General features: G+C 47.3%; 2 protein-coding genes, 1 long non-coding RNA gene and 17 other non-coding genes across 22 annotated transcripts in view; 19 read left to right on the forward strand and 1 right to left on the reverse strand.

The window, feature by feature from the left end:
* Nucleotides 1-11,645: 11,645 nt before the first annotated feature.
* Nucleotides 11,646-105,527, reverse strand: LOC142830750 (uncharacterized). Its single transcript, XR_012906205.2, has 4 exons — nucleotides 105,418-105,527; nucleotides 12,659-12,913; nucleotides 11,912-11,966; nucleotides 11,646-11,825 (listed from the first exon to the last, which is right to left on the reverse strand). It is a non-coding gene; the product is annotated as an uncharacterized LOC142830750 (long non-coding RNA).
* Nucleotides 54,341-54,412, forward strand: TRNAP-CGG (transfer RNA proline (anticodon CGG)). The gene has a single exon. It is a non-coding gene; the product is annotated as a tRNA-Pro (tRNA).
* On the forward strand, nucleotides 56,710-56,781 carry TRNAP-CGG (transfer RNA proline (anticodon CGG)). The gene has a single exon. It is a non-coding gene; the product is annotated as a tRNA-Pro (tRNA).
* Nucleotides 59,079-59,150, forward strand: TRNAP-CGG (transfer RNA proline (anticodon CGG)). Its single transcript has one exon. It is a non-coding gene; the product is annotated as a tRNA-Pro (tRNA).
* TRNAP-CGG (transfer RNA proline (anticodon CGG)) lies at nucleotides 61,448-61,519 on the forward strand. The gene has a single exon. It is a non-coding gene; the product is annotated as a tRNA-Pro (tRNA).
* TRNAP-CGG (transfer RNA proline (anticodon CGG)) lies at nucleotides 63,817-63,888 on the forward strand. Its single transcript has one exon. It is a non-coding gene; the product is annotated as a tRNA-Pro (tRNA).
* Nucleotides 66,186-66,257, forward strand: TRNAP-CGG (transfer RNA proline (anticodon CGG)). The gene has a single exon. It is a non-coding gene; the product is annotated as a tRNA-Pro (tRNA).
* On the forward strand, nucleotides 68,555-68,626 carry TRNAP-CGG (transfer RNA proline (anticodon CGG)). Its single transcript has one exon. It is a non-coding gene; the product is annotated as a tRNA-Pro (tRNA).
* On the forward strand, nucleotides 70,924-70,995 carry TRNAP-CGG (transfer RNA proline (anticodon CGG)). The gene has a single exon. It is a non-coding gene; the product is annotated as a tRNA-Pro (tRNA).
* TRNAP-CGG (transfer RNA proline (anticodon CGG)) lies at nucleotides 73,292-73,363 on the forward strand. The gene has a single exon. It is a non-coding gene; the product is annotated as a tRNA-Pro (tRNA).
* Nucleotides 75,661-75,732, forward strand: TRNAP-CGG (transfer RNA proline (anticodon CGG)). The gene has a single exon. It is a non-coding gene; the product is annotated as a tRNA-Pro (tRNA).
* On the forward strand, nucleotides 78,030-78,101 carry TRNAP-CGG (transfer RNA proline (anticodon CGG)). Its single transcript has one exon. It is a non-coding gene; the product is annotated as a tRNA-Pro (tRNA).
* Nucleotides 80,399-80,470, forward strand: TRNAP-CGG (transfer RNA proline (anticodon CGG)). Its single transcript has one exon. It is a non-coding gene; the product is annotated as a tRNA-Pro (tRNA).
* On the forward strand, nucleotides 82,768-82,839 carry TRNAP-CGG (transfer RNA proline (anticodon CGG)). Its single transcript has one exon. It is a non-coding gene; the product is annotated as a tRNA-Pro (tRNA).
* Nucleotides 85,137-85,208, forward strand: TRNAP-CGG (transfer RNA proline (anticodon CGG)). The gene has a single exon. It is a non-coding gene; the product is annotated as a tRNA-Pro (tRNA).
* On the forward strand, nucleotides 87,506-87,577 carry TRNAP-CGG (transfer RNA proline (anticodon CGG)). The gene has a single exon. It is a non-coding gene; the product is annotated as a tRNA-Pro (tRNA).
* On the forward strand, nucleotides 89,875-89,946 carry TRNAP-CGG (transfer RNA proline (anticodon CGG)). Its single transcript has one exon. It is a non-coding gene; the product is annotated as a tRNA-Pro (tRNA).
* On the forward strand, nucleotides 92,244-92,315 carry TRNAP-CGG (transfer RNA proline (anticodon CGG)). The gene has a single exon. It is a non-coding gene; the product is annotated as a tRNA-Pro (tRNA).
* On the forward strand, nucleotides 105,371-191,848 carry NMNAT3 (nicotinamide nucleotide adenylyltransferase 3). Of its 2 annotated transcripts, none has more exons than XM_006124986.5 (5): nucleotides 105,371-105,502; nucleotides 127,909-128,060; nucleotides 158,189-158,372; nucleotides 175,916-176,025; nucleotides 190,199-191,848. In XM_006124986.5, exons 2-5 carry the CDS (start codon nucleotides 127,952-127,954, stop codon nucleotides 190,543-190,545), a joined length of 750 nt encoding a protein of 249 aa, XP_006125048.1. In that variant the 5' UTR covers nucleotides 105,371-105,502; nucleotides 127,909-127,951; the 3' UTR covers nucleotides 190,546-191,848. The 2 variants fall into 2 exon arrangements, with proteins under 2 accessions (XP_006125048.1, XP_025041395.1); XM_025185610.3 differs by having other exon boundaries at nucleotides 175,916-176,039; nucleotides 190,199-190,363.
* A 6,337-nt stretch (nucleotides 191,849-198,185) lies between these two features.
* Nucleotides 198,186-287,342, forward strand: part of LOC112543495 (retinol-binding protein 1) — a 93,021-nt gene continuing 3,864 nt past the window's right edge. The window contains exons 1-4 of one of the 2 annotated variants that reach the window (XM_006124988.5): nucleotides 198,186-198,881; nucleotides 199,539-199,717; nucleotides 229,552-229,653; nucleotides 235,470-235,768. In XM_006124988.5, the coding sequence (XP_006125050.1) occupies nucleotides 198,809-198,881; nucleotides 199,539-199,717; nucleotides 229,552-229,653; nucleotides 235,470-235,523 (408 nt within the window). In that variant the 5' untranslated portion in view covers nucleotides 198,186-198,808 and the 3' untranslated portion in view covers nucleotides 235,524-235,768. Of the gene's footprint in view, nucleotides 198,882-199,538; nucleotides 199,718-229,551; nucleotides 229,654-235,469; nucleotides 279,077-285,049; nucleotides 285,229-287,342 lie in introns of those variants that run through there. The other variant, XM_006124989.5, reaches the window with a different exon arrangement.

Raw genomic sequence — 287,342 nt, forward strand, 5'->3', positions numbered from 1 at the left:
GGAGATTCCCGAATCTGCACCGTCCTTTGTGGTTGATGAATCTGAGGAACAGTCCCGGATTGATGTGTCATTAGAGGAGGTTTTAGAACAAATAGAAAAACTTAATGTTAACAAATCTCCGGGACTGGATGGCTTTCATCCAAGGGTTCTAAAAGAACTCAAATCGGAAATTGCTGAACTATTATCTGTGGTTTGTAACCTATCCTTTAAATTGGCTTCCGTACCTAATGACTGGAAGGTAGCCAACGTGACACCAATATTTAAAAAGGGCTCTAGAGGCGATCCTGGCAATTACAGATCGGTAAGTCTAACTTCAGTACCGGGCAAATTAGTCGAAACAATAGTAAAGAATAAAATTCTGAGGCATGTAGAAGAACATAATTTGTTGGACAAAAGTCAACATGGTTTCTGTAAAGGGAAATCCTGTCTTACTAATCTATTAGAGTTCTTTGAAGGGGTTAACAAACATGCGGATAAGGGGGATCCAGTAGATATAGTATACTTGGATTTTCAGAAAGCCTTTGACAAGGTCCCTCACCAAAGGCTCTTGTGTAAATTACATGGCCATGGGATAAGAGGGAAGGTCCTTTCTTGGATTGAGAACTGATTAAAAGACAGGAAACAAAGGGTAGGAATAAATGGTAAATTTTCAGATTAGAGAGGGGTAACTAGTGGGGTCCCCCAAGGGTCAGTCCTGGGACCAATCCTTTTCAACTTATTCATAAATGATCTGGAGAAAGGGGTAAGCAGTGAGGTAGTAAAGTTTGCAGATGATACCAAACTGTTTAGGATAGTCAAGACAGAAGCAGACTGTGAGGGACTCCAAGAAGATCTCACCAAACTGAGTGATTGGGCAACAAAATGGCAAATGAAATTTAATGTGGGCAAGTGTAAAGTAATGCACATCGGGAAAAATAACCCCAACTATACGTACAGTATGATGGGGCTAATTTGGCTATGACAAATCAGGAAAGAGATCTTGGAGTTATCGTGGACAGTTCTCTGAAAACTTCCACGTAGTGTGCAGCGGTGGTCAAAAAGGCAAATAGGATGCTAGGAATTATTAGGAAAGGGATAGAAAATAAGACCCAGACTATCTTACTGCCCCTGTATAAAACTATGGTACGCCCACATCTTGAATACTGTGTACAGATGTGGTCTCCTCACCTCAAAAAAGATATTTTGGCCTTGGAAAGGGTTCAGAAAAGGGCAACTAAAATGATTAGGGGTTTGGAATGGGTCCCATATGAGGAGAGGTTAAAGTGACTGGGACTTTTCAGTTTAGAAAAGAGGAGACTGAGGGGGGATATGATAGAGGTCTATAAAATCATGAGTGGTGTGGAGAGGGCTGATAAAGAAAAGTTATTCATTAGTTCCCTAAATAGAAGAACTAGAGGACACCAAATGAAATTAATGGGGAGCAGGTTTAAAACTAATAAAAGAAAGTTCTTCTTCACACAGCATGTAGTCAACCTGTGGAACTCCTTGCCAGAGGAGGATGTGAAGGCTAGGACTATAATAGAATTTAAAGAGAAGCTAGATAATTTCATGGAGGTTAGGTCCATAAAAGGCTATTAGCCAGGCGATAAAATGGTGTCCTTGGCCTCTGTCTGTCAGAGGCTGGAGAGGGATGGCAGGAGACAAATTGCTTGATCATTGTCTTCGGTCCACCCTCTCTGGGGCACCTGATGCTGGCCACTGTCGGTAGACAGGATACTGGGCTAGATGGACCTTTGGTCTGACCCAGTATGGCCATTCTTATGTTCTTATGCCCTTATACCCACTAACTCGGCACTGACCTCATGGGCCCCAAGTTTGAATCCCATCCTGGAACTCACACACATACCCATCCCATATAAGTGCCTTAACCACTCACCAGTTAGCTGTACTGAGATGGAACAATCCCTCCTACTGAATAAGTTCTGCTTCATGTCAATAATTAAATATTACATTGGCAAAAGAGGAAGCATGATTCTATAACCCAGTGGTTCAGGTGCTCACCTGGAAGGAGGAGCACAGGTTCTAACATCTGCTCCAAGAAATATTTGGAGGAATATTAGGCCCCTCAGCCAAATTTCCTCTCCCTGGTCTTAGAGATAGCCACTCTGGCCAACACTAGGAGGAGGTTGATATCAACCCTCCAATGCCTGGTTATGAGGCATAGTACATCATCTAGAGTCCATCAGATTTAATAACTACTATACAGATACTTTATATTAATAACAAAACAATAATTACATATTAAGCAATGTTAAAATTAGGGTTGCCAAAGTATGGCATCTATATTCATATTTAAAATGTGTTATGTAGGCTGTTATGGAAGAACCGTTCTGTGCACATAGTGGAGTAACTGAGAATGCTTCCAAATTAAATTCTCCTAATTAATTATACCTCTGATGAGAGAAATATTAGCTGATATGCTCTCTTCCAAGCAAACTAACTATTGCAACAGTTATAGGAGATAAAATAAGCTGTCTTTTCCTATAAAATAATTAGGAGTTTTGAACACTGGTATCTCCCCAATAATGAGAAGGAAGTGACCCACCAGCCACAATCACTGCCTGTCTTATTTTCACATTTAAAATTCTGCCATACATGTACTCTGTACATTGCTAGTTTGATCAAAACAACACAGCATTGCTATGTCAGGGGGAGTCCCAGATCTCATGTGAGGAGAATTTTTTCTTTGTTCAGGCTTCACAGCATTAAAACAGATAAACAGATTGTCTTTTTATTAACTGTTGTCTTAGGTCTCTGTGGGAAGTCAACATCAAAAAGGAGAAAAATCACCTTTGGATCAGCATACTACCATAAATCCATATAAAACTTCAAAAAGGAACAATTTGTTACTTATTTCATGCCATAATGCTGCTGAAACAGATGGAAATCAGAATTGCTAATGCAACAGTCCTCTGTATGATGCAGTAATGCACTGGCTCCATTTAAAAGACTCCCTCTGCTAATACCAACAAAGCAGTTCTAAAGTTCTAACCAATCTCAGTCGTTTGGCTAATCTGAAATTTTGGCTGTATTGTCAGCTGTGTATATTTAGGCAGCCAGATCCATAGACGAGCCCTTCCCTTTTGTGGTCAAAGGATAGCCTATTCCTTTAAAGGTAAAATTTGTAAAAGATTTTATTTTTTGTGTGTATCTTAAATTTATTAGGGGCTTGATTCTGGACCCCAGCTCTTTTCTGTTTGTGCTGCTCTAAAGAGATACCCTAATAGATTTGAGGACTTAAATAGCTCAGCCAGAGGTTATAGGCCCTTTAGAGTTTGAGTGGGTGAGGTTGTATGGCCTCAGAAGTGCAGGAGATGAGACTATATGAGCATGATGTCTCCTTCTGGCTTTAAATTCAATGGGAATTGATGAATCTACTGATGTAAGGGTGTGTAAAGGCAGTGTAAAGATGAGCCACCCTATGGGCATAGGGACAGTTGTGGCCGGGCTGTGGAAATGAACTGTGTGGTGCTCCAGTAGTCCCTGGCCAGAGGAGATGTCCCTTTAGGGTCACTCTAAGGGCACGTCTATATTAAGAAATTATTTTGAAATAACTTATTTTGAAATAATAACTCCCAAAATAACTATTTTGAAATAGCGTATCCACACTATGGGAGACCTACAAAATTACTCCGAGGCAGGCTCCCTTAATATGGATGCGTAACCTTGACTTAGAGCCCCAGGAAGCACTGGGAAGTAATTACTTTGAATGACTCTGGGTAGTAGTTTTTTTAAAATAGCAGAAGTAGAGGGTCCACACTACTGCTATTTCAATATAACTATTTCTAAATAAGCTTTACTCCTCGTGAAAAGCAAGACTTATTATTCTGAGATAACCAGACCCTTATTTTGAAATAATGGGCTTGGTAGTGTGGATGCTCCTCTTATTATTTTGAAATAACTCCTTAGTGTAGGCCAGGACTAAGTGAGCACAACTAAGAAAAGCTCTTAGACTGCTGTACATTAGGACCAGTTCAGTCTTTCTTTGGATAAAAGATATACAGAGCAGAAAAGTGACTTAGGCCAAGAGCCTCAAAGGCACCTGGTTTCAGTGGGAGTTAGCTACGTAATACAAGTGGGGATCTGGGCTGTAGGAGTCCTCCACCACAAATCCTGGATCCAACACTAAAGGCACATCTACACAGCAGGGCTAAACTCAAAATAAGCTATGCAACTTGAGCTATGCCATTTGCATAGCTGAAGTCAAAATAGCTTATTTCAACTTTCCGTATTGTCTTCGCAGCAGATATTTTGAGACAGAGCACTCTTCCTCCAACTTCGCTTACATCTCATACAATGAGGTTTACAGGAGTCGGGGTAAGCAGTTGTCCAGCTCAACATTATTTTGACGTTATGTTGAAATAACTCTGGGTACGTCTACACTAGCTCGTTAGTTCAAGCTAGGTAGGGTAATGAAGGCAAGCAGAGCTGCAAATGAAGCCTGGGATTTAAATATTCCACGAGGAGTAACGGTAGTTTAAATTAGGATCTTTAATTCGAACTACCTACTCCGTGCCGCGTGTAGCCGCGGGCACGGAGTTCAGACTAAGGGGGATTTAAAAATGGCGGCGCCCAGGAACATGCAAATGAAACCCAGGATATTTAAATCCTGGGCTCCATTTGCAACTCCACTTGCCCTCATTACCCTACCTAGCTTGAACTAATGAGCTAGTGTAGACGTACCCTCTTTCTGTGTACATGCAGATTATGTTATTTTGGAATAATGTCACTTAGGGTATGTCTACACTAGCCCCCTAGTTCAATCTAGGGAGGCTAATTAGGGCGACCGAAATTGCAAATGAAGCACGGGATTTAAATATCCCACACTTCATTAGCATGTTCCTGGCAGGTTGCCATTTTAGAAATTGACTAGCCTGAAGTAACGGCCCGCGTCTACACGCGGCAGTGAAACGGGATTCCAAATGAAAGCCCTAAATCAAATTAGCTGTTATTCCTCCTGGAATGAGGTTTAACAGCTAATTTGATTTAGGTCTTTAATTTGGAATCCCTTTTCACTGCCGCGTGTAGATGCGGGCACTTACTTTGGCCTAGTCTATTTCTAAAATGGCGACCGGCCAGGAACATGCTAATGAAGTGCGGGATATTTAAATCCTGCACTTCATTTGCAATTTTGGTCACCCTCATTGGCCTCCCTAGATCGAACTAGGGGGCTAGTGTAGACGAACCCTTATTCCGAAATAATGTTGCTGTGTAGACATAGACCCAGAGATCTAGCATGCAGATTTTCCCCCAGTCATATTAAAAGTACAAAGCTTATGTTAGATCAATTTAATCCAATAGCCTGTGTTCCAGAAGACACAAGCCTCTTAAAGGATGGAGTATAATCTCTTAGCACTCATTGACAAATTATCCTGTGTGATATGAAGGAAGGTAAGAGGTAGTCTGACCCACTCTTCAAACCATTTCCTGTCAGATAGGAGACGATAGGAGCTATGGAAAACAAAGACATTTATCAGAAGAAATACATAGCCTCTAAGGCATGAATTACTTGATTATTTTAAAATAAATGCTTCTATTTCTGGTTTTGTTGGAGCTCCGGAGATTGCTCCACGGGTAGGAGTCACCATTTCTGGGTATGTCTACACTACCACCCTAGTTCAAACTAGAGTGGTAGTGTAGACATACCCTCTGAGTGCAATGATTTAAGTCCAACTTAACTTTTGGATTGGTTGTTTTTGGTTTTGTTTCAGGACTTTGTTTTTTCATTCCCTCTGATCTTGTGCAAAGAAAGTTCCCATTGGACTGAGGGGGTGGTTGAACTGTATTAGAACCGGTTGACAACTGGTATCCTGCCTCCCTGCCTGACTATATGAGTAACTCCCAATCAAATCAGTGGGAGTTCTTCAAATCTGACAGGAGGTCGAAGACCCCTATGATTGGGCCTAATCTCTTTCCTTTGTGCTGCGTTTGGTTCCTCAAACCCAGCCCAGCAGAGTTAATATGCAGCATTGTTACAGCACAGCACAGCTATCCTTTTAGAAAGGTTTCCCATCTCATATTTATGAGAGAGATTAGGCAACACTAAACAAAAAGAAGCTGTACTGTTACAATTTAGTAAAATCACAATTGTCAGGGAGTTACCAATGTGCATACTGATGTGCAAAAGAGATTAAGAAAGATCCAGAATTTCTAAGTGTGGGCATGGGGAATTTCTAAACATAACATTGTCAGGACTGAAACATTGATGTGCCAGTAATCTGCCACAGCAAAGTCCCCCTTGCTCCATCCGAATCAGCAGTCCCCTCATAGAGCTCATCTATTTTTAAACACACCCCACTCCGGGTAGTATTTAGGAAGCACCTACACAATTAAGCAGCATATGTCCTGAGATGGATTGTACTGGTCCCTGAATATGGGCATTATATCTTATTCATTGGGATCTGTTTAATTAAATATCTGGTGATACTGCAATCCCAGAAAAATAGCTGATTTAATGTAGGAATCTCACATTTATGGTGACAGTGTCTTCCATGACAGTTTTGTTTTCAGAATGTGCTAAAACTAGGGAACGTTCCCCCCGATATGACAGAAGTGCACAAGTGCCTCGTGCCACTGATGGTCTGTATTTGTGCTGTGCAGAGGCTGTGGACAAAGAAGCTGTACAGGCCTATGTAAGTGGTCTTTGCATCAGCTCTAGATAAGGAAGGGGGGATAGGGATAGGCTAGGATAGGAGCATGGGATTTGGGTGTACAAGGATCCTGTGTCCACAACACCACACAAATGGCTGAAATAGCAGCTGCAAGGAGGGCTCCAGACCACCTTGCTGCACTCTGATCCCTGATATAAGGCTGAGTTTCTCCTTGCCTTGCTTCCACCTAGATTGGGTTCTCAATCGACTAAGCAATACAGTTTTGTTTATAACTGCATCATAGTCCCTAAAATGTAAATCAGGCTCTTCTATTACTACATACCTCATCCTAGTCTGTTATTAATTCATTATTCAGTAAAGCTGCAGATGCACATGGCTCTATACAATGGGTAACATATGCTACCCAAATAACAGACCCAGTCATACCTGTGCAAGTTGACATTTGTGGATTTACACTATGTTTACACTGGTGTAAATGAGATCAGAATATAGTCCCAAGCTCTTTCTTCCACAACACTCACAAAACCAGCTTCTCTGAAACACTCCTATGATTTGTACTGTTTTGAGAATGCGAAGCAGCTATAACCTTCGATTCACTGGCTAGTTAAACCAGCTTTATGTCTGCTTTGTGTCTGGAGTGGCGCAAACTGTAGAGCATGCTGGTGCATCTGGTTTATGGTCTAAAGACTCACAGCTATAGAATACATTTGAAAACACCCAGAGAGGGGACTGTGACCTTTACAACCAGAACTTTTCATTATTTGAGGTCTATAATGGAACATTTCTTATATTTTCTTATTTAGGCTCTATTGAGTTTTGTGTTTTTCCAATTGTATGTTGTTTTCTTCCTGTGTATCCTTTCCATAGCAGGAGGGATTTAGTCTCAGCACACAAGTAGGAGAGTGCTTACTGATGTGGGGGAGAGGTTGAGAAAAATGTAGAATTTCAAAATATGGGCATGGGAAATTTGTAACATGATCCCATAATCTGTGATATGCTTCTTAGCAGCACAGCAGAAATTAGCATTTCCCTACAATGAAGAGGTCTACCACAGGGTAATTGTAGTGATGTTAGGGGCTTGAAAGGAGTTAACAGGCAATTAATGATGACACAGGTGTAATAGATGGACCTAACTAGCCAGAGGACTTGGACTGGGAAACCTCAGCTGATAACTTAATGGACACCTGGTGCCCAGTTGAGGCGAGAGACTTCAGTGTGGAAAAAGAAGCTCTGTGAAAGGCCTGAACAAGAGTCCACAAGAGAGCAGAGACATTAGTGTTCAGTGCTCTGACTAAGGAAAAGATCCTGGAGTAGCTGAGGAAGGAGGTTCTCATTCTAAAATGGGAATCTCTAGTTCTACCAATTCCCTCTGTACTTAAAATTGGGAACATGAATATAATTGACAGTTTTGCTATTTTTTTCCCAATGTACTTACTGTAAATATCTAACCTTTCTAATAATTTAGTGCCATAGTCAAAATTAAAAAGCATATGTCAGACTATGGCCATAGAGATCTCCCTCTAAGCAGCTGCCTTCTCATTTAGGGTCTGTTGTGCCAAAGAATGCTTCTCGTGGAAAACAGGGCTATCATACTGCCCGGTGGGGAAAGATAGAGTTAGAGATCAGAGTCTGTCAGCGCACTTCAACAGTGGCAAGACTGGCTCCACCTGCTCTCTTGCAGTAGTTGTTCCACAGCCAAAGTTCCTTGTCCCTGTTTATCATAAGAGATAGCAGAGGGTCAGTCCAAGGAAACAGCCTGTCTCTTACCTAGCAGATGAATGTTTCCAAGCTGAAATGACTGGATGCACTAGGGGAAATGATGGGTGAACTGCTTCATCACAAGCAGCCCTTACTGCTTTTCCATCCTGGTGCCTTTGGTTCAGATTGCAGCAGCCCGGAGGCTGCACCTGTCTGTGATGTTAGTGTGAACACGTGAGGAAGAAAACAACACAAGACACCTACTCCAACTCTGTAGGTTCCTAGATCCTCTAAAAAGGGAAGCTGAGCAAGATGTGTCAGACAATCCTGGGACGCTAAAAGCTGCCCCCAAAGCAGGAGCCTGAATGCTTAGCACCCAACATAGCTATTCAAATTGGGGCAGATCAGAGGGAATTCAGATACATAAGAATGGCTATACTGGGTCAGACTAAAGGTCCAACTAGCCCAGTATCCTGTCTGCCAACAGTGGCCAATACCAGATGCCCCAGAGGGAGGGAACAAAACAGGTAATCATCATGTGATCCCTCTCCTGTCATCCATTACCAGAGCAACAGAGGCTAGGGATACCATTCCTACCCATCCTGGCTAATAGCCATTGATGGACATAACCTTCATGAATCTATCTAGATCTTTTTTTTAACCCTGTTAAAGTTCTAGTCTTCACAACATCCTCTGGCAAGAAGTTCCACAAGTTGACTGTGCGCTAAGTGAAGGAAAACTTCCTTTTGTTTGTTTTAAACTTGATGACTATTGATTTCATTTGGTGACTCCATGTTCTTATATTGTGGGAATAAGTAAATAACTTATTATGTTACTGATTAAAAGAAATTGTAAGTGGAATGGCCATGTGCTTTGTTGGAAGTGGAATATTGCATTTGCCTGTTCGAGTGTGAAGGGTGAAGAAAATAACTTCGTGGGTGGAAAAAATCCTCTGAGTGACCATTAGACTTGGAGTTGAAGGTGGAAATGGCAAAGAACAATTAAAAGAAAAAATGATACTTTTGCTACAGTTAGTAGGTGCAGGGCAACTAACTGCAAATGTAAGTTGTCCTCACACTGTACACAATAGTATACATCGTATGTGATAGAGAACAAGTTCAGCACTGTAGACTCACCAGAACATCAATCATGTCTATCAGTGATGCACGGCTGAAACAGCTACAGAATCAGACTCTAGTGTTTGACCTGCACTTTGGGCAGCAGTATTCCCCTTCTTCAGTTTCTGGAAATTGCTTCCTCCCTGCCACTCCCAAGCTTAGCTGAGGAGCAGAAAAGCTCCCCCATGCCAGTACTGTGCAGGGAATTGGCACCTCCTGCCTAGTACCTTGGAACAGAGGGTCTTGAGCTTTCCCTGGGTGCCAACCCAGCCTGAGGCAGTGAGGGAGGGAAGTAGCCTGCTGCAGCCAGGCTGTTGGTGAGCTGAATGATCTGACCTGGGGCTGGTTTTCTGCACAGCAACAGGAGTGGGATGCTGGAGCAGTCAGGCTGGGGGGAACATGCACAGCAGGAAGAAGACAGTGAGAGGGGACTCATGGGAAGGGCCAATGGGTAGGCAGCAGGGGATGTGTAACCTGTCGCAATCTCCATGCACTAATCAGCTGGGCAGCACTGGCTAGAACTGGCGTCGGGGAGGGAGAGAGCGAGAGCCTGCTAGCCAAGAGCTGGCACACAGCAGGGACTGCACTGATAGACCAAAAGGGGGAGTAGCTGTCCCCACATGCTGCAGGTTTGACTGGCCATCCTTGCACACTCATCCCCATTGTCAGCCATTGGAAACCCTCCCCCCACATGCACACACACTCATAGCTGGTGGGTGGGCAGCTGGCGAGCAAGGATCCAGCCAGAAGTAGGACCCACAAGTATTGATGACAGGGGGGAGACTGCAAATGCAGGGCAATTTCCCCATTTTGAAGAAAAGTAGGGACGTCTGTTGGAGGCAGGGCCATCATCCCTAGGCATATGCAACATATGTTGGTGCATAAGGCACCAGATTTTCAGGTGTCCCTATGAAGATGTGTGTGCTGTACATGGAAGGTGTTGCTCTCAGCTGGCAGCAGGGCTGCATTCCACCTACCATCTCCTTCCACTTGTTCCACTAATTGAAGATGGGGGCAGAGGCAGAGAGGAGCCCAGGCAGCCTGACCCTCAGGAACTCCACGCTAGCCACACTCCTCCCCCCTAAGGTACATACCTCTTGGTGGGGTGAGTGGGGATGGGGGAGAGGAAGTTTCTGCAGCCAGCCCAGCCATTTCTGGTTACCGAGTGCTGTGGACATCTGGGCTTCCTCATGGCATGGCTCCTGCCTCCTCCCTGCACTCTCAGGCCTCTGACAGGCCTGGGGCAACTCTGATGTAGAGTGCTGCAGGTAAAGCTTCCCCTTGCCCCATGCGCCTGCCTCAGCTCCACCACTATTCAATTGCAGAGGCTAGGGAACATGGGGGATAGGCAGTTCCCAGGCTACGCTGGGCTAAATCAATCATCAGTACCCATGAGTGCCTCCTATTCCAGGTGAGTCACCTCCGCCCAGGCCACATAGAGCAACTGGTGATTCAGATCCCTCTGTTCTATCCCCTCCACCAGGATATCTGGGGGACAACCAAGGCCCCCTGCCTCATCCTCCACACCAGCACCCCTGGGGGAGCCCCAGTTCTCCCTGCCTCCTCCCCCTCCCCAAGACCTCTGAGGCAGTCCCAGGTCCCCTTGCCTCATCTTCTTCCCCCCCAACCATGTCTCTTTGCCCTTTCTCCAGACCTTGAACTTTAGAAAAGCAGACTTTGACTCCCCCAGGGAACTGACGGGCAGGCTCTCCTGCGATGCTAACATGAAAGGGAAAGGAGTCCAGGAGAGCTGGCAGTGTTTTAAAGAAGCCTTATTGAAGGCACAGGAACAAAGAATCCCGATGCTCAGTAAGAAAAGCAAATATGGTAGGTGACCAGATTGGCTTAGCAGGGAAATCCTTGGTGAGCTTAAACACAAAGGGAAGCATATAAGAAGTGGGTACTTGGACAGATGACTAGGGAAGTGTATAAATACATTGCTTGAGAATGCAGGGGGAGTAATCAGGAAGACAGAAGCACAATTGGAATTGCAGCTAGCAAGAGATGTGAAGGGTAGCAAGAAAGGTTTCTACAGGCATGTTAGCAATAAGAAGGTGGTCAGGAAAGGTGTGGGGCTCCTACTGGATTAGGGAGGTAACATATTGACAGATTATGTGGGAAAAGCTGAAGTACTCAATGCTTTTTTTTTTTTTTTTTGTCTCTGTCTTTCACAGACAAGGTCAGCTCCTAGACTACTGCACTAGGCAACGCAGTATGGGAAGGAGGTGGGCAGCCATCGGTAGAGAAAGAACAGGTTAAGAAATATTTAGAAAAGTTAGACATACACAATTCCATGGGTCTGGATTTAATTCATCTGAGGGTGCTGAGGGAATTGGCAAATGCCATTGCAGAGCTTTTGGCCATTATCTTTGAAAACTTGTGGTGAGCAGGGGAGGTCCTGAATGATCAGAAAAAGACAAATTTAGTGCCCATCTTTAAAAAAGGGAAGGACAATCCAGGGAACTACAGATCAGTTGGCCTTACCTTAGTCCCTGGAAAAATCATGGAGGGGATCCTCAAGGAATCCATTTTGAGGCACCTGCAAGAGGGGAAAGTGATCAGAAATAGTCAACATGAATTCACCAAGGGCAAGACATACCTGACCAACTTGATTGCTTTCTGTGATGAGGTAGCTGGCTCTGTGGATAATGGGAAAGGGGGGAGGGGATGATATCTTGACTTTAGCAAAGTTTTTGATACAGTCTCCCACAGTATTCTTGCCAGCAAGTTAAAGAAATATGGATTGGATAAATGGACTGTAAGGTGAATAGAAAGCTGGCTAGACTGTCCGGCTCAGTGGGTACTAATCAATGGCTCGATGTCTGGTTGGCAGTCTGTGTCAAGTGGAGTGCCTCAAGGATTGGTTCGATGACCGGTTTTGTTCAAGATCTTTATTAATGACCTGAATGGGGGGAGTATTGAACCCTCAGCAAGTTTGCAGATGACACTAAGCTAGGGAAGGATTGGGCCAAAAGAAATCTTATGAGGTTAAACAAGGATAAGTCCAGAGTCCTGCACTTAGGACGGAAGAATCCCAAGCATTGTTATGGGCTGGGGAACAACTGGCTAGGCAACAGTTTGCTAGAAAAAGACCTGGGGACTACAGTGGATGAGAAGCTGGATATGAGTCAACAGTGTGCCCTGGTAGCCAACAAAGCTAAGAGAATATTGGGGTGTGTGGCGAGGTGATTCACGGTCATCCCCTCGCCTCTCTTTCTCTGTCCTTCTCACCCTCCGGCAGGCTCCCGGGCCACCGGCTTGTAGTCCTTCCCAGCGGTTGCTCCCGGGTTGCACTGACGGGTCGCTGTGGCCAGAATGTCCTTACTCAGACTCGGCCCGCTCTGGTCCCCAGGCACGGTGGCCGCGGCTCCTTCCTCCCTGCAAAAGCTCCCCGGCCATTGGGCCTGGTCCTCCCGTTCCCAGCCAGGTCCCGAGTGGTCTGCCGCTCCGTGCAGAGCCCTCCGGCTGCTGCTCCGCTGGGGCTGCCTGTGGAGGAGGGGAGAATGCCGCCAGTGCCTGCTCCCTCCTGGCTCGCCCCCTCTCCGCCCTTGCCACCACCGTTTTGACCCGGCGGGCTGGGGCTGCCCTTCCCCGTGGCATCCCCGCCATGTGGTCCCCCAGGGGTTCTAATGCCCGCCCCGGGCGGCATGCTTGCTGCCATGGCTCTGCCCCCGGCCGTGCACCCCGGCCCCCCGGCTTCTCTGGGGCGCTCAGCTGCTTCCCCGCCACGAGCCTCCGTGGGGCCATAGCTGCGAGTGTGGGGAACACCTTCCCCGTCACAGGGTGCATTAGGAGAAGCATGCCAGCAGATATAGAGAAGTGATTATTTCCCTTTATTCGGCACCAGTGGAGTATTGTGTCCAATTCTGGGTCCCACATTACAGAAAGGATGTGGATGCATTGGAGAAAGTCCAGTGGAGGGCAACTAAAATGATTAGGGGGCTGGAGCACATGACCTATGAGGAGAGGCTGATTCAGTCTGCGGAAGAAAAGAGTGAAGGAGGATTTGACAGCAGCCTTCAGCTTCCTGAAGGGAGGTTCCAAAGAGGAAGGAGAGAGGCTGTTCTCAGTAGTGACGGATGGCAGAACAAGGAGCAATGGTCTCAAGTTGCAGTGGGGAAGGTCCAGGTTGGATATTAGGAAAAACTATTTCACTAGGAGAGTGGTGAAGCACTGAAATGGGTTACCTAGGGAGGTGGTGGAATCTCCATCACTAGAGGTTTTAAAGTCCCAGATTTCAAAGTCTTGGCTGGGTTGATTTAGTTGGGATTGGTCCTGCTTTGGGCAGGAGGTTGGACTCGATGACCTCCTGAGGTCTCTTCCAACCCTAGGATTCTATGATCTCCTCCACTGCGACTTCTGGGGAAGACTCTGTTCCATCCACCAGTATCTATGGTCAAGGGAGGAATGTGAGCTGTGTCCAATTCAGGGAGTGAATAATGACAACAGAAATAAAGTGTATTTGAGTTTTTTTCATATTTTTCATTTTTAAAAAACTTAAACTGTTTTATATCTGCTCCAATTTCATACACACATTTAATTTAGCCCCTGGTTGTTCATATGAGGGGCTCTGCCTATTGAACAGGTGAGTAGACAGGAAGATATGGAGCAACCTGGTTTCTCTAAGCAGGTTTCGTGCAGGAGCTGCGCCCCCTTCACACACAGAAAACAGTAGTGCACCAGATTAATAATGTTGCATAGGCCTCAAAAATCCTAAGGATAGCCCTGGCAGGAGGGCTCAGATATGGGTCTGTCCCTTTCAACATGGGACATCTTCACTTACAAAGAAGTGTTTCCCTCACAGGGTGGAAGGGGCCCAAAGTCTTCCACTGTACACATTGCTCCAGCCAGAGGAGCCAAGCTCCTTTATAGGCATCGCCTGTCCTCTTCCCAGTAGGGTGCGCTATTGACCAGGGCTGGATGGGCCAGTACTCTGGCCCTTAGAGTAGACTACCTTGTTACAAGGGGAAATTGTATTTTTCAGACTATTTCTGAATCGCTCTTGCTTCTCTCCAGAGATAATCATTATTGTTCCATTGTACAGTGTAAGAAACTTGGCTTTTCCCCGCCCTTTGTTTTCTTTAGAGCCAAGACTTTTTTATGCTGATTGTGTGGATTTTGTATTATTGCTGCTGGTGTTTCATTTAAAGCATCATTAAAGGAAATTCTATTGTAAACATACCAAGATCAAACTGTGTAGTTCCCTCCTATGCTAATCTAATGATATTATCTGAAGAGGAAATAATCACTCAACGTTTTCTGCATGGGATGCACTTCTGTCACCATTTCAGTGGTAACTAGAATTTTATTTTATTTTTGAGCTTTAACGAGCAGTTAGACACATAGTCCATTATAGACTGTACAAAGATTTATTCACAGCGTTCTCATGTGTGTGGTTTCTGATTCAGCTCTGCTTGCAGCCATGTGATCTGAATTAAGTTTCCCAGATTATTCTGTCTGGTTGGCGGTATGCATAGGTGCAGAGTGGTACACGTTTTAAACTTTATTTCCTCCAAATGTAATATATGAGCTGTGACATAAATTGGTTTACTTTTAAGACTCTTTTATTGTATTAAGTGCTTCAGAGAGCACAGCTAAAGGATGAGTATTCAAGTGAGATGAGCAGGGACTTTATTGTGTAAGTCATTAGTGTTAAAGGGAATTATAGGACTAAATCTTTTTGCCTGGGGTTGGGTACATACCTCTAAATAACTGCTATTCAAAAATGTTCTTCTCCTAACCTGGGTAAAGAAGAATGCTGGTACATTCAAGGTAGCTAAATCCTCTCTTGCTGGGGCTATTCTTGATCTATACTAACAGTGTTTCCTACAACATTTACCCTTTGCAGATGTACTTAAAGTTGTTTCCAAAACTTTACTTTGAGAAATCATGGCTGCTTCTTTGCTCTCATGATGTTGTTTTTCAGTGCCATTTAGGTGCCCTCTTTCAAAATTAACTGATTAAAGCATCATTGTGCCCCAAAACTAACAGTATTGGCACAGAGTGCTCATGTCAGGACAAGCAGGGCAGTCTGTCAAAACTATCATGTAGCTGGGAGTAACCACAACATAGCAATGTCTGGCAGACTGGTCTAGTTGCCTTCACTGAGAGTCTATATACCTGCTTTTATGCCACCTGGTTAGACCCTTGCTTGTGGATTGGCTGGACTCTTTGGACTCCCAGGTAATTACCTCAGGTATCTCAGTAGGCTCAGAACACTCAGCTCAGGGATGATCTTCAGCTAAATTCTTCACAGATAACAATAAAAGCTCCCACAAAGATCTTACAATGTCAATACTAGAAGTGACATAATGCATGAGGGTGTCAAGAAGATGGTGTAAGGATGAAAGGATGAAAATTACACTAATATGTTGGATATTATTCATGTGGATAGACCTTCAAGGACCAAGACCTAGACTTCTGTTAGGCAGAGAGACTGACAAGTTATGTTATTCAGGTGGCATTAGCTATGTCTTCCAACCCTACTCACATGAGCAATCCCAGAATATGTGGACATGACTATGGCTTTGAGTGGAATTACTGATATGTGTAACAAGATTACTCAAGTGAAAAAGGGATGCAGGATCAACCCTGCATACTAATCAGAAACTAAGACCAGTATATGATCTCAAACTCATTGTTACTTGTACTTTCCCTGTCAGAGAAATCCTTTCTTGTGCTTTCTCTGACATTCATAGAACTGCTTGTATTAGGAAGATGTGCAGAATCTGATCACAAATCACTAATTGGTAGAATCCACATCTCCGGAGTTTAGAGGCTATAGTTTTGGCATTGATTTAAATGGCATTAGGGTTAATTTTGTCACTTAGTACCTTTGCTTTTTATGTTCTGAAGTAACCATTCAAACAAAAGTGTCCCCTGGTGATATCTTTGGCTTTAGAATTACATCTTCCCATTGACAAGTTTACAAACTGTTAGCATACGAACCCTAATGGACCATCCTTTCTCTGAAGTTAGGGTGTTAGACTGGGACTCAACTCAGATTCAGTTCCTTACTCTGTTACAAATTTCTTCTTATGGCAAGTCACTCAGGGTACGTTTACACTACAGCGCTAATTCGAACTAAGCTAATTCGAACTAACGCGTCTAGAACTAAAAACTAATTCGAATTAGCGTTTTGCTAATTCGAACTAGCAAGTCCACATTGAGTGGACCCTGAACAGGGCTTAAGGATGGCCGGAAGCAGTGCCGGCAGGGCATCAGAGGAGGACTTAGAGCGTGGAGATGCTGCCTCAGGCTAGCCGAGGGCTGCGCTTAAAGGGTCCCGACCCCCACCCCGGACAAACAGTTCTAAGGGGTGCCCCGCTTGCAAATCAGTCCTGGCTTGGATTGCCCGGAGTACCCACACTGGGCACATCACACCACTTGGCCATCAGCCCGGCTGCACTTGCCGCAGGCTGCCATCTGGGGAGAGGGGGCAATCGGGGGGCTGCAGGAGAGCTTCCACCCCCAGAAGCCCGCAGAGCCAGCCCAGTCGTCCCCATTGGGGGCTCGTACCCCATTCCTCCCTCACCTCCTTCCACTTACCCTTCCCTAGCCCCCCTTCTTATTGATGTACAAAATAAAGATAACGTTTCTTCCAACATTGACTCTGTCTTTATTGAACAAAACTGGGGGAGACTGGGAAAAGGAGGTGGGAGAGGGGAAGAGAAAGGCTGGGAGAGGGGAGAGCAACTAACATGATCAGGGGTTGGGAACAGGTCCCTGATGAAGAGAGGCTACAGAGACTGGGACTGTTCAGCTTAGAAAAGAGGAGATGGAGCGGAGACAGGATAGAGGTCTTTAAAAGCAGGGGTTGGGTGGAGAGGGTGCATTCAGAAAAGTTCTTCATGAGTTCCCATAAAGAAGGACTAGAGGACACCAAAGGAAAGGAATGAGTAGCAGGCTTCAAACTAGTAAGAGAAAGTTGTTCTTCACAAAGAAAATAGTTAACCTGTGGAACTCATTGCTGCAGGAGGCTGTGAAGGCTACAACTAGAACAGAGTTTAAAGGGAAGTGAGATCAAGTCATGGAGGTTGGGTCCATGGAGTAGTCTTAGCCAGGGGGTAGGAGTGGTGTCCCTGCCCAAAGTTTGTGGAAAGCTGGAGAGGGATGGCACGAGACAAATGGCTTGGTCACTGTCTTCGGTCCATCCCCTCCAGGGTCCCTAGGGTTGTCCGCTGTCGGCAGACAGGCTACTGGGCTAGATGGACCTTTGGTCTGACCCAGGACGGCCATTGTAAGCTCAGGGCTCAGGGTCCGGGGTCTCAGTGGACCCCCTTGATTTTCATGCACACCTGCTCCTGGGTGTCCAGGCTGGCAGTTCTCCTGCCCTAGACGGCCACTTTCCTGTGCCTAGTGCGGAGATCGTGGATGAGGTCCAGGGCAAGCTCCCGGGAGCTGCCAGCCTGGTCCCGGGAAGAGGGGGTGGGCTGGGGGACATCGGGTGGGTGGCTTTGTGCCATGCCAGGTGCAGGGTCTGCTGGCTGGGTGCTGGCAGGCTTGTACCTGGCACGGGCACCGTAGCCAGCCCGTGCCCCTTTAAGGGGTCCGTGGCCGGGAGGGGGGCATAGAGTTTCCCTGGTGTTGGCCAGAGTGGCCACCAGGGAAAGCTGGGGAGGGCTAGCCTCCCACTAGTTCGAATTAAGGGGCTACACACCCCTTAATTCGAACTAGTAAGTTTGAACTAGGCTTAATCCTCGTAAAATGAGGTTTTCCTAGTTCGAACTAAGCGCTCTGCTAGTTCGATTCAAATTCGAACTAGCGGAGCGCTAGTGTAGCGGCTATGAATGTTAGTTCGAACTAACGTCCGTTAGTTCGAACTAACATTGTAGTGTAGACATACCCTCTGGGTATGGGTACACTGCAGTCTAAAGTGTGACTACACAATGTGTTGCTCAAAAAATACCAGTGCAGCCATAGCAACACAGATAACAGTGTGGGCTAATCACTCAAGTACCTACCTGGCCTTTCAGGGGGTCACCTGCAATCCATGCTGCTGTGGCTTCACTGTTATCATTGTTCATAGATGCCAAGGCCAGAAGAGACCACTGTGATCACCTCTTCTGCCTCCTGTATAACACGGGCCATAGAACTATCCCCAACTTATTTTCTAGAGTGCGTATTTTAGAAAACCATCCAGCCTTGCTTTAAAAGTTGTTAGTGGCAATGAATCATCCACGATGCTTGGTAAATTGTTTGATGGTTAATTACTCACTGTTAAAAATGTATACCTTATCATCAGTCTGAATTTGTGTACCTTCAAATTCCAGACATTGGATCATATTATACCTTTCTCTGCCAGACTAAAGAGGCCATGTTGATACTTATGGACTGCCATCAAGTCACTTGTTAACCTTCTTTGTGCTATGCTAAATAGATTTAGTTCCTTGAGTCTGTCACTACGTGTTGTTTTCTCACCCTTTACTCACTCTCATGGCTGTTCTCTAAACCATCTCCAATTTATCAACATCCTTCTTGAATTTTTGGGCATAAGTGTTCCAGCAGCAGTCACACCAATCCCAGATACACAGGTAAAATAACCTCTGGCCATGACATCACACTGGGAACTAGAGTTCAGCTGGTTATCTACTATAACCCCCAAATCTCTTTTAGAGTCACTGCTGCCCAGGGCAGTATCTCCTGTCCTGGATGTATGACCTACATTCCTTATTCAAGCTAGCTAGGTTAAAGCTTGCTTGGAAAGGTCCACACATGCTGCAGTCACACCTCTGACTACATACCTTAAGTCTTGCCTGTAGCCAAATAGGAACCCCCCTGTAACATCCATTTTTGCTTGCCTGAAGCATACAGGGTACACAGAGCAGTAAGATCCTTGACAGAAGGCCCAGGTATGCTGGCTGCTGTGACCCTGGATGGCTGTAAACAGAGATACACCAATTGCTGACCAAGAGGCTGCCAAGGAGTGCCCTTGACTGAAACCCATATTGATACGAACACCTGCCCAGTAAAGAATGTCCAGTACCCACAATGTAGTTATCTCTCTTACAAGTGTAAATTAAGTTGAAACTTGCTTGTAAGAACTGGCATCACAAAGACGGACCAACTCAATTTGGCATCTTAGATAAGAAAGAGGATACGGGCCCCTATGGGTATAAAGATGGGTCCAACAGCACACTTACTCTGAGTGTCAATCTACTATCTACCTGCTGGTCGGGTTATGTGTTTGACCTCCTGAGGTTTCACGGGGATGCCCACCTCGTATTCATCTTTCCTAGGACTGGCCCTGGCCTGATACTCTGGAGTCAAGAGGCACAGAACGGGGTAAAAATTGTACCTGGATGTGTCCTTTGTCTTAAGTGTACACATAGATTTAGAGCTCTTTAAAGATTAAGCTGTCACTTGGTACCAAGTATTTCTATTTTCTATCTTTATTTTCTTTGTAACCATTTTTAAGATCTATATTTGCTAGCAGTTAAGAAATAGAGCAATAGCCATTGTAAACACATGATTTATAAGCTCTTCCTATAAACTCTGGGGTATCTGTCAGCCTGTCGGCTGCCCTCCACAAAGGGATCCTGATCCTAGCAGACTAAGACACAGACGTTAAACTCCTCGGGGCACCCGTCAGTCTTTCCTAGACTGCCCACTGTGACGGGGCCTTGTGTCCCAGCAGTTTAAGACTCAGGTGTAACACACACACACACACTGCCCTGACCATCAGCTGGCATAGTTGGCAGGATTGTTTACTGGTTCAAATACAGCAGCATGAAGCCAGTCACGTTTAACATGGATTTTAGCTGTATAGAGAAAAAGTTTGCCCAAGAGGGATGGGGCAACCCTAAATGGGATAAAGAGATGTTAAGGAAAGGTGCTTGCATCTGGCTGTTAAAGGGTGTGTGGCAAGCAGCCTGCACTAGCTACTGGAACTTAGAAACAGAGCTGATAAGGGTTCAGAGGGAGAAGGAGGAACTGCGAAAACAATGCCAGAAACTAGACACTTGAGTGCGAACACTAAATAAGGACATGGAGCATATACAGGCTAGCCTCGTCCCGAGGCTAGAGAGGAGAAGGAGAAAGTAATTAATGGAAAAAAATGAGCTTTTGGAGCTGGCTTTAAGAATTTGCTGGCTCAAGCCCCCGCTCTCCCGCCTTCCACTGTAACCAAGATAAAACAATACAGCATTCCAGCCGAAGCTATGGCTCCGGACTCTGAACTAATTAAAGATCTGGAAAAGCGGGGAATCTTAATTCATACCTACTCCCCGTATAATTTGCTCAGGAAGCATGTTCACTGGGAATGAGCCTCCACCCATGAGGAGGCTCTGAGACAGCTGATAAACGAGATACACACTTATCAGTCTATGGGTCCAATTCACCCTAATGCCCCATTTTATTTGTATCTCACTGTGGGAAACACAGGGATGTCCTATGCCTTATGGCAAGAAGGAGAAACTGTACCCTGCTGTCCCATACAATTTGGCTCGAAGTTATGGCAGAGGTCACAGTCAAATTAAATGCCTTATGAAAAGGTGCTTTTGGCAGCCTACACAGCACTAAGGGAAGCAGAGGAGCTAACCCAAGCTCAAGCCATAACACTTCACACTCCTCTCCCAATCATTAAGCCCATATTGGAGAAAAAGGAGTTGCCACCGGGAGTAGCCCAAAAGAAAATGACTGTCCAAAGATGAGCACTCTATTTTCACCACAGACTTTGCAGCAGCATTAATGTTATGAAAACCCTATACTGAGAAGTTTAAAATTAGTAATAGCTGACTGCAATAATAAACATTCAGATTTACCTATTGAAAGGAATCAGAAGGTGTGGGGGCTAATTGGAAGGCCCACCCTCCTTATCAAATTGATACTGAACAAACCTGTGTCATTGGGAAAAGTCATTTAGCAGAAATCAGGACGGATCATAAGGAGGAAAAAACATGTGAAAGGGGAAGGCACAAGAAGTTTGGAGCCCTATGGGCATAGTTGAAGGAATAAGGAAAGTAGAACAGACATTGGAAAGTTACTAGGAATGAGGAATATTTTCTTTGAAAGGATGAAGCAAGTGATTTGAGGGAATGTGAAGGTAAAAAGTGGACTCCGTGGGAGTGTGGAAGAAATTAAGCGATTGTTGTAATATGTGAAGGGAAACCTGCTTTAAAAATGACACCTCGTTTCTTTGCAGCCTCTTTCTTAAGCACTGTGCAAACCATCTAGGCAAAGAAAAAATCACATTTAAACATTTGTCTATGGACACTTTTGTTAAATCTGCAAAGGAAAAATTAGGGATTCTACTGAAACTTAATTGGTTAACTGCATAAAGTATGAGCTCTATATATTATAACTCTATTTTGTAGGTTTCAAATGAATTAGTTTTATTTTGTTTTGGATAATGTCCTCTTGCTTAAAATTACAAACAGACAAGGCACAAATTGGCTAGTGCTTGTGTTGGGCATTCATTCTTAAGGTTAAATTTAACTCTCTAGAAACAAATTATTATTTAGAAATTCAAGCTTTGAAACTTCACTGTCTCTTTCAAGGCTGAGTTGATAACACTTTTGGCTTGCTTTCAAATCCAACATTATATGCGAATACAGGCTGCCTGGCTATTTCAAAAGAAAGTGGACAGGGAAGGCTGCGGCGGTCTCAGCAGACACATCCGCTGCACCCCTGACTGCAAACATAGAGGGAACAGCTCAGCTTGCAGAGCCGGCAGCAATCAAACTAGCTTGTGAGGCAGGTGCCAGTACCATTTACACTGACTCCTATGCTGCATGGGCTGGAGCCACCCAGTGGATAACTAACTGGAAGAATAATAACTGGGAAATAGGGGGAAAGCCTTTTTGGGGATTGGAATATTGAAAATGGATATACCAGCATGCAACCCAACATGCTTTAAGCATAGGTCTTGTGTCAGCTCACCAGAAGAACAACATCCTGGCTGCACAGCTGAATAACTTAGCAGATGCAGCAGCACAGATTTTCACTGCCCAGGTGGATTGGGAACGCCTGTACATTTGGCTACATGAAACCTTGGGACACACAGGAAGCAATGTGCTGGTGTGGCAGGCACATGCCAGGGGGTGGCCTATCACGCACCAACAGGCCAGAGATCTGGTCCAAGCTTGCACCCTCTGTGCTGAACTCAGGAAACATATAACAGAAGAACAACAGCTTGCCAGACTAAGAGATGGAAAGGTACTATGGGCAACCTGGCAAGTAAATTATATTGGTCCACTACCCACCAGTAAGCAAGGGTGGAAGTATGTTTTAACTGGAGTGAAAATTGTTTCAGGAATTGGTTTTGCTTACCCAACCCAATGGGCCACAGGGTTGTTTACAATCATGGGACTAAACAGCTTAATGGCCCTTGTCCCAACACCCCAGGAGACTCAGTCTAATGGCATGGTCGAACGCTGGAATGGACTGTTGAAAGCCCACTTATGGCCCACAGATGGCAAATGGGGAAACAGATTGAATACTGTGGTGCAGAAATTAAACAACCGGCAGACCCCTACGGGCAGTCCGATCAGTAAGGGAATCTTCCCTACAGGGAGAATTTCTCCTAGCCACACTGTACCACTCAAAGATTCTAAATATGCACCTGGAAACACTGTGGTAATCAAACACCCCAGTTTGGGAACTGACCATATTGCACTCCTATGCATATTGCACAGTTTGGGAACCTGCATATTGCACTCCTACAAGGAAAAAGGAGTCTGGACCACTGCAGATGCTGGGCTGACACCAATAACCATTACTGAGGCTTGGATTGTATCCAAGACCGGTGAACCTTATGTTTTATTACAGGAAACTGAGGCAATGGCCCTGAACAGTCCTCCAGTGGCATGTATCCCTCCCAACGCTGGTGTGGATCTGGAAAACCACCATGAACTTTTTGTATATATACCGCTTGCTGTTGTAGTGCTTGCAATCATTGTTGTTAGTTATAGACTGAACTATGGGAAAAACCTAAGCTGAAGCAAGACATGGTTCTCCTCCTCATCTTAATTGTTACTGCTGTACCAGAACACCCTGCTCAACTACTCTACTGGACTGGGAATCAAGTTTGTCCCTCTCAGCCCAAACGACTGGAAGAACAAGAGTGACATCTTCCAATGGGGACCGGTATGGTTCGATGACAGCGACTACCGCAATCCTCAAAATAACTCTGGAGGGAGGTGGCACAGGACATGGCAACGGATGCTATGGGGTAAGACATGCTATAACTAAGAATGTAAACATCTCATGGCTAAATTGGTTAGCCCAACAGCTGGGATTTTCCCTAACTCCTTTCCTACACTCTATTATAACCACTCTTTTAACCATTGTAATTGTTGTAATCATTTTCTGCATAACCCTATGTATTGTGCAATGCATTTATAAACCTCTACTACCCACCCGGAGAAATAAAAAAGCAAATTGAAAGAGCCAAACGAATACCTAGAAACTATCTACTACAAGACAGACCCAAGAAAACCAACAATAGAACACCACTTGACATCACCTACAGCTCCCAACTTAAACCTGTCCAACACATTATCAATAAATTACAGCCTATACTGGAACAGGACACTAAACTCCAAGAAACTCTGGGGGTATGTCTACACTACCCCGCTAGTTCGAACCAGCGGGGTTTTAAAAATGGTGGCTCCCCGCTTATGCAAATGAAGCCTGGGAAATTCAAATCCCAGGCTTCATTTGCAAGTGCGGTATGCCTACATTACCCTCCTAGTTCGAACTAGGAGGGTAGTGTAGACATACCCTGGGAGACAGACCCATAGTCTCCTAGGGTATGTCTACACTACAAAGTTAGTTCGAACTAACGGACGTTAGTTTGAACTAACTTTCATAGGTGCTACACTAGCGCTCCGTTAGTTCGAACTTAATTCGAACTAACGGAGCGCTTAGTTCGAACTAGGTAAACCTCATTTTACAAGGATTAAGCCTAGTTCGAACTAGCTAGTTCGAATTAAGGGCTGTGTAGACTCTTAATTCGAACTAGTGGGAGGCTAGCCCTTCCCAGGTTCCCCCTGGTGGCCTCTCTGGGCACAACCAGGAAAACTCTTCTCCTCTCCCCCAGCCCCGGGCCCTTAAAGGGGTAGACTCTGGCCAGACGGCACTGGAGTCAGCCAGCCCTGCCAGCAGTCTCTGCCCCTGAGCCAGTGGCCCCACCATGAGCCAGGTAGCCAGTGGCAGTGAGCCGTCCCCTGCCCAGTCCCCAAGCACCCAGGGGCCAGCCAGGAGCTGTAGACGGCGCGCGGCCTCCTGGTCTAGTGCGGAGGTCATGGACCTCATTGAGATTTGGGGGCAGGCCCCCAATGTCCAAGATCTCCACACTAGGAGGAGGAACGCGGCCGTCTACGGCCGCATAGTGACTGCCATGGCCAGCAAGGGACACAGGCGCACCCAAGAGCAGGTGCGAATTAAGTTGAAGCAGCTGCGGCAGGGGTACGCCAGGGCCACAAGGGGCGGCGCCGCTGCAGGGGATGACACCTGCCCCTACTTCGCTGCCCTCCACCAACTCTTGGGGGGCAGGGCGGTCCGTGCCAGCCCAGGGGACAGTGAGCCGGGACCAGAGGGCCCTGACCTGGGCGCACTGGAGGGGCCACCGCCAGCTGTTCCAGCAGGGTCGTCCAGGGAGACCGTACCGGGTAAGTAGTTTGAATTAAGTAGTTCGGGGGGGCGGAGGTGGGAGGGAGACCAGAGACCGTGCGCGTGGGCCATGCCTTCCACAGATCACGCAGACACCTGTGCACGTGCGAACACGTGCCATGCCACCCTTGGGCAGGTGGCTCCAGCTGCGTGACACCCAGGGGCCATTGCCCAATAGGCACATGCTTGTGCAAAGAGACCTGACATGCTCCCAACCCTGGGGCGGGACCCAGCAGGATGCTTTCCCTTCACATGTCCCCTCTACACGGAGGCAGGGGACATCTCCCCCTCCCCCCTGCCGCCCCAGCCACACTATACATGGCACAGGGACATGGGTGCGGTCTTGGGGCAGCTCCCAGTCCCGGGGAGAGCCAGACATCCTGACCATGGCCTCTGTACAAGCACAGCGGCTGTGACGGTGCAGGACATGGACACCCTCACATTGCGGAGTGGTGGAGGGGGCTGGGCATCATCCTCTGCGTCCCCAGGGAGAACTGACCACTTCTCTTCTTTCTCTACAGCTGCACCACCTGCTTGTGCAGGGCGCACCACCCCACCCGGGACATGCTCCTGCCCCCTGTGGCCTGCTCCGGACTGCCAGCACGGAGCAGGAGTACCGGGACCAGCACCTGGAGGCCCTGCGAGCCGTGCACCGCACACTACAGACCTGGATGCGGGAAGACCTGCAGGTCCGCCACGAGCTGCAGAACATGGTGCCCAGGCCTGTAGTGTGGTCCTGCGCCTGCTGCCCCCCCAACTGCTGTCCCTCCTCCCACTCCTGCCTCCCCTCCCACCCCTTCCTCCTCAACCCCCACAACCTCTTCCTCAATGTCCACACCCCCCACCTCAACCTCTGCACCCTCCACCCCATCCCCCCAGGGACGCTGAGGCCCCCTCCCTCGCCGTACTGGAAGGCGGTTGGCCCGGCGAGGCCCCCACCCCTGATCCTTCAGTTTCCCCACCCCCTCCTTTCCCTTGCTTCCCCCTTTCAGCTCCCTCCTCCCAGTTTCCCCCTTCCCTCTCCCACCCTCTCTTCCCCTCTCCCACCTCCTTTTCCCAGTTTCCCCGAGTTTTGTTAAATAAAGAGAGTTTCTAGTTTTGTCCACACGTTATCTTTATTTTGTACATCAAGAAGAGGGGTTAGGGAAGGGTAAGTGGAAGGAGGTGAGGGAGGAATGGGGCACGAGCCCCCGATGGGGAGGACTGGGCTGGCTCTGCGGACTTCTGGGGGTGGAAGCTCTCCTGCAGCCCCCCAATTGTCCCCTCTCCCCAGATGGCAGCCTGTGGCAAGTGCAGCCGGGCTGATGGCCGAGTGGTGTGATGTGCCCAGTGTGGGTACTCCGGGCACTCCAAGCCAGGACTGCTTTGCAAGCGGGACACCTCTGAGAACTGTCTGTCCGGGGTGGGGGTCGGGTCCCTTTAAGCGCAACCCTGGGCTAGCCTGAGGCAGCATCTCCACGCTCTAAGTCCTCCTCTGATGCCCTGCCGGCACTGCTTCCGGCCATCCTTAAGCCCGGTTCAGGGTCCACTTAATGTGGACATGCTAGTTCGAATTAGCAAAACGCTAATTCGAACTAGTTTTTAGTTCTAGATGCGTTAGTTCGAATTAGCGCTGTAGTGTAGACGTACCCGATGATTCTTACCAACAACCACAGGACATACCACACTAATACCAACCCTGGTACTTTCCCTTGCAACAAACCCCGTTGCCAGCTTTGTCCACATATTCACTCTGCTGATACCATTATTGGGCCTAACCAAGTGAGTTATAAGATCAAGAATACATATTCCTGCGCCTCCAGAAATATAATCTATGCTATCATGTGCCGAAAGTGTCCGTCTGCTATGTACATTGGACAAACGTCTCAGACCCTTTGCCAAAGAATCAATGCCCACAAAACAGACATTAGACAGGATCACAAAGAAAAAACAGTTTCTTGCCATTTCAACCAGAAAGGACACTGTCTTAATGACCTACTCACCTGCATCCTACTTCAGAAGACATTCAAATCTACACTTGAAAGGGAATCCTCTGAACTGGCATTCATGCTAAAATTCGACACTCTCAGCGGGGGGGCTGAACAAAGACCCCAGCTATCTTACCCATTACAAAGATAGCTTCCCCAATTATCACCTCTAATACTATTAACTCACAGACATCTACCCTTCCCCACCTCTAATATCATTAACTCACAGGCATTCACCTTCCTTCCCCTCCCCCCCCCGCATCCTCCTTCTGTTCTGAAATGTGATTTGTCCTTTTCATATGTGTTCATTTTTTAAAATTGTATCCTTTGGTATATATGGTTGTGACTATTTTCTTCCACTATTTGATCTGAGGAAGTGGGTCTGGCCCACGAAAGCTCATCATCTAATAAACCATCTTGTTAGTCTTTAAAGTGCTACATAGTCCTATATTTAGTCAATGTAGCTATCTCTTCTGTGCACATTCGATATACAGCACTAGGAAAGAACCCTAGCCAATTCCTAGATCCTGAACCTTCTTTTCCGGCCATCAGGCACTTTTAGATTCTCCCAAGATGGGCAAGAGGTGCTGGTATCACCGCCATCTTGTATCCTGGGACGTGGTGTGTTGTATCGGCGGGTGGAATGTAGCCAGACAGGAACCTCCCTGTAACATCCATTTTTGCTTGCCTGAAGCATACAGAGCAGTAAGATACTTGACAGAAGACCCAGGTATGCTGGCTGCTGTGACCCTGGATGGCTGTAAACAGAGATACACCAATTGCTGACCAAGAGGCTGCCAAGGAGTGCCCTTGCCTCCCCTTCCCATTCCCAAACACACATGCATACAATCCTCTGGCTAGAGCGCCTCCTCACCTCCCAGCTCTGACTCTTACACCCTCCACACCCCCAGCCCCCTACCCTGAGTCCCCCCTTACGAATATGCACATAATACTGGGTAAATATGCTAGTTTAAAATAAACAGAATTTGGGAATAGTGTAAGAAAACTCAGTAGCATAGCCTGACTCTTTTTAACAGATGATGAGAGCACTTCCACCTCTGTAGGAAAGACTTGGCCCTCCACAGCTCACCCCACAACTGGATTCATATGTGTGGATTCATCTAACTCAGGAATGTTACTCTTCATTGTCTCCTCTAACCTGACATTTTTCTATGATAACTTTTTTTTATCTGTATGACTGAACTATTCTTTTAACTTGTCTTCTTTTAGAGGTGAATTATTTGTGTTATATATTATACTCCCTAGCAATACTTCTGATTTTTTTAAAACGTCTATCTCTTGTTTTAGATCTCCATTATCATTCTACAAACACTGTGCAATTCTTGCCACTCTTGTTCAATCCTTTTCACTTCATGCTGCCATTTCTTGCAAATTGCAAATAAATTGAGGTGTTCTAAATATGGCACTATTCAATTTCACTCACCACTTCTCAATCTGGAGACACAGCAAAGTTCACTTTTTTTCCTGGTTACTGCTGTCTTGCCCTGTGACTCCCTTTCCTTTCTGAAAAGTCTGGGCCATTTTGCCATTTTTTCTCTCTTTTATCTTCTCTACATAAATAGGAAAAGTAGAGATCCAAATATGTTGATCCTGTTTCATATACAAGTAATGCTACACCAAATTAGACACTGTTCCCATCGCAAATACTCTGGATTCTATTTTTAACTGTTCTTTATTCACCACCCTGGAGCTTCAGAACTTATAGTTTAGGTAAAAAGCTGTCATTGTTTCCACTGGGATTTGCAGTATTAGATTCAAGAAGACTAATCACGCTAGAGCTGGCACACAAGTTTCAGGAATAAGGTTTTTTTTCAGGTTTATAAAGGAGCTGTGCATGGGTGTCATGCCCTGCTGTTAATGCATATTGTTATCAGGACAAGTGTAGAGATATGTTAAATGCAAGAAGGAATTGAAAAAACATCCCATCAGAAAATGAGAGGAGCAAAATATTTTAACAAAAATCATCATCTATTTGTTACACGTTTATGTGCCAGACTATTGAGGTTTTCTAAGAGCTGTTTGCAGAAAATTCTGGACTGGGTGAAAGACACAAAAGAAATGCCAAGCTATTTTTTTCTTCCCCTTTATTGAGGCATCAGCAGCAGAAGAACAAGCCAATTGTACAACATGACAATATCCTATTGTGATGTTCCACCACACTGCCATGTACCATGTAAAATCAATTGGATCCAGACAGGCAGACCTCTAGGACCTTTGGAAGTAGTGGAACTCAGCAGGATTCCATGTGTACACAAAGGCCTGCTCTGGTGGAACCAACTGCAAGAGTATGGCTGTGACAATGGGAAGGTGCTGCAACTGGTAGGGGTTATTACATCCCTGCATGTGGCATTGCTGCACCTCCAATAGTACATAAGACAGAGGAATCTACCAGCATTTCCTTTCCTAGGGTAGTTAAACCAGGGACAGCTTGGGGGGGATTACTTATAACTAGCATTTCCGACTGAGCTGCTGTTTTATGTGACCTTCAATATGTGGACCACAATATTTTTAAATATTAAAGAAGTTCAGAATAGTTATGCAATGAATGTGCATAAGGGAGATTAATGAAAAATTCGAGTAGAAAAAGTGATTGGTAAAATTATTTTGTTATAACATACTAGAAATGTATACACTCAGTAACAAAAGTTTTATAGAAACTACCTTCTGGGGTCTTACTGTAATATCGTAAGTGAAAAATAACATTCCATAAACTCCCCAGCCTCCCGGGAGGGCTGGGGCAAAATCAACCTCTGGCTGGCTGGGATGCAGTTGCAGCAGCTTGGCCCAAGCTGTGGGAGGGGTGGTGGCTGTCCTGCTCCTGCCACAGCAGCCCAGCTCCACCCCTGTCCCTGCTCCTGAGGTTGGGTTGGGGGTGGAAATCAGCCCCAGCCTACCTCCAGCCAGCTGGAGCACGGGGGAGGGAGGTTTGGGCAGCACTCCACCCCAGCTTTCCCCAGCCCAGCCCATCCTTTGCCTCTCCCCCTCTTTTCCTCCCCCCTCCCTGCGTAAGGGCCTGAGTAAACAAATCCCTGAGAAAGGACTTGGTTGTGGAGCGGGATTCCCTACCCAGGCTGATGAACAGCTCACCAGTTTTTAGGGCTTAGCCTCAAATGTGTGGCAGACTAAATACTTATTCATAAAGCATCAGATGACCAGGCTTTGTCAGCAGGAGCAGCTTTCTCCTTTAATTACAAGTAGAAATGCTGCTTTGTTTCACAGATTAGCAAACAGTATTCAGATGTATGTGTTAGGGCAGGTTCTTTGGACTAGCAAAAGAATGGGTGCTCACTGCGCCATGAGAAAATTAAGTATAAGAGGCAGCCTGAGAGAAATGGGTAGGCGTAAGAAATGGGCCAGGCAAAAATACGGAGGGAGGTCAGGGAAGAAGAAAAGAGAACTGAATTGTAAGCAAGAGCAATGTTACTGAGTGATTAGGGTCCTACAGTGGAATATTTACACTTGTTAATAGTGAATAATGGCACATTGTGTTACATTCTCAGTACCTTTGTCTCCAACTATCTGCTATGCATACACATACACACACATTTTTCACAGTTGTATAGGATCCTTGTTACCATTCCTTTCTTCCCTCAGGACCTAACTGAGCCCTAGTAGTGCATACAGGGTCCATGCTGTGTGAAAGGGAAGTGACTGGAAAGAGTAAGTTTGTTTGGGAGGGTGGATGTTATCCTCCCTCATCTACAGTGCCTCTCCCCTTCCCAGTTTCACAGAACTGATTTGAAAATGGTATGTAAGAACAGCCATAGTGGGTCAGACTGGTCCATCTAGCCCAATATTCTGTCTTCTGACAGTGGCCAATGCCAAGTGTCCCAGAGGGGTGAACAGTAAAAGGTGAACAGTAGAGCCCTAAGGTGTATTATCTTCTACATCCCCATGTGCGTGCACCCACTCTCCCCAGGGGTGCTGAGGCCTGCGGTGACCAGCAGGGTGTCACTGTTAATACAACTCTAGTGTGGTTGCATTCTCAGGGAGCTGGATGAATAGAGGGCTACCTGTGTCTAGAGCTGATGTGGAGATACACACACCCAGATCCTCAAAGATATTTAAGCACCTAAAATAGTTTTGTGGATCTGAGCCATGATCTCTCTGCAGATGTCTCTTGCCTCACATGATTCCAGGAGTTCTAGAACAATTTTTTGTAGTTCAGGTGCTAAGAGTCATTGAACCGAGCCAAGGGTTGCAATGCATACCTAGTTCCAGCATCTATGCCTGAATCCCTCAGGATCTCCTAGGTTTGTGGGCAGGACTCAAGCTCTTTCTTTAGACAAGCTGTGACTTCTTTCCAAGAGATGATGTGGGGGAATCTACCTAGGAAACAACAGTTGCCTTCCCGAACGCCCCTTCCATGGCTGTTAACACAGGACTGATGATCTTACCTATTAGCTAAGGACGTCTAGTCTTCACATTAATGTGTTTATACATTCCACATAGGTCTCATCATACACATGTCATATCATTAATGATAATGTCCAGTGGCTAACAAAAATATCGTCCTTGTGGGAATCCAAAACAATGCTGAAAGGTCAATAAAAGTACTGCAACAGCATGAATCATAATGGCAGGCAATTAGACTGGCTAGAGTGTCAATCTTGGACCTCACACCCTTAAAAAAATCACAGGGTGCTAACTCAAAAAATGCACCCACAGGATAAATGAGCTCAAGGGATCTCTGGCTGGACGACAAGTGCCGGCAGCTTGAAGTTACAGAATCTCCAGTACAGTCTATGGATAGTGAGAAGGATATTTCCTAGTAGTGCGCTGTTGGTTTTGCACAGTTTGTCTAACTATTTCTCAAATTTCATAAGAAACCATGAAAACAAAAGCAGCTAAAATGAGCAGTCCAAATCCTCCCCATACAATGCACCATTCCATCAAGGTTTTGGAGGTTAGGCTATAATGGTTTGTTATATGGAATTAAATTGGTAATTTTAACTTTGGTTTTCATGGTCTCCTGTGGCATGTGTGAAATCCATATGTGGCATGCTTCGCAATCCCTCCCACCCTGTGATTAGCTTAGACACTCTGATTCCTTTCTCCAGACATGAAGAAGAGCTCTGCAGCTTGAAAGCTTGTCCTTTCTACCAAGAGAAGTTGAATTGATACAAGGTGTTACCTTATCTACCTTAAAAACAATGAGCAGTCCTGTAGCACCTTAGAAATATAGGACTGCTCGTTGATTTTAAGGTTACAGACTAACACTGCTACTGAGATGTATCTACCTTGTTTCTTTCATTTTCTAACAAAATGTTTCAATTTTTTTATAACAAGATGAGTTAAATCCAAAGAGTTACCTTATGATTACGATGCATCACAAGATACCATTGCATTTCAGAACATCACTCCAACCTACTCAGGGGAGTGACTTTGTCACATCTCATCTCATGTATGAGATCATGAGGAAAACCACAGCTAGCTTGTACCACTATTTTGTGTTCCTTCTGTACTCTAGTTCTGTAAAAGGATAAATTGCTAGCATTACATGAGGCTTGTAATGGGGAGGCACTCACCTCCCACAAGCGCCCCCATCTGACTGAGTGTGTGTGCCTGCACTCCCGAGTTTGTCAGCCTTTTAGGTTACTTAGCCCTCCAGCCGAGACACACAGCCTGGAGTAAACCTTTAACATGGCCCTCTGTATTCAGTTTAGGAGTCTGTTTCCCACTCCAGATGAGAGTGTTGTCTGCAGGGCTTCCCTTCCTGGAGACAGCTTCCTGGCCTTTTCCTTAGGGCTTTATCTCAGTTCATTAGTCTCAGCATAATAGCTCTCCACATGGAGCTCTCCCTGGTCCTGCTGCTCCCACAGCCAGCCAGTCATTCTCTTCTCCTGTCCTTGAGGTCTGTATGGCAACTGCGAGCTGCTGTGCTTTGAAGCACCTTTTATTGGCCTTTCTGGCCCCTTATTGGCTGGGTCCTCCACTGCCACTCTAGCTTGCCTGGAGAACTTCTCTGTGGCCCTTTTCTTAGGGGCAATGTGACAGGGTGATAAGCCTCCAGCGGGGGAGTTGGAGCTTGTCCACCCCATCACAAGGCTCCGCAGCTTGTAATAGCTTTTTAACCATTTGTGGCGAATGTTGCATCATTGTTTTTGAACTTTCCTTCTGATGAATGCCCAGTAGCCAAACTAAAGATATTTTTGTACATGAGCTTATTTCTATGTTGATATTACATTGCAATGTAGAGACTCAACCCTGCAATTTACAGTGCATGGGCTGATCACTGGGACTCTTCTATAGACACACTACTGTGTAGATTGCAAGGCTGGGACCTAATTTTAGCTTACAGCCTCTACACCAAGTAAAAACGTCCAACTTCAACTTCTAAACTTCCATCTCAAAGTCCCTTTATTTTCAGGTAGACAAATCAATTTACAACTGAAGTCTTGTCTAACAGGAAATATATGACATCCCCACGCAGATCCTAGTTCTGTAATGGAGGCAAGATGAGTCAGCTCGTACATTTATCAGGAATACATATCTGCTATTAACAGACAAAACTGATTAATATCTTCACTAGTTTTGGATACTACAAATAGACCAGTGAAGTCTTAAGTCCTGCAAACAGGAGGGCTACATCTACATTGGCAAGATTTTGTGCAAATACTCTTTAACGTAAGCGTTTTTGCGTTAGAGTATTTGCGCAAGAGAGCATCTACACTGGCATGTGCCTTTGCGCAAAAGATGTGCTTTTGCACAAGAGCATCCATGCCAGTATAGACGCTCTCTTGTTCATTTTAACCATCAGGCTTTCTTGCGCAAGAAATTCATGTTCCCTGTCTACACTGGCCTCTTGCGCAAGAACAATTGCACAAGAGGGCTTATTCCTGAGCAGAAGCATCATAGTTCTTGTGCAAGAAGCCCTGATTTCACACATTAGAACGTCACAAGAACTCCCCGCCAGTGTAGACAGGCAGCAAGCTTTTTGCGCAAAAGCGGCTGCTTTTGAGCAAAATCATGCCAATGTAGACACAGCCGAGATGTTGCAGACATTCCACTTGGGTATGCAAATAAACTAATTATGCAACAGGAAAATGCTAGCATAAAGTACTTTGAAATCCAGTTATGTCAGTAAGACTTTAAAAGTCATTATAAATCATGATAAAAATTACAGTTGTAGAGTAGAACCTCAGAGTTATGAACAACATAGTAACAAACTGACCAGTCAACCATATACTTCCTTTGGAACTGGAAGTACATAATCTGGCAACTGCAGAGACCTGCCTCCTGCAGAAAACAGCAAATATATTATGGTACTGTGTTAAACATAAACCACTAACAACATTAAAGGGAAACAGCATTTTTAGTCTTCATGGCAAAGTTTTAAAGCTATACTGGAAGAACAACCAGAACATTCGATTCAGTGTTTCGAACATTTCAGAGTTAGGAACAATCTTAAATCCCAAGGTGTTTGTAACTCTGAAGTTCTACTGTATAATATTTAACTCTACCTTCATATATAGATCACATAGTGTATCTGAGAATGATGATGATGGGCAATCACTCATTGGCATGTATGATCATCTTCCATGGGAGTTATGGTCCTTCAGGTGACAGATGACACTGATCTTTGAACCAGAAGTTCTATTACAATGAGGAAGGATGTTTCCAGGTACAGCAGGAAACTGTTGACCATGCCTAGAAGCCAGTCTCCCTTTCCTCCTGTGCCTCTTCTCTTCTTCAGCATGTCGGCGGGCAAATTCCAAATGCAGGGAGACATTGTGTAAGACTTGTCTCCATTTTGAGTGCCTGAGTGAGTGTCTTCCAAGTGTCAACATCACTGTTGCACTTCTTTAAGTTATCCTTTAAGAAGTCCTTATAAAGCTTCTGTTGTCTTCCCACATTATGGTGTCCTTCTTTCAGCTCAGAAAACAGAACCTGTTTTGGGAGGCGATGGTCTGGCATCTGAACAATGTGACCAGTCCATCAAAGTTGCTGATGGATGATCATTTGTCTCAATACTGGTGGTCTTTGTCTCTTCCAGAACACTAATGTTAATACGCACTGTCTTCCCATTTGATCAAGATCTTGTGGAGGCAGCATTGGTGATACCTCTCAAGGTCTCTCCACCACTACAAGGTGACGATTCATGGAGAGGATATCTGAGAATAGTATTTTATTAAAGGATACCTTAAAAGGATGTAGGCCGAATAAAAAATCCCTTTGGTATAATGAATTATTTTATCTTAACAAGGTAATCCACTGTGATAGTTCTGCAAGCTTTATAATCTTAATCAGAACTATGAGCTGAGGTAATGTTTCCACACATTAATAATGATGTCACTGGAATAAAATAAGCAGTAGAAATGGCTGAATGCTTTTCACAAATAATTTGATAAGGCTCTGCCTATCTGCTGTCAAATACATTAGTAAATGAAGTTTCTCTTAATGTTCCATCATGGATTTATGCAGCTGAACAATATTCAGAACTCTACATAGCTTGTATTCATCAAATACATTATTTGTGATTTCCCCCCATGAATTGACAAATAATTTGTACACTTTTTTCTGCTGTTCAATCAGGTCTTTGAACAGGTGCCTGATTATTTTTCTTGTTGCATTTACCAACTTTGTGACTCACAAAAAAACTGTTTTCCCATACAACAGAATGTTGAAAATTGAACAGGTTATCTTTAGAGCCAGAAAAATAATGTTACCATAATTTTTGTAGGTTTTGTGCATGTGATAAATACCCAACTTAGCTATATGTTTACTCTTGCAAAGAAATGAAATGGAGACATTAATCATAAACTGAAACTTATTTCTAAAGTCCATTTTAATATGGCTTTATCTGTTTTTCTTTATTCCAATAGCATTCTCGTCTGGTATGATTTGTAGAGACTGCACTTCTTCAGCATTCCTTGCTATCCACAGATTCCATTATGTGTTTAATAATTAACTATTCAATAGAGCATTGGTGCATTTTTGTCTGGAACTAATTCACCTTTGCAACAGCCTGAATGTACAGTGAATTACAGATGTGATCTCACAAGTGCTACAAAGGCCACATTTGTTATTCAATCCAGGTTTGTTTAAAATTATATCCATGCCAGACACCGTTTGTAAAATGTCCCAACACATGTAAACATTTATGCAGAAACAATTATTTGAAGTAGATGATTCATCATAATGCATCTTGAACCTTTATTGGGAAAATTGCACCTCACATTATGCTCCTCAAATCAGCTACTGAGTTATCCGAGGCTATATATCACAGATTAACAGGACAAACTATTTGCAACTTTAAACTGAAGCAAACTGTGCAGTAAAGTTGATGCTATTTGTACATTAATCTCTCTGCAGCATAAAGGTACAGGAAAGTTGCTGTTGTTTTACGCAGACTTGTCCCACTTTATTGACCAAAATTTAAGGATTGTGGAGGTGCTGCAAACTCAGCAAAAATGGTATATAATAAAGAAGTCACTTACAAGTATATGTTGATATGTCTAATCAGAAAGCAGCATGTTTGCTACCTTTTTATATGCCAACTGAAGCTCACTGAAGTCAATGGAAGGATTTCAGTAGGCTTTGGAGAACACCCTAAATAAATACTATTTACTATTATAGATCAATTATAATTAATGCAATTAAAGCACATGTTGGATTAAGGAATGTAGGATGACAGCCACATCTAATGGATTTTTCACCCAGTTAACTTTACTAACAAAGGGACAAAAAGATCCATTCCTTTCTCCAAAAACAAACAAACAAAACAAAAGCAACCTGCCCTCTCAAAAGCCCCCAAACCACAAAACTATCCTTAAACTATAGTTAGGCAAGGAAGCCATGCTAATCTTTTACCCTAGAGGTGGTTTCTCCAGTATAAAGTTAAAGTAGATTAGTGGAACAATGAGGCAAGTTTTCACCAAGCTGGCATACTATGTTCTGTGGCTAAATAGAAGATTCTTAGAATCCTAGAAAAATAGGGCTAGAAGGGCCCTTAAGAGGTCCCTTTGGGCTGAGGCAGGACCAAGGATACCTAGATGATCTCTGTCCAACTTATTCCTAAAAGCTTTCAAGGATTCCATGACCTCCCTTGGAAGACCATTCCAGTACTGAATTATTCCTAGCAAAAAGTTTTTCCCTAACATCTACCCTTGGTTCAAATTAAGACAATTATTCCTTGTACTAATTTCAGTAGATACAGAAACAAGTGATCATCATTCTCTTTATAACATACTTTAGCATATTTGAGGATTGTGTTACTAGGTCTTCTGGTTAGTCATCTTTCTTCAAGACTAAATATTTCTTGTTTTTTAAATCTTTTCTGACAGATCAGATTTTCTAAACCTTTTATCATTTTTGTTGCTCTGCTCTGGAATTTCTCTAATTTTTCAACATCATTCCTAAAGTGTGGCATTCAGAATTGGACAAGGTACATCTGATGGCAGACCTCATCAATGATGAATACAGCAGGACAACTACATCCCATGTTTTAAACATGACCATATTAGAATATTAGCCTTTTTAGCAGCTGTAACACATTTTTAGCAACTGAATCACATTATGGTCGGCTATAACCTTCAGATCCTTTTCAGCTGTATTATTGCCTCGACAGTCATTCCCTATTTTGTAGCTGTTCATTTATTTTTAAGTGTAGGATTTTGCATTTGTGGTCAGTAAATTTCATCATTTTGATTTCAGGTTAATTTTCCAATTTGTCAAGATTTTGAATTCTAATTATTTTCTCCAAAATGCTAGCAATCCCATGGATCTTTGTGTTATCTGCAAATTTTATAAATATGCTTTGAACTCTAATATCCAACTCCATAATGAAATATGGAATTGTCCCAGACCCAAAACAGACTCTTGATTGACTAATCTGAGTATGGCCTTGACCAGTTTTGCACCCATCTTTATATATGTTCATTCAGACCACATTTCCATTTGGGCAATCCGACACCTTTTATGAGCACTAAAATTCATTGCAAAATTGTTAATGTTTGTTTTCCATACTAAATTAAGCTAATGGACCATCCACTATTACCTTCAGCTATGGCCAATATTTGATGCTGATGTAGGAAGAAGAATTCCCACACAAAACTGAGTTAACGGTGAAATAGTGCATTGTGTAATGAGAGGAAATTCTCTCTTGACCTCTAAAAACAATCACTTATGTCTTGAAGCATGAGATTTGAGTATCTTTGTCTTGGCTTAAAGGAACCACAACTATCTACCCCTCTTAAAAAAAAATCCTCGACCATCAACATAGACAACTGACAACTCTCTAACACCACCTATTGTAAACATAGTTCACCCCGGAATTTAAGGAAGTAAATAGCAGATGATTGCTGACAACAAAGATGACAAATTAGGATCATATCAGATGGTTTGGATTAGGAAAAACTATTGAGGAATCTCTTGATGAACAAGTAATATTACTCTTAATAATAATGGCTTGAATAGACACAGGAAATAGGCAGAATGGACACAGGAAAATTATCTTGGATTAGAGGTAGGGCACCCTGTGAAAGAGTTTAAACTTCTTGCATACAGTCATATACTCTGAATACATAGGAACAACATGAGGAGAATGACAAGAAATCTTGCTGGAAGACTTAGAGAATATAGCTAGTCAACACTGTACAACAAACAAGATACTTGGGTCCTCTCACTTTAAGACTGATATAGTTGAGAATAACTGGGTTCATAGTGCTCTATTATTCCTAACTTATAGATGGAGAATCTAAGATACACAAAAGCAACTTATAGGGTCACTTGGGGTGTATCTACCCTGCAATTAGACACTTGCAGCTAACTCATGCTAGGGAGTTGTTTAACTGCCATGTAGATGCATTGGCCTCAGCATGGAGCTGCCACAGCTGGCAGAGAGGAACCCCTTCCCTCCAGCCCAGGCCCAAAGCCTGGTACTCCCTCCTGCATCCAACCCTTCTCCCCAGGTCCAGAGACTGTTACCCCCACCTGCACTCCAACTCCCAGCCCAGAGCCCTCCCAAAATTTGAAGTCCCCCTCCTGCACCGCAAATACCTCATGCCTGGAACCCTTGGGAACCAATCCTTTATCCCAACCCTGAGTCCCTCAACCCCAGCACCACCCTAGAGACTGCACTCCCATCTACCATCCTCACATTCCTGCATCTGAACCCCGTCCCACACTCAGAACCCCTTGGCCCCAGTCTCGCCATGTGAATTTTATTTTGTGCAATATGAAGGTGATATGTTGCACATTCTGTCCACACTCATGCACATAAGAAAATTCATTTCACTCAGGAGTGAGAAAAATTAAAGAGAACACTGATCCTCGGTCAGCTCCTTGAGTTTTCTAGGAAGTATTTCATCAAGCTCTAGTGACTTGAATACCTCTAATGTGTCTACGTAATTTTTAATTTGTTGTTTCCCTATTTTGTCTCTGACCCTCTGCATTTTCACTGGTATTCACTATGTTTAGATGTCCAGTCACTACTAAGCTTTCTGTTGAAAACTGAAACATTTAGCTTCTACCATTTTCACATGTTCTATTTATGTCCCCTCCCCCCTCGCCATCATTGAGTTATGTGCCTGCCCTGTCCTTGATCTTCTTGCTACTAATGTATTTATAAAACACTTTCTTGTTACCCTTTATGTCTCTAGCTACTTAAATCTTGTTTTGTGCCTTATTAACTCCTTATCTGTTCAGTATTGAGCTGTGACACTGAGTACCTTCCTCAGACTTAGAGCTCTATCTGTATAGGCTTGAAATCTTGTCTCTTTCACTAATAGAAGTTGATCCAATAAAAGAATTGACCTCACCCACCTTATCCTTTGTTCTTGTTGGCAACCTTAGGTTTACTGCATGCCTGAAACCTTTCTGCCTTCCTTATTTCTTTTGGACCACTATTTGCTTCATCTGCAAAATGTAGCTAGACTAACTGAACTCTAATCAGGGGGCATTCCCATCTCCCCCTTTGACTGGAATATAGAGAAATCAGAAGATGTTGATGGGATAGGACACTTCTGCTTCAAACACTCTGTTGGCAGATTTGCCCTAATATTAGCCTCACTCCAGAAATTCAGTAAGACACTTTGGGTATGTCTACACTACCCCGCTAGTTCGAACTAGCGGGGTAATGTATGCATACCGAATGTACAAATGAAGCCCGGGATTTGAATTTCCCGGGCTTCATTTGCATAAGCCGGCCGGCGCCATTTTTAAATGCCAGCTTGTTCGAACCCCGTGCCGCGCGGCTACACGTTCCACGAGGCGTACAGATAGTTCGGAATGGCTTGCTAGTTCGAACTATCTAGCCCGTGCCACGTGTAGCCGCGCGGCACGGGGTTCGAACAAGCTGGCATTTAAAAATGGCGCCGGCCGGCTTATGCAAATGAAGCCCGGGAAATTCAAATCCCGGGCTTCATTTGCACGTTCGGTATGCATACATTACCCCGCTAGTTCGAACTAGCGGGGTAGTGTAGACATACCCTTCGTTTCTTGTCCTTTATTCAGTTTTTAATTTGCAGAACGACTTTCCTCCGTACCATTTGGTTATTTATCCTACTTCAGTGTTTCACGCAGTGTCTTATAGAATCATGTGGATAGCACTCCTTATCCAGAAAGAGCCGAGTTCTGTTCCAGTACCCATGTATACTGCATCACTGATGTGCAGCCAAAGCTTGAGCAAAAGGAAGCAACGGCCAGTCACTGGATTGTATAAATGTCCATCAAAGGAAACCAGGGCAAACTCCATCTCTGAGCATGCACTTTTTAATGCTCATATAAAATTGACCAGATTTCTGTTTTAAAGCTTAGATTGAAAGGGAGTTAAGGGAGGTCCATGAACGGAACTCGCTTGAATAACCAAGGTAACGACAATGATAGTGTCTTTGCCAATTTCTAATATGGGCCTATCTAAAGATACCCTGTGCTTTCAACTGGATGAGGGATTTCATTCTGCAGTTCTCATATTCAACCTACCATGTAGCTACGTTCTGTTAAACAGCAGCTGTATATCACCCAGCTGTGACTGCTGCAGTTCACCAATTGGCAGAGTAATTCCTATACATATATTTCAGCTTCAGAAGGGACGTAAGGTCCTGTCATGGGTAACATACTGGCTCAGCTTTAAAAATGAAGCCACTGTCAGAGACTCTGTTATTTTGTAAATCTGTTTGGGAAATTCTGGGGGAATGTCAAGATTTTGAATATGAATTCATTACATTTTTCAAATAATTGCAACCAGGTTAAAAAAAAAACAGATTTCATTTCCAAAGCCCTGCCAGTTAGACCCTTATGCATATCCTAGCATTGTGCTATTCTATACTTTGTTGAAGGATTCTCAGTGAGATTTTCTGGGCTGTTATTTGTGATATCTTCCTGGGCTCCTTCAGTAAAAAAGTCAGGACATTAACAATTTCCCAGTGTTCAAGAGACATCTGATTCAATTTAGATACGTGGAACCTAATCCAAAACCTAATGAATGGGAAATTAACCTCGAACTTCCAGACCACCCCTTATTACATTTCCTCATTAATATCTCTGCTCTTTCATATTTTTTTTTCAGAAAGAAGGCTACAGCCTGGTCTTCACCTAAAACTGAAGTCAGCCTAGCTCTGTTGCCCATGATTGTGAAAGATTTCGTATCCTGAGCACTGTAGTTCAGTTGAAAGCTGCTAGGTCAATAGAAGGATTCTCCAATCAATCTAGTTATTGCCTCTTGGAGAAGTGACATATTGTATGTCCATGCTACAGGGGCACAGTTGAGCACTCTGCACCTACACCACTCTAGTGCTTGTTGCGTTAACATTTGCTTTGCTTTGACAATGGAAGAACTACCACAACTGAAGTAAATCCAGCTCTTCGGTAGTGGTAGTCAGGTCAATTGTTCCAATGACTTAACAGTGCTTATACCACAGCTTAGGTCAGCCTAAGTCTCTCTCTCTCTCTCGCTCTCTCTCTCTCTCTCTCTCTCAGGGGCCTGAATTTTTTATATCCCTTACTAGGTAGATCTAAGTTTTAAGTGTACAGCAGGGCTTAGCCAAATACAGTCTAGGCCTGATGATTTACTGGACTTAATGTTCACTGAATGTGAAATTACATTATTAATGTATACATCATTGCAACCCCTGATCTGCTGTATTTTCACACCTACTCTTGTAGGTAATGTTTTCATTTTGACTGTGATCTCATTATACATGGATGTCTCGAATATTGTATGTTTAGACCTTAATTATGCAGACTGCTTTCTCTTCAGTGTGGACTATATTTATTTATAACACAGCAATATTTTTTCCTTCTCTTTTCTAATAATTCTGTTTTAGCTCTCACTGCACTCGAAGTTTATCTGCAGGGAAAACAAAAAAGAGAAATCCCTTTGAATTTAAAACTTTGAAGAGATAATTACATGAAAATTGCAGGTTCTGCATTAGCTAGAAAATGTTAGCCATTTCATTGTGTGAGTGAAGCTTTTTTTTCTCTTTTTTTTTCAAGTGGATACTTCATCTTTCAAAGGGCTAATTACAGTGTTGACTACATAATGCTCAAATTTCATTTTTTCATTAACAATGGCAAACAACAAAATTGTGCCAGAGCTGCAGAGCTATTGAAGTTGCTGATAGCTCTTAAGTAGTGAAAGTAAAGCAACAATTACTCACTCATGAGTTATTTTATTCTCTCTGTAATTGACTTTTGTTTTTCTTCAAGTATTGTCATTTAACATCCATTGCCAAAGTGAAAGTGCACTTTGAAACTGTGAGGGAAGGGAAGATCACTATTGGAAAACTGAATCTCAAGAGGATTCTGTCTACTAAAGAGAAAAATGAGGTTATATCACAGGTTTCAATCTTTCTGTTCTAATACCTGGAGGATCACAATATAATATCAGAGTACCATATTCAGCTAGTCTGGTTTGCAATGGTAGCTAACAATGACAATTGCACAAAATGTTATACTTTTCTTAAACAAAAATTCTTGACATAGCAATGAGGACATGAAAAAGCCCCATTCTACTCTTTTCTATTCATATAAAATATTCTTCTTTCCAAGATTGTATTTCACTGTTGATCTCTGCAGGAGGGACAGTCTGCAGATAAGTTAGTCACAAATGTCAGATTTTGAATTGCCTATGTATGGACAAGTCAATTAGTGAGTGGCAATAAGTCACCAGATGCAATTGCAGGGAATATGCAGTCTGGCTTTCCCTTTCTCAAGAGGCTCTTATCTTCTCATCTATTGAAGCTATAACTTGAAACTCTGCTGCAGTTGCCATCTGGCATATAAACATGGATCTGGGCCTAAATGCAAAACAATAAAGATGGATGAAAGACTTAATGCTTTTGCACGTTCTTGTGTATTAAATGATGTTAAAAACAGTGATTCTAAGGTTCAATGTATGCTTCATCAGATTGTTGAAAACAGTTTAAGACATTCTAACCAAGTAGGGGGAAAAACCCAGCTGAATAGCATAAACAACTTAGTTCAATTTGTAGGCTTCTCTTATTAAATAAAAATATGAGAGAAAGAAAGGTACTGTATTCATTGCCATTAGCAGTGATGATCTTGAAATATTTCCTATCATCAACATTTTTGCACACTTAATCAAATGTAGTGGACAAATCGGAATGAAATTTCAGACTCAATCAGGTATTTAATTACAGCTGTGTTTTGGGTCAGTGATCCAGGAGGAAGATGCTGAAAAGACAGACATCTGATTTACATTAAAGCACTGTGGTTGGCAAAGTGATAGAATAAGATGCTTACTGCATTGCAATTTGTGGGATACTCTGGTTAATGACTTTCTGAGTGAAAGGGTATCAGATTCCATGCACAGATGGAACTTACTGGCAGAAATGTACATGCCAATAGGTCATGCTGCAGTGCCCACTACTGGGAGACCACAGTGCTTCCTTGGTCCATCCTAAAAATGTTGGCCTGTAAATCCTGAATAGAAAAGTCTCCCTCCTCTTTCCATGGATGTTAGTGGAGGGGAAGTGGGTGTATGAAAAGGCAGACTGAAAAAACTATGTTGCAGTTTCAGCTTTTTCTCCAAAATGGCCAGCAATCTGGGCACTATATGTAGTAGGGATGTTAAATATCGGGTAATTGAATAGTCGTGTAACTACATGAATTCTTCAGTTACATGACTATTCTATAGACCTCGGTGACAGGGCTGACAACCTATGCAATCCAGCTCTACTCCCAAGGGGTACGTCTACACTACAACGCTAATTCGAACTAACTTAGTTCGAATTAGTTAATTCAAACTAAGCTAATTCGAACTAACGCATCTAGAACTAAAAACTAGTTCGAATTAGCGTTTCGCTAATTCGAACTAGCGCGTCCACACTGATTGGACGCAGGGGGGCATTTAAGGGCGGCTGAAACCGGTTCTGGCAGGGCATCAGGTCAGTAGTTGCTTTGTGTGGCTGCTGTCTGAGGCTATCTGAGGCTGGAGTTTAAAGGGACCCCCCTGGACAGCCGGTTCGCAGCTTTTCCTGCTTGCTTGCCAACCTCGCCAAGGGACAGCAAAGCGTTGGTCTCTGTGCCCGTCTGTATCGGTGCTTCCCTTCGGGGGGGCCGCCGCAGGTGGCAACATGGAGCCAGAGCTCGCCCTGCACCTTCTGGTGCACTTTCTGGACTTGCTGCTGCAAGCCTGCCAGCAATGGCTCGAGGCTGCATGGCACCACCTGGTGAACGTCAGCCCCCTGCCTCTCCACCTGGCCGCCCTGGGGGCCGTGGAGGAGCTGCGGAGGCGCACTGGCGTGCCCCGCCGCGTCTGGCATCTGGACACCAGCACCGACTGGTGGGACCGCATCGTCCTGGAGTGCTGGGAGGACCGACAGTGGACCCAGAACTTCAGGATGAGGAGGGACACCTTCCTGGAGCTCTGCGAGTGGTTCGCCCCTGCCGTGCGCAGAAGGGACACTCGCATGAGGCCCACCATCCCCCTCCACAAGCAGGTGGCCATTGCCCTCTGGAAGCTCTCCACGCCGGACAGCTACCGATCCATCGGGAACCAGTTCGGCGTGGGGAGATCCACCGTCGGAGCGGTGCTCATGCAGGTATGGCACTCGTCGGCCACCGAGCCGGAGGGGAGGGGGGCTGCGAGAAGGGGATGGGCCGCCCCAGGGACAAAGGGGGGGCGGGAGGAGGCGAAAGCGCCCCGCACCGGAGGGGTCGGGCTGTCCCGGCCGTACTACACGCCGCCAGGGGGGTTGCTACTGGAAGTGGGGCACAGGGCACTGCCAGGGCACAAACGCTCCCAGCCACCCGGGCGCCCCACTGATTGGCGCTTTGCTGTGTCTCTCTCTGCAGGTGGTCAAGGCCATCAACCGGGTGCTGCTCCGCAGGGTGGTCCGCCTCGCTGACCCAGACGCTGTCATCCAGGGCTTCGGCACCCTCGGCTTCCCCAACTGCGGGGGGGGAGGGGGCCATCGATGGGACGCACATCCCCATCCGTGCCCCGGAACACCAGGCGTCCCGTTACGTGAACCGCAAGGGTACTTCTCCGTGATCCTGCAGGCCGTGTGTGACCACCGGGGCCAGTTCACGGACATTAATGTGGGCTGGTCCGGCAAAGCACATGACGCCCGGGTGTACCTCAACTCCTCCGTGTGCCAGCGGCTGCAGGCTGGGACCTTCTATCCCGACCGCCACATCAGGGTCGGGGACGTGGACATGCCCGTGTGCCTGGGGAATGCCGCCTACCCACTGCAGCCCTGGCTCATGAAGCCCTACACGGGGCACCTCAATCCCTCCCGCCAGGCCTTCAATGCCAGGCTGACCAGGGCCAGCATAGTGGTGGAGGGGGCCTTCGGGCGACTGAAAGCCCGCTTTCGATACCTCCTCACCCGTCTGGACCTGGCCGAGCACAACATCCCTCCCGTGGTGGCAGCATGTTGTGTGCTCCACAATTTGTGTGAGAGAAAGGGGGAGGCTTTCCTGCCAGCCTGGATGGCTGAGGCTGACCGCATGGCTGGCCACTACGGTCAGCCCCGCACCGCCGCCATCCGGGAAGCCCAGCAGGGGGCCGTCCGGATACGGGAAGCCCTGCGAGAGAGTTTCCTGGTGGAGGAGGAGGACTGACCTCTCCCTGCATGCCCCACTGGGGCCTTCTTCCACCCTACCCCCCTTCCCCTTTCTCCTCCCTACCTACTGTAAAATAAAGACACCTGTTTTTGAAACAAAAACGTCTTTTTATTTAACATAACTGGGGTGGGGGGAGGGAAGGGGGAGGGTGGGAGAGTTGAGGGGGAAACCTGGGACGAGGGAGCTGGAAGGGGAGGGAAGGGAGGAAGGGAAAGGAAAGCTCAGGGGTGGGAGTCCGGCTGCCTCTCCCATCTCGCCACACTGCGGGTCCGGGGGCGTCGGTGGGAAATGGTTGTGGGGGGGGGCAGGAGGGACAGGAGGGACAGGGGGTGTGGAGGAAGCAGGAGTGGAAGCAGGAGCGGGAGCAGGAGGAGCAGGGGGAGCAGGAGGAGCAGGGGGCGGAGGAAATGGGAAGCGGTCCAGCAGGCTCTGGAAGTGGCGTCGCAGGGCATGGCCCTGCTCCTCCAGGGCCTCCAGACTCCTCCGGCGCAGCCTCAGGTCCTCGTGGACCCAGTGGTCCTGGGTGCGGAGCTGGTGGTCCATGAACCAGAGGTGCCGCCTTTGGTACTCCTCCTCGTTCCTGGCTCTCCTGTTTGCCCGGGCACAGGCAGCTGCTGCAGGCGGTGTGGTGCGCCCTGCAGGCCCAGGTGCTGCGGCTGTGGTGCAACAAGACCAGCGGTCAATTACCCCAGAGGCACAGGTGTGTGAAACCCAGCTCCCCTCTGCAAGGCCAGGGCCCCTGCAGGATCCCCAGCTGCTGCTCCTTGGTGGGCAAGGCCCAGGCGCACGGTCCCGGGGCTCCCTTTCGCCCCAGCCCCCCGTACACATAAGGGGAACACGATGGTACTCACAGGTGGACGCCTCCCCGGCCTCAGACGACACAGGCGAGCGGCTCTGTGGGGTGCCTCGGGGGTCCCGGGTCCTGGGCAGGCTGGCGGCAGGCTCCTGGCTCTCAGAGCCCTCCTCCTCCTCCTCCGTCTCCAGGAGCGGGCCCTCTGCCCCGGGGTCAATCACGTCCCGGGGGGAAGGGACGGCATGAGCCCCCAGGAGGCGGTCCAGGGCGTGGAAGTGGGGGCAGGCCTCTGGGTCGGCCCCTGGCTGGCAGGCCCGGGAGTAGGACTGCCGCAGGTCCTTAATTTTGCAGCGGACCTGCTCCCGGCTGCGCTGGTGGCCCCTGGCGGCCAGGCTGGCAGCCATGCGGCTGTAGACGGCCGCGTTCCTGTGGCTAGTGCGGAGATCGTGGACATTGGAGGCTTCCCCCCAAACCTCGATGAGGTCCACAATTTCCGCACTTGACCAAGCGGGCGCCCACCTTTTGCGCCCCCAGGCAGGCTCCTGGGAGCCGCCAGGCTGGTCCTGGGGAGCAGTGGAGGGCTGGGAGTCCTCGGGTGGCTGGCTCATGGTGTGGCAGGTGCAGGGTCTGCTGGCTGGGTGCTTGCAGCCTTGCAACTGGCACAAACTGTGTAGCCAGCCCGTGGCCCTTTAAGGGCTCCGGGGCCGGGAGGGGGGCAATAGAGTTTCCCTGGTGTTGGCCAGAGTGGCCACCAGGGAAACCTGGGAAGCCTTAGCCTCCTACTAGTTCGAATTAAGGGTCTACACAGCCCTTAATTCGAACTAGCTAGTTCGAACTAGGCTTAATCCTCATAAAATGAGGTTTAACTAGTTCGAACTAAGCGCTCCGTTAGTTAGAATTAAGTTCGAACTAATGGAACGCTAGTGTAGCGCCTAGGAAAGTTAGTTCGAACTAACGTCTGTTAGTTCGAACTAACTTTGTAGTGTAGACATACCCAAGGAGCTCCTGCCACTCTGCGCTGCTTTCTCTGTAAAACCAGCTCCCCTTGCAGACTGGCTGCCTGCTGCCCCATGCTGCCCCATGCTGCTGCTTCTGATACAGAGCCAGCAGTGTGCAGTGGCAGCACCTGTGTCCAAGGGGTCTGAACTCCCCATGGACAGAGGCTACAGTGAGGAGGAGAGGGCAGGGAAGGCTGTCATGAAGCAGCCTTTGTCCACAGCAGCCTGGGCTGGCCAGGGACAGAGGCTGGTCCAGCAGCAGCCCCTGTCCACAAAGGGTCATAGCTCCCAATGGACAGAAACTGCTTTGCCTCCCACAGAGTAGCCTCTGTCTGCGGCAAACCTGAAAGACTTCCAGAAGCAGCCAGCTGATGGCACGTCTCTGCATGAGCCTGGCTGGGGGCATGAGGGATGGGAAGGCAGCTTCATGTACTGCCTCTGCCCACAGCACAGTTCATAAAATCATAAAATACTAGAACTGAAAGAATCCTTGAGAGGTCATCAAGTCCAGACCCTTGCCCTCATGGCAGGACCAAGCACCATCTAGATCATCTCTGGTAGATCTTTGTCTAACCTGTACTTAAATATCTCCAGTGATGGAGATTCCACAACCTCCCTAAGCAATTTATTTCAGTGTTTAACCACCCTGACATTTAGGAAGTTTTTCTTAACATCCAACCTAAACATCCTTTGCTGCAATTTAAGCCTATTGTTTCTTGTCCTATCATCAAAGGCCAAGAAGAACAGTTTTTCTCACTGCTCCTTGTAACACCCTTTCAGACACTTGAAAACTGCTATCATGTTCCTTCTTAGTTTTCTATTTTCTAAACTAAACAAGCACAGTTCTTTTTCAGTCTTTCTTCAAAGGTCATGTTTTCTAGAATTGTAATAATTTTTGTTGCTCTTCTCTGGACCTTCTCCAATTACACCACATTTTTATTGAAATCTGGTGCCCAGAACTGGACACAGTACTCCAGCTGAGGCCTAAGCAGTGCAAAGTAGAGTAGAAGTTGTGGTGAATGGATGGGAGGAGAGGGTAAAACATTTTCTGGACATCCCAGTCATTCAGTTAGCCAAAGTCTTTTAATCTAGCCCTAACTGCCTTGCCAGTAAGGATTAAAACCATAGATAGTGGGTCCAAGAGAGTCACCAGCATGCTAGGGAAGCAGGAAATAAGTTGGCAAGGTGCAAGGATAGCAAATGGAAACAGATAATGGGCTTTTGATTTGGAAGCTATAGCCCTTTCTGTTCATATTGTGTGGTCAGAGCAGAGCTGAATAGAACATGAAATAGTCCATGGAGCCTGCAATGGAGAATCCAGTGACATCCACGCCTAGGGAAGGACAACAGATATGTGAGACGAACAGGGAACATTTAGTTAGACACAGTTAGGTTATTTTCTTTATTTTTGGATTTGTTGGACTTCTCTATGTGTTACCCTTTAACACAGTAACTTTCCAAGCTGAATCCCAGGGAAACAATTCACTGTGGTTTTTTTAAACATTTTTTTCAGTTGCTCTGAAATTAAAGTTCCCTTTTCAGCTGATTGCAACAGCCAAGTTTAAAATTTCTCTCCTGAGGGAAGGTTACAAAGAGCTTGGAACTTCATCAAAAGTAGGAATTACCAAGTGCACCTTCTTGGGTTTTCAAAAGGTTTTTTTTTTCAAAGGAGGTTTTGAGTGGTGGAAGCGATACCAATCCTAGGATGAGGAATCTGTGGCCTTGGGGAGTTTTAAAATAAATCTTTCATGAAAAAGTATTTTAAAATATTTTGTGGGATGCAAATTCTGCAGTCAGAGTGCCATAGTAGTACACAGTCCTTATAATAATCCTCACAGCTCCCATTTGCCAGAATGGGGAGGGAGCGAAACAGAGACAATAGCTTCAGGAAGCGGTGGAGTGGGGATATTCACAGCAGTCGCAGGAATTAGGATGTCTATGGCCAGATAACTGAAAGCCTGCCCAACAATGGGCACATCCACACACAAAAGCAGGTGCCAGAGAAAGGGAGGGGACCTCCCGCTCTGGGACAGAACCCCACACATGCACTTATTTCAAAGATGTTGAACGCATGCATAATGGAGAGTGCTACTTAGGATAAAAAAGAGCTTGTTTAGTGCCGTTCCTTTGCTTATTTTCCATACTTTAGCCTGCAAGTGGCTCGAGATCATGTTAGGCAGGTCTAACACAGAAGTTCCGGAAGTGGCTGGCACTGGGCACCCATTGGGATGAATGGGGTGACCTGGGGTCCAAAAATCTTTCCGGGCGCATTCAACCCTCAACTTTAGAAAGGAGCACTGGGGGTCTACTTTTCAACGGTGAGAGCTGATTTACTTTGTATTGCATGTGCGCATGGATCATCTTTCATATTGGAAGCTATGAACATCAGGTGTGTGGTCTATACCTCTGTAAAGGAATCTATTGGGGTGCCCACTGGCACCTCGTACTCTCCGCCTGAGTCTCGTGCTCCCCTCACCCAGAGGTTCACCGTCTGGCTTCCCCAGTCAACTATCTTCTTGGCCCAGGGGGCCCCTTTAACACCAGGGGTCTCCGGGCTTCCCGTAGCAGGGAGAGGGGGGTCCAGGCCCGCCCCCTCTCATGGACCCCAGCCTAGGGCCCTAAGGACTCAGAATGCTTACGGCATCCGGTCCAGCTGGCGGGGCGTCTGCCGTAACGCGCCAGCCCTCAGGCTTCCTTCGTCTGCCCTGGGCTAATTCGAACTAGTTTTTAGTTCTAGATGCGTTAGTTCGAATTAGCTTAGTTCGAATTAACTAATTCGAACTAAGTTAGTTTGAATTAGCGCTGAAGTGTAGACATACCCTTAGAGGGGCGGCCAGGGATGCGAAGTGTGGTACAAAGCACCGGTAATAACTGGCCAGGCCTAAATATTGCCGTACCTGCCTCTTTGTTTTGGGGGGGGGCGGGTATTCCCGTAAGGCCCTCACCTTATCGATTAGGGGTTTTACACGGCCCTTTCTTACCGTGTAGCCTAGATACGTCACTTCTCGCTCTCTGAAGTGGCACTTACGGGGGTTGGCCAATAGCCCTGCCTCCTGCAGTGTTCTCAGGACGGCCCGGAGTCATCTCAGATGTTCTTCCCACGACTCGCTGTACACTATAATGTCGTCAATGTACACGGCCGCGTACTGGTGATGGTCCTTCAGAATGTTATCCATTAGGCGTTGAAACGTGGCCGCTGCCCCATGCAATCTGAACGGCATTCTAACTAATTGGTATAATCCGAAGGGCGTCGAGAAGGCTGTTTTCTCCCTTGAGGTGGCGGTGAGGGGGATTTGCCAATACCCTTTGCTTAGGTCGATGGTCGACAGGTAGCGTGTTTGCCTGAGTCGGTCCAATAGTTCGTTCACCCTAGGCATAGGGTAGGCGTCGAAGCGTTGACTTTTTGGAAGTCGATACAAAAGCGCGTCGAGCCATCGGGTTTTGGGACCTATTAATACGATAGGGCTCCGCCATGCGCTCTGCGACTCCTCAATCACTCCCCAGACTAACATGGCTACATCTCTATCACTATTCCCCATTGGAGCATTTTCTGGGTCTCCTCCCTCACCGTCTCCCGCATCTTCCTAGGGAGGGGGCGTACGGGGTCCCTCACCATTTTCCCAGGTTCAGTCTCCACGTGGTGGTATGCTTGAGTTGTCCATCCCAGTTTGTCGGTCAGAACCCCTGCGAATTCGTGGAGCAAGGCTTCCAATCCCTCTCTCTGCCTCGGCATCGACGCAGGGTTCACCCCCGGCTCCGGCGGATCGGAGTTTCCCGCAACTCCTGGCCCCAGGTCCACTTCGGGGTCCTCAGAGTTCACTACCAGGGCTTCTTGTTGTCTCCAGGCCTTCAAGAGGTTAACATGGTAAACTTTCGTTTCTCTACGGCTCCCGGGTAGGCGTATCTCATAGTCCACCTCACCCACTTTTCTGACCACCTCGAAGGGTCCCTGCCACTTAGCTAGTAGCTTAGAGTCTTGGGACGGCAACAAGAGCAAGACCCGGTCCCCTGGTTGAAATGTTCGGAGACAGGCCCCCACATTGTAATAGGTCGCCTGTCATGCCTGTGCCTCCCATTGGTACAACTGGGCGAATTCCTCTAGAGTCTTTAACTTTTGCCTTAGGTCCAGAATATAGGGGACCGAGCCTTTCACTCGTGTTTCCTGTTCCTCCCAGTTCTCCCGTACAATGTCCAATATCCCCCGGGATTGCCTCCCATAGAGGAGCTCGAAAGGGGAGAACCCCGTTGAGGCTTGTGGAACCTTGCGCACAGCGAATATTAGTGCGGGCAGCATGCGATCCCAGCCCCGGGGGTCTTGTTCTATGAACTTCCGTAGCATGCCCTTCAGTATCCTATTAAATCGCTCTACGAGCCCGTTGGTTTGGGGGTGATAGACTGACGTCCGTATCATCTTTATACGCAACAGCCGGCATAGCTCGGTCATGAGCCGCGACATAAAGTTCGTCCCCTGATCAGTGAGGATCCCTTTGGCCACCCCCACCCAGGCGAAGATCTTTACTAGCTCTGCCGCTAACACTTTTGCCATTGTTGTTCTTAAGGGGACGGCCTCGGGGTACCGGGTGGCGTAGTCTACGACCACGAGGACGTATTGACACCCGGAGGTCGTTTTTTCTAATGGGCCAATTAGGTCCATAGTCACTCGTTCGAATGGGATGCTTATAATGGGCATAGACACCAAGCGGGCCTTGGGGGCTCCTCTGGGGTTCATCCGTTGGCACTCCGGGCACGACAGACAAAAGTCCTTAACCGCCCTGTAAACCCCGGGCCAGTAGAAACGCTGGAGGATCCTGCGCACCGTCTTTTCATAGTCCAGATGGCCCGAACAGGGGTTGTCATGGGCTAAGCCCATGAGGGGATGCCGGTACCGGGTGGGGATCACTAGCTGCCTAAGAGTCCCATACTCCTCTGCCCCTTCTGTGACCCGGTACAAGCGGTCACGACGTACCTCAAACCAGGGACCACCTCTCCGACTGCCATCATCCTCTTCGGCCGCCCCTTCTCTTTCGGCTGCCTCCCAGACATATTGCAGTGTGGGGTCATCCCTCTGCTCTCGGAGGAAGTCGCCGTCCCAGGGTTCCAATGGGGGTGAAGGGTCCGGCTGATGGCCCCTTTCCTGCGTGGCCAGCACCCCCCGGGGGGCTAGCTGGGGGATCAGCGGCCCCGGATTCTCACCCAGCATTCCTTCTGTGTCTTCTCAGCTCCTCTGACGCCCCGATTTGTCCATCGCACGTCGGAAACCCTCCCAGTCACGTTCCAGGAGAGCGGGGTAGACCAGCCTAGGACCAACTACCACATAAGCCCAGCTCCTGAGGGTTCCGTCCACAATCTGGGCCCATGCCGTTGCATAATGGGGTACATCGCCGTGCACACAATGCACCTGTACCGGCGGTCTTCGGGGACCCTGTACCCGGATCAGGTCTTCCCGTACTATCGTTTGGCTGCAGCCCAAGTCTACGAGGGCCTCCACCTTCTGTCCCAACCGCAAGCAGCAAGGCCAAAGGCAGCCCATTCTCATAGAGGCGTCATTCTCGCTTCGTCTGGGAGCAATCCCGTACATCGGTCCCGGACAGTGCACGGACAAAGAGCTCATTTGGCGCAGTTCCTTTGTTTATTTTTCTGACTTTAGCCTGCTTTACCCTCCCGCAGCCTGTGGCCCGAGAGTCACGTTAGGCAATCAATTTGGAGTTTGCTCTGGGAGTGGGATAGACCCAGCATGGAGGCGACCTAGGAAAGATGAAGGGAGGAGCTGCCCTTCTGAAGCTTGTGCTTCCTGCACGCTTGTCTTTCTGCCAAACCTGTGAGACCTGGCGCGGGGTGGGTGGCTGCACTGGGCGGCTGCACTGGGCCAGCTTGTTGGTCTAGGGGTGCGATTCTCGCTTCCGGTGCAAGAGCTCCTGGGTTCGACTCCCGGACAAGCCCTGCTCCTGATTCCCCTGGGGCTGCTGCTGCTGCTGCATTTAGCGTTTGGGCGAGCTAATCCTCCTCTTGCAGGGAGCAGCTGGCGCTGTGGGGAGCAAGCAGCGGGGCCAAAGGCAGGATGTAGGATGGCCACTGAGAAGCCGGGACCCTTCCCTTGGCTGACGGCTCGCTGGGTCTTGGGCCAAAAGTTCTGAGGCCCGAGGGCAAGCAGCGGGGCCAAAGGCAGCCCGTTCTCGTAGAGGCGTGATTCTCCCTTCGCCTGGGAGCCGTCCTGGACAGTGCCCGGCCAAAGAGCTCCTTTGGCGCCGTTCCTTTGTTTATTTTCCTGACTTTAGCCTGCCTTACCCTCCCGCAGCCTGTGGCCCGAGAGTCACGTTAGGCAGTCAATTTGGAGTTTGCTCTGGGAGTGGGATAGACCCAGCATGGAGGCGACCTGGGAAAGATGGAGGGAGGAGCCGTCCTTCTGAAGCTTGTGCTTCCCGCGCGCTTGTCATTCTGCCAAACCTGTGAGACCTGGCGTGGGCTGGGTGAGGGGGAGCTGGACCGAGCCGGCTTGTTGGTCTAGGGGCATGATTCTTGCTTCGGGTGCGAGAGGTCCCGGGTTCGACTCCCGGACAAGCCCTGCTCCTGATTCCTTTGCGGCCGCGTTTAGCGTTCGGGCGAGCTAATCCTCCTCTTGCCGCGTTGTCTTGTTCATGGCTGCAGGATCCCTCCGCGGGGCAGGCCTGGGGAAGGTACTCGGTCGGACCCAGGCCGCATGCCGGCGTTAGACCCTCTCTGACTTCTCCTCTGCGGCCCTTCCCTCCCTCTCGGAGCCTGGAGCTGCCCTCTTGGTGATTCAGCCTTCCGCCTAGCTCGCTCTGCGTTGCCGGCCCCCACGCTTCCCGGTGCTCAGGCCTTCCATTCTCTCTCGCTACCCCAGCGACGCAGCCGGTCTTCCCGCCTGGACCGTGCCACGCCCCGGGAGGTTGGATGGGGGATCCGGGCCCGCCCTCTTGTGACGTCGTTGGAGTGGACTAGGACCGCTGTCGCAACCGCCGGGAGTAATTTGGGCCACATTTGGCAGGACATAGGCTAAGCCAATGGGCTGAGACAAGTCGTAGGCTTCGCTGATTCTCTTTGCACCGCTTGTACGCGTGGATCGTCATTCGTATTGGAAGCTATGAACGTCAGGCGTGTGGTCTATACCTCCAAACCTCCTTTTCGACCGTCAGAACAGTGGCAGTCCCTCCACGTGGTGGAGGTGAGAAACGGGGCCGCGGTGCTTCCTCCCTTTGGTCTCCACTCCAGCCCCTCCCCTCTGGAGCATCTCTGCTAGGAACGGAAGCTTGGAAGGACGGATGACCCGTGCAACGAGCGGCTGTCTTCCAGAGACGTGAGTCAAACCAGCACATTAGTCCACGTCTGCTACAAGCCTGCCCCGAGAACTTTGTATTCGTTGCTCGCGTCCGAATCCTTTCAGGATTTTAACTCTGGTCCTCTTCTTTGTTTGTTTGTTTTCTTTCGATCTTTCTCTTTGCGGAGAAAGGCCGGCACAATGAGTTTACGGTGACTTTGCTTGTGAGGCTCCACGGCCAGGTGGCAGCAAGGGCGTGGCTTGTTGGTCTAGCAGCATGATTCTTGCTTTGGGAGCAAGAGGTCCCGGGTGCGAATCCCGGACAAGCCCTCCGTCCAGGCTCGGTTCCTTGGCCTTGCTCTTTTCTTCCCAACGGGTCTGCCGTGCGGCAGCTTCCTTAGTGTGGGAATTCAAGGCCGGCTCGAGGCGGCTTGCAGAGGGCAAGCAGGCAGCTACCGCCTCCCCCAGTGGCAGGAGGAGACTCTCAGGCCCGTGGCGCGGGGGCGGAGCGGGCGCCAGTCTGGAGCTGGGCCAGCGGTGCGGAGCAGGTCTGAGGCGGCAGTGCGGGGAGCGGCTGGCCCTGTGGACCCATAGGACCGAATGGGTTGACCTGGTGGCCGGAAATCTTTCCGGCCGCCGTGAGCCCCCCAACTTTGGAACGGAGCGCTGGGGCTCAGGCACCCCGACACGAGCCACGGGGGACGGCTTAATGGTCCAGGAGTGGCGCAGGTCCAGTGGGCACCCCAGAGAAGAGGAGAGGCCCAAGGGTCGGCCTCCAGACGAGGCTGAGCTGGGGAGGTGCCCGGAGGCGATCTGCCCAGCGGGCAGAGGCAGGCGCTTCCACGCCCCAGGCGGCGGCGGAGCCGCCGGCTCAGCTTGAAAACTGCAGCCGGGGCTCCGGACGCACGCCACCGATCCGGGCGGCTGTCGGGGGCGGGCATCCCGCCCCACGTTGCCGGCGGAGCAGCCAGCTCAGGCCGGAGGGAGAACTCTTGCCGCTTTCTTTCAGTTGTCTTCTAGCCGGTCCTCCCCTGCTTGCGGCAGGCTCCAAGTGTCCCTTCCCTCCCTGGCGGGCGAGGAGGCAGGCCCTGGATTCTACCTCCCAGTAGCCCAGGGCACCGACGCAGCCTGTTACTTAGGGTATTGTGGCGATGTAGGATGGCCACTGAGAAGCCGGGACCCTTCCCTTGGCTGACGGCTCGCTGGGTCCTGGGCCAAAAGTTCTGAGGCCCGAGGGCAAGCAGCGGGGCCAAAGGCAGCCCGTTCTCGTAGAGGCGTGATTCTCCCTTCGCCTGGGAGCCGTCCCGGACAGTGCCCGGCCAAAGAGCTCCTTTGGCGCCGTTCCTTTGTTTATTTTCCTGACTTTAGCCTGCCTTACCCTCCCGCAGCCTGTGGCCCGAGAGTCACGTTAGGCAGTCAATTTGGAGTTTGCTCTGGGAGTGGGATAGACCCAGCATGGAGGCGACCTGGGAAAGATGGAGGGAGGAGCCGTCCTTCTGAAGCTTGTGCTTCCCGCGCGCTTGTCTTTCTGCCAAACCTGTGAGACCTGGCGTGGGCTGGGTGAGGGGGAGCTGCACCGAGCCGGCTTGTTGGTCTAGGGGCATGATTCTCGCTTCGGGTGCGAGAGGTCCCGGGTTCGACTCCCGGACAAGCCCTGCTCCTGATTCCTCTGCGGCCGCGTTTAGCGTTCGGGCGAGCTAATCCTCCTCTTGCCGCGTTGTCTTGCTCACGGCTGCAGGATCCCTCCGCGGGGCAGGCCTGGGGAAGGTACTCGGTCGGACCCAGGCCGCATGCCGGCGTTAGACCCTCTCTGACTTCTCCTCTGCGGCCCTTCCCTCCCTCTCGGAGCCTGGAGCTGCCCTCTTGGTGATTCAGCCTTCCGCCTAGCTCGCTCTGCGTTGCCCGCCCCCACGCTTCCCGGTGCTCAGGCCTTCCATTCTCTCTCGCTACCCCAGCGACGCAGCCGGTCTTCCCGCCTGGACCGTGCCACGCCCCGGGAGGTTGGATGGGGGATCCGGGCCCGCCCTCTTGTGACGTCGTTGGAGTGGACTAGGACCGCTGTCGCAACCGCCGGGAGTAATTTGGGCCACATTTGGCAGGACATAGGCTAAGCCAATGGGCTGAGACAAGTCGTAGGCTTCGCTGATTCTCTTTGCACCGCTTGTACGCGTGGATCGTCATTCGTATTGGAAGCTATGAACGTCAGGCGTGTGGTCTATACCTCCAAACCTCCTTTTCGACCGTCAGAACAGTGGCAGTCCCTCCACGTGGTGGAGGTGAGAAACGGGGCCGCGGTGCTTCCTCCCTTTGGTCTCCACTCCAGCCCCTCCCCTCTGGAGCATCTCTGCTAGGAACGGAAGCTTGGAAGGACGGATGACCCGTGCAACGAGCGGCTGTCTTCCAGAGACGTGAGTCAAACCAGCACATTAGTCCGCGTCTGCTACAAGCCTGCCCCGAGAACTTTGTATTCGTTGCTCGCGTCCGAATCCTTTCAGGATTTTAACTCTGGTCCTCTTCTTTGTTTGTTTGTTTTCTTTCGATCTTTCTCTTTGCGGAGAAAGGCCGGCACAATGAGTTTACGGTGACTTTGCTTGTGAGGCTCCACGGCCAGGTGGCAGCAAGGGCGTGGCTTGTTGGTCTAGCAGCATGATTCTTGCTTTGGGAGCAAGAGGTCCCGGGTGCGAATCCCGGACAAGCCCTCCGTCCAGGCTCGGTTCCTTGGCCTTGCTCTTTTCTTCCCAACGGGTCTGCCGTGCGGCAGCTTCCTTAGTGTGGGAATTCAAGGCCGGCTCGAGGCGGCTTGCAGAGGGCAAGCAGGCAGCTACCGCCTCCCCCAGTGGCAGGAGGAGACTCTCAGGCCCGTGGCGCGGGGGCGGAGCGGGCGCCAGCCTGGAGCTGGGCCAGCGGTGCGGAGCAGGTCTGAGGCGGCAGTGCGGGGAGCGGCTGGCCCTGTGGACCCATAGGACCGAATGGGTTGACCTGGTGGCCGGAAATCTTTCCGGCCGCCGTGAGCCCCCCAACTTTGGAACGGAGCGCTGGGGCTCAGGCACCCCGACACGAGCCACGGGGGACGGCTTAATGGTCCAGGAGTGGCGCAGGTCCAGTGGGCACCCCAGAGAAGAGGAGAGGCCCAAGGGTCGGCCTCCAGACGAGGCTGAGCTGGGGAGGTGCCCGGAGGCGATCTGCCCAGCGGGCAGAGGCAGGCGCTTCCACGCCCCAGGCGGCGGCGGAGCCGCCGGCTCAGCTTGAAAACTGCAGCCGGGGCTCCGGACGCACGCCACCGATCCGGGCGGCTGTCGGGGGCGGGCATCCCGCCCCACGTTGCCGGCGGAGCAGCCAGCTCAGGCCGGAGGGAGAACTCTTGCCGCTTTCTTTCAGTTGTCTTCTAGCCGGTCCTCCCCTGCTTGCGGCAGGCTCCAAGTGTCCCTTCCCTCCCTGGCGGGCGAGGAGGCAGGCCCTGGATTCTACCTCCCAGTAGCCCAGGGCACCGACGCAGCCTGTTACTTAGGGTATTGTGGCGATGTAGGATGGCCACTGAGAAGCCGGGACCCTTCCCTTGGCTGACGGCTCGCTGGGTCTTGGGCCAAAAGTTCTGAGGCCCGAGGGCAAGCAGCGGGGCCAAAGGCAGCCCGTTCTCGTAGAGGCGTGATTCTCCCTTCGCCTGGGAGCCGTCCCGGACAGTGCCCGGCCAAAGAGCTCCTTTGGCGCCGTTCCTTTGTTTATTTTCCTGACTTTAGCCTGCCTTACCCTCCCGCAGCCTGTGGCCTGAGAGTCACGTTAGGCAGTCAATTTGGAGTTTGCTCTGGGAGTGGGATAGACCCAGCATGGAGGCGACCTGGGAAAGATGGAGGGAGGAGCCGTCCTTCTGAAGCTTGTGCTTCCCGCGCGCTTGTCTTTCTGCCAAACCTGTGAGACCTGGCGTGGGCTGGGTGAGGGGGAGCTGCACCGAGCCGGCTTGTTGGTCTAGGGGCATGATTCTCGCTTCGGGTGCGAGAGGTCCCGGGTTCGACTCCCGGACAAGCCCTGCTCCTGATTCCTCTGCGGCCGCGTTTAGCGTTCGGGCGAGCTAATCCTCCTCTTGCCGCGTTGTCTTGCTCACGGCTGCAGGATCCCTCCGCGGGGCAGGCCTGGGGAAGGTACTCGGTCGGACCCAGGCCGCATGCCGGCGTTAGACCCTCTCTGACTTCTCCTCTGCGGCCCTTCCCTCCCTCTCGGAGCCTGGAGCTGCCCTCTTGGTGATTCAGCCTTCCGCCTAGCTCGCTCTGCGTTGCCCGCCCCCACGCTTCCCGGTGCTCAGGCCTTCCATTCTCTCTCGCTACCCCAGCGACGCAGCCGGTCTTCCCGCCTGGACCGTGCCACGCCCCGGGAGGTTGGATGGGGGATCCGGGCCCGCCCTCTTGTGACGTCGTTGGAGTGGACTAGGACCGCTGTCGCAACCGCCGGGAGTAATTTGGGCCACATTTGGCAGGACATAGGCTAAGCCAATGGGCTGAGACAAGTCGTAGGCTTCGTTGATTCTCTTTGCACCGCTTGTACGCGTGGATCGTCATTCGTATTGGAAGCTATGAACGTCAGGCGTGTGGTCTATACCTCCAAACCTCCTTTTCGACCGTCAGAACAGTGGCAGTCCCTCCACGTGGTGGAGGTGAGAAACGGGGCCGCGGTGCTTCCTCCCTTTGGTCTCCACTCCAGCCCCTCCCCTCTGGAGCATCTCTGCTAGGAACGGAAGCTTGGAAGGACGGATGACCCGTGCAACGAGCGGCTGTCTTCCAGAGACGTGAGTCAAACCAGCACATTAGTCCGCGTCTGCTACAAGCCTGCCCCGAGAACTTTGTATTCGTTGCTCGCGTCCGAATCCTTTCAGGATTTTAACTCTGGTCCTCTTCTTTGTTTGTTTGTTTTCTTTCGATCTTTCTCTTTGCGGAGAAAGGCCGGCACAATGAGTTTACGGTGACTTTGCTTGTGAGGCTCCACGGCCAGGTGGCAGCAAGGGCGTGGCTTGTTGGTCTAGCAGCATGATTCTTGCTTTGGGAGCAAGAGGTCCCGGGTGCGAATCCCGGACAAGCCCTCCGTCCAGGCTCGGTTCCTTGGCCTTGCTCTTTTCTTCCCAACGGGTCTGCCGTGCGGCAGCTTCCTTAGTGTGGGAATTCAAGGCCGGCTCGAGGCGGCTTGCAGAGGGCAAGCAGGCAGCTACCGCCTCCCCCAGTGGCAGGAGGAGACTCTCAGGCCCGTGGCGCGGGGGCGGAGCGGGCGCCAGCCTGGAGCTGGGCCAGCGGTGCGGAGCAGGTCTGAGGCGGCAGTGCGGGGAGCGGCTGGCCCTGTGGACCCATAGGACCGAATGGGTTGACCTGGTGGCCGGAAATCTTTCCGGCCGCCGTGAGCCCCCCAACTTTGGAACGGAGCGCTGGGGCTCAGGCACCCCGTCACGAGCCACGGGGGACGGCTTAATGGTCCAGGAGTGGCGCAGGTCCAGTGGGCACCCCAGAGAAGAGGAGAGGCCCAAGGGTCGGCCTCCAGACGAGGCTGAGCTGGGGAGGTGCCCGGAGGCGATCTGCCCAGCGGGCAGAGGCAGGCGCTTCCACGCCCCAGGCGGCGGCGGAGCCGCCGGCTCAGCTTGAAAACTGCAGCCGGGGCTCCGGACGCACGCCACCGATCCGGGCGGCTGTCGGGGGCGGGCATCCCGCCCCACGTTGCCGGCGGAGCAGCCAGCTCAGGCCGGAGGGAGAACTCTTGCCGCTTTCTTTCAGTTGTCTTCTAGCCGGTCCTCCCCTGCTTGCGGCAGGCTCCAAGTGTCCCTTCCCTCCCTGGCGGGCGAGGAGGCAGGCCCTGGATTCTACCTCCCAGTAGCCCAGGGCACCGACGCAGCCTGTTACTTAGGGTATTGTGGCGATGTAGGATGGCCACTGAGAAGCCGGGACCCTTCCCTTGGCTGACGGCTCGCTGGGTCCTGGGCCAAAAGTTCTGAGGCCCGAGGGCAAGCAGCGGGGCCAAAGGCAGCCCGTTCTCGTAGAGGCGTGATTCTCCCTTCGCCTGGGAGCCGTCCCGGACAGTGCCCGGCCAAAGAGCTCCTTTGGCGCCGTTCCTTTGTTTATTTTCCTGACTTTAGCCTGCCTTACCCTCCCGCAGCCTGTGGCCCGAGAGTCACGTTAGGCAGTCAATTTGGAGTTTGCTCTGGGAGTGGGATAGACCCAGCATGGAGGCGACCTGGGAAAGATGGAGGGAGGAGCCGTCCTTCTGAAGCTTGTGCTTCCCGCGCGCTTGTCTTTCTGCCAAACCTGTGAGACCTGGCGTGGGCTGGGTGAGGGGGAGCTGCACCGAGCCGGCTTGTTGGTCTAGGGGCATGATTCTCGCTTCGGGTGCGAGAGGTCCCGGGTTCGACTCCCGGACAAGCCCTGCTCCTGATTCCTCTGCGGCCGCGTTTAGCGTTCGGGCGAGCTAATCCTCCTCTTGCCGCGTTGTCTTGCTCACGGCTGCAGGATCCCTCCGCGGGGCAGGCCTGGGGAAGGTACTCGGTCGGACCCAGGCCGCATGCCGGCGTTAGACCCTCTCTGACTTCTCCTCTGCGGCCCTTCCCTCCCTCTCGGAGCCTGGAGCTGCCCTCTTGGTGATTCAGCCTTCCGCCTAGCTCGCTCTGCGTTGCCCGCCCCCACGCTTCCCGGTGCTCAGGCCTTCCATTCTCTCTCGCTACCCCAGCGACGCAGCCGGTCTTCCCGCCTGGACCGTGCCACGCCCCGGGAGGTTGGATGGGGGATCCGGGCCCGCCCTCTTGTGACGTCGTTGGAGTGGACTAGGACCGCTGTCGCAACCGCCGGGAGTAATTTGGGCCACATTTGGCAGGACATAGGCTAAGCCAATGGGCTGAGACAAGTCGTAGGCTTCGCTGATTCTCTTTGCACCGCTTGTACGCGTGGATCGTCATTCGTATTGGAAGCTATGAACGTCAGGCGTGTGGTCTATACCTCCAAACCTCCTTTTCGACCGTCAGAACAGTGGCAGTCCCTCCACGTGGTGGAGGTGAGAAACGGGGCCGCGGTGCTTCCTCCCTTTGGTCTCCACTCCAGCCCCTCCCCTCTGGAGCATCTCTGCTAGGAACGGAAGCTTGGAAGGACGGATGACCCGTGCAACGAGCGGCTGTCTTCCAGAGACGTGAGTCAAACCAGCACATTAGTCCGCGTCTGCTACAAGCCTGCCCCGAGAACTTTGTATTCGTTGCTCGCGTCCGAATCCTTTCAGGATTTTAACTCTGGTCCTCTTCTTTGTTTGTTTGTTTTCTTTCGATCTTTCTCTTTGCGGAGAAAGGCCGGCACAATGAGTTTACGGTGACTTTGCTTGTGAGGCTCCACGGCCAGGTGGCAGCAAGGGCGTGGCTTGTTGGTCTAGCAGCATGATTCTTGCTTTGGGAGCAAGAGGTCCTGGGTGCGAATCCCGGACAAGCCCTCCGTCCAGGCTCGGTTCCTTGGCCTTGCTCTTTTCTTCCCAACGGGTCTGCCGTGCGGCAGCTTCCTTAGTGTGGGAATTCAAGGCCGGCTCGAGGCGGCTTGCAGAGGGCAAGCAGGCAGCTACCGCCTCCCCCAGTGGCAGGAGGAGACTCTCAGGCCCGTGGCGCGGGGGCGGAGCGGGCGCCAGCCTGGAGCTGGGCCAGCGGTGCGGAGCAGGTCTGAGGCGGCAGTGCGGGGAGCGGCTGGCCCTGTGGACCCATAGGACCGAATGGGTTGACCTGGTGGCCGGAAATCTTTCCGGCCGCCGTGAGCCCCCCAACTTTGGAACGGAGCGCTGGGGCTCAGGCACCCCGACACGAGCCACGGGGGATGGCTTAATGGTCCAGGAGTGGCGCAGGTCCAGTGGGCACCCCAGAGAAGAGGAGAGGCCCAAGGGTCGGCCTCCAGACGAGGCTGAGCTGGGGAGGTGCCCGGAGGCGATCTGCCCAGCGGGCAGAGGCAGGCGCTTCCACGCCCCAGGCGGCGGCGGAGCCGCCGGCTCAGCTTGAAAACTGCAGCCGGGGCTCCGGACGCACGCCACCGATCCGGGCGGCTGTCGGGGGCGGGCATCCCGCCCCACGTTGCCGGCGGAGCAGCCAGCTCAGGCCGGAGGGAGAACTCTTGCCGCTTTCTTTCAGTTGTCTTCTAGCCGGTCCTCCCCTGCTTGCGGCAGGCTCCAAGTGTCCCTTCCCTCCCTGGCGGGCGAGGAGGCAGGCCCTGGATTCTACCTCCCAGTAGCCCAGGGCACCGACGCAGCCTGTTACTTAGGGTATTGTGGCGATGTAGGATGGCCACTGAGAAGCCGGGACCCTTCCCTTGGCTGACGGCTCGCTGGGTCTTGGGCCAAAAGTTCTGAGGCCCGAGGGCAAGCAGCGGGGCCAAAGGCAGCCCGCTCTCGTAGAGGCGTGATTCTCCCTTCGCCTGGGAGCCGTCCCGGACAGTGCCCGGCCAAAGAGCTCCTTTGGCGCCGTTCCTTTGTTTATTTTCCTGACTTTAGCCTGCCTTACCCTCCCGCAGCCTGTGGCCCGAGAGTCACGTTAGGCAGTCAATTTGGAGTTTGCTCTGGGAGTGGGATAGACCCAGCATGGAGGCGACCTGGGAAAGATGGAGGGAGGAGCCGTCCTTCTGAAGCTTGTGCTTCCCGCGCGCTTGTCTTTCTGCCAAACCTGTGAGACCTGGCGTGGGCTGGGTGAGGGGGAGCTGCACCGAGCCGGCTTGTTGGTCTAGGGGCATGATTCTCGCTTCGGGTGCGAGAGGTCCCGGGTTCGACTCCCGGACAAGCCCTGCTCCTGATTCCTCTGCGGCCGTGTTTAGCGTTCGGGCGAGCTAATCCTCCTCTTGCCGCGTTGTCTTGCTCACGGCTGCAGGATCCCTCCGCGGGGCAGGCCTGGGGAAGGTACTCGGTCGGACCCAGGCCGCATGCCGGCGTTAGACCCTCTCTGACTTCTCCTCTGCGGCCCTTCCCTCCCTCTCGGAGCCTGGAGCTGCCCTCTTGGTGATTCAGCCTTCCGCCTAGCTCGCTCTGCGTTGCCCGCCCCCACGCTTCCCGGTGCTCAGGCCTTCCATTCTCTCTCGCTACCCCAGCGACGCAGCCGGTCTTCCCGCCTGGACCGTGCCACGCCCCGGGAGGTTGGATGGGGGATCCGGGCCCGCCCTCTTGTGACGTCGTTGGAGTGGACTAGGACCGCTGTCGCAACCGCCGGGAGTAATTTGGGCCACATTTGGCAGGACATAGGCTAAGCCAATGGGCTGAGACAAGTCGTAGGCTTCGCTGATTCTCTTTGCACCGCTTGTACGCGTGGATCGTCATTCGTATTGGAAGCTATGAACGTCAGGCGTGTGGTCTATACCTCCAAACCTCCTTTTCGACCGTCAGAACAGTGGCAGTCCCTCCACGTGGTGGAGGTGAGAAACGGGGCCGCGGTGCTTCCTCCCTTTGGTCTCCACTCCAGCCCCTCCCCTCTGGAGCATCTCTGCTAGGAACGGAAGCTTGGAAGGACGGATGACCCGTGCAACGAGCGGCTGTCTTCCAGAGACGTGAGTCAAACCAGCACATTAGTCCGCGTCTGCTACAAGCCTGCCCCGAGAACTTTGTATTCGTTGCTCGCGTCCGAATCCTTTCAGGATTTTAACTCTGGTCCTCTTCTTTGTTTGTTTGTTTTCTTTCGATCTTTCTCTTTGCGGAGAAAGGCCGGCACAATGAGTTTACGGTGACTTTGCTTGTGAGGCTCCACGGCCAGGTGGCAGCAAGGGCGTGGCTTGTTGGTCTAGCAGCATGATTCTTGCTTTGGGAGCAAGAGGTCCCGGGTGCGAATCCCGGACAAGCCCTCCGTCCAGGCTCGGTTCCTTGGCCTTGCTCTTTTCTTCCCAACGGGTCTGCCGTGCGGCAGCTTCCTTAGTGTGGGAATTCAAGGCCGGCTCGAGGCGGCTTGCAGAGGGCAAGCAGGCAGCTACCGCCTCCCCCAGTGGCAGGAGGAGACTCTCAGGCCCGTGGCGCGGGGGCGGAGCGGGCGCCAGCCTGGAGCTGGGCCAGCGGTGCGGAGCAGGTCTGAGGCGGCAGTGCGGGGAGCGGCTGGCCCTGTGGACCCATAGGACCGAATGGGTTGACCTGGTGGCCGGAAATCTTTCCGGCCGCCGTGAGCCCCCCAACTTTGGAACGGAGCGCTGGGGCTCAGGCACCCCGACACGAGCCACGGGGGACGGCTTAATGGTCCAGGAGTGGCGCAGGTCCAGTGGGCACCCCAGAGAAGAGGAGAGGCCCAAGGGTCGGCCTCCAGACGAGGCTGAGCTGGGGAGGTGCCCGGAGGCGATCTGCCCAGCGGGCAGAGGCAGGCGCTTCCACGCCCCAGGCGGCGGCGGAGCCGCCGGCTCAGCTTGAAAACTGCAGCCGGGGCTCCGGACGCACGCCACCGATCCGGGCGGCTGTCGGGGGCGGGCATCCCGCCCCACGTTGCCGGCGGAGCAGCCAGCTCAGGCCGGAGGGAGAACTCTTGCCGCTTTCTTTCAGTTGTCTTCTAGCCGGTCCTCCCCTGCTTGCGGCAGGCTCCAAGTGTCCCTTCCCTCCCTGGCGGGCGAGGAGGCAGGCCCTGGATTCTACCTCCCAGTAGCCCAGGGCACCGACGCAGCCTGTTACTTAGGGTATTGTGGCGATGTAGGATGGCCACTGAGAAGCCGGGACCCTTCCCTTGGCTGACGGCTCGCTGGGTCCTGGGCCAAAAGTTCTGAGGCCCGAGGGCAAGCAGCGGGGCCAAAGGCAGCCCGTTCTCGTAGAGGCGTGATTCTCCCTTCGCCTGGGAGCCGTCCCGGACAGTGCCCGGCCAAAGAGCTCCTTTGGCGCCGTTCCTTTGTTTATTTTCCTGACTTTAGCCTGCCTTACCCTCCCGCAGCCTGTGGCCCGAGAGTCACGTTAGGCAGTCAATTTGGAGTTTGCTCTGGGAGTGGGATAGACCCAGCATGGAGGCGACCTGGGAAAGATGGAGGGAGGAGCCGTCCTTCTGAAGCTTGTGCTTCCCGCGCGCTGGTCTTTCTGCCAAACCTGTGAGACCTGGCGTGGGCTGGGTGAGGGGGAGCTGCACCGAGCCGGCTTGTTGGTCTAGGGGCATGATTCTCGCTTCGGGTGCGAGAGGTCCCGGGTTCGACTCCCGGACAAGCCCTGCTCCTGATTCCTCTGCGGCCGCGTTTAGCGTTCGGGCGAGCTAATCCTCCTCTTGCCGCGTTGTCTTGCTCACGGCTGCAGGATCCCTCCGCGGGGCAGGCCTGGGGAAGGTACTCGGTCGGACCCAGGCCGCATGCCGGCGTTAGACCCTCTCTGACTTCTCCTCTGCGGCCCTTCCCTCCCTCTCGGAGCCTGGAGCTGCCCTCTTGGTGATTCAGCCTTCCGCCTAGCTCGCTCTGCGTTGCCCGCCCCCACGCTTCCCGGTGCTCAGGCCTTCCATTCTCTCTCGCTACCCCAGCGACGCAGCCGGTCTTCCCGCCTGGACCGTGCCACGCCCCGGGAGGTTGGATGGGGGATCCGGGCCCGCCCTCTTGTGACGTCGTTGGAGTGGACTAGGACCGCTGTCGCAACCGCCGGGAGTAATTTGGGCCACATTTGGCAGGACATAGGCTAAGCCAATGGGCTGAGACAAGTCGTAGGCTTCGCTGATTCTCTTTGCACCGCTTGTACGCGTGGATCGTCATTCGTATTGGAAGCTATGAACGTCAGGCGTGTGGTCTATACCTCCAAACCTCCTTTTCGACCGTCAGAACAGTGGCAGTCCCTCCACGTGGTGGAGGTGAGAAACGGGGCCGCGGTGCTTCCTCCCTTTGGTCTCCACTCCAGCCCCTCCCCTCTGGAGCATCTCTGCTAGGAACGGAAGCTTGGAAGGACGGATGACCCGTGCAACGAGCGGCTGTCTTCCAGAGACGTGAGTCAAACCAGCACATTAGTCCGCGTCTGCTACAAGCCTGCCCCGAGAACTTTGTATTCGTTGCTCGCGTCCGAATCCTTTCAGGATTTTAACTCTGGTCCTCTTCTTTGTTTGTTTGTTTTCTTTCGATCTTTCTCTTTGCGGAGAAAGGCCGGCACAATGAGTTTACGGTGACTTTGCTTGTGAGGCTCCACGGCCAGGTGGCAGCAAGGGCGTGGCTTGTTGGTCTAGCAGCATGATTCTTGCTTTGGGAGCAAGAGGTCCCGGGTGCGAATCCCGGACAAGCCCTCCGTCCAGGCTCGGTTCCTTGGCCTTGCTCTTTTCTTCCCAACGGGTCTGCCGTGCGGCAGCTTCCTTAGTGTGGGAATTCAAGGCCGGCTCGAGGCGGCTTGCAGAGGGCAAGCAGGCAGCTACCGCCTCCCCCAGTGGCAGGAGGAGACTCTCAGGCCCGTGGCGCGGGGGCGGAGCGGGCGCCAGCCTGGAGCTGGGCCAGCGGTGCGGAGCAGGTCTGAGGCGGCAGTGCGGGGAGCGGCTGGCCCTGTGGACCCATAGGACCGAATGGGTTGACCTGGTGGCCGGAAATCTTTCCGGCCGCCGTGAGCCCCCCAACTTTGGAACGGAGCGCTGGGGCTCAGGCACCCCGTCACGAGCCACGGGGGACGGCTTAATGGTCCAGGAGTGGCGCAGGTCCAGTGGGCACCCCAGAGAAGAGGAGAGGCCCAAGGGTCGGCCTCCAGACGAGGCTGAGCTGGGGAGGTGCCCGGAGGCGATCTGCCCAGCGGGCAGAGGCAGGCGCTTCCACGCCCCAGGCGGCGGCGGAGCCGCCGGCTCAGCTTGAAAACTGCAGCCGGGGCTCCGGACGCACGCCACCGATCCGGGCGGCTGTCGGGGGCGGGCATCCCGCCCCACGTTGCCGGCGGAGCAGCCAGCTCAGGCCGGAGGGAGAACTCTTGCCGCTTTCTTTCAGTTGTCTTCTAGCCGGTCCTCCCCTGCTTGCGGCAGGCTCCAAGTGTCCCTTCCCTCCCTGGCGGGCGAGGAGGCAGGCCCTGGATTCTACCTCCCAGTAGCCCAGGGCACCGACGCAGCCTGTTACTTAGGGTATTGTGGCGATGTAGGATGGCCACTGAGAAGCCGGGACCCTTCCCTTGGCTGACGGCTCGCTGGGTCTTGGGCCAAAAGTTCTGAGGCCCGAGGGCAAGCAGCGGGGCCAAAGGCAGCCCGTTCTCGTAGAGGCGTGATTCTCCCTTCGCCTGGGAGCCGTCCCGGACAGTGCCCGGCCAAAGAGCTCCTTTGGCGCCGTTCCTTTGTTTATTTTCCTGACTTTAGCCTGCCTTACCCTCCCGCAGCCTGTGGCCCGAGAGTCACGTTAGGCAGTCAATTTGGAGTTTGCTCTGGGAGTGGGATAGACCCAGCATGGAGGCGACCTGGGAAAGATGGAGGGAGGAGCCGTCCTTCTGAAGCTTGTGCTTCCCGCGCGCTGGTCTTTCTGCCAAACCTGTGAGACCTGGCGTGGGCTGGGTGAGGGGGAGCTGCACCGAGCCGGCTTGTTGGTCTAGGGGCATGATTCTCGCTTCGGGTGCGAGAGGTCCCGGGTTCGACTCCCGGACAAGCCCTGCTCCTGATTCCTCTGCGGCCGCGTTTAGCGTTCGGGCGAGCTAATCCTCCTCTTGCCGCGTTGTCTTGCTCACGGCTGCAGGATCCCTCCGCGGGGCAGGCCTGGGGAAGGTACTCGGTCGGACCCAGGCCGCATGCCGGCGTTAGACCCTCTCTGACTTCTCCTCTGCGGCCCTTCCCTCCCTCTCGGAGCCTGGAGCTGCCCTCTTGGTGATTCAGCCTTCCGCCTAGCTCGCTCTGCGTTGCCCGCCCCCACGCTTCCCGGTGCTCAGGCCTTCCATTCTCTCTCGCTACCCCAGCGACGCAGCCGGTCTTCCCGCCTGGACCGTGCCACGCCCCGGGAGGTTGGATGGGGGATCCGGGCCCGCCCTCTTGTGATGTCGTTGGAGTGGACTAGGACCGCTGTCGCAACCGCCGGGAGTAATTTGGGCCACATTTGGCAGGACATAGGCTAAGCCAATGGGCTGAGACAAGTCGTAGGCTTCGCTGATTCTCTTTGCACCGCTTGTACGCGTGGATCGTCATTCGTATTGGAAGCTATGAATGTCAGGCGTGTGGTCTATACCTCCAAACCTCCTTTTCGACCGTCAGAACAGTGGCAGTCCCTCCACGTGGTGGAGGTGAGAAACGGGGCCGCGGTGCTTCCTCCCTTTGGTCTCCACTCCAGCCCCTCCCCTCTGGAGCATCTCTGCTAGGAACGGAAGCTTGGAAGGACGGATGACCCGTGCAACGAGCGGCTGTCTTCCAGAGACGTGAGTCAAACCAGCACATTAGTCCGCGTCTGCTACAAGCCTGCCCCGAGAACTTTGTATTCGTTGCTCGCGTCCGAATCCTTTCAGGATTTTAACTCTGGTCCTCTTCTTTGTTTGTTTGTTTTCTTTCGATCTTTCTCTTTGCGGAGAAAGGCCGGCACAATGAGTTTACGGTGACTTTGCTTGTGAGGCTCCACGGCCAGGTGGCAGCAAGGGCGTGGCTTGTTGGTCTAGCAGCATGATTCTTGCTTTGGGAGCAAGAGGTCCCGGGTGCGAATCCCGGACAAGCCCTCCGTCCAGGCTCGGTTCCTTGGCCTTGCTCTTTTCTTCCCAACGGGTCTGCCGTGCGGCAGCTTCCTTAGTGTGGGAATTCAAGGCCAGCTCGAGGCGGCTTGCAGAGGGCAAGCAGGCAGCTACCGCCTCCCCCAGTGGCAGGAGGAGACTCTCAGGCCCGTGGCGCGGGGGCGGAGCGGGCGCCAGCCTGGAGCTGGGCCAGCGGTGCGGAGCAGGTCTGAGGCGGCAGTGCGGGGAGCGGCTGGCCCTGTGGACCCATAGGACCGAATGGGTTGACCTGGTGGCCGGAAATCTTTCCGGCCGCCGTGAGCCCCCCAACTTTGGAACGGAGCGCTGGGGCTCAGGCACCCCGTCACGAGCCACGGGGGACGGCTTAATGGTCCAGGAGTGGCGCAGGTCCAGTGGGCACCCCAGTGAAGAGGAGAGGCCCAAGGGTCGGCCTCCAGACGAGGCTGAGCTGGCGAGGTGCCCGGAGGCGATCTGCCCAGCGGGCAGAGGCAGGCGCTTCCACGCCCCAGGCGGCGGCGGAGCCGCCGGCTCAGCTTGAAAACTGCAGCCGGGGCTCCGGACGCACGCCACCGATCCGGGCGGCTGTCGGGGGCGGGCATCCCGCCCCACGTTGCCGGCGGAGCAGCCAGCTCAGGCCGGAGGGAGAACTCTTGCCGCTTTCTTTCAGTTGTCTTCTAGCCGGTCCTCCCCTGCTTGCGGCAGGCTCCAAGTGTCCCTTCCCTCCCTGGCGGGCGAGGAGGCAGGCCCTGGATTCTACCTCCCAGTAGCCCAGGGCACCGACGCAGCCTGTTACTTAGGGTATTGTGGCGATGTAGGATGGCCACTGAGAAGCCGGGACCCTTCCCTTGGCTGACGGCTCGCTGGGTCTTGGGCCAAAAGTTCTGAGGCCCGAGGGCAAGCAGCGGGGCCAAAGGCAGCCCGTTCTCGTAGAGGCGTGATTCTCCCTTCGCCTGGGAGCCGTCCCGGACAGTGCCCGGCCAAAGAGCTCCTTTGGCGCCGTTCCTTTGTTTATTTTCCTGACTTTAGCCTGCCTTACCCTCCCGCAGCCTGTGGCCCGAGAGTCACGTTAGGCAGTCAATTTGGAGTTTGCTCTGGGAGTGGGATAGACCCAGCATGGAGGCGACCTGGGAAAGATGGAGGGAGGAGCCGTCCTTCTGAAGCTTGTGCTTCCCGCGCGCTGGTCTTTCTGCCAAACCTGTGAGACCTGGCGTGGGCTGGGTGAGGGGGAGCTGCACCGAGCCGGCTTGTTGGTCTAGGGGCATGATTCTCGCTTCGGGTGCGAGAGGTCCCGGGTTCGACTCCCAGACAAGCCCTGCTCCTGATTCCTCTGCGGCCGCGTTTAGCGTTCGGGCGAGCTAATCCTCCTCTTGCCGCGTTGTCTTGCTCACGGCTGCAGGATCCCTCCGCGGGGCAGGCCTGGGGAAGGTACTCGGTCGGACCCAGGCCGCATGCCGGCGTTAGACCCTCTCTGACTTCTCCTCTGCGGCCCTTCCCTCCCTCTCGGAGCCTGGAGCTGCCCTCTTGGTGATTCAGCCTTCCGCCTAGCTCGCTCTGCGTTGCCCGCCCCCACGCTTCCCGGTGCTCAGGCCTTCCATTCTCTCTCGCTACCCCAGCGACGCAGCCGGTCTTCCCGCCTGGACCGTGCCACGCCCCGGGAGGTTGGATGGGGGATCCGGGCCCGCCCTCTTGTGACGTCGTTGGAGTGGACTAGGACCGCTGTCGCAACCGCCGGGAGTAATTTGGGCCACATTTGGCAGGACATAGGCTAAGCCAATGGGCTGAGACAAGTCGTAGGCTTCGCTGATTCTCTTTGCACCGCTTGTACGCGTGGATCGTCATTCGTATTGGAAGCTATGAACGTCAGGCGTGTGGTCTATACCTCCAAACCTCCTTTTCGACCGTCAGAACAGTGGCAGTCCCTCCACGTGGTGGAGGTGAGAAACGGGGCCGCGGTGCTTCCTCCCTTTGGTCTCCACTCCAGCCCCTCCCCTCTGGAGCATCTCTGCTAGGAACGGAAGCTTGGAAGGACGGATGACCCGTGCAACGAGCGGCTGTCTTCCAGAGACGTGAGTCAAACCAGCACATTAGTCCGCGTCTGCTACAAGCCTGCCCCGAGAACTTTGTATTCGTTGCTCGCATCCAAATCCTTTCAGGATTTTAACTCTGGTCCTCTTCTTTGTTTGTTTGTTTTCTTTCGATCTTTCTCTTTGCGGAGAAAGGCCGGCACAATGAGTTTACGGTGACTTTGCTTGTGAGGCTCCACGGCCAGGTGGCAGCAAGGGCATGGCTTGTTGGTCTAGCAGCATGATTCTTGCTTTGGAGCAAGAGGTCCCGGGTGCGAATCCCGGATAAGCCCTCCGTCCAGGCTCGGTGACTTGGCCTTGCTCTTTTCTTCCCAACGGGTCTGCCGTGCGGCAGCTTCCTTAGTGTGGGAATTCAAGGCCGGCTCGAGGCGGCTTGCAGAGGGCAAGCAGGCAGCTACCGCCTCCCCCAGTGGCAGGAGGAGACTCTCAGGCCCGTGGCGCGGGGGCGGAGCGGGCGCCAGCCTGGAGCTGGGCCAGCGGTGCGGAGCAGGTCTGAGGCGGCAGTGCGGGGAGCGGCTGGCCCTGTGGACCCATAGGACCGAATGGGTTGACCTGGTGGCCGGAAATCTTTCCGGCCTCCGTGAGCCCCCCAACTTTGGAACGGAGCGCTGGGGCTCAGGCACCCCGTCACGAGCCACGGGGGACGGCTTAATGGTCCAGGAGTGGCGCAGGTCCAGTGGGCACCCCAGAGAAGAGGAGAGGCCCAAGGGTCGGCCTCCAGACGAGGCTGAGCTGGCGAGGTGCCCGGAGGCGATCTGCCCAGTGGGCAGAGGCAGGCGCTTCCACGCCCCAGGCGGCGGCGGAGCCGCCGGCTCAGCTTCAAAACTGCAGCCGGGGCTCCGGACGCACGCCACCGATCCGGGCGGCTGTCGGGGGCGGGCATCCCGCCCCACGTTGCCGGCGGAGCAGCCAGCTCAGGCCGGAGGGAGAACTCTTGCCGCTTTCTTTCAGTTGTCTTCTAGCCGGTCCTCCCCTGCTTGCGGCAGGCTCCAAGTGTCCCTTCCCTCCCTGGCGGGCGAGGAGGCAGGCCCTGGATTCTACCTCCCAGTAGCCCAGGGCACCGACGCAGCCTGTTACTTAGGGTATTGTGGCGATGTAGGATGGCCACTGAGAAGCCGGGACCCTTCCCTTGGCTGACGGCTCGCTGGGTCCTGGGCCAAAAGTTCTGAGGCCCGAGGGCAAGCAGCGGGGCCAAAGGCAGCCCGTTCTCGTAGAGGCGTGATTCTCCCTTCGCCTGGGAGCCGTCCCGGACAGTGCCCGGCCAAAGAGCTCCTTTGGCGCCGTTCCTTTGTTTATTTTCCTGACTTTAGCCTGCCTTACCCTCCCGCAGCCTGTGGCCCGAGAGTCACGTTAGGCAGTCAATTTGGAGTTTGCTCTGGGAGTGGGATAGACCCAGCATGGAGGCGACCTGGGAAAGATGGAGGGAGGAGCCGTCCTTCTGAAGCTTGTGCTTCCCGCGCGCTGGTCTTTCTGCCAAACCTGTGAGACCTGGCGTGGGCTGGGTGAGGGGGAGCTGCACCGAGCCGGCTTGTTGGTCTAGGGGCATGATTCTCGCTTCGGGTGCGAGAGGTCCCGGGTTCGACTCCCGGACAAGCCCTGCTCCTGATTCCTCTGCGGCCGCGTTTAGCGTTCGGGCGAGCTAATCCTCCTCTTGCCGCGTTGTCTTGCTCACGGCTGCAGGATCCCTCCGCGGGGCAGGCCTGGGGAAGGTACTCGGTCGGACCCAGGCCGCATGCCGGCGTTAGACCCTCTCTGACTTCTCCTCTGCGGCCCTTCCCTCCCTCTCGGAGCCTGGAGCTGCCCTCTTGGTGATTCAGCCTTCCGCCTAGCTCGCTCTGCGTTGCCCGCCCCCACGCTTCCCGGTGCTCAGGCCTTCCATTCTCTCTCGGTACCCCAGCGACACAGCCGGTCTTCCCGCCTGGACCGTGCCACGCCCCGGGAGGTTGGATGGGGGATCCGGGCCCGCCCTCTTGTGACGTCGTTGGAGTGGACTAGGACCGCTGTCGCAACCGCCGGGAGTAATTTGGGCCACATTTGGCAGGACATAGGCTAAGCCAATGGGCTGAGACAAGTCGTAGGCTTCGCTGATTCTCTTTGCACCGCTTGTACGCGTGGATCGTCATTCGTATTGGAAGCTATGAACGTCAGGCGTGTGGTCTATACCTCCAAACCTCCTTTTCGACCGTCAGAACAGTGGCAGTCCCTCCACGTGGTGGAGGTGAGAAACGGGGCCGCGGTGCTTCCTCCCTTTGGTCTCCACTCCAGCCCCTCCCCTCTGGAGCATCTCTGCTAGGAACGGAAGCTTGGAAGGACGGATGACCCGTGCAACGAGCGGCTGTCTTCCAGAGACGTGAGTCAAACCAGCACATTAGTCCGCGTCTGCTACAAGCCTGCCCCGAGAACTTTGTATTCGTTGCTCGCGTCCAAATCCTTTCAGGATTTTAACTCTGGTCCTCTTCTTTGTTTGTTTGTTTTCTTTCGATCTTTCTCTTTGCGGAGAAAGGCCGGCACAATGAGTTTACGGTGACTTTGCTTGTGAGGCTCCACGGCCAGGTGGCAGCAAGGGCGTGGCTTGTTGGTCTAGCAGCATGATTCTTGCTTTGGGAGCAAGAGGTCCCGGGTGCGAATCCCGGACAAGCCCTCCGTCCAGGCTCGGTTCCTTGGCCTTGCTCTTTTCTTCCCAACGGGTCTGCCGTGCGGCAGCTTCCTTAGTGTGGGAATTCAAGGCCGGCTCGAGGCGGCTTGCAGAGGGCAAGCAGGCAGCTACCGCCTCCCCCAGTGGCAGGAGGAGACTCTCAGGCCCGTGGCGCGGGGGCGGAGCGGGCGCCAGCCTGGAGCTGGGCCAGCGGTGCGGAGCAGGTCTGAGGCGGCAGTGCGGGGAGCGGCTGGCCCTGTGGACCCATAGGACCGAATGGGTTGACCTGGTGGCCGGAAATCTTTCCGGCCGCCGTGAGCCCCCCAACTTTGGAACGGAGCGCTGGGGCTCAGGCACCCCGTCACGAGCCACGGGGGACGGCTTAATGGTCCAGGAGTGGCGCAGGTCCAGTGGGCACCCCAGAGAAGAGGAGAGGCCCAAGGGTCGGCCTCCAGACGAGGCTGAGCTGGCGAGGTGCCCGGAGGCGATCTGCCCAGCGGGCAGAGGCAGGCGCTTCCACGCCCCAGGCGGCGGCGGAGCCGCCGGCTCAGCTTGAAAACTGCAGCCGGGGCTCCGGACGCACGCCACCGATCCGGGCGGCTGTCGGGGGCGGGCATCCCGCCCCACGTTGCCGGCGGAGCAGCCAGCTCAGGCCGGAGGGAGAACTCTTGCCGCTTTCTTTCAGTTGTCTTCTAGCCGGTCCTCCCCTGCTTGCGGCAGGCTCCAAGTGTCCCTTCCCTCCCTGGCGGGCGAGGAGGCAGGCCCTGGATTCTACCTCCCAGTAGCCCAGGGCACCGACGCAGCCTGTTACTTAGGGTATTGTGGCGATGTAGGATGGCCACTGAGAAGCCGGGACCCTTCCCTTGGCTGACGGCTCGCTGGGTCCTGGGCCAAAAGTTCTGAGGCCCGAGGGCAAGCAGCGGGGCCAAAGGCAGCCCGTTCTCGTAGAGGCGTGATTCTCCCTTCGCCTGGGAGCCGTCCCGGACAGTGCCCGGCCAAAGAGCTCCTTTGGCGCCGTTCCTTTGTTTATTTTCCTGACTTTAGCCTGCCTTACCCTCCCGCAGCCTGTGGCCCGAGAGTCACGTTAGGCAGTCAATTTGGAGTTTGCTCTGGGAGTGGGATAGACCCAGCATGGAGGCGACCTGGGAAAGATGGAGGGAGGAGCCGTCCTTCTGAAGCTTGTGCTTCCCGCGCGCTGGTCTTTCTGCCAAACCTGTGAGACCTGGCGTGGGCTGGGTGAGGGGGAGCTGCACCGAGCCGGCTTGTTGGTCTAGGGGCATGATTCTCGCTTCGGGTGCGAGAGGTCCCGGGTTCGACTCCCGGACAAGCCCTGCTCCTGATTCCTCTGCGGCCGCGTTTAGCGTTCGGGCGAGCTAATCCTCCTCTTGCCGCGTTGTCTTGCTCACGGCTGCAGGATCCCTCCGCGGGGCAGGCCTGGGGAAGGTACTCGGTCGGACCCAGGCCGCATGCCGGCGTTAGACCCTCTCTGACTTCTCCTCTGCGGCCCTTCCCTCCCTCTCGGAGCCTGGAGCTGCCCTCTTGGTGATTCAGCCTTCCGCCTAGCTCGCTCTGCGTTGCCCGCCCCCACGCTTCCCGGTGCTCAGGCCTTCCATTCTCTCTCGCTACCCCAGCGACGCAGCCGGTCTTCCCGCCTGGACCGTGCCACGCCCCGGGAGGTTGGATGGGGGATCCGGGCCCGCCCTCTTGTGACGTCGTTGGAGTGGACTAGGACCGCTGTCGCAACCGCCGGGAGTAATTTGGGCCACATTTGGCAGGACATAGGCTAAGCCAATGGGCTGAGACAAGTCGTAGGCTTCGCTGATTCTCTTTGCACCGCTTGTACGCGTGGATCGTCATTCGTATTGGAAGCTATGAACGTCAGGCGTGTGGTCTATACCTCCAAACCTCCTTTTCGACCGTCAGAACAGTGGCAGTCCCTCCACGTGGTGGAGGTGAGAAACGGGGCCGCGGTGCTTCCTCCCTTTGGTCTCCACTCCAGCCCCTCCCCTCTGGAGCATCTCTGCTAGGAACGGAAGCTTGGAAGGACGGATGACCCGTGCAACGAGCGGCTGTCTTCCAGAGACGTGAGTCAAACCAGCACATTAGTCCGCGTCTGCTACAAGCCTGCCCCGAGAACTTTGTATTCGTTGCTCGCGTCCGAATCCTTTCAGGATTTTAACTCTGGTCCTCTTCTTTGTTTGTTTGTTTTCTTTCGATCTTTCTCTTTGCGGAGAAAGGCCGGCACAATGAGTTTACGGTGACTTTGCTTGTGAGGCTCCACGGCCAGGTGGCAGCAAGGGCGTGGCTTGTTGGTCTAGCAGCATGATTCTTGCTTTGGGAGCAAGAGGTCCCGGGTGCGAATCCCGGACAAGCCCTCCGTCCAGGCTCGGTTCCTTGGCCTTGCTCTTTTCTTCCCAACGGGTCTGCCGTGCGGCAGCTTCCTTAGTGTGGGAATTCAAGGCCGGCTCGAGGCGGCTTGCAGAGGGCAAGCAGGCAGCTACCGCCTCCCCCAGTGGCAGGAGGAGACTCTCAGGCCCGTGGCGCGGGGGCGGAGCGGGCGCCAGCCTGGAGCTGGGCCAGCGGTGCGGAGCAGGTCTGAGGCGGCAGTGCGGGGAGCGGCTGGCCCTGTGGACCCATAGGACCGAATGGGTTGACCTGGTGGCCGGAAATCTTTCCGGCCGCCGTGAGCCCCCCAACTTTGGAACGGAGCGCTGGGGCTCAGGCACCCCGTCACGAGCCACGGGGGACGGCTTAATGGTCCAGGAGTGGCGCAGGTCCAGTGGGCACCCCAGAGAAGAGGAGAGGCCCAAGGGTCGGCCTCCAGACGAGGCTGAGCTGGCGAGGTGCCCGGAGGCGATCTGCCCAGCGGGCAGAGGCAGGCGCTTCCACGCCCCAGGCGGCGGCGGAGCCGCCGGCTCAGCTTGAAAACTGCAGCCGGGGCTCCGGACGCACGCCACCGATCCGGGCGGCTGTCGGGGGCGGGCATCCCGCCCCACGTTGCCGGCGGAGCAGCCAGCTCAGGCCGGAGGGAGAACTCTTGCCGCTTTCTTTCAGTTGTCTTCTAGCCGGTCCTCCCCTGCTTGCGGCAGGCTCCAAGTGTCCCTTCCCTCCCTGGCGGGCGAGGAGGCAGGCCCTGGATTCTACCTCCCAGTAGCCCAGGGCACCGACGCAGCCTGTTACTTAGGGTATTGTGGCGATGTAGGATGGCCACTGAGAAGCCGGGACCCTTCCCTTGGCTGACGGCTCGCTGGGTCCTGGGCCAAAAGTTCTGAGGCCCGAGGGCAAGCAGCGGGGCCAAAGGCAGCCCGTTCTCGTAGAGGCGTGATTCTCCCTTCGCCTGGGAGCCGTCCCGGACAGTGCCCGGCCAAAGAGCTCCTTTGGCGCCGTTCCTTTGTTTATTTTCCTGACTTTAGCCTGCCTTACCCTCCCGCAGCCTGTGGCCCGAGAGTCACGTTAGGCAGTCAATTTGGAGTTTGCTCTGGGAGTGGGATAGACCCAGCATGGAGGCGACCTGGGAAAGATGGAGGGAGGAGCCGTCCTTCTGAAGCTTGTGCTTCCCGCGCGCTGGTCTTTCTGCCAAACCTGTGAGACCTGGCGTGGGCTGGGTGAGGGGGAGCTGCACCGAGCCGGCTTGTTGGTCTAGGGGCATGATTCTCGCTTCGGGTGCGAGAGGTCCCGGGTTCGACTCCCGGACAAGCCCTGCTCCTGATTCCTCTGCGGCCGCGTTTAGCGTTCGGGCGAGCTAATCCTCCTCTTGCCGCGTTGTCTTGCTCACGGCTGCAGGATCCCTCCGCGGGGCAGGCCTGGGGAAGGTACTCGGTCGGACCCAGGCCGCATGCCGGCGTTAGACCCTCTCTGACTTCTCCTCTGCGGCCCTTCCCTCCCTCTCGGAGCCTGGAGCTGCCCTCTTGGTGATTCAGCCTTCCGCCTAGCTCGCTCTGCGTTGCCCGCCCCCACGCTTCCCGGTGCTCAGGCCTTCCATTCTCTCTCGCTACCCCAGCGACGCAGCCGGTCTTCCCGCCTGGACCGTGCCACGCCCCGGGAGGTTGGATGGGGGATCCGGGCCCGCCCTCTTGTGACGTCGTTGGAGTGGACTAGGACCGCTGTCGCAACCGCCGGGAGTAATTTGGGCCACATTTGGCAGGACATAGGCTAAGCCAATGGGCTGAGACAAGTCGTAGGCTTCGCTGATTCTCTTTGCACCGCTTGTACGCGTGGATCGTCATTCGTATTGGAAGCTATGAACGTCAGGCGTGTGGTCTATACCTCCAAACCTCCTTTTCGACCGTCAGAACAGTGGCAGTCCCTCCACGTGGTGGAGGTGAGAAACGGGGCCGCGGTGCTTCCTCCCTTTGGTCTCCACTCCAGCCCCTCCCCTCTGGAGCATCTCTGCTAGGAACGGAAGCTTGGAAGGACGGATGACCCGTGCAACGAGCGGCTGTCTTCCAGAGACGTGAGTCAAACCAGCACATTAGTCCGCGTCTGCTACAAGCCTGCCCCGAGAACTTTGTATTCGTTGCTCGCGTCCGAATCCTTTCAGGATTTTAACTCTGGTCCTCTTCTTTGTTTGTTTGTTTTCTTTCGATCTTTCTCTTTGCGGAGAAAGGCCGGCACAATGAGTTTACGGTGACTTTGCTTGTGAGGCTCCACGGCCAGGTGGCAGCAAGGGCGTGGCTTGTTGGTCTAGCAGCATGATTCTTGCTTTGGGAGCAAGAGGTCCCGGGTGCGAATCCCGGACAAGCCCTCCGTCCAGGCTCGGTTCCTTGGCCTTGCTCTTTTCTTCCCAACGGGTCTGCCGTGCGGCAGCTTCCTTAGTGTGGGAATTCAAGGCCGGCTCGAGGCGGCTTGCAGAGGGCAAGCAGGCAGCTACCGCCTCCCCCAGTGGCAGGAGGAGACTCTCAGGCCCGTGGCGCGGGGGCGGAGCGGGCGCCAGCCTGGAGCTGGGCCAGCGGTGCGGAGCAGGTCTGAGGCGGCAGTGCGGGGAGCGGCTGGCCCTGTGGACCCATAGGACCGAATGGGTTGACCTGGTGGCCGGAAATCTTTCCGGCCGCCGTGAGCCCCCCAACTTTGGAACGGAGCGCTGGGGCTCAGGCACCCCGTCACGAGCCACGGGGGACGGCTTAATGGTCCAGGAGTGGCGCAGGTCCAGTGGGCACCCCAGAGAAGAGGAGAGGCCCAAGGGTCGGCCTCCAGACGAGGCTGAGCTGGCGAGGTGCCCGGAGGCGATCTGCCCAGCGGGCAGAGGCAGGCGCTTCCACGCCCCAGGCGGCGGCGGAGCCGCCGGCTCAGCTTGAAAACTGCAGCCGGGGCTCCGGACGCACGCCACCGATCCGGGCGGCTGTCGGGGGCGGGCATCCCGCCCCACGTTGCCGGCGGAGCAGCCAGCTCAGGCCGGAGGGAGAACTCTTGCCGCTTTCTTTCAGTTGTCTTCTAGCCGGTCCTCCCCTGCTTGCGGCAGGCTCCAAGTGTCCCTTCCCTCCCTGGCGGGCGAGGAGGCAGGCCCTGGATTCTACCTCCCAGTAGCCCAGGGCACCGACGCAGCCTGTTACTTAGGGTATTGTGGCGATGTAGGATGGCCACTGAGAAGCCGGGACCCTTCCCTTGGCTGACGGCTCGCTGGGTCCTGGGCCAAAAGTTCTGAGGCCCGAGGGCAAGCAGCGGGGCCAAAGGCAGCCCGTTCTCGTAGAGGCGTGATTCTCCCTTCGCCTGGGAGCCGTCCCGGACAGTGCCCGGCCAAAGAGCTCCTTTGGCGCCGTTCCTTTGTTTATTTTCCTGACTTTAGCCTGCCTTACCCTCCCGCAGCCTGTGGCCCGAGAGTCACGTTAGGCAGTCAATTTGGAGTTTGCTCTGGGAGTGGGATAGACCCAGCATGGAGGCGACCTGGGAAAGATGGAGGGAGGAGCCGTCCTTCTGAAGCTTGTGCTTCCCGCGCGCTGGTCTTTCTGCCAAACCTGTGAGACCTGGCGTGGGCTGGGTGAGGGGGAGCTGCACCGAGCCGGCTTGTTGGTCTAGGGGCATGATTCTCGCTTCGGGTGCGAGAGGTCCCGGGTTCGACTCCCGGACAAGCCCTGCTCCTGATTCCTCTGCGGCCGCGTTTAGCGTTCGGGCGAGCTAATCCTCCTCTTGCCGCGTTGTCTTGCTCACGGCTGCAGGATCCCTCCGCGGGGCAGGCCTGGGGAAGGTACTCGGTCGGACCCAGGCCGCATGCCGGCGTTAGACCCTCTCTGACTTCTCCTCTGCGGCCCTTCCCTCCCTCTCGGAGCCTGGAGCTGCCCTCTTGGTGATTCAGCCTTCCGCCTAGCTCGCTCTGCGTTGCCCGCCCCCACGCTTCCCGGTGCTCAGGCCTTCCATTCTCTCTCGCTACCCCAGCGACGCAGCCGGTCTTCCCGCCTGGACCGTGCCACGCCCCGGGAGGTTGGATGGGGGATCCGGGCCCGCCCTCTTGTGACGTCGTTGGAGTGGACTAGGACCGCTGTCGCAACCGCCGGGAGTAATTTGGGCCACATTTGGCAGGACATAGGCTAAGCCAATGGGCTGAGACAAGTCGTAGGCTTCGCTGATTCTCTTTGCACCGCTTGTACGCGTGGATCGTCATTCGTATTGGAAGCTATGAACGTCAGGCGTGTGGTCTATACCTCCAAACCTCCTTTTCGACCGTCAGAACAGTGGCAGTCCCTCCACGTGGTGGAGGTGAGAAACGGGGCCGCGGTGCTTCCTCCCTTTGGTCTCCACTCCAGCCCCTCCCCTCTGGAGCATCTCTGCTAGGAACGGAAGCTTGGAAGGACGGATGACCCGTGCAACGAGCGGCTGTCTTCCAGAGACGTGAGTCAAACCAGCACATTAGTCCGCGTCTGCTACAAGCCTGCCCCGAGAACTTTGTATTCGTTGCTCGCGTCCGAATCCTTTCAGGATTTTAACTCTGGTCCTCTTCTTTGTTTGTTTGTTTTCTTTCGATCTTTCTCTTTGCGGAGAAAGGCCGGCACAATGAGTTTACGGTGACTTTGCTTGTGAGGCTCCACGGCCAGGTGGCAGCAAGGGCGTGGCTTGTTGGTCTAGCAGCATGATTCTTGCTTTGGGAGCAAGAGGTCCCGGGTGCGAATCCCGGACAAGCCCTCCGTCCAGGCTCGGTTCCTTGGCCTTGCTCTTTTCTTCCCAACGGGTCTGCCGTGCGGCAGCTTCCTTAGTGTGGGAATTCAAGGCCGGCTCGAGGCGGCTTGCAGAGGGCAAGCAGGCAGCTACCGCCTCCCCCAGTGGCAGGAGGAGACTCTCAGGCCCGTGGCGCGGGGGCGGAGCGGGCGCCAGCCTGGAGCTGGGCCAGCGGTGCGGAGCAGGTCTGAGGCGGCAGTGCGGGGAGCGGCTGGCCCTGTGGACCCATAGGACCGAATGGGTTGACCTGGTGGCCGGAAATCTTTCCGGCCGCCGTGAGCCCCCCAACTTTGGAACGGAGCGCTGGGGCTCAGGCACCCCGTCACGAGCCACGGGGGACGGCTTAATGGTCCAGGAGTGGCGCAGGTCCAGTGGGCACCCCAGAGAAGAGGAGAGGCCCAAGGGTCGGCCTCCAGACGAGGCTGAGCTGGCGAGGTGCCCGGAGGCGATCTGCCCAGCGGGCAGAGGCAGGCGCTTCCACGCCCCAGGCGGCGGCGGAGCCGCCGGCTCAGCTTGAAAACTGCAGCCGGGGCTCCGGACGCACGCCACCGATCCGGGCGGCTGTCGGGGGCGGGCATCCCGCCCCACGTTGCCGGCGGAGCAGCCAGCTCAGGCCGGAGGGAGAACTCTTGCCGCTTTCTTTCAGTTGTCTTCTAGCCGGTCCTCCCCTGCTTGCGGCAGGCTCCAAGTGTCCCTTCCCTCCCTGGCGGGCGAGGAGGCAGGCCCTGGATTCTACCTCCCAGTAGCCCAGGGCACCGACGCAGCCTGTTACTTAGGGTATTGTGGCGATGTAGGATGGCCACTGAGAAGCCGGGACCCTTCCCTTGGCTGACGGCTCGCTGGGTCCTGGGCCAAAAGTTCTGAGGCCCGAGGGCAAGCAGCGGGGCCAAAGGCAGCCCGTTCTCGTAGAGGCGTGATTCTCCCTTCGCCTGGGAGCCGTCCCGGACAGTGCCCGGCCAAAGAGCTCCTTTGGCGCCGTTCCTTTGTTTATTTTCCTGACTTTAGCCTGCCTTACCCTCCCGCAGCCTGTGGCCCGAGAGTCACGTTAGGCAGTCAATTTGGAGTTTGCTCTGGGAGTGGGATAGACCCAGCATGGAGGCGACCTGGGAAAGATGGAGGGAGGAGCCGTCCTTCTGAAGCTTGTGCTTCCCGCGCGCTGGTCTTTCTGCCAAACCTGTGAGACCTGGCGTGGGCTGGGTGAGGGGGAGCTGCACCGAGCCGGCTTGTTGGTCTAGGGGCATGATTCTCGCTTCGGGTGCGAGAGGTCCCGGGTTCGACTCCCGGACAAGCCCTGCTCCTGATTCCTCTGCGGCCGCGTTTAGCGTTCGGGCGAGCTAATCCTCCTCTTGCCGCGTTGTCTTGCTCACGGCTGCAGGATCCCTCCGCGGGGCAGGCCTGGGGAAGGTACTCGGTCGGACCCAGGCCGCATGCCGGCGTTAGACCCTCTCTGACTTCTCCTCTGCGGCCCTTCCCTCCCTCTCGGAGCCTGGAGCTGCCCTCTTGGTGATTCAGCCTTCCGCCTAGCTCGCTCTGCGTTGCCCGCCCCCACGCTTCCCGGTGCTCAGGCCTTCCATTCTCTCTCGCTACCCCAGCGACGCAGCCGGTCTTCCCGCCTGGACCGTGCCACGCCCCGGGAGGTTGGATGGGGGATCCGGGCCCGCCCTCTTGTGACGTCGTTGGAGTGGACTAGGACCGCTGTCGCAACCGCCGGGAGTAATTTGGGCCACATTTGGCAGGACATAGGCTAAGCCAATGGGCTGAGACAAGTCGTAGGCTTCGCTGATTCTCTTTGCACCGCTTGTACGCGTGGATCGTCATTCGTATTGGAAGCTATGAACGTCAGGCGTGTGGTCTATACCTCCAAACCTCCTTTTCGACCGTCAGAACAGTGGCAGTCCCTCCACGTGGTGGAGGTGAGAAACGGGGCCGCGGTGCTTCCTCCCTTTGGTCTCCACTCCAGCCCCTCCCCTCTGGAGCATCTCTGCTAGGAACGGAAGCTTGGAAGGACGGATGACCCGTGCAACGAGCGGCTGTCTTCCAGAGACGTGAGTCAAACCAGCACATTAGTCCGCGTCTGCTACAAGCCTGCCCCGAGAACTTTGTATTCGTTGCTCGCGTCCGAATCCTTTCAGGATTTTAACTCTGGTCCTCTTCTTTGTTTGTTTGTTTTCTTTCGATCTTTCTCTTTGCGGAGAAAGGCCGGCACAATGAGTTTACGGTGACTTTGCTTGTGAGGCTCCACGGCCAGGTGGCAGCAAGGGCGTGGCTTGTTGGTCTAGCAGCATGATTCTTGCTTTGGGAGCAAGAGGTCCCGGGTGCGAATCCCGGACAAGCCCTCCGTCCAGGCTCGGTTCCTTGGCCTTGCTCTTTTCTTCCCAACGGGTCTGCCGTGCGGCAGCTTCCTTAGTGTGGGAATTCAAGGCCGGCTCGAGGCGGCTTGCAGAGGGCAAGCAGGCAGCTACCGCCTCCCCCAGTGGCAGGAGGAGACTCTCAGGCCCGTGGCGCGGGGGCGGAGCGGGCGCCAGCCTGGAGCTGGGCCAGCGGTGCGGAGCAGGTCTGAGGCGGCAGTGCGGGGAGCGGCTGGCCCTGTGGACCCATAGGACCGAATGGGTTGACCTGGTGGCCGGAAATCTTTCCGGCCGCCGTGAGCCCCCCAACTTTGGAACGGAGCGCTGGGGCTCAGGCACCCCGTCACGAGCCACGGGGGACGGCTTAATGGTCCAGGAGTGGCGCAGGTCCAGTGGGCACCCCAGAGAAGAGGAGAGGCCCAAGGGTCGGCCTCCAGACGAGGCTGAGCTGGCGCGGTGCCCGGAGGCGATCTGCCCAGCGGGCAGAGGCAGGCGCTTCCACGCCCCAGGCGGCGGCGGAGCCGCCGGCTCAGCTTGAAAACTGCAGCCGGGGCTCCGGACGCACGCCACCGATCCGGGCGGCTGTCGGGGGCGGGCATCCCGCCCCACGTTGCCGGCGGAGCAGCCAGCTCAGGCCGGAGGGAGAACTCTTGCCGCTTTCTTTCAGTTGTCTTCTAGCCGGTCCTCCCCTGCTTGCGGCAGGCTCCAAGTGTCCCTTCCCTCCCTGGCGGGCGAGGAGGCAGGCCCTGGATTCTACCTCCCAGTAGCCCAGGGCACCGACGCAGCCTGTTACTTAGGGTATTGTGGCGATGTAGGATGGCCACTGAGAAGCCGGGACCCTTCCCTTGGCTGACGGCTCGCTGGGTCCTGGGCCAAAAGTTCTGAGGCCCGAGGGCAAGCAGCGGGGCCAAAGGCAGCCCGTTCTCGTAGAGGCGTGATTCTCCCTTCGCCTGGGAGCCGTCCCGGACAGTGCCCGGCCAAAGAGCTCCTTTGGCGCCGTTCCTTTGTTTATTTTCCTGACTTTAGCCTGCCTTACCCTCCCGCAGCCTGTGGCCCGAGAGTCACGTTAGGCAGTCAATTTGGAGTTTGCTCTGGGAGTGGGATAGACCCAGCATGGAGGCGACCTGGGAAAGATGGAGGGAGGAGCCGTCCTTCTGAAGCTTGTGCTTCCCGCGCGCTGGTCTTTCTGCCAAACCTGTGAGACCTGGCGTGGGCTGGGTGAGGGGGAGCTGCACCGAGCCGGCTTGTTGGTCTAGGGGCATGATTCTCGCTTCGGGTGCGAGAGGTCCCGGGTTCGACTCCCGGACAAGCCCTGCTCCTGATTCCTCTGCGGCCGCGTTTAGCGTTCGGGCGAGCTAATCCTCCTCTTGCCGCGTTGTCTTGCTCACGGCTGCAGGATCCCTCCGCGGGGCAGGCCTGGGGAAGGTACTCGGTCGGACCCAGGCCGCATGCCGGCGTTAGACCCTCTCTGACTTCTCCTCTGCGGCCCTTCCCTCCCTCTCGGAGCCTGGAGCTGCCCTCTTGGTGATTCAGCCTTCCGCCTAGCTCGCTCTGCGTTGCCCGCCCCCACGCTTCCCGGTGCTCAGGCCTTCCATTCTCTCTCGCTACCCCAGCGACGCAGCCGGTCTTCCCGCCTGGACCGTGCCACGCCCCGGGAGGTTGGATGGGGGATCCGGGCCCGCCCTCTTGTGACGTCGTTGGAGTGGACTAGGACCGCTGTCGCAACCGCCGGGAGTAATTTGGGCCACATTTGGCAGGACATAGGCTAAGCCAATGGGCTGAGACAAGTCGTAGGCTTCGCTGATTCTCTTTGCACCGCTTGTACGCGTGGATCGTCATTCGTATTGGAAGCTATGAACGTCAGGCGTGTGGTCTATACCTCCAAACCTCCTTTTCGACCGTCAGAACAGTGGCAGTCCCTCCACGTGGTGGAGGTGAGAAACGGGGCCGCGGTGCTTCCTCCCTTTGGTCTCCACTCCAGCCCCTCCCCTCTGGAGCATCTCTGCTAGGAACGGAAGCTTGGAAGGACGGATGACCCGTGCAACGAGCGGCTGTCTTCCAGAGACGTGAGTCAAACCAGCACATTAGTCCGCGTCTGCTACAAGCCTGCCCCGAGAACTTTGTATTCGTTGCTCGCGTCCGAATCCTTTCAGGATTTTAACTCTGGTCCTCTTCTTTGTTTGTTTGTTTTCTTTCGATCTTTCTCTTTGCGGAGAAAGGCCGGCACAATGAGTTTACGGTGACTTTGCTTGTGAGGCTCCACGGCCAGGTGGCAGCAAGGGCGTGGCTTGTTGGTCTAGCAGCATGATTCTTGCTTTGGGAGCAAGAGGTCCCGGGTGCGAATCCCGGACAAGCCCTCCGTCCAGGCTCGGTTCCTTGGCCTTGCTCTTTTCTTCCCAACGGGTCTGCCGTGCGGCAGCTTCCTTAGTGTGGGAATTCAAGGCCGGCTCGAGGCGGCTTGCAGAGGGCAAGCAGGCAGCTACCGCCTCCCCCAGTGGCAGGAGGAGACTCTCAGGCCCGTGGCGCGGGGGCGGAGCGGGCGCCAGCCTGGAGCTGGGCCAGCGGTGCGGAGCAGGTCTGAGGCGGCAGTGCGGGGAGCGGCTGGCCCTGTGGACCCATAGGACCGAATGGGTTGACCTGGTGGCCGGAAATCTTTCCGGCCGCCGTGAGCCCCCCAACTTTGGAACGGAGCGCTGGGGCTCAGGCACCCCGTCACGAGCCACGGGGGACGGCTTAATGGTCCAGGAGTGGCGCAGGTCCAGTGGGCACCCCAGAGAAGAGGAGAGGCCCAAGGGTCGGCCTCCAGACGAGGCTGAGCTGGCGAGGTGCCCGGAGGCGATCTGCCCAGCGGGCAGAGGCAGGCGCTTCCACGCCCCAGGCGGCGGCGGAGCCGCCGGCTCAGCTTGAAAACTGCAGCCGGGGCTCCGGACGCACGCCACCGATCCGGGCGGCTGTCGGGGGCGGGCATCCCGCCCCACGTTGCCGGCGGAGCAGCCAGCTCAGGCCGGAGGGAGAACTCTTGCCGCTTTCTTTCAGTTGTCTTCTAGCCGGTCCTCCCCTGCTTGCGGCAGGCTCCAAGTGTCCCTTCCCTCCCTGGCGGGCGAGGAGGCAGGCCCTGGATTCTACCTCCCAGTAGCCCAGGGCACCGACGCAGCCTGTTACTTAGGGTATTGTGGCGATGTAGGATGGCCACTGAGAAGCCGGGACCCTTCCCTTGGCTGACGGCTCGCTGGGTCCTGGGCCAAAAGTTCTGAGGCCCGAGGGCAAGCAGCGGGGCCAAAGGCAGCCCGTTCTCGTAGAGGCGTGATTCTCCCTTCGCCTGGGAGCCGTCCCGGACAGTGCCCGGCCAAAGAGCTCCTTTGGCGCCGTTCCTTTGTTTATTTTCCTGACTTTAGCCTGCCTTACCCTCCCGCAGCCTGTGGCCCGAGAGTCACGTTAGGCAGTCAATTTGGAGTTTGCTCTGGGAGTGGGATAGACCCAGCATGGAGGCGACCTGGGAAAGATGGAGGGAGGAGCCGTCCTTCTGAAGCTTGTGCTTCCCGCGCGCTGGTCTTTCTGCCAAACCTGTGAGACCTGGCGTGGGCTGGGTGAGGGGGAGCTGCACCGAGCCGGCTTGTTGGTCTAGGGGCATGATTCTCGCTTCGGGTGCGAGAGGTCCCGGGTTCGACTCCCGGACAAGCCCTGCTCCTGATTCCTCTGCGGCCGCGTTTAGCGTTCGGGCGAGCTAATCCTCCTCTTGCCGCGTTGTCTTGCTCACGGCTGCAGGATCCCTCCGCGGGGCAGGCCTGGGGAAGGTACTCGGTCGGACCCAGGCCGCATGCCGGCGTTAGACCCTCTCTGACTTCTCCTCTGCGGCCCTTCCCTCCCTCTCGGAGCCTGGAGCTGCCCTCTTGGTGATTCAGCCTTCCGCCTAGCTCGCTCTGCGTTGCCCGCCCCCACGCTTCCCGGTGCTCAGGCCTTCCATTCTCTCTCGCTACCCCAGCGACGCAGCCGGTCTTCCCGCCTGGACCGTGCCACGCCCCGGGAGGTTGGATGGGGGATCCGGGCCCGCCCTCTTGTGACGTCGTTGGAGTGGACTAGGACCGCTGTCGCAACCGCCGGGAGTAATTTGGGCCACATTTGGCAGGACATAGGCTAAGCCAATGGGCTGAGACAAGTCGTAGGCTTCGCTGATTCTCTTTGCACCGCTTGTACGCGTGGATCGTCATTCGTATTGGAAGCTATGAACGTCAGGCGTGTGGTCTATACCTCCAAACCTCCTTTTCGACCGTCAGAACAGTGGCAGTCCCTCCACGTGGTGGAGGTGAGAAACGGGGCCGCGGTGCTTCCTCCCTTTGGTCTCCACTCCAGCCCCTCCCCTCTGGAGCATCTCTGCTAGGAACGGAAGCTTGGAAGGACGGATGACCCGTGCAACGAGCGGCTGTCTTCCAGAGACGTGAGTCAAACCAGCACATTAGTCCGCGTCTGCTACAAGCCTGCCCCGAGAACTTTGTATTCGTTGCTCGCGTCCGAATCCTTTCAGGATTTTAACTCTGGTCCTCTTCTTTGTTTGTTTGTTTTCTTTCGATCTTTCTCTTTGCGGAGAAAGGCCGGCACAATGAGTTTACGGTGACTTTGCTTGTGAGGCTCCACGGCCAGGTGGCAGCAAGGGCGTGGCTTGTTGGTCTAGCAGCATGATTCTTGCTTTGGGAGCAAGAGGTCCCGGGTGCGAATCCCGGACAAGCCCTCCGTCCAGGCTCGGTTCCTTGGCCTTGCTCTTTTCTTCCCAACGGGTCTGCCGTGCGGCAGCTTCCTTAGTGTGGGAATTCAAGGCCGGCTCGAGGCGGCTTGCAGAGGGCAAGCAGGCAGCTACCGCCTCCCCCAGTGGCAGGAGGAGACTCTCAGGCCCGTGGCGCGGGGGCGGAGCGGGCGCCAGCCTGGAGCTGGGCCAGCGGTGCGGAGCAGGTCTGAGGCGGCAGTGCGGGGAGCGGCTGGCCCTGTGGACCCATAGGACCGAATGGGTTGACCTGGTGGCCGGAAATCTTTCCGGCCGCCGTGAGCCCCCCAACTTTGGAACGGAGCGCTGGGGCTCAGGCACCCCGTCACGAGCCACGGGGGACGGCTTAATGGTCCAGGAGTGGCGCAGGTCCAGTGGGCACCCCAGAGAAGAGGAGAGGCCCAAGGGTCGGCCTCCAGACGAGGCTGAGCTGGCGCGGTGCCCGGAGGCGATCTGCCCAGCGGGCAGAGGCAGGCGCTTCCACGCCCCAGGCGGCGGCGGAGCCGCCGGCTCAGCTTGAAAACTGCAGCCGGGGCTCCGGACGCACGCCACCGATCCGGGCGGCTGTCGGGGGCGGGCATCCCGCCCCACGTTGCCGGCGGAGCAGCCAGCTCAGGCCGGAGGGAGAACTCTTGCCGCTTTCTTTCAGTTGTCTTCTAGCCGGTCCTCCCCTGCTTGCGGCAGGCTCCAAGTGTCCCTTCCCTCCCTGGCGGGCGAGGAGGCAGGCCCTGGATTCTACCTCCCAGTAGCCCAGGGCACCGACGCAGCCTGTTACTTAGGGTATTGTGGCGATGTAGGATGGCCACTGAGAAGCCGGGACCCTTCCCTTGGCTGACGGCTCGCTGGGTCCTGGGCCAAAAGTTCTGAGGCCCGAGGGCAAGCAGCGGGGCCAAAGGCAGCCCGTTCTCGTAGAGGCGTGATTCTCCCTTCGCCTGGGAGCCGTCCCGGACAGTGCCCGGCCAAAGAGCTCCTTTGGCGCCGTTCCTTTGTTTATTTTCCTGACTTTAGCCTGCCTTACCCTCCCGCAGCCTGTGGCCCGAGAGTCACGTTAGGCAGTCAATTTGGAGTTTGCTCTGGGAGTGGGATAGACCCAGCATGGAGGCGACCTGGGAAAGATGGAGGGAGGAGCCGTCCTTCTGAAGCTTGTGCTTCCCGCGCGCTGGTCTTTCTGCCAAACCTGTGAGACCTGGCGTGGGCTGGGTGAGGGGGAGCTGCACCGAGCCGGCTTGTTGGTCTAGGGGCATGATTCTCGCTTCGGGTGCGAGAGGTCCCGGGTTCGACTCCCGGACAAGCCCTGCTCCTGATTCCTCTGCGGCCGCGTTTAGCGTTCGGGCGAGCTAATCCTCCTCTTGCCGCGTTGTCTTGCTCACGGCTGCAGGATCCCTCCGCGGGGCAGGCCTGGGGAAGGTACTCGGTCGGACCCAGGCCGCATGCCGGCGTTAGACCCTCTCTGACTTCTCCTCTGCGGCCCTTCCCTCCCTCTCGGAGCCTGGAGCTGCCCTCTTGGTGATTCAGCCTTCCGCCTAGCTCGCTCTGCGTTGCCCGCCCCCACGCTTCCCGGTGCTCAGGCCTTCCATTCTCTCTCGCTACCCCAGCGACGCAGCCGGTCTTCCCGCCTGGACCGTGCCACGCCCCGGGAGGTTGGATGGGGGATCCGGGCCCGCCCTCTTGTGACGTCGTTGGAGTGGACTAGGACCGCTGTCGCAACCGCCGGGAGTAATTTGGGCCACATTTGGCAGGACATAGGCTAAGCCAATGGGCTGAGACAAGTCGTAGGCTTCGCTGATTCTCTTTGCACCGCTTGTACGCGTGGATCGTCATTCGTATTGGAAGCTATGAACGTCAGGCGTGTGGTCTATACCTCCAAACCTCCTTTTCGACCGTCAGAACAGTGGCAGTCCCTCCACGTGGTGGAGGTGAGAAACGGGGCCGCGGTGCTTCCTCCCTTTGGTCTCCACTCCAGCCCCTCCCCTCTGGAGCATCTCTGCTAGGAACGGAAGCTTGGAAGGACGGATGACCCGTGCAACGAGCGGCTGTCTTCCAGAGACGTGAGTCAAACCAGCACATTAGTCCGCGTCTGCTACAAGCCTGCCCCGAGAACTTTGTATTCGTTGCTCGCGTCCGAATCCTTTCAGGATTTTAACTCTGGTCCTCTTCTTTGTTTGTTTGTTTTCTTTCGATCTTTCTCTTTGCGGAGAAAGGCCGGCACAATGAGTTTACGGTGACTTTGCTTGTGAGGCTCCACGGCCAGGTGGCAGCAAGGGCGTGGCTTGTTGGTCTAGCAGCATGATTCTTGCTTTGGGAGCAAGAGGTCCCGCGTGCGAATCCCGGACAAGCCCTCCGTCCAGGCTCGGTTCCTTGGCCTTGCTCTTTTCTTCCCAACGGGTCTGCCGTGCGGCAGCTTCCTTAGTGTGGGAATTCAAGGCCGGCTCGAGGCGGCTTGCAGAGGGCAAGCAGGCAGCTACCGCCTCCCCCAGTGGCAGGAGGAGACTCTCAGGCCCGTGGCGCGGGGGCGGAGCGGGCGCCAGCCTGGAGCTGGGCCAGCGGTGCGGAGCAGGTCTGAGGCGGCAGTGCGGGGAGCGGCTGGCCCTGTGGACCCATAGGACCGAATGGGTTGACCTGGTGGCCGGAAATCTTTCCGGCCGCCGTGAGCCCCCCAACTTTGGAACGGAGCGCTGGGGCTCAGGCACCCCGTCACGAGCCACGGGGGACGGCTTAATGGTCCAGGAGTGGCGCAGGTCCAGTGGGCACCCCAGAGAAGAGGAGAGGCCCAAGGGTCGGCCTCCAGACGAGGCTGAGCTGGCGCGGTGCCCGGAGGCGATCTGCCCAGCGGGCAGAGGCAGGCGCTTCCACGCCCCAGGCGGCGGCGGAGCCGCCGGCTCAGCTTGAAAACTGCAGCCGGGGCTCCGGACGCACGCCACCGATCCGGGCGGCTGTCGGGGGCGGGCATCCCGCCCCACGTTGCCGGCGGAGCAGCCAGCTCAGGCCGGAGGGAGAACTCTTGCCGCTTTCTTTCAGTTGTCTTCTAGCCGGTCCTCCCCTGCTTGCGGCAGGCTCCAAGTGTCCCTTCCCTCCCTGGCGGGCGAGGAGGCAGGCCCTGGATTCTACCTCCCAGTAGCCCAGGGCACCGACGCAGCCTGTTACTTAGGGTATTGTGGCGATGTAGGATGGCCACTGAGAAGCCGGGACCCTTCCCTTGGCTGACGGCTCGCTGGGTCCTGGGCCAAAAGTTCTGAGGCCCGAGGGCAAGCAGCGGGGCCAAAGGCAGCCCGTTCTCGTAGAGGCGTGATTCTCCCTTCGCCTGGGAGCCGTCCCGGACAGTGCCCGGCCAAAGAGCTCCTTTGGCGCCGTTCCTTTGTTTATTTTCCTGACTTTAGCCTGCCTTACCCTCCCGCAGCCTGTGGCCCGAGAGTCACGTTAGGCAGTCAATTTGGAGTTTGCTCTGGGAGTGGGATAGACCCAGCATGGAGGCGACCTGGGAAAGATGGAGGGAGGAGCCGTCCTTCTGAAGCTTGTGCTTCCCGCGCGCTGGTCTTTCTGCCAAACCTGTGAGACCTGGCGTGGGCTGGGTGAGGGGGAGCTGCACCGAGCCGGCTTGTTGGTCTAGGGGCATGATTCTCGCTTCGGGTGCGAGAGGTCCCGGGTTCGACTCCCGGACAAGCCCTGCTCCTGATTCCTCTGCGGCCGCGTTTAGCGTTCGGGCGAGCTAATCCTCCTCTTGCCGCGTTGTCTTGCTCACGGCTGCAGGATCCCTCCGCGGGGCAGGCCTGGGGAAGGTACTCGGTCGGACCCAGGCCGCATGCCGGCGTTAGACCCTCTCTGACTTCTCCTCTGCGGCCCTTCCCTCCCTCTCGGAGCCTGGAGCTGCCCTCTTGGTGATTCAGCCTTCCGCCTAGCTCGCTCTGCGTTGCCCGCCCCCACGCTTCCCGGTGCTCAGGCCTTCCATTCTCTCTCGCTACCCCAGCGACGCAGCCGGTCTTCCCGCCTGGACCGTGCCACGCCCCGGGAGGTTGGATGGGGGATCCGGGCCCGCCCTCTTGTGACGTCGTTGGAGTGGACTAGGACCGCTGTCGCAACCGCCGGGAGTAATTTGGGCCACATTTGGCAGGACATAGGCTAAGCCAATGGGCTGAGACAAGTCGTAGGCTTCGCTGATTCTCTTTGCACCGCTTGTTCGCGTGGATCGTCATTCGTATTGGAAGCTATGAACGTCAGGCGTGTGGTCTATACCTCCAAACCTCCTTTTCGACCGTCAGAACAGTGGCAGTCCCTCCACGTGGTGGAGGTGAGAAACGGGGCCGCGGTGCTTCCTCCCTTTGGTCTCCACTCCAGCCCCTCCCCTCTGGAGCATCTCTGCTAGGAACGGAAGCTTGGAAGGACGGATGACCCGTGCAACGAGCGGCTGTCTTCCAGAGACGTGAGTCAAACCAGCACATTAGTCCGCGTCTGCTACAAGCCTGCCCCGAGAACTTTGTATTCGTTGCTCGCGTCCGAATCCTTTCAGGATTTTAACTCTGGTCCTCTTCTTTGTTTGTTTGTTTTCTTTCGATCTTTCTCTTTGCGGAGAAAGGCTGGCACAATGAGTTTACGGTGACTTTGCTTGTGAGGCTCCACGGCCAGGTGGCAGCAAGGGCGTGGCTTGTTGGTCTAGCAGCATGATTCTTGCTTTGGGAGCAAGAGGTCCCGGGTGCGAATCCCGGACAAGCCCTCCGTCCAGGCTCGGTTCCGTGGCCTTGCTCTTTTCTTCCCAACGGGTCTGCCGTGCGGCAGCTTCCTTAGTGTGGGAATTCAAGGCCGGCTCGAGGCGGCTTGCAGAGGGCAAGCAGGCAGCTACCGCCTCCCCCAGTGGCAGGAGGAGACTCTCAGGCCCGTGGCGCGGGGGGGGAGCGGGCGCCAGCCTGGAGCTGGGCCAGCGGTGCGGAGCAGGTCTGAGGGGGCAGTGCGGGGAGCGGCTGGCCCTGTGGACCCATAGGACCGAATGGGTTGACCTGGTGGCCGGAAATCTTTCCGGCCGCTGTGAGCCCCCCAACTTTGGAACGGAGCGCTGGGGCTCAGGCACCCCGTCACGAGCCACGGGGAACGGCTTAATGGTCCAGGAGTGGCGCAGGTCCAGTGGGCACCCCAGAGAAGAGGAGAGGCCCAAGGGTCGGCCTCCAGACGAGGCTGAGCTGGGGAGGTGCCCGGAGGCGATCTGCCCAGCGGGCAGAGGCAGGCGCTTCCACGCCCCAGGCCACAGTTTGCTCTGGGATTGGGATAGACGCAGCATGGAGGCGACCTGGGAAAGATGGAGGGAGGAGCCGTCCTTCTGAAGCTTTTGCTTCCTGCGCGCTTGTCTTTCTGCCAAACCTGTGAGACCTGGCGTGGGGTGGAGGGGGGCCGCACCGGGCCGGCTTGTTGGTGTAGGAGCTGAGAAACGGGGCCGCGGTCCTTCCTCCATTTGGTCTCCACTCCAGCCCCTCCCCTCTGGAGTATCTCTGGAGGAAGAGTTGCAGTGTATTTAAGAGATTAGTATGATTGCTCAGAGGTCTAGTACGTAGAGGGAAAAAAGCCTGCTGAGAGTATGTGGTTAAGTTTAGAGGCAGGAACTAGGGAGGTGATCTTGTGCTTGGTGTGTGTTTTAGACCACCAGATCAGTTGGATGACGTAGATGAGGTTTTCTTCAGACCTCTAAGAGAAGATTTCAGATCACAGGCCCCGGTTGTCATGAGAGATTATTATCATCCCAACATATGTTGGGAGACAAATACAGCAGGACACAGTCAATCCAGGAAGTTTTTGGAGAATTATAGGGATAACGTCTTGGTATAAGTGCTGAAGAAACCAACCAGGGGCCATGCTTCCTGAGAACTGTCTGTCCGGAATGGGGGTCGGGTCCCTTTAAGCACAGCCCTCGGCTAGCCTGAGACAGCAGCTCCACGCTCTAAGTCCTCATCTGATGCCCTGCCGGCACTGCTTCCGGCCAGCCTTAACCACGGTTCAGGGTCCACTTACTTTGGACATGCTAGTTTAAATTAGCAAAACGCTAATTCGAACTAGTTTTTAGTTCTAGATGCGTTAGTTCGAATTAGCGCTGTAGTGTAGACATACCCTAAGAGATTGGGGGGGGGGGGGCAATAGAAAGAGGTGTCGCTGCTTCGCTCCGGGAGCTGTGCTGCGAACCCCTGGTTTTGCCCGTTACATTTCCCAGCTGTGTCCACACGCATCCCCAGGGGGACCCGTGCCACTTTCACCCCTCCCCCAGGGTGCTCCAACATTTCTGTGCGTGCTATGGGGTGGGGACACGAGGGTTTGGTGGGGAGAGGGAAAGGAGATGGAGTGGTCAATGGCAGTTAGGCCTGGGCTTGCGTGAGCGGTGGGACTCTTGGGCTGGCTTCGGGCAATGATAGTGACTCCCACTGCGCGGTGCCTGGAAAGGGCTGGGATCCTGCACCAGGGCTGGCTCCAGTCAGGCCCCCATCATCTGCGCTGTGAGCTTCCCCTGGCTGGCAGGCAGCAAGGGGCAGCAAGATCGCGCGCTCCACCTGCAGGCCACAGGCTCCACTGCCCCGCCCATTGCTTTGGGTGGTAAGGCTGGCCGGAATGCCGCCCCTGGAAATGTGCTGCCCCAAGCATGTACTTGGTTTGCTGGTGCCTAGAGCCGTCCCTGTGTCTACCTCATTCACCTGATCCGGTGGTCTATAGCAGACACCAACCACAACATCAGCTCTGTTGCTTCCACCTCTAAACTTAACCCATAGACTCTGAACAGTCTTTTCTCCCTCTAAATACTGGAGCTCCAAGCAATCATACTGCTTTCTTACATACAATGCAGCTCCTCTTCCTTTACTCCCCCGCCTGTTCTTCCTGAACCGTTTATACCTTTCCATGACAGTGCTCCAGTCATGCAAGTCATCCAACCAAGTCTCCGTTATTCCAATCAAATCATAGTTCTTCGATTGGGCCAGGGTTTCTAATTCTTCCTGTTTGTTTCCCATGCTTCTCGCATTTGTGTACAAACACCGTAAATAACCAGTTGATTGCCCTGCCTTCTCCATCCGAATCAGGGGTCCTCCTTTGTTGTTCATTCCTCCTTGTGATTCTTCCCAGTGTCCGACTTCCTCACTTACCTCAGGGCTTTGGTCACAGTCCCCCAATGAACCTAGTTTAAAGCCCTCCTCGCTAGGTTTGCAAGCCTGCCTGTGAAAATGCTCTTTCCACTCTTGGTTAGGTGGATCCCATCTCTTGCTAACAATCCTTGTGCCCGGAACAGAGTCCTATGGTTGAAGAAACCAAAGCCCTCTCTCCGACACCACCTGTGCAACCATGCATTTACTTCCTCAATTTGACGATCCCTACCTGGACCTTTACCTTCAATCAGAAGGATGGATGAGAACACCACTTGCGCTTCAAATTCCTTGATCCTTCTTCCCAACACTACATAATCTGCTGTGACCCACTCCAGGTCATTCTTGGCCATCTCGTTAGTTCCTACATGGAGAAGCAGGAAGGGGTAGCGAGCCGAAGTTTAATCACTTTCGGAAGACTCTCAGTTACATTCTGAATGTGAGCTCCTGGTAAGCAGCACACTTCTCGAGTTTTGACGATGACTGTCTTAGTCTCAGAAATACATTATGAAAAACTCTGTTTAACATGATCAACGTTGCTGCAGAATCAAGGAATTCTGAAGTCGACTTTCTGCAAAATGTGAGTCCATTGTGATGCAGAGCAGACAGGACCTTGGTAGCACGGCATCCTTTCACTCTATCAACAAGTTTTCCACACTGGCTAAGAATGTATTAAAAATCTTTACAGTACTGTCATAAAAATCCAATTTAACGAAACACAGTAAAGTTTTTTAGATACAAAATCTGAACTATATTAAATGGGGACTGGATAAAAGTCCTTTGGATTCTAAGTATTTCATTTTCTTTCAAGTCTAAACTTCCTTTTACAAGACAGTTTTAAAACATGCAAGTTTTGTGATTACCTTTATGTTTCATTTGCAGTAGCATTATATTAAATTAACAAATACAATTCCAAGAGCTGATATTATATCAATCAACAATAATGTCAAACCAGAAAAATAGTTTGAAATGACACCAAAATATATGGTACAATGTGTATACAGAATCAGTTATATTAATTTCAGCTCAATTTAGAACATAAAGAAATAAATTACACATACAAAGGATAAGATAGAATGGAAAATAATTTTTACCAGCCTTTTGAGGTGGTACTATAAACAATGGAGGATTGGAAAAGGAAAAAGTATTATAAATTGCTTGATGGGGTCTTTAATAAAATAGAGAATAAAAAGAAATGAAGCAAACAATAACACTCCATTCTCTTCTTTGACAAAAACCTGGTTTAATCCTTCATGAAGACTAAGAGAAAGTGAGAAATTTTTATTTATGTGCCTTTCAGTTTTTGTATTTTATCTTCCAGATATATCTTCTGCCCAGACAAGTTAAAAAAGTTTTGTGGTTATTATTTAAGCTCTTTTAAGATGTGTTTTTCACCCATAGCTTTCAGATAAAGCTTTGTGGCTTGCCCTGTTTATACCTATGCTCATTAATCTTTTGCAACATCAGAGATATACTGGCCACTGTAGCTTTCTTTACTTTGTTTTGTTGAAGCATTTTAGTCCTCTGATTTCCCCACTTATGGTTGCATCAATAACAATAGATCAGTTAATGTTTCTCTTTAATCCTAAGGGCAATCAGACAAATGGATGATATTCATTAATAGAAAGTTAACAATATCTTGTTCACTTATCTCTATAGCATTATTTCTATGTAATGTTTCAAACAGTAACCATAACACTTACACTAACAATAAAATCATATGTATTGATAGCCATATTGTTCATGCTGACAACCCTGTCACTAACACTGCTAAGGAGGGCAGAGATTAATAAACATTTCTCTCATTTCCCCTCACCCCCATCTGTTCCCTGAAGGTTTTTTTTCAGACCAGAGATACAAATTGGGAAGGGCCAGATGCCAAGAACTGAAAGATTGTGCTAATGAGTGCTGCTGCTGTTTTGGCAGGTCCCACAAATACAAAGCCTAATTCTATAGCCTTTATGGATGCTTCACTGCAGCTGAAGTTCATGAAAGTGTTGCATGTTAAGGGCTTCAGGTAATGCCAAGTTTCAGACAAAGCTGGCAATCATGCCATCCACAGGGAATGATTAATCAACAACTTTTACTTAAAATTCCACACCTTACTTTCACTTCCTTGGCAAAGACATCTTAATGCTCCCAATTACATATTACTTAGGACATACATAGTATCATCTGGTCTGCTCCTGCCGTCACTGAAGTCAGTGTCAAAACTTACACTGGGTCAAATCCTACTCGGAGGCTACTTCTATACTATGGCTACGTCTAGACTGGCATGATTTTCCGCAAATGCTTTTAACAGAAAAGTTTTCCGTTAAAAGCATTTGCGGAAAAGAGCGTCTAGATTGGCACGGACACTTTTCCGCAAAAGCACTATTTGCAGAAAAGCGTCCGTGCCAATCTAGAAGCGCTTTTGCGCAAAATAGCCCCGATCGCCATTTTTGCGATTGGGGCTTTTTTGCGCAAAACAAATCTCAGCTGTCTACACTTCTGCCCGAACGGGAGCAGCATAGTATTTCTGTAAGAAGCACTGATTTCAGACAGTAGGAAGTCAGTGTTCTTGCGGAAATTCAAGTGGCCAGTGTAGATAGCTGACAAGTTTTTCTGCAAAAGCAGCTGCTTTTGCGGAAAAACTTGCCAGTCTAGACACAGCCTATGAGATAAGGTCAAATCTATTACGATCAATGTCAGGTCACCCAAATTTGCAACATTGAAGGTCTGTGTCCTCACAGTGGGGAAGAATTCAATGTACACCCAAGTAGCACGCCCTATTAGGGAAACTGCTGTCGACTTGGAGAGTGATGCATTGTTGGTAGCTATCCCATAGTGCCTGAGCTGCTTTGCATTCTAGGTTATAGTTCCAGTGCACGCTGGAACCAAAACTGTGCAGCTGGTGATTATGGGTTCATGTTGTCAGCATCCCATAATGCACTCGTCTAGTCCCTCTTCCCTTGCTTGAGATCAACGGGAAACAGTCTTTTTGTCTTTTTTGCTCTGATTTCCTGCACAGATGCCATAGCAGCATGAGCATGCATCAAACCATTGTGATGTTGATGTGTATTTTGATGCGCCTAATGGTTCAGTATATGGAGAGGGTACGCATGTCACTCTGCCAAGAAGAGGACAAGGACAAATCTCAGGATGACGTGGACTCGCTGTTCATGCAAGCCCTTGTGCTAATGTAAGCACAGCTGCCAGTCAATCCTGTGGACAAAGTGGAATGCCAGTTCTGGTGCTGTGAGAGAAGCACAGACTAGTGGGACCACATTGTGGTGCAGCTATGGGACGATCAGCAGTGGCTGCAAAACTTCAGAATGTGTAAGGCTGCTTTCTTGGAACTTTGCAAATGGCTTTCTCCTGCGCTGAAGTGCAAGAATACCAGAATGAGACCTGCTCTGACCATGGAGACATGTGCGGCACTAGCCCTGTGAAAGCTTGCAATGTCAGATGGCTACCGGTCAGTGTGGAGTAGGGAAATCTACTGTGGGGGCTGTCATTATACAAGTAGCCTAGTCAATCAATGTCATTCTGCTATGGAGGGTTGTGACTCTGGGAAATGTGGATACCAGAGTAGATAGCTTTGCTGTAATGGGGTCCCCTAACTGTAGCACACATCCTCATCTTGACCCCTGCCCATCTTGCCAAGGAGTACCTAAACTACAAGGTGCTTCAGCTGCTGGTGGATCCCAAGAGCCATTTCACTGCCATCAGTGTGGGATGGTTGGGAAAGGTGCATGACATAGAATCATAGAATACTAGGACTGGAAGGGATCTCGAGAGGTCATCAAGTCCAGTCCTCTGCCCCCATGGCAGGACCAAATACTGTCTAGACCATCCCTGATAGACATTGATCTAACCTATTCTTAAATATCTCCAGAGATGGAGATTCCACATCCTCCCTGGGCAATTTATTCCAGTGTTTGACTACCCTGACAGTTAGGAACTTTTTCCTAATGTCCAAACTAAACCTCCCTTGCTGCAGTTTAAGCCCATTGCTTCTTGTTCTATCCTGAGAGGCCAAGATGAACAAGTTTTCTCCCTCCTCCTTATGACACCCTTTTAGATACCTGAAAATGGCTCTTCCGAAAGATGCATGCTGGAACTTTTCCCCCAGACCAGAAAATCAGAATAAGAGAGGTGGAAATGCCTATTGTGATAATTGGTGACCCAGCCTACTCCTTGCTCCTATGGCTTATGAAGCTTTATGTGGGGAGCCTGGACCTTCTAGGACACTACCTAGATTGTAAGAAAGATGATTAAAACTACCATTAGAGTAGGAAACTGCATGTACCAAGTTCCTTAGAATATCAAGCATTGCTGGTGTGTTTTGTTTTGCTTAGTACCTTACTTTGATCTCTCTGTTTTCACTTACAACCACTTAAATCCTACTTCTTATACTTAATAAAAACACTTTTATTTATTATCAAACTCAGTGTAAATAATTGTTACTGGCGGAGGAGGGGAGCAACAGCTGTGCATCTCTCTCTTTCATTGATAAAGAGGGTAAACACCTTATGAACTTGCTCTGTAAAAACTTTTATGTAGAGTAAGATGGATTTATCTGGGGGTTTTGATCTCATTGGATCTGTGCACCTGGGTGCTGTGTCAAGTCCCTGTGATTGAGCCTTCCCAGAGCTGAGCTGTTCTGTTCTCTGTGTCTATATTGCTTAGCTCTGTGCCTTTTCTGGGGGAGATCAGACTTTTTGGCTCAGCCGGACAGGGTGGTTTAGTGCCCCAGAAGGCAGGTAGGTGGCTCAGTGGTATGATCAGCCCATCGAGTAACAGTCTCAAGGGTATTTCTATGACGCAACCTATGTCACCATGCCAAAACTCCAGATGGTGGGAATCCTCATAGCAACCTTCTACATCTAAGGATATTGTGCCTATAAAGTCAACCAGGAGTCATTCTCAAAGACCTCTAAGCAAAGGGCCATGAGTTCCCACAGTGAGCCCCAAATGAACCAAAATGTTCTCATCAGGCCCCAGTCATGAGCAGCTTCAGTCTCTTCGGTAACCTCATGCCATGCATCCCCATTTTTGAGTGCTAAGAAAATCAGTGAGCAAAAGGACATAGTCTCCAGTCGCTCCTCTTGTACACCCTTCCATACTCATTTCCAGTACAGACCTCATCTTTACCACCCCTTTGACCAGTGTTCACTCTAAGCTGTGAGGCAGCACAGCTTCGCAGGTGATTAATCAGCCCCACCCAGTCAGTCAGCTCCATGCAAGGAGCCCTGAGCCTCTGGCTGGGCAGGGCTGATTAATCCACCTGTGAAGCTGTGCTGCTTAGTGGGAACACTGCCTTTGACCCCCAGCTTCCTTGCTATGGCCAGCCGTGGTACCTGACAAGGCTGTTCCCCACTCTGGCACTCTTTGCACAGAAGGCAGGGACCTGCAAGAGACTTCCTTGCCATTAAAGGCTTATCTTAAAACTTCCCAAAGTTACACATTCTCTAGCCTTGGATTTGTATTGCTGCCAACACCCAAATGCAAAACCCCATTGAGAACATAGGAAGGTGCAGTGGGAATGCCTTCTTGTGAGATACACTCAAGCTCTCCTGCTGGACAGATGAGAACTGTAATTTCTTTTAGTAGTTTGGCTTTGCAGTCTTAGGCAGTGCAAACAGAACCTCCCACCTTAGGACATAGGAATCAGATCATTGTCTTAAATGGGTGATTTTTATTATCAACAAAAACTGCATTTAACGCCAATGACCTAAAAAACCCAGGAGGGACTCTTATGAATTGTGTATGAATGAAATGTAAATACTGCAGTGATCCTGATCCTGTGTATTAGGAAGGAAAGGAGGTGAATCAACCCCTTCCTGCAGAGAGAGACGTAAGAGGAACCAGTGCTCCATTCCCTTTTCTCCGCATTCATATACACAAAAAGAGCTGTCCAACTGTGACAGGGGAACTCTGGGCACAAATTCTCAACATCCAGGAAATGCTAGTGCTGCTGATGAGGGAATCTGTGGAGCAGCTAGAGCTGCTGCTAAACTTTCTACCTGGACTCTGATGCACCCCAATGACTCTTGCTACATTTCAAGGCATTGGTTTCTCTGACCTTTTGGAGCATCCCAAGAGAGGTAGGAGATTGCCTTTTTCTCCATACCCATGCCCCATTCAGTCTACCCCAAGGAAAGGCAGAGAGTAAAAAAGGTTAAATGGACTAATAGCAAGTGGTTGTCTTCCTATGGTTCTTCAAATGGATAGCCCTATTATAAGTAGCAGAGGAGTTCAGGGAAGAGTTTTGCCCCTTTCAGAGGTAATCTTTGAAGGAACTTAAAGTGCTGGTAGTTCATTCAGATGGGTAAAATGCTCAGGTCAGAAGAGTGAAAATAGGTGGGGAGTGTGAGAGACCCACTGCTACTACTGCACTGAGTCAGGTCCCCCTGGTGATCCCTGAAGCTGGATCCTTGTGGGGACAGAATGCTATGGGGGTGGGGGGAGGAGAGGAGGGCAAGACAATGGCAGGAAGAGGTGGGGCCTGAGGAACAGACAGCCCCCGGGGCCTGCAGACTACTGAGTGAGATTGTGCAATTGCTATGGTCACTGATGGCTTGTGGGCTGGGAGTTTGAGATGCTGCATTTTAAGCCTAAGCATCCTATCTTTCAACAGTAGTCAATGCCAGGTGCTTCAGAATGAACAGGGAAATTACTGAGTGATTCATTCCCAGGTTCTGGCAGTGAAAGTCACCTAGATGAATCCCTGACCATCTTGACTAATAGCCATTGGATATCCTCCATGAATGTATCTGGGTTTTTTATTAAAGCCAGTTATAATTTTGGCCTTCAGGACATCTGCTGGCAACAAGTTCCACATGATGACTGTGTGGTGTATGAAGTACTTTCTTTTGTTTGTTTTTAAGCTTGCTGCTTATTAATTTCATTAGGTGACCCCTTGCTCTTGTGTTGAATGAAGTGAAAATCACTTCTTTACTTTCTCCACCTCCTTCATGGATGCAAGAGTCCTTGTCTAACTATGTGCAGAGACACCAAGATTCATTAGTAGATCTCTGTGATTTTTTTTTCTACAAAACTCTTTTTGGCTGAAAAATGCAGATTTGGGTCAAGCAATATATTTTACAAAGTTGGCTCAAATTTGGATCACTTTGTCTGAATATTTTAAAAACAAAACATTGATTGGAAGCAACTTCTTGGTTCAGTTTTTACTGCAATTTTATTAATGAAATGTTGGAAAAACCCAAACAGCATGTTCAAACAAAACATTTAGTTGAACTCAAAATTACATTTTATTAAAATTTACTAGAAAATATTTGTTTCAGACTATTGTTTTAAATTTTAGTTCCCTCACCAAACCCCAAAATCAGTTATTCATAGGCTACGTCTAGACTGCATCCCTTTTCCATCAAAGGGATGCAAATTAGACATATCGCAATTGCTAATGAAGCGGGGATTTAAATCTCCCCCGCTTCATTAGCATAAAAATGGCTGCCGCTTTTTTTTGGCACGGAGCTTTGCCCGAAAAAGCGCCAGTCTAGACGCGGATCTTTCGGAAAATAAAGCCTTTTCCGAAAGATCCCTTATCCCTTATTTTAAGAGGAATAAGGGATCTTTCAGAAAAGGCTTTATTTTCCGAAAGATCCGCGTTTAGACTGGCGCTTTTTTCCGGCAAAACTCCGTGCTGAAAAAAAGCGGCAGCCATTTTTATGCTAATGAAGCAGGGGAGATTTAAATCCCCGCTTCATTAGCAATTGCGATACGTCTAATTTGCATCCCTTTTACGGAAAAGGGATGCAATCTAGATGTAGCCATACAGTTTTAGTAATAAGGCCATAACTTTAAGATTTTCCATTTAAATTTATTTAAGCTCCCATCAGGTTGCAACTAAGGACACAAGAGAGACAATGTCATAGAAGATTAGAGTGAAAAGAAACCACAGGAGGTCATCTCAATGCCCTGCTCAAAACAGGACCAACCCCAACTAAACCAATCCAGCTGGGGCTTTGTCAAGTCTCACCTTAAAAACGTCTGAAGATGGAGATTCTACCACCTTGCTAGGCAACCCATTCCAGTGATTCACTAGCCTTCTAGTGAACTAGTTTTTCCTAATATCCAGCCTACATCTCCCCCACTGCAATTAGAGACCATTGCTTCTTGTTCTGTCATCTGTCACCACTGAGAATAGCCTGGCTCCATCCTCTTTGGAACCCCACTTCAGGTACTTGCAGGCTGCTATCAAATCCCCCCATCACTCTTCTGTTCTGTAAACTAAATAAGCCCAGTTCCCTCAGCCTCTGCTCATAAATCATGTTTCCCTGCCTTCTCGTAATTTTCATTGCCCTCGGCTGGATACTCTTCAATTTCTCCAAACCCTTTCTGTGACGAGGGACCCAAAACTGGACACAGTACTTCAGAGGTGGCCTCACCAATGCAGAATGAAGGGTAATAATCACTTCCCTCGATCTGATCTGGTGGCTCAGTATGACACCAAATACAGCTTTTGGTCATCCCTGCTGCGCAGGAGCGGAGCTGGAGCTGGGCCCCAGTGTAGCTGCCCCTATTGGTGCCCTGGCCCCAGCTTCAGACTTTCCTCATGGTTGGAGATGAGGCCAGGACAAGCTGGTTGGTGGCTGCCCAGCTGCTTCCCCGACTGGCCACAGGAAGGGCTGGTGGCGATCCGTCCCAGTGCTCCCCCGCTGCTGCAATCCTGGCCCAGCTGCTCATCTAGACATCACTGCCTGGTTGCAGCCCAGTCCCAGCCAGGTAAGGTAATCCTGTCCCAAGCCCCGCCCCCCACATATTCTATTTCCCACCTGCAGTGCCCTGCCCTGCTTCCTGCACCTCCTCCACACCCCAACCTTGTGCCCTTGATCCCATCATACAGCTGAACTCCCTGTCCTGAGACCCTCATACACTCCAACGCTGACTCCTGCAGTCCCACATCCTCAGCCCTATGCCATAAGATTGACAGAAGATAGCCTGAATGCCTTTATGAAGCTGAATTTGATCACTTATGATGTAAACTTCAAAGAAATGTGCAAAAGCTGCAGTAGTCCCATTAAATAAAGTCTGTGAGTACAATGCTTCATTTATGCTATTATGAATCATGTCAATTAATAATGTTAAGTTGTAGATTTTCAGTCATGCAAATAGGCATTCTTATATGGCTCTTTGTTGACCACTTGTTCTGAATTTTGGTGTAGTTTGGCTCTTCAGTTTGACACAGTTGCCCTCCCCTGGGTATGAGGATGACGGGCTCCTTGGGGCAAGTGGAATCACCGGGTGGGGTGGATGTATAGGAGTGGTTCCCTGAGGGTGGGGTATGGCAGTGGTGACTAGTGCCTGTGAGGAGAGGAGATGCAAGTACATCCACCCAGAATGGCATGGAGGGTGCATGTGGGGGACACCTCATTGAGCAATTACAGTGTTGGTGGAGGCTTAGGAAAGCAGTGCGCCTCTGCGGTGCTACCCGGAGTCACCTGTATCAGTGGGGTGGGGCGGTAACTGGGCTAGGAGGTATATGGGAGCAGGGCCCCAGGACTGCGGGTATACAGGGACCAGGCTCCCTGGGGAAATGGGGGGAGGGGGCTGGGATCGCTGGGGGACGCAGTTTTATAAAGACCGGGCCAGGGCGCTCTGGGATCAGGCTCCTGGGAAGCGGAGGGGGCGGGGCTCCCGGGGGCGGAGTCGAGTCACCTCGCTCTTGGCGCTGCCCCACGCAGGCCGGGCCTGAGGCCGACGCGGTGCCTGGTCGCAGGAAGGAGCCCGAGCCCCGCAGCGGGTAAGGGAGGAAAGGGGAGCGACGCAGCCCCTCCCCCCACTACGGGCTCTCGTGCGCGCCTGGGCCCGGGCCGCCGCGGCCGTTAGGGCCCATCTCTGCGCTGCCCAGCGAGCTGCGCTCGGCCCCTCCGCGGGCGGGTCGGGCCCAGGCCGCTCCCCGCCCAGGCTCCGCTCCGGCCAATGGGACGTACCTCCTCCCCCGCCGGGAGCGCCGCCAGCCTGCCCTGGCCTCCGCGCCCCCGGGCGCTACAACCGGGCTGGGAGTCCCAGGTGCCCCTCCCCGGCGGCCCCGCTGCGCGCCCGGTTTGCCAGCGCGGCCCTGGGGGCTGCGATCCAGCCCTCCCCTGGCCTGGCCACGCCTGGGGCTGAGGTTTCCGTGGTTTCTGCCACTGCTGCCTCGGGGCCTTGGCAGTTCGGGCCCGAACCAGCAGGTGTCATCTCGGTGGGAGAGTGGGGGTGATGTGCCAGCCAGGCGTGTCTGGGTTTGCCCTCCAAACCACAACACGTCTCTCGCCTCCCAGGCCATGTGGGAGCCTTGTGCGGAGCTCGGATGCCTCCCTGGACTCTGGTCACAAACCTGGCTATTTACCTTTAATGACGCTTTTCACATTTCCACGTGAAAACTAAGAGATGCCTCCTTTAACTCTCTTTCTGTGCTGCATGGGCTTGCGTTTTATTTTCAGAGTTGGCTGGCACAGCAGATAGCTTTGTTGGTGTGGATGGTCTCAGTTGAGCTTTCTCTATCTACACATGATTTGTGCTTAAGCCAGAGGAGAAAGAAAGGGAGATGTATACAAAATAGGATGTGTGCACATGTATGGCTGATGAGTAGAGCTTTGGGTGGATACAAAAATGTGAATCCGCATCGATCCAGTCCACCAAGCTCAAGGTCTCATCCAATCTGCAATCCAGACTACTTGTATCCACTAAACAGATTTAGAGCAGAGGGAGCACAGATGAGCAAAGAGGGAGCAGACTCCTGCAGGGAGGAGGCAGGCAGCATGCCCCAGGTGAGTGCTCAGGAAGGGGCAGGGAAGGAGAAGCAGGGCAGGGTGGGCGCTTGACCCATCCTGTAGGGAGAGTTAGGATGCAACTTCTTGTGTCTTTTCTCTGCCAGCAGTGCAGGGGCAAGCCCTGGCACTCCTTCTCCTCCCCCCCCCCCCCCCCCACACTTCACCTGGCATGGTGGGGGCAGTGGAAGGAGAGTGCACAGGAACCCACTTCATTCCATTATCTGCTGTGTCTAAAAGTAGTGGGTGGTAGCCATCCACAAGAGAATGCCAGTGAAAATGGGGTGGAGGTGGGGAGAGAGGACCAAAACCCAGATTGCTCAGTTTTTCTGCTTTGATTTTATTGCCATATTTGACAACAACTGCTGCCTAATTTTACTTCGTGTCAAATGTAATGAAATTGAAAACATCAACAAGAAGGATCAGATGGTCTCAGAATTGCTATTGTTTACCTCTTCAGCTTTGTAGTGTTACAGTATGTGTAATTAGTTCATTTACTGTAAGATTTTATTCTAGACTAGGGAGGTCAGTGGTTAATTGGTTAACTGGTAAACTTCACCCTTACCAGATGATACTTAAGAATTAAGTGTGGCCCAGTGGCTGGGAGGCTGCTCAAGCCCATCTGGACTTGCCATGCTGCACTGCACTGTGGGCAAGGGGGAGCTCCAGCTTGGCTGGGTCCAGCATGCTGCCTGCAGCGGACCTGGCCAAGCTGGAGCAGCCCATGGCGGGCCTGGCAAGATTGGAGCAGCCCCTCGCCCGTGGGATCCTGTTTAAGTGGTTAATTTGTGAAGTGTAATATTGAATTGATTAACAGATTAATCAGGGATTTTACAGACCTAATCTATAAAATCCAGCTATAGGAGCATATAATATTGATGCTACTTGGATTTAGCATAAATTATAATTCATGTCTGTAACTTTAGAAGTGCAAATTCAGGAATTTTACATTTAAACTGAAGATGGCTCACAGCTATTTTGCTCTGAGCTGTGAGTTCTTCAGATTTCTTAAGATAAGCAGCATTGAGACGGGTTGGGTCAGTATCTTTATAGCAGTGGTCTCCAACCTTTTTAGGCACAAGATCACTGGATTTTTTTGAAATCCAGGATCATCAACCTCAAACCCAAATACCTTTGCCCTGCTCATTCTAACCTCCCCCATCCTCACTCATTTTCACAGAGCTGAGGCAAAAGGGTTGGGATGCAGGCTCTGGTCTTGGAATGTAGAAGGAGTTCTGGGGCTGATCCTGGAGCAGAGAGTAGGGAGACAGGAGGGACTCAGGGCTAGGTCAGGATTCAGGATGTGGGCTCTGGCTGGGCACCACTTACCTCAGATGGCTCTTGGGCAATGGAAGAGGGGGGCTAAGACAGGCTCAGCTCTGCTCTGGCTCTGCACCTCTCCCCAAAATGGTGGGCATATGCAGCAGCAGTTTCTGGGGGTTAGAGACAGGGGGCTCAGAGCATTGCCCTCCCCTCTCCTTCCCCCCCTCCGGGCTCAGGCCCCACTTATGTAACATACACCCTGGTGTGGTGCACTGTCCTATCTAGTGGCACTGAGACCACTTAGAGAGAATAATGAGGCTTCTGTACAGCCTTAGTTGAGAGGCAGCTGGCTTTTAGCTCATGTGTTAGAGACTCAAGCATTACGCTCCAGAGGACCCACATTGGATATGCTTGTCAGTGTTACAAGTTGGGGCTCATTTCCGATTTTCAACTGGGAATTCTCTGAAACTTGGGATGTGCTTCCTTAGCTAGGTATGGAGTCCTGTGACACCTTATAGACTAACTGAAGTGTTGGAGCATAAGCTTTCGTGGGCAAAGACCCACTTTGTCAGATGCATATAACTAAGTGGGTCTTTTCCCACGAAAGCTCATGCTCCAACACTTCGGTTAATCTATAAGGTGCCACAGGACTCCTTGCCGCTTTTGCAGATTCAGACTAACACGACTTCCTCTCTGATACTTAGCTAGGTATGTAATCCATAGACCATAGATGAAAGAAGTAAATATGTAAGACTGTGCATATGTGACCTCCCCCACTGTTACTTGAGACCATTGTGTCTTGTTTTGCCATCTGTCCCTACTGAGAACAGCTTCTCACCATCCTCTTTGGAACCTCCCTTCAGGAAGTTGAAGGCTGCTATCAAATCCTCCCTCACTCTTCTGCAGACTAAATAAGCCCAAATCCCTCAGCCTCTCCTCGTATGTCATGTGCTCCAGCCCCCTAATCGTTTTTGCCCTTTGCTGGACCCTTTCGAATGCATCCACATCCTTTTTGAAGTGGGGGGCCCAGAATTGGATGCGATACTCCAGATGTGGCTTCACCAGTGTCAAAGGGAAATAATCACTTCTGTAGATCTGCTGGCAATGCTCCTCCTAATGCACCCTAATGTTCCATTTGCCGCCTTGGCTACAAGGGCACACTGTTAACTCATATCCAGCTTCTCATCAACTGTAATTCCCAGGTCCTTTTCTGCTGAACTGCTACCTAGCCAGTCACTCCCCAGCCTGTAACAGTGTTTGGGATTCTTCCATCCCAAGTGCAGGACTGTGCACTTGTCCTTGTTGAACCTCATCAGATTCCTTTTGGCTCAATCCTCTAATCCAGTGTTTCTCAAACTGTGCTCTGTAGAGCCCCAGGGCTCCGCGAGACGCGAGGTTGACAAACTGGAAAGCCTTCAAAAGCATAATTGAGAATTGCCTCGAGCTGACGCAATTAACACACACCGCTGGGGCGCGGCATACATTTTTACACATGTAAAGGGCTCCGGAGCCCAAAAAGTTTGAGAACCGCTGCTCTAATCTGTCCCGGTCACGCTGGACCCTATCCCTGCCCCCAAACATCTCTACCTCTGCCCTTAGTTTAGTATAATCCTCAAACTTGCTGAGGGTGCAATCTCTCAGCTCATCTAGGACATTGATAATGATGTTGAACAAAACCGACCCTAGAACAGAATCTTGGGGCACTTCGCTTGAAACTGACCACCAACCTAACATCACTGTACATTTCAAAATGTCTTTGTACATTTCAAAAGCAGAATCGCAGCAAAAGTGGCGTGAGGGGAGACTGCTTCAGTCCCTGCTCGTGCTGTTTCCTGCTGTGCCTCTTCCTCCCCTGTTCCCTAGGACATGGTGCTGGGTGAGAACCGGCTTTTAAGCCGGCTCCCCCAGGCACTGGCTTCTGCTCCCCCTTTGCTGTCTCTAGTAGAGGCAGCAAGGTGGGGGAAGCAACTATTTGCATCACTAGCTGACTATCTGATAAGCTTATGCTTATCGTATAGTAGACTGGTTGACAAGTTGCTTACAGTCCTAGTTTCCACCACTCCTGATTTCACCCCTAATAAATTTATTTTACTATCTCTAAATGAATTGCAAAGTTAGGTAATAAAACAGATTTATTTTTTAATTGACCAGTCTTGTGGATTTGTGGAAGCTTTTATAATTTAAGTTTCTAGTGTTTTAAAAAGGGAGATGCTACTTGACTAAAATTGGCTGATCACTTGGTCTTGCTTTTAGTCATGTATGTAACTTTTTCCTAATTGCAAGACACTGTTCAATCATGTGCATTGAACAAAGTCATGTTTAGGAGGGAAGAGAGATTTTCAAATTCAGTACTCTCTGTGGGCTTTATTCCGTAGTCCTTGTTCAGGCAAAACTCTAATGCTGCACGACAAGGATCTAAATGGGAGGAATAAAAGCAGGAATGGGTGCTTCAGACGGGTGGGAATATTGGGAATTGTTGCATAAGTAATCACACACTGACTTCCATGTTGCAAGTTGTGCACAAACTGACTTGAAGCTAGGTTTAATTGATTTTTGTGAGGCTTCATGAACATCTCAGTCTGCCTACATGCAATGCATAGAATCCTAGAATACAAGAACTGAAACCGAACTGAATCCCCGAGAGGTCAAGTCCAGTCCCCTGCCCTCATGTCAGGAACAAGCTCCATCTAGATCATCCCTGATAGATGTTTGTCTAACCTGTACTTAAATTTCTCCAGTGATAGAGATTCCACAGCCTCCCTAAGCAATTTATTTCCGTGCTTAACCACCCTGACAGTTAGGAAGTTTTTAACAACGTCCAACCTAAACCTTCCTTGCTGAAACTTTATCCTTTTGCTTTTTGTCCTATTTTCAGAGGTTAAGGAAAATATTTTTTTCTCTCTCCTCTCCGTGACACCCTTTTAGGTACTTAAAAGCTGCTATCTTTTCCAAACTAAACCCCAGTTCTTTCAGTCTTCTGTCATAGGCCCTGTTTTCTAGATCTTTAATCATTCTTGTTGTTCTTCTCTGGACCTTCCCCAGTTTCTCCAAATCTTTCCTGAAATGTTGTGCCCAGAACTGGACCCAATACTCCAATTGAGGCCTAATCAGCACAGAGTAGAGCAGAGGAATTACTTCTGTGTCTTGCTCTCAACATTCCTGTTGTTAATTCCATGATGCATTCTGGTATCATGTTTGGTTTTACTGCAATAAAAACACTGTTGCCTCATATTTAGTTTGGGTCCGCTATGGCCTTTAGATGACTGTCTAGTACTGCAGAAAGGTACTGTATATGTGAAACAGATTTTTCCTTCCTAAGTGAAGTACTTTGCATTTCTCCTTATTAAACTTCATCCTATTTTCCTCAGACCATTTCTCTAGTTTGTCCAGATTATTTTGAATTCTAACCCTATCCTCTAAAGCACTTGTACTTGATACCTACCAGCTTGGTGGTATCTGCAAACTAAATAAGCATATGACATTATCTGAATCATTGATGAAGATATTGAATAGAACCGGACCCCAAACTGACCCGTGCGGAAACCCGTTATACCCTTTCAGCATGACTGTGAACCATTAATAACCAGTTCACAGCAGACTCAGCCAGCCTCTCCTTCTGGCTGGGGTGCACACTCAGCCACATCCTAGCTCCTCCCCTTTCACATCCCCTCTGGCTTCCTTATCTAGTCCTCTGGCTAATGAAACCCTCAACTGCTTCCATTAGGCCTTCAGGCCTGGGCTTCCTCAGCTGGCTGTAATTGGCTTTTTCAGCCAGGCTATAGTGGCAGAGCTCTGGCTTAGCTAGCAGTTTGTTACAGTACATACGTGATTTTACAAACCACATGGGCTGTTATGAGATGCTTTATTGCTGTGAAAAGTCAATGAAAATTTGTTAGTTTGTCAGTTGTTTGCAATGGCATAAAGTGGCATGCATTTCAGAAACTAAACATTTTTTATAAAAGGGTAGAACAAATGACATTTTTAATTGTTTATTTCAGAAATTTAATTACAATGAACATTCCCCCAAGATTTAAATTTTCAAACTTAATTCAAGAAATTGGCATAATATTTTCTTATTGTTTTATTTTAGCTAATTTGATGTTTTTAAATTACAAGAAAATAATGATGCAGCAGCTTAATTGAAATAATGCAAAGAAGGCACATGGATGCATCTGTATTGGGGAATCTTCCTTTGATACTGCTTCTAATGGAGTAATCTGAAGAACAAAGTACGAGGATGTGTTTTGAAGGGGCGCCAGCTTGTGGGGAGGAGCAGGCAATTCCAAAGTGGCTAACTCCCTCTGTTAGCACCTCAGGCATTTTAAATTCATGGTAGTGAGACATATTGCAGCTTATCTGTAAGCAACCATGCCCATGAATATCCTGCTATCAGCTGCTGTTTGCTCAGAAAATTACTGCTTTTGGACCAAGAAAGGACAGTTGAATGCTTAAAGCCAAGAAAAATGGAGGGAGCCCCCAAATAAAACTCAACCCCATCTCACAAAACCACACATCTTTGCCCTGCTCTGCCCCTCCTCTGAGACCACTCCTTTGCTCACTACATTTTCCCCTCCCTGTGTCTCTTGCTTTCCCCACCCTCACTCGCTCATTTTCACCAGGCTGGATCAGGCAGTTGGGGTCCAGGAGGGGATGAGAGCGCCAGCTGGGAGGGGGGGGGAACAGTTTGGAGTACAGGAGGGGCTCTGGTCTGTGGGTTGGGACTGACTGGTTCAGAGTATGGGAGGGGGCTTCAGGCTGAGAAAGGTGGCTGGAGTGTGTGTGTGAGGGGGGATAGGGCTCTGGCTGAAGGGTGCAGACTTGGGTGGGACTGGGGATGATGAGGGGTTTGGGATAGGGATGTGAAGGACTAACCAACTATCTGATATGCAAATGCTTACTGGATAACTAACAGGATAGTCTACCGGTCACTCTCCCTCCCTCTCCTGCTCCTTGCTACCTCTGTCAGATATAGGCAGCAAAGAAGGGGAGAACATAAGAACGGCCGTACTGGGTCAGACCAAAGGTCCATCTAGCCCAGTAGCCTGTCTGCTGACAGTGGCCAGCACCAGGTGCCCCAGAGAGGGTGGACTGAAGACAATCATCAAGCGATTTGTCTCCTGCCATCCTTCTCCAGCCTCTGACAAACAGAGGCCAGGGACACCATTTCTGTCCCCTGGCTAATAGCCTTTTATAGACCTAACCTCCATGAAGAGGGTGATACTTCAAAGTGGCAGCACCACACAGAACCAAGGGTCAGTAGGGGTATGTCTACACTACAGCTAGTTCGAATTAGCATTTTGCTAATTCGAACTAGCATGTCCACATTGAGTGGACCCTGAACCGAGGTTAAGGCTGGCCGGAAGCAGTGCCGGCAAGGCATCAGATTAGGACTTAGAGCATGGAGCTGCTGCCCCAGGCTAGCCGAGGGCTGTGGTTAAAGGGACCCGACCCCCACCCCGGACAGACAGTTCTCAGGGGTTCCCTGTTCGCTTGTCTAACTCGATGAGGGACAGCAAATCAGTCCTGGCTTGGAGTGCCCTGAATGCCCACACTCGGCACATCACAGCACTTGGCCATCAGCCCGGCTGCACTTGCCGCAGGCTGCCATCCGGGGGGTGGGGTCAATCGGGGGGCTGCAGGAGAGCTTCCACCCCGAGGAGCCTGCAGAGCCACCCCAGTCCTCCCCATCGGGGGCTCGTACCACATTCCTCCCTCACCTCCTTTCACTTACCCCTCCCTAGCCCCCCTTCCTGATGTACAAAATAAAGGACACGTAAGTTCAAAAATAGAAACTCTCTTTATTGAACAAAACTCGGGGAGACTGGGAAAAAGAGGTGAGAGAGGGGAAGAGAGAGGGTGGGAGGGGGAGGAAGAAACCTAGGAGGAGGGAGCTGGAAGGGGGAAGCCAGGGGAAGAAGGAGGAGGGGAGGTATCAAACTATGGTACGCCATATCTTCAGTACTGTGTACAGATGTGATTTCCTCACCCCAGAAAAGATATTTTGGCCTTGGAAAAGGTTCGGAAAAGGTTCAGAAAAGGGCAACTAAAATGATCAGGGGTTTGGAACAGGTCCCATATAAAGAGAGGCTAAAGAAACTGGGACTTTTCAGCTTAGAAAAGAGGAGACTGAGGGGGGATATGATAGAGGTCTATAGAAGCATGAGTGGTGTGGAGAGGGTGCAAAAAGAAAAGTTATTTATTAGTTCCCATAATAGAAGGACTAGAGGACACCAAATGAGATGAATGGGTAGCAGGCTTCAAACTAATAACAGAAAGTTCTTCACAAAGCAAATAGTCAACCTGTGGAACTCCTTGCTGCAGGAGGCTGTGAAGGCTAGAACTAGAACAGAGTTTAAAGAGAAGTTAGATAAATTCATGGAGGTTGGGTCCATGGAGTGGTATTAGCCAGGGGGTAGAAATGGTGTCCCTGGCCTCTGTTTGTGGAAGGCTGGAGATGGATAGCATGAGACAAATGGCTTGGTCATTGTCTTCGGTCCATCCCCTCCAGGGTACCTAGTGTTGGCCGCAGTCGGCAGACAGGCTACTGGGCTAGATGGACCTTTGGTCTGACCCAGTATGGCCATTCTTATGTTCTTAGCTCAGGGCTCAAGGCTGGGGGTCTCACTGGACCACCCTGATTTTCATGCAAACCTGCTCCGGGGTGGCCAGGCTGGCAGCTCTCCTGCCCTAGATGGCCACTTTCCTGTGCCTAGTGCGGACATCGTGGATGAGGTCCACGATCTCCGCACTAGCCCAGGCGGGCGCCTGCCTCTTGCGGCCCCGGGCAGGCTCCTGGGAGCTGCCAGCCTGGTCCCGGGAAGAGGCTGAGGGCTGGGTGGCAGCGGGTGGCTGGCTCGTGCCGTGCCAGGTTCAGGGTCTGCTGGCTGGGTGCTGGCAGGCTTGCTCCTGGTACGGGCACCGTAGCCAGACTGTGCCCCTTTAAGGGCTCTGGGGCCGAGAGGGGGGCAGAAGAGTTTCCCTGGTGGTGCCTATAGTGGCTACCAGGGAAAGCTGGGGAGGGCTAGCCTCCCACTAGTTCGAATCAAGTGTCCACACAGCCCTTAATTCGAACTACTTAATTCGAACTAGGCGTTAGTCCTCGTAGAATGAGGTTTACCTAGTTCGGATTAAGCGCTCCGCTAGTTCGAATTAAGTTCGAACTAGGCGCTACACATAGAAACCGCTATCAAAGTTAATTCGAACTAACATCTGTTAGTTCGAATTAACTTTGTAGTGTAGACATACCCTAGGGGAGTCCCCAGCTGACCCCAGGCTTTGGCACTTTTGCCTTAGAAGCTGTTGCTACACTTCAAAGGCAGAGACTCCCTATCGACTTATTGAATAGTCCATGCATTTTGGCATCAACTATTCGATTAATTACCTGATACTTAACAGCCTTAGTTTGGAATGTAGAAGGCTGGAACTGAGGGGTTCAGATGGTAGGAGGGGGGTCAGGGCTCAAGCAGAGGGTTAGGGCATCGGGGGGGCGGGAATGAAGACACTGTTGGGAGGTGCGGTTTCTGGGTTGGGGATATGAGGGATTTGGGATGCAGAAGTGTGCTCTGGACTGGGCCTGAGGGGTTTGGAAGGGCATCAGGGCTGGGGCAGACGGGTGAAGTGTGAGAGGGGGTCAGGGTGCAGGCTCCAGGCAGTGATTATTTCAAGCAACTCCCAGACACAGCAGCACGCTCCCATTTCAGCTCCTATGTAGAGGTGCAGCAAGGCCATCTTGTATACTACTGTTTCCGCATGCACCACCTCTGCATCTCCAATTAGCTGCAATTTCCAGCCAGTAGGAGCTGCAGAGTTGGGACTCGGGGCAGGAGCAGGGTGCAGAGTCCCCTTGCTGTCTCTATGCATAGGAACCAGAGGGATGAAGTGCTGCTGCTTCTGAGAGCTGTGGGAAACCCCAAGAGGTAGGGAACTCACCTTAGCCCTGCTCCGTTTCCAACTAGACTTTTAACGGTCCAGTTGGCAGTGCTGACCGGAGTTACCAGGGCCCTTTTCTACTGGGTGTTCCAGTTGAAAACCAGACACCAGGCAACTCTAGTAAAAACATCTGAACTTCACCTATTTATTCTGCAGCAGCAAGCTAACAAAATCTCTGATCGGAGCCTTGCACTTATTCCTATTTGTGATTCTTGAAGACAGGTTATGAAGAACCAGGAGAATGTGTTGACTTTGTCTGATTAGAACCACAGCAGAAAGTGCCCCTTCCCAATTAGTGGGAAAATTTTAAATAATAAAATGTCTAAAGACACTTTCTGCAAAATTCTTTTTGTTAAAATCAAGCTTCATTTTTTTAAAGTTAGAGGTAAAATATGGGTAGTGTGTGCTAATTTCTGGTGTGGTTTATATAAAAAAAATTTTTCCTTGTAAAATTTAACTTGCTCATGCTGAATAACTACTTTCGATTGCCAGTTTTTCTTATGAGCACTGTCATGGTTTTATTGGGCAAGTAGATATTGTGCTTGGGCTAGTAAATTTTTCAAGATTTTTTGCAAGGCAATGTAGTAAAAAATGTTTCTGATAAATGTGAATTGTAACTAGTCTTAGCCTTCTGTGAAATGATTTTTTTTTCAGTTTACAAATTGGAGTACCTTAAAAAGCACATTTTTAGTGAACATGCCTGGTCTCTTTAATAATATTGTAACTTTCAAGCTTGCATCCTTAGTCTTTTAAATGGTTAAATATGAAGGTGTTTTCATGCTATAGAGCCCTTATATCCAAATTATCAAAGCTTTAATATCATAGAGAACAAAGCACTTTAAAAAATCCTTTTAAATCTCAAACCTGACGTGTGTCTTTCTCTGGTTTGTTGCTTTAATTGCTCTTTCTTCACAAATACAGTAGAAGTATTTTTCTAGCATTCCTAAGTCATTTTATTTTATTTTATTTTTTTTACTAATGGGATTTCAGGTTCCTAGACTTTGATGTGGTGCTCTGAGGCACACATCTCTCCTATATATAATACCTGGGCAGTAAGCAGCAGTGAATGGGCTTGTCCTCTGCCATCTTGCAGTTTTTATGCAGTGTAGCAGCAAATCACTTTAATCATATGGAGTCGGTTTTGAAGCCCAGCAGTTATTTGGAAAAAGAACTTCATGGGAGTATAACGTTTGTCTTAAATGATTGTCTGCCATTTTTGTCAAGCAGCAGAGCAAACGAATCTGGCTTACCATGCAGTAATTGCACAATCAATATAAAATGCTACCATGCTACCATTAATATTCCTGTTTTTTGTTAAATAAAATGGTTTGGCTGACATCGGCAAAATGTATAACTGCAGGTTTTCTTGTTTGCATTGCCTCTCACCTTTTATCAGTAACAGTTTAAAAGAAGAACATTTTTCTAGTGACAACTGTTTATTTTAAAAAATGATAAATGCATAACAGCTAGAGATTTTTCTTTTTTCAGAAATATTTGTCACCCTCAACAGTCATGTTATTGTTGGAGATACACCACAAATTTTAGAAGCCCTTGTATGTTGATCTTAAGGCTGCATCTGATTCAATAAATTGTATCATGCTATGGAAGGCCTTTGGTGTCCCTAACCATTCTGCTGAACTTAATTAGAGAACTGCATAATGGAATCACTGTCTATGTTCATTTGGGAAATCAGATGTCAGCACCTTTTAAATCATTATCTGGTGTTAGGCAGGGGCTGTATCTTATCCCTTAAACTCTTTTGTCAGGCAGTGGATTTCATAATGCAACATTCTGGCAGGTCCATAGGCATTAAGATCGGTGACCTCTCACTCTCAGCACTTGACTACAATGATGACGTTCTTCTAGCACAGGGCCCTGATGGCTTTCATGAGGCACTCCAGCAAATGGAGGAGTATTCAGTTAATACTGACTTCTGTGTTTCATGGTTAAAGAGAAAACTGCAAAATCCAGGACCAGGTTCACCCATGACTCCAATCGCTTTGAATAAAGAAACTGTCAAATCAGTCTCCAGCTTTTCCTGTTTGAATTCTTTACTCACCAGTTCCTCTAACTATCACACAAATGTTCGCTGTTGTTTGTCGTCACAGCATCTACCATAGGTCATTTACAACGAATATGGACCATCATTTCAGCATGACAACCAAGTTCAGGATCTATTCAAGCTGCATCCTTCTTGTACGGCTGTGAAACATACACTGTGTTGCTCAGACTGGGCAAAGCTGTATGCTTTCCACACAAAATGCCAATGTCATATATAGGCTGAAAGTGGAGTCACTTTGGGGCACTGTGGGACATGTCCTGGAGGCCCAGGACGTCGACTCTCAGATCACTGTGTCTGCATTGCTGTAAAGTTGACCATGCAAGGTTGAATTTACTTTTACATCTCATAAAAAGCAGAAGTACCAAAATCAACGTCATCAGCCCTTAAAATTGGCAGAATGGGATTGGTGGTGTGGACTCCTTGTCTAGAGAATCAACCTAATGCAGCTAAGTTAGACCTAAACTCTTAGGGTATGTCTACACTACCACCCTTGTTTGAACTAGGATGGTTAATGTAGGCAACCAAAGTTGCAAATGAAGCCCGGGATTTGAATTTCCTGGGCTTCATTTGCATCTTGCCGGGCGCCGCCATTTTTAAATGTCCGCTTGTTCGGACTCCGTGCCCGCGGCTACACGCGGCATGGCTAGGTAGTTCGGAGTGGAGTAACGGTAGTTCGGAATAGGAAGCCTAATCTGAACTACCTAGTCCGTGCCGCGTGTAGCTGCGGGCACGGAGTCCGAACTAGCGGACATTTAAAAATGGCGGCGCCCGGCAAGATGCAAATGAAATTCAAATCCCGGGCTTCATTTGCAACTTCGGTTGCCTACATTAACCACCCGAGTTCGAACTAGGGTGGTAGTGTAGACATACCCTTAGTTAGACCAGGCCTAACTTCCCTTAAAGGGATATTTGGATGAGCACTTAAGGAACTATATTCTCACATATTAAAGGTATTAATTTCTTTAAATTTGAAAGAATATAGTGTGGGACTTAAGAAATAAAATTGTTATTTTACAAAACACATTTTGGACAGGTTTGAGGCCATGTATCACCTAAGTCTAATATCACCCTTGAGAGGTAGCAAACTATTATTATCCCCAGTTTATAGACAGAGAGATGGATAAGGATGTGAATTTCAGTAGTGAATGACTGATGTTTCCATTAATGTCAGTGAGAGTATTGCAGCCCCAGATCCTGTAAAAATAAGCCCATACATTATTGTAAGGTTTATGGTCCTATAGGTAGCCTGTAACATAACTAGTGATAGAATCCATATCTCCTGATGGTACCACAAGATTATTCTCCCTAACTATTTGGATTATTTCCCATAGAACTCTTTCCTAGACTGCCGCATATATGTGACTGGCTGGTAAGTATCTCAGACGTCTATAATACAAACAAAAACCTGTATCAGCAGTTAAAATTGTTGAATTACTCGTGCACAACTTCCCTCAAAAGAATATTCCTCTCAATACCTTCACAATTCTACAGGAGAATGTTAAATTAAGATATGCAACATACCTTAATTCAAATTTATTTTCCTTCTCAACAGCGGGAGAATGACAGGAGCAAACGCTCTAGTCAGCTTCCCTAACTCCTCACAGGAGCAGGTGTACTGGTGCCAATTGGGAGGGCACCCTCTGAGTTTGATTTAGTAGGTTTTTATTAAACTCTCTAAGCTGAATGCCAGAAGATCAATTGTGGTAGTGTCAAGTCTTCATTGTGGGGAAGAAAGCCTAAGGTATAATATGTTGGAGAGAGGGTGCAGATTGTATCTTTTGCTGAGGACCATTAATGGCACACCCATTGAATCAGAGCAGTTGCTAAGGAATAAATTCAGCACTGTAAATAAATTCAGTCAGATTTCACTGACTAAAAACTGTGTAGATGTTGCACTTGGTAGTGTTTGCAAACCTATTTACAGGTGCAAATTGATGTGTGTTGACATACGGTTAAACCGCTTTTTAATCCTGCATCTCTGCCATTAAACAAGTGACACAATGTACTATTCAGAACTGGTTTTGTTATGGTTTATACAACGCTTATTTTTATGTAACACATGAAATAAATGTCACCCTCCTAGAACAAAGTGTAAGCATTTAACAGTTGAGACGGTCATTTAATTGACAAGTTTATTTCCGTTCTGTGTGACTAGTTAAAGGAACTCTATTGAATATGCGTGTAAGTAAACTACATGTTTTATATGTTTTTGAACGTTTAAAGACATTTGCAGCCATATCAGTAACAGAACTCAATAAATTTTAAAAGAGCATGTGTCTGCATTGCTCACGAGAAATTTGTGCTGTTTTAAATTCTTTCTCTTGGTCTTGGTACCGGAAGATTTTTGCCATTGAGTCAGAACTTGGGCTTTTTCAGGAGAAAGAGGTATCTAGTCTGCTGCACTGCAGCTTGAACAGCTTTTGTAGAACTTATGGTCCATTTCCATTCAGGAGTAGAGCCTTCTAAGTAGTTTCTAAAACAAGCACATTTATTTTTCATTTCTTTAGCTCCATCAGTATAGCTGACATTGTCCCCATTGGGGAAAGGTAAATTGCCCAGCCTGCCTTGAATCTGGGAGATCAAACTCTCCTGTTTTATAGTAGTAGTTAGTTAACATTTCCTTTGTATTTGATTTCTCTCAGGAGCTTAGATGAAAACGCAGTTAACACTCTTCATCCTTGCTATTACTGTGCTGAATTTTAAGCCTTTAAGCTAATTAATATCATGCAGAAAGGTGTGAATTTGTGCCTTGTCTATACCTGAGAAGAACTGTATCTAGAAGTCAGTGTAGCTATTTTAGTGCAAACCTCTGTAGGCAGACAGCTTCTAGAAAGGATAACACTAACTCGGTACAAATCCTAGCCTGTCTTATTCTGTGTTTAGTGGTTGGTACTTGGTCTGCTACCTTGACTGCTGAATCAGGGCTAGTCCTGTGGCCATGTCTATACTACAAATTGTGGTCAGTGCAATTTAGCATACAGCTGCTGAAAATTTTTCCCTCATGCCCCTGACTCCTGCCTGCCAGCAGCCTCTGCCAATCAACTTCTCCCCTTTCCTCCCAGCACCGATCATCAGTCTACCACATGCAGGAGGTTCTGTGGGAAGGACAGAAGGGGTACGTTTGGGGGAGGAGCTGGGGGTTTGATGAGATGGGATGGGGATGGAAAGAGGCAGATAGTGGAGTGCTGCTTCTGGATGAGATTACATCATCATAGAATGGTTTGGTTCAACAAGCAATGGCTGCAGATCTTTCAGATGCAAAAAGCCATGTTCTCCTTCGAGTGGTCCCCGTGGGTGCTCCACTCTTGGGTGCTGGTGCATCTTCGCGCCAGTGACCAGAGACTTTTCTAGCAGTTTCTGCCGTGCTGCGCAGGCGCCGAGCGCCCTCTAGTGTTGTTGGAATTGTTGGGTGCGTGCGTGGCGCGGCCCCTCTGTTCCTTCTCTGCCGTCCTCGGCAGCAGACGGAGTGGACTGTTCTCTTCAATTCTGTATAAAAAATAGTTGAATACCTGGTTTTTACCCTCAGTTTCCAAGTTTTTTAGCTCTATTCTTCTCCCATACCAAGTTTAAAAAAAAATAATTTCTAGTCGCAGTTTGCCGCTTTTTCCCCAACCCCTTATGCACAGCTCTCCGGGCTTTAAAAGGTGCTAGTCATGTCGAGATGCCATGCCTGCTTCAGACGGGCACTCTAAATGTATTAAGTGCCTAGGGCAGGCACACACAAAACTCAAAAGTGCCTTCACTGCTCCAAACTGACAGCAAGGGCGCGCCGGGACCAAGTCAACAGGCTAAAGACACTCTTATCTAAAAACTCCCTCCGCCCTCCCTCAGAGGACTCTCCTACGGCCTCAAGACCGCCGCAGTTGAGCAAGGGTATGGAGAAAAACCACCCCTCTGTCCACTCTGGTCCTATGACCTCCCAATCGGGTCTTTCCCTGACTACATCGCTACCCTCGTCGCCATCAGCCGCACAGGTTAGCACCAAGGATAGGCTGGGAACCTCTGGTACGGTGCACTCTTAAGACGTCGGAACCTCGCAAAAGAGCTCACTCTGACCTCTGCTTTGGCTCAATGGCACAATCCAGTACGGCACTGGAGCTGTCCTCAGCGCCGACAGCACCAGTGAAAGATTGCTCAGCACCGAAGCACCACACCAAAACTGCACCGAGCCCGGCGCCGAAGAAGGCCCGTGCCGATGTGCCACCACCGACTACTACGGTGCCAGAACGACCCTTAGCACCGTTGACACAACCGCTGTCCGCACCATCACCATCCAAACCCCGCCGTCCCGCACCGACTGACAGGCGTGAGTGGTACCGGTCCCCGGTACAGAGCCACACATCATCGGCACTGCCCTCCCTGGGCTCCTCCATCCACTCTGTGAGGTCCCGACGCTCTTCTGTCACTGCTCGTTCCATCAGTGACATCGGCACCAAATCAAGGAGCAGGTTCTTCTCTCAGCACTCTAGCCCGGCACATAGACCTCCATCCTGGCAGCCGGTGACGGTTCAAAATGCATACCCTCCTCCTCTGCACCCTTGGTATGCACAACAATAAACCTATCCACCTCCGCCATATACCATCCAATGGCAACCGTGGGAGCTGCGTCCTAAGAAGAGCCACCGTTGAGTCTCTTTGACTGTTTCCAGACCACCTCTTCCCGCCACAGCATCGGCCACTGAACCGAATTTGCCAGCCCCCTTGGAAGCGCACCACTCTCTTTCCAAAGGAGAGACCAGATCACCTCTCCACAACTCCTCCTCTTCCCCAGATGAAGCGGTCACTACTGAAGCCCCACCATCCGGGGACGACACAAAAAAATTCCAGGACTTGTTCAGAAGAGTAGCTATAGCTAAAGAAAGAGACCTCCAGGAGGTATAGGTGAAACAATATTGCCTTCTCCTCACGTTACAGCCTCTAATCATCCTGATGCATGAGGCTATTATGGACCCGGCTGACAACATCTGGCAGACCCCAGCATCCATCATCCCAACAAATAAAAGAGCAGATCGTAAATATTTTATTGCTCCTAAGAACATGGACTTCCTTTTTATCCACCCACCTCTTAACACTCTGGTGGTGGATTTGGTATGACACAAAAGTAAACAACCCAACCTCAGAACCACTCCACATGACACAGACCATAAAAGAGTGGATATTATGGGTCGGAAGGTCTACTCATCAGCCACATTACTCCTCAGGGCTGCGAACTACACTGCCATGCTTGCGGATTATGACCACGCCAATTACTCCAAGCTCCAAGACCTGCTCCAACACCTTCCGGAACACGAGGCCTACCTTGCTAAATTTCATGCAGGAGGGCCACACTGTCTTCCGCACAGCCCTACAGTCCGCTATGGACATAGCAGACACGGCAGCTCGTATTATGGCTTTGACAATTGTCCTTCGCAGAATTTCCTGGTTATAGGCATCTGGGGTACCTAGGGACCTACACCAGAAGGATGAAAAGTACGAACCAACCTTAACCTTTTGACTGAACCAACCTTTTCGCAGCTAAGACTGACGAAGTGTTACATTCCATGAAAGACTCCCATACTGTTCTCAGGACCCTGGGAATGTACACTCCTCCTTTCAAAAGAACTAGGTACCAGCCTTACCAATGCCCGAAAGAGCCTTTCAGACAACAGCCCAAATACGATTTCTGCCCGAAACAAAGAACTCAATGGCATAGACCACAACAACAACAATAGCAACACCTTACGACTAATCCACCACCGAGCAAACAGCAGGTTTGGAGGTCAGGTCGAGAGCCAGGAAGACAATCCACTACCACTGCCATCCAATATTCTTCAATTCCAGCACCCCATCCAGGCCTTTTTCCACCAGTGGTCTCTCATCACTTCCAACGAATGGGTTCTGGAACTGATTCAATTCGGTTACACTATCCCCTTTACCTCCCTCCCTCCTACGCACTCTCCTACCCCGTCCCTCTTCAGGGACCCCTCTCATGAAACATTCTCCAACAAGAAGTTTTGCATCTTCTTCAACTGGGTGCAATAGAACAAGTACCACCACAATTCCAGGGCCAGGTCTTCTACTCAACTTACTTCGTTACCCAGAAGAAGACGGGAGGGTGGCGACCCATCTCAGATCCCTCAACAAATACCTTGAATACCATCGTTTCAAGATGGTCACTCTAGCAACAATTATTCCCACACTCGATCAAGGAGATTGGCTTTCGGCTCTCGACCTCTAGGGTTCCTACTTTCATATTACGGTTCATCCTGCTCACAGACATTTTCTATGGTTTACAGTAGGCACCCAGCACTATCAATTCCTCGTGCTCCCGTTTGGCCTCTCTATTGCCCCCTGGGTGTTTTCCAAAACCCTGGCAGTCATAATGCCCTCACTTCAGTGTCAAGCGATCATATTCCCATATTTAGATGATTGCCTCATAAAAGGCGCGTCCTTTGACGAGACCAAGGCCATTTCAGATACCACAATAGCCCTGTTACTCAGCCTTGGGTTTCACATAAATTACACAAAATCCACCCTACTCCCAGTGCAGAGGCTAGAGTTCATAGGCGCCCTCGTTGACACAGTCACAGTGAGAGCTACACTTCCCGAGCACAGGTTCGTTACCATACGCGACCTCATACACACAGCAAAATCGGTTCTGACTGTCACGGTCTGCGACTGCCTCAAGATCCTCAGGAACGTGGCATCCATGACCTACATCGTCAAATTGGCCAGACTCCAGATGAGACCCCTTCAGTCTTGGTTCACGACAGTTTACAAACCTTCCAAGACCAACTTTCCAAACTCCTGGTCATTCTACCACGGATCATCTACTCCCTGCTTTGGTGGACAATTCCTCAAACCATGTTACAAGGTGTACCTTTCCAGTATCCTCCTTCTACTCTCACAGTTATAACAGATGCCTCACTCATGGCATGGGGGGGCCCACTTAGGGAACCTACTCGAGTTACGGGCGGTCAGATATGCATGCCAACATTTTAGTCAGTACATAGCACACAAGCCCATTACCATCATGACGGACAATACCACCTGCATGTACTATATCAACGGACAAGGCGGAGCTCGATCCCTTTCCCTCTGTTCAGAAGCTATCAAGATTTGGAACTGGTGCCTGACACACAGGGTCACCCCTTTGTCCGTTTACCTTCTGGGTGTACTCAACATCACAGCAGACTCCCTAAGTCATACATTCCAGGACCAAAATGAATGGGAGCTCGACAAATGGGCCCTCACTCCACTCTTCCTTTGCTGGGGCCAACCAGACATAGATCTCTTCACCATGAAAAACAACAGAAAATGCCACCTTTACTGTTCCAGAGGAGCCCTGGGGAAACATTCCCTCTGGGATGCCTTTATGGATCACGAGATACCCCTCTCCTTTACGCGTTTCCCCCCCCCCCCTTCCCGCTCCTACACAGAGTCCTCAACAAGATCAGGACGGACCAGGCGCAGGTCATACTAGTGGCACCTGCGTAGCCCAGACAGACATGGTATCCTTACCTCCTCAAGATGGCGGTGAGGGACCCTCATCCCTTCCCTCTTCTCCATGACCTTCTCTTGCAGAACCACGGTCAGACTCTCCATCCAGATGTTCTCAAGCTCCACCTCCACGCCTGGCTCCTTCATGGCTCCAGGATGCCGAGATTACCTGCTCGGAGCAGGTGAAAGATGTACTGATTAACAGTAGAAGACATTCCACCAGAAAGAACTTACTTGTACAAATGGAATTGATTCTCCCACTGGTATGGCCGAACATATGCACCCCATACAGAACTCGCTCCTTTACCTACTTTATTGGACTACTTACTATCTCTAAAACGATAGGGCTTAGCACTCAGCAGTATCAGGGTCCACGCTGCCTCCATAGTGGCTTTTCACCATCCTATGGATTGCGTTTCTTTCCTCGCTAACCTGTTTGCCAAACGCTTCTTTAAGGGCCTACAGAATATGTTTCCTTCTGTCCGCCCACCGGTCCCTGTCTGGGACCTGAACCATGTCCTGAAAAGCTTGACAAAACCACCATTTCAACTTCTAGCCACCTGCTTTTGGTCTCATTTATCTATGAAGGTAGCCTTCCTCGTCGCTATTACCTCTAGTAGGAGGGTGAGTGAGCTTGCAGCCTTGATGGCCGATGCTCCATACACCGTATTTACAAAGGACAGTGATACTCTGACTCCACCCAAAGTTCCTTCCCAAAGTACTCTCCTTTCACGTGAATGAACCCATACACTTACCTGCCTTCTTTCCTAAACCTCACGTCGACCCAGTACAGGCTGCATGGCACACTCTTGATGTCCGACGAGCTCTGGCGTTTTACGTTGACCACACAAAGCCTTGGCGGGCCTTACCTAGACTCTTCTTCTCCTATGCTGAAAGATCTAGAGGACAAGCAGTCTCATCTCAGAGAATTTTGAAATGGATTACCTCCTGCATTCAAACGTGTTATACTTTGCATGACAAGAACTTACCTGGAAACATCATGGCTCATTCCACCAGTGCAGTAGCTGCCACAACCGCCTTCTTGCATAACATTTCACTCCAGGACATTTGCAACGCTGCCACCTGGTCATCCGACCACACTTGCACAACACTGTGCACTTTCCTCTTCTATAGCATCTTCCATGGCAGAGGGACATGCTGTGTTGTCCACAATAACTACCACTCAGCTTCAAACCCACCTCTGTGAGCTGACACTTGCTCTGTAGTCATCCAGAGTGAAGCACCCATGGGGACCACTTGAAGGAGAAGAAAGAGTTACTCACCTTGTGCAGTAATGTTTAGTTTGGAAGGGAGAAGACTGAGAGTGCCCATGATAGTGATTTTCAAGTATCTAAAAGGGTAGGGCTCTGATGCTAGGACAAGAAGCAATGGGCTTAAACAGCAGCAAGGGAGGTTTAAGTTGGACATTAGGAAAAAGTTCCTAACTGTCAGGATGGTTAAACACTGGAATAAATTGCCTAGGGACATTGTGGAATCTCCGTCTCTGGAGGTATTTAAGAGCAGGTTAGATAGTCGAGATGGTACTTGGGTCCTGCCATGAGGCAGGGGGCTGGACTCGATGACCTCTCGAGGTCCTTTCCAGTTTTAGTATTCTATGAGTCTACATGTTGGGTGGTAGGGTGAGGTGCTTTGTAACATTTGTGTACATTTAAATGTATGTCAATGGAGCTTAGAACTTTACATGAAAGTTCTTTTGTGAGGAGCTTTTAAGGCAAAATGAAAATAAATAAGTTTTATTCTAGTACTGCTGTCTAGTTATTACTAATAAAAATGTACTTTAGGGTCTGAAGTATAAATATGTGAAATCAGAGATTGAGCTTTCCAGGGCATGAAGAAATCATTTCCAGACGGAAGGAATCATCCATTTCTGTGGAATATAAGTAAGCTTTCATTAAAAATAAATTCCACTTACAACCTTTGTAAAGGCCAAAAAAGCTGTGAATATAAATATATAATTAATGCAGTGATGTCTTCCTAAGTCTCCATGGATCTATGATCCATTAATTTATCTGGTTCTTTTTTGAACCCTGTTCTAGTCTTGGTCTTCAGAACATCCTCTGGCAAAGTGTTCCACAGGTTGACAGGTTGTCCCGCTATTTTGATTAGTGTAGTATAAACTAAAAAACAACACAGTCTGATAGCACTTTATGGACTAGCAAAACATGTAGATGGTATCACGAGCTTTCATGGGCACAGCCCACTTCTTCAGATGGTACTGTAGAATAGTCAACCTTTTTTACTTAAGATACTTCTGGAAATATGAATATAGACTCAGGATTTCCTTAGATAAGTGGTGTTTTGTGAAAAATATTAAGACCATTAAGGAGTTAATGATAATTCAAAAGAGTAGTGACCTTGTTCAGAAGACCATGTAATTTCTAGTAGAATTACTCTTTTTACTGTGGTTCCAGACCATTTTTTAGATATGTGTCCATGGATTTCATTTCAATACAGGTATTGGATTTGTTTAAATACTCACTTAGCATATATTGCAATGGTGCTCTTTGCTAATTTTGATATTTTACTAATGTCCCAATGATGTAACAGTTCTGAAAATGATGAATCATTATTTATTATTAAGAGAAACAGCTGTGAAACATTTCTCTGAGGCAAAGGTTATTTTAATAGTTACTTTTCCTTTAGGTTGAAATGCCGATGAAGATCCTAGTATGCAGTATATGTCACAATGAAGAGCCGGATACCTCTTGTTCTCCTTGCCTGTGGCTCCTTTAACCCCATCACAAACATGCATATGCGTTTATTTGAGCTGGCTAGAGATCACCTTCATCAAACAGGTCAGTAGAATTGAATTTATGTAGTGCTATTGGAAAAAATACGGTATTTGGAATGAAATTGGCTTTTCCAATCTTGGGGACTAAAAACTGATTTGCAATCATTTTAATACTTGCTCATTTTCAGGATTATATTTTTTGCTAATCAAGTGTGAGTCTTTCTTAAACATTTGATGGAATGTTGAATAAAGAAATTGTAGTGGTGTTACCTCCTCCTTTTATATCTAGTTACCCACCATAGAGATTTTATAACAAGGAGTTCACACGCTTGCAGTTAGATTTTTCAACTGTTGACAAAACTAATTTTCAGTGGAAATTGGATGCAGATTGACTCTGGTGTAGATAACTTCTTGGTACAAGTTCTGAAGGAACCGACCAGAGGCCATGCGAAGATTGGCCTGCTGCTCACAAACAGGAAGGAACTAGTAGGGGACATAGAGGTGGGTGACAACATGGTAAGCAGTGATCATGAGATGGTAGATTTCAGGATCCTGACCAAATGAAGAAAGGAGAATAGCAAAATACACACCCTGGACTTCAGAAAAGCAGACTTTGACTCTCTCAGAGAACTGATGGGCAGGATTCCCTGGGATGCTTACATGAAGGAGAAGGGAAGGCACAGGAGGAAACCATCCCCATGTACAGCAACAAATGCAAATATGGTAGGCGACCAGATTGGCTTACCAGGGACATCCTTGGTGAGCTTAAACACAAAAAGGAAGCTTACAAGAAGTGGAAACATGGACAGATGACTAGGGAGGAGTATAAATATATTGCTCGAGAATGCAGAGGACTTATCAGGAAGGCAAAAGTGCAATTGGAATTGCAGCTAGCAAGGGATGTGAAGGATAACAAAGGTTTCTACAGGCATGTTAGCAATAAGAGGGTGATCAGAGAGGGTATAGAGCTCTTACTGGAAGGCGGAGGTAACCTAGGCTATGTCTAGACTGCAGGCTTCTTTCGAAAGAGGCTCTTTCGAAAGCATCTTTCGAAAGAGCCTCTTTCAAAAGATCGCGTCTAGACTGCAGGTGGATCTTTCGAAAGAGAAATCCGCTTTTTCGAAAGAGAGCACCCAGCGAGTCTGGATGCTCTCTTTCGAAGACGGCCTTTTTACATTGAAGAACGCCTTCTTTCGAAAGAGGAACTTTCGAAAGAAGGCGTTCTTCCTCGTAAATTGAGGTTTACCGCCATCGAAAGAAAAGCTGCGTTCTTTCGAAATAATTTCGGCTTGAGTCTGGACGCAGGGGAAGTTTTTTCGGGAAAAGGCTACTTTTCCCGAAAAAACCCCTGAGTCTGGACACGGCCCTAGTGACAGATGATGTGGGAAAAGTTTAAGTACTCAATGCTTTCTTTGCCTCTGTCTTCACAGACAAGGTCAGCTCCCAGACAAATGCACGGGCAACGGAGTATGGGAAGGAGGTGGACAGCCCTTGGGGAAGGAACAAGTTAGGAACTATTTAGAAAAGCCAGACATACACAAATCCAAGGGTCCAGATTTAATGCATCCGAGGGTACTGAGGGAGTTGATAAATGTCATTGCGGAGCCTTTGGCCATTATCTTTGAAAACTCTTGGCAATTGGGAGAGATCCCGGATGATTGGAAAAAGGCAAATGTAGTGCCCATCTTTTAAAAAAAGGGAAGAAGGACAATCCAGGGAACTATAGACCAGTCAGCCTTACCTCAGTCCCCGGAAAAATCATTCAGAGGATCCTCAAGGAAACCACTTTGAAGCACTTGGAAGAGGGGAAAGTGATCAGGAATAGTCAACGTGGATTCACGAAGGGCACGTCATGCCTGACCAATCTGATTAGCTTCTCTGATGGGGTAATTGGCTCTGTGGACATGGGGAAGTTAGTAGGTGTGATATACCTTGACTTGAGCAAAGCTTTTGATACAGTATCCCACAATATTCTTGCCAGCAAGTTAAGGGAATGTGGATTGGATAAATGGACTGTAAGATGGATAGAAAGCTGGCTAGACTTTTGGGCCCAACGGGTAATGATCAATGGTTCTGTCAGGTTGGCGGTTGGTTTCTAGCGGAGTGCCCCAAGGATCTGTTGTAGGATCGGTTTTGTTTAACATCTTTATTAAAGACCTGGATCAGGGGATAGATTGCATGCTCAGCAACTTTGCAGATGACACTAAGCTAGGGGAAGAGGTAGATACACTGGTGGGCAGGGATAGGGTCCAGTGTGACCTGGACAGATTAGAAGATTGGGCCAAAAGAAATCTGATGAGGTTCAACAAAGACAAGTATAGAGTCCTGCACTTGGTACGGAAGAATCCCAAGCTTTGTTATAGGCTGGGAACCGAATGGCTGAGTAGCAGTTCTGCAGAAAAGATCCTGGGGACTACAGTGGATGAGAATCTGGATATGAGTCAACTGTGTGCCCTTGTAGCCAAGAGGGCTAATGTCAAATTAGGGTGTATTAGGCAGAGCATTGCCAGCAGACCCAGAGAAGTGATAATTCCCCTTTATTTGGCTTTTGGTGAGGCCACATCTGGAGTACTGTGTCCAGTTCTGGGCCCCCCACTACAAAAAGGATGTGGACGCATTGGAGAGGGTCCAGCGGAGGGTGACCAAAATGATTAGGGGGCTGGAGCTCATGACCTGTGAGGAGAGACTGAGGGATTTGGGTTGTTTAGTCTCCAGCAGAGAAGAGTGAAGGGGAAATTTGATAGCAGCATTCAACTTCCTGAAGAGAGGTTCCAAAGAGGACGGAGAAAGGCTGTTCACAGTATTGACGGATGGCTGAATAAGGAGCAATGGTCTCAAGTTACAGTGGGGGAGGTCTAGGTTGGATATTAGCAAAAACTATTTCACTAAGAGGGTGGTGGATCACTGGAGGTCCTTTCTTGGATTGAGAACTGGTTAAAAGACAGGAAACAAAGGGTAGGAATAAATGGTAAATTTTCAGATTGGAGAGGGGTAACTAGTGGTGTACCCCAAGCGTCAGTCCTGGGACCAATCCTTTTCAACTTATTCATAAATGATCTGGAGAAAGGGGTAAGCAGTGAGGTAGTAAAGTTTGCAGAGGATACAAAACTGTTTAGGATAGTCAAGACAGAAGCAGACTGTGAGGGACTCCAAGAAGATATCACCAAACTGAGTGATTGGGCAACAAAATGGCAAATGAAATTTAATGTGGATAAGTGTAAAGTAATGCACATCGGGAAAAATAACCCTAACTATACGTACAGTATGATGGGGGCTAATTTGGCTACAACAAATCAGGAAAGAGATCTTGGAGTTATCGTGGACAGTTCTCTGAAAACTTCCACACAGAGTGCAGTGGCAGTCAAAAAGGCAAATAGGATGCTAGGAATTATTAGGAAAAGGATAGAAAATAAGACCCAGAATATCTTACTGCCCCTGTATACAACTATGGTACACCCACATCTTGAATACTGTGTACAGATGTAGTCTCCTCACCTCAAAAAAGATATTTTGGCCTTGGAAAGGGTTCAGAAAAGGGCAACTAAAATGACTAGGGGTTTGGAATGAGTCCCATATGAGTAGAGGTTAAAGCGACTGGGACTTTTCAGTTTAGAAAAGAGGAGACTGAGGGGGGATATGATAGAGGTCTATAAAATCATGAGTGGTGTGGAGAAGGCAGAGAAAGAAAAGTTATTTATTAGTTCCTATAATAGAAGAACTAGAGGACACCAAATGAAATTAATGGGTAGCAGGTTTAAAACTAATAAAAGAAAGTTCTTCTTCACACAGCGTTTTGTCAACCTGTGGAACTCCTTGCCAGAGGAGGCTGTGAAGGCTAGGACTATAATAGAGTTTAAAGAGAAGCTGGATAAATTCATGGAGGTTAGATCCATAAAAGGCTATTAGCCAGGGGATAAAATGGTGTCCTTGGCCTCTGTTTGTCAGAGGCTGGAGAGGGATGGCAGGAGACAAATCGCTTGATTATTGTATTCGGTCCACCCTCTCTGGGGCACCTGGTGCTGGCCACTGTCCGTAGACAGGATACTGGGCTAGGTAGACCTTTGGTCTGACCCAGTACGGCCGTTCTTATGTTCTTATGTTCTTATGAAATGGGTTACTTAGGGAGGTGGTGGAATTTCCATCCCTAGAGGTGTTTAAGTCTTGGCTTGACAAAGCCTTGGCTGGGTTGATTTAGTTGGGATTGGTCCTGCTTTGGGCAGGGGGCTGGACTTGATGACCTCCTGAGGTCTCTTCCATCTCTATGATTCTATGGTGAAAGGGCACCTTTCTTTGAAATTGAGAAGAAACAGTTATGTTGACATTTTGGGGGTTTATGCGGATGTAATAATTTAGTATCAAGAACTGATGCACTTTGCAGTTTTGACTAGTAGGGAAAACTGGGAAGGGAAAAAAGTGAGAGTCATTACTCATTACCCATATTCAATCAGAGGTAAAACTTTCCTTCCTGAGCAAAATAGTCTACATGAGGGATATGATGTCCAAAGAAATAAGCTAGGATGCCTGAGTAGCAAAGGAGAGTGGCTAGAGGCCTAGAGAATTGGGAGCAAGCAAGAATCTGAAGTAGCACAGGGGTGCCAGAAGAGAAGGAGACTGAAGAGAAGGAGACTGAAAGTGGGCCAGACCCACTTCCTCAGATCAAATAGTGGAAGAAAATAGTCACAACCATATACCAAAGGATACAATTAAAAAAAAAGGAACACATATGAAAAGGACAAATCACATTTCAGAACAGAAGGAGGATGCGGGGGAGGGGGGGAAGGAAGGTAAATGCCTGTGAGTTAATGATATTAGAGGTGGGGAAGGGTAGATGTCTGTGAGTTAATGATATTAGAGGTGATAATTGGGGAAGCTATCTTTGTAATGGGTAAGGTAGTTGGGGTCTTTGTTCAGCCCCTTCCCCCACCCCCCGGAGAGTGTCGAATTTTAGCATCAATGCCAGTTCAGAGGAATCCTTTTCAAGTGCAGATTTGAAAGTCTTCTGAAGTAAGATGCATGTGATTAGGTCATTGAGACAGTGTCCTTTCTGGTTGAAATGGCAAGAAACTGTTTTTTCTTTGTGATCCTGTCTAATGTCTGTTTTGTGGGCATTGATTCTTTGGCGAAGTGTCTGAGACGTTTGTCCAATGTACATAGCAGACGGACGCTTTCGGCACATGATAGCGTAGATTATATTTCTGGATGAGCAGGAATATGTATTCTTGATCTTATAACTCACTTGGGGTATGTCTACACTACCCCGCTAGTTCGAACTAGCGGGGTAATGTAGGCATACTGCACTTGCAAATGAAGCCCGGGATTTGAATTTCCCGGGCTTCATTTGCATAAGTGGGGTGCTGCCATTTTTAAAACCCCGCTGGTTCGAACCCCGTGCAGCGCGGCTTCGCGGGGCACAAACTAGGTAGTTCGAACTAGGTTTCCTAGTTCGAACTACTGTTACTCCTCGTGGAATGAGGAGTAACGGTAGTTCGAACTAGGAAGCCTAGTTTGAACTACCTAGTTCGTGGCCCGTGTAGCCACGCTGCACGGGGTTCGAACCAGCGGGGTTTTAAAAATGGCGGCGCCCCGCTTATGCAAATGAAGCCCGGAAAATTCAAATCCCGGGCTTCATTTGCAAGTGTGGTATGCCTACATTACCCTCCTAGCTTGAACTAGGAGGGTAGTGTAGACATACCCTTGGTTAGGCCCAATAATGGTGTCAGCAGAGTGAATATGTGGACAAAGCTGGCAACGGGGTTTGTTGCAAGGGAAAGTACCAGGGTTGGTATTAGTGTGGTATGTCCTGTGGTTGTTGGTAAGAATCATCTTGAGGTTAGATGGTTGTCTATAGGAGACTTGTGTGTGTCTCTCTCTTTCTCTCTTTCACTGGAAAGTGATTTGAGAATAGCAGCAGTAGGAATTGGATGGTCGAGCATGGGAATCCAAAAATGCTGCCAACGTGGGCGCATCATTAGGAAGCAGCAATTGCATGCTAGTAACATGCTTTGAGAGGAAATTGTGAGTGGTCTTCTGGAGGGAGAATTGCTGAGCTTGCTAACAGATGTATTAGGACATAAGCTTTGTAGGTAAAACCCTGATGAGGTGGGTTTTTTCCCACGAATGCTTATGCCCTAATAAATCTGTTAGGATGTGTCTACACAGCAGGGCTTAACTTGAAATGAGCTATGCAAATTGAGCTATGTCAATTGAGTAGCTTATTTCGAAACTGGGAATGTCTACACAGCACTTACGTTGAAAAAGAGAAACTCTTCCTCTGACTTCCCTTGCTCCTCGTACAATGAGGGTTACAGGAGTCAGAGTAAGAAGTCCTCCAGCTTGACAGTATTTTGACACTATTTTGAAATAACTGCCTGTTGTGTAGTCACGGACTAAGTTATTTTGAAATAATGTTGCAGGGTAGACGTACCCTTAGTCTCTGAGGCAGAGTTGGGGAACCTTTTTTGAGTCGGGCCGCTGACACATAGAAAAATCAGTTGGGGGCTGCACACAAGTGAGAAGCAAAAAAACTCCAAAGAAATCCTCTCTGATGTGCCCCTGACTGAGGAGGAGAAAGACACTCTCCACGTTTTCCGTGCATACCAGAGCTCTAGTAGATTTTGTGTGCTTCAGCCCTGCAGGTGGGCAGCGGGGGAACTTCCCAATGCTGGAGGGGAGCCCCGCGCCTTGGGAGCCATATCCAGGCAAGCTGGGGACCATATCCGGCCCCCAGGCCTTAGGTGCCCCACCCCTGCACTAAGGTGTCATAGGACTCCTCATTGTTTTTGCACATATAGACTAACATGACTACCCTTCTCTCTGTGACTAACAAAACATGTAGATGGCATCATAAGCTTTTGTGGGCATAACCAGAGACTGCGCCCACAAAAGCGCATGATACCATCTACATGTTTTGTTAGTCTTTAAGATGCTACTAGACTATTTGTTGTTTTTTTAATTTTTTTCCTGTTACAATCTCAACTACCCCTCTGAAGCTTCTCTCTGTGGTCTACCAGGAGCACGAGAACTAAATGGTTAAAGAGGTCAGAAATTGGCTTCCCCTCCCTCTTTTGGTCTGTTTATTGCTGTCCTTGCTGGAAAGGTGGACGAAGAGTGGATGGGCAGGGATAGGAATGGATCCTGACTCCAATTACTCCAATATGCCAGGCAGCACAGCTAAGGTGGTGAGAATTGAAAAATAGTCTGATACTAGTAAAGGCCAGTATTGCTTTCCCTGAAGGAAGGACTGAGTCTGGAAATGAATTATGACTGTCTGAATCACAATTCGTTCCATGGTCTGCTCTAAGGGCAACTGCCCCTCACTCAGGTTGTTAAATCGCAAGTTAGCCCATATTTTATTAGAAATGCACCTTTGGAAGGTTGTAGTGAAAGTTTTGCATTGCAGTGTGACTTTTAGTTCTTTGATGTGTGATAGTGTTGTAGAATTGTAATTGAATGAATTAAGCTGTTGTGTCAGTGTGATGAATAGTGTGATTAGTGGGCTAATATTTGGTGACTGGTATTTTGGATGTAAATTCTTTTTTGACTTTTTCATTTAATCAGTGTCAACAGAGGTAATTGAGTAGTGCAAATTGTACAGTACATCTTTATGATAAAGCAAATAGATTTGTACTCTAGGGATGTTTGCAGCTAGCCGGATAATTGTTTAATCTATAAGCTATTGCTTATCAGTTAACAGTCCCGGTTAACTGCAACCGCGCATGATTCACAGGGAAAGGCTGAGGGATTTGGGCTTATTCGGTTTACAGAAGAGAAGAGTGAGGGGGGCTTGACAGCAGCATTTAACTACCTGAAGGGGGGGTTCCAAAGAGGATGGAGAGAGGCTGTTCTCAGTGGTAATAGATGACAGAACAAGGAGCAATGGTCTCAAGTTGTAGTGGGGGAGGCCTAGGTTGGATATTAACAAAAACTATTTCACTAGGAGGGTGGCGAAGCATCGGAATCGGTTACCAAAGGAAATCTAGGAAGCTCCCTCCCTGGAGGTTTTTAAGTCCTAGCTTCAAAAGCCCTGGCTGGGATGATTTAGTTAGAGTTGGTCCTGCTTTGGGCAGGGCGTTGGACTTGATGACCCCCTGAGGTCTCTTCCAGCCCTGTGATTCTATGATGCTGTGAACAATACTTGCTCCCTCATGTGCTCTGTATTTAAAACTCGGACTGGCAGGCTGGCTCAGTCCCAGCCCTCTCCGAGTTGTAAATGAAGAGCACACAGGGGAGCCATCTGCCACCCCAAGCTGCTGCCTCAGATACCCAGAGGCTGCCTCCAGGGATGCCGGAGCAGCCTCTGTTCATGGGGAGCTTGGGCTGCTAAGAATTGGTGCAGTTACACAATGATTACATTAAATGATTTCTAACATCCCTACTGTACACATATTTTACTATTATGATGATGACCATCTAAGTGTGTGGTTCTCAACTGGTGGTCCATGGTGACTTTTTCAGTGGTCCACAGGAACATTGTCCAAAGTCACACTGCGTGAGCAGGCGCCACCGTTAGGCTGTTTTACTCCCTGTTCACAAGCATGCGGCACGTCATCCATAGCGTCACCTAGGACGCAACCACGTTGTGTTGCCAGTAACTTCTGCCTGAGGCTCTGAGCATCAGTGTAGCTGCCACCATCATGCTGAGCGGTTGCTGTGTCGTTCGTCCTGTGCTACATGTGTTGTTTTACAGGTGTGATTTAGTTTGTTTATAATGGCAACGACAGGAAGAAATGTCAAGCGCAAGTATTCAGAAGACTTTACATCAAATTCGGCTTCACTAGTCAAAGAAGGCGTGGATTTGCCACAATGTATTATTTGTTTCAAAGTCTTGGGGAATGACTCAATGATGCTGGCTAAGCTGAAACTCCATCTTGAAAAGTGTCACCCCAACTTGTTGCAAAAGGATGAAGATTATTTTGAGCGGCGGTTATCAGGTCTGAAACGACAGCGCCTCGACTCAACAAGTGCATTCTACAATAAGACAAGCAATGCAGTGTGTGCTTCCTACATTGTTGCATATAAAGTTGCACAGGCCAAGAAGTCTCATACCATTGTAGAGTAACTTGTGCTCCCTTGTGCAAAATAGATGGTGCGGTTTGTTCTTGGTGAGGAAGCAGCAAGGAAGCTGAATGATATATATATCTGTCTCTAACAATACAGTATCGAGACGGATAAATGAGATATCACAGAACATCAGTGAACAAGTTGTGGATGAAATAAAGATGTCTCCATTGTTTGCCATACAATTGGATGAATCGATCGATGTCGCATTCTGCTCTCAGCTATTGGTGTTCGCATGATACATGGTTGAGGGAGATTCAAAGACAAGTTTCTTTTTTGTAAGATTCTTGATACCACCACAAAGGCTCAGGATGTGATGGAAATTAACAATTTCTTTGAAATACATGGTCTAGATTGGGTAAACCTTGTGGGTGTCACCACTGATGGTGCATCTCGGGCTTCCAAATGCTGGTGAAACAGCGCACTCCAATGGTAGCCAGAGTTCATTGCTTCATTCATAGGGAAGCTTTGGTGTAAAAAAACATTGCCTGATCAACTGAACACCAAAGGGTTAGTGAAAGTGGTGAATCACATCAAATCATTGGCTTTGAACACCAGGCTGTTCAAAGATTTTTGCCTAGACATGGGTTCCGACTTCAATGTGTTGCTGTTCTACACTTCTGTACAGAGGTTGTCAGCAGGGAACGTACTCAACAGAGTTTTTCAATTGAGAGAGGAGTTGGATTTATTTCTTCAGGCTCAAGGGAAAGAGGAATTCCGAAATGTGCTGACACAGTCAAATTTAGAACTTGCATATCTTGTCGATATTTTTGGAATCTTGAACAAACTGAATCTTCAGCTGCAAGAGAAAGGTGCAAATTTGTTCTCTCACCAAAGCATCATCAAGGCTTTTCTTGACAAATTGGAACTCTGGATCATAAGGGTCAAAGGCAATAATTTGGTTCAATTTCTATATGTGGATTCCATGCTCGGGGAAAAGTAAGCCATTGCAAACATTTCTAGTTGGGAGCTACAATAGCAAAACATTTTGTGACACCCAGGGTTAGAGGGTAGGAAGTGACATAGCCCCTCACTCATCTAGATTGCATCCCAACATGTCATGCTATCTCTCCTGTACATGGGTGGTCGGTGAACGTAGAGCTGGGGGAGGCAAGCCATCAGCCCCAACCCTTTCCACTGAAGCCCTGCCCCCATGGGAGCCATGCTGCTTCCCCACCCCACCACTATCACAGGGAGGCAAGACAGCATGCCATGCATTTGCGACCCGCACCACCACAGAGAGGGGAGGAGGGCAGGCAGGCATGCGCACGTGCTTCCTGGCCCCAGAGCACAGGAAGGGAGGATGGCGTGCGTCACCAGCCTCCCCGGCCCCAGAGTACAGGGAAAGGAGGAGGGAATAAGGATGTTAATTAACGGTTAATTGACTAATCGAGTAGTCGATGGATGTTCCATCGACTAGTCGATAAGCATTTCCGTATTCCGCATTTGAAATGTACAAGAGTCCCAGCGGGAAGTCCCACTGACTCTGGGCTGCCAGCTTTGAAATGTACAGGAGTCCCCAACAGGGGTTCTTGTGCATTTCAAAGCGGCAGCGCAGCACAGAGCCCAGGATCAGCTGTGCGGCACTGCCCCTTTGAAATGCTACCCATTTGAAACGCCACCATTTCTGTAGAACCCGTGTAGCCAGACAGCCCCCCCCCCATCTCATCAATCTTGCTTGCCCTCTGAGATGTCTGAATACAGGACAGAGAAGGAGCAATAAAATCAGCATAGTCTATGCTGGCTCATCTGATCCTGAGAAGCTGAAAACATAGATATGAGGAGAGAACGATTAAGGCAATAAGCTGAGCTCGAGGCTGCAAGAAGTGCCCGGCTGGCACCCATGTTGATACAAACACACACAGCCGTCCCTGGGAGAGGAATCCCCCACTGAGAAAAGAATGCCCAGTACTTCCAATTTAATCCTCTCAACTCTCTCTTACAAGTGTAAATTAAGTTCACAACTCCCTTGTAAGAACTTGTCTCACAAAAGGCAGACCAGCGCTATTTGGCATCACAGATAAGAAAGAGAAATACGTGACCCCATGGGTATAAAGATGGGTACAGCAGCGCACTCACTTTGAGTGTCAATCTACCCTCTACCTGCTGGTTGGGTTAGGTGTTTGACCTCCCGAGGTTCTATGGGGACGCCCACCTCGTATTTTCATCTTTCCTAGGAATTGAGGGACCGGCCCTGGCCTGACTCGCTGGAGTCGAGAGGCACAGAAGGGGGTAAAAATTGTACCTGGATGTGGTCCTCTGTCTTAAGTGTACACAGACTTAGAGCTCTTTAAAGATTAAGCTGTTACTTGGTACTATTATTTCTGTTTTCCTATCTTTATCTTCTTTGTAACCATTTTTAAGATCTATATTTTGCTAGCAATTAAGAAATAGAACAATAGCCATTGCAACCATATGATTTATAAGCTTCCTCAATAAACCTGTAACTGTTTAAGCTTTAACCTGACTCCTTCAGTTGCTGTAACAGAACCAGGCACAATTTAAAAGAACTTCAGCCGGTCTTAAGGGACAGATATAGGGAGAGCTTGGGCATTTGGATTTGTGTCACTCCCAGGTGGCAGATCCGTTGGGGCACTTCTCAGCCTCCCCCAGGCTGCTCGCTGCGAAGGAATCACAGATTCTAGCAGCTAAAATCTGAAGTGTAATAAGCTCTCCCTGTAAACTTATTGGGGCACTCGTCAACCTCCTCCAGGTTGCCCGCTACAAGGGACCCCGGTCTCAGCAGTTGAAGTCTCGGGTGTATAGCACACACACACACACCACTCACTGCCCTGACCGTCGGCTGACAACCTGGGACTAGCTGGTGAGTCCCTTGGCATTTTGAAGGGCTCCTTCACCTCGGCATTTCAGTGTGGGAGCACTGCACAGCTGAGCCGGGGGTCAGCTATCCAGTTCTGCCGCGTGTGGAGTCCGGGGTCAGCTGGGGACTCCCAAGCTCACCGTGGGTTCCTCACAGCATTTCACCAGCACCCAGGGTCAGCTGGCTATCCGATAAGTATTTGCTTATCAGATAGTCGACTAGACCTTCACTTTTCTAGAAGGGAGTGCATCCCCAGTCTCCCCTGCTGTGAAACATGGGGAGGGAGGAGGGCACATCGCCCTAGCCTTCTTGGCTCCCCTGGACCTGGAGCTGAGGGAGGGTGAGTGGTGTGTAGCTCCAGCCTCCTGGCATGGAGCACAGGGAGGGTGGGCACTGGGGGCAGCTGTAGGCATTCTGGGGGTGAGTGTGGGTGGAGCCAGGCTGGCAGTTTGGGAAGGCAGTGCCTTCCTCCGCCTATGATACCGGATATCCATTCTCCTCTAGTTCCTTCTATTTCTTATTCTGTCCTAAAAATGCATCTCATCACACACACAACGCGAAGTTTGGAGTCTTCCAACTCCCCACTCTTTCTATTCTCATTACTCCCTCAACTTTATTGTTACCTAGAGTTGGGTGAGAGACAGTAACTATAACAGATTGGGGAATATGTCTGTGTCATTTCATGAGTTCTATTTTGGGTTAATGAGTGTCTTGTTATATTTCAGCCTCCAGTCTGAACAGAACCTTTAGGGTAATGTTAAGTGTTCATTCTTGAACTTGACACCTAATGGACAGTCTCTGTCTAGGAAGCAGTGACAGAGTCATTAAGGGCCATCAACGTTGAATGGCTCTGTCCCAGCTGAACAGTGGGCTTGCAGCTAGCAGGGCCAATGTCTCTGAATGACTCTTCCTAGAAGCTCATGGGGACTGGAAATTTGCAAGAGGAAGCACAAGAAGAGACAAGGTGTCAGAGACTGTTTTAAAAGAGAAATGTTTTTACGACTGTATCTACACTGGCGGCATTTTTTCATCAAGAGTTTGGTTGACGATGAAAAAGTAAAGAAAACTATTGTGTGTTCATACTGTTGTAGACTGTTGACATTGTGAGTCCTTACTTAGGCTATGGAAAGATTTGGCGATGAAAGTACTGTTGACTTTAATAAGTTGCCAAAAAGAAAGTTGCCAAATCGTGTTTACACTGTCACTCTGTCAACATATCACGGTCACATTGTTAGCTTCCTCAGGCTACAGAAAGAGTAAAGCAATGTGGGTCGCTAGGCATTGTGGGAACATGCAACGTAGTGCTAGGCATTTAGGCAATGTGAAAAACGTCATGTCAGCCACCTCTTTGCTTCCCAACCCTCGGGGCTTCCAGTTTATTTTCGTGCCATTTGAATGACCATTCTTGCTGTGAACTTCAACATCTGTTGTGAGAGATCTGGATCCCGGACTTCTCTCCCATGTTGTGTTCAATATCCATAGGATATCACACATTGCAGCATAGCTACTTATGCACTTTAATATTAGGGATATAAAATCCCGGTTAATTAGTTAACTGGTTAACCGATAAAGCGGGCTCACAGGCATGGGGAGGGGAATCCCAGAAGTTAGGGGGAGATCCCAGCATGCACAGGGAGGATGACTTCTGCTCCTGGCCCCTCGTATCTGAGGCTGCCACTGTTGGGTGGTAGGAAGGAGAAGGAAGGACTGCTCCTTCTGGTTACCTAGTCACATCTCTACTTAATATCAAAGGAAGAAGATACTGATGCAGACAACGTGTGTGATGGGCAGCAGCGAAGTGGCATTGCGTTGGGCTGCCACAGAGAGCAGCTGTGCTCAATAGAGCGTTACTTTTGGGCTTTGGAAACCATCACAGAGCGGTGGGATCGCATTGTCATGCAGGTGTGGGATGAAGAACAGTGGGTACAGAATTTTTGGATGCGCAAAGCAACCTTCCTGGAGCTGTGTGCTGAGCTGGCCCTCAACTACATTGTAAGGACACCTGAATGGGAGCTGTTCTTTTGGTAGAAAATCATGTTGCCATTGCTTTGTGGAACTGTAGACTCCTCATTGCTACCATTCAGTTGCATATCAGTTTGGAGTGGGGAGGTCTACCATCAGGGCAGCACTTACGCAATTGTTCAGGGCAATAAATCACATTTTGTAGTGCTAGGCTCTGGGAAATGTGGATGACACAGTAGCTAGCTTTGTAGAAATGGGCTTTCCAAATTATGGTGGGATAATCGATGGCAGACATACTCCCATTATAGTGCCACCCCACCTTGCCACCGAGTACATCAATCAAAAGGGGTACTTCTCCGTGCTTGTGGGTTACCACGGGCCTTTCACAGACATAAATACAGGTTGGTCTGAAAGGTGCATGATGCACACATCTTCAGGAACACTGGCCTTTACAGAAAGCTGCAGGCAGGGACTTACTTTCTAGACCAGAAAATTACAGTGAGGTATGTGGAAATGCCCATTGTTACTCATTCTAGGTGATATGGCTTATCCCTTACAGCTCTGGCTCATGAAGCTTTACAAAGGGCACCTGGACAGCCGTAAGAAGTTCAACAAGCTAAGCCTCTGCTGCATGGTTCATGAGTATGCCTTTGGCAGATTGAGATGGAGGTATCTCTATGGCAGGCTGGACCTTTTGGAGGATCATATCCCCAAGGTGGTGGCCGCCTGGTGTTGCTTATATAATTTAACTGAGAGTAAGAGTGAAACATTTGCCCATGGATGGAGAAATGAGACACAACACCTTGACATGAAGTTTGAACAGCAAGACACCCGTACTGTCAGGGGAACCCATAGGAGTGGCCATCAATATCTGCGTGTCTCTGAGGAACCACTTTGATAATGAAGGGTGCTGACATTTCTGCATGTTGGGATTGCTTCTCTGCCTCATCCCACTACTGATCCTGAGCAAGGCATTCCCATGAAACAAAGAGATATTACAGGCTTCCACAGGAGCCAGAGCAATTGCTGTGGGTTGTGTCACATAAAATAAACTCATGGAAACCTGCCTCACATTTGTCTTTATTGATGTCTTTCAGTCATATTCACACACATAGGGTAGTTGCTTGGTGGTCAGAGATGGTAAGAGTTCTTGGAAAACCTTACAATGGTATCCATCTGTCAAAGTCATAGTTGCTTTGATGGGGAATGGAATGTGCTAGAAAGAAAACATTACCTGATGATGAAAATGAGTGTGTGGGCACAAAAGGACTGTTGCTGTGAAAAGAGTTCTGCAGTGCAGATAGGGAGGCCTTTGGTTCTGTTCATTCTGCATAGGACACTTCAGTATCTCATTTTGTTCTTCCATGAGCTTTAGCATGCACTCGGAGGCTTCTGTTCTGCATTTCATCTCCCTAACCCTCCTTTGCTCCCTTTTCTCTGTTTGAAGTGTTGAATGCTGCAACACATCCTTGACCAGACCCTCTCTTGTCCTCCAAGGTATTTTTCTTAGTTGACAGAGTTTGTCTGTGGGGACGCTTGCCTGACTTTTCAAGGTCTAGTCTGGAAAAGTAACCATTAAAAATAGAGTGACTGGTAAACGTTGCAAAAATTGCACTAACATGGAGGTCCCTGAACAAAACTGGCCAATTTTCTTATTGCCCTAGAGGCAAACACAGGTCTCTCCAGACACTGATCATGGTGAGTTTTAAAGGTGGAAGGGAAGAAGGGTTGGGAATTGGGCCCCAAGAAAATATAGTCTGCGCTTGTGCAGCAGGTGTACATGGATACAATTTGTAATGATCCTACAGTTGTCCACAGGCTGCCATTACTCTGGCTGCCATGTCTCTGCTGAAGGATAGCAAGCAAAACTGGTCTCTGCATCTGGATGAAAGCGAGGGCTGGGGGGTGCTCTGTGATCAGCTTCCATTGGCTACAATTCCCTGTCCCCAGCTAATGAGCTACTTGCTGTGCTTCCTGGCAGAAGCAGTGTGCCAAGAGTCCTGCCTCTCCACCTCCCTCCCTCCATACACATAGGCTCACCGAGCTGTGCTGGTCACTCCCAGGAACAGGCTGGTTGCATGTTGTCCGGGCAAGTGTGAAACCTTCTCAGTGCTGATCATGATTAACTGGGAGACTCCTCAAGATAGAGCAGTCAATTGCGATTGAACAATTCATGACTATTGGTTTAAGCCATGAAATGCTTGGAGGATTCTTGTCTGTCTAGATCATTACATGGTGCCCATCACTGTTATCTTCATGTCTCTCATATGTTAATGAATTTATTCTGACACCCATCTGTGGTAGTGAAGAAATTCCCACCCATCCTGTGAAGAGCTTTCCAAGGTTGCAGTAGGGTCTTCTACCACTTTCATCAGAGACTCAGTAGTTTACTTCCTTTTCTAAGTGAGCAGATGACATAGCTATCTCAGTGCTTTTCTTTTCATAGATTACTGCTTCTTATTTCCTCCCAGAGGATTGTCTAACACAAAAGTGAAAAATGTGTTGCCTGTTAATTTTTTCTTCCTCCCACTGCTTTTTTTTATACTTAACAATCTTTTTCTTTTTGTTTTTATGACAATAAATCTGAAATGTATCATTTTATAATACTTTTTAAATTTATAGAAAGTATAGGATGACTAATATCTGAGATTTTGCAAATGGCTGTACTGCTAAAACATTGGACATCTAATGCTGTTTGACTCAGTTAAATATAGCCTCTACATAAAATAAACAATTTGGCTTAGATAGAAAGCTGAAAAATATTGTTTTCATTTCACTGAAATTAATATGCTGAAAGTTCTCCAAGGAACATTGCTGCTCTTTGGGGATTTAAGGCAAACTATAAACATTACTTTAACATAAGTCTTTTATTTTCTGATTTAATGTATGCATAGACATACACAGACAAAGAACTGTTAAAAAAATTAAATAATCCAATTAACTTCTTGGGTTATGAAAACCAAGCAAGTGTCTTAGTAGCTGGGTTTTTTAATGAAGAAATAAAACTATTTTTAAAAATACTGGCTAATGTGTTTGGCTTTACTTTTATAATTAAAATGCAAGATTGCATCTTTGTTATTTCCAAATAGACATGAATGTTCTTCACTATGAGATGTTGAGCATCTGTCCCCCAAAAAGATGATTATTCATAACTGCATGTATTTCTGTGTGTAAAAAAACAGATTGTAAATATAGGCTGTACTTGCAAAGATTTACACGTGATAATTATACACACTATGAATAATAATCACCTTCAAGTGAAGAAAAAAATTGACTCTGCGCACTCCCTCCCCCCAAGAATCACCCAAATCCACCCCAACTCTGATGCTCTCTGCCATGATCATCGCTATGCTGCCTTAATGTGAACGGACCAAGTCATTTCAGGTGGATTTTAAATAAATAGGACAACCCGGCATCCCTCCAAAACCAGAAATGTTGTTGGGCTGATCCCAGAAGGTTTACAGGAATTTTTGTTTTGTCTTGATTCTGTAAACCTCAGCAGATTGGCCACCTCAAGGAGCTGCCAAACTGGATGAGTTGGTGAAAAGCACAGAAAGCTGGGTATGTACACATGCGCTACAGAACCACTCTTAGATCTGTCTCTCATTAGAGTGTGTAGTCTGGGCATGGTTCAGGCAGTATGCTGCTTCCTAGCATCACTTTGTTCTGTCTCTCTTCCTTCTGTTGTGTCATGAAGTGACATGATGTAATCTGAAGGGCGTGAGGAGCACTCACTACATCTGTTCCTTCACGCATTCAAGCTGTATCCTGCCTGCTGCACTTGCAAATAGCATCTGGAATCAGTCACCAGATGTCCGTGGCCCACTAACAAATGTAGAGGCCCTTTCTTGTATTAAATTGGAATTCCATTACACAAGGAATTTCTCTTTACTGACACTGAGCAACTCTGGATATTTAATGGAATCAACCTACATTGGTGTCTAGGAGAAAAGAGTACATGTTGCTTGAGAGAGGCTTGGTTTTGTTGTGTTTTTTTGCCTAGACGTTATAATGTGTTTAAATCAACAGCCATTATGCAGGAAAGAAAAAAATTTGCTCTCAGGTGTCAGTCCAGTGTCAGGTTTAATTAATGTCACAGCAGTTGCTGCTGTGAGTTTAACTTTGATTTTCCATTACAAAATGTAAGTTTAGAAAATTACTGCATGATAAGGTGTTTCAGCGAAATACAGAGGTGAGGTTGTAGTGTAATCTGTGATGATTCTGTTTAAGCCTGCAGCAGTGCCATCTTCCAAGCTCTGGAGTTTAGAGGGGTGCCAAACAGCATAAAACAAATGTATAAAGTCTTTATGTTCTTAATCTTAATTTAGAAGATGTATTAATCAAATGAAACTATTTTAATAGAACTATATTTTCCACATGGTGAAGGCTAGATATAGGACATAGAACTGTTGGTAATAGCTATATAGAATATGCATTTCCACATCTATACTGACATACTGCTAATTTCATCTCTCCTGTATTATTGAGAAGGTTCTGTTTTTGGCAGTTAATGTGGAAATATAGTTGATTAGGTTTACACTGTGGGGCCTAATTCTCTATAGGCATATGAGGTATAAGCGCCTGAAATTACAGGAATTTCATTAATTTTGTCAGCAGTGAATCTGGTTCCCAGAGACTAATCTAGATGATGATAAATTAATACCAGAGTGTATTTAGATAGCACCTTATATTTTCAAAGTACTGTAAAAAGATTAACTGATTTACTCTAATCTAAATAGACAAGTTTTTATCAAGATAAAGGTGGTAGAGCCCTGCATGAGGCTATTATTTTTTAAATCCTGCTTCCATCCTGCGCATTCATTTCCACCCACGCCCACTGTCACACCCCTCAAAACTCTATAGTTTCCTTTCCCTTGCAGCCTTTAAAGCTGCAGGCAGAAGGGAAAGGGCTTGTGGCATGAGACAGGCCCTGCTCACACAGGACCCTGCACAGCTTTCCCTGCTGTCATAGCAGACTCCATTGCACCCTCCGAGCAACTTGTGGCTGCAAGCACACCAGAAGCCACCTCAGAAGCCCCTGGCCAGGGGCACAAAGGGAAGGGTGTGGGAGGAAAGGCCACAGGGGTTATGCAGAGCCCCTTGTGGGAAGGCCAGGGGGAGTGTGTCATAGCTGGCCTTGGCTGAAACTCTCCCTCAGGGCTTCCCTGATAAGCACAGCCCCTTGATGGCAGTGGTTCACAGGTAATCAAATGCCCTTGCAAGCCGCTCAGCCTCTGACCCCTACCCTGGCAGAAACATCTCCCCCTTGTTCTCACAGAGGTTGTGGAGGGTACTGCAGGCTGCCACTATGTGGCGGATGTTCCAGTTGCTGAGGTCCAGGTGGGTGAGGAGACACCGGAACCTCCCCTTGAGATGGGTGAAGGCATTTTCCACCACAATGTGTCATCTGCTGAGCCTGGCATTGAACCATTCCTTGGTGGGGCCCACGTGTCCTGTGTAGGGCTTCATAAGCTAGGGGAATAAAGGGTAGGCTGTGTTGCCCATGATGTAGATGGTCACGTCCATGTCCCTGACCCTGGTCGTGCAGATGGAGAAAAAAGTGCCAGTGTGAATCTTCTGGAATAGGCTGGAGTTCCTAAAGACATGGGCGTTGTGTTCCTTCCCTGACCACCTGCTGTTAATGTCAGTGAACCGGCCCCGGTGGTCCATGAGGCACCATTGAAAATTAACCTTTCTTAACGATCTAATTGTAAGTATGGTGTTTGGAGGACCAGATGGGGATGTGGATGCCGTCAATGGCCCCCCCTCCCAATGGGGTCCATATCACCCAGGGTGATGACCCTGTGTAGTAGGCAAGGCTAGCCTTACCATGAGGCGAACTGAGGCAGCCGCTTCAGGTGCCAGACTGGGGGAGGAGGGGCGCCACTAGACCCAGAGTGTAGAAAATTGTGTCTGCTGATGGTGCAGCAAGGAGCGTCATTTGAGCTCCCTGCCTCAAGTGCCAAAATGTTGTGGGCTGGCCCTGGTAGTAGGATGGTGCTGATGGCCTTCACCACCTGTAGAAGGATACCAACAGAGAATCATAGGGTTGCCAGAGCCCTCAGGAAGTCCCTGAGCCCAAGGCCCTTACCACACCTGGAGCAACCCGAACTACCCCATCTATGGCAGGGCTTTGTGAAGGCGGGACTAAAAAACCTCCAGGGGGAGAGATTCCATTACCCCCTTCCCTAGGGAACTGCATTCCAGTGCTTCATTATCATCCTGGGACAATAGTAAGAGAGTTATACCTTCATGAGCATGGCCCCAATGGTTGATTTCCCTGTGCCAAACTGGTTTCCAATGAAGTGGTAGCTGTCTGGCATGGTGAGCCTCCAAATTATGATGGTGACACACTTCTGAATTGGGATGGTGGGTCGCATGCGAGTGTCCTGTTGCTGGAGGACAGAGGTGAGCCTCTTAGAGAGCTCCCGGAAGGTATCCTTCTGCATGCAGAAGTTCTGGAGCCAGTGCTGGTCATCCCACCACTCCACAAAAAATGATCCAGTACTGGAGTTGGTACTGGTTTCCCACAGCCAGAAGCGGTGGTGCACAGTGTGCAGGGGAAGGTAGGAAGGAATGTGGTGCATGAGGAGCCCCCAGACCTGAGTGAGGAAGTCCCCATTCTGGGCTGGTCGTCATGCTCCTGTAGCACCACATGGGAAACCTAAATAATCTGTGCCAGGAGTTGCAGTAGGAGGTCTAAGAGACAGTAGCTGCTTTGCAGCATGTCCAGCTCTGTGGTGGAAGTGCTGTGGTGTCCGCAAGGACAACCCAGAGCATGCAGTGAGAGTTTGCTGTTCCTCATGAAGGTAGGCAATGGAGAAGAGTCTGAGACATGGCCATAAAGGGGAGCCCCTTTAATCACGAGCCTCAGATATCATAGAATCATAGAGCTGGAAGAGACCTCAGGAGGTCATCAAGTCCAGCCCCCTGCCCATGGCAGGACCAATCCCAATATCCTCAAGAAGCAGCTACAGGAAGTGACTGTAGTCCTGATGCCCTGCCCGAAGTGCTTCTGGGGGACTTTAAATGCGATTCAGGCTCCAATCAGTATGGACATGCTATAATGATATAGATCTGCGCTATTTTTATTTGTAGTGTGAACGGGCTATTTTGAAATACAGGCAGTCCCCGGGTTACGTACAAGATAGGGACTGTAGGTTTGTTCTTAAGTTGAATTTGTATGTAAGTTGGAACTGGTACATATTGTAGGGGAAACTCTAGCCAAACATTTCTCCAGAGCTCAGTTTTATTCTCCCACACCTCACTTCCCTCGGTCCTTTATTCTCAAGCTGAGGTGTCTGCTGAGAAAAGCTGCTCCGCGTCTCCCTGGTCTGCTGGGGGCGGGAGGGGCGCTAGCTTCGCGTCTCCCTGGTCTGCTGGGGAGAGGGGGAGCTAGCTTCGCGTCTCCCTGGTCTGCTGGGGGGAAGCAGCTAGTGCGGGGTTGCCTCACCCTGTTTGTAAGTAGGGATCCGATGTAAGTCGGATCCATGTAACTCGGGGACTGCCTGTAGTTATTTTGAGAGTTGTTATTTCAAAACAACTTATTTTGAAATAACGTGGTGGTGTAGGCATAGTCTTAGAAACTGTGAGGTAAGCAGTAAAATGTGACTAAAGTTTCACTGACACCTAAGGACCTTATACTGCCTCCTTAAGACTTGGCTGTTGACTTAAGAAATAACTAAGCTGCAAATGAATACTAAATGATTAATGGGATTTGACATCCGTAAACTAAACAGAAGAATTGTGAGCCCAATCTCAAATTACTTTTATTACAGTACCAAAAGGAAAAAGACTTACCATTTTATAAAATAGGTACTTTAAAGAATTTATATTACAATTTGCCCATTTTACAAGTAATTTGTAGTATGTTTATTAATTGACAATAACTTCTGGCTACTTATAATAAATGAATATTAATTACCATTATTCATTTCCTAAATTTTATACATATATAGAACACCTAACCATCACAAAGAACATACACACACACACACACACACACATTTTGTTTGTGATGGTTATATTTAGTATAATTAAAATATATTAATTAATGCTTTTAACTATTTATTAATTATAAATAGCTCCCAGAGAACATAAATATGGATCAGTAGGTACTGCAGATGCAAGTTACCTTTGAAAATCAAGCCATTTACTTAGGTGCCAAAAAGGTTTGGATGTAAACCTTTAGGCACCCATCTTCAAAAACATTAATGCAAAGAGACTAATCCAATTTGTGGAGACAAAAAAGTGATGATTAAATTAGAGATTACCCACGTATATAAGAGACTTCTGAGCAGGGCAAGAAAGAGAAATTGCTATAAGTATATTTTGAATTAGAAATTCTCTATTTGCGAAGCATCAGAAGGCAGGGTGTAGTAATCTCAAGGTACAATTCCATTCTGAAAAGCGACAGCATAAAATTAGCACATTCTTACCAATTTCTTTATATTATAATAGTGTATAAGGGCCCTGGTTGAAATCTGGACTCATGGTTTTAGGTGCGCTTTCAAAGAAGTTGCACTCTAAGCACACAACACAGAAAGCAAGGATTATTTTGCCTGTCGCCCAGGCAGAGGGAAATTAAGTGAGTTGCTTATGGTCACATAGGAAATGAATGATAGGAATTAAACTCATGTGACTTTGGTTTCAACCAAGCACTTTAATCAGAAGGCCATCCTTTCTTCCTTTCAGTGAGCTATTAGGTCCATGTATTCAGAATAACATGTTTATTTTATTGACTAACATTAGTTTTTAAGTACTTTTTTACAGCCAGCATATCTAAGGGCTACCTGTATACTCTGTGCTAGGGGTGTGATTCCCCTTGCACTGCCTCTCATCAAACTAGCATGAGAATAAATAGTGTTGCCATAGCAGCACAGGTAGTGGCTGTGGTGTCACAGCTGAGTACATACAGTCAAGTGCATACAGTATGTCCACAGGTTCCAGGTAGGTCTGTAGTTGTCACAAGTTAGCCATGGCTTGGCTGTGCTAACCTTGGTAGTGCAGCTATTTTGCTATTTATATTCATACTTGCTCGATAAGAATGCAGAAATTTGCCTTCAGGATCTTTATTACAGGTCAGTTTTACTGGTGACAAAGCATATGAAGGAAGTAAACAGTGCAGTTCAGCTTTCATATCCCAATGTGAGTTTTTGTGGCTTGCATTTAAGGAAACTCTCTTTGTATTTGTACACTGAGCAATATCACCAGACAATAAACAAAGTCATTTTTACAGTGTACTTTTAAGTCATGAGAGTCACAGTTTGAATCTGTAGGCAGGAAGACCAGAGAGTTGTTACATTGTTTTAAAGGGGGATGACAGTTTCTGAGACCATCTTTGATGCACTGAAAGAATTTACAACTCAATAAATTATAACGAGATCTCAATTTTACAGTATCTTCTAAACTAGACAAGTCAGACTACAGCTGGAGAGAGATTTAAAAGACAGAATAATACCTAATGCAGACAAAAAGTGGGAAAAAAACAGTAAGATTATTAAAGAGTTGGGTGGAATTAAAAGCGATTTTAAATACATTTTCACCCTCATTCACATCAGCTATACCACATGAGAGCAGACAAAGGTATTTACTCTCTTGCAATTGGGCATCCTCTAATGTCCACAGATTATAGAGTCATATAATGCCCAAGTAATAGTAAAGATAAAGATTGGTTAGACTTCAGGGGTACAACTTCCAGTCAACAACAACCACTAATTAGGAGATTATATGATTGTAAAATCAGATACGAAAGGAGGACATTTTAAAACATGCTGCAAGTGGGCCACAGGCTATGAAATGATAAACTGTAAATTATAATATCAGGAAGGATAGAGGAACAGATAGAGCAGCTAAAAGAAACTATTGAGAACAAAAGAGAACATTCTATTAAAAATCCTGAGGAAAATTGCAATCCGAACAGGCCAGCTAGACATTATTCTGTGTGAAAACAGAAACGTTAAAAGACTAGAGCAAAATTGCTGTGGGTAAGGAGACAAAGCAAGTGAATGATTTGTATCAGAGGGTAGAAAGAGAGGAGAAATGCTTTGTATCAAAGATCAGAAGGGAAGTCTACAACACCAAACAAAAGAAATATCTGAAGTCTTTCGATATTTCTGTTTAAAAAAATTACTAAAAAAAAGGATGAAGAAACTGGCACTAGAAGAAGTAGGATTCTCATGCTCATGAGGGAAAAAATCCCACCTGAGGAGTTTTTGTAATTTGTAGTCAACTAAACTTTGTTAGTTTAAAGAAAATAATATTTGTAAATGCCTGTGTTAAATACAAACACCAGAACAAGCAGTAATTATAAAAGCTTCAGGTGACTACAGATAGCATCAAAAAGAAAATGATTTTTCAACAACAAACTTTGAGTACATGTTTTAGGGAGAGAAACCTGGAGAAAAACAGAATTTTCCTTATTTTAAGGATAATTATGATGTGTGATAAGTATCTTATTGTAAGCTCAGTTTAAGGTGAATTGTGATAGGCAGGGTATGAAGAATATTTGGAATTAATGTATTAAAGTGGAACTGCAGTCTTCTGATGGAGGTTTGGAAACTATCAATAGTAACCTGGAAAAGAAACAAGAGTTTAAATAGAAAGAAAATAAATGTGCTGGAATAAAAGCTTGTAAGTCTTAGACATGCGGGGCTCAAGAAGAAATCAAGTTCAGTCCCCTTCACTGCATATGGACCATGTAAACCAAGACCATAACCAATCTGTTTTTAAGAATCTCCTGCGATGGGGACCTATTCTGGAGCTTAATTACCTTTACAATTAAAAAGTTTTACCTCCTATGTAAACTAAATCTCCCTTGCTCCTTACTAAGCCTATTGCTTCCTGTCTTCAATGGATGTAAACATTTGATCATTGTCCTTTTTTAATATAGCCCTTAACGTATTTCAAGACTGGTATGTCCCTTTTTTTTTCAAGATTGAATATCTGTTTTTTTTTTTTTAAATCTTCCCTAGGGTCAGCTTTTCTAAGCCTTTTATTATTTTTGTTGCTCTCCTCTCAATTGTTTCTTTTTTTTGTTTTGTTTTTTGTTGCATCTTTCCTAAAGTGTGGTGTCTAGAAATGGGCCTAGTACTCCAGCTGGGGTCTCTCCAGTAGCCTCCCATATCTCATATACAACACTCTTTAATACAACCCAGAACAATATTATACTTTTATGATCCACCATAGCCCCAGATTTTTTTCAGCATCATTACTGCCCAGAAGTTATTCCCCATTTTGTAGCTGTACATTTAATTATTCTTCTTAAGTGAAGTGCCTTTACATGTGTTCTTATTGAATTTCATCTTGTTGAATTTAGAAAAGTTCTCCATATTTAAGGTTGTTTTGAATTCTAATCTTGTCTTCCAAAATGCTTGTATCCTCTCCCAGCTTAGTGTTATCTGCAGGCTCGACAAAGTATTGAATCTGCTCGCTCGTGGCGAGTAGATTTCAGCCGAGCGCCCCATTCATTTGCAGCACGTGCATGCGCAATGCGGGTCTTGCGCATGCGTAGTGTGGGGCTGGCAAGCACTTTCGCCGCCGTTTGTCAAGCCCTGGTTATCTTTAAATTTTATAAATATATCCTTCACTCCATTGTACAAATAATTAATGAAAACAATGAATAGTACCAGGCCTCAGACTGATCCTTTCAGGACCCAACCACATACACATTTCCAGTTTGACAGCAAGCCATTGATCATTTCTCTTTGATTACAGTCTTGTATCCACTTTATAGTGCTTTCATCTAGACCACATTTCCTTAGTTTGCTGTTGGGAATGTCATGTGGGACTGGGTCAAAAGCCATACTAAAGTCAAGATATATTACATCTACTGCTTGTCCTTATCCCATTAGGCTAGTGTGACGGCGCGTTGGGGGTTCCCCGTCTCCTGCACCCCGAAATGGCACAAACAGACTGCACCAGCCAGTGGAATTGAGGGTGGTTTATTGCTCCTCCAGCACAGCGCAGCACAGATGTAATCTGGTTACAGGAACTGGGGCTAAGAGGCCTCAGTGCCCCCCTTGAGATAGGGGAGTCCCAGCCCCCTCCCCAGCTCCTTATTCCCTGCCTTCCAGCCAGGAACTAACTAACCCTCTTCCAGCCCTGCCCCCCAGCCAGGGCAGCATTCCACCTTCCTTTGTTCCTCTCCATGGGGGGTGTCTGGCCACTGGTTCAACAAGTTTGGCATTACCTCTGCCTAGTGAGGCTTTCCCTGCTGGGTCTTGCTCCAGACAGCAGGGGTCACCACATCCCAGCAAGTACCCCCACTACATCACAGCTAGTAACAGTCAAAGAATTAAATTAAGTTGGTTTGGCATCATTTGTTCTTCATAGATCCATGTTAGCTATTCCTGTTCACCTTATTATTTCCCAAGGTATAAAGTACTCCAATTTTACCCTGGATTAAAATTAATCTGACTGGCCTATAATTCCTCAGGCCTTCTTTTTTCCTCCTTTTAAAGTACCCAGAGGTGTGTATATCATGCAATGGAAGTTCATACCACAGGTGTGTGAACATTCAGGTTACTACAGAGGACATAAAACCTAATTCTGTTACAGCTAATAATGGAGATTCTTCTTTATTTCAAACATGCTACTCTGTTTTTGGTTTGGTTTTTTAGAGCAAACGATTCTGACATTGCTCTTTGCTTATCTTATTTGAAAGGTGCATCTAACCAAGACACGGTGTGATGTATTTGAACACAGAGGTCCCTTTGGGACCATCACCTCCTGTGCTGATCATACTACTAAACCTGCCTGCCCTCTGGGGTGCCCCAACACCCAGTCCTTCTGGGCCAGAAGTTCTGGTCTCCTCCAGGCAAGGCACAGAGTTGGGGTAACAGCCTTCCCAGCAGAGCAGCATAGACACTGAACCAACTCAGTTCTGGGAGGTATCAGCTATAGGGACTTGTCAACACCCAGATACGCAGTCTCAATGTGGACCAAAACCCAGAGAAATCCATCTTACTCTGTATAAAATATTTTACACAGAGAAACTCATAAGTTCACTTTCTTTATCAATGAAAGGGAGATGTGCACAGCTATGTCTCCTTGCCCCCAGGTAACAATTATTTACACTGGGTTTGATGATAAACAAAAGTGTTTTTATTAAGTATAAAAAAAGTAGGATTTAGATGATTGCAAGTGAAAACAGATGGATCAAAGAAGTGGATTGTCCCAGAAAGCTCATGACCCCATCTACAGGTTTTGTTAATGTTTATGGTGCAGCTAGATTATATTGTTTTTTAATGTCAAAGTAAGTTTCTAAGCCAAAATAAACAAAACACACCAGCTAATCCTAATACACAAAGGGCATGTCTACACTAGAAAATTATTTCGAAATAACTTATTTTTGAAATAATAACTCCCAAAATAACTATTTTGAAAGAGTATGTCCACACTACAGGGAAGCCTTGAAATTAGTCCAAGGCTGGTTCCCTTAATGTGGATGTCCTACCTTGACTTAGAGCCCCAGGAAACACTGGGGAGTAATTACTTTGAATGACTCAGGGGAGTAGTTATTTTAAAATAGCGGCAGTGGAGTGTCCACAATACTGCTATCTCAAAATAACAATTTTGAAATAATTGTTATTCCTTGTGGAAAACAGGAGTTATTTCGAAAAACCAGCCCCTTATTTTGAAATAACGGGCTTGGTAGTGTGGATGCTCTGCTTGTTATTTTGTAATAAGAGAAGTTATTTTGAAATAACTCCCTATTGTAGACCAGGGCTAAGAGAGATAGTTACAGATCATAATTCTCACCCCAATCCTTTTCTCACATGTATTTGTTCAAAAGCCAGAGTTATCTTTAGTTGGCTTGAGTCTAACAGCCTCTTCTATAACCTTTTTTTGGGTGGGAAGGCAGTTTCAAAGGCCAGCTAAAGATAAAAGACTGCTTCCCATTGCTTAAAAGACTTTCCCCAAGGCAGGAATCCTTTGTTTCATTCTTGCCATGCCCATGGAAGAATACAAGATTCAACAGGGATTCCAGCACCAGGTGGCACAGTCACATGTCTTTGTAGGACCAACGACAATTTGGTCTTACAGAAAAAAACAAAACCATTCACAGAGTGTTGCCTTGAGCACTGGGCCATTATGTTTCCAGAGTATCACTAATGGCCCTCATTAGCACATTTAGAACAATAAACAGATTCACACTTCATATTTCTAACTTCTTATACAACGATACATGCACAGAAATAGAATATACACATTTAGCAGATTGTAACTTTAAAAATGTCACATGATGCATTTTGCCTAAAGTGTCTTTTAATTATTCATATTCATATTTATAAGCCAATTTTCAGAAAGAACAAGGGGAGAGGAGGCTGTGACACACAGTACTTCTTTCAGGGTATTGCAGTTACAGGTAACTTATTCTTACTTGGATAACGTACTGCAATCCAACTTGAGCTTTTAGTTCTTTTATTAAATACATTTGTTGTGGGGCATAGTTATAAAAGAACAAATATCTTCTATCTTATTTTTTTAGAAATTTTGAAAACTAATGAAATGAAATTTGTTGTTTAGTTTATTATAAGCAAAGTACCTTATATAATGTAAATAAAATATGTAAGTCCATAGTGTACTAAACTCCCTCCCTAACTGGAGATCCATTATAGCATTGTATTATCAAAGCAGTTGATTTATTTATCAGTGTTGTTAATAATAATCTCACTGGTAGTACTGTAAGTTTAGACAACATTTAAAACATTTTATGTACCTGTCATATATTATTCAATATTTTAGATGAATTTTCACCATTTGTAAATTAAAATCCTGGAACTTTCTAAAGCCTTGTCTTCATTAAAAGGAAGATTGCCGCTGCCAAGATACATTTTCCTTAGTTCGATTTAGTGAGTCTAATTAAGATTTGCTAAATTTAACACGGAGGGCACCCCCACAGGCATCCGGTACACCTCTTTTGTGAGGAGTAAGGGAAGCTGACCGGAGTGTTTGCTCCCATTGGCTTCTCAGTGTGGGAATACCGCCAAGCTTGGTTTAATGTAAGTTGGGTACCTTAAGACAAGCTGCTGGGTCTAGTGTAGACCTGGCCTACCTGAGGTAGATTTAATGACAGTAACTTGCCTGTTCCTTGGATTATTTTCTAGCTCTACAGACTGCATTGCCTATATTAGGATAACTTAAAAGAGAAGATGCTTTAAGATGGATTTTTCAAAGCAAATGCATGCCAATCCTGTTGAATTTTAATGGGATTTGTGTGCCTAACTCCCTTAGACTCTCTTGAAAATCTTACTCTTAATATGTAAAATGAAATTGCAAACTATTGGATTACAGTGTCATGTTCAAGTATCAGAAACAAATTATGAGGCTTTCAGGATAGACCTCTTTGTAGAACAGAAGTTGGCCTCAGTAGGGTGATGTGATTATTTTCTTTGTTCAGTAATAAGTCAGTTATAAAGAGATCTGTTTTTATCTTCCTTTTTCTCCATACACAGTACAGATATTAGAAATGTCTAGGTTAGATCTATAAAATATCTTAGCCCAATCAGTATATTATTGAAACATCTCTGCTCTGCACTCTGTTCTTATCCATTCTGAGGACATGAAACTTATGTTTGTTGCTGCCTTTTTCTGCTGTTTCTATTTGGATAAATGTTATAGCTTTCATGGGATGATTTAATCTACTTTTATTTCCTGACATGAATTTGGGGCTGCCGAGTCTGACGAGAGCTTGTAGCGTTAATGGTTACAGTAGCTGGAAAAAATGGCCATTTTTTTTATTTAAGTAACATGATCAACCAGATGGAAAGCAAGCTTCATGGCAGATAAACTCGGCAAGGATGTTTTGCCACAGTGTTTTAAGTCTTGTTTTAAAACACTTTCATCACCTATCTTATGCTATAAAAATGGAATTTTTGAATTCTACTGATTTTTCCTGTTTTATGCTAGTAAACAGTACATCAGAGAACTGCTACAGTGTTACCTAGTGTAATCCTTCCTTTAGCTTGATGAGGAAGCATGATAATCTTGTTAAACGGTAGGCATGAGATACTTGGAAATAAACTCTGGTCGATTAAAACATTCATCTTCTAGGCTGTCTGAAAGCTGCAATGATACAGTTACTTGAACTAAAAATTCATTAACCTTCTCTTCAGTGAGCTTGATCATCTGCATTATAAATTACAAGCATTTCTATTTGCAGGAAGTTATATACTCAACCTGCTTTCCTTTTAATATTGTGTAGTGGAATTAACATTTCAATAATATAACTTTGAACAGTGTAATCACAGAAGAACATTACTTTTTAGTTTTTACATAAATGTTGGTTTCCTTTTAATCACCATTTAAAAAAATCCCTAAAATGTAGATTTTTTTCTTGTCTTCCCAAGGAAGGTATCAGGTGATTGAAGGTATCATTTCGCCAGTCAGTGATAACTATGGTAAGAAAGGCTTGGTTTCAGCAAGGCACCGGATAGCAATGGCTCAACGTGCTCTGGAGACATCAGACTGGATTAGAGTAGATCCATGGGAGAGTGAACAGGAGAAGTGGACCGAGACGGTAAAGGTGCTGAGGTAATCATGTTTATTTTTGTGTATGGAATTGCCACAGGCCACAATCGATCTCAAGGGGCAGCATTTTTCATGTCTGCATTTTAAAAGAGCTACACTGCAATACAAAGGGCAGAGACCTCTATATGTTCATTAAGGCAAAGTATTAATTAGACTAGTGGTTTTTAAACAGGGTATATGTACCCCGGCGGAAACTCAGAGGCCTTCCAGGAGTTACATCAACTCAGTTAGATATTTGCTTAGTTACACAACAGCCTACAGAAAAATCACTAGCAAAATCAGTACAAATTAAAATGTCATACAGACAATGACTTGTTAATACTGCTCTATATACTGAAGTGTAAGTACAAAAATAAGAAAAAAACAGTTTTTCAATAATAGTCTGCAAATCCAAATTACAATTTTGTATTTGTATGTCTGAGTTTGTAAGCTAATAGTTTTTAAATAAGACGAAACTTGGGGTACACACAGCAAATCAAACTCCTGAAAGTGATACCATAAGAGAGACTGAGAGCCACTGTTTTAGGCCAGTGATTCCTAACCTTTTTCCCATGGAGGAACTCCTAAAATAATTTTTCATATCCCAAGAAACCCCTACCTATAAAAATGTTTGTTTGGCCAGAAAAAGTTGACAGTGGGGAGCGCAATTCAATTATTTTTGGTATTATCTAATCTTTTTTTCCCGCAAACAATGCACAATGGAACGGGGCAATTTTCGTCTCCAGTCCATGTAAAGCCCATGGCCAAGTAACTGTCCTTGGCAGGGCTCGACAATTAGTGTAATCTACAAGCAGTCTGTACATGCACAGCATGCTGAACTGCGTGGCTGGCGAGCAGGGCTCGCCGCCACTTGGTGAGCCCTGGTCATTGGAAAGGCGAATTTTTTTTAATATCAGTCACTTCTCTTCCTGTTTCATTCATACTTGGCTCTGATCATTTTGATTCATTTTCACTGTCCTCTCCTTCACTGACGCCTTCTTTTATACACTTCCACATTTTTTTTATTTTTATGGCCGTATGAAAATACTGTTACGTAGGTGAGATTTTAGATACACAAAAACAACCACAGTTTCAGTAAAAACGTTAATTGCAAAACTGCACAAAGACTACAAATCCACAAAATAGCGAACAAGCATAATGTTCCCGCAATATTTCAAGGGGTATTTGGAATTGTTCGTGGTATTTCAAAAATTTTATTTATTTAGTCCACAGTTTCTCGTGGAACCCCTGACAATGGTCTTCGGAACCCTGGTCATTTATGGTCGGAACTACGACGGTATCTGATCGTCTTCGAACCTCCGACTTTCGTTCTTGATTAATGAAAACATTCTTGGCAAATGCTTTCGCTTTGGTCCGTCTTGCGCCGGTCCAAGAATTTCACCTCTAGCGGCACAACACTGTTTTAGGCTGTCTGCCAAAGCAGAAACAAAAGGAAGTGATTCATTCTTGCCCAGAGAGAGATGAGAAGCAATTTAGCTGTTGTTTTTGTATCATCTGCATTCTGATAAGGAGCTAGATCTATGAGCTATTAAACCTCATGAACTAAAGAGCCAGATAGATTCATGGAGGTTAGATCTATCAATGGCTATTAGCCAGGATGTATAGGAATGGTATCCCTAGCCTCTGTTTCTCTGGAGGTGGGTGATAGGGGAGGGATCACATGAGGATTACCTTTTGTGTTCCCTCCCTCTGGGGCATCTGGTATTGGCCACTGTCATCAGACAGGATACTGGGCTGGATGGATCATTGGTCTAACCCAGTATGGCTGTTCTTATGTTCTGACTTGCTTAAACTTTGTTCTCTGCAAGATAACATCTGAGCAGGACTCTCACTCAATGTTCCCTACTGAAGCTCTTAGGCTATTAGAACAGTAGTATTGAGATTTTACACAAGTCCCCTTACACTAGAGGTCACACACCATCCAGGACATATTAGCTACCATTATTGGAACCTTTCAGTGAAATCCTTCTTGACTGGAGTAACTGAAGGAGCTCCATGCGAAAGTCCATGTGTCTTCATGTATTGCTCCAGTTCTTCAATAGACTCAGCACTGATCCTGCTTTGGGATCCTTTTTTGCTCTTTACCTACCTTTTTTGCTCTCTACCTACTTTCAGTCAGGTCTAGTTCTTTTTTGCTATTAAATGTATTTTCTATGCCAAGACTGCAGTGGCCTCTGGGATGAACTTGGAGCATTCTAAAGTTCTCAGAATGGCTTTGTTTCCTTTAAGACCAGTTCACTGGACACTGCCATCACTGACAGGAACCTGTCACAATGGTATGCCAGTTTCATTTTACACTGTTATAATGTGGGTGGCTGCCTGAACGCAAGAATGACAAGGCTTATTTGATCCAAGATAGGGTGGTTTCCTCTGCCTGCCTTAGGATTCTTTCCATCTGATACAAAAAGCAGTTATGTAGTCCTCACTTCATAAGCTTGCAAAGCACTTTTGCGTGTGTTCAGCCACGAGAAAGAATTCTACCCATGTTTGTCTTCCTCCCGGAAGAAAGAACAGATTTCATCTACATGAAGTGCAAGCTGGTCGACATTTTGGAAGAAAAAATTAGAGGACTGGAGTCCTAAGTGTCGACCCTACGTTCGATCAGAGAGAATGAAGACTTCCTCGATAGAAGGCAGCGTTTAATCCTTCAAGCACGGCAGGCAGAGGAGCCAGAGAGGGCAGTACGTGACCAAGAAGAGAACTGGCAGCATGTAACTTCTAGAAGGGGAAAAAGGCCAACGCGGGAATCCCCCAATGCTATAGAGGTAAGTAATCTCTTTCAAGCTCTTTCCACAGGCTCTGCAGTGCTGAAAGCTTTGGAAGAAACCTCACAAGGAAGAAACCAGAAGGGAACACCATCAACTGGAAGGCATGGGATGCATAGTCCTAGGGATGGGGGCTCCACGGCCACCACCCCCAAAAGAAAATGACGGGTGGTGGTGGTCGGGGACTCCCTCCTAAGAGGGACTGAGCCATCCCTCTGCCGTCCGGACCCGGAATCTCGAGAGGTATGCTGCTTACCGGGAGCTTGCATTCAGGATGTCACTGAGAGGCTTACAAAGCTGATTAAACCTTCAGATCGCTACCCCTTCCTGCTTCTACACGTGGAAACTAATGATACGGCCAAGAATGACCTTGAGCGGGTTAGTGTGGACGTGTATCTTACCTCTTTTTTATAGTCTTTTCGTGTCTTGCTCTTGGCCTTGTTCTTGCTTTCTATTGCAGTTATTCTTGGTTTCAGGGTTAATCTTCCTTCAGTCTCTGAGAGGGAAAATTCTCCCCAAGTGGTATAGTAAGAGAAGATTACTGAGTAATTTTGCTTCTCTGAAGATACCTTTTTGGCAGGGTTTCTCTCACACACCCTTCCATCCTTATCCCTTATCTTCAGAGTTTGAAAGGAAACTGTTTTTGAGATGATGTTTGTCTTCATCCTTATTTTTATTGCTTGTTTTGAGGTATCAACTTTTCAGTCTTTTTTTTCTTTTTGTGATTAAGTGATATTTTCTTCCGGAAGGGTGGTAGTGAGAGGTGTTATTTTCTACTTAACCAGGAACTGATTGGAAAGTTCCAAGAGAAGGGGAGGGGTGCATGTGTGAAGGGAGAGAAAGAGGAGGGAGACCACCAGTAGCCAAAGACCACAGGTCTCAGTGTCTTACTGCTGACCTTGGGGCTTTTAGAACTTAAGAACTTGGGGAGTTTCTCTTTTCTCGCATTAGGGAGGTCAAGAATCAGTTGTGAGAATCTGACCAGAATAATGCTTTCAGAGAAGCCCAGCTACTAGATAAGCAATTCTTCTGTATTGGCTTTGATGACTGTTCTAAGGTCTGCATGGCATACTACAAAATGCATATCTCTGGATTCTAGTATAGGAGGGGGAAAACAAGAGAAGCTGACAATCTACAAATGTCTTTTGAAATGACTTTTTTAACTGGATTTTTAAACAATTGATTTTGGTGCATACAGCTGATTAGGAACAAGTTTTCAGCCATGGTCTGAATTTTCATGGGCAAAATATGTGCATTCAGGCATCTTGTATGCATATGTTCACAGGTGACACATTGAGTGAAGTTGTCTGACAATTAAAGTACTCCCATTCATTTAGTCTACATGTTTCTGTAATGACATGCCTACATATTTATGGTTTTGTAGTATTTAAAGATTTTATCCACTTACTAGGATAAGAATTAAGGCTATGAAAGCACTACATCCTTTTGATTGTGGTCCTGATCATTTCTTTTAAAATGGAATGGTATCAATGTTATAGGTTCAACATCTACTACTAATACTTATGTACAGTATACTGCTGTTCTCGCATGAAGCGTGTATCCTCTAAAGATTAAACTAATATCAACCCTTCAAAGCCAGAGCTTGAATTGTCTGATAACATTGCTCTACAGCCAAAATGCTTCTGAAATAAATGTAGTCAAACTTTACTAATTCTGGGTCACTGAGAACGAAAATGATGCTTAAAATTGTTGATTGGCTCTAGTTTTCAAGATATGCTATTGGGTCAGTATATACGACCCTTGACTTGCGAATGGCAAAGGATAAGTGAGTTATAAAGGGAAGGGATCTCAATTTAAACCAGAAATGACTAAAATACATCTTTGACTGGATCTATGAATAAATCTATGACTGGGTTTGGACAGTACTTGCTTTTTAGGCAAAACAATGAATGATGCAATCTGAAGCTGGTATTGCATCATACATGATATGAATTGCATCATGTTATTCCTAGAAGTCATGGATGATGCAATCATAACGAAGCTTACATCACTCTGCTGAACAAATTGCCCAATATCAGCTCTAGAAATCATACAGTGTCATGCTCTCTGTGACGGGGGAACTTACCCCCGCACTCCCAGCCACGGGGACCGCGGCCCCGCGCCCCACGGGGAAGGTCAGCGGGGGACAGGAACCCAGCCCCGCGTGCCGGAGCCGGCGGGGCAAGGGGAACCCGGCGTGACTGGCGCGCATGCGCAAGACGGCGCGGCTGGAACCCGGCCAGCGCTAGGACCCAGGAGCGCAGGGCCGGCGCCCGGAAGGGCGGGGGCCGGCCAGACGCCGAGCGGGGAATTCAAAAGGGGGGAGGAAGGAGCAGCAGGGGAGGCTTGGGGAGAGCAGGGAGGATTCTGCTCTCAGCCTCCTCCGCAGGACCCGAGCAGGACCCCACCGGGAGCGGCGGGGAGCCCAGCAGCAGGAGCGGCGGGGAGCCCAGCAGCAGGAGCGGCGGGGAGCCCAGCAGCAGGAGCCGACTGCGCAGCGGGGACGCCCGGAGCGGAGAGGAGCCGGACGGAGCCAAGCCCCACCAGGGAAGGAACGGCCGGGGAGCGGACCGGAGAGGATCCAGCACCGGAGCCGAGGCAGAGGCAGTGAGGCTGTCGGCCCCGGGAGGACCGACAGGGGGGGGGCCCGCGTCCAGGGGGACGACAGGATAGAGACCGGGATCGGGAGGTGCCAGGCACACGAAGGCGGGGACCCTCGGACTCAGGGAGGGGCGTGCCCGGTGGCCCCCGAAGAGAGACTCGGTTACACTGGTGGAGAACGTGGGCACTGCCCCAAGGGGAAAAGGGGGTGTAGGAGTAGTATAGTGGGGGTGCGTTAAAAAAAAAAAAAAAAAATATATATATATATAAATATATATATAAAAAAGAAAAAAAAGGGGGGGAGACAGGGGTGCACCGTAGCGGATAGGGGTGCACCGTATGTATGGATGTATAGACCCAAAGGACGAGGTAGATTGAGGGCAACTGAGGTTACGGAGATGGATGCAGGGAAGCTGCTGGAGTGGCTGGCTGATAACCAGCGCCAGCAGCAGCAACAACAAACTCAGCTCCTCCAACAAATGGCTGAGCAACAGAAAGAACAACAAAGGCTGGTGAGGGAGTTAATGGAGCAGCAGCAAGGGCAGGTCGAGCGCTGGCTCCAGGCAGGGTCAAGGGGCCCGACAGGGGCCACGACGGAGGGAGCCGGCGTAGGGGCAGCCCTGGCACTACCCTTGAGGCTAGTGAAAATGACCCCGAGTGACGACCCCGAAGCGTTTCTCATAACGTTTGAAAGAGTGGCCACGGCAGCCAGGTGGCCCGAGGAGAACTGGGCGACCCTGCTGGCCCCATACCTTACGGGCGCTGCGCAAGGGGCCTACAGGGGTCTGGCAGCACGAGACGCTTTACACTATCATAAAGTAAAGGAGGCCATCTTAGACCAGGCAGGGATCACGCCGGAGACGCACCGGCAGAGGTTTAGGACCGAGAAATATCGGCCAGGCGAGCGACCGAGAGCGGTGGTACAGAGGCTCAAAGAGGCGGCCATGAGGTGGCTGGAGCCGGAGAGAAAATCCTCCATGCAAGTCATGGAGATGGTAGTGTTGGACCAGTTCCTGCAGATCCTGCCCCCAGATAGTCGCCTGTGGGTCCGACGCCACCAGCCCACTACCCTGGGAGAGGCTACTTCTATATTGGAGAATTACATGGCAGCGGCAGGGGGAGAAGAGAGGGTGGAAAGGGGTCCTGAAGGCCCTGGGGGTCGTGGGGAGCGCGGGAGAGCACGGCCCTCAAGGGCCCGCGGAGGCTGGGGCGCGCCACCCATACCGTGGAAAAGGTGGGGGGAGCCTTCCACCACACCCCCACCGGGACCCCCAAAGGAGAACCTGCCCCGGGAAAAGCCGGCAGTTGCCCCGAGACCCCCGGAGGCACCGACACCCGGCGCCTGTTTCGAGTGTGGGCAAGAGGGACACTTCCGCAGAGACTGCCCGTTCATGGACTGCTCATACGGGAGGGCCCTGATGGCCGACCAACGGGCTAGGAGCAGGGCCGACGACAAGATCACCGTACAGGTAGGCGTGGCAGGGAAGGAGGTATGGGCCCTCGTGGACACAGGGTGCAACCAGACGATGGTCCGGGAAGCGTTGCTGCCCCGAGGAGGTACAATGGGCCCGACAATAGCGATGCAGTGCATCCACGGGGACGTGAAGCACTACCCGACACAATGGGTCCTGATTACAGAGGGGGGCCAACAGCGGAGGTGCCGGGTGGCCGTGGCCCCGGGCCTGGCTTACCCCGTAGTGCTAGGGCGGGACTGGCCAGGACTAACACGACTCCTCCAAGAGTGGGGAAAGGTCCATCCCACCCAGGCGGAGAGGGCGGAGTCACGACCCCACGCAACAACGCCCCCGCGGGAGGCCCAGGCCGGAGACACGCCAAGCATCGATGATAGGGGAAGAGCGACGGCGGACGACCACGAGTTCGTACGGGAGCAGTGCGAGGACGAATCCCTGAAGCATGCATGGGAGCAGGCGGGGAATACGGCGGAACCAGACAGGACCGGCAAGAGGGGACCTCGTTTCGAGGTAAGAGACGACCGACTGTATCGGGTAGTCTGCCCCCCAGAGCAAAGAGGAGAGGTATGGCAGCTGCTGGTGCCAGCTCGGCGGCGGTGGCGAGTGCTGGAGGCAGCGCACGCCAACCCCTGGGCAGGACATTTAGGGAGCGAAAAAACACTGCAGCGCATACTGCAACGGTTTTATTGGCCGGGGGTTCACAAAGAAACCAGAGACTTCTGCGACTCCTGCCCGGAGTGCCAGCGAGTGGCGGGGAAGAGTGTGGCGAGAGCTCCGCTGGTACCCTTGCCAGTAGTGGATGTGCCTTTTAGGAGAATAGCATTGGACCTAGTGGGGCCCCTCGAGAGGTCAAGAAAGGGCAACCGATACATTTTAGTATTGATAGACTACGCCACCCGCTACCCGGAGGCGGTCCCGCTCCGCAGCACGAAGGCCCCGGTCCTGGCCGAGGAGCTGGTTAAGGTATTCTCCCGGGTCGGGTTACCCCAAGAAATATTAACGGACCAGGGGACAAACTTAACAGGGCGAGTCCTAGCGGAGCTTTGCCGCCTACTCCGGGTGAAGCAGCTCCGCACATCCGTATACCACCCCCAAACGGACGGGTTGGTGGAACGTTTTAATAGGACCCTCAAAACCATGCTACGGAAGTTTATAGAACTAGACCCCCGGGATTGGGACCAGTTCCTCCCGGCCCTACTGTTTGCCGTGCGGGAAGTACCCCAAGCGTCTACCGGGTTTTCCCCGTTTGAGTTACTCTATGGGAGACAGCCTCGGGGCATATTGGATCTTATCAAAGAGGAATGGGAAGAACAGCCCCCCAAGGTACAAGGGATGGTCCCGTACATTTTAGGACTACGAGAGAGATTGAGAGCCGTAGGAGAACTGGCCCAGGGTAACCTCCGCAAGGCCCAAGCGAGACAAGCGCGCTACTACAACCGAGGGGCACAGGTGCGGACCTTTGCCCCGGGAGAGCGGGTTCTGCTGCTGCTGCCGTCGGCAGAATCAAAGCTATTAGCAAAATGGCAGGGCCCCTATGAGGTCATCCGGCAAGTAGGTCCCGTGGATTACGAGATCAAACTCCCGGACCGGCGAAAAGGGGCGCAAATCTACCATGTAAACCTGTTAAAAAGATGGAGGGAACGGGAAGGCCTCATGGTCAGTCTGCAGAAGGCGGAGCCGGAATTGGGACCCTGGGGAGGCGACATCAAGGACGTGGAGGAAGAGGCCCCCCTGGGAGCGGAGCTGACGGAGCCCCAGAGGGAGGGGATGAGAAGCCTGCTGCGGGAATTTGCAGACGTGCTGTCGACTCAGCCAGGCAAGACCACGGCAGGGTATCACCATATCCAGACGCCACCCGGACAAAAGATTCGAGAACCCCTCCGCCCGCTACCTCGGAAGATGTGGGACCCCGTGCAGGAGGAGGTAAGCAAGATGCTGCGGATGGGGGTCATACGAGAATCCCGGAGCGCCTGGCGAAGCCCCATCGTGCTCGTCCCCAAGCGGGACGGGACCCTGCGGTTCTGCATCGATTTCCGAAAGGTGAATGCCATCTCCCGAATGGATGCCTACCCGATGCCGCGGGTAGAAGAGTTACTGGAGAGACTGGGGCGGGCACAATACCTGTCGACATTAGATCTGACCAAGGGATATTGGCAGATCCCACTCACGCCCACGTCACAGGCAAAGACTGCCTTCGCCACGCCATCGGGACTGTATCATTTTATCACAATGCCCTTCGGATTAAACGGAGCGGCGGCCACCTTCCAGAGGGTCATGGACCAGGTGTTGCGAGACCATCAGGCATACGCCGCCGCCTATATTGATGATATCATCATTTTCAGCGCATCATGGGAAGAGCACCTGACACACGTCCGAGCGGTCCTACAGGCGTTAAAGGAAGCGCGACTGACAGCCAACCCGGCCAAGTGCACCTTTGGCCAGGCAGAAGTGGCATACCTGGGGTACGTGGTAGGAAGGGGCCACTTGAGGCCGCAAGTGAACAAGATAGCGGCGGTCCAGAACTACCGGGCCCCGACCACGAAGAAGCAGGTGCGGCAGTTCTTGGGGCTGGCCGGATATTACCGCCGATTCATCCCGCAGTTCGCCACCATCGCGACCCCCCTAACAGACCTAACGAGAAAGGGTTACCCGGAAAAAGTGAAGTGGACGGAGCGGTGCGAAGAGGCATTTCAACAGCTGAAGCAGAGGCTTACCTCCGCACCAGTACTAACACAACCCGACTTCACTAAACCCTTCATCGTGCAAACGGACGCGTCCAATTTAGGGGTGGGGGCGGTCCTGGCTCAGGACCAAGGAAAAGGGGATAGACCCATTGTGTACCTGAGCCGCAAACTACTGCCACGAGAACAACAGTACTCCACCATAGAAAAGGAAGCGCTAGCACTTAGGTGGGCGGTAGAAATGCTGAGGTATTACCTCTGGGGCAACACGTTCCGATTAGTGACGGACCATGCACCCTTAACGTGGATGCACAACATGAAAGAGGTTAACCCCCGGGTAATGAGATGGTACCTGTTTTTGCAGCAATATTCATTTATAATAGTCCATCGGGCGGGGCGAGAGCACTCAAACGTAGACTTTTTGTCCCGGTGTGTTGAGAGAGAGGAGGTGAAAAGAGAGACAAGAGAGACTAGGGGGGAGGGGTGTGACGGGGGAACTTACCCCCGCACTCCCAGCCACGGGGACCGCGGCCCCGCGCCCCACGGGGAAGGTCAGCGGGGGACAGGAACCCAGCCCCGCGTGCCGGAGCCGGCGGGGCAAGGGGAACCCGGCGTGACTGGCGCGCATGCGCAAGACGGCGCGGCTGGAACCCGGCCAGCGCTAGGACCCAGGAGCGCAGGGCCGGCGCCCGGAAGGGCGGGGGCCGGCCAGACGCCGAGCGGGGAATTCAAAAGGGGGGAGGAAGGAGCAGCAGGGGAGGCTTGGGGAGAGCAGGGAGGATTCTGCTCTCAGCCTCCTCCGCAGGACCCGAGCAGGACCCCACCGGGAGCGGCGGGGAGCCCAGCAGCAGGAGCGGCGGGGAGCCCAGCAGCAGGAGCGGCGGGGAGCCCAGCAGCAGGAGCCGACTGCGCAGCGGGGACGCCCGGAGCGGAGAGGAGCCGGACGGAGCCAAGCCCCACCAGGGAAGGAACGGCCGGGGAGCGGACCGGAGAGGATCCAGCACCGGAGCCGAGGCAGAGGCAGTGAGGCTGTCGGCCCCGGGAGGACCGACAGGGGGGGGGCCCGCGTCCAGGGGGACGACAGGATAGAGACCGGGATCGGGAGGTGCCAGGCACACGAAGGCGGGGACCCTCGGACTCAGGGAGGGGCGTGCCCGGTGGCCCCCGAAGAGAGACTCGGTTACACTCTCTTATATGTCAGTGTTTGATTTTGCAAAGGGACACATTTCTATTTAGCCAAAGTGAGCAGAGATGCCTCGTACTTGTGTGAACAGTGCAGATAACTTCTGCTATGTTTGTGGTGAAGTGACTTTTGCATCACAAAAGCGCAGTATAACCACTATGGTTAAGAAAGCCTATCACCTTTATTTTGGCTGCAAAATTGGAGATCAGGACAAGAGGTGGGCCCCACACATATGCTGCAACACTTTGTACAACAAATCTTCACCAGTGGTTGAACAGGAAAAGGAAATCTATGCCTTTTGCAGTGCCAATGATTTGGAGAGAGCCAACAGATCATACCAGCAATTGTTACTTCTGCATATGGTGCCTCCAGTTGGGAAAGGTGTGTCAAAGAAGAAAAAGTGGACTGTGCATTATCCAAACATTCCATCAGCTATACACCCAGTACACCACGGAGAAGGACTGCTGGTTCCTGATGCACCAGAACCATTCTCACTTGAGTCAGATGAGGAAGAGGATGAAACTTCTGGTCCTGAACCATCAATGTCACAGGACCCATATTTTCTCCCATCCTCCTCCTCTGAACCACACCTCATAACACAAGGTGAACTGAATGACCTTGTCAGGGATTTGGAACTACCCAAGAGTAAGGCAGAGCTGTTGGGCTCCAGACTACAGCAGTGGAATCTCCTGGCAGGTGATGTTAGGGTTTCCATGTTCCATGACCATCAAAAGGATCTTGTCCCATTCTTCTTCATGGAAGGTGATCTTGTAGCCTGCAACAACATTGATGGTGTGATGACAGCCCTCAACATCATTCAAGATCCAGATGAGTGGAGACTGTTAATTGATTCTTCGAAGATGAGTCTTAAAACTGTTTTGCTGCATAATGGCAATGTTTTGCCATCAATTCCAGTTGGCGGAAAACCTCCTCAAGGCATACAAAAGCCTTGGTTGCAACATGTCACTAAAGATACATTTTTTGCACGCTCATCTAGATTTTTTTCCACCGAACTGCAGAGCAGTGAGTGACGAGCATGGCGAGCGATTTCACCAGGACATTGCAACAATGGAGAAATGCTATCAGAGCAAATGGATCCCATCAATGCTTGCAGACCATTGCTGGACAGTGACAAGAGATGCTCCACTTAATGAATACAAGAGACAAGCCAAGAAGCGCTGAGTAGACACTGAATAGGACTAAACTATGTACATAATAGTTTTTTGCCTTTTGTTTCATAATAAATTTTATTTATATAACCCTTTTGCTGATTTTTAAAGTGTTACATAAACAGGACAGGTGAAATATTATCATGTAAAGCAACCATAAACACTTGAAAAGACCTAGGTTTACAATTTATGATTAAAACTCTACTATCTACACAACATACACAGACGTAAAATGTAAAAACTTAAATATCTTGGAAACAGTAGCCAATCTGTTGTTTTAATTGTCATATTTGAATTCAGCACATCAAAATACATAATAAATAGCACATTTTATTTCTGAAGCAGACGACTTCTAAAAAATTGTAGACCAGTGTAACCAGAATGTTTATTCTGAATGATCTACATATCCTGACTCTTTAGTCTTAAATTTTCAAAAGCAAACAGTAATTTTGGAGTCCTTGCTTTTTTGATATCTGACTTGACACCCAATAAAGGGGACTGCTTTTCTGTTGAGTGCCAGTACTCAAGTAGGCAACCCCAAAATCACCAGTCACTCTTGAAAATTGTCCTTAATTTCTCCAGTTTAAGTTAAGAAATTAAGTAATATTAAACATGCAAAACCAGGCATGGGAAGTCTAAATAGACTAGGGATCAGATATGGAGAAAAATCTCTCTTGGCCAAGGCCCTTCTTTGTATTAGTTCTCCCAGAAGCGAGTTGTTAAATACATCATGGTGGGTGATATTACTTGCTCTGTTTCTATTTGAAAACATAGAGGCTATGTCTAACTGCCCCCGGTTTGTGCAAAAAATATGCAAATGAGGAGAAGCATAGACTATCGCCATGCCTCATTTGCATAATTAATGAGACTTCATTTTTGCGCGAAAACCCCCTCTTCTGCAAGAGCCATTCTTCCACATTTTTTCCACATTAATTATGTAAATGTGGCGCAGTGATAGTCCATGCTTTGCCTCATTTGCATATTTTTGCGCAAAATGGTGGCAGTGTAGACAAGGCCAGACATTAGTGAATAAATCAATTGAACGACACAGTTCCTCAGATCAGATCAGATTTAGTCTGTATTTCATGAGATCTCCAAGGAACGTAAGTGTGTTACAATTGTGTTATTGATTTAGCATTCTCATCCACAGCCATCTGTCCTCACTATGGGATGTGCTTTTTCTCCCTCTGATTAGAACCTCCCTCTAGACTTGCTGCACATAGCTAAGAGGCTGAGACACAAACCTTCCAGGATTGTCCAGAAATTAGTATCAATTGGGCGTGTTATTCTTCACTTGTTTTCCTAAGCAGTCATGTTGCATAACTATTAGATAACTTTCCCTGATCTATCCTAGGGAGTTATTTAAAAATAACCCCCCTCATTTTGAAATAATAAGCAGAGCATCCACATTACCAAGACCATTATTTCAAAATTAGGGGCTGGTTATTTTGAAATAATAATTCCTGCTTTCCTCAGGGAATAAGGCTTATTTCAAAATAGTTATTTTGAAATACTAGTAGTGTGGATTACTCCCCCGCAGTAATTATAAGTAATTACTCCCCAGTGCTTCCTGGGCTCTAAGTCAAAGTAGCTCATCCACAATAAGGGAACCTGCCTCGGACTAATTTTTCAAGGCTCCTCTGTAGGGGGGACACCCTATTTCAATTTTGTTATTTCAGGAGTTATTTCAAATTTAGTTATTTTGAAATAATTTTCTAGTTTAGACGTGCCCTCTGTGACTCTCCATCAAAGAAGCAGCTGCAATTGTTCCAAGAGAAATGAGTTGTGTACTTATTCAGGCCTTGATCCTGCAAGCCTTCTGTACCCACAGCTTCCTTTGAAGTCAGTAGACATGTTGCTTGTAAGCATTTAGTTTGTAAAATACTTTGAAATCCTTCAGGATAAGAGGTGCTCTATAGGAGTAAACTATATACGTGCATATTTTGTTAGTGACTATGATCATAGTATTGTGGGAGCAACCAAGTACACAATCTGTACAGAAAATGTACCTGAATAGAATTATGAAGTGTTTTGGGTACCAACTGTTCAGGTGGAGAGTTCACGTATTCATGTTATAAATTCTGTTCATACTGGTTTCGTTTTAGCCCTTTAATTATCACAGCATGCACTAATATTAGAGAGCATTAATAACCCACCTTTGTGACAGTTTCTCATATTTTTTTATTAATAAATTGTTACCTAAATGTTAAAATTTAAGAGGGTAATGGAAAGGAAAAAGTGACAAGCTTTTTAACAAGAATAAGAGTAACATTTTGTCTCAAAGCAGTGACTTAGCTCTCTGCTTTCTAGCTGAATAAGCACGAATACCTGAAGCATTGTGCTTCAAATGTGAAGGCAGTGTTTTGGTAAAATAGCATGCTAAGCAATCTGCATTGCTACTGCCATTTTTGTTGAAGACATAATAGTGGTGGCGCGTCCGCTAGCACAAATTGGCTGGTGTATACCAGTATATACAATATACTCTTATCCTGATTACTTTCCTCACTGTAAGCGTCTCTAGAATTTTAGTAGCAAGCTGCAAGATACTGTGAAATCAGAAATAGAAAGTCAAAATCAAGCATTATTGTACATAGCTCTCTCTTCTCATGGGCAAGTTGAATTACACGCTTTACTGTGTTGGTATATTGTGTCTTTTTAGGGGATTTGATGATAACTTACTGTTCTGGTTTCATTTTTTTTCTTGATGATTAAAAGTGTGATAGCAAAGCAAAATATTTGTTTGCATAAATATTTATATATGATGATTTGATGCAGGCAATCTAGATTATCTTCCCTTACATTTTGGGGAATCTGTCTTTGAAATTTGTTGGGAGAATTGAGAGGCTCAGTGAAAATAAAACCATTGTTTCAAGGATTTTTCCCTCCTCATTATGGGTATGATTTGACAAAATATCACCCAAATTGCTGTGCCAGTGGAAGGCTTCTGTGGCTTTGCATTGCCCTATGTATCCCCACCCTACTTCTGAATGAATTTCTGTGAGCTTTTCTCATTGTGGGTGATAGTAAAGGCAATTTTGGTGGATTGCTAAAAAAAAAAAAATCTGGTTGTGAAATAAATTCTAACAAGATTAGCAGGACCTACAATGTGGAGGAGAAATGAGAGTTGTTCTTTTTAAATTTTAGGCTGTGCATGGTGTGCAATATGTTCCTCGTGCACAGTGAGCTGGGGGAAGGAGGGATGCAATGCATCAGATTCCACAGTCAGTTGCTGTGTAAAATATTTCAGCCAGACCAGAAAGCTATATTGTTAGTAAACATGTTGTATTAAATGCTGTACCCCTGTTGTGACTGAAGGCTGACTGGAATATATTTACACTAAGGATTAATTTAGAACAGAGCAATTAGATTTGTAGTGATATTAATGATCAAAAGTGTCATTATTTTAACTCCACCAATAATGTAGACAGCATTCCCTGAAAGAGAAAAAATAAATACATTTAAAGTTGCTGCCTAAGTATTCCCCAGAAATACCTACTTGTGGCCACAATATATTATAAATAGGAAAAAATTGTATTGGACATCAGGGAATTGGGCATTGCAAGTTGGGGATGCAGAACAGTGTGCGTGCATTGGGGTTTACAGAGACAGCATAAAGTCACTGAAGACTGATTTATCCAGGTCTTCATCTTCCTTTTGATATAAAAAATGCTTGCATCAAGAGTCCCATACAACAGTCTATCTATAAAATCAAAATGGCGCTCATCAAAAAACCTGTTGTTTTTTGCCACAGCTCAGCCAGCTCTTGCCAGATTTGTGCACTGGGGTGCACCTGCTTACTTTCACCTTTGCTCTCAGTGCAACCTGTCAGTAATGGGGATTAAGACATGGGCTATGTCTAGACTGCAAGCCTCTTTCAAAAGAGCCTCTTTCGAAAGATACTTTCGAAAAAGCCTCTTTCGAAAGAGAGCGTCTAGACTGCACGTTGAACTTTCAAAAAAGCGGCTTGCTTTTTCGAAAGAAAGCATCCAGTGAGTCTGGATGCTCTCTTTCGAAGAAGCCCTATTTACATTGAAGAACGCCTTCTTTCGAAAGAGGAACTTTCGAAAGAAGGCGTTCTTCCTCGTGAAATGAGGTTTACAGCCATCGAAAGAAAAGCCGCGTTCTTTCGATTTAATTTCGAAAGAACGCGGCTTGAGTCTGGACGCAGGGGAAGTTTTTTCGGAAAAAGGCTACTTTTCCCGAAAAAACCCGTGAGTCTGGACACAGCCATGGTTGGAAGGAGATTCTTGTAGGTCAAGTATATTGAGCAGTTCAGGGGGAGTTTGCAGCTCTACAAAGGCAGTCTCTCGGGGTACAGCTACACTTTCGGGATATTGGACTATACCAAAGTAGTATTCTGCATCTTCATAGTAAGCCCATGATTTCAGGCTCATTGTTCTGACGTCCCTGTAAACCTCATTCTAATGAGGAGTAAGGGACATTTTTTAATAGCGCTTTATTTCAAAATTTGGCACTGTGTAGATAGCTTATTTCATCATTTGGTGCTATTTCAAAATAGCATTGAAATAAGCTATGAAATTTATGTAGCTCTAATTGCGTATCTTATTTCGAGTTATGGTGCACCCTCAGTGTGTCAAACCTCTTAAGGATTTCCTGATGGGATATCTATCTAGTAGTAATGGTTACTGGTTACCTGGAGCAGACTCCAACCCAACATGGACAGCGGGCTACTGCAGCCCGGCTAGGCCCACTGCACCATGCTGTAGGCTGGGGTCGTGCTCCAGCCCAGCCAGGCTGGAACAGCTCCCCACTCACATTCAGTGAACCGTGGTGGGCCCAGCATAGCTGAGGCAGCTCCCTGCCCGTCCACAGTGCAGCATGATGGGCCTGGCCTGACCAGAGCATCCCCTGCCCACAGATAGGGACCACTCCAGCCCAACCACGTGCCCCATGCCACAAGCGGGGGGCAGCTTCAGCCCAGCCCACTCCTGTTTAAGCAGTTAGCTGGTTAAACGTAATGGTTAACAGGTTAACAGATTAAACGGGATTTTTCATCCCTCAGGGTATTTCGAACTACCTGTTAAACCTCATTGCAGGAGGAACAACAGATAGTTTGAACTAGGGCTTTATTTCAAACGCCCCTTTCACTGCTGCGCGTTGATGCTGGCAGTTACTTTGGGCTTGTAAATTTCAAAAATGGTGCCCGGTTGGGAAGATGCAAATCAAGCACAGGATATTTAAATCCCGGGCTTGATTTGCAATTCCAAATGTCTACATTTGCATCCCTAGTTCAAATTAGGCTGCAAGTGTAGACATACCCTAATTCTAACAATCTTTAGTTGATTTGGGACTCCCAATACTGAGGATAATCAAGTTGCAAGGAGACTGGTGTCAAGGAGGGACAGAGACATGTAGGAGCAGTAAGAACTATTACTAGGAGACACAGCAGGAAGGCTGATACGGTAGCTATGGGGAATATAAGGACTGGGGACTGTAACCAGTATGTAGAGCTTTTGTGTATTGTACAAGAATGTTAACTACCATTGATACTAATCGTTTGAGGTAGAGAATAAATATGATGAAATCTTCACATGTCTCATTAAAGTCTGAAGTGCATAAAAGCAGATTGTGTTCTAGAAGCCAAAAGTGCCAGGTAATCACTTTGTGTACCTCTGAGAGGATTACCTCACACCAAAGCCTTTATTTTAACACAGGCACCATTATAATGACTTGCTCAGCTCGCTCCAGTTCAGGAAGGAACTCACAAGAAACAGTTGGCCCATAGAAAGAGCTACTGAGGATTTCTTTTCTTCATTGGACCCAGGTTTGTTTATTATGGTAAACAGTGATCTTTGTTTAATTAGTTTAAACAAGATACCTCTACCAGATTACACTAACAACGGTGGGAAAGTTGGACATAGTATTTGGTTATTATGATGGTTGGAGCTTTATGCCAAAAATAAACAAGTTCAAATGCCTGCAGGACTGCAGCTATAGTGTCTGCCATATTGAAATAAAATTGTACTCCATTTTGGGTTGGTATTTTCAGTTTTGGGGTTTCTAATCCCTGATTAATCTTTTAAAAATCTAAATATTTTCTCTTGAAGCTGAAATGGTGACAGTATGAGTTGGTTGCCATGCTGATCTTTCATGGAAGGAGTAAGACAAAAATGAAAAAAAGGTTAAAAAATGTTACTGAAAAGTATAAAATTACTTCTAATTGTAATACTAACATTGGACTATGTATATCATATGTAGTACCCCAATAATATGTAAACATTTAATTAACATAAAAATAATAGAAATAATTTTCTTTCTTCCTACCTACCTACCTACCAACCAACCAACCAACAAAATGTTCTACTTGGGGATTTTCTATTTCATCATACAGTTGCCCAGGTCTGTGGTTAGTTGAGACACTGCTAGACTCCTAGATTTCTAAGGATGTTTCCTTTTTCTCTCCATAGTACTTTCAACATCTTTAGGCAGAGATAACCTCTTTTCTCTTACATTAAAAGTTTCTCATGATGCAGCTCTTAAAGCCTCTGTGTTCTAGGGCAACCTGGTGGGCGGGGGAGGCAGCTCTCCACGCTGCCATTCCTTCCCCTCTCATGTCTGGAGCCACATCACTTGGGGTATGTCTACACTACAGCACTAATTCGAACTAACTTAATTCGAATTAGTTAATTCAAACTAAGCTAATTCGAACTAGTGCATCTAGACCTAAAAACTAGTTCGAATTAGCGTTTTGCTAATTCGAACTAGCATGTCCACATTGAGTGGACCCTGAACCGGGGTTAAGAATGGCCGGAAGCAGTGCCAGCAGGGCATTAGATTAGGACTTAGAGCGTGGAGCTGCTATCTCAGGCTAGACGAGGGCTGTGCTTAAAGGGACCCAACCCCCACCCCGGACAGACAGTTCTCAGGGGTTCCCCACTCGCTTGTCTAACTCGATGAGGGACAGCAAAGAAGTCCTGGCTTGGAGTGCCCTGAATGCCCACACTCGGCACATCACAGCACTCGGCCATCAGCCCGGCTGCACTTGCCACAGGCTGCCATCCGGGGAGGGAGTCAATCAGGGGGCTACAGGAGAGCTTCCACCCCGAGGAGCCCACAGAGCCACCTCAGTCCTCCCCATTGGGGGCTCGTACCCCATTCCTCCCTCACCTCCTTCCTCTTACCCCTCTCTAGCCCCCCTTCCGGATGTACAAAATAAAGGACACGTGTGTTCAAAAATAGAAACTCTCTTTATTGAACAGAACTCGAGGAGACTGGGAAAAGGAGGTGGGAGAGGGGAAGAGAGAGGCTGGGAGAGGGGAGGGCAACTAAAATGATGAGGGGTTTGGAACAGGTCCCATATGAAGAGAGGCTAAAGAGACTGGGACTTCTCAGCTTAGAAAAGAGGAGACTGAGGGGGGATATGATAGAGGTCTATAAAAGCACGAGTGCTGTGGAGAGGGTGCATCAAGAAAAGTTCTTCATTAGTTCCCATAATAGAAGGACTAGAGGACACCAAATGAAATGAATGGGTAGCAGGCTTCAAACTAATAATAGAAAGTTCTTCTTCACAAAGCAAAAAGTCAACCTGTGGAACTCCTTGCTGCAGGAGGCTGTGAATGCTAGAACTAGAACAGAGTTTAAAGAGAAGTTAGATAATTCATGGAGGCTGGGGCCATGGAGTGGTATTAGCCAGGGGATAGAAATGGTGTCTCTGGCCTCTGTTTTGGAAGGCTGGAGATGGATGGCATGAGACAAATGGCTTGGTCATTGTCTTCGGTCCATCCCCTCCAGGGTAGCTGGTGTTGGCTGCTTTTGGCAGACAGGCTACTGGGCTAGATGGACCTTTGGTCTAACCCAGTATGGCCATTCGAAGCTCAGGTCTCAGGGTCGGAGGTCTCACTGGACCACATTGATTTTCATGCAAACCTGCTCCTGGGTGGCCAGGCTGGCAGCTCTCCTGCCCTAGATGGCCACTTTCCTGTGCCTAGTGCAGAGGTCGTGGACATTGGAGGCTTCCCCCCAAACCTGGATGAGGTCCACGATCTCCGCACTAGCCCAGGCAGGCGCCCGCCTCTTGTGGCCCCAGGCAGGCTCCAGGGAGCTGCCAGCCTGGTCCTGGGAAGAGGCGGAGGGCTGGGTGGCAGCGGGTGGCTGGTTCGTGCCATGCCAGGTGCAGGGTCTGCTGGCTGGGTGCTTGCAGGCTTGCACCTGGCACGGGCACCATAGCCAGACTGTGGCCCTTTAAGGGCTCCGGGGCTGGGAGGGGGGCAGAAGAGTTTCCCTGGTGGTGGCCAGAGTGGCCATCAGGGCAAGCTGGGGAGGGCTAGCCTCCCACTAGTTCGAATTAAGTGGCTACACAGCCCTTAATTCGAACTACTTAATTTGAACTAGGCGTTAGTCCTCGTAGAATGAGGTTTACCTAGTTCGAATTAAGCTCTCTGCTAGTTCGAATTAAGTTTGAACTAGCGGTTTGTATGTGTAGCGCCTATCAAAGTTAATTCGAACTAACATCTGTTAGTTCGAATTAACTTTGTAGTATAGAAATACCCTGAGAGGGTAGGGAAGTTCTGTCCCCACAACTTCTGTTGGCTGGGAATTGTGACCTCCTTGCCAGAGGAGGCTGTGAAGGCTAGGAGTATAATAGAGTTTAAAGAGAAGCTGGATAAATTCATGGAGGTTAGGTCCATAAAAGGCTATTAGCCAGGGGATAAAATGGTGTCCTTGGCCTCTGTTTGTCAGAGGCTGGAGAGGGATGGCAGGAGACAAATCGCTTGATCATTGTCTTCGGTCCACCCTCTCTGGGGCACCTGGCGCTGGCCACTGTCGATAGACAGGATACTGGGCTAGATGGACCTTTGGTCTGACCCAGTACGGCCGTTCTTATGTTCTTATGGAGAGCAGTGACTGATGGTGAGCCCTGCCCACGTGGAACCATCGGTTCCTTCCCCCCCACACACACCAAATGGGAGCTGCCTTAGATAAGTGCCCCTCACCCCAATCCCTGAGCCTTCTCCACCTCCCTAGCTCCCTCTTAGACCCCCACACCTGAACCATGAACCACCTCCTGTACTCTAATTCCTAGCCAGACCCCACTCCCACACTCCAAATTCCTTGGCCTCAGCCTGGAGCCACCTTCTGCATCCTCAGCTCACCCCAGAGCCTGCACCCCCAACAAGAGCCCTCATCCCTTCAATCCTGAGTCCCCATCCCACACACACACACATTCTGAATCCCTTAGCCTCACCCCCCAGATTGTCCATGTGCAGAATGAATTTTGTTATGTGCACTAGTATGGAGGTGATGTGTGACACATCACCTCCATATTGATGCACATAAAATTCATTGCACACATGGACATACAAAATTAGAGGGAACACTGGCTGTTGACTTTATCATCTCTCTGTTTTCTAGGAAGATGCAGGAAGTTTCTGCTCCCTTTGTGCCGTATGACAGAGAATCTGGACTGTGGTCAGCATTTATCAAGATTTGCTCTATAACCAGCAGTTGAGAGAGTGGTGTTAGTAAATGCTGACTTTTTAGTGGCAAGCCAATGTAACTATAGAATTCTCAGAGTCATCTGAGAAAATGGAAACTGGTGAATTTAGGCTTTTCACCATCTTTGCAAAAAGGTTTAACTATCAGACTGTAATGGCAGGTTTGTGAAGCTTGATGAAATTAAGAGTAATTTTCATATAAAATACGAATTTCCAACATATTTTATTTCTTTGCAAATGTATGCAAAGTAACACCTAGGGGTTTGTTTGGTTTGGTTTTTTTATACAGCCTGGTCATCGTAATTTTGTCCCTGACTGAAGCCATCTGTTTGTACGTAATGTACATTGTAAATAGAAGGGGCCAATGAGGACAGATTCAGATATGTGGATTTTAGACTGAATGAATGTTGTTTTATTAATTCTATAATGGTATAGCTGCTCAGTGCAACCCATTCTAGCAGCAGAGAAAAGGAGGAAGGCCATCTATGCTTCTTGTGTCATCTTTCTTCCCCCTTAGACTCCCAGCCAAAGGACTTCATAGACACTCAAAAACAAGGCTTTACTAGAACCTGCATTATTCTCAAGGCCTGTAACCCATAATGGGCTGGGAAACGCTCTGGCTTCATAGCATGCCTCAGGCTTCTCTCACCCCCGATCTTTTTCCTTGAAGTTGTGTTGATGATGTAAAATAAAGATAGCTGCTGAAAATTTAACTCTTTGGGTATCTCCAAATTATTTTCACTGAACTTCTGCTGTACTTTCCTTATTAAATGATAACAGCATTTTTCAGTATAGTAAATAGTATATAACAGTCATGGTATCCTCTGAATTGTTTTCTAATAATTTGCTGTGAATGGACTTCAAAATTACTTATGGTGGCTAATGTCATTTTAATACTTCTCTCCATCCCTTGCATGATTTTCTGGCAGGGTTTCACTTTTCTTATATAGTCACTGAATTAAGTTTCACCTGCAATACTTCTTTTCCTGCTTATGAGAGACACTTGATCTTCATTTCATTTTAAATTGAATTCTTTGCATTTCAAGTCTCCAAGTTGCTTTACATGAATAAATTTGTTGTCACCTTTCAAATGCTTTTACATGGCTTAGTCCAACAGCAATCTTTCTTAATTAAAGCTTCCTGGATAATCCAGCTCCTTTTTTTGTGTTAATGATTGTTTCTCCTCTGGCTAACCCCGTCCTCCTTCTCTGAATGACACTGCAGATTATTGTAGTTCATTTCTATCCATTATTGATTCAGACACACCAATCAAAAACTTGCAAAAAATTTTCCCAGTGTTACTTTTTTTTGGATTTATAGAGACATGACCTGAAATAAAGGCTGTTGTACTCATGAAAAATTGGAGCACTGGTTTTGTGGGCATTTGGGCTTTAGATCTATTATCAGTTGTGGAAGGTGCAGATCATTATTTGCCCGATGTCCTTGAAAATCCAAGAACATTACTTCCCCCTCCCCCACTGCATTGCCTTTGGAGGAAAAATGTCATGGTTATATTGGCAGCCTTTTTGTAAAACTAGTTATTTGTTAAATTTGGACTATTGTCCAAGATTTCTTTCCCCTTTCAAAGGATTTCATATTCTATTTCTTGTGTATGTGTGTGAGGATGGATAGTGTGTTGTCTGTAGTTTGAACTTGTAGCAAGCTTGGTTGTTTAAAATAATCTGTCAAAGGGCAGTGCATGTACATTTAGAGAGAGTGCTATGCACAAAGCAGCTAAAGCGATAAAACATTCTGTGATGTAGTAGTATATCCAGTACAGCCTGGGAAACAGATCAGAGTCTACTTCCTGGATTTTAATTTTAATTTTATTTTGGCCTTTTAAAAAAGTGATCTGCAACATTTTAAAGAGCAAATGTTGCTATTTTTTAATGAGCAGCACACTAACTAGAGACTTTCAGGAAGCTTTGTCTCATATTGTACTGTTACTCCTTTTTGAATTATGCTGTTAGAAAAAATTCAGAGACTTTCAGCTTATTTCAGATAGGTACAGGCATTGATGATGGAGTTGGATATTTCTTTGATTCAGTCCTGTTTATTTACAGAGAGTTACAAGGATCTGTTTCCTTGAACACATGAGAATCAAACTAAAAGAAATAGTTTCTTGTTTTTAGTTCCAAGCCTCTGTCAACCAGCATTCAGCCCAAAAAGCTCTCTAAGTTTTTACTCAGGACAATATTCCCGTGCTTTTTCTGCTTTCTCCTTGGCTTTCTGCTCCTGTCCCTTAGAACATAACATAAGAACATAAGAACGGCCGTACTGGGTCAGACCAAAGGTCCATCTAGCCCAGTATCCTGTCTACCGACAGTGGCCAGCACCAGGTGCCCCAGAGAGGGTGGACCAAAGACAGTGATGAAGCGATTTGTCTCCTGCCATCCCTCTCCAGCCTCTGACAGACAGAGGCCAAGGACACCATTTTATCCCCTAGCTAATAGCCTTTTATGGACATAACCTCCATGAAATTATCTAGCTTCTCTTTAAACTCTACTATAGTCCTAGCCTTCACAGCCTCCTCTGGCAAGGAGTTCCACAGGTTGACTACACGCTGTGTGAAGAAGAACTTTCTTTTATTAGTTTTAAACCTGCTCCCCATTAATTTCATTTGGTGTCCTCTAGTTCTTCTATTATAGGAACTAATAAATAACTTTTCTTTCTCTGCCTTCTCCACACCACTTATGATTTTATAGACCTCTATCATATCCCCCCTCAGTCTCCTCTTTTCTAAACTAAAAAGTCCCAGTCGCTTAAACCTCTCCTCATATGGGACCCGTTCCAAACCCCTAATCATTTTAGTTGCCCTTTTCTGAACCCTTTCCAAGGCCAAAATATTTTTTTTTGAAGTGAGGAGACCATCTGTACACAGTAATCAAGATGTGGACATACCATAGTTTTATACAGGGGCAGTATGATATTCTGGGTCTTATTTTCTATCCCTTTCCTAATAATTCCTAGCATCCTATTTGCCTTTTTGACCGCCGCTGCACACTGTGTGGAAGTTTTCAGAGAACTGTCCACGATAACTCCAAGATCTCTTTCCTGATTTGTCGTAGCCAAATTAGCCCCCATCATACTGTATGGATAGTTGGGGTTATTTTTCCCGATGTGCATTACTTTACACTTATCCACATTAAATTTCATTTGCCATTTTGTTGCCCAATCATTCAGTCTGGTGAGATCTTCTTGGAGTCCCTCACAGTCTGCTTCTGTCTTGACTATCCTAAACAGTTTTGTATCCTCTGCAAACTTTACTACCTCATTGCTTACCCCTTTCTCCAGATCATTTATGAATAAGTTGAAAAGGATTGGTCCCAGGACTGACCCTTGGAGGACACCACTACTTACCCCTCTCCAATCTGAAAATTTACCATTTATTCCTACCCTTTGTTTTCTGTCTTTTAACCAGTTCTCAATCCAAGAAAGGACCTTCCCTTTTATCCCATGGCCATGTAATTTACACAAGAACCTTTGGTGAGGGACCTTGTCAAAGGCTTTCTGAAAATCCAAGTATACTATATCTACTGGATCCCCCTTGTCCGCATGTTTGTTAACCCCTTCAAAGAACTCTAACAGATTAGTAAGACAAGATTTCCCTTTACAGAAACCATGTTGACTTTTGTCCAACAAATTATGTTCTTCTACATGCTTCACAATTTTATTCTTTACTATTGTTTCGACTAATTTGCCCGGTACTGAAGTTAGACTTACCGGTCTGTAATTGTCAGGATTGCCTCTACAGCCCTTTTTAAATATTGGCGTCACGTTGGCTACCTTCCAGTCATTAGGTATGGAAGCCGATTTAAAGGATAGGTTACAAACCACAGATAATAGCTCAGCAGTTTCCCATTTGAGTTCTTTTAGAACCCTTGGATGAATGCCATCTGGTCCCAGAGATTTGTTAACATTAAGTTTTTCTATTTGTTCCAAAACCTCCTCTAATGACACTTCAATCCGGGACAGTTCCTCAGATTCATCACCCACAAAGGACGGTGCAGATTCAGGAATCTCCCCAACGTCCTCAGCCGTGAAGACTGAAAGCAAATAAATCATTTAGTTTCTCCGCAATGGCTTTATCGTCCTTGATTGCTCCTTTTATAGCTCGATCATCTAGGGGACCCACTGGTTTTTTTAGCAGGCTTCCTGCTTCTAATGTTCTTAAAAAACATTTTGTTATTTCTTTTTGAGTTTTTGGCTAGCTGTTCCTCAAAATCTTTTTTTGCTTTTCTTATTACATTTTTACACTTGATTTGACAGTGTTTATGTTCTTTTCTATTTATCTCACTAGGATTGGACTTCCACTTCTTAAAAGATACCTTTTTGTCCCTCACTGCTTCTTTTACATGGTGGTTAAGCCACGGTGACTCTTTTTTAGGTCTCTTGCTATGTTTTTTTAATTTGGGGTATACATTTAAGTTGGGCCTCTATTATGGTGTCTTTAAAAAGTTTCCATGCAGCTTGCAGGGATTTGGCCCTAGTCACTGTGCCTTTTAATTTCTGTTTAACTAACCTCCTCATTTTTGTGTAATTCCCCTTTTTGAAATTAAATGCCAGGGTGCTGGACTACTGAAGTGTTCTTCCCACCACAGGAATGTTGAATGTTATTATATTATGGTCACTATTCCCAAGCGGTCCTGTAAAGGTTATCTCCTGGACCCGATCCTGCCCTCCACTCAGGACTAAATCGATAATTGCCTCTCCCCTTGTGGGTTCCTGCACCAGCTGCTCCAAGAAGCAGTCATTTAAGCCATTGAGAAATTTGATCTCCACTTCTCTTCCTGAGGTGACATGTATCCAGTCAATATAGGGGTAATTAAAATCCCCCATTATTATAGAGTTCTTTATTTTGGTAGCCTCTCTAATCTCCCTCAGCATTTCAATGTCAGTATCGCTGTCCTGGTCAGGTGGTTGGTAATATATCCCTATTGCTAATTTCTTATTATTGGAGCATGGAATTACTATCCATAGCGATTCTATTGAACATGTTGATTCACTTAATATTTTTATTTCGTTTGATTCTACATTATCTTTCACATACAGTGCCACTCCGCCACCCACCCGGCCTGCTCTATCCTTTCTATATATTTTATATCCCGGTATGATTGTCCCCCACAGATTTTCCTCATTCCACCAGGTTTCAGTGATGCCTATTATGTCAGTCTCCTCATTTAATACGAGGTACTCTAGTTCACCCATCTTATTAGTCAGACTCCTAGCATTTGTGTACAAGCACTTTAAAAATTTACCACTGCTTATTTGTCTGCCCTTCCCTGATGCATTGGATTCCTTTGTATGCGGTTGTTTGTCTGCTCTGGCCCATGGTTTGCCCTCTCCCCTCCTCTCTTTCTGACTACAGCTTAGAGAATCTCTATCAATGGATTCTCCTCTAAGAGAAGTCTCCTTCTGATTTATGTGCATCTCCGCACTGATCGGCTTTCCCCCATCTCTTAGTTTTAAAACTGCTCTACGGCCGTTTTAATGTTTAGTGCCAGCAGTCTGGTTCCACCCTGGTTTAGGTGGAGCCCATCCTTCCTGTATAGACTCCCCCTCTCCCAAAAGTGTCCCCAGTTCCTAATAAATCTAAACCCCTCTTCCCTACACCATCTTCTCATCCACGCATTGAGACTCTTAAGCTCCGCCTGCCTACCTGGCCCTGCGCATGGAACTTGAAGCATTTCCGAGAATGCCACCATAGAGGTCCTGGATTTCAGTCTCTTTCCTAGCAGCCTAAATTTGGCCTTCAGGATATCTCTCCTACCCTTCCCTACGTCATTGGTACCTACATGTACCACGACCACCGGCTCCTCCCCAGCACTACACATAAGTCTGTCTAGATGCCTCGAGAGATCCGCAACCTTCATACCAGCCAGGCAAGTGACCATACGGTTCTCCCGGTCATCACAAACCCAACTATCTATGTTTCTAACGATTGAATCACCCACTACTAACACCTGCCTCTTCCTAACTGGCATTCCCTCCCCCTCAGAGATATCCTCAGCGCTAGAGGATACCGCAACATCCTCTGGGAGTGGGGTCCCAACTACGGGATGGTTTCCCTCTGCTCCCATTGAATGCTCTGTTCCCTTGAGACTCTCATCCTCCTTAAGAGCACTGGGGCTCTCAGACTGGAGGTGGGACACTACTACAGTGTCCCGGAAAGTCTCATCAACATAGCTCTCTACCTCCCCTAGCTCCTCCAGTTCAGCCACCCTGGCCTCCAAAGCCCGAACTCGGTCTCTGAGGGTCAGGAGCTCCTTGCAACGGGTGCACACATATGCCACCCGCCCACAGGGCAGGTAATCATACATTTTACACTCGATGCAATAAACAGGATATCCCCCACTCTGCTGCTGGGCTTCTGTCTCCATTTTTCTAATGAATAAGTTTTAGTATAAACTGGGATTCTTTTTAAACCTCTGGAATATAGATTATTCTAAGAGTTATGTTTTAAAGAAGGTCAGAAGTCACTTGTGCCCTCTAACCTCCCCCTCTAAACTCCCTCTCCAAACTCCCCTGTTAGCTGTTCCTGGTCGCTGAGTCACAGGCTTATATAGCGCTGGTAGCCCCTCCCCCTGACTGAGGCTCAGCCAATTAACATAGGCTTCTAGATTTCAAACCTTTTAGAAGCTCCTTCAAACAAACAAACCAAACAAACAAACCAAACAGACAAACACAAGCTCAGCACACTGCAAATAACTCCCCCACACACAAACACACACTCCAGACAGCCACTTACCACAAGGGTCCCATCTTTACTCCTCCTTTACCTGGAGAACTCCCTCTCCAAACTCTCCTGTTAGCTGTTCCTGTTCACCCTTGTATGTTTCTGAGGGATTTCTCACTTCATCTCTCTATTTCACACAGATAAACCTCTGCAATTCAATCAGTTCTTTGCCGGTGAATCTGTTGTTATATCATAGTTGTACCTTCACCTTTTGTGCTCCATTTATCTGTTTCCTCCTGGAGACTTGCATGCAACTTTGTTTTGGATAGGGGTCCGTGTCGTTTCAGCTATTTATTCCATAAAGGAGTTTTATTAAAGGAATTTGGTTGCTTTTTACATTTATCTTGAATCAAAGTCAGCTGTGAGACCCAATAGGTCTAGACATAAGAGGACATTTTAGTTTTCGAAAGAGGGATGTAGTCTAGACATAACATACATGTGCCCAAAGTCTAATAGCGGTACTTAAATCACATAAAATCGAGTAAGTTTCCTGACTGCCAGAATAAAGATGTTGTATTTCATGCTGGGTATTACAATATCTGCAGCCCTTACTTTCACATTAAACATGAGGTAGCTACTGGTTGCATAGAGCTAAACTTGATTGACCCTCCCTCTTTTATCTCTGTGGGCAGATTCCTAGCTCTGATTCTGTCAACACCTGCATGATACGTGTGTATCGTTTTGCTGTTATTCTTTTTTCTTTGTAATATTGTAGATCACCTTTTAAATGCTTTGGGTCCATTTTACCCAGGTGAATGCTATGAGGTTGCAAGTTATCAGGTTACATGGCTCTGATAACGCTGATCAAGAATTTTTTATTTTGGAAATTTAACTCACAAATGGCAAGAATGTTCTGAATATTTTTAGCTCGCGTAGCACATAGACATTGATACCCCCAAATCCTAAAAAGGGTCTGACAGCATTACTGTCCCCATTCCCTTGGGCATATTTCCACAGGGTAAGTTACTTGAAGGTCTATCTGGGGCTCCATAAAAGCCATCAATGAAGATTCCTTAGAAATGTGCTGAATCAACTTATCTCTTAGTTTGCCTGCCCTGATCCCTTCTATGCTGTCAGTGCTCACTTTTTGTTCTGCACCTTTCTTGGAGGATCAGGTGTTCCAGAGGGATTGTACAGATATACCCCGGCTTCTTTAACATTGAAGAGAAACCTCTTTTGCTCTATGGGCCGATGTAAAAGTATTAATTAGTACTTATAGCTCTTTTCATCTTAAGAATAATGCATATTAGCTCTATGTAAGAGTGATGCAGTAAACCTCTGTGTAAAGTTTTCCTTGAAAGTATGTTTTTTAAGAACAACTAAAAATTGCATAGAAAATAAAACAAGTTCAAAGAACATTATTAAAGTTACAAAGTCAATGATTTAGAAGTTACAAAATGTCATAGTTAATGTTCCTGGTGCAACCTAAATTTGATATAATCTTTAATAGTCACATTTATATACAGGACAATGGCCTCATTTTGTGCATTTGGTGGATCTGCTCTGGGAATGAGTCAAAATTGTATAGTGAAGGAGACTTGTCTGTCACACCCCTGCTTCATTTATTTTGGAAGTTGGAAGATATGTAGAGATTGAGGTAGAAGGTTATTGGAAGCGAAAGGATGATCTCATGGTTAAGGCAGCTGAATGCTGCTCTGGATAATTAAATTCTATCCCTGTCTCTCTATGCTGGGGCAACTGAAGAGAGCTTGCGCAGAACCGTGGCCAATCAGGGAGAAGCTTTTAAAGAACTAATCGGGGTGTAGCTTGCTGGGGCAGCCATGTATATAGGGAGCTATCTGGCAGAAAGAGTGGGTTAGGCCCTGACCAGGGAAGATACAGGACCAGTTCCCAGAGAGGCACCTTTGCTAGAGCAGTGCTGGGCAGGCTCAGCAGGGCTAGCAAGGGAGGCTCCTGCCTGAGACCTGCCAGGCTGCTGGCCTGGCCACTAGGGCCAGGAGGGTACAAAGGGTCATAAGGGAAGTGGCTCAAGGAATAGAAGGCAGTGGAGGGGAGTACAGGAGGGCAGGACAAGACTGCCACCAGCAGGCCCCTGGGTTGGAACCCAGAGTAGTGGGTGGGCCTGGGTCCCACCTTTCCCCTCGCACAGAGTCTAGCCACCAATATTTTGAGTCCTGGAAGGACTTTGGTTTACCCCTGAAGTGAGGGACTAGACTTGGAGGCCACAGTCAGCCACCATGGTGGCAGAGACACCAGACTGCTGATAAACCCCTGGAAGGGGGACAGGAGACAACTGTAGTGGGCCCTGCCGGAGGGCACTGTCCTGAGGAGGACACCATGATCTGAGAACAACTCAGGTCCAGAGTCCGACAGTGGACAGAGTGCAGTGACAGGGGAGACACCAGCCAAAGGGAAGCGCCCTACTATCCAGTGCTACTGGTAGGAGGCACCATAGTGGTGAGTCGAGCCCCATGACACACGATGGAGAATGTGTGCATGTGTGGCCTCTCTCCTCCCTATACAAGGCGGCTGTTCTACAGAATCTGGTCTTTAGGCCATGCTGCCCCGAGACCAAAGGAGCTATTTTATAAATTCTGCCCATTAGGTCACACTGAGAGATTGGAGAAACTGTGGATGGAGGATATACAAATGGCCATGTATTGGAAGGCCTGGGCAGCCCAGCGTGCTGAGCAGCAAAGGGGACTATTCTGGCTGCTCTGGGGGTGGGAATCCAGACCTCATAGGAAACCAGGCACCAAGGGCAGGAGGCCAGTACCTTGAAATAGAAACTGCTGAGAGACATTTGCGTGAGAGACATTTGCAAATGGAGTGCCCCTACTGGGATGAGGTGTGGAGACCCACCCCACCCAAGCAAGTAAAACAGTGGGCAAGCACCCCCTATGAAGGTAATAGGAGGGCCCCAAACATGTTGGGCCTGTAGAGAGCCTGGGCACAGGAAGAGGGGGTGCCCTAAGGCAGTATTTCTCAACCTTTTTTTTATAAAGTACCCCTTTTTAAAATAAAAGTATAAGTACACCCGGTACCTACAGTTTTCAAACGCACAAAAATTTTTTCTACTGTTGCAACACGTTTGTTTAAACAACTTAATCATAGCCACATGGATGATGTAATTTTTGGGTATAAAAAGCACACAATAAAAAAAACCCTGTAAAATTTAAAACAAAATTCAGTTTTCTTCAAATTTCAGTTATGTTGACACACACCCCAGACTTCTCTCGAGTACCCCAAGGTATTCTGGTTGAGAAACACTGCCCAAAGGGGACCTTCAAGGCCCTGGCTAGCACTGAAGGAAGGGCTAAGGCACACACAGATGCTAGGAGAGCCTTGGCAAACAGAAGGCACGAGGTGCTTCTACATGGGGCCAAATTTCGGAAAAAACTCCTCTTTTGGAACATCCCTTATTCCTTTCACCGAGAGGAATACAAGGATGCCAAAAGAACACGTCCGCTTTTTCGGAAACTGTTCCAAAAAAGTGGATATGTTCCTTGGACACAGCAAAGCTTTTCCGGGACACCTCTGGTTTGCGTGTAGACATAGCCAAAGTGTGTGTGTGGGGGGAGGGGGGGCAACCTTAATGCTGAATTTCTTGGTCTTTTCATTTTTTTAAAAAAAGGTTCATATTAAATCCTTGCTCTTTTTCCAAGCAGAGTATTTCATGTAACATTTCAAAAGTCATTTAGATAAAATACCAGAAATAAATGAAACAATAACCTTATCCAATCAATTTTTTTTTTTTCATCTTTAGGAAGGATCTTTAAAAGTTCCATTTGTTTTTGCTTTTCCAGTTTCCCCAGAGTTAAAGCTGCTTTGTGGAGCTGACATTCTGAAGACATTTAGTACACCTAATCTCTGGAAGGAGGAGCATATTAAAGAAATAGTAGAAAAGTTTGGTTTGGTTTGTATTAGCCGTGCTGGCTCTGACCCTGTTCAGTACATCAGTGAATCTAATCTTCTGACTCGATTCCAGCACAATATCCACTTGGTCACAGAATGGATTCAGAATGAAATCAGTGCTACACATGTACGACATGCCTTACGCAAAGGACTAAGTGTGAAGTATCTCATTCCAGATTCTGTCATTTCCTATATTAAACACAATCATATTTACACAGAAGAGAGTGAGAGGGTTTAACTTCAACTTCAGATACTACACAACACAGTGATAAACACATTAAGTGACTGATGTCTGTATTCCAACAACTGGGAAGAAGACAACGGCATTTACTTTTGGAAAATCCCTGTAAAATTCGCAATCTTTGTGTATGGAAGAAAGTGAAGTATGTAGTAGGGAGCTGCAGTCAGCCGTGCTTCTGAAAGTTTGTAGTATAATTCAGCAAAGTTTTTATGTTACTGACTTTGTACTGAACTCCTAGTTTCCTAAGCTGTTAGGTGCAAAGGGCTATTAGTTTTAAGATCTCCATGAAGCATTAATTAAAGAACAATCTAATAGCTGACTTCTTACACTTCTTCTGTTTTAAACACAAATATTAAAATGTTTAATAAATGTAGAAGTATTCTTGTGGTGATCTAAATAAGATCAGTGGCTTTCTTGAATTATAATCTTCTAATACCAGAAACTGTTTCAGTTTGAAAGTGTCTTGGCAATTTGCAGGCAGTGAGAATAAAATTATATCATATTTCTTTCTAAGGAATATTTTCAATAAACTGCAAAAATGTATAGTTATTGCCACATTTTTACCTTATACAAACCTGACACACAAATGAATGCACTGTATGATTTCATACAGTTCAGTTTTGTGTGTATATATATTAGTAAGTCAGAAATAAAGCCATCATTCAGGAAAGCACTTATGCGTATCCCGTTAATTTCAACTCATAATGAGAAGTTTAAAGAGGGTTCTTTTCTTCCCTCCTGAGCCCAGTATATGCTAGTCCAGCATAATCTAGAGCAGCTGGCTGTCAAAAATCTGAAGCTGTTGATATGGCAGCCCAGCTACAAGGGAGCCCCAGCCATACCCCCTATGTCAACATCAAGCAGCACTGGAGATTCTCCACTGTCTCTCTCTGCATTCAGGTGAGAATATCTAAAACACTGGATTCTACTGTTCTTGTTTTTTTCCTTCCTGCAGGAATAGCCCATAGAGATGTCTCTGCACTTTGGAAGCCTAGTAATGCCAACCAATGTTTTGAAACATTTTGTTAATAATTTATGGGAAGTGGTGAAATTTATCTGCCGCTTTCCCTCAAGTAATCTTTGAGTTTTCCCAACTCAGCAGTTTGTAGATGTCCTGTATAAAATCATACAAATTCAATACAATGATTGTTCACAGTGCATGCTCTTCTAGTGTCATGGGATTCTTTTTAACAATGAGATTGTGTATTGCATTGGCTTTCATAGACCACACATGCTGCATTCTATTTTGCGTGTAATCCTTAGGAGTTTGCAATAAAAGAGGATATTTTCCAAAAATCTATTTTCTCTGTGTCTGATATGAGAGAGCCTAATTCAAGCCATGTCCTCAGAATTACTGAACAGCTCATAGTTGAGAAAATACTTTTAAGGGAAACAACTAAAAACACCCAAATGTAATATCAACTGCTGGTAGAATCAGATATTGTTGATTATTAAATGTGTTTCAGTGGTCAAGTGGTTATATATATTTTGAATGGCAGCAACATTTGGAGTGCCAGACACAATTACATAACTGATACAGTAGCTATATACTATGTTGATAGGCATCTCATCTCATAAGTAAATCTGATGTAATTTGAAAGGGATAATTTTTTACCCAAAATGATGGGTTAATCCTGTGATCTCCAGCCTTTTCCACACAATCACTTTGAGTTTAAGTGCAAACCCTTGTCCCGCTTCCTTCCTGTGCCTTCTTTGAGGCCCTGCCCCTCCTCCACCCCCTCTCCGAAGCCTCACCCTCCTCACTCCATCCCAATTCCTCCTCCATCTTCACTCACTTTCATCAGGCTGGATTAGGAGTTTGGGGTGCAGGCTTTGGTCTTGGGACAAGGAGTTTCGAGTGTAGGAGGGGCTCCGGGCTTAATCCAGGAAAGAGGATTGGAGTGCAGAAGGAGTTTCAGGGTGCAAGCTCTGGGAAGGAGTTTGGGTGCAGGGAGACTTATGTCTGGGGCAGGAGGTTGAGTGCAGGAGGAGGTTCTGTGCTGGGACGGGTTCAGGAAGCAGGCTCTGGCTGGGCACCATTTAACTGAGACTGCTTCTGTGTGATGGAGCAGTGGAGTTAAGTAAGGCTTACTGCTGCCCTGGCCCTGTACCACTCCTGAAAGTAGTTGGCATATGCAGCAATGGTACCATGTGCTGCCCTTCATCTACAGGCCCTGAGCCCACAGCTTCTACTGGGCATATTTCCCCATTACTGATCAATAGGAGCTGCACGAGTGGTGTTTGCAGGCAAGGACAACAGGAGTTCCCCTCTCTTCCTTTCTCAGGGGCTGCAGGAACATGCCATCCACATCCAGGAGCAGCAATTCCCACAGGGATAATTACTCCAACAGGTTAGGCATTTTAGAACTCAAATTAGAATTAAATGTAAGCATAAAGGAAAAATGAAAATTATGAAATGCACAGACAAGTCAAAAACCCAAAATAACCCACTTTGCGAGCAGCAACAGAAATAACCCCCCACGTATGTGTTGGGTTGGGAGATGAGAGAGAAGAACAGTGTGTGTTTGTGAGAATGACACACACAGTGGGTCAGAATGTCAGAAATGTGCATTGCCAAGCTCCCTCCGTCACCTTCTTTCTGTGTGGAGATGGGGTACAAGAGTGGGGGAAGGAGACACATTCTGACATCAGCACCTTCCCATCTCCATCCCATGCCCTGCACAGCAAGTAGAAGGCTCCCAAGGGGCCAGCTCCAAGGCAGAGGGCAGAATAGCATGACAGTGGGTGGAAGGGCAACTGAAGTGCCAGCCCTTGATGGCTTCCCGGCCAAACCAGTCAGGATCACCTGTCAAAGGCTCCAAGATCTACTGGTAGATCCCAATCTACTGGTTGGTGACCACTGGGTTATTCCATGGAGACTTGAAAGACAGAGCAGTAGAGGCTCAACTAAAATTGTCCCCCAAATTAAAAAAAAACAGAATGAAAAAAGTGCCACCATGACTAAACAATAAAGTAAAAGAGGCAATTAAAAACAAAAAGGCATTCTTTAAAAGGCGGAAGTTAAATCCTAGTGAGTAAAATAGAAAGAAGCATAAACTCTGGCAAATTAAATCTAAAAATATGATTAGGAGGGCCAAAAAAGAATTTGAAGAACCTCTAGCCCCAGGGCTACTCAACTTCGGAAGCCCGGGGGGGCCACAATGATACTCAAAGTACATGCTGAGGGCTGCAACTTAAGTGTAGTTGCATATACATACAAATATATATGAAAATATATGCAAGTAGCTTCTTTCACAGTGACAGGCATGAATACAAAAATTAAGGCAAGACTACACATAACACAGGTCCCATTTAAGTCAGTTCTGTTGATATCAATAAAATGCAATAGTTACCCGATTTCCATCCATATGACAGCGCTTTTAATGAGCAATGCAGTCCAGGAATTTAACTACTAAAACGCATATCAACAGAACACCATTATACTTGACTGCTTTTTTGTTTCAGCTCCCAGCTGCGTGTTGAGCCCCACATAAACCCAAACTGTACCACGGGCTGCAAACAAAGGGGCTGTGGGCCACATGTGGTCTTTGGGCCACTTGTTGAGTAGCCCTGCTCTAGCCAAAGACTCAACAAGTAACAGAAGTTTTTTTAAGTACATTAGAATCAGGAAGCCACTGGTGGATTAACAATAAAGCTATTGCAGAGAAATTAATGAATTCTTTGCATTGGTTTTCATGGCTGAGAATGTGAGGGAGATTCCCAAAGCTGAGCCATTCTTTTTAGGTGACAAATCTGAGGAACAGATTGAGGTGTCATTAGAGAAGGTTTTGGAACTAAATAATAAATCACCAGGACCCAGATGGTAGTCACTCACAAGTTCTGAAGGAACTCAGATGTGAAATTGCAGAACTATTAACTGTAGTTTGTAATCTATACTTTAAACTAATTTCTGTACAAAAGGACTAGAGGATAACGTGACACCAATTTTTAAAAAGGTCTGCAGAGATAATCCCAGCAATTAAAGGCTTATAAGCAGGTCTCACTGGCAAACTAGTTGATAAAGAGAAAAACAAAATTGTCAGAAACACAGATTAACATAATTTGGGGGGGGGGGATCAACATGGCTTTTGTATAGTTAAATTATGCCTTGCAAATCTACTAGAATTCTTTGAGTGGATCAATAAACGTGGACAAGGACGATTCGGTAGATATAGTGTACTTAGATTTTAGAAAGTCTTTGAAAAGTTCCTCCACCAAAAGCTCTTAAAATAAGGTGTCATGGTATAAGAGGGTAGAAATAAATGCTCAGTTCAAAATAGAGAGAGAGAAATAGTGGTGTTCCCCAGGAGCCTGTCCTTCAGTCCTATTCAACGTGCTCATAAATGATCTGGAGAAAAGGGTAAACAGTGAGGGGGCAAAAACATGACTGCTTTGTAGAGAAAGAAAATATGGAAGTATTATTTACTCCTAATACCACAAGAACTAGGGATCGCTGAATGAAATCAATAGGCAGCAGGTTTAAAACAAACCAAAGGAAATATTTTTTCCGCACAACACAGTCAGCCTGTGGAACTCCTTGCCAAAAGATGTTGTACAGGCCAAGGGTTCAAAAAGAACCTAGATATGTTCAGGGAGGAAATGTCCATCAGTAGCTATTAGCTAGGATGGGCAGAGATGGTGTCTCTTGCCTCTATTTGCCAGAAGCTGGGAATGGACAACAGATGATGGATGACTTGATAATTACCTGTTCTATTCATTCCCTCTAGGACACCTGGCATTGGCCACTCTCAGCAGACAGGATACTGGGCTCTGACCCAGTATGGCCATTCTTATGTTCTTATAGCTTAGTATAATTGTGCAACTAGAACTGTACTGTTTGTATGATGAATAATGCAGTAAAAGTAGTTAAGATGCCTGCTGAGTAGCTGTTTCTTAAATGTTACAGTGGAGCTGGCAAACCATTCAAATGCATTCCTCCATGTGTTGGCCCAATATCTTTCAGATCCAGTCACATTCAGCTTTCACGTAGAAGACTCCACAAAGGAAGGGAGAGAGGAACTGTATAAGCTACACTCAAAAGTAGTCTCGGAGGGTATGTCTACACTACCCCGCTAGTTCAAACTAGCGGGGGTAATGTAGTCATCCGCACTTGCAAATGAAGCCCGGGATTTGAATTTCCCGGGCTTCATTTGCATGAAGCCAGCCGGCGCCATTTTTAAATGCCGGCTAGTTCGGACTCCGTGCCGCGCGGCTACACGCGGCACGGACTAGCTAGTTCAGATTAGGCTTCTAATCTGAACTAGCTGTACGCCTCGTGGATTAGGAAGCCTAATCCGAACTATCTAGTCCCTGCCGCGTGTAGCCGCGCAGCACGGAGTCCGAACTAGCCGGCATTTAAAAATGGCGCCGGCCGGCTTCATGCAAATGAAGCCTGGGAAATTCAAATCCCGGGCTTCATTTGCAAGTGCGGATGACTACATTACCCCCGCTAGTTCGAACTAGCGGGGTAGTGTAGGCATACCGTGAGCTGCATGCCTTTGCCTGTGTTTCAGTGATATGATTAATTTCCATATTTACATAATCTGAATTGACAAGCTTATAAATGTATGACCTTTGGCTGTTGACATGATCTACAAGATTCAGTACAGTTAATATGTTATACTTACAGTAAAGTTTGGTACGTACCACAGGAATCCGGCTGGACATGTCACCTAGTTTATTAGTTCCACTCTTTGCAGCATACCTTTTGCAACATGAGTCAAGAGAAAGGATCAAAGGAGACATTTGCCATGTTGTTTGCATCTGATTTCAGATGCTAGTTTCCCCATCCCAAAATCAGATGACTACAGCCCTTTGTGTGTGAGTTGCAAGATTGAGTCATGTAGCTGGAGCATAAATGTCACCCTGTTGCATCAAGATGTTATGCACAATTATTAAATTGAAGTTACTCCACATACATCATTTCTGAAGATCCAAGAGTATATTCATTTGTTATCAGTGAACTTCAAATGCCTGATGGATCATGAATGATGTCAACCTGATTGCTCTTCCCACCATTGCATTAGGAACATACTAATATAGTATTTGCAATACCAAGTCATGTCACATTGATACAGCAAATCTGTTTGTAATGTAAGGAAACAACTTTTACATGATGCTTTCCTGGTGACATTCCACCCTTTCCTTATAATCCACTTAGATTATCAGACAATGTTGTATATGTAGGGAAAACATTCCTTCCTGGACGAGTGGAGATTTAGTTTCTGTCCAGAAGCATGAGATTTAATTATCTATCTCAGCTTGCACAATTACAAATGGTATCCTTGGTCATCAGATTCTTAAGCTCCTTTTAAAAGCTAACTATGCTTTTATAAACTCTTGCATTAGCGGATATCACTGGCAGGTTACTGCTTGTGTGAAATGTTTTGTTTGCTTTTAAATTGACAGCCAGAACCTATCACAAAGGGTACGTCTAGACTACAGGGTTTTGTCGACAGAAGTTTTGTCGACAGATACTGTCGACAAAGCTCCTGTCAACAAAGAGTGTCTAGACTACATTCAGTTCTGTCAACAAAGCAAGGTGCTTTGTTGACGTAACAGTGTGGATGCAAAGGACAGTTTAGATGCAATAATGCCTTCTATCGACAGAACTCTGTCGACAAAAGGCGTTATTCGTTGTAAAATGAGGTTTACCAGTGTCGACAAAACTGCTGAGTTCTGTCGACGTTATGTCGACAGAACTCAGCGGTAGTGTAGACTCAGGTTTAGTTTTGTCGACAAAAGTCCACTTTTGTTGACAAAACCCTGTAGTCTAGACACACCCTAAGTGTAGGAAGATTCTACAGTCTCAGGCTACTGCCTTCAAGCAATGATATATTACTGTTGTATAATCACTTGCTCATTTCAGCAATATTTAATGTCTCCTGAAATGCTTCTTGCTCCAATGTCTGAACATTGTTTGCATTCCCTTAACTAATAGCAGTCTCTGATTAATAAAGACATGCAGCACTGATGAAGACATAAAGTAACTAGAATTGGCTATTACTCCCTAATAATAACCTCTGCTGAATAATTACTGGCTTTTCCTGAGACATCAATTAACCAACCAGTCAATATTTGCTGGCAATACTGCTCACATGGAAGATAACTATATAATCATGGCTTATAACTGAACTCTTAAACCAAAACACAATTACTTTCACTGGTAGAGCTTGTGTGATCCTCTTCTGAGCAGAAGAGATAAAAGCACTGAAAATATTCTCAAATACTACAAAAAAACAAGTATCAAAAGGGGTAGCCATGTTAGTCTGAATCTGCAAAAACGGCAAGGAGTCCTGTGGCACCTTATAGACTAACTGAAGTGTAGGAGCATAAGCTTTCGTGGGCAAAGACCCACTTCGTCAGATGCACGTAGTGGAAATTTCCAGAGGCAGGTATAAATATGCAGGCTAGAAACAGGCTGGAGATGACGAGGTGGATCCACCAGCTACTAGAAGTGGGCCTCATCCTCCTTGATTGGATCCACCTCGTCATCTCCAGCCTGATTCTGGCCTGCATATTTATACCTGCCCTCTGGAAATTTCCACTACATGCATCTGACGAAGTGGGTCTTTGCCCACGAAAGCTTATGCTCCAACACTTCAGTTAGTCTATAAGGTGCCACAGGACTCCTCGCCGCTTTTCCAAAAGAACAGGATTTCAGTTGTCTGCAGAAGCCACCCAACATGTCCACTATAGCCAACTACCTGCTGTAGCATCCATCCCCATGCTCTAAACCAGCCATTTTATTTTCTAAGCATCATAAAAGAGGAGTAGTAATGTAGTTAAAATGGATACCCAGATAATCAGTGGCCTTACAGCCATTGTATAGAAGAAACAAAATGCAGGACAATGTAGCACTTTAAAGACTAACAAGATGGTTTATTAGATGATGAGCTTTTGTGAGCCAGACCCACTTCCTCAGATCAAAAAGTGCTACATAGTCCTGTATTTTGTTTCAGCTACACCAGACTAACACGGCTATATTTCTATCATTGTATAGAAGGTACATGTTCCATTCCATTTAAATGAAGCCATCCTGCTGTCATTATAAATCTAAAAGGTTCAGCTTTGTGGAAGGATTTAATGGTAACCCGTTAGCAGTAATCGGATTAGAGGGGCTCGTATAATTGCAAGGTCTGAAGAACACATAAAAGAAAACAGAGTTCAGACTTGCCACAGAGGACAGGCATTGAGCTGTGTGGTGTAGAATCAGCACATTATTCTCAGGCATTGGTTTTGGCTATCACATTCACCAGAAATGCCTGCAGATTTCAATGGTTATTGGAAAATGCTTAGCAATGACAATTTTGAGGAGTATCTGAAAGCACTGGGTAAGATTCCTTTCATATTTTTTTAGTAAATAATAATATGCCACCTACCTTAGTCTTGAGTTGGATTTGATTTCTTCTGGGACTGTCACAGGCTCAGCCAAAATTTTAATGCATTCTTAAGAATACTTTCTTTTAAAAAAAAGATTACTTTGTCTTAAGCAAAGTTTTGTTTGATTTTACACAGTCTGTTTTCTTTTTATCTTACTGCCAGTAATCTATGGAGAGATTCAACTACAGGATTTTAAAAGACAAAGTTATTTTCTCAAAATTTACAAAAAACTCAAGAAGAGAAAACAAGTGTATCCAGGTGCAAACAAAATGTACTCTGTGTAAAAGTTTGTGTGTATGCGATTGGCAGGGAAACATGCACAATGCTTGTTTCTCCAAAAGTAGCATTGTTGGATAATGAGAGTGAATTAGTAGGAATTTGTAATGTTTCCTTTCTTGTGTTTGTTTAGAAGTATGTTTGTTGTATTAACAAATTTAAAGATTACAAGGTTTTTTGCAAGTAAGCAAATTAACATACTTGTAATGAACTTTTGTAAAACAGCCAGTGAACTATTTGCTTGTGTTTTGGGCCATCCCAATCCTCTAAAGATTTGTATTGTTGTAGATTTGTGGCTTTACTGCAAATCTTTTTTTCTGTTTTGTTTTCAGATGTAAACATTGCTGTGAGAAAAATTGCCAACTTGCTAAAACCTGACAAAGAAATCATTCAGAATGGAGATCATATGATCATTAAAACGCTAAGCACATTTAGAAACTACATCATGGAATTTGATGTAGGAAAAGAGTTTGAAGAGGATTTAGCTGGGGTGGATGATCGCAAATGCATGGTAAGAATTAGAACTGTTACTATTACATGACAAAAAGATTAGAAATAATTAGTAATAATCCTAGTTCTTTCAGTGGGATGTAAAGGCAAGTCATTTTTATGTGATTGTTCTTACAATTTTTATTTGTGTATTTGACAGCTTCATTTAGACAAGGCTGCAGACTGTTTTTAGCTTGTCTTTACAATAAAGGACTGTTAATGTTAAATGTGAAGCTATTTCTTTTATTAAAGAACTGGCACTAAGGTTTAAATTGTCTCCAGAACAAAGTAATTCTATAGTTATCTTTGTTATTCAAAAAGTCAGTTAGTGCCAAATTCTACCACCCTTACACTGAGCAGTGTTTACTGCTGAAGAAACCCAGTTAATTTTGGTGAAGTAATTTACAACTTGATATGAGCAAGAGTGATGGGACCCCTAATATTTAGGAACTGGTGCTTTTCTTGTCCTCTCTTTTTTTTTTTTTTCCTATCTTCCACCCTTCTGTGCAATTGTAAGCCTGTACGCAGGATTTTCTGTAGGGAGTGCTTTTTTTGAAAATGTGGACTGCAAGGGTGTGAACCCACCCCCCATCCTGTGACCTCTCACAGCACTGTATGTAACTGCTACCTGTAGGACTGTGCTATTTCTGGTAGCAGTATCTTAAAGGAGCAGTTCCTTATGATCATATAAATCAGAAACTGTTACCAGTAGCATATTGCTTCAGGGAGCAGTTCTATACAAAAATGTTTCTTCCCTCTGGTTTCTGGATTCTGAATTTTTGCACATTTCCCTCACTGAAGCAAAGAGTACTGAAGGCTTAGCCCTTTATTCCCTTTCACCGGATTTCGTAAACCTTCCTTTTCCTGCCATTGCTGGACCAAATGTAAACTTCTCCATCCTGAGTCAGAGAAGAATCAGTCATAGAGATGGCGAGCTTTTTTATAGAATGGCTTCCCTGCTAACATCCAGTCTTTGACTCAGCTAAATAGCTTGATATTCTTGAGCCTTTTTTGCTAATTGGTGTAACTGGTCACGAACTACCTCTTGCCAGAGACAATATTTTGTAAAAGCTTACAAGGGAGATCTCCGTAAGATTTGCTCTAGTTTTGTTTTCTGAAATGGATGTGCTAAGTGTGCTGTAGAGTAGGGAAACTCTCCACTGTTGACCATGTTATACTTACATATGTTATACTGATGACATGTATTATCCACACCATATATATACTAAACATTAATCACAAATATTATTAAGCTTAAATATAGCAATAATGGAGTCTAAATTCTCTTTATAATACTCTTGTTCACTTATGCTAAACATTACATAATACTTTGTATAGCTGAAGTATCCTATGGCTTATATAGATAGGAAAGCTGTCAGGATATGGGCATATGATTATTTTATTATAGCAATAGAATGGGCATTACCCTTACAAACTAACTGCTCAAGACAGGTTTGGGAGGTGTCTTTACTCCCTCAAACGGGTGTGTTCCTCACAAAAATAAGGTGTACATGATGATACCAGAAAAATAAGGTAGGAAGCTAATCAGTTAAATCTAGTTTCAGATGACATACACAGTACCTTTTACTAGTAAACAGGGAAGGGATAAAAAGATGGCTTTAGGAATGCAACTTTGGGAGCACACCTGCAGAAGGTGAATGTAACAATGCTGCATGAAACAGCTTCATGGAAAATGGTATCATCCATACAGAATCCTTTCCCTGAACTGTGTTTTTTACTGGCCTGTAGCAATAAATCTGATGCATTGGTTATGGCCTACCGCATCTGGCCCCCAAGGCTCAGAGCTTCCCCCTCCCCCCCCAGCATTGCGGAGCCCACACTGGTGTTCCATCCCTCCATGGGGCTGGAGCACACAAAATCTACTAGTGGACCCTGATTCCTCCTTCCTTCCACACTGACGTGAGCTGGGAAGGTGAGTAAGGCTTCACCTCCCAAACAGATGCTGCATCTTGCATGCTCCCCCTGTATGCTGGGTGGGTTTGTGAATTGAGTATTGTGAAAGAAGGATGGTTCAAAGGTTACAACACTGGACTGCAACTTGAGATAACAGACTCCATATAGCACCTTGGGCAAGTCATTGAATTGCCCTGTGTCTCAGTTTCTCATCCATAGTCTGGGGGTAATACCTCCTTTTCTCACAGTCTAAACAGACAAGGCAAGGAATGGAAGTTCTTCAGGGCTGACACTCTCTTACTATGAGATGTTTGCTGGGATCTTTTGACATCTTGTTAGTACTGTTAGTAAATTATAATACAAGCATAATCAGGCCTCGTATGAGGCCTGCACGGAAAAACCAAAATGAGTTTATTGCTGATTTAATCTGGTCTTGCCCTCTGGATCTCTTTTGCATGCAACCTCTGTTATGCTGTGCCATGATAATTTTTAGGACCACTTATTGGACATCCTCCATCATGACTGCAGTAGTAATTCCTAAACAGACAGGAACAGCAGTCACTTGGACATCTTACAAACAGGGAGGAATTAATAGGGGAAGTAGATGTTATTGGCAACCAGGGCAGCAGTGATCATATTTCAGGATCCTGATCAAAGGAAGAAAGGAGAGCAGCAAAATACAGACCCAGAACTTCAGAAAGCAGTTAGCAAGGGATGTGAAGGGTAACAAAGGTTTCCACAGGCATGTTAGCAATAAGAAGGTGATCAGGGAAGGTGTGGGAACCTCACTGAATGGGGGAGATAACCTATTGATAGATGATGTGGGAAAAGCTGAAGTACTCAATGCTTTCTTTGCCTCTGTCTTCACAGACGAGGTCAGCTCCCCAGACTGCTGCACTACACAAAGCAATATGGGAAGGAAGTGGGCTGCCCTTAGTGGAGAAAAAACAGATTAAGAACTATTTAGAAAAGCTGAAGATACACAAATCCAGATCTAATGCATCCAAGGCCATAGGTGGCGAGTTATATGGGCTCGTGGTGCCCCGTGCTCCACCAATATTCAGAACCGGGGCCCTGCTCCATAATATGGAGCGTGCCCCAGCCCCCACCGCTCAGGAGACTGTGACGAGTGGGGCCAGCTGGCCTCCATGCTGCGGGGAGGCTCCTTTACCTCCTGGGGGTGGGGATCGAGCAGCCCCGTGTGTGAGCTGCTCGTAGGCAGGTCCGCCCCAGCCACATACCTGCATACCTGCTGCAGGGAATCACGGTGATGGTGGTGCTGGAGCAGACTGACTTCTCACCCTGCCATGACCCTAGTGATTTCCCAGCTGCTTAGGGTTATCTGCCACTTCTCATCTCCAGACGACTATCAGTTCCTGATCCTTTCTCCCCCAGAGAGGTTAGTCCCCCTGCCCCCCATTGCTGCCTCCTTTTACCCCCCATCTGAACCCCGCTGGCTCCTCAGGGGGGATTATTCCTGAGATGCCCCTGCTCAGTGTTCTTCCTTCCCCAAGGAATTATCACCCCTCCTGTCCCTGTTGCAATCCGCATTGAGATGGGGGGTGGGGGTTGGTACAAGAGGGTGGGTTGTAATAGCCACAGGGCTGTCACCCCACTAGGTTTTATATTCAAACTACAGGCTGGGGGGGAGAGTAGGGGGATAGACATGGGGGGAAGTAGGGGGATATATGGTAGAGTTAGGGCTGCAGTGTGTGTGTGCCAGGAGGACCCCAGTGTATGTGTATGAACTGATGCTGCAGTAACACGATTAAAACAAGTTTGTTTAATAATGTAGGAATAAGGGCAATCCTGTATGTGTGGCTTCCACTTGAGTCTGAACATGCACCTCTATGACCAGTTGCTGCTGTACATGGTGATTTTTGGATGGTAATTCCACTTTCTTCTCAGTTGTGCGGTTTTAGGATCCAGGATTACATCTGTTAAATTTCCCTTGAAAGAGGAAGGCACCAAGGGACAGGGTGCAGGGGAGACAATGAGGAAAAAGGCAGGAGGGGAGGAGGACAAGGTGGGAGGAGGACAGGGTGATGCTGGGAGAGGAGGGGGTAAGGGCATTGGGAGCTAGAGGGGGGAGGGGGAGGTGTTGGGAGAAGGTTTGAAAGAAGGGGTGGGCATGAGAAAGGCAGGAGCAAGTCATGTGTGAGGGCACAGGGGCATAAGGGGAATGGGGGCAGTGAGTGGTGAGGGGGTAGACATGGGGGGGCAGGGTAGTGCGAGAAGGGAGAGGCACCAGGAGGATCATAGAATCATAGAATCATAGAATAATAGGACTGGAAGGGACCTCAAGAGGTCATCGAGTCCAGCCCCCCGCCCTCAAGGCAGGACCAAGCTCCACCTACACCATCCCTGACAGATGTCTATCTAACCTGTTCTTAAATATCTCCAGAGAGGGAGATTCCACCACCTCCCTTGGCAATTTATTCCAATATTTGACCACCCTGACAGTTAGGAATTTTTTCCTAATGTCCAATCTAAACCTCCCCTGCTGCACTTTAAGCCCATTACTCCTTGTCCTGTCCTCAGAAACCAAGAGGAACAAATTTTCTCCTTCTTCCTTGTGACACCCTTTTAGATATTTGAAAACCGCTATCATGTCCCCCCTTAATCTTCTTTTTTCCAAACTAAACAAGCCCAGTTCATGAAGCCTGGCTTCATAGGTCATGTTCTCTAGACCTTTAATCATTCTTGTCGCTCTTCTCTGTACCCTTTCCAATTTCTCCACATCTTTCTTGAAATGTGGCGCCCAGAACTGGACACAGTACTCCAGCTGAGGCCTAACTAGTGCAGAGTAGAGCGGCAGAATGACTTCACGAGTTTTGCTTACAACACACCTGTTGATACAACCTAGAATCATATTTGCTTTTTTTGCAACAGCATCACACTGTTGACTCATATTCAACTTGTGGTCCACTATGACCCCTAGATCCCTTTCCGCCATGCTCCTTCCTAGACAGTCGCTTCCCATCTTGTATGTATGGAACTGATTGTTCCTTCCTAAGTGGAGCACTTTGCATTTCTCTTTATTAAACCTCATCCTGTTTACCTCTGACCATTTCTCTAACTTGCTAAGGTCATTTTGAATTATGTCCCTATCCTCCAAAGAAGTCGCAACCCCACCCAGTTTGGTATCATCCGCAAACTTAATAAGCGTACTCTCTATCCCAATATCTACATCATTGATGAAGATATTGAACAGTACGGGTCCCAAAACAGACCCTTGAGGAACTCCACTTGTTATCCCTTTCCAGCAGGATTTAGAACCGTTAACAACAACTCTCTGACTATGGTTATCCAGCCAATTATGCACCCACCTTATCGTGGCCCTATCTAAGTTATATTTGCCTAGTTTATCAATAAGAATATCATGCGAGACCGTATCAAATGCCTTACTAAAGTCTAGGTATATGACATCCACCGCTTCTCCCTTATCCACAAGGCTCGTTATCTTATCAAAGAAAGCTATCAGATTAGTTTGGCATGACTTGTTCTTCACAAACCCATGCTGGCTATTCCCTATCACTTTATTACCTTCCAAGTGTTTGCATAGGATTTCCTTAATTACCTGCTCCATTATCTTCCCTGGGACAGACGTTAAACTGACCGGTCTATAGTTTCCTGGGTTGTTCTTATTCCCCTTTTTATAGATGGGCACAATATTTGCCCTTTTCCAGTCTTCTGGAATCTCCCCTGTCTGCCATGATTTTTCAAAGATCATAGCTAAAGGCTCAGATACCTCCTCTATCAGCTCCTTGAGTATCCTGGGATGCATTTCATCAGGACCTGGTGACTTGCTGACATCTAACTTTCCTAAGTGACTTTTAACTTGTTCTTTGTGAATCCTATCTTCTAAACCTACCCTCTCTCTGCTTGTATTCACTACGTTAGGCACACCTCCAGACTTCTCGGTGAAGACCGAAACAAAGAAGTCATTGAATGTCAGGATGCAGGGGTAAAGGAAGTCATTGAATGTCAGGATGCAGGGGTGAAGTCAGGATGCAGGGGTAAAGGAAGGTGCAGGTTCCAGGGGATTCTGGCAGTGAAGCAGAAGGGAGAGACCTACAGGGGAGGGACCAGCATCAGAGGAGAGAGGCAGGGCAGGTGTGTAGAGGGAGGTGTTAGGAGAGGGGATGAGGAGAGGTAGCTCACATGATCAGAGTAGGGCTACTGGAGGAGTGGGCATGGGGGAGAGAAGGGCTGGTGGAGGGGGGCAGGTTGCAGGAGGGCTGAGGGCAGAGAGAAGGGCAGGAGCCAGGCTAGCAGGGGAGGATGAGGAGTTAGGGGGCAGAAGCCACCAGGGGAGCTGATGGAGCCATGGCAGCAGAGAGAAAAGGTAAAGGTTTATAAGATATTTATTAATAACTTGGCTGCCACGGTGGCACATCCAAACAAGCCACATGAACTCAGTACTGGTGCACAACACAAAATTGATTCTGCTCATGAGAGGAAACTCTTAGGCTATGTCTACACTGTCAGCTTCTTATGCAAGAACACATCTACACTGCCATGTGCGCACTGTGCTTTTGCCATCGTGGTCTCTTGTACAAGAAATCCCTGCAGAGTGTCCACGCTGCCCTCTTGTGCAAGAGCTTACACCTGTTAGAAAAGAGCGTAGCTTTTGAGCAAGACACCCTCTCTTACCATGCCGTACTGTAAATTTCCTTGCGCAAGGAAGAGCAGTGTGGATGCTCTGTGGGGTCTTGTGCAAGAATGGCTGTACTTGTGCAAGAAGCCACGAGTATAGACATAGCCTTAGAGGGAACACTTCCCCCAGCCTCTCTGCCCCTGAGTTAATGTCGCACACATTGGGTTAATGCAATTGCAGGATAGTTGCATGAGGGGGGTTTGGTGGGGGCCAAACTAATCTCTGTTGGTAGGAGAATGGTGGGAAAAGTCCTTCAAGAGCAGTGACATGACACCTTTTATTTCTGGCCATGTGTCCATCTTGCCCCAAGCGTGTTACCTCCAGAGGCCTGGCTAATGGGGGTTAGGGGGTGTGGCTAATGGGGGCCAGGGGGTGTGGCTAATGGGGCAACACCAAAAATTATACAAACCTGCTGCCCATGTCCAAGGCTACTGAGGGAGTTGGCTGATGTGATTGCAGAGCCATTGGCCATTATCTTTGAAAACACGTGGCAATCAGGAGAAGTCCTGGATGATTGGGAAAAGGCAAATGTAGTGCCCATCTTTTAAAAGGAGAAGAAGGTCAATCCAGCGAACTACAGACTGGTCAGTCTCACCTCAGTCCCTGGAAAAATCATGGGGAGAAGGGGGATCCTCAAGGAATCCATTCTTAAGCACCTGTAAGAGGGGAAAGTGATCAGGAACAGTCAACATGGATTCACCAACAGCAAGTCATGCCTGACCAACCTACTGCCTTCTATGATGAGGTAATTGATTTGGTAGATATGGGAAAGGTGATGGATGAGCTGTATCTGGATTTTAGCAAAGTTTTTGATATGGTCTTCCCGGTATTCTTGGCAGCAAGTTAAGGGAATATGGATTGGATAAATGGACTGTAATGTGGATTGAAAGTTGGCTAGATTGTTTTGCTCAACAGCTAGTGATCAACACCTCAATGACTGATTAATGTTTGATATCAAGAGGAGTGCCCCAAGGCTCAGTTCTTAAACCAGTTTTCTTCAGCACCTTTATTGATGACCTAGATGAGGGGATAGATTGCACCAGCATCAAGTTTGCAGATGACACTAAGCTGGGGGAGATGATTGGGCCAAAAGAAATCTGAGGTTCAACAAGGACAAGTACAGAGTCCTGAACTTGGGATGGAAGAATCCCAAACACTGTTACAGGCTGGGGACAGAGTAGCTAAGCAGCAGTTCTGCAGAAAAGGACCTGGGGATTACAATGGATGAGAAGTTAGGTATGAGTCAGCAGAGCGCCCTTGTAGTCAAGATAGCTAATTGCATATTGGGGTGCATTAGTAGGGGCATTTCCAGCAGATTTAGAGAAGTGATTATTCCCCTTTATTCAGCACTGGTGAGGCCACATCTGGAGCGTTGCATCCAATTCTGGCCCCTCATTACAGAAAGCATGTGGATACATTGGAGAGATTCCAGTGGAGGGCAACAAAAACAATTAGAGGGCTGGAGCACGTGACTTACGTAGAGAGGCTGAGGGATTTGGGCTTATTTAATCTACAGAAGAGAAGAGTGAGATTTGATAGCAACCTTCAACTACCTGAAGGAGGTGGGGGGGTGTCCAAAAAGGATGGAGAGAGGTCCTGCTTTTAGCAGGGGCTTGGATTTGATGACCTCCTGAGGTCTCTTCCAATGGTTCTGTGATCTCTGCTGGCTTCTTGTGTCCCAAAGAGGAAAATTCTTCCTGTGGCAGATAAGGCCATTTCCTGCAATATCATTGGGAGAACTTACTGAATTAAGTTTAAGGTCCATTGTTTTAGAAGAATGGCTCATATGTGGTGTGCTCTACTTCATGGAGAGGGCTACCACCACTTCTCCAAGAACTAAAATCGGTCAGGTTCTAACCCAACCAGAGAGATACCACATCTTGGAAAGGCTCACTATGCCACAATCTCCAGAGACCAACAGCCAGAGTTTAAATTGATTGAACAAATAGACAAGACCTTCTGTATGAAAAGGGCCTCAATTCTTGAGGAAAAGTTGGGAGAACGGACACCAGTGTCCTTGCTGGAGTTGGGTGGTCTTTGGTAAGCTTTGTAGAAAGCATGTAGGTTCTTTTATTGTTTTAATAGGTTTTCTCTGCAATGCTTTCCCGATTAAGAATAGATGTGCTTGCTTAGAGCTGTGTGGTAATATGACTGATGGCAATTACACTTTTTATAGTATTCAGAGAGAAAGCAAGTCCTGACACTCTTTTTTAGGCAATCTGCCTTGCTAGGAATAATCAGTAAAGGCAGGCGACTGTGAAAACCCAGAAAACTCTGGTCAGAAGAGGGAGAGATGCAAGTCTCTGACCAACAGGACTGATGACTGCAAGCTAGAGTCCTGGAATGCATGCCCTTGTGAACCACAGAAAGGGAATACAAATGCAGTTGCTCTGAACTGTGATACTTCCATTCTCTGGTACCTAAATACAAGTGATTTATAGCAATCCCCATTACTTAACAGAAATCGTGACAGTTTCAGTTACAAAAACAAATCTAGTTTGGGTGCATCTTGGCATACTTTAAGTAATTCTGTTTTCATTAAAAAATAGACAAATATCAGTCTTGCATGAAAAGTTTCTGTACTGGAGACTCTTCAGTATTTCAATCCCAAGTGGTCACAGGTTTCTTAAGGTTTTCTGCTGCTCTTCTGAAAAGCAAGCCAGCAACACAGGACATCAGCGAAATCCCAAGACCTTGCCAATTGAACTTCAAAGTCCTTCAAACTTCACATTTTGTAGACCAAAGAAGAGTAAATTGCCACATGGGAGTGTGTGATGAAGAAGAGGGTGGGCACTGATTAAAGCTGACTGTCTCCTCAGAAGCTACAGTGTATCTTCATTGTATTTCAGGAGCAAGCTCCAGGCACACTGTAGTTTGTCACTTCTCAATCTTATAGAGAAAAGAAGTAGGCTGGCTGCATTCACATAAGTCCACAACACTAAAGCATATTTTCACCATATTTTCCTTCTGCTGTTGTGTTTTACTTGTTGGATTTGATTGAATCTGTATTACAGACAAAACATTATCTTTATTAATTATCTGAACATTAAATTTGTAAGGGATGTGACTATTCAGTATGTACATATTACAATAGTTTAAAGTAATCATTTGAATATCATAAATAAACTGAATCATATTCCAAGATGTTCAGTAGTTTAATAAAGTAGACTTGATAGGACTAGTTCAGACTTGTGGAAGAGAAATCAATCTGCCTCTTTCAAGTCACTTTTGCTTTACACAAAGGTGTAAGGTCAGAATTGGACCCTATTATAATGTTATATAAAGAATGAAGGTAATTAAGAAATATCTAGGCAGGGTCTAGTACACAGTATTAATGGATTTCATAAGAGAAAATAACATTGCTAATCTATTTTATATCAGGAGTCATAATTAAGACCGGGTATGTCTACACCACAGTATTATTTTGAAATAACATTTCTACACACAAAATGCATTTGGAAATAGCATGTCCACACTGAGTGGATGCTGAATCGCATTTAAGGCCAGCCAGAACCAGGTCCGGCAGGGCATCAGGTCAGGATTTACTTTGTGTTGCTGCTGCCTGAGGCTATCTGAGGCCTGCGCTAAAAGGGACCCCCTCTGAACAGCCAGTTCTCAGGTTTCCCTGCTTGCTTGTCTACCTCGATGAGGGACAGCAAAGCATCTTGTCTCTGCATGCTCTGATTGCCATCACTTGGGACACCACAGCACTCTGCAACATGGAGCCGGAGCTGCCCCTGGTCACTCTGGTGCTTCTCTTGGATGTGTTGCTACAAGCCTGGCTGCACTTTCCACAGGCTGCCATCCGGGGGGTTCATCGGAGGGCTGTCAGTATCCAGGAGGCCCTGTGGGAGAGCTTCTACCCTGAGGAGCACTAACAGTCTCCCTGGTCAGCCCCAGTAGGGGCTTGTGCCTCATTCCTCCCTCACGTCCTTCCACTTACCCCTCCTCCAACCCCTCTTCCTGATGTAAAATAACATACACATTTTTTGATAAACACAAACTCTTTACTTAACAAAAATGGTGGGGGGGGAATGAACCTCTGAGACTGGGGAAAGGAGGTGGGAGAGGGGAGGAGAGAGTGCGGGAGAGGGGAGGGGGAAAGCTGGGAGGGGAAGCTCAGGGCTCAGGGTTGGGGGTCTCGCTGGACCAACTTGATTTTCATGCAAACCTTCTCCTGGGTTCGCATGTGGCCTTTGGTGGCCAGGCTGGCAGCTATCCTGCCGTAGATGGCTGCGTTCATCTGTCTAGTGTGGAGATCATGGACGTTGGGGGCACCCCCCCCAAACTGAATAAGGTCCATGATCGCTGCTCTGGACCAGGAAGGTGCCCACCTTCTCCAGGCCCTGGCAGGCTCCTGGGAGCTGGCAGACTGCTCCTGGGGATGTTGTACCAAATAAAAGCAAGCAGGATCTTATGAGGGGGATAAGGCAAAAAGCCACATTTATTGTAAAGATAATAATAAAAAATAAAGAAAAGATAGAAGCAAACAACGTTGTTTAACTACTTATTCCTAACACTACTTAACCCTTATACACTTATATATAAAACACCATTCATTCATACATCCATTCATTCAAGTTCTGTGTATAGTTACCAGCCTGGAAGTTGCTTGTGACAGAATACTGGCCAGGTATTCTGTACACAAGTGATGGTAGTGGGGAGCGAAGTCCTGATCAGATGCGCATCTGAAGCTCCTGGTGGGCTGGCAGCAGAACCTTGGACTCTGACTCCATAGTTTTTTAGTCCAGTTCTTATAGGAATTTCTTCCTATGCCAGTCTATGGAAATTGCTGCATCATGCTGATGTCTCCAGGGTGGCTGCCAGGTGCTCGTCAGTGATCTCATCGGGTGGACCTCCAGTACTTGGTTTTCTCCACTTGACACCTTTTGGTTGCACTGGCACCTGACGCCTTCTTCAGCCCTTTGTTGCTGTATTCTCAGCCTGGCACCTCTCAGAACCATTCACTCATCATCCAAGCACTCTATCATACATTCATACAGTATTTTGTATAATAATAAAAGTTGTAGTTACAGAAAGTTTCTGGGTGGTATTGCTTAAAACATTCTCTGAGTGCTGAATAAAGTTACAATGTTTTAAAGAGAACAGGCCTCAATTAAGTAACAATGCCCTTAGTCAATTACAGGGCTTGGCTCCCATAGCAGAGTTAGTGGCTTGACAATGCATTGTTACAATGTATCTCTGCAATGTCAATTTCAAGCAGCCCCTTGCACAAGCTTGAGCATGCCCTGGAGTGGGGGGGGGGGGGGGGGGACTGTTTCTGGCTACATAGGATTATATTCTTAACAGTTCTAAATTACATGACCTAATACATTATATTCTAAAGGGACAATAATAATAATAAATCTAAACATTTAACAATCTTAACAAATAATAATAATAAGAAGAAGAATTAATAATAAATCTAAACACTAAGTTGTGGGGAACAAATTATGGGGAGTCACTTCCATTTGGAGGAATCATTTTCAATACATTAATATGTTATCCCTACAGGGAGCGATGGAGGGCTGTCTGCCAATGGCTTTCTGGCTCATGTTTTGGGGCCACTGGGTCAGGGGCAGTGATTACTGGCTCTGGGCTGGCAGGCTTGGAGCTGGCACAGGCACTGTGGCCAGAGTCAACCCCTTTAAGGGCTCTGGGGAAGGGGGAAGGAGAGGAGTGTTCTTGGTTGAGGCTGGAGTGGCCACCAGGCTACCCTGGGAAGGCTGGAGGCCCCCTATATCGAATTAAGTGTCTACACAGCACTTATTTCAAAATAGCTATTTCAAATTTGGCGTTGAATGTAGAATGAGGTTTACCAAATTCGAAATAAGTACTCTGCTATTTCAAGTTTATTTTGAAATAGCGGTTTGGCTGTGTAGATGCTAGGAAAGTTATTTCGAAATAAGGGCTGTTATTTCAAAATAACTTTGCTGTGTAGACATACCCACCATGTTTACCTGAAAAGCAGCCATACTGTAATTCAAATCACAGGAATTTCAATGGGTCTACACAGAGGGAAAAAAGTACTACTCTGTGCAAGTATGTGTGCCATTGTGAATTGTGCCATTTTATTGATATATGTTGAATAATCTGCCTCTAAATTCAGAGCCTTTCAACTTGACCCTCAGATTCTTTCCTGTGTTCCTGCCTCCTTTTCTGATTCTATCCTCCTGTGACAGTTCTCTCCCCTCTGGGCTCCTTGCTCTGTGCTTTCAGATATGCCCTTATGTCCCTCAGTCCTACTCATGTCTTTATCAGTCTATCCCTGGAGCATTTTTTCAAACAGTGCTACATTAATGTACACTGGGGATCTTTTAGTGCACACCAACAGGTCTATCTGGGCCAGTTAGTGTGGGGCAAGCTAGTGTGTATTAGAATATACAGCCCTCTGCTGTGGAGTCCACAATCTGGCCAATTTGTCTTTCAGTAGAGATTTGGGCAGGCACGTGAGGGTATGTGTACACAGCAAAGAACAACCTGTGGCTGGCCTGTGCCAGCTGCCTCTGGCTTGCGCTGTGAGGCAGTTTCATTGCTGTGCAGATTTCTGGCAGTAGCTGCAGCCTGAGCTCTGGAACCCTTCCACCTCTGAGCCCAGAATGAAACAGCAACTCAGCCGGAGTGCTGAGCACCTGAGTTGGCTGGCATGGGTCATCCGTGGGCACCCGGTTGCTGGGCAGACATACACCCTAGCTGTACAAACATCATCTAGACTCCTGTAGCAGCAGATTTCTGTTACCAGATGCCAGAACTACGAGGAGCAGCTGCAGCGAGAGAGTGTAATTGTAGTATATCCAACCAACCTATGTGCTGCAAAGTGAATCAGAAGACAGGACATTGGGGAGGGGGGAACAGATCATGGTAGCGAGAATACAAGTGTGAATGTGGGGGAAAGGGAGAAATAAACAGCTATGTTAAGTATATACACAATGTATGTGGACAGTCACCCTCCTCTATCGAGTGTGCTAAAAATAGCAGTGCAGCCGCAGCAGCAGCTCAAGCTGTCCATGCGAGTACAATCCTGACTGACCCCTGTGTAAACACTCGGGACGCTAGCCCAAGCTGACACCACAGACACCATCTTATATAGAGCATGCTTGCTTGAGTGTCTGTCCCTGCTAGAAAGTACCCTCCAAGCTACTGTGTACAGACAGACAGTGTGGCTTTTGAGGCACAGATTCAGCATGCAGATACTGCCACCCGTGAGATACTGTAATCATGGCCCATTCTCCTCTCTGCTTGTGGGAATATTTACTGCTTGCTTTGACAGGATGGCAGAGGTGTGATTGTCACGTACACCACAGGAAGAAATCTGTCTGAAAAATCCTGTAGATTCACTTTCAGTAGGTAGCAACTTTTTAGCCCCTCCAGCACAGACTGTGTCTCTAAGCCATGTTCCGCCACTGTTCCAAAGTGCATTTTATTTCTATAGTCAAGTCAAAAACCAACACATTCATACCTATACAGAAAATGACACCAATGTTTCTATAGGATGTTAGTGGTCCTTCTGTTCACAGACTGACAAGCTCCTGGAACATTCCTTTGCTGCAATTTAAACCCATTGCTTCTTGTCCTATTCTCAAAGGTTAAAGAGAATAATTTTCTCCCTCCTTCCTGTAACAACATTTTAGATACATGAAAATTGTTATCCTCTCCCCTCTTAATCTTCTCTTTTCCAGACTAAACAAGCCCAATTCTTTCAAATTTCCCTCATAGACCATGTTTTCTGGACCTTTCATCATTTTTGTTAGTCTTCTCTGGACCTTCTCCAATTTATCCTCAATTTTTCCTGACATGTAGCACCCAGAACTAGACACAGTACATCAGTTGAGACCTAATCAGTGCAAAGTAAAGCAGAAGAATTACTTCTTATGTATTACTTTCAACATTCCCATTAATGCATCTCACAATGATGTTTACTCTTTATGCAACATTAATCATAGAGCTGGAAGAGACCTCAGAAGGTCATCAAATCCAGCCCCCTGCCAAAGGCAGGACCAATCCCAATTAAATCAACCCAGCCAGGACTTTGTCAAGCTGAGACTTAAACACCTCTAGGGATGGAGACTCCACTACTTCCCTAGGTAACCCATTCCAGTGCTTCATCACCCTCATAGTGAAATAGTTTTTCCTAATATCCAACCTGGACCTCTCCCACTGCAACTTGAAACCATTGCTCCTTGTTCTGCCATCCGTCACTACTATGAACAGCCTTTCTCCAGCCTCTTTGGAACCTCCCTTCAGGAAGTTGAAGGCTGCTATCAAATCCCCCCTCACTCTTCTCTTCTGCAGACTAAATAGACCCAACTCCCTCAGCCTCTCCTCGTAGGTCATATGCTCCAGCCCCCAAATCATTTTGTTTGCCCTCCTCTGGACCCTTTCCAGTGCATCCACATCCTTCCTGTGATTGGGAGCCCAGAACTGGACACAATACTACAGATGTGGCCTCACCAGAGTTGACTGAAGAGGAATAATCACATCTCTGGATTGACTGGCAATGCTCCTCTTAATGCAACCTAATATGCCATTAGCCTTCTTGGCTACAAGGGAACACTATTGACTCATATCCAGCTTCTCATCCACTGTAATCCCCATTGTTACACTCGTGACACATATTTAGCTTGTGTTCCACTATGAGCTCTAGATCCCTTTCCTTGGTACGCCTTCCTAGGTAGTCCTTTCCCATTTTGTATGTGTGTGACTGTTTCTTCCTAAGTGGAGCACTTTGCATTTGTCCTTATTGAATTTCATCCTGTTCTTCAGATCACTTTTCCAGTTTATCAAGACCATTTTGAATTATGACCCTATCCTCCAAAGCACTTGCAGCCCCTCGCAACTTGGTGCCATCAGCAAATTTTGTAAATGTACATTCTATACCATTATTTAAATCATTAATGAAGATATTAAACAGAACTAGTCCCCAAACTGATACTTGCAGAACCTAATTTGTTATGCCCTTCCAGCATGATTGTGAACCATTGGTAACTACTATCTGAGAATGGTTATTGATCCAGTAAAGCACCCACCTTGTAGTCGTTCCAGATAAGTTGTATTTCCCTAGTTTATTAATTAGATGATCATATAAGACTGCATCAAATACCTTACTAAAGTCTAGATATACTACACTTATATATAACCATATTATCTTCTAGATGTTTGAAAATGGGTTCCTTAATTATTTGCACCATTATCTTTTCTTGTTAAACTGATTGGTCTCCAGTTCACTCGGTTGTCCTTATTTCCCTTTTTATTGACTGGCACGATATTTGTCTTTTTCCAGTCTTCAATAATCTCTCCTGTAGTTCATGACTTTTTAATTGCTCAGATATCTCCTCAGTCAGGTCCTTGAGTATTCTAAAATGTATTTCATCAGGCCCTGGTGACTTAAAGACATTTAATTTGTTTCAGTAATTTAAAATTGTTCTTTTCCTGTGTTAGATTCTGAACCTACCCCATTTTCAGTGCTACTTGCTGAAAACTGAAACAAAGAAGTCATTGCCATTTCCACATTTTCTAGTAGACTACGGGATAACATCGAATTAAGATATGCAATTTCAGCTACATTAATAATGTAGCTGAACTTAAAGTACCTTAACTCGATCTTTGGTGCTGTCCACACTGCAGGAAGCCAAAGGGAGGACACTCTCCCTTTGACTTCCCTTACTCCTCATGGAACCAGGACTACTGGCATCGACCAGCGTGCTCCTCTCATTTTGAATTAGCTGTCTTCACTAGATGTGCTAATTCAAACCCTGGAAGATTGACAGCAGCAGCTTTGATCTTCTCTGTAGTGTAGTCATATCCTTATTGGTTTTCCCTCTTCATTTAGTAATGGGCCTACCCTGTCCTTGGTCTTCCTTTTGCTTCTAATATATTTGTAGAATGTTTTTTGTTACCCTTTATGATTCTAGGTAGTTTGAGTTCATTGTGTTCCTTGGCCTTTTTAATTTTGCCCCTTCATACTTGTTATTTGTTTATATTCGTTCTTTGTATTTTGACCTACTTTCCACTTTTTGAAGGGCTCCTTTTTGAATTGGAGATCATTCAAGGCCTTCTTGTTAAGCCAAGATATTCTCTTTACATACTTCCTATCTTTCATGTGCAGTGGAATAGTTCGCTCTTACACCCTTAATACCATCTCTTTGAAAAACTGCCAACTGTCTTTAATTGTTTTTCTTCATAGATTTGCTTCCCATGGGATTTTTCTATCAATTCCCGGAGTTTGCTAAAGCCTGCCTTCTTGAAATCCATTGGCTTTATTTTCTCCCTCCTACCTTTCCTTAAAATCATGAACTCTTATCACTTTCACTCAAGCTGCCATCCCATGTTCAAACTCTCAACCAGTTCCTTCCTATTTATTAGAATCAAATCTAGAACAGACTTCCTCCTAGTAATGTCCTCCACCTTCTAACATAAAATATTGTCCCTTATACATTCTAAGAACTTGTTGGATAATCTGTGCCCTGCTGTGTTATTTTCAGCAGGGGTACTTTTAGACTATAAAAAAGCTTCTTTCAAATGAGATCATTTAGACAGCCAGAAGAGTTTCGAAAAAGCGATCTGCTTTTAGAAAGAGAGCACCCAGGCAATCTGGATGCTTTATTTTGAAAAAGCCCTGTTTGCGTTCAAGAATGCCTTTTTTTTGAAAGAACTCTTTTGAAAAAAGGCATTATTTCTGGTAAAAGTAGGTTTACCAATTTTTTAAAAAAAGCTGCATTCTTTCGATTTAATTTAGAAAACACGATGTCAGTCTAGATGGTGGTGAAGTTTTTTTGAAAAAAGGCCACTTTTTTCAAAAAAAACTCAGTAGTCTAGACATACCCCAGATGTCTGGATAGTTGAAGTCCCCCATAACTACCAAGTTCTGTGCTTTGAATGATTTTGTTAGTTGTTTAAAAAAAACCTCATTCACATCTTCTTCCTGGATAGATGGTCTGTAGTAGACCCTTATTATGACATCACTCTTTTTTTTTTAACCTTTACTCTGAGACTTTCAATAAGATTGTGTCCTATTTCCATCTTTTTAATATTGGAAAACTTTGTATTCTTGGGCTGAGCATTTTGTGGAAGAAATGTATTTCCCTGCATCACACTTAAATTCTTCTTTGACTTCTGACAAGTCTGTCATGAAACTGATTGACCATGTAATAAAAGCATCTCTTAGGATACAACATTGTCTTACTAGAGGCAACTAAGAAACATGAAGGAACTGATCATGTTCTTCATGTCATCGTCTTCTTTTGCTTTGTTTCAGAGCACTTCCAGGGGCTTGCAGCAATTTGAGTGTCTGCCTGTACTTGATATTGTTGTATCACACTTTGCCGTCAATTAAATCTCATCCTATGATTCCTGTTGTATGATTAGAGGAGTGTCAGATATCTATATGGGTATGTCTACACTACAAAGTTAATTCGAACAAACGGATGTTAGTTCGAATTAACTTTGATAGGCGCTACACTAGCACTCCGCTAGTTCGAACTTAATTCGAACTAGCGGAGTGCTTAGTTCGAACTAGGTAAACCTCATTTTACGAGGACTAAGCCTAGTTCAAACTTACTAGTTTGAATTAAGGGGTGTGTAGCCTCTTAATTCGAACTAGTGGGAGGCTAGCCCTCCCCAGCTTTCCCTGGTGGCCACTCTGGGCACCACCAGGGAAACTCGTATGCCCTCCTCCCAGCCCCGGAGCCCTTAAAGGGGCACGGGCTGGCTACGGTGCCCGTGCCAGGTGCAAGCCTGCCAGGTGCAAGCCTTCCAGCACCCAGCCAGCAGACCCTGCACCTGGCACGCCATGAGCCAGCCAGGACTGCAAGAGGCGGGCACCCGCCTGGTCTAGTGCAGACATCGTGGACCTCGTCCACGACCTCCGCACTAGGCACAGGAAAGTGGCCGTCTAGGGCAGGAGAGCTGCCAGCCTGGCCACCCAGGAGCAGGTTGGCATGAAATTCAGGGTGGTCCACTGAGACCCCCGACCCTGAGCCCTAAGCTTAGAATGGCCGTACTGGGTCAGACCAAAGGTCCATCTAGTCCAGTAGCCTGTCTGCCGACAGCAGCCAACCCTAGGTACCCTGGAGGGGATGGACCAAAGACAGTGACCAAGCCATTTTTCTCATGCCATCCCTCTCCAGCCTTCCACAAACTTTGGGCATGGACACCATTTCTACCCCATGGCTAATACCACTCCATTGACCCAACCTCTACATTGTCTTTTATTTTCAGAGGAACCATATCATATGTTTAGATGAGACCTGCCATTTTTTTCCTTGCCTGAATTCATCTTTCATCTGCTGTAACTTGCATTTTTTATAAAACAACTTATAGATGTAAAGAAAGAATATTTTTATATCTAGGACGGCTTCATTCCCACACTGCTCACAATTTCTGTGTAGTATTTGAAATACTATCAAAATAGTACTATCAAAATATCAAATACTATCAAAATACTTCAAAGTAGGAATAAGAGATCCTCCGGAATAGGGCTTTATTCCGGAGGATCGGGCCAGTCTAGACGCTCTTTTCCAGCTTTTCTACAAGCCGGAAAAAGCGGTGGACATCTTTATTTAAATCCCGCGGGGGATATTTAAATCCCCCGCGGATTTCCCTATTACAAAGTTTAAAATTAGCATGTCCCTTTCGGAAAAGGGGCCAGTGTAGACGTAGCCCTGAAGAAAAGCAGTTTAATTGATACCATACAGCTTAACTTATCAAAAATATGTATAATATAAAGCAAAAGATGCTAAAGCAAACCTCAGAGGTAGAAGAAGAAAGATTTATTTGCCTTCTGACTAGGTGTTTTAAAAGCCTGTGCTTTCTCAGACTTCTCCAGGGTACCCATGTGGCACAGTGGATAGTTTCAATGTATTTTGTAGAAGTACCCCCGACTTCCTCACTAAAGCACTCACATACTGTACAGCAAGAATTAAAAACATTGCAAGTAAATGAATAGTATGTACAACTATTTGCTAAATGAATAGTATTTACAACCTGCTTGTAACTTGGAAGTAGAAAATGGAAGAGGTTTAGCAAAAAAAAACCAAAAGGAAATGGGGGCAAAACAGAACTAGTACAGATGAATAATAGTCACTAAGGTGACTTTAAAAATCCCAGGATTGAATAGAAGCCTAAAATGCAAGCAGCTGTTGGAGGTTGTGGCCTATGTGTGAAGAAGGAGCTATGTGGCTGAGCATAGACATAGTACTATCAGAAGGTGGGGTACGTTAAACTGAGGTGAATCCTGCTCATCATACTCTGCCCGTTAATTTGCCTGCTATGCTCTTTGTGCCCCTTCAGTTCATGAGTTATATTTAGCATCCATCATTTCTTGTTCCCCCCCTAAAATGCCAATGAGTAGTACACCCACGCACTTTCTCTAAGCTGCATTTGACCCACCATGGTGTAAGTGACTAGTGTAAGGTCATATTGAAGGTAATTAACAGAGTCAGAAATATAAGCAAGAAGCCCTAGCTCAGTGCCCAGCTGTGATCACAATGCCACTTAATTTTATGCATCCTAGCTGATTGTTAATGGATACAGTGAAATAACACAAAGCACTTTTACAGGCTGTTTTGTCTGTTCTTCCCTTTTTGTGACCTGCAAAAATGGAGTTTAACTAAAGTTTAACAATCAGAAGTGTTGTGCAATGTTCAGAACAGGCGTTATCTCCTGGTGAGCACATGTTGCTTGCTAGGGAATTCTGGTCTTGTCTTGTCTTGTGTATCTTGGTCTTGTCCTTCACTTGCCTGGCAGATTTGTCTCCCTTTTGTTGCTGGTGTTCTGTGCCCTGGTTAATGTTCACAATAATTTAAGAGGATCTTTTTTTTTTAAGGGAATGAAAAGTGGTAAGGAAGGTTTAGAGGGTATGTTTACTATTTGAAGTAGAAGCAGCAGTACAAGCAGTTATGAATCTGAAAATCTAAATTACATTTTTCTGTTTCTGCCAGCCAAGAGTCACTGAATATTCTAAGTATTGCAGTAATGCTGGGGATTCCTACTCCAGACCTGAAGAGCTCTATGTGGTTTGAAAACTTGTCTCTCTCGCCAGCAGAAGTTGATCTAATAAAATATATTACCTCACCAACTTGTATCTCTAAAATAATCATTATACCAAAAATAAATTAGTCAGTAGTGGGAAGAACTGTTTTAGTTTGCAATGTAAACCCCACCGGAGTGCTTCCATAGCTTCCTCCTGAATGTGTGAATCATAGGAGTGAAATAGAGCCTTCTCCCAACATGTTTAATCTAAGATTTAACAAGTTTAGTATTTGTGTGATGCACTCCAGTAATATAGTGATCTTTTAGTGTTTAAAATGCAGCTTTTATTCAGGAATAAAACTATTTATATCTTTTGGGTGTATTTTTTTAATTTCTCTTATATTATTTTCCTATATTGTGTCCTACTCATGAGGATGCTGCCACACTGGCAGAAATGGAGACTGAAATATTCCATTTACTACAAGCAGTGTAGGATTTTCAGGAAAGCAGGGAATCTCAGGCTTACATGAATTGTTATGAATTTATGACATTAAGATCTTATCAGATGAACTTGGACTATTTTTTTTTTTTTGGTCAGAGACCCCAAACTGTGTCCACATCTTTCTCCAGGCTAGCCTATTTCCTTAAGCATCTGGGTTGTCTGTTAGACGTATGCGGTGTCCACCAGATGGCACTATGCAACAGGCAGCAGCGGTGCAAGCTTCCTTCAAGGGTGGGGAATGTGCTCTACAGGGGAGTTATTTCTTAAGGACATTGATGTATTGTTTGCAGATTAGTTTTTCAGGCTTGGTACACTTTGCGTGATGCTGTTTAGAACAGTACCATGACACAGCACACTAAGAAACGGTTAGTGTGAAGCAGCAGGATCTATTAGACCAATTAATGAGCAACATGGGCATACACTTTAGAAATCACACCCCGTAGAGCACATTGCCATATCCTGTGCACAAGCCCTTATGTAGCCCTGCCAACGTGCTTCTATGGAAGGACTAATCCAAGAGCAGCCCAGTATCCAGGCCCATTCATTCCTCAGCCTATCTGGTCAGACTGCCAAGAAGGGACAATTAGCACCAAATGACACAGTGATTTTTGTGACGTGCATGGATTCCATGCCAGCTTTCCATCCACAGAAGCCTAGTTCATTCAGGACTGTTTTTGCCATATAATTAAACAGTGTTTTCTCAACAGCATAAATAGAAAAATACTTTTACAGTTACCCAATCGTTAGGGGGCATGGCTCTTAGGCAAGCTTGTAATAATGGAAATATTCAGAGCTAACTCTGGCATCGACTTATCACTGTACACAGAAACTACGTACTGTGTTTTACTTCTTAGTAAAGAATAGACATTTTAGTGGCAATTGCTGTCCATGTAAAAGCATAACCCTATTCCACTTGAGTTAAAGGGAAAATTCCATTAGCTCTCAGTAGTATTTTCTCAGCTGCCCATTTTTATTATCTGCCATTAGAGTTTGAACTAAAGAGAAAAACCTCAAGATAAAATGCTGCTGATTAAGATTAATTCTCTTGATGTAGCAATTTCTGCTACCTCTAGAACAAAGATGAGGAGAACAGATTATATTCTCTTTGAATTCTGTAGGAAATGAGCATGAGATAAGGTTTGGCTTGCTCACGCCACTCAGGTGAGCAAGCCAAAAGAGAAGCCAAAAAAGTCTATAAGGAATTCTGAGTAATAAAGCTGTTGGATTAATGCAAACTCTTGCCTCATGCCTCTGGTGGGTCATGCTGTATTACCTAAAAGAATATCTCTCTTTGATTGGAAAAAAGGAACATAAAAACATTGCATTTTTCTGAGCTCAGGCAGAATTTTAATCACCTTAGAAAGCTGAAAAAATAAAGTCTCCCCATGCTGCTTGAAAGAATGTTTTATTTTCCCTAGCAGAACTAGACCTGTGAGGAGTTATCAGACCTCTTACAAGTTAGACAAAGATGCATAAAGTTTATTATTGTTGATGTGAGTATTGGATGAACATAAACTGATTCTCATCTCACACTGATTTTACTCCTATGTAATCCCACTGATTTAAATCGAGTTATTACTGGTATACATCAGAATAGAAACAGGTCTAGTGTGCTGCTATTTTGTGGTTGACAATTTATGTTACTTGTGCAAATGATATGTAGTGAATTCTTTACTCCATGGCTGCGTCTAAACAACATCCCGTTCTTGAAAAAGGGATGTAAATTAGACTATTTGAAATTGCAAATGAAGCCGGGATTTAAATTTCCCACACTTCATTTGCATAATGGCGGCTGCGTTTTTCCCCAAAACGGGGCTGTTCGAAAGAAAAACGGCCATTTAGATGGGGATCGATTGAAAATAAAACCCTTTTTTTAAATATCCTGTACTCAAAAATGGTTCCACAACCTGAGACTTTCCAGAGTGTCTGGATGAAATCATGAAGGAGATGGACTAAGGATGGGTGCTGGGAGTCTAAGGGCCGAGGCCCCCCATCTCAAGGGGTCTGAGGCAGTCTGATCCAGACTCCTGTAGCCGGGTCATGTCTAGGTTGTGCTGTATCAGGAAAAGCAATAAACCCTCTCTATTCTAATGGCTGGCTGAGTCTGTTCTTTCTGCTACGGGGCTGCATGATCAGGGGGACCCCAACTCATTATCACAGCATTTTCTGAGTACAGGATCTTTCGAAAAAGGGTTTTATTTTTGGTCGATGCCTGTCTAAATGGCCTTTTTTCTTTCTTTCTTTCGAAAAGCCCTGTTTTGAAAAAAACCACGGCCGCCATTATGCAAATGAAGCACAGGAAATTTAAATCCCAGCTTCATTTGCAATTTCGAAGTGTCCCTGTTTTGAGAAAGGCATGTAGTTTAGACATAGCCTTTGTGTCCATAAGTTATCTCCACATAGAGGGTCCATTTTTATGGATTTTTTTCATTATTCAGGATAGTTTAACAGCTCTGTAAGGGTATGTCTACACTACCCGGCTAGTTCAAACTAGGAGGGTAATGTATGCATACCGCACTTGCAAATGAAGCCCGGGATTTGAATTTCCTGGGCTTCATTTGCATAAGCGGGGAGCCGCCATTTTTAAAACCCCGCTGGTTCGAACCCCGTGCAGCGCGGCTACACGGGGCTCGAACTAGGTAGTTCGGACTAGGTTCCTATTCCGAACTACCGGTACACCTCGTTGTACCGGGGTTCGAACCAGCGGGGTTTTAAAAATGGCGGCTCCCCGCTTCTGCAAATAAAGCCCGGGAAATTCAAATCCCGGGCTTCATTTGCAAGTGCGGTATGCCTACATTACCCTCCTAGTTCGAACTAGCGGGGTAGTGTAGACATAACCTAAGAGCTTATTGTTCACATATTATTTACTTCTATTAATTGCTGTTAGTTACCTAGTCACCCAACTATTGTTTCTGCTCCATGATTGAATGACTGAAGAATTTATAAACAGACAAAAAGGAATCAGCTAAATAACCAATAACCATGGGAACAAACACATTTTTCACAAGTATGTTTGAGACTTTTCTAATTTGTAAGTGAATAAAAAACAAAACAAAAAACACTGGCACAATGTTCATAGGAATGAATATAAAGTATTGTGAATGCCATCCAAGTGACTTTACAGCACTTATTAGAACAAATGTTTGGAAACTTTTTTTGCCATATTTGTCCAGTTGTACCTAATATTCGTAGCTTACGGTTAGCTTTCAATGGGACTTCACCTCTTCCATTAGAAGTCAGTGGAAAATGCTTCACTTGATTTCAGTGGAGATAGGACAGAGCCCTTTATTTTTAATGTTTTCTTTCACTGAAGTGATTTTCTATGCTGTGTTCAGCATTACAGGCTAAACAGGCTTTACCTTTCATGATGGCTGTCCTTGGCGGAATACCACTATCACATCAGTTCCGTTCACCACTACCCTCTCTGCAGTGGGGAGAATAAGAACGTAAGAACAGCCATACTGGGTCAGACCAAAAGTTCATCCAGCCCGGTATCCTGTCTGCCGACAGTGTCCAATACCAAATGCCCCAGAGGGAGGAATCACAACAGGTGAATGTACTTGACTCAAATCTCTAGAAAGATCCATGGGCCAGATCCTCAGCCAGTGGAAACCAGCATGGTGTCAGATCCAAAGCCTGGTCTTTCTTAGGAGTTTACACTGAATTTATATTGCATACGGTCAATTTTCTAAACAATGAGTCCATCCTGCCAAGCCCATTCCATTGTCTTTAAGAGCTGCTAAAGCCTTGCTTCATTGGGAATGGGAAAATGGAGGTTAGCAGCAGCCTCTGGCAGAACAATTTTCCCTCCTCACCCAATTCAGTAGCCTCCTCTCCTATGAGTCATAGGACATGGGGGAACTCAAGGACAACTTCACACACAACCTCTTGGGCATCACAAGGCAAAAGGCTGTTCTTCTAGCATTTGATTTCTTCCCCCTCCCCGCCAAGGATCCCACCATGGACTCCTTTTCTGTTCCTGCAACATGCATGATTCTCAAAATTGGCCATTCATAAAGCTTTATTTTAAAACATCTCTGATTTGCATTGCCCTGCACTGTGCTCTCCTTATTGCCCTGGTATCTGGCTGCTCAAAACCTCTGGCTAGACTCTCTGCCTCAGCCACCACTCTTCCAAATACCTTTCCCCCTTGCTCTCTCAAACATTATGGAGCACACAGCAGGCTACCACCATAAAGGGAATGCTGTGTCCACTGAGGTCTCACCTAGGCAGTAGATTCCTAATGCTTCCCTTTAAATGTTCAAAAAGCACATTCCACCACCATTCTGTACTTACACAGCCTGTAGCTGAACTGCTCCTTACTGTGGTCCATGCTGCCCATGTACAGCTTCATGAGCCATGAGATAAAGGTGTATGCTGGGTTGCCAAGGATCACTGTTTGGCATCTACACCTCTCCAATTCTAATTTTCTGACATGAGAAGAAAGTTCAAGTGGGCAGCTTTCTGCAGAGGCAGGCGTTCCTAAGGACACACATGTCATGTGCCTTTCCTGACAATTCCATGTTGATGTCAGTGAAATGGCCCTTGTGATCCACTAGTGCCTGCAGCACCATTGAGAGGTACCCCTTGGGGCAGGAGCCCCCAGCCTCCCTACATTCTGGGCCCCCCTTATCCATCCTGTGTCCCAAGTCCACTTTGGCTCATGGCAGGGCTTGAGCTCTTTCCTACTGGCTCCCAAGGTGGGTGCCATCTCCACTGTGGTGCTGGAGGAGCCCCACAGCCTCCCTACTGTCATGGCCCATCTTATCTGTGATATGTCCTAAGGGTGCCAGGTCCATGGTAATTGAGGGTGGGGCTTGAACCCTTGACCTTTGGCTCCCAAGGTGGGTACATTAGCCACTGGAGGAGCCCCCTACCTGCTGTACCTTCAGGGCCCCCCTTATCCATCTTATGTCCCTAGGGTGCTAGGTCCACATTGGTTGAGGGCATAGCTCAAATCCTTGACCTCTGGCTCCTTGGCAAGGTGATCAGGTGTCAAGATGAGGCTGTGCGTTCTGCCTGTTGCTCCACCACAGTTAGGGAACCCCATCACGGCAAAGCCATTCACAATGGTATCCATGTTTCCCAGAGTCCCATCTTTCTCCATAGCAGGATGGTATTGATCGCCTTGGCTACTTGTATAATGACAGCCCCCACTGCAGATTTCCCCACTCCAAATTGATTCCCAACTGATTGGTAGCTGTTTGAAGTTGCAAGCTCCCACAGGGCAATTGCCACGCATCAGATCGGGTCTCATGCAGAAGTTCCTGCACTTCAGGGCAGGGGAAAAGAATTCACAAAGCCCCGTGAAAGTGGCCTTGCACTGCTGATCATCCCATACCCACAGCTCTATGCAGTCCCACCAGTCTGTGCTGATCTGATGGCACCAGAACCAGTGTTTCACTGTTTCCAGGGGATCTAATGCCAGTGGCGTTTCCAGTTCACTCAACTCAAGGGCTTGCATGAACAGATTCATCCTCTTTGTGGAGCCATGCATATGCTCTCAACATACTCCACTAGTAGGCGCTCCAAGGTAAACATCATCATCACATGCTTTAATGCACAACAGGATCCCTGCTCGCACTGCTATGGCATCTTTGTAGGTAACCAGGGCCAAAAAGGGTGCAAAAGGACTGTTTCCCATTGATCCCAAGCAAGGTGGGGGGCGAGGAGGCAGCAGATGAGCATATTATGGGACACTGATTACATGAATCCAGAAACACCCTCTGCACAGTTTTGGTCCCAATGCACACTGGGGGCATAACCCAGAATGCCAAGTGGTGCAGGCACTGTGGGATAGTGCAGTGCTCTCAAAGTTGATGGCAGTCTCCTATTGCGGGTGTGCTATTTTGAACTAGGCTGAATTTTCGCCATAGAGGGGACATGGACCTTTGACTTTACAAAGGCGGGCGGTAAGAAATTGACCTTAATAAATTTGACCTTGTCTCACTAATGCAAATGCATGTTTCTCTTTTGAAGTTATCCACTCCATTCTTTGAATGTCTTAATATTCATATGCCTTAATATTCATATCATATCCTATTTTAGGATATTTATGGTCTTTATATTCATAGAGATAATAAGGTGCAGATCTTACCTTCAGTCTACACCATGTAGCTCCATTGTCTTTCCCATTTTTCACTTAATCTTTTTCCTATTTGTCACAAACTGCTTTTGATTAGCTCCAATGCTGTTTGATTAATTTTTTCTGTGGTACAAAGGTTCCTGAAAGCCTGCAAAAGTCAAGGTATTTAAAAATAATAACGGGGGCGGTAATGCTTTTTTCCATAACAAGTGTCCCTTGAGCATGTACTGTACATTCACCAACATTTCTTAGACCTCTTGCTTTAGTAATTTCCATTAGTATATTTCATGAGCCCATGTAGCCTTCCTGCACTTTGTTTACTAGTGTGTATGGGGGTGGATAGAACAATGTTGCTGATTGCCATGGCAGCATAGTGCGTATCGGCAGCTATCATTAATTCTTAATGGAAGGGTTCTGGCCAAGAGTAAAAGAAGCCAACTTAATCTTTAATGTAAATTGATTTTAAAATAGACATTGCAAAAAGAGACAAATTGCAATGAGTGTTAAGCTTGTGAATCTCCTGCATGGCAAGAACATCTTAGAAGTTCCAATTTTAGCCCTTTGTGATTTATTTCACAATAATGTTATGCATATCTCCTGTCAGATGGGTGTGCTGAATGCTAGAATCAGTGGTCCTTCATGTAGTAATGTATCTTGACAATAAAATGTAGGTGGCTCTTTATGAATGTCACATGTTACTGGATTAATTTTAGAGGGAAAGACCAAAACATTTCTGACTGCATTATGAAAAGTGGAGAGACATTCACCAAGGATAATTAAATAGTTTGTCTTCAGAGACCCCATATGGTGTGAACAGACACTATATGAAATCGCTAACACTGCCTTGCCTATGATTATCTACTCTGGCAATCTTTCTTGTGATTCATTTTCTATGCTTGTTTAGTCTAAAGCTTCCTCTGGGTAGAGATTGTCTGCTGTACCCAATTTATGGATTGTGGGTGGCTATCATGGTTATTGTTTAAGAATTAATTGTTTGTAACATACATATCCTCCAAAAAGAAAAGGGATGAGTAGTTCTTAAACCATATTCAGTGTTCAGCTCCCAAGCATGACTAATATAAGCTGACATCTTTTTTAAAAAAGCAAGGTGGAGACCAGTCAATTCCCATTAGGTCTGGGAATTAAACCTTTTCTCCATTTTGACTGCTCACAGAGGCTTCAAGGCTTTCTAGCACTGCATAGTAATTCTTCTCTTTTTCAGTCCATGAATTCAGTTCTCCACTTTGCTACACTGGTTTAAAACTGATGGAGCAGAAAATCGGGTCCTTTTTATTTTTATACTACAGAACAGTATTTCACTTCAATCCATTGTACAATGCTACAAGAAAAAAATCGTAGTTTCATTTTTTTTAAAGATAAATAAGCTGTACTACCTTAGGGTCTGACTCTGCAAATCCTTGCACATGTGGGTTTTGTTCATGGGAGAAGTCCCACTGAACTATTCACGTAGTTGTGTATAAGTGATTTTCAGGATTATGCCCCACTCAGCACTTATGCATGTGCATAACTTTAAACCCCCAATGGGACTTATGCCCCTTCTTCAATTTAAAGGCATGTTTGAATGCTTTGCTGAATAAGAAAGGTTTGCTGAGCCAGAGCCTAAAAAGGTATTTAATAAAACCAAAGTTGTAATCAAGGAACTCTGCCATAGTTTCAGCTTCCCCATAACTAAAGAAGGGTCTCACAGGCAGAGATGCCATTTGTAATAGTTACTTGCACAGAAAGTCTTCACTGATGATATAGAACAGCCTGGGATATGAACGGCAGCACAGCAGTGGATGTACAGGAAAGGCTTTTACAGTTATTGTTAGGTACAGCTGCTGATTATTTTAAAGCAGAGGTAGCTGGTCACAGGTATGTGTAGGAGCTGAGGGAAGGATTGGGTAGGCCTCCTATTGATAGGAAAAGGAAAGGAAAATCGCAGGCCCTTTTGGAAACATACTACTAGTCCGAACGCCAATGAAAAGAGTACATGTGTGCATAAAAAAAGGGAGGGTGTTCATACATGCACATTAAAGCTGCTTTTTTGCTCAACTTGAGGATCAGCATTTGTGAAGAAATCATGTAGAGTGCTAAAAAATCATAGCTCTGACTCTACCACATGGACTCTTACAACAACTTTAAGAGTCTTCTGCTTTTCTGATGGCTCGAGACAAGTAACTTCATTTCCTGTGGCTCAGGCAAGAAACTGAAGAAAAAAATGTGTATGTATGTGAGCAGCGCAGAAGTCAGCCGAGCACCACGGCGGGAGGCAAAGGGGGCGGGATGCTGACATGCGGGGTGACGCTTCCCGCCGTGGTGCTCGACTGACTTCTGCTCCTCTCAGCCAGGCCGCCACAGGGGAGCAAGCGGCGCAAGCAGCCATTTGGGCCCCGCGCTCCCTATGCAGCACCCTCGTGCTGCATGGGGAGCGTGGACACCAAACGGCCGGTTGCATCACTTACTTCCCTGCAGCAGCCTGGCTGAGTGGCGCAGAAGTCAGCCGAGCACCACGGCGGGAGGCAACAGTGCTGCCTAGAGGCAACAGCCAGTGTTTCAGCGTTAGTCACAGACTTTGGGCTACTATATATATGATGAAAGAGAGTGATTAAAATATCTATCCCATTGCATTGGAGCTTTCATTTTAAGGAAACTGACTCTATCTAAGTGTAATAGATGAAACTGAATGTCACAGTAATGATGAATAACATGTATGTATTTCGCTAGACTAAGGTGAATTGGGATGGAGATAAACTTCTTTGCATACAAAAAGGAGAAAAAGAAGGCCGTGGTTGGACCCAGTGGATCGAAGGAGATGAAATGCATCTGGTATGGTTATGGAACATGTTTTAAATGTCATAATTTTTTCTATTATTTATTCAAATGGATGAAAGTAATGGCACGCAGCTTGCTGCAAATTATCTTGGCTTACTGTGGAGTAATTAAACATTGGTGTTGCCTTTGACTTGCTTCTAACATCATAATTTCATGTAGTGTCATTATTCTCTCATGGCCCTTCTGAAAAGAGCAATGTTCTAAATTCAGGCAGTCTTTGTGTTAACTGTCTGTTCCCTGATATATCAATTTAAATTGTGTACAGAGGAAGACAGGTAACAGAAATATCTTTCATACATTCAGGGTATGTCCACAGTGCAGAGTTTTTTCGGAAAAATGGCTGTTTTTCTGAAAAAACTTCACTTACGTCCACACTGCAATTGTGTTCTTTCGAAAAAAATCAAACGAACAGAGGGGGTTTTCCAACATTGGTAAACCTCTTTCTATGAGGAAGAAGCTTTTTTCCAAAAGCGCTCTTTTGGAAAAAGGTGTGTGTGGACAAGGAAGAGGGAGTTCTTTTGAAAGAAGAGGAAAGAGGAAAAAGCACAGGTGCCCTGTGGCCGCTCTGTCCGTAGTAATCACAGCTGAAATGCGAGATAGCATCCAGACTGAATGGACGCTATCTTTCAAAAAAACAGATTGCTTTTTTTATGTACTTTTGCTGTGTAGATGCTCTCTTTCAGAAGATCTCTTCTGGAAAAGCTTCTTCCAAAAGAAGCCTGCAGTCTAGACATAGCCTCAGTGATGTAAACAGGATGGGAACTGATGAAATTCTGTATCCAAGAACATATGATATAGGGAGAAACAAAATTGTTCTTTCTTTTTAAATGTGGGCCAGAATGAATTTTGGCTTAGAAAAACAAAGAGGGCAGTTTTTTAAATGGCATGTTCCTTCTGACTGTGGTCTCAATATTTTCTAGTTAACAGAAACTAATGCAAGTTTATAATAGTTTATCCCTTTTTTCTGGATAGAGGTTCATAACATCCTCCTAGAGACTCACCTTTTACACAAATGTGGTAAAAGGTGTTTTTCCCACGGAAGGAAGCAAATCAGATCACTAGTCCCACTTGCCATTCCATTCCCTCTGTACTTAGGAATCTTCTGTTTAGACTCCTGTCTCCAGCTCAGTAGCACAATGCCCTCAGATTCCTGTAACAGCAGCCAGGGCCAACTAAATACTGCTGTGCATAGGGGTTTCTGAGGAAGGTTAGGAGGGAAAGAGACTAAGAAACACACTTAGGTCAGTCCCCTGTGGTCTCTTTGTTCTCTCCACACACTGCCTAACCCCTTTGTGTATGACCTCCAAGGACAGTATCATGGCCCCATTGAAGTCATTGGCAAAACTTGCACTGATTTCCATGGGGTCGAGATTTCACCTGCACCTGTATTTTTTTAACAGATTACAGTGTACCCTCATTGTCCCTAGTTTTACATCACTTGGCACACTGGGCTAGGAGGCACTGCTTCCGGCCATCCTTAACCTCTGTTCAGGGTCCACTCAATGTGGACATGCTAGTTTGAATTAGCAAAACGCTAATTCGAACTAGTTTTTAGGTCTAGCTGCGCTAATTCGAATTAGCTGAGTTCGAATTAGCGCTGTAGTATAGACATACCCACAGAGATTTGAATATCTTGGCTATTCAAAAGCTGTACAAGAAATAGGGACATTTACAAGAATTTTTTTTAATCATAAGGTCAAAGGAGAGAAGACCACAATGTGCATTCCAGTTGGAATGAAGACATGTTTTAGAATTAGTTAATTCGAACTAAGCTAATTCGAATTAGCACAGCTAGACCTAAAAACTAGTTCGAATTAGCGTTTTGCTAATTCGAACTAGCATGTCCACATTGAGTGGACCCTGAACAGAGGTTAAGGATGGCCGGAAGCAGTGCCGGCAGGGCATCAGAGTAGGACTTAGAGCGTGGAGCTGCTGTCTCAGGCTAGCCAAGGGCTGTGCTTAAAGGGACCCGACCCCCAACCCGGACAGACAGTTCTCAGGGTCCCCCGCTTGCAAAGCAGTCCTGGCTTAGATTGCCCGAAGTACCCACACTGGGCACATCACAGCACTCGGCCATCAGACCAGCTGCACTTGCCACAGGCTGCCATCTGAGGAGAGAGGGGAATTGGGGGGCTGCAGGAGCAGTTTCACCCCCAGAAGCCTACAGAGCCAGCCCAGTCCTCCCCATCAGGGGTTTGTACCCCATTCCTCCCTCACCTCCTTCCACTTACCCCTTCCTAGCCCCCCTTCCTGATGTACAAAATAAAGGACAATTGTGTTCAAAAATAGAATCTCTCTTTATTGAACAAAACTGGGGGAGACTGGGAAAAGGAGGTGGGAGAGGGGAAGAGAGAGGGTGGGAGAGGGGAGGGCAACTACAATATCAGGGGTTTGGCACACGTCCCATATGAAGAGAGGCTAAAGAGACTGGGACTTTTCAGCTTAGAGAAGAGGAGACGGAGGGGGATATGATAGAGATCTATAAAAGCACGAGTGGTGTGGAGAGGGTGCATACAGAAAAGTTCTTCATTAGTTCCCATAATAGAAGGACTAGAGGACACCAAAGGAAAGGAATGGGTAGCAGGCTTCAAACTAATAACAGAAAGTTCTTCTTCACAAAGCAAATTTCAACCTGTGGAACTCCTTGCTGCAGGAGGCTGTGAAGGCTAGAACTAGAACAGAGTTTAAAGAGAAGTTAGATCAATTCATGGAGGTTGGGTCCATGGAGTTGTATTAGCCAGGGGGTAGGAGTGGTGTCCCTGCCCGAAGTTTGTGGAAGGCTGGAGAGGGATGGCACAAGACAAATGGCTTGGTCACTGTCTTTGGTCCATCCCTTCCAGGGTCCCTAGGGTTGGCCACTGTCGGCAGACAGGCTACTGGGCTAGATGGACCTTTGGTCTGACCCAGTACGGCCATTCTAAGCTCAGGGATCAGGGTCGGGGGTCTCAGTGGACCCCCTTGATTTTCATATAAACCTGCTCCTGGGTGGCCAGGCTGGCAGCTCTCCTGCCCTAGACGGCCGCTTTTCTGTGCCTAGTGCAGAGGTCGTGGACGAGGTCCACGATGTCTGCACTGGACCAGGCGGGTGCCCGCCTCTTGCGGTCCTGGGCAAGCTCCCGGGAGCCGCCAGCCTGGTCCTGGGAAGAGGGGGAGGGCTGGGGGGCATCTGGTGGCTGGCTCGAGCCGTGCCAGGTGCAGGGTCTGCTGGCTGGGTGCTGACAGGCTTGCACCTGGCACGGGCACCGTAGCCAGCCCGTGCCCCTTTAAGGAGTCCGGGGCCGGGAGGGGGGCATACGGGTTTCCCTGGTGGTGCCCAGAGTGGCCACCAGGGAAAGCTGGGGAGGGCTAGCCTCCCACTAGTTCGAATAAGGGGCTACACAGCCCTTAATTCAAACTAGTAAACTCAAACTAGGCTTATTCCTCGTACAATGAGGTTTACGTAGTTCGAACTAAGCACTCCGCTAGTTCGATTTAAGTTCGAACTAGCGGAGCGCTAGTGTAGCGCCTATCAAAGTTAATTAGAACTAACATCCGTTAGTTCGAATTAACTTTGTAGTGTAGACATACCCTGGGTCTTTCTGAGAGCCATTTGGTGCCAAGGCAAATTACCATAAACATATTTTAAGATACTTGAATAATTGTTTTATGATCCTGTTGAACTTTGCACAATGATCCAAATATTAATTTAATTTTTTTGCACATATTCATTGTTTTGCCTTGAAGGTGTAATAGTGCCTTACCAGCTGCTTGCACCCCACTAGTTCTCCTGACATGAATTTTGTAGCATAACATTCTTCTTTCCTGTTTTATTTCTCTCCTCAAATTCTGTTTCACTACAGTTACTGAAAACAGGCACTTCTCTGTCCTTTTTCCAGGACTTTTTGAATATAATAGCTTTTTTTCTTTCGTGTTGACTGCCCCTAGCAGTTTGTGGTTCTTTTTTAATCAGTAGGTTTTCATAACCTTACTGCATGTTCCTTCTTCCAGATTATTGATATATCAAAGTGAACAAAATTGGTCTTATTTTCCTTTATGTATCATGTGTACTTGAAGAGCTTTTATCGGTATCTCTTTTCCTCGCTGTATTTAAATAATTGTCTAAGTTACATTCAGCCTTCATTTTCCTTCATGTGCCTCTAATCGTTTTATATGATTTATCTTCTTTTATATGCCTTTCTTCCTTGAGCATGTTCTGCTCACTTTTCTTCATCCTCTCTTTTGTATTTCTGCAATATTCATTGCTAACTCATGGGCAGTTGTTAATTTATCTTTGAACAAGTTTCATTTGCTTTTGTTTTGGTTTATGGTGTTAATTCAATTTCTTGCTAAGTTTGCTCAAGGAAAATCAACAAGCAGATTTGAAAAAGTAGGTGGTGGCTGTTTCCTAATCTCTGCCCACTTGTGACTCCAGAATGAGGAGCTACTCACAACATTTAATGCAGATTTTCATAAAACGGTTACTCTTTTTTGGGTGCTTTGATCAACAACAAAAGTGTTAGGGTACACTAACCCCTAGATTGATCTAGGGAGGCTAATGAGGGTGACCGGAATTGCAAATCAAGCCCGGGATTTAGCCTCATTCCCTCATTAGCCTCCCTAGATCGATCTAGGGGGCTAGTGTAGACGGACCCCCATTGTGTTCCTGTTAGGCTCCAGAATGAACATTCTTTAAGATAAACAAGATGTTCCATACTTCTCTAAGAGCTGTTCTTTCTTGATGGCTACCACTCCCTCCATCCTGCCACAGCAGGGAGATATCACTGAATCTGTTTATCTGCTACCATTCACACTGTGAAGTTTATTTATTTTTGCAGGCCCAGTAGCTAGCAACTGATTTTTTTTAAAGTCTTAGATTAGGGAACACATCATGGCAGTCAGTAAGCAAAGAGCTGGATACCAAACCAAGGCTATGTCTATACTGCACCCTTCTTCCGCAAAAGCTATGCAAATGAAGTGCAGAGTAGAATATCACCACTCTTGAATGATTAATTAGGAGCTGTTTTTGCATAAGAGGCTTTTGCGCAAAAAGGAGCCCACCAATTAATTATGCAAATGAAGCACAACGCTTGATTTGCATAAGCTTTTGTGGAAGAAGGGTGCAGTCTAGACATAGCCCAAGTGTGCTCCACTCCAAAAGCCAACTTGTTGGTAAAATTCTCTGACGTATGGAACACTACAAAAATGCACTAGATCACTTCTAAATAGTTTTTCTCTGTCTCCATCTGTTCGCCATTAACAATTATAGTCATGGAGTTGTCCAAATGTAAATTAGGGATTGTACCCTTCTTGATTCCTTCTTTTTTATAGTACTTTTCTTCATTATACATTGTGTCCACTAATACTTTAAAATACTTTCTCCAGTTAATCTATCAGAGTCCGGGTCAAATTTTCAGCTGGCTTTTGGTTTTGGCACCTGCAACTGATTACCCACACATCAGTGGGGGGGGGGGGGGCATGGTGCTTATGCACATGTAGAGTACTATTCAATTTCCATGTGCAAATATGCTGCTTGTATGCCTACAACATAAGTGTTCATTTTGGTGGGTGCAAAAGTGAGAACCTTTGCAACAGTGGATTCCTAGGCTTGATACTAATTATTAGCTTTTTTCTTTCCACAGATCTATCCAATTTCAGTTATTATTGCATCATCATCCTGTTATAAAATTTTTGTAACAGTTGTTCCTTAATTTGAATCTAAGTAATTGTTTATATGGTTAAATCAAATATTAGATGGACAAGTGGTTTAGAAAGTGACACACTCATGTTGCTATACTGTGGAAAAGTACTAATGAATCGTATTTTCTTTTCAGGAAATAAGAGTAGGTGGTGTCAAATGTAAACAAGTCTTTAAGAAGGTACAGTAACCCTGGGCTGACCATTGCTGGTACAGAGCTGAAGAACAGAAGAAAATGTATGGATTTGCTACCAAAGCTCTAAGTGCCATTGGTGCATAAATAAATCCTTAAATTCTAGAGAGTAGATCCTGGTGAACATCTGTACACATGAAAGTAAAACTGTGTAGTGCTGTCTGCATAAAGTATTTTTTTTAAAGAAAGCATTCTGAATAAACACAATTTTTAGAAATGCCAATTAAAGATATTGCAAATCATACATCTCTGTGTGTGCCTTTCTTTATGGGAGACCTAAGTCCAAAGTAATTTAATATAAGTGAGTTTGAGGCTTTTAAAATACTGTTATTTCTATTTTTCATTTACACTATGCCCACTTTACATTGCAGTAATCATGGAACAGTTTTAAGGTGGACTTCGTCTCTAAGAACTTGTGGTGGAGTATGTTCAAACCCATAGATAAAGGACTAGCTGGATCAGACCAAAAATTAGCCCACCTGTCAGTAACTGTAACTGTGTGTTAGGCTTGATTTTTTTTGTTTGTTTGTTTAAATCAGACATGGCTGGGGAGAAGATGGGTGGTCATCTAATTGAAGGAATTGAAAGTTATTGTGGAGAAGATCTTGGAGAGACCCAGGACAAAAAAAATCAAAAGAACAGAGAGGTTTCTCTGACATTTGTAAACCTCTTTCTGTGATGAAGAAGCCTTTTCCTGAAAGAGTTCTTTCAGAAAAAGGCATGTGTGGACAGGGAAGAGGGAGTTCGTTCTAAAGAAGTGGAAAGAGGAAAAAAACAGGTGCCCTAGTGGACACTCAGTCCATAATAAGCACAGCTTAAATGCAAGATAGCGTCCATTCAGTGTAGTGTTTTTGCAGTGCAGACACTCTGTTTCGGAAGTTTTTTAAGAAGATCTCTTCCAGAAAAGCTTCTTCTGAAAGAAGCCTGCAGTCTAAATATAGCCAAAGAGTTCTGCGAAGTTAAAATAAGGGTTTTGAGAGAATGGGCACTCCCCTGTCCCCTCTTAAAGAGACAGAGTCATTTTTGGGGGGGGGGCGGTTCTCCTTGAAAAATTACCTTGGCAACACTAGGGTGTTCCTTGAAATTCTTTTAATATGAAAAGGGTTCCGTGGCCAAATTAAATTGGAAAATACTGTTGTAAGGAATGTAATTGTACAAAAACACAGCAAGCCAGATGAATTAGTTAACAAGAGCTAGATGGCTGGAAGATCAGGGACATAATCAGCATCAAATGGAAAACTCTTGAGTAGCAAACTGCTGGGCAAGAGTTTACCATGAAGGTCTTAAAATGAGCCAAGCAGTAGCTTTAGGAAACGTAGGGGAGGCTGGTATTGTTTAAGAAGTCATAGATAAAGATTTTGACTGCATAACATCCAAACCAACATGCTACTTTACAGAGGAAGCTAAAACTCTACTTTGATGCCTTGTTGCTAAAATCTTAATAGGAATAAACGCATAGCTCTGTGCATTGTTTAGAAGGCGTTGCAAGATAGAAAATGAATAAATTGCATTTTCTCTTTCCCAGGGAAACAGGGGCTGCAATAAAGATAGCAGATGGAGATTGTAAAGACAAGTATTTGAGATGATTTAAAGAAAATCTAGTGAAAGGTAAAGATTTTTGAAAAGTTTCTAGAAGTTATATACATGGCAAAACATTTTGAGAGTCTGCCTGTTCACTATAGTCGTAACCAGGTTCCAGGGCTCCTGTTTGATAAGCCATTAGTTATTAACTACCATATGAAATTGCCCTTGTACCTAATGACCCCACAGAAAAGCTGCCTGTTTGATTACAATAATAATATGTCTCTAACAATTGGATTTACTTAGCTAGATGTTAATTGATCCACTTATGGCCTTCTACAAAAGAGTTTATGAATGTTGCATAAAAGATTGCAGGGAGCTGGAGGTGAAAATTACTAGATATTTGGTGAATCAAGGGTTGTAAACTGCCAAGCTCTATTGGAGGAAAGCTATTTTTTTAAATGTCTGGGTGGAACTGAGCATTAAAAAGAATCATGCAAAGTTTAATTACAGATAGTGTCTTGTGAATCATTTTGTTACAATATAATCTTAATTTTTACTTGTGAAGAATAATAGTGATACTTTAATTAATTGGAATTTGGGTTATAAATAAAAGGCAAAGAGATCAGTCATCATTGTTCTTTGTGTTACATTTACCTTGATCAGAGCTGTCAAATTTGCCAATGTAAAATCCATAGCTAAAAGGAAAGTGTTAGCTCCTAAACCAGCAACTTCTTCCAAGAGAAGGAAATATCTGATGTGTTGTAATGCTGGGATAACTTCAAACATTTTCTAAGTGTCAGAAAAATAGCCACGTTAGACTGTTAAAGACTAACAATTTTATTATGGCATAAGCTTTTGTGAGTTGCAACTCACTTCATCAGATGCATCAGAAAAAGAAACAATAGGTATACAGAGATGGGAATTTTACACCAGAGCTAATTCAATTAGGGTGGATGTGGATAAGGTGAGAATACCTATAGTGGAAAATTAATTATTTTAATGAACAATTCCCAGTCCTTATTCAGACCCATTCTGGTGTTGAATTTACCTATGAAGTTCACAAACTACAGTCTTTCTTCTATTACAACATTTTGGCTGTGTCTACATTGGCACCCTTTTTCGGAAAAGGGATGCTAATGAGACACATCGCAATTGCAAATCCGCGGGGGATTTAAATATCCCCCGCGGCATTTGCATTTACATGGCTGCTGCTTTTTTCCAGCTTCGGGATAAGCCGGAGAAAAACGCCAGTCTAGACATGATTCTCCGGAAAATAAACCCTTTTCCGGAGGATCTTTTATTCCTACTTGGAATAAAACCTTTCCTTTCCATGGAGATTTGTCCCCAGGAAAAGAGGGAAATAATTTCCCAACCAGCTCCTGTCTGAAGCCCATTCAATGCGTGTTCATTCTGTATATGGAGAGGCATCCAGATAAGATAACTCGGATTCTAACATAAAGTTGCCTAGAGATTTTCACCTGACCTTCACCTCAAGTGAAGCTAATTTTGGCCAACTGACAAGTCAATTTCAGCATGAAGTGTCTTAACTATAGCACACTAGTGGGATATACTGTACAGACCTTCCCAAAATGAACTTTTCAGACATACTCTACAAAACGAAAACTAAATTCCACCTTGGGAATACTTGGACTGTTGGTGACATATTTTAGCCTGTGATTCATCAGAATGAATTTTAGAAAACATTAAGTGCATGAGTAACGTTTTATTTTCCCACTTTGAACTTAACACTTCCCATAGAAGACATGAACTTTACTCTTCACAGTTTCAGATTTTCTTAGATGTGACATTAAAAAAAACCCACCTTTGGTCATTTCATAAAGTAGGAATTATTATTTACAAAGTGCTGGCAGAGTAGTTAGTTTTCTAAAAGACACAAATCAAAACAAATGGCTTGATTACTCGTATCCTGCATGTATCATAGTCATTTGTTTCTGCCCAAAGTGAATGCAAAATGGATATAATAAATGCAACCAAATCAGAGGAGGAGCATAGTCTTCAATTCATCCATTTTAGCTCATGTTAAAATCTGCCCTGCCTTGTCTATGATATATATGGTGGAGTTGTAGCCATGTCGGTCCCTGTCTATTTTAGTCTGCTAAATACAAGCTGTGAGCTAAAGTACTTCTAAATCCATACATTTCTCTCAGCTGCCTCTTTTGAATGGGTACTGAGTATCAGCAAAACCTGGCCTCACCAACTGAGGAGCTGTAATCTAGACTCCCCTCAACCCCTGTCTTGTAGTCTGTCAGAGGGTGGCGCTCTGTCCTGAATATTTGGCAGAACTGGTTTTGCTAATTTTACACAACCAGGACTTGGGAAGACAATTAGCATTGATTATAAATATCAGTACAACACACTCAAGAGCACCTTTCTTTCAAGAATTACAAAGTATGATGTATTGAAATATCTAAAGGAAATGACTTAATCAGACAAAGTCTTCTAATGAAGGGTGTATGTGTATTTTGGAGCATTGATGCACACCTCTCACACAGAAGGGCTACGTCTACACTGGCATGATTTTCCGCAAATGCTTTTAACGGAAAAGTTTTTTCATTAAAAGCATTTGCAGAAAAAAGCGTCTAGATTGGCACGGATGCTTTTCTGCAAAAGCACTTTTTGTGGAAAAGCGTCCGTGCAAATCTAGACGCAGTTTTGCACAAGAAAGTCCCGATCGCCATTTTCGCCATCGGGGCTTTTTTGCGCAAAACAGTTTTTAGCTGTCTGCACTGGCCCTCTTGCACAAAAACATTTCCGGAAAAGGGCTTTTGCCCGAACAGGAACGTCAAAGCATTTGCACGAGAAGCACTGATTTCGGACAGTAGAACATCAGTGCTTTTGTGCAAAATCAAGCGGCCAGTGTAGACAGCTGGCAAGTTTTTCCGCAAAAGCAGCTGCTTTTACAGAAAAACTTGCCAGTCTAATGCAGCCAAGAAGAAAAATATATGCTTCTATATAAGTTAGGAATGAGGAAGCGATACCGTGAAGGAAGTGTCAGGCCCCATGCATGTTGTCAGAAGAGAAACAGATTTCCTTCTGACATATCCAAGGCATATCCTGTAGGGTTAGAATGAATCACAGAGCCTAGAAATGTAGTCCAAAGCTTTTAAAATTATTACTAACTCGTCTACTCTTTGGAACTGCAAGCTCAGCCTAACCTCATGGCTCGCTAGACAACATGCTGGGTGATGGCGTTAATGGTAAAACCTTTGCCTTTTTTGAATGTTCTCTTTTGTATCCAAGTTGATATAAAAGCCCATTTGGTCTATAAAATAAAAAATGACTGGTGTTGTGTATTTGAGGACAACACTGGCTGAAGAGATGGAGGAACTCCTGGCCAGGGGATGTTGTGAAGGCTAAAACTATAACAGGGCTCAAAAAAGAACTAGATAAATTAATGGAGGATAGGTCCATCAATAGCTATTAGTGTGGATGGGCAATGCCAGAAGCTGCAAGTAAACACTAGGGATGGGTCACAGGTGATTGCCTGTTCTGTGTATTCACTCGGAAGCATCTGGCCTTGGCTACTGTTGGACAACAGAATACTGGGCTAGATGGGCCATTGGTCTGACACAGTATGGCCGCTCTTATGCTCACATGCCACTATAATGTAAGATGATTGGCTTCCTGCTCACTCCATACAGGTAGGCTATGTCTACACTGCAGGCTTCTTGCGAAAGAACTGTTTTGTGGAAGAGTTCTTGTGCAAAAGGTCTTCCACAAGAGTGTGTCCACACTGCCATGCGCTTTTGCACAAGAGCATCCAGGGCAGTGTGGACACTCTTTCGCGCAAGAAAGCTCTGATGGCCATTTTAGCCATAGAGGTTTCTAGCGCAAGAAATTCATGGTGCCTCTCTACACTGCTCTCTTGTGGAAGAGCTCTTGTGCAAGAGGGCTTATTCCTTGTGGGGAGAGAAATAACTCTTCTGGAAGAAGCCCTGTTTTCCGACACTGTACAGGCAGTCCCCAGGTTACGTACAAGATAGGGACTATAGGTTTGTTCTTAAGTTGAATTTGTACGTAACTCGGAACTGGCTCCAGATTCAGCTGCTGCTGCTGAAACTGACCAGGGGCTGACTACAGGAAGCCCGAGGCAGAGTTGCTCTGCCCCCAGCTTCCTGGAATCAGCCACTGATCAGTTTCAACAGCGGCTGAATCTGGAGCCTGGGACAGAACAGCTGGGGCGCTGCCGGGTATTCCCCCCAGGACCAACCCAGCAGCACCCCAGCTGCTCTACCCCAGGCATCCAAACAAAAGCCTGGGCTGCTGGGGGGGCACACTAGCTGCGCCCCCCCCCCCCCCCCCAGCAGACCAGGGACACCCAGAGCAAAGCCACAGAGTCGGCAGAGTCCCGCGCCTCTGCGGCTTTGCTCCTGTCTCCCTGCTGTGCTGGGGGGGGGGGGGGACAGGAGCACAGCAGGGAGACAGGAGCAAAGCCGCAGAGGCGAGGGACCCCGCCGCCTGTGCGGCTTTGCTCGGGTCTCCCTGCTGTGCTGGGGAGTCCCCCCCAGCACACCAGGGAGACCTGGAGCAGCTTTTCTCGCCCCAGAGGACACGGTGGCGGGACTGCTGCGTTCTGGGCGGTCCCGCCACCCGCGAGCTTCGGGGCGAGAAAAGCCCTGTTTGTAAGTGCGGATCCGACATAAGTCGGATCCGCGTAAGTCGGGGACTGCCTGTACTATAAATTTACTTGCACAAGAACATGTAGATGTTCTGCAAGTTTTTTGCGCAAGAACAGTCGTTCTTGTGCAAAAAGCCTGCAGTGTAACCATAGCCATAGAGTGCGTCTAGACTGGCAAGATTTTGCGCAAAAGCAAAAACTTGCCTGCTATCTACACTGGCCGCTTGAATTTGCGCAAGAGCACTGACTTTGTATTGTACAAAATCAGTGCTTCTTGTGCAAATACTTTCACACTTCCGCTCGGGAAAAAGCCCTCTTGTGCAAGAATACTTGCGCAAGAGGGCCAGTGTAGACCGGGAAGAACTGATTTGCGCAAAAAAGCCCCGATGGCTAAAATGGTGATCAAGGCTTTCTTCTGCAAAATCGCGTCTAGACTGGCCACGGATGCTTTTGCGCAAAAGCACTTTTTGCGCAAAAGCATCCGTGCCAATCTAGATGCGCTTCTGCGGAAATACTTTTAATGGAAAAACTTTTCCATTAAAAGTATTTCCGCAAAATCATGCCAGTCTAGACTCAGCCATAGAGTTTATGATCTTCTCTTAGAAGTGCCTTTGGGAAATTTCAGTCATGGCAGAGTGATAGTAACCAGGGATTTTCAACCTTTCTTTTCTAAGCCCTGCCCACCTGCTATAAAACTCCATGCTCTCCTTCCCCCCATGCCAAACCACTTTGCCAGTGGTAGGGGTAAGAAGCAGGGCAATTGCCCAGGTTCCATGCCACTACCAGCCCAGTGAAGCCAAGCAGCTTGGTTTTGGTTTCAGCCAAGCTGTGCAGGGCTTGGGACCATGGGCTGCAGCAAGTCTAATGCTGGTTCCAGTTGGAGGACCATTTGAAGCCTGCTCACAGCCTCCCCAGATGGCCCCAGGCCTCAGATTGAGAACCACTGGTATAAACTGCCACACAGGTATCACCTCATGCACATAAGTGACTGGAAATGCAGGAAAACTAGGACTTGGCCAGCTTCTTGGAGACCTGGGATTGAAAAAGCCTGAAATGTGAGGTTTCCCAATGTAATTGCAGCTACTGAAATGTTGCAGTGATTTTGTCAGGATTAGCTGAAGAGTAAAGTGCTACTTGACATGAGCAAAGGCTGCAGAATCTATTAATTAGTTGTGCATTGCATTTGAACACGGTGGCTTATATTAAAAGGAAATATCTTTTGGTGATTATTTGCAATGTTGTTCTTAGTATTACTGGTTAGCACAATAAGATGAAAACTTGCTTTCTAAATTCTGTAAATTCAATATTCAGAGTTACAGCCTTCCTCCTCATGCTCATGTGTAGTTTAGGAATCTGCAAAGGGGAGAGAAAGAGCAGGTAGAGGTTGTCACTACAAGTGTTGAAAGCAGATTGTGTGCACTGTGTCAGGATTCAAACAATGTTGCAATTAATTACAAAAAAGCAAAGATTGCCATAAAATCAATTATTCCTTTTTAATGTAGGCCACAGGTTAACAAGGCCAGCATGAAGAATTACAAATGCCTGTACACATGAAAGTAAAAACATGAGGACCAATAGGTACATTCACCACCACTCCCCAGAAGCAGCATTTGCTCTGCAAATGGGGTAGCTATACACGCAAAACTACTTTTCTGTTGACCAAATCTGCAGTTCCAATGGGTATATTCACTAGTTTTGTGGGCTCAGTTTTAAAATGCCTGCATTTGAAAATGCAACAGGAAGTCTTGTAGCACCTTATGTCTACACTACCCCCCTAGTTCGAATTGGGGGGGTAATTGGGTACGCCTCGTGTACAGCTAGTTCAGATTAGGAAGCCTAATCCGAACTAGCTAGTCCGTGCTGCGTGTAGCCACACGGCACGGGGTCCGACCTAGCCGGCATTTAAAAATGACGTCGGCCGGCTTTATGCAAATGAAGCCCGGGAAATTCAAATCCCGGGCTTCATTTGCCACTCTGTATGACTACATTACCCCCCCCTAGTTCGAACTAGGGGGGTAGTGTAGACATACCCTTATAGACTAAGTATGTCTACACTACCCCTCTAGTTCGAACTAGGGTGGTAATGTAGGCAACCGGAGTTGCAAATGAAGCCCGGGATTTGAATTTCCCGGGCTTCATTTGCATATAGCTGCGCGCCGCCATTTTTAAATGTCCGCTAGTGTGGACTCCGTGCGGCACGGACTAGGTAGTTCGGACTAGGCTTCCTATTCCGAACTACCGTTACTCCTCGTGAAACTAGGGTGGTAGTGTAGACATACCCTAAGAGATGTATTGGAGCATAAACTTTTGTGGGCAAAGATGCATCTGACGAAGTGGACTCCTTGTCACTTTTGCAGATCCAGACTAACATGCATTTGAAAATGTACCCTCTGATACTTGCATTTGAAAATGTAGCCCTTACTTTGTTTTCTTCTTTTAACTAAATAAATGAGCTCTGGGAACCATCAGGAAAATGCAGGGAGGAAAGATAAGGAGGGTATAACAGAGTAAGTGTTGAGCATTACACTAATGAAGCTTATCCAAGAACTACAGGTATTTAGAATTGTGCTCCCCATACCCTCATTCTACATGACTGCTGGTCAATGCTGAAAGAGGAGAGTCATGTATAATTACATTGCAGTCACCACTCTCATTTGTTACTACTTAATGATACAGCAGATGAGGCTAGCTACTTAATATTTCATCAGGTTCAGCATGACTCATAGCTGGCTCTTTTTTTATGTTTATAATCCTAAATCAGTATGGTCCATTGTAATTGTTTCATACTACATATTGCTGATCACTAGCCACAGCTGCAGTCTGTCGAGGACTTGCTTTCACCTGTGGTGTGCTAAAGGAATGAATAAAAGTTGACATGTCTTGCAATGAAAGAATAGGGAAACCTTTGTTCCATTCGACTGTCTCACACTGCCAGATTTATATGGGGAAGAAAATGTTGCAGAATAGAATATAATTTTTAGAGGCAGAGCAAAGTGTAGTAAAGACAATTGGCAGTCACAAATTTCACAAACAGTGGGAGGCTGCTTAACTAAAATATCTAAGATTGGATTTCATACCATGCAAATACTGTATGGTTGTGAAGAAAACAGTCAGCTCTCTCCACAGTACCTCTGAAATCAGCATCCGTTACAGACACTAAAGAGCTGAAAATATACTTTATAACCAATATACGGGTTAGCTACCTTAACAGAAATTAGCCATCATAACAGCCTTATCCTAATAAATATAGTTTCATTTTCCCAGATTTAACTTCCAGCCACTTTCATATCACCACAAACAGATAGTAACAGAACAGATTAATCTGAATAAATTGGTCCAGTAAGCAGGAGACCTGCTATCACTTCAACAAATTACTCAACATGTACAAACCAGAGGCTGGATTTTCATAAAACTCCCAGCTGTGACATTTCACACCAGTTTCAGCTGGGGAAATATACACTACCTGGTGTCAGGATTAGAGCATGAATTAAGAAGACTGAGATAAACAAGAACTAAAAGCCAGGACCTCCTAAACGGGAAAGAAAGAGATTAGACTTGGAATATGGAATGAAACAGGAACTAGAGTGCCAAAGTTCCATACTCCAATGCTGGTACAGGCCTTAAGTGGGTCAATTATCAGCTCCACACCATAAGAAAAAGTTTCCAATGGAAAATAATCACAAGTTTTTCCAACTCACCTCTTGTTGCTAATGAATCTGAGCTCCTCTTTTCAAATCTCTGCTGAAGGAGCTGTGAAGAAGAAACATCATCAAGCTCATGGTTTCTGGAGCATCCCTCAACTACAACATTGTTGACCATATGTACACAATCACCTGAAAAATGCTTTAACCTCAGGACAGAGTGTGTCTGCCTGCTGCATATATGCAAATTGACTCTGCATGAAATCACACGCTCAGTGTAGCACTGCATATTTAATCAGACAGCTTTTGAAAGGTGTTTAGGTGCCTAAAGATGCAGATAGGGGCCTAGTGAGATGTTCAGAAATGCTTAGTGAATTAGTCATTAATGCTCATGGCAGGGTAGAATTCCCAGCTTGGCCTGCATCCTGCTCCCTGGGATCCTCCCAACTCACAGGTTCCTAGAGCCTGGACTCTAGCTCAAGCCCAGAAGTCTACACTGCAGTTAAACAGACTTGCAGCCCCAGGAACCCAAGTCAGCTAGCACGGACTAGCTGAGGTGTTTAATGTAGTGTAGCCATGTCCTCAACTGCCTGAGCCCCTCTCCTCAACATTTCCCTCCTCTCTAGCTTAGGTGGTGGTTTGCTCAGCTGTCTGGCTACTAAATACCCCTTTCTAAGGGGCTCAACTCTCCCCAAACACTGAGGCAGCGTCTAGACTGGCATGATTTTCTGCAAATGCTTTTAACGGAAAAGTTTTTTCGTTAAAAGCATTTGCGGAAAAGAGCATCTAGATTGGCACAGATGCTTTTGCGCAAAAGCACTTTTTGCAGAAAAGCGTCCGTGCCAATCTAGACGCGGTTTTGCACAAGAACGCCCCAATCGCCATTTTCGCCATCGGGGCTTTTTTGCGCAAAACACTTTTTAGCTGTCTACACTGTCCCTCTTGCGCAAATACATTTGCACAGAGGGCTTTTTCCCGAATGGGAGCATCATAGTATTTGCGTAAGAACACTGACAATCTTACATTAGATCGTCAGTGTTCTTGTGCAAATTCAAACGGCCAGTGTAGACAGCTGGCAAGTTTTTCCACAAAAGCGGCCACTTTTGCAGAAAAACTTGCCAGTCTAGACACAGCCTGATTGTATCGGAAGCCTGGGGACAGAGCTCAGGGATCAAAATTATTCTGGGGGGCAGCAGACCACCTCGGAGTTAAATGCTGCTATGCTAATCAAAGCAACAGTCAAACACCTTCAATGAGCTAAGTCCAATATCCGTCTGTATTACCTTGGATATTGTCTTTGTGTCCAACAAGCAAGTTTACCAGTCAAGCAAGTTTTCCTCTGATATCCTGCTGACATCCAAATAAACCATTGATAATAAGTTGGCCTGTGTCCTGTATGTATAGTCTATCCAAATTCCCTTAACAGAAGATTTAAGGGACTTGTGTTTAAGGGCAACTGTGAATATACCCCAAATCGAGACAATTGGTCTCCATGAAACTTTTAAGATTTTTTTAAAATAAAGGCCACATGTAAATAGGTCTCATGCTTCTGATTCAGAGATTGGAGAGTTACCCCAGGCACTATAAGGAGGCCTCAGCCTTTCCTCTTAGCATCTCCAATACAAACATCTCTGTTTAAATATGGTGCTTAGGCAGAAGTCTCCTGAAGACCATTGCTTTGTGACAGGAAACCTCCCTGGCATTTTTACACCCACTTTACTTCCTTTACAGAGGACATTATAGTTTCATATACAATCCCAGGAAAGTTCTGAAATGAGTCAACTTGCTCACAAAACAAGTTGGGACAGAGCAACAAGCTTTATTCTCTTTCCTATTGGCCCTCATGTGCCTCTTCTCTTTTTCTGGTTCACCCCTGTGGAGTTATCACCTGGTCCCTCATGGGACTTTACCAATAATTTGACCTCTTTGCAACACTTGGCAAAAGATTTTGTTTTTCAAAAAGGGCGTAAAACTTCTTGTAGTTGCAGTGGAACCTAAGAAACTCCAAGGCCAGGCTCCTTTATATATCAACTTTAATGTGGGATTTTGTCTTCTAATCAGGCACCTGTACACTTGGGTTTGTGGAGATGTACACAACAGAAATGCCTAGTGGGTTGGTCCTACTGTGCAGCCCAACCCCAAAGAACAAGGTGCTTTAACACATGTGAACAATGTCCAAGTTTAGCATGTGATGAAGTGCTTTGCTGGATCCGTGCCAGACTCCTTGGTGCTTTGCTGGATTGAGCCAGACAAAAGAAAGCACTTTGATGTGGGTTTTTTATATCAATTAAGTCTGAACTTCCCATGAGTCCAGTTACTGGTTCTACTTTAACATGAGTGTGCAGTTATAGTCACGGAACAAAAGGTTGCTAGAATGCCACAATGTCTCGGACTTGGGACATCTCGCACTGCCACGCAGTAACGTAACCTTTAAACAACCAACGGGGGGCATATATACTTGACAGAAGATAGGAAATCAAAGGTAATTGGCAATCTATTTGGAGACATAAAGAGATTACATGATTACCCAATCACAATGCTTTCCAGCCTACTATTTTGCACTTTGTCACTATGGCCATTACAACTCATGATAGTAGTCAAGGTTGTGGCAATGCTAGGTAGAGCTGTAGCTATGCCAATAATGCAAAGATATTTTGCTCCAGTTAACCAACTGGATAGTAACCTTTTCAGCACCTGATATGATCCCTTCCTTTGACTGTGGGTTCATTTATGACACTGATGTTGTTTGGGAGAGCAGGAAACAGCTTAAGAAACTATATTGTGCTTGGGGTACTAATTACTTCTGTCTTATTAGATACTGGACTCTGAACAGACACCGGTCTAAATTCTTATATGTCCAATTTCCAAGAGTGAAGTTGAAAAGAAGCAGCTAGAAGGGAACTAGCTGGACCTTCGTGACTCTGGAGCTGGTTCTGTGCTAATCCCAGCCTTGGCCCTAAAACTTGGTCCATCTCTCAGGGTACGTCTAGACTGTGAGGATCTATTGGAAAAAGATACGCAAAATGCAAAGTGCATTTTGAGTATCTTTTTCCGATACTTTTGTTGGAAGAGGCTTTTCCGAAATTTGGCCCATCTAGACTGGGCCAAATTTCAGGAAAAAAAACCCTCTTTCGAAAGCCCCCTTCTTCCTCAAAAAAAAGCGGAAGAGCAAATGCATTCTCTGGACACGGTGAAGTTTTCTCGGGATACTGCCGGTATTCCAAAAAACCCCACTTAATCTAGCTGTACCCTCAGGTGGAGATAGATGGAGCACAACACACTCTGACCACCATTCCGGTACATCCATTCCTAATCCAAAGAGGCACCCTTCACTGGAGGTAGCCATGGCAGAAGACACAGGAGTTGTCTCTGTGCTGGCTGAGGACTCCCCAGTGCTGGAGGAATCCCCAGTAAGAGAGATCTGGCTGCTTCTGTTTCCCTCACACCATAAGAGTGGTGAAGAGTCAGAGGAATTAAGCTCAAGACTGACTCTACCATCTCTTCCCCCAACAGTTCCAGGATCAAGCCTACAATTTTAAATCAATTACAGTAAGTGATAGACTTGGTGATCCCATTATAATCAGTACTTTAGCTCAATGATACTGAGAGGCATGGAGCCAAATTAGCAATCAGCAAAAAGCTACAGTAGTGTTAATTCACTTTTTCATTTACTATCTATATTATTCTCACAGCAAAATGGCTGACCAACAAGTATTATTTTATCAACCACAACTGGTCCATAACATAGTACTAGCGTTCTGACTGGTTAATAATTTAGCCTGGTTAATAATTAAATCACGCTATACTTTAATATTATGTGCTTCAAAAAATTGCAGGAAACACACTGAAGAGCCACTTATGGCTTGAGAGCCTCAGTTTGAGCATTGCTGCCTTAAGTGATAGAATACACAAATCAGGCCACAGAATTAAGAAAAAAATCAGCCCAGTACTTCCATTTTTTAATACATAAAACTTCAGTGTGAGACCTGCTCTTTCTCTGACTGAAGTCTGTAGCATGCCATACTTCTCTCCTTTGCAAAGCTTCGGATGCTACTATGGAAATAGCTCCTTTATTATAATTTACTTTTCTGGTTTTACCCTGACACCAACCAAAATTCTAATCAAACTCTATCGCACTTAGGGCCTCACAATAATGAAAGCTGCATTTTAAAATCCAAACTAAAAGTGGTAAAATCTTCCCTCTCTCCAATCTGGGCTCTACTATATGCTGTCCTCAACAGAGCCCAAATGAGTTTTAGCAAAAGAAGTTCAAAAATTTAAAGCTCTGCCATTCTTCTTTGGTCCTCTTAAGTCATAACCTTTTCAGCTCAGTTATTGGTACACTGTTATTCTGATTACACAATGAATTATAGGCACATTAAATTTATCCTTAGTGATTTGTATATGTCTGATTCATCCAGAAGACACTTAGTGCATTAAGAAACTCATTGACACACTTCTCACAGTTTCTGTGAAACTTTTAATGTGAAGCTGGAGTGCTAACTCTCCATTCATAGAATCATAGAACCATAGAGCTGGAAGAGAGCGCAGAAGGCCATCAAGTCCAGACCCCCTACCCAAGACAGGACCAATCCCAATTAAATCAACCCAGCCAGGGCTTTGTCAAGCCAAGACTCTAGGGATGGAGACTCCACTACTTCCCTAGGTAACCCATTCCGGTGTTTCACCACCCTCCTGGTGAAATAGTTTTTCCTAATATCCAACCTGGACCTCTCCCACTGCAACTTGAAACCATCGCTCCTTGTTCTGCCATCCGTCACTACTGTGAAAAGCCCTTCTCCAGCCTCTGTGGAACCTCCCTTAAGGAAGTTGAAGGCTGCTATCAAATCCCCCCCACTCTTCTCTTCTGCAGACTAACAGTCCCAACTCCCTCAGCCTCTCCTCATAGGTCATATGCTCCAGCCCCCTAATCATTTTGGTCCAGCCCCCTAATCATTTTGGTAATTATGTTAATCAATGGATTAATCTGCTGCCTATCACGCACACATAAATTAGAGAAATCTGGCACCAACAGTTATTTTCAGCATAACTTGCAGGTAGCCTACATCCCTTCTCTCAGACATCTGCTCTCAATTTTTACTTGAGATGCTTACTCTGGGACTTGATCATCTAATTCATTTCATTTCCCTTTTCTTTTCCCACCTTATTTTCCAGTCAAAGACCATTTGCCATCTTACATGTAAAATTTGCTAAAATATATTCATTCTCTCAAACCTTGGATGCATGTATTTATTTTTAGTTATATCACCTTTTAGAAGAGGGAGCCCCTGACAACTTTTTACAAATATCCTAGAACAAACAGACCAGCCAGTTCCCCAAGTTAAATTCAAATCCAGGGCAATGACTTTGATGTACCCAAAGGTAGCTGATCTCAGCACACATCAACCCCAGAGTTCCATGCCAATGCCAGCTAGCTCAAAAGGTGAGTGGTGCAGTGCAGCTTGAAGACCCTTATTACATTTTCTTAACAGCTGTCTATGCGTCTTTCAGTTTGTAGCCATGGCTCCTCTTCAGGACAGTGCTGAACACCTGAAATTCCCATCGAAGTCTAAGGGATGTTGGAGTGCTCAGCAGCTTTCAGGTGTCACTCAAGACCACAAAAAGCATCATACCAACGGGACCCAATCCTGCCCTGGGATCTATTACCGTTTTGTGCTTATATAGCAGGTGTGGAGAATCTTTTTTGGCCACTGACCCACAGAAATATCAGTCAGGGGCCGCACACAAGTGAGAAGCAATGTGAGAAGCCCCTGATGGAGAAGGCGAAAGATACTCCCCACATTCCACTTGCACACGAGAGCAAATAGGTTTTGTGTGCTCTAGCCCTGCGGCTGGGTAGCGGGAGGGCAGAAGTACCAGTGCTGGCTCCCCAATGCTAAGCCTCGGTGACCAGATCCAGGCAAGCTGGGGGGGCCACTGGGCCTGAGGTTCCCCCTCCCCCCCCCCCCCCCCCCGCTATATGGTGTTCCTGTATATGACTAAGGCCAGAAGAGGCCTTAATTAGTGCATTCATCTGTAATTTGATTTAATACATTTATAGAGCTTACAGCAAGAAAGGACTATCTAATCTATTTCCTGTTTAATAGGTCACCAACAACACCTGCACACTAACCCCAACAACCTATATTGGACTAAAAGTACTACAGCCCACAGGAGCAGAAGAGTGTTCTGTGTCACAGGCAGAGAAAAGTAGGGGTCTTAGTGCGCCAATGTCCAACCCCCCCTGCAATGACAGGGAACTAATTCAGGGAGATATATTCAGATAATCCCAGCAAGTGACCCACACTTCATGCTGCAGCAGAAGGGGGACCCCCCAAAGATCAGTTTCTTGATAACTCCTAAGACAGGCAATGGTGCTTGATATGTTTGGAAGTGAGGGCCTTGCATTCTCTTTGGAGTCTCTCTGGGTGTGTCTACACAGTTGTTCTGAAATAACCATGTGAGCGTCTACACAGCAATTTCAAAATAATTTTGAAATAACGGATGGCTTATTGCGACCTCTGTAAACCTCATTCTATGATGAATTAACGCCTATTCCAAAATAGTTATTTCGAAATAAGGCGTGTGTAGACTCTCTACTGTCACTATTTCAAAATAGCCCCTCACCAGGGCCATTCTAAGTTATTCTTCCTGGGGCTCTATATCGAGATAGCACGTCTATATTAGGGAAGCCTGCCTCAGACTAATTTTGAGGCTTCTCTGCAGTGTAAACATGCTATTTTGAAATAAGCTGTTTTGGAATAATTATCTAGGAATACCTTATTCCAAAATAACTGTGCAATGTAGATGAAGCCTCTGAAAAGGACCTGAACATTTCTGACAGCTAATCAGGAATTTGAAATTTTTCCTATCCTGGCTCCCAAAGCTAAACTTTTAAATGTTTATTAATGGCTTCTTAATTATAACAATAAACACCCAATGCTGCTAGCACTCCAAATCATGCTGGTCATTTTGCTAAACCTGCATCTTGGTACAGACTTAACCTCTCTAGTTCAGCATCTTGGCACCTGAGTGGTACTGAACCAAGGAATTTGCCAGGCCACAGAAGATCAATCTTGTCCAGCAGCATTACCAACATTTACACTGTTTACTGGACTCTTAGAAGACATTTAGGGATAAATTAGAGATAAACAAAAGGACATCCAGATAACTAAAATAACGGAATTGAGAGGTTCAACGTGTATCATAATGCTGAGAAATCATTTTTAAAAAAAGATCTTTAAATAAATACAATCATATATATAGTAGCCCAATGTCTGTGAGTCTGTAACACTGAAATGCTGGCTGTTCCCTCTGAGCAGTGCTGTTGCATGAAATGCTGACTGTTCCCTCTGGGCGGTGCAGTTGCCCGAAATGCTGGCTGTTCCCTCTGGGCGGTGCAGTTGCCCGAAATGCTGGCTGTTCCCTCTGGGTGATGCTGTTGCTAAAATGCTGGCTGATCCCTCTGGGTGGCACTGTTGCCTGGAATGCTGGCTGTTCCCTCTGGGTGGAGTTGTTGCTAAAATGCTAGCTGTTTCCTCTGGGTGGCGCTGTTGCTGAAATGCTGGCTGTTCCCTCTGGGCGGCCCGTGCTGCATGGGGAGTGTGGGGCCCAAACGGCCACGTGTGCCACTTGCTCCCCCGTGGCAGCCTGGCTGAGCAGCACAGAAGTCAGCTGAGCACCACAGCGGGAGAGGAGGGGGGTGGGATGATGATGTACATGTCCAGCGGGGTGGGACCTGGACAAGCATGCATCCCCAATGGAGACAGAGGAGAGCGAAGGAGACAGAGAGGAGAGTGGAGAGAGAGTGAGAGGCAGGAGGGGGAGAAGAGAAAGAGAGAGATGGAGAGCGAGGCAGGAGGTGGAGGAGAACTGGGGGAGGGGGCAGTAGGAGAGCGAGAGAGAGAAAGAGAGAGAGACCGGAGGCTCAGGAGGGAAGAGCGAGATAGAAAAGGAATAGGACGTGGAGGAGAGACCCGGAAATCCTGTCTTATGATGGGCTATTGGCTAGTAAATACAATATGGCTACGTCTAGACTGGCATGATTTTCCGGAAATGCTTTTAACGGAAAAGTTTTCCGTTAAAAGCATTTTCGTAAAAGCGCGTCTAGATTGGCAGGACGCTTTTCCGCAAAAGCACTTTTTGCGGAAAAGCGTCCGTGGCCAATCTAGATGCGCTTTTCTGCAAAAAAGCCCCGATCACCATTTTCGCGATCAGGGCTTTTTTGCGGAAAACAAATCTCTGTTGTCTACACTGGCCCTTTTGCGCAAAAGTTTTTTGGAAAAAGACTTTTGCCCGATCGGGAGCAGCATAGTATTTCCACAACAACACTGACAATCTTACATGAGATCGTCAGTGCTTTTGCGGAAATTCAAGCGGCTAGTGTAGACAGCTGGCAAGTTTTTCCGGAAAAGCAGCTGCTTTTCCAGAAAAAGTGGCCAGTCTAGACACAGCCTATGAGTGTTTACAAATTGTAGCTCTTACCATAACAAAGGGTCTCTCAGAACCCTCCTGGCATAGTATACTTTCCCCCCATTATTAGTCCTGTATATTGTTAGCCCTTAGTAACAGCAAAGTTGCATTGAATTGTTTTGAATTTTGTTCATTAATTAAGACCAAGTTTTGAAAAGGAAACCTGTCAGGAACTTGTATTTAGGATTTTTATGGCTTTTTTTTTTTTTGGCTCACTTGTTTGTTTACAGACCTGCATGGTTCTACTTGACCAATCACCCAAGACAAGTGTGTTGGTTTTTTATAAGTAAAATATTGCTCATTATTGTGGTGTGATAATTAGCAGCAAGCAGATTTAGGCTTGCTAATATTCAATGCAAATTTGCAAATTGGCTCTGTGGACAGATCTGGCACAAAGCAGTCAGAAAGCTGGGCTATATCAGCTACTTAGGGATTCTTCCAGGCTAGGGGAACTCCGTAGATATAAGCACTGATTCCCTGGGTGCTTTGGGCTCAAGCACCAATGGAAAAGAAATGAGAGGTGCTAGGTACCTATGGACTCAACACCTCCACCCTGAGGCTCTGCCCCCACTTAGCCTCTTCCCCTCCATGGCTCTTGCTGTGCTTCTTTCTGCCCTCACTACTTGCTCCTCTCCTTGCCCTCCTGGGTCGCTGGTGCTTAAGGCAGAAGGGAACAGAAAGAAGCAAGCGACAAGAATTAGGCACTCATGCGGAGGGGTGCAGAGTAATAAGCACTGGGCAGGAGTTTGAGGGAGGGAACAGAGTGGGAGGGTGGGAAGCAACAGAATGGGGGTTCCGCCTCAGTGGAAAAGGCTTAACAAGGGCAAGGCCTCAGGATGAAGCACCCACTAGCAAAAACAAAAGTCAGCATGCAGGTATCTTAGGGTACGTCTAGACGACAGGCTTTTGTCGACAGAAGTTTTGTCGACAGTATCTGTCGACAAAACTTCTGTCGACAAAGAGCGTCTAGACACATTCAGTTCTGTCGACAAAGCAAGCTGCTTTGTCGACAAAACCCTGTAGTCTAGACACAACCCTACATGCAATAACACCTTCTGTCGACAGAACTCTGTCGACAAAAGGTATTATGCCTCGTAAAATGAGGTTTACCAGCGTCGACAAAACTGCTGAGTTCTGTCGACATTATGTCGACAGAACTCAGCGGTAGTGTAGACGCAGGTATAGTTTTGTCGACAAAAGTCCACTTTTGTCGAAAAAACTCTGTAGTCTAGACACACCCTTAGAGCTGGCAAAACTGCCCTATGCCACCCATCTCACAGGCCCCAGCACAGAAGCTGTAGCTAGGAATCTAGCTGTGGAGGAGTTGAGAAAGAATATTAAACAGCTGTCCCCAATTTAGAGTAGCCCTGAGGTTCTGATTCTGTGTGCCTAAAACTCACAGTAAGAGCATTTGTTGGCTTTTTCTAGAAGGGAAAACATTGGGTTTATTCATTGCCTGCACAACAGTGAGCATTACTGAAAGTGGGCTGACTCTTTCCACTTTTTGGCTTCTACGGTTTTAAAACAAAAAGTTACGTGGAGATTGAGAATTTTCCTCATCAGATTATAACACTGATAAATGACATAAAAGGGGAAGATATCTGAGGAGGTTATCTGAGGGGGCCCTGTCAAAGTGATTCCGTGCTGAGGTCAATAAGACCCATCTCTGTTTTTATTTGTCAAAACTCAGTTCTTTAAAATGGTCTTGTCATGGATGAGAGCCTGCAATAAATGCTATTATTGCACTTATGGTGGTCAGGCATGAACAGGCTAAGTGGGATATATATTCTTTTAGTTAAATTTTACTTCTCATAGAAGTATCAGAGGGAAATCAAACCCACATAGCCTTCTAAGCAACCTTTGCATTCCAAATCCATCAATCAGTCCTCCAGTTCAATGTCTGAATAATGTAACTTTTATCTGATGAAGATAACAACTGGCAAAGGCAGTTAGAAAACTTTGCCACAGAGCAAATTCAATTAAGTTATAGATTAGACATCTTAATGCACAACTTAGGTACGGAATTCTGACAACACAGAATGCTTAGTCGGGAAACTCCTGGTCCCATAGAAGTCCGTTGCAAATTCTTTTGGCCACAGTGGAGTCAGGATTTCTTCCTATACTTTTATGAAGATCTGTAAGGCTTGACCCAAGAGGGCTGCATGGCCTACCGGAAAGGGTTAGGCTGTACATACAAGTCTGCCCTGTGGTCTTGGGCCAGTCATTTTATCTCTCTGTGTTCCAGCATCTGTTAGTACATCTTCATAAAGCACTTTGAGCTCCATGGCTGAAATGCACTGTAACTGCTACATATGGTTGTGTAGAAAAATGTGGCGTATAATAGTAATAAATTAGATATTCCATATTTGTTTTAAAAATTAAGACTGTCTTTATCTTTGTCTCCTGTCTACCAGAGCTCTGCAAGCTTTGTAAATTGGCTTTGTAAATTGGCATGATCTTGCCAGACCACGGATGTTGCCAGACCAAAGAGTCCAGGATTTAAGAGGTCCAACCTGTATATTATTAAATGACAACAAAAGCCAGAGTCTTGGAGGTAGAGTATAAAGAGGAAAGGGACTGATCTGATTCCACTGGACAGCACAAGAATGTTCTCTTCATAGGTCCCTAAGCAGGCTAAGTTATTAAAAAGGAAAAATCAGACGGTTAATTTGGGAGATAATCTTGACCTGCCCCTGAGGGCTACTTGCTGGGGGCAGAGATTGCTGGGTTACCAGGCACATTTGTTGCCTGGTAGGTTGATGTGATAGATTTGCTCTGGCCCTTCACAGCCTGGTTGCTTTACCTTCTGTGATGCACCTCTTCAATGGTTTCCACTATCTCACAGAGCCCCTGCCAGCTGGCTAGCAATTTGCTTTGTGTTGTCGTTGCCAATATCATTACCTGGCCTCCTGGCTGAAATCCTGTCCAATGGTCATAGTACATCTGCTGGATCTCTTGAGCTTTCTCCAAATGTTCCTGAACTATGCAGGTCACTCAGGTTATTCTCTCTCATCCGTGCCGCATGCTCAATAACCTTCTTCCCTGGGTTGAGCCATTTGTCCCAATCCTTGGCTATATTAAGTATGGCACATGGGTAGTACCCATATAGTAGCTCGAAGGGGAGAATCCAGTAGATGCCGAGGGAATTTCATATTTGCAAACATCAGGTACAGTAGAAGGCTATCCCAGTCTTTTCATTTTGGGCCATCGCTGTCCAAATCAGGGTGCGATTAAACCTCTCAACTAAGCCATTCATTTGAGGATGGAAAATTGAGGTCCACAAGGCTCAGATGAAAAGCAAGTTACATAGGTCTTTCATGAATCTTGACATGAAGGGGTCCCTTGGTCTGTTAGGATCTCCGTAAGTATGTCTATCTTAGCAAAAACCTGTACCAGTTCTTTTGCTATTGTCTTGGATGTCGGGCTTTGGCATACCATGTGGCATCATCAAAGATGACAAGGATATGTTGGTGGCCCCGGGCTGACCTTTCTACTGGGCCCACTAGATCCATGGCTATCCTTTCAAAAGGGACTTCAATTACCGATAAGGGTACATGTAGCATCCTCAGATATGGTCGAGGGCTATGCATCTGGCATTCCAGGCAGGAGGCACAGTAGCATTGGACTTCCAGTCAGAATCCCAGCCAGTAAAACCTTCTTAAGACTCTATCCAGAGTCTTATCTGCTCCCAGGTAGCTTCCAAATGAGCAACACTGCCCTGTCTGCTTCCATGGGTGCTTCCATGCCCTTGTGTACTTCCCTACCTGCTCTATTATCTCCTCCCATATTTTCAGCACTCTGTATAACAGGTCATACCATTTATTTCCATCTCCTCCCTCACAAGGACCATAAACAATCTGACAAACAGAAAGAAACATCATTGTAAAAATCTGATAGAGTTCACGTCTTTATGAGAAAAAGAAAAATATCTCCTTATCCAATCATTTGTTTTCTTTAAATTGTACTAAGTCAATTAGCTTCAACAATAGCCCTTCATATTTCCCTGCAAGGCACAAAGCAGATCTAAAGAATTATCAGTCACTTAGGCTGTGTTTACACTGGCACCCTTTTCCATAAAAGGGATGCTAATGAGACACTTCAGAATTGCATATGCGGTTAAATATCCCCCGCGGCATTTGCATGAACATGGCTGTCGCTTTTTTCCGGCTCGGGGTTTTGCCGGAGAAAAGCGCCAGTCTAGACGGAATCTTGAGGAAAATAAACCCTTTTCTGGAAGATCCCTTATTTCTACTTTGGCATCCCTTATTCCTACCCCAAGCCAGAAAAAAGCGGCAGCCATGTTCATGCAAATTCCACGGGGGATATTTAAATCCCCCACGGCATTTGCAATTCTGACTGGTCTCATTAGCGTCCCTTTTACGGAAAAGGGTGCCAATGTAGACACAGACTTACTGATGTGACTTAGCTCTACTTGCTCTGTCATCATGCCAGAATGCTTTCCACAGATGTAGTAAATTACTTCAAAACCAGTACCACAGAGCCTAGGAATTCTCTGCCAATGAAGCTGGCCTCGCTCCTTTGTGGAATTTGCTCTGATTTCAGATCATCTCTGTAGACAGCATTATGTATTTCTTAAATATACACCATTCCCCATTTGAAGGTGAGTGACAGAGCATATCATCTCCGCACTGCTACTGAGAGAGCTTATCCCAGTCTTTGGATGAGGATGCCACTCCCCCGTGGCCCTGCTAGTCATGATCCAACTGGGGAGCAGATACAAAAGGCAGCAACCCAGCTCAGTGAGGGCAGATGGTGGGACAGGAAGTACCTGTGATGGAAGCTCCTACTAAAGAACCGCTGGTACCTTGGCTGGAAAGCACTTAGGCCTGGTGCCCAGAGAGACCAGAGGGTCAACTTGTGGATGAGTCCAGCAACCCCAGCAGCCCACAAATGGCAGCCCCAGGATGCAGTTTAGGAAGTTACCCAGAGAGGGCGAGTGAGTGGTACCTCACACCCAATTGAATTAGTGTGTTATGACCTAATGGTGGGCCACCCCTCTGCCATTAAGGCCCTAGGGTAGGGCCAAGGTGGGGGAGGGGGGAGGAATCACATTTACTGACTGTGACCCTTGGGCCACACTGTGCTGTGAACAGAGCCATGGTTACTGACTCTGGCCACTAGGCCTTGCTGCCTTGAAGGCAGGGCCCACTATAACTAACTGGGAGTGACTCTGACCATTAGGCTTCACTGCCCTGAGGGAAAGGGCTGCTGTAACTGACTCCAGTCAGTAGGCTGTGCAGACATGTCTATACTTACCCAATGATTGATGCTCCATGAGTTGATCTTCTGTCATTCGATCAAGCAGGTCTAATCAGGACCCTCTAAATTGAATATTGAGAGTACTCCCATTGATGTCAGTATGCCTTCTCCTTGGGAGGAGTAAGGGAAGTCAACAGGAGCATTTCTCCCAGACACATCTCATTGTTGGGTTGATGCCAAAATTTGAATTAAGATATGTCAACTCCAGCTATGCAATTAACATAGCTAGAGTTGCATACCCCCTACTGTAGACATGGCCCCAGAAATGGACTACAGAAACTGATTTGAGGATGAGACACATCAGCCCTGTATCAAGGTAAAGGGCCAAATTCTCTCTGCATCAAACCTTTATAAGTCTTGTGTAAGTCCATTGACTTCAAAAGCGTTTTTCCAGATGTACACATCTATCAGTGAAAATGGATCTAAAGTTTAAAGACATTTTCCTGAATCATCTTTTTATAACATATTAATATTATGTTTGTCATTGCTATGTCTCAGGACTCCAACCAAGATCAGGGCCCATTATGCTAGATGCTATATGGAGCAGAAAATAGTTCCTGCCCTGATGGTTTACGATTTGTAAGGCAAGGCAAACAGACATAGATAGATAAATAAGTAATTGGTCAAAAGTTGCTGTGCCATTTCTCTTAGTTATCCATAATTCTCATAACAACCTCCTCTCTTGAAGACAAAATGCACTTTGGTTGTGCTGTTTTAATATTTATCATCAGAGATCTGACATCTACATTTTGAGCCACTGCTTTATTTGTATACATGCCTATGCTGCAGTAAAAGAAGGCAATGTTACATTTGGAGACCGTCAAGAGCTAGAGATCACTGGGTTTTTTTTAATTGTTCTGGAGCTGTTTTTATTGAGCACTCCCACTAGCTGCTTTGAATGAAAAGGTGCAAAGTCTTTCTTTTGTTGACAAAGCACAAAGGTCCAAAACTGTTCTTGCTGAAGTTATAATCATAAGAAAAGCTACTTTAACAGGAAGGACATTAATACATGGAGTTGTGCCCTTTAGCGCTGCCCTGAATAGGAAGCCATGAACCACTATGCCAGCCCGGAGGGGCTCAGCAAAGGATCATTCCTCAAGATCTGCTGCCAAGAATCCATCCCTAAAGCTACCTAGGGCAAATGGCATTTTGCACCATTGTATTGGATGATTCAGTCTATTCCTTTGGCACAGCATGGGCTGAGATAGAGACAGTGGGCCAAGGCACTGTTGGGAGATGTGTAACTCTGGGCAAAGGTGGAGCAATCCCCATACTTCCCAACCACATGGACAAGGATTATCCTTGACATTTGTGCAGAGACACAAAGGAGGTGGAAGTTTCTTTCCAGCAGTTGTCTTCCCTTCCTTATATGCTTGCACTAAATCACAATATGTCCCCAGAATGGTTTGAAAAGAATATTGCACAGAAAATCTGCTGGCCCACCCTGAAGAGCTAGTCATTAGACAATGAATTGCAAAGCATTTAGTTAATTCATGAACACACTTTTTTTCTACAGAGAGGAAAATATATTGGAAGCAGGGGTGGTAGCACTGCCTAGGACTGCCCAGCACTTTCCCATTATAAGGCCCTGTTGTAAGTTTGGTTGAAATTCTCCATGCCAGCTGTTTGCCTCAGGCTGAAGGTTTCTGGAAAGTTTCCAAGATGAGGGAAATGTATATTGTTTTGTCATTTGAAAAAAAAATCTGGGAACGTTTTCTTTGTAATACACTCATGCTTGAATCAGTGACTTGAAGGCTGTGTCTACATTGGCATCCCTTTCCAGAAAAGGGATGCTAATGTAGCACTTTGGAATAGGCAAATCCACGGGGGATTTAAATATCCCCCGCTGTATTTGCATTAACATGGCTGCCGCTTTTTTCCGGCTTGGAGATAAGCCGGAGAAAATCGCCAGTCTAGACGTGATTCTCCGGAAAATAAAGCCTTTTCCAGAGGATCTCTTATTCCTACTTTCAGAAGGGTTTTTCCAACATTGGTAGTCCTCTTCCTATGAGGAAGAAGCCTTTTCCTGAAAGAGCTCTTTTGCAAAATGGTGTGTGGGGATGGGAAAGAGGAAGTTCTTTTGGAAGAAAAGGAAAGAGGAAAAGGCACAGGTGTACTGGTGGCTACTCCATCCATAGTAATCACAGCTTACATGCAAGATAGTGTCCATTCAGTCTGGATGCTATCTTTCAAAAAAGCAGATCACTTTTTCGATGCACTTTGGCAGTGTGGACGTGCTCTTTCGGAAGAAGTTTTTTTGGAAGATCTCTTCTGGAAAAGCTTCTTCCAAAAGAAGCCTGCAGTGTAGACATAGCCTGATAAAGAGCCTAAGGAGGAAAACGAGGAGCTGGGGATGTGGGGAGAATGACTGGATGCTGATGGGGAGGGCAGGTTGGATGAGGAACCCAGATGGGTGAAGTCAGACTCGCTGGGCAGGTAACCTGGGAATAGGAAGGTCTACAGGGGCATGGGGAAAGATTGGGAATGGGAGCACAGGCAGGGGAGGAAATTGCATATTTCTATGAAATAGAGATTGTACCCTAGTCTAATGCATTTGGACCAGGGGGATAAAGTAAGATTGTACAGAATTCTGTTATTTTCTAACTTTTGAGTGCTTGACTTTGCAAACTGTTCTTTAAAACTACTTTTTATATGTATTATGTAAGTAAATGGCACATATTCATTAATACAGTGTGGAAGCTGAGAAAACGAGTACATAAAAATAAGGAAATTCAGATTAAAATTTCTCCTGCAACACAAAACTTGTCCATGTAGTACATTCTATATCTTTCATTAAATGTATTTAAAATATCAACTGAGATTCAGAGTTTAAGGCCAAAAGAGTTGACCTCCTGCATAACACATCCTATTGAATTTCACCTAATGATTTCTGCATTGGAAGAAATTATTCTTCTCTGCTACATAAATCCAATATGTTGTGTATGAATTAGAATGTATCTTTTAGAAATACATCCAATCTCCACTTAAAGACTTCAAGCAATGATGAATTTACCAATTCCTTTGATACGCTGTCCAGTGATTAACTACACTCCCAGTTAAGAATCTGAGTCTAATATATATCCATGTGAATTTATCTAGCCTCAACTTCTAGCTGTTGGATGTTCTCAGGCCTTTGTCTGCGAGATTAGAAGGCCTCCTAGTATCTGGAATCTTCTTACCATTACGGTGCTTAAACTATGGTCAAGAATCTGCTCTTGTCCTTCTCTTTATTACCTACTATATTTTTGAGACAGTTTGTCTGTTTTTGTGTCTAACTGTGTTTCCATCTGTCTGTCTGTTTGTTCAAGAACTCCTCGTAAATGGTAAGAACTAGAACTACCAAATTCATTATACAGCTTCCTTTTGGGATGTACCATGAAAAATGGGATGTACCTGGAATGGGATTGTTTCTCATAAAACCATACAGAAAAGGGACAGACTCACTAGGCAGGTGAAAGGGGTTAGCTGGTGACAAGCCCCCTCCATCCAGGACTGCCCAAACCCGAAGCTTGCCAGGAGGACAGACAAACCTGGACCTGCCCCAGCCAGGGGACATGCACTCCTCCTCCAGCTGTGCCTGCTGGAGCTGCAGCAGCCATGGAGAGGTGCTTCTCACCTGGCCCCAAAGCTGCTGCAGTGAGAGAGGACCAGGTAGTCCTCTTTACCTGGAGCATCCTGCCCACTGAACCCCTCAAGCCCAGACCCACCCCAGAGCAATGATTCAAATGAAGAAAAACAAAAATTAATTGAGTTAAGGACCCGAGCAACACCGAGTAAATCTTCTAGTGCTAAATAATTTGAGCTTGTTCAGTCTCTCACTTTAAGGCTTCGTATTATTATGTACATGTTCTCTGAACCATCTGTAATTTTTCAACGTCTTTTGTGGAGATGAAGATCACCTCTCAACATGGTAAATTAGAAAAGAAAACATTACATGGGCATTGAGAGTGGATATCTGCAAATTTGATACAAATTTTGTATCCATAAAAATGAGCCATGGATATCTGTGAATGTGGATACCCATGGTTATAAAGTGGAATCTGCAAATGTAGGTTCTACTTAAGAGCCTGTGAGGGGAAGTGGGACCATGTGTAATAAGTGAGGTCAAGAAATATTCCTGACCTTATCCCAAATACACATTATAGTCAATTCTTATCAATTAAAATTTAGTTAAAAAAAAAGAGAGAGTATTGATTACAAGATCAATATAAATACTGACTTGAGTTCTATTCTTGAGGTTCGGTTACATAATCAATATGGTAATCTTATAGTTGAAAAAAGTTTTTAGAATTTAGACCAAACAAGTCCAAATCCTTCAGCCTCTCCTCGGAAGTCATGTGCTCCATCCCCATAATCATTTCGGTTGCCCTCCACAAGACCCTCTCTAATGTGTCCATATCCCTCCTGTAGTGGGGCACCCAAAACTAGATGCAATACTCTAGATGTGGCCTCACCAGTTAAGAATAAAGGGGAATAATCACTTCTTTAGATCTGCTGGAAATGCTCCTCCTTATGCACCCTAATATGCATGGGCGGCGAGTTATATGGGCTCGTGGTGCCCATGCTCCAGCAATATTCAAAGCCGGGGGCCCTGCTCCACCAATATTTGGAGCTGCGTCTCTCTCCTGGCCCTGCCTGGAGTGGGCCCTGCCCCCCACCATGCTTCCTCCCTCCCTGGCCCCAGAATGTCCCCGCCAACTCCGGCCCATCCCTGCCGTGCACAGCTTTCAGTACGGCTACCCTTTGCCGGTTCATGCTGCTGGCTGATGCTGGCATACGCAGCATTTACAGGTGAGCGGGGAGATGCCCAGGCATGAGCATCTTAGAGGGAACACTTCCCCCAGCCTCTCTGCCCCTGAGTTAATGTCACACACATTGAGTTAATGTCATTACAGGATAGTTTCATGAGGGGGGTTTGGTGGGGGCCAAACTAATCCCTGCTGGTAGGAGGATGGTGGGAAAAGTCCTTTGAGAGGGGTGACATGACACCTTTTACTTCTGGTCATGTGTCCATCTTGCCCCGAGCGTGTTACCTCCAGACGTGTGGTTAACGGAGGTTAGGGGGCATGGTTAACAGGAGTCAGGGGGTGTGGCTAATGGGGCACCACCAAAAATTATACAATCCTGCTGCCCCTGCTAATATGCCATTAGCCTTCTTGGCTACAAGGGCACACTGCTGACTCATATCCAGCTTCTCATCTACAGTAATCCCCAGGTCCTTTTCCACTGAACTGCTACTTAGCCAGTCGGTCCCCAGCCTGCAACAATGCTTGGGATTCTTCCATCCCAAGTGCAGGACTCTACACTTGTCTTTGTTGAACCCCATCAGATTTCTTTTGGCCCAATCCTCTAATTTTTCTAGGTCACCTTGGACCCTATCCCTGCCTTCCAACATATCTACCTCTCCCCCTATTTTAGTGTAATCTGCAAACTTGCTGAGGGTGCAATCCATCCCCTCATCCAGTTCATTAATAAAGATGTTGAACAAAACTGGCCCTAGAACCGATCCTTGGGGCACTTCACTTGAAACTGACCGCCAACCAAACATTGAGCCATTGATCACCACCCATTGACAATCTAGCCAGCTTTCTATCCACCTTACAGTCCATTTATCCAATCCATACTCCCTTACCCTGCTGGCAAGAATATTGTGGGAGACCATATCAAAAGCTTTGCTAAAGTCAAGGTATATCAAATCCACCGAATTCTCCATGTCCACAGAGCCAGTTACCTCAACATAGAAGCTAATCAGATTGATCAGGCATGACTTGCCCTTGGTGTATCCATGCTGACTATTCCTGATCACTTTCCCCTCTTCCAAGTGCTTCAAAATGGATTCTTTGAGGATCCTGTCCATGATTTTTCTGAGGACTGAGATAAGGCTGACTGGTCTATAGTTCCCTGGATTGTTCTTGTTCCCCTTTTTAAAACTGGGGACTACGTTTACCTTTTTGCAATTATCTGAGATCTCTCCCCATCTCCACAAGTTTTGAAAGATAACGGCCAATGGCTCTGCAATCACATCAGCCAGCTTCCTTAGCATCCTCACATGCATGGATTTGTGAATGTCCAGATTTTATAAATAGTTCTTAACTTTTTCTTTCACCACTGAGAACTACTCACCTCCTCCCCATACTGTGCTGCCTAGTGCAGCAGTCCGGGAGCTGACTGTGTCTGTGAAGACTGAGGCCAAAAAAAATCATGAAGTACTTCAGTTTTTTCCACACCATATGTCATTAGGTTGCCTCTTTCATTCAGTAAGGGTTCCACACCCTCCCTGACCATTCTCTTATTGCCAACACACTTGCAGAAACCCTTTTTGTTATCCTTCACATTCTCTGCTAGCTGCAACTCCAACTAGGTTTTGGGCTTCCTGAAACACCCCCATACGCTCAAACAATGACTTTATGCTCCTCCCTTGCCATCTGTCCAGGTTTCCAGTTCTTGTAAACTTCCTTTTTGTGTTTAAGGTCACTGAAGAGTTCTCTGTTAAGCCAACCTGGTCACCTCCCATATTTGCTTTTCTTACTGTGCATTGAGATGGTTTGTTCCTGCTCCCTCAATAAGGCTTCTTTAGATAAAGCAACTCTCCTGGACTCCTTTCCCCCTCATATTAGCCTCCCAGGGAATCCTGCCCATCAGTTCCCTGAAGGAGTTAAAGTCTGCTTTTCTGAAGTCCAAGGTCCGTATTCTGCTGCTCTCCTTTGTTCCATTTGTCAGGATCCTGAATTCAATCATCTCATGATCACTGCTGCTAAGGTTGGCATCCACATCTACTTTCCCTGAAAATTCTTTCCTGTTTGAGCAGAAGGCTAAAAGGAGTTTGCACCCAGTTGATTCCTTCAGCATTTGCACCAGGAAGTTGTCCTCAACACTGTCCAAAAATATCTGGATTGTCTGTGCCCAGCTGTTGCTCTTCCAGCAGTTGTCAACATAATTGAAGTCCCCCATGAGAACCACCGCCTATGATCTGGAAACTTCTGTTGGTTGTCTGAAAAAAGCCTTGTCCACCTTATCCTCTGTTGACCAGAGGTCTTGTTGAGAATTTATCATGGGATGGCTCTCCAATCTGCCCAGAATATTTCTAGGTTTGTCCTCTCTGGCCACAGAAATTAAGAGCTAGACAGCTCAGGAGGCAGATTTTTGGGAACCACAGCAACTAATACACTTACACCATTGACAACAGAAACTGAGTAATTTTAATGTAAAGAATATTATGATTACACACAATAAAAGACTTGCGACAACAGCTGCATAAATGGACAAGAGCAATAACCTAGCATAATACCATACTTACGTGGCCATACTTACATACTTGCCATTGGAAACGTTTCAGAAAAGGGCAACAAAAATGATTAGGGGTTTGGGACAGTTCCCATATGAAGAGAGCTTTAAAAGACTTGAACTTTTCACCTTAAAAAAAGAGGAGACTAAGGGGGGATTTGATAGAGGCCTATAAAATCATGACTGGTGTGGAAAAAGTGAATAAGGAAAAGTTATTTACTTATTCCCACAATATAAGAACTAGGGGTCACCAAATGAAATTAATAGGCAGCAGGTTTAAAATAAACAAAAGGAAATTTTTCTTCACTCAGCACACAGTCAACCTCTGGAACTTCTTGCCAGAGGATGTGGTGAAGGCCAGGACTTTAACAGGGTTCAAAAAAGAGCTAGATAGATTCATGGAAGGTAGGTCCATCAATGGCTATTAGCTAGGATGGGTAGGAATTGTGTCCCTAGACCAATGGTCTCCAACCTTTCTATACCCAAGATCACTTTTTTAAATGTCAGGGCAAGCCAAGCTCTACCCCATCTCTTCCCCAAGACCCCACCCCTTCCTTGGGGCCACACCCTCTCTGTTCCCCTCTTCTCCATCCTTTGCTGTCCCCAGCCAGAACCATAGCGAGGGTATTATGCACCTGGGGGCAAAGGCAAAATTTGGGCCCCTTCTCCCCACCACCGCTGTAGAGGGGCCCTGAACCTGGCACACGGCTGAGCCTAGTGTACCCTAGGAGGAGGGGGGGCAGCTTGTACTGTGTCTTCCACCACCCCCTCCAAATTGGGGCTAGGCCTCCGCATGCACTAAGCCACCGGCAGAGCTGGAGGGTTGGGCTGGGGATGGAAAGATGGGGAGTAGGCTCCAGCCGCCAGCAGGTGGAAGATGAGCAGACAAGTTGAGGGATGACAGGGGGAGCGAAGGGGGACTAAATTGGCACCCCCTTAGTGTGGCGCCCAAACGCAACTGCCCCCCATCACCATTCTCACTATACCACTATCCCCAGGTGGTGCGGGCTATGGGGTGGGAAGGAGGGATTTGGGTGTCAGAAAGGGTGAGAGGTGCAAGCTCTGGGAGGGAATTTGGGTGCAGGAGGAGGTGGCTGGCTCAGTGAGAGGGCTCGAGGCTGGAGATTGTTGAGGTCAGGTGGAGGGTTGGGGTGCTGAGCAAGCCGCAGGTTTGTGGATGTGGGGGTGCAGGAGTTTAGGTTGGCATATATGAGGGGCTCAGAGCAGGGGGGCTGGGTGTATGATGGGCTCAGGACACAGGTTTGCAGTGTGTGGATGGTGCAGGAGTATTGTGGCACAAGAGTGGAGGTGTGGGGGTGCAGGAGTTTGGGGATATGGAGGTATGAGGGGCTCAGGGCAAGGGGTTCAGGTGTATGATGGGCCCAGGTTTGAGGTCCGGGGGCGTGCAGGAATGTTCTGATGCTGTGGCCAGATGGGGACTTGTCCCCAGTTGGGGGCTTGTTGGCCAAGCTTCATTTTTAAATAAAATATTATGTCAAACACACAATGTTTCATCATTGTCTTTATTTTTGAGAGGGGGCAGGGAACCTGTTTTGGGTCAGAGGTCACTGACCCATAGAAAAATCAGTTGGGTAACTCACAAATGAGATGCAAAAAAACAACCCCTCCAAACCCCCCCAGCCTCGCTGATGTGGCCCAAACTAAGACACCTCACTCCCCTGGCAATCCAGCTCCATGGGGGGGTGGAAGGATAGGTAGGACTGAGGTTCAAGGCCTCAAGCCAGATTAACTCTTCTGGGGTTCCAGGGTTAGCAAAATTTGTGGGCCTGTCTACACTCTGAGTTGGGGCCAAAAAGAAGGGATCCAGTGTGTGGGACAGGGCTGCCAGTGGTGGGATAGGGATGGGGGTAGAAAATAGGGTACAGGAGCAAAAAGGTACAGGAGCAAGCTGCGGGTAGATGTCTGGCCAGGAGGGAAGGGACATGAGTAGGGTGCTGGTGGGGGTCTGGCCACAAGTCAGGGTTCTGGATGGTGATTTGGCCAGAGAGAAGGAGCCCGGTGCTGGTGGGGGCCAGGGCAGGGTACTCATGGGAGTCTGGGCAGGGAGAGGGGGCATGGTGCTGTTAGGGGGTCTAGCCAGGAGGTGGGGACAGGGACAGCTCAGTGCATGAAGAAGACAACTTTTTCCCAAAGAGCTCTTTCAGAAAAAGGCATGTGGACGGGGAAGAGGGAGTTATTTCAAAAGAAGAGGAAAGAGGAAAAAGCACAGTTGCCCTGGTGGCCGCGCCGTCCATAGTAACCACAGCTTAAATGAGAGATTAGGTCCATTTAGTGCACTTTTTTAATGCGATTTGGCAGTGTGGATGCTCTCTTTAAGAAGAATTTTTTTTAAAGATCTCTTCTGCAAAAGCTTCTTCCAAAAAAAGCGGGCAGTCTAGACATAGCCCCAGAGACTCTCAAGACTTTTCTCCAGTTTCATATTAGAATGTCAAGCCCGCATACTGCTCTCTTAGGGTATGTCTACACTACCACCGTAGTTCGAACTAGGGTGGTTAATGTAGGCAACCGGAGTTGCAAATGAAGCCCGGGATTTGAATTTGAAATATTGCCGGGCGCCACCATTTTTAAATGTCCGCTAATTCGGACTCTGTGCCCGTGGCTACACGCGGCACGAACTAGGTAGTTTGGATTAGGCTTCCTATTCCAAACTACCGTTACTCCTCGTGCGCGGTGTTACACGTGGGCGGGGAGGACACGCAGGCATGACATGACGTCATGGCCCAGGATTTTGAAACTCCTGGGAAGCACATTGTGGGGCCTCCCTGGTCCTGGGTTCAGCCTCCGGGGCCTGAGCACAGACTCTGGCCCCGCAACAGGGAAGGCAGAAGGTAGGGAACAGGCTAGTGCAAGGGGGTGGTGGCAGCGGGGGAGGGGAGAGGAGGTGGCGGTGGTGGGGGAAAGGAAGGGGCTTGGGAGGAGGAAAGGAGACAAAGCGGGAGAGGTGGAAGGAGAAGGATCTTGAGTGGGGGGAGGGGAAGGCACCAAGAGACAGGGGTGCAGGAGAGACAAATGGCAGGCGGGCAAGTGAAGACAATGAGGGAAAGGGCAGGAGGGGAGGTGTCAGTGGGAGGGGGGACAGGGTGATGCTGGGAGAGGAGAGGAGAGGAGAGGAGAGGAGAGGAGAGGAGAGGAGAGGAGATGGGAAGGGCATTGGGGGCTAGAGGGGGAGGTGCTGGGTGAAGGCTTGAAAAGAGGGGTGGGCATGAGAAAGGTGGGGATGGAGCAAGGCATGTGTGAGGGCACAGAGGGGCAGGAAGGGAAGGGGCAGAGAGTGGTGAGGGGGTGAGTATCGGGAGCAGGGGCAGTAAGGGAAGGGGGAGGCACCAGCAGAGTGCAGGGCTAAGGGAAGGTGCAGGTGCCAGAGGATTCTGGGGTGAAGAAGAAGGGCAGATACCTGCAGGGGAGGGACCAGCACCAGAGGAGAGAGGCAGGCCAAGTGTATATGTAGATAGAGGTGTGTAGAGGGGAGAGGGATAGCTCAGTGGTTTGAGCATTGGCTTGCTAAACCCAGCATTGTGAGTATAAACCTTGCAGAGGGTATCTGGGGCAAAAATTTGTCAGGGGATGGTACTTGGTCCTGCTGTGAAGGTAGGGGACTGGACTCAACTCAGTGACCTTTCAAGGTCCCTTCCAGTTCTAGGAGATATGCAATCTCCATATAATTTAGGTGTTAGAAGAGGGGTAGCTCACATGATCAGAGTGGGGCTACTGGAGGAGTGGGCACAGGGAGGAGAGAAGGGCTGGTGGAGGGGGGCAAGTTGCAGGAGGGCTGAGGGCAGTGAGAAGGGCAGGAGTCAGGACAGCAAAGGAGGGTGAGGAGTTGGGGGGCAGCAGGCACCAGGGGAGCTGATGGAGCAAGGGGAGGAGACATGGCAGCAGAGAGAAAAGGTAAAGGTTTATAAAATATTTATTAATAACATGGTATGCTGCCCACGGCCAGTTTGTTTGTGCCCCACGGTGCAGTTTGGGTTTATGTGGGGATCAACATGTGGCTGGTGAGTGGGACCCGAAAGTAGTCAGTGTAATGAACTTCTGTAGATATGTGTTCCAGTAGTTAAGTTCTTGGACTGTCCTTGCTCATGAAAAGTGCTGTCACATGGGTAGAAATTGGGTAAACATTGCATTTTATTAATATCAGCAGAACTGACTTAAATGGGGCCTGTGTGTTGTGTAGTATTGCCTTAATCTTTGTATTCATGCCTGTCAGTGTGTGAGAAGCTATTTGTATATATTTACTTGCATATGCAACCACACTTAAATTGAGGCCCTCAGCATGTTCTGTAAGTATCAGTGTGGCCCCTGGGGCTTCCAAAGTTGAGTTGCCCTAGCTCATCCCTGACAGGTGTCTGTCTAACCTGGTTTTAAATATCTCCAGTGATGGAGATTCTGCAATCTCACTAGGCATTTTATTCTAGTATTTAACCTCCCTGGGGGTACGTCTACACTACAGCGCTAATTTGAACTAACTTAGTTCGAATTAGTTAATTCGAACTAAGCTAATTCGAACTAACGCGTCTAGAAGTAAAACTAGTTCGAATTAGCGTTTTGCTAATTTGAACTAGCATGTCCACATTAAGTGGACCCTGAACTGGGCTTAAGGATGGCCGGAAGCAGTGCCGGCAGGGCATCAGAGGAGGACTTAGAGCGTGGAGATGCTGTCTCAGGCTAGCCGAGGGCTGTGCTTAAAGGGTCCCGACCCCCATCCCGGATAGACAGTTCTCAGGGGTGCCCCGCTTGCAAAGCAGTCCTGGCTTGGAGTGCCCGGAGTGCCCACACTGGACACATCACACCACTCGGCCATCAGCCCGGCTGCACTTGCCGCAGGCTGCCATCTGGGGAGAGGGGGCAATTGGGGGGCTGCAGGAGAGCTTCCACCCACAGAAGCCCGCAGAGCCAGCCCAGTCCTCCCCATCGGGGGCTCGTACCCCATTCCTCCCTCACCTCCTTCCACTTACCATTCCCTAGCCCCTTTTCTTGATGTACACAATAAAGGACAATTGTGTTCAAAAATGGAATCTGTCTTTATTGAACAAAACTGGGGGAGACTGGGAAAAGGAGGTGGGAGAGGGGAAGAGAGAGGCTGGGAGAGGGGAGGGCAACTACAATGATCAGGGGTTGGGAACAGGTCCCAAAAGAAGAGAGGCTAAAGAAACTGGGACTTCTCAGCTTAGAAAAGAGGAGACAGAGGGGGGACAGGATAGAGGACTCTAAAAGCAGGAGTTGGGTGGAGAGGGTGCATACAGAAAAGTTCTTCATTAGTTCCCATAAAGAAGGACTAGAGGACACCAAAGGAAAGGAATGGGTAGCAGGCTTCAAACTAGTAAGAGAAAGTTGTTCTTCACAAAGCAAAGAGTCAACCTGTGGAACTCCTTGCTGCAGGAGGCTGTGAAGGCTACAACTAGAAGAGAGTTTAAAGGGAAGTGAGATCAAGTCATGGAGGTTGGGTCCATGAAGTGGTATTAGCCAGGGGGTAGGAGTGGTGTCCCTGCCCAAGGTTTGTGGAAGGCTGGAGAGGGATGGCACGAGACAAATGGCTTGGTCACTGTCTTCGGTCCATCCCCTCCAGGGTCCCTAGGGTTGGCCACTGTCGGCAGACAGGCTACTGGGCTAGATGGACCTTTGGTTTGACCCAGGACGGCCATTGTAAGCTCAGGGCTCAGGGTCGGGGGTCTCACTGGACCCCCTTGATTTTCATGCACACCTGCTCCTGGGTGGCCAGGCTGGCAGCTCTCCTGCCCTAGATGGCCACTTTCCTGTGCCTAGTGCGGAGATCGTGGACAAGGTCCACGATGTCCACACTAGCCCAGGCGGGTGCCCGCCTCTTGTGGTCCCGGGCAAGCTCCCGGGAGCCGCCAACCTGGTCCCGGGAAGAGGGGGAGGGCTGGGGGGCATCGGGTGGCTGGCTCGAGCCCTGCCAGGTGCAGGGTCTGCTGGCTGGGTGCTGGCAGGCTTGCACCTGGCACGGGCACCATAGCCAGCCCGAGCCCTTTTAAGGGGTCCAGGGCCGGGAGGGGGGCATAGAGTTTCCCTGGTGTTGGCCAGAGTGGCCACCATGGAAACCTGGGGAGGGCTAGCCTCCCACTAGTTCGAATTAAGGGTCTACACTGCCCTTAATTCGAACTAGCTAGTTCGAACTAGGCTTAATCCTCGTAAAATGAAGTTTACCTAGTTCGAACTAAGCGCTCCGCTAGTTCGAATTAAATTCGAACTAGCGGAGCGCTAGTGTAGCGCCTATTAAAGTTAGTACGAACTAACGTCCGTTAGTTCGAACTAACTTTGTAGTGTAGACATACCCTGACAGACAGGAAGTTTTTCCTAATGTCCAACCTAACCTCCCTTGCTGCAATTTAAGCCCATTGCTTCTCATCCTAATCTCAGAGATCAAGCAGAACAATTTTTCTTCCACCTCCTTATGATACTCTTTTATGGTATGTCTACACTACAATGTTAGTTCGAACTAATGGACGTTAGTTCGAACTAACATTCATAGCCGTTACACTAGCGCTCCGCTAGTTCGAATTTGAATCGAACTAGCGGAGCGCTTAGTTCGAACTAGGAAAACCTCATTTTACGAGGATTAAGCCTAGTTTGAACTTACTAGTTCAAATTAAGGGGTGTGTAGCCCCTTAATTCGAACTAGTGGGAGGCTAGCCCTCCCCAGGTTTCCCTGGTGGCCACTCTGGCCAACACCAGGGAAACTCTATGCCCCCCTCCCGGCCACGGACCCCTTAAAGGGGCACGGGCTGGCTACGGTGCCCGTGCCAGGTGCAAGCCTGCCAGCACCCAGCCAGCAGACCCTGCACCTGGCACGGCACAGAGCCACCCACCCGATGTCCCCCAGCCCACCCCCTCTTCCCGGGACCAGGCTGGCGGCTCCTGGGAGCTTGCCCTGGACCGCAAGAGGTGGGCACCTTCCTGGGCTAGTGCGGACATCGTGGACCTCGTCCACGATCTCCGCACTAGGCACAGGAAAGTGGCCAGCTAGGGCAGGAGAGCTGCCAGCCTGGCCACCCAGGAGCAGGTGTGCATGAAAATCAAGGGGGTTCACTGAGACCCCCGACCCTGAGCCCTGAGCTTACAATGGCCGTCCTGGGTCAGACCAAAGGTCCATCTAGCCCAGTAGCCTGTCTGCCGACAGCGGCCAACCCTAGGGACCCTGGAGGGGATGGACCGAAGACAGTGACCAAGCCATTTGTCTCGTGCCATCCCTCTCCAGCCTTCCACAAACTTTGGGCAGGGACACCACTCCTACCCCCTGGCTAATACCACTTCATGGACCCAACCTCTATGACTTGATCTCACTTCCCTTTAAACTCTCTTCTAGTTGTAGCCTTCACAGCCTCCTGCAGCAAGGAGTTCCACAGGTTAACTATTTGCTTTGGCAAGAACAACTTTCTCTTACTAGTTGAAGCCTGCTACCCATTCCTTTCCTTTGGTGTCCTCTAGTCCTTCTTTATGGGAACTCATGAAGAACTTTTCTGTGTGCACCCTCTCCACCCAACCCCTGCTTTTAGAGACCTCTATCCTGTCCCCACTCCATCTCCTCTTTTCTAAGCTGAACAGTCCCAGTCTCTGTAGCCTCTCTTCTTTTGGAACCTGTTCCCAACCCCTGATCATGTTAGTTGCCCTCCCCTCTCCCAGCCTCTCTCTTCCCCTCTCCCACCTCCTTTTCCCAGTCTGCCCCAGTTTTGTTCAATAAAGACAGAGTCAATGTTGGAAGAAACATTATCTTTATTTTGTACATCAATAAGAAGGGGGGCTAGGGAAGGGTAAGTGGAAGGAGGTGAGGGAGGAATGGGGTACGAGCCCCCGCTGGGGAGGACTGGGCTGGCTCTGCGGGCTTCTGTGGGTGGAAGCTCTCCTGCAGCCCCCCAATTGCCCCCTCTCTCCAGATGGCAGCCTGCGGCAAGTGCAGCCGGGCTGATGGCCGAGTGGTGTGATGTGCCCAGTGTGGGTACTCCGGGCAATCCAAGCCAGGACTGCTTTGCAAGCGGGGCACCCCTTAGAACTGTCTGTCCGGGGTGGGGGTCGGGACCCTTTAAGCGCAGCCCTTGGCTAGCCTGAGACAGCATCTCCACGCTCTAAGTCCTCCTCTGATGCCCTGCCGGCACTGCTTCCAGCCATCGTTAAGCCCTGTTCAGAGTCCACTCAATGTGGACTTGCTAGTTCGAATTAGCAAAACGGTAATTCGAACTAGTTTTTAGTTCTAAACGCGATAGTTCGAATTAGCTTAGTCATACATGGTACACGGGCATGCTCACACTCCCAGGGTAGCATCCACTCCTAGAAAAGCATGGTGAGATGGAGAACACAGGTCCCTGACATGGGAGTCTGATGGGAGGGCAAGGGGGAGTAAGTGGAGGGAACTCTAGCAGCACCCTCCCCAGCAAGCAGTATCTGATGCTCAGACACACCTCCCCAATGTCCTCCCCATAGGGGTACAAGTTCTCTCCCAGTGGGACATCGCCACTGCCAGACCCAGACGGTGCATGGCACGGAGGGAAATAGAGCCACCCTGTTGCCCTCCTCCCACCCGCAGGCTGCCCTCCTCCCACCCACAGGCTCCTGGCCTGGCTGGCACCTTCCCATGCCTGCTTGTCCCCAGGATTTGGGATTGGGGGGCAGTGAGCCCTCCCCCAGGATGTCTGTGTCCCTGAAACAAAGGGCCTGCTGTCTAGGCCACAGATGGGCTTGCTCAAAGCACATCACCTTCATCTGACCCAAGACCTTTCAGTGTCAGCTCAGAGATGAGGACTAGGCTTCAGGCACCCTGTCTCCTGGGATGACTGCCCTTCTCACTTTTCTTCACAGCTGGAGCAGCTATGAATGCCACACCTCCTGTGCCAGCCTCCAGACCCTGCGTAGCCAACAGACAAAGGTGACCACAAGAAGACCTGCAGTAAAAGCTGAGGGGCAGCACACGTAGCCACTGCTGTACATGCCAGCTGTGTTCAGGAGTGGTGCAGGGCCAGGGCAGGAGTAGATCTGCCTTAACACTGCTGCTCCATCCCTAGGGCAGCTGTCTTGCTGCCCCCCAGGGTGGGACTTGAACCTAGAGCTCTACCCTCCCCAGCCAAATGCCCTATCCCCTGGGTCACTCGAGAGCCTACCCCACCTTCAGCAGATCCCTTATCCTGTTTTTCTAATGCAGAAGCCAGCTCCAATCCTGGGGCACCCTTTGTTAGCTGTCCAGCCAGTCCTAGAGTGGGGCGGGAGGGACTCAAGACCCCAATCCTGCGCTCCTCAGGCAAATGCCCTATCCCCTAGTCCAGTGTTTCTCAACATTTTTTTATAAAGTGCCCCTTTTTCAAAAAAAAATATAAGTACCCCCAGTACCTACAGTTTTCAGACACACACATTTTTTTCTACCATTGCATCACATTTGTTTAAACAACTTAATCATAGCCAGGCGAGTGATGACATTTTTGAGTGTAAAAAGTACAAAAATAAAAACTATGTAAAACTTAAAACAAAAATTCAGTTTTCTCCAAATTTCAGTTGCGTTGACGTACCCCCCCCCAGACTTCTCTCAAGTACCCCTGGGTATCTACACTGCAGGAGGAATAACGGTAGTTCGAATTAGGAGCTTTAATTCGAACTACCTAGTCTGTGCTGCGTGTAGCCACGGGCAGGTAGTTCAAACTATGGGGCATTTAAAAATGGCGGTGCCTGGGAACATGCAAATGAAGCCTGGGATATTTAAATCCCAGGCTTCATTTGCGAGTTCGAATGAGTACAGTAGTCACTCTAGTTCGAACTAGGGTGGCAGTTTAGACATACCCCCTGAGGGTACTCATACCACTGGTGGAGAAACACTTCCCTAGTCCACTCCAGAACCCTCCCTACCTTCAGTGTGTCCCCTCCCACACTCTGAACCCCTTGGCCCAAGACCAGAGCCTGCACCCCAACTCCCTACCTATGATGAAAGTGAATGAGATTTGGGGATGGAGTGAGCAGGGTGAGACCTCGGAGCAGGGGCGGGGCCTCAGAGAAGAGGGAGAAGGAAGCTGGGCAAGGGGATTTGAGTTTGAGGTAGATCTTACAGTGCACTTAAATTGAAAAAGTGATCTTGTGGTTATAGACTCATAGGCTACGTCTACACTGGCACCCTTTTCCGGAAATGCTTAAAATGGAACAGTTTTCCGTTATAAGTATTTCTGGAAAAAGAGCGTCTACATTGGCAGGATGCTTTTCTGGAAAAGCACTTTTTCCGGAAAAGCGTCCGTGGCCAATGTAGACGCGCTTTTCCGCAAAAAAGCCCCGATCATCATTTTCGCGATCGGGGCTTTTTTGCGGAAAAGACTACTGTGCTGTCTACACTGGCCCTTTTCTGGAACAGTTTTTCCGGAAAAGGACTTTTGCCCGAATGGGAGCAGCATAGTTTTTCTGGAAAAACACTGACAATTTTACAGTAGATCGTCAGTGCTTTTCCGGAAATTCAAGGGGCCAGTGTAGACAGCTGGCAAGTTATTCTGGAAAAGCGGCTGATTTTCCAGAATAAGTAGCCAGTGTAGACACAGCCATAGATTTTAAGGTCAGAAGGGACCATTATGATCATCTAGTCTGACCTCCTGCACAATGCAGGCCACAGAATCTCACCCACCCCCTCCTAGAATAATCCTCTCACCTATATCTCAGATATTGAAGTCCTCAAATGGTTTAAGGATCCCAAGATGCAGAAATTCCTCCAGCAAAGTGATCCATGCCCCATGCTACAGAGGAAGGCGAAAAACCTCCAGGGCCTCTGCCAATCTGCCCTGGAGGAAAATTCCTTCCCGACCCCAAATATGGCGATCAGCTAAACCCTGAGCATGTGGGCAAGACTCACCAGCCAGACATCCAGGAAAAAGTTCTCTATAGTAACTCCTATCTTCCCACCATTGGCCTATTTACCACTGACAGTGAAAGGTCAATTAGTTGCCAATATCATGTTATCCCATCAAACCATCCCCTTCATAAAGATTGGAGACCACTGCTGTATGGCGAGTCTCTTAAGCACAAGCCTCAGATAGCCTCAAGAAGCAGCTCCAGGAAGTGACTGCTGTCCTGATGCCCTGCCTGAAGTCTTTCCAGGGGTTTTAAAATGTGATACAGGCTCCAATCAGTGTGGATGCTCTATTTCAAAATAACTCAGTGTTATTTCAAAGGGCATTTATAGAGTAGACATGCTATTTCAAAATAAGCTACACTAGACTTCCGATAATCTGGCACCTTTTGGATTTAAGTGGTGCTGGATTATCAGATTTGCTGGAGAATCAGGAGGCCCGGTACAGCTGCACGGTTTAACAGTTGGCCAGGACACAATCTCCCTCCTTCTCCCCTTCCCTTTCCTCTTCGAGTCTTTCTCCTCCATGCTGTAACCTGATCCTCCTCCTCCTCCCCTCCCCTTTCCTCTTCGCATCTCTGAGCTGTAACCTGATACTCCTACCCTCTCCCTTCCCTCCCGTTTCCCCTTCGCTGAAGCAAAACGCTCTTCTCCATACTGTAACATGATCCCACTCCTCCCCTCCCCCAACCTTGTGCTCCATCTGGTTACAGCCAGGTGTGCTGAGCCGCAGGCTTTTTAATCAGCTGGTTAGGAGATCTTGGCATTTTGATGCTGGAGTATTGGGAGTGCCGAACAGTTGGATGCCAGACTATCGGAGTTTTACTGTATTTCAGAGTTTCTCTTCAAAAATAGCTTATTTCAAAATAAGCATTCAGTGCAGACGTACCATTACATACTGTGCAACCCCTCCACCTTTTCTATCCCACCTGTCCTTCCTGAACAGCTCAAAGCAATGATTGTGCTCCAGTCATGTGAATTACCCTACCAAGTCTCTGTTATTCCAACCACAACATAGTTCCTGGACTATGCCAGGACTTCCAGTTCTTCCTTAATGAAAAAGAAACAGACTTAAAAATGAGCTAAACAGTGCTACTCCCAGGACAGCTTGAGAGGCTCCATGTGACATTTACAATCAGTTAAATGAAATGTATTCAAGTGAATTTATGCCTGAAACATATTTGTCAACATTTGACATCTCTAAAAAGGGATATTTTGGGAAGAAAACAGGGATCACTTTGAACTCCATTATAATACATTGGAATATGAAGCTGAGAAATAAAACCTAAAAATATGTTTTCCTTTAAAAATTCCTTTAAAAATTTACCCTTTAATGGCCCAATTTGTATTCATTCTACATCCAAAATTTCCACCAACTTCACATGACCTAAGCAAGGCCAAGACCTTTAGAGGGACTCATTTTATGTAGGAGAAGTGAACTGAAAAAAAAACTCATATTGGGTTGCACTGTTTGACATTGTGGTGCACATGTTTCAAAGGTGTCTCTCTAGGAGATTGCTGTTCTTTACAAAAGTCACTGTAAAATATCTTTCTCTGTTAGTTCCTGCTTCAGAAACCTATACCTGGCCTGTCTGCCGTCCTCCTGAACTTTGTTAATGAAGCAAAATCCTGTCAGGGTATATCTCTGACTTTCAGACTTTATTATCTGGAAAACCATAAACTTTCTCTAAGGAAGATATAAAAAGGATAGAGTTATAACACATTCTCTTTGCAGATCTTGCTTCTAGGCTCAGCATTTGATCTGTCCTTGGGTTTGAGCTCTTAGCCAGTATGCCTGCCGATTACAATGGAACATGGGAAATGGAATCCAATGAAAACTTCGAAGGTTACATGGTTGCCTTAGGTAAATGAAAAAAATGCAATATTGAGACAAGAACTTTTATTTGTCAATTGTGCCTATTTTTTAAAATAAGTTAATAGCTGAATAGTCTTACTCCTTTCAGGGATAAGAGTTTCTGGCAGTTATATTTAAAAAAATCATAGACTTGCTATAATATGTCTAGACAAACTTGAATGATTTCCTGAGCAAGTAACAGGACACTCCATGGCAGTGAAGCAAACACAATTAGTCCTTAGCATTTAATAAAATTGTAACTGAATTAGAAGTTATAGGAAAAAGTTGTATAGTAACGAATCTGTAGTGGGCAGAAGTTTGTAGCAATCTTTATGGGAACATATTCTTTCATCGCAAGAAAATTAAAGTTATTACCACATAGGACAGTTACTTAGATATTGAAAAGAAGATTGAAAGAGAGTTAATTTAGTGCAAGCAGCACAATAAAAAGACCCGTAAATGTGAGAAGAGAGCAAGTTTTGGTAATGCCAATTTCATTCTCTTTTCCTCACATTAGTGTCTTCAGTGATTAAAATGACAAAGTAGAGGTTTTACAAGGGATAATTGTCTTCTGCTGGTTCGAGACCATTTTATATTAGATCGGTTCAATACAAATATCTTTTCTGATGTGTTTGTTTACATGTAGATAAAATTATCTTAACCCAATAGGACTTTATGGATACCTAAGGAGTCTCACTCTAAGTGGACTGCTGCCCTCATTGAAGTTAAGACAAAGCTTCTATTTGTTTCAGCAGGAGCAGACCTTAGTTAGCTGCTCGGGTACCAAGTTCCAGAAGAGACAAACCTTTTTAGAGCACTATTTCTGTGTATTCTGGGTTCCATTGAACGTGTGATTTTCTAGTTTTCTTTGCTGCAATAATAGTACTGCATTCCAAAAGAAGACCCTTTTTCCCTCAAAGAGTGAAAGCTAGCTTTGCAAAAGGATCAGAAATATAATAAAAAGAATTGGAGAACCTCTTCCGGTAATTCCACAGGATTGTTAGGTAGATGAAGGCCTAGTCTACACTGGCATGTGTTGTTGCCATAAATGGCCTTTTATTGACAAAACAGCGAGAGCATTCACAGTACAATGTGACTTTTGTGGGGCAGGGGCACCCAGTTTTGGTGAGAAAAAACTTCCACCTCTGCAAGAGACTTTTGTCTTGTCCCCTTCCTTCATTGTCCACAAAGAGCCAGTGTGGACTCTGCTGTTTGTTTTCTGGAGAGAACTGGCTTGTGCCAGTATCCCACAATGCCTGTCCTGATGACTGTGCTTTGATCTGTGATTTCTGCTTAGTGTTTTGTGATCTCTGATGCCCTCCAGGCATGCACTCCTCCCCTCTCCTTTCAGAGTTCTGGGAAGTATCTGACAGCTGAGATAGCAGCTCAGTTTGGGGAACAAACAAAGAGCACATCATTGCTCCCATTCAGCCCTGCTAGAAACACAGCAGCAGGCAGATTGCTACTGCAGCCTGCAAGAGGAGGGGGCACAGGCTGCTCTGCCTCTTTGACATTCCTCAGCACAGAGAACTCACAGAGCTTGTCTTACAAATTAGATCTGTCACTTGTGAAAAATAATGGCAGAATGGGGTAATTAAAACTAAGAGGATTTTTTTTTTCATTTTATAAGTTGGAATATCAATTTTAAAAGTGGCAGAAACAAAAAACTATTTTAGTTTGGGTTTTTAGTAGTAACAAATTACCCAATCTTTGGGCCCAGTTCTGATAATATCCAAGTATCCCTTATTCAAACAGGTGATCTCATTGACTTCTGAGTGGGGGGGCTGACTTTTGTCAATTACTTCTCCAGATTTCCTTTCTCACTAACTTGCCACTGCAATTGCTATCACTATAGGTCTGGTGCCATCAGACAGCACTGTCACAGTAAGGCAGCTTGTACTTGCAGACTTATTCCTTTCTTATGCATTAGTTATCTGATGGTTGATACTGAGCCAAAGTATTACAGAGCCAAAAAACTAGTTAGTTCAGCTTCTGAAATAAATGCTGATGCCTTCTAAACATGTGGCAAAATAAAAACAATATTGCATAGCTATGTAAAAATAGATTTATTAGAAAGAAAATATTTTCTGCAACTACTGAAGCAATCTAGGTAAATGTAATAATTTCCCTAAAATTCTGAATTTTTAAATTCATGATCAATTTTCTGAATGATTATAAGAAGTTGTAAGCTGAAGCTAAATTTGGTGATTTGGATAGCTTTCTAATAGAGTTAAATTCACATAATAGAACCCTACTGTTTATTTTTCAGACTGTTCAAAGAGACAAGGGCAGCATTGCCAGCTCTCATCTTTCATTACAAGTCTCACATGATATTTAATATTTTTCTTAAAGCATCAGCTTCTGAATCTGAGAATCTCAACGTTCTTTTGTTTGTTTGGTTGCTCTCTTCTTCTTCTCAGTGGTATGAGCCTAGGCCTCATGGTTGCAGAGGACAGCCTGAAAATGTGAAATGAGTGCACCCTAGTGGCTCAGAAACCAGGAAGCAAATAAAAAGTGCCCAACATTGATTATTATTTTCATAGCATGACTTTAAACCAATATTATTATTTGGTGCATGTGGACTGACTCATGACCTTTGAGTGCTTAGTACTGGCAAGGCTGCATGAGGGATGGGGAAATTCTTTCCTCTTAACTCACAAGTGATCTCTAAACAACATAAATGTGCTGTTGGGAAAGGCAGTAAAGAGAAAATTCTAATATTGTTGCCATTCTTGGTGACTAAATTATCTTCATTGTTTAAGCATCCTTCTTCCTTATAGGCTAGTTTATATTTGAGGAGCAAGAGTAGAGCCCTGTGCGGATATAAATTTTTATCTGCAGAAATGAGTTGCAGCTATCTGCATTGACATCTGCGGATGTGGATACCCACAAATATAAAGCAAATATCCACAGATTTGCAGGGCTCTAAGGGTTCATCTACACTGCACCCATAGCTCAAAATAAGCTATGCAATGTGAGTTATGCAAATTCTGTAGCTACTTTCAAGTCAATTTCAAAATAGCTTATTTTGAAATTTGGTGCTTTCTACACAGCACTCATTTCAAAATAAATTGCTATTCCAAAATGTCCCTTACTCCTTGTGGGATGAGGGTTACAGGGACATTGGAATAGAAAGCCCATTATATTTCGAAATAATGGGCTCACCCAAGAGACACAGAATAGCAATTTCAGGATACTTCACATAAATAAGCGTGAGACTCCCTTCCAACAGAACAGGTAGTCTTACTTTTTATCTGGTTGTAATGTCACACAACACCCTCCTTCCTTTTCCTCTCCTAGACTTTCTGTTGGGTGTCATCTGCTAACATTGGTGTAGTGATTCTGTCAGTTGGGCCCTTTGGGAGGAAATAGGGCTATAGGACCCAGCAGTGAGAAGTCTGCTTGAAAAAGGATTGGCAGGAGTTTAAGCCACACAGAATTCCTGATCTGCTGGGTGGCTCAGCAGGGGTTGGTGTGGTAGTGTGAATGGGCAGACCCAAACCAGGTGAGAACAGGGACTTTTTGCCTGGGAGACAGATTTCATTGCATCTCCTGCACTGTCTCCACTGGAAAGGTGCCTACTGAATCTACTGATGGAGTTTAAAGCTAGCCTCCCCGTAAGAAATGTGGTGTGAGGTTAGGGAGTGAAGGCCATATTTTTACACCAATTGGCTTTGAATCAGACTAGCTAGATTTAGGCCATGTTTTAGTTACTGTCCTTCAGTGCTAGTGAAAAGCACCTCACCGAATTTGCAACACTGTAGTATCCAGATGCCTATTTCTCTGTGTGGTACTGAGAATTTGGCCCTCACTCACTTGTTATTAATGAAAAAAAATGACATGGGAATGGTAAAAAGAGATTCTTCAGCTCGGTTTCTCTTGAGTTTACATTTGGTTAATATTCTAAGAATTAAGGAGTGCAGGCCCAAAGCACAATGAAGCTGAATTTTTGAGGTTCATTCATCCTTATAATTGCTACATATGCATTCCTATACCTTAATTAAAAAATCATTTTGCCCTTTAAGTCAGAATCCTAATTTTTTTCATAAGCATGTTGCAAAGTATTTCAATTTAATCTAATAGAACCATATTTCATTTTTATTGCTTGTATTGTTCAAAATGCTATTATGAAGAGTAGCTTTAATAAAACCTCCCCTCATTTTCTTCAGTAGCATAAAACTAATATATTAGTCAGAAATAGCATTCCTTTGTAAAATTAGACTTCTTTCCTCTGAGAGAACTATAAATCAGACCCAGAGATACCTTAAATCCACAGCAAAAGATAAAATATACTTAAGCTCCCCCGAGTAAAAGTTCTTGAATTTGAACATTATTCCCTATGTTGAAGTAACATTTTTTGTTTTGTTTTCCAGCCAGTCCTTTCACCCAATTCGATTATTGCCTTAGCAGTAGCATAATGAATCCACCAAAAGAAAATGGGTTCCATTTGTACAAAGTGACGAAAATGATTAATCTGTTTGTGAAAAAACTCAAGGATGGTTAACAAGCCACACTATTTTTCAGTTTCTGGGAGAAATATGTTAGATTATTCTATTTGCATATAGCACAGTAAAAGACTCACTGCCAAATGGTCAAATATTTATTGTCCCGGCAATGCATTTGGCATTAGGTGTACTGTCTAGAGTAGCCTGTGTCATGATGATAATATATTTGACATAACTTTCAATGCATTCAGTTACAAGTAGTTGTTTGTATTAGGTTAGTTTTCATCATGAACAGAATACAGAAAGTTAAAGGGGATCAAGCACAAAATGCTGAATGAATATTAAGAAGGCATTCTCTTTGACTATTTGCCTTTTTGTTTTTAACTTTCCATCTTTGTATTATATATAAAGTATTATATATAAGCATCATTTTTGTAAAGTGTTTGCTAATTAATATGATTCTGGTTTCGACTACTTTACAAAGATGGGGAAAATGGCTTTGACAGATGGGTGTTAAATCACACCTGTATAGTTCCATTGTTACTATAAATGCAATCCCATTCCACAGACTATACACATTCCCCTCCAAAAAGAAATCTGTGGTTATGGTGAAGTAAAAACTACATGCCAAAATTCACTGGATCAGATATTTACTTTGACATACACATCTGCGGTACACATTGTGACATCCTTCTATAAATACGAATAGACCTGTTATAAAAGCAACCATGAAAACTGAAAATCTTGGGGAGTTTCCATTTTTCTTCTAGTTCATGCCTCCCCTTCACTCCTCATTTTGACAAGGAAAAATGAAAGAAGTACTGTATATGAAGGTGGAAAAATACCTTCCAAAAATGTTTATCAAAAATATGTTGAAAAACACATACTTTCCTCAAATTTTTTGTCATTTAAAAAAAAATTCTAATGAGAAATATCAGAGAGTTTCTAATGAAAAATTCTAGAATGGCATGGTTACATTAGGAAACTATTCTGAAATAACTAAAATTGATTTAATAACTCCCGAAATAACAAAATCGAAATAGCATGTCCACACTACAGAGAAGCCTCAAAATTAGTCTTAGGCAAACTCTATTACTGTGGATATGCTACCTCGACTTAGAGCCCTAGGAAGCACTGGGGAGTAATTACTTTGAATTATTCTGGGGAGTAGTTATTTTGAAACAGAAGCAGTGGGCACATTCACACTGATGCTATTTTGAAATAAATGTTATTCCCTTAGGAAAGCGGGAGTACAGATTTTGAAATAACCAGCCTGTTATTTCAAAATAACGGGCTTAGTAGTGTGGACGCTCTGCTTATTATTTCAGAATAAGGGGGTTTATTTCAAAATAACTCCCTAGTGTAGACCAGGGTAAAGAGAGCTACTCAACATTATTTTACTTGTAAATGAGAGGATTAAATGTGCAAATGCTTTTCACAGTTTTCATAGTTTTGGTGTATATATATAAAAGTATCGTGTTTGTATCTTTGTACCAGAAGTTGGAATTTTATATACTTATATTTTATTTGTTGATAGGCATTGATTTTGCCACTCGTAAGATTGCAGGACACTTGAAACAAACAAAGGAAATTATTCAAGATGGAGACAATTTTAAGACAAAAACACTCAGTACTTTCAGAAACTATGAACTGAATTACACTGTGGGAGTAGAGTTTGAAGAACGGACCAAAGGGCTTGACAACCGAGTTGTGCAGGTAAACATCTAGTATTTGATTTCCATGTATCCAGCAGTTAAAAATAGGGCAAGCAGTCCTGTACATTTCCTGCCTAAAAATGGTGGAGAATAATTTACAGACATTAGACAATGTTTGTCTATAAAGTGTAAGTAATTTCTATTTCAAGACAATTTTGTTTCACAAAGCAAATATTTATTTTATAGGTAAATCGGGAAGATTTCCCAGTTTTGTGAGAGCAACAACTAATTACATTTTTTTCTGGCAAGGAATGAATCTGTCCTGTCTTTCTATGATAAACCTCTTTGTAATGTTCTATATTTAAAAGTAATCTTAGCTGCTGAAATTATACTTTAAATCTGCACTTTGAAACTACTAAGGCTTCCCTCCCCCTTCACATTACTTTAAAATTGTCAGTTCTTTTTTACTCTGTTCCTTCAAGCTCTCCACATGTGGAACTGGCTTGGAACTCAGTGGGGAGTTCTGTGAAAAGTCCTGTTAAGGGATCAGGGCCTGAACCATTTGTTGTATTCATTCACTGCACACACCTTTTATCTAAACCAATATCAGCCTGGCCCCCACCCCTGCTTGTCCCTCCTTTAATCAGTTAACCAGTTAAACACTACATTTTAATGGTTAATCAATTAAATGGGATCTTACATCCCTGTTTCATGTGAGTCTCCAGTTCTAATTTAAATTTCCCTCTTAAGTTTTCAGAACCTTCCCTCTGGATTCAGTTTCTCCCCCATCTCCAACTATGTGCTCCCACAGCCACAACACTTCTCCAGTTGTGGCTTGTTTGTATTCCTTTTGCATTGTGAGAGGCTCACCTCTGACTCTGGTGCCCATTCTACCTAGAACTTATTTATTTGTATCACAGCACCTAGGAGCTCCAGGCATACACTGGGATTCCATTGTGCTAGGCGCTGTACAAAACAAGACTGATCTTGCCCCAAAGAGCTAACACTCTGAATATAAGACAAGACAGTAGAGTGTTTCCTTGTTTACCCCCATCAATCAGATAATCTTTGTCAGCATGCTAGGAAGTGGTACCAGCAGCCAAGACACTCCTCTATTCTTGCCCTTTAATGAATTATTTATATTGTCAAAGCTTCTTCCCCTCTTTATGAGTATGAATGTTCTAGCTTCAAAGCTCTTGGTTACAGCACCTCAATGATGACATAAAACAACTATAAGTGTCATTTAATACTTTTTTTCTGACTGATTTAATATAAAGGCAAAGTAGGTGGTAATGCTGCACTATTCACTAGGAGCCATAGCACTCCAGTTATTGCACTTTATAATATTTTTTATGAATGCTCTCATATAGCACGAAAAGAAAAAATACAGTTTTCATATGCAGTGCTATTCTATAAATAGCATCAGAAACTCATTTAGCTCATTACCCTTCCTTTGCATACACAGTCTGTACCATAGTATCTGAAGAAACAAGTCATAGAAATTTGAGGTTAGAAGAAATCTTAGGAGGTCATCTAGTCCAGCTCCCTGTTCAAAGCAGACCAATTCCAAATAAATCATCCCAGCAAGGGCTTTGTCAAGCCTGGCCTTAAAAACTTCTAAGGATGGAGATTCCACCATCTCCCTAGGTAATTCATTCCAGTGCTTCTCCACCCTTCCAGTAAAATAGTTTTTCCTAATATCCAACCTAGACCTCCCCCACTGTAACTTAAGACCGTTGCTCCTTGTTCTGCCATCTGTCACTACTGAGAACAGCCTTTCTCCATCCTCTTTGGAACCTCCCTTCAGGAAGTTGGAGGCTGCTATCAAATCCCCCCTCACTCTTCTCTTCTGTAGACTAAATAAACCCAAAACCCTCAGCCTTTGCTCCTAAGTCATGCACTCCAGCCTCCTAATAATTTTTGTTGCCCCCCGTTGGACTGTCTCTAATTTGTCCACATTCTTTCTGTAATGGGAGGCCCAAAACTGGATGCATACTGCAGATATGGCCTCACTAGTGCCAAATAAAGGAGAATAATCACTTCCCTTGATCTCCTGGCAGTGCTCTTCCTAATGCACCCTAATATGCCATTAGCCTTCTTGGCTACAAGGATACACTATTGACTCATATCCAGCTTCTCATCCACTGTAATCCCCAGGTACTTTTCTGCAGAACT

This window comes from Pelodiscus sinensis, chromosome 10 (genome assembly GCF_052426305.1).
Source record: "Pelodiscus sinensis isolate ZL-2025 chromosome 10, ASM5242630v1, whole genome shotgun sequence".
In the NCBI taxonomy this organism is placed as follows: Eukaryota; Metazoa; Chordata; order Testudines; family Trionychidae; genus Pelodiscus; species Pelodiscus sinensis.

Bases quoted from the DNA above. Each gene is read 5' to 3' on its own strand.
- NMNAT3 (XM_006124986.5), top strand. From the start codon at position 127,952: ATGAAGAGCCGGATACCTCTTGTTCTCCTTGCCTGTGGCTCCTTTAAC. The intron at 158,373-175,915 runs GTAATCATGTTT...ATTTTAACACAG, and splicing joins GAGACGGTAAAGGTGCTGAG to GCACCATTATAATGACTTGC. The intron at 176,026-190,198 runs GTTTGTTTATTA...TTGCTTTTCCAG, and splicing joins CTTTTCTTCATTGGACCCAG to TTTCCCCAGAGTTAAAGCTG.